This window comes from Abramis brama, assembly GCF_963993115.1.
Source record: "Abramis brama genome assembly, chromosome: 4".
NCBI classification, from domain to species: Eukaryota; Metazoa; Chordata; class Actinopteri; order Cypriniformes; family Leuciscidae; genus Abramis; species Abramis brama.
In genome coordinates, this window is record NC_139966.1 from 48745528 (window position 1) to 49033885 (window position 288358).

The following is a 288358-nucleotide window of genomic DNA, read 5'->3' on the forward strand; positions in this document are numbered from 1 at the left end:
GACAGCAATGGTTCTTGAGGCAAAGTTGTTCAGGATGAGGAGATCTATCAAATGATATGCATATTGTGTGGATATTTGTAACACCACGTGATTACAGAGCCATAAAACTCGTTAGCGCCAACTAGTGGCCGATTTCTTTCAAAATTCTTACAGACCTCTAGGGCCTTGAGTCGAACATGCCCATCGAGTTTCGTTCCGATCGGCCTCCGTTAACCTTGTCTAATAGGTGCTCAAATTTCATTGGCCGATGGCGGCCATGTTTTTTGAGATACGCCAATGTCCTCATACACATACATGGCACCTTGGACCAAGACACTGCATACCAATTTTCAAGTCAATCGGACTAACGGTCAGGTGGTTATAGCCTGTTTTATGTTTTTTTCATGTTATAGCGCCACCATGTGGCCAATCGCCGCGGTTTTTTTACTGTGACCTCAGATTGACCTCTTACACATGTGTACCAAGTTTGGTGAAGATACCTCATTTACTTCTGGAGTTATAGCCATTTTAGTAAAATAGGCCCTGCCCACGACGTACGTTTTGGCGCCCCTTAGCGTCCGTGAATCGAAATTTCAACTTTTTTTCGATAGTTTTTGATATTCAGACTCAAGAGAACATTTCTGCACTGGATTGGTTCCGATCGGGCGAAAAACCTAGGACTAGTTCGCAAAAGTAGGTTTTTGACAAAATTCAAAATGGCGGAAAATCTATCATGGCGGTTTGAAAAACCAGGGACTAGTTTGCAAAAGTAGGTTTTTAACATAATTACGAATATTTAATGAACGGTTTGATTGACAGCAATAGTTCTTGAGGCAAAGTTGTTCAGCATGAGCAGTTCTATCAAATGATATGCATTTTGTGACAATAAGTGTAACACCACGTGATTACAGAGCCATTAAACTCGTTAGCGCCAACTAGTGGCCGATTTCTTTCAAAATTCTTACAGACCTCTAGGGGCTTGAGCCGAACATGCCCACTGAGTTTCGTTCTGATTGGCCTCCGTTAACCTTGTCTAATAGGTGCTCAAACTTCATTGGCCGATGGCGGCCATGTTTTTCGAGATACACCAATGTCCTCATAGACATACATGGCACCTTGGACCAAGACACTGCATACCAATTTTCAAGTCAATCGGACAAACGGTCAGGTGGTTATAGCCTGTTTTATGTTTTTTTAATGTTATAGCGCCACCATGTGGCTAATCACCGCGATTTCTTTACTGTGACCTTAGATTGACCTCTTACACATGTGTACCAAGTTTGGTGAAGATAACTCATTTACTTCTGGAGTTATAGCCATTTTAGTAAAACTAGCTCCGCCTCCTTCGAACGTTTTGGCGCCCCTTAGCGACCGTGAATCAAAATTTAAACTTTTTTTTAATAATTATTGATATTCAGACTCCAGAGAACATTTCTGCACTTGTTTGGTTCCGATCGTACAAAAAACCTAGGACTAGTTCGCAAAAGTAGGTTTTGGACAAAATCCAAAATGGCGGAAAATTTGCATACCGGAAAGGAAATCCTTGAGGCCTTTTTTGTTCGGCTTGAGCCAAGGATTCCAATGATATAAGACACTTGAGTCTGTGACAAAGGGTTGGTGAGATTTAAGCAAAAATGTGCCATTTTTTTGTTTTTTGCACTGTAGCGCCACCTATTGGCCAATCTGGCTCATATTTTGATAACCTCTCCTCGATTTTTGTACTACCATATGGCAAAGTTTCAAGTCTCTAGCACTTACGGTTTGGGCTGCACGATGCGTTTTACGGCAGAAGAAAAATAATAATAATAAAAATCAGTACAATTACAATAGGGTTTCAGCACTTCGTGCTTGAACCCCTAAAAATCAGTACAATTACAATAGGGTTTCAGCACTTCGTGCTTGAACCCCTAAAAATCAGAGCAATTACAATAGGGTTTCAGCACTTCGTGCTTGAACCCCTAAAAATCAGTACAATTACAATAGGGTTTCAGCACTTCGTGCTTGAACCCCTAATAAAAATCAGCACAATTACAATAGGGTTTCAGCACTTCGTGCTTGAACCCCTAAAAATCCTTACAAATACAATAGGGTTTCAGCACTTCGTGCTTGAACCCCTAATAAAAATCAGTACAATTACAATAGGGTTTCAGCACTTCGTGCTTGAACCCCTAAAAATCCTTACAAATACAATAGGGTTTCAGCACTTCGTGCTTGAACCCCTAAAAATCAGTACAATTACAATAGGTGTTCAGCACTTCGTGCTTGAACCCCTAAAAAAAAAAAAAATCCAGTGTTGGCATCCATTGCCCCATTGAAGAGCTGACCTGTGGACCTTTTATGCCTTTTTAAAGCTCTGATTGCTAACTGTAAAACTGTGTGACGGGTGTTTGCCCATGTGATGAGTCAGTGTGCATATTTGAATGGCGGTGTGGCCTTGTGAAAACAAGAGATTTTCTGCATGAAAATTGTGCCAAAAGCAGAGAATTGTGTGTAGTGTTTTGAAAAAAGTGTGTTTTAGAAGTGCAATTTGAGTGTAAAGCAGGTGTACAAGCATTGTGCTTGTAGTTCAGCAGGGTTCAGGGGGTTGGCGAATGAGTTACATGTTGTGGTCATTGTGTCTCAAGTACCAGAAAATGTGTGTAAACAATCGAGAAAAACTGTAATAATGCTCAACAACAGAACATTAGGACCCCGTGCAGCCCATGCATCGTCAAAAACTACAAACCGAAAAAATGCAGTACCTTTGTGAGCCATCACGGCAATTTCATCTATACTCAAGTGTTGCAGCCAATAATGAAACCATGGTAATGTCATTCTACTTTTTGGTACTTTTAGTATTATTTTGGTTAAAAATTGTCCTTACCTGCAGAACCGAGTCATTCAAAGCTGCACATGCAGATTTTGAACTTAGAGCTTCTTGATTTCTGACAAACGATGTGGTTGTAGGTTTCGTTTCAGTTGATTGTTGAAGACACACTTCACGGAGCGCTGAATTTGTTCTCCGTGTTACAAAATATCTCCAAAAATTCAGTGCGCAAGTTTGAACAATTCAGTGAGAAGAACCGACTCAAACTATTAATTTTGGGGAATCACTGGTTGTGATTCTAAACAGTAGACTGAATATATGACATAATTCTTAAAATTGTTAGGGTAAATAATAATCTGTTAATTTGTAAACTTGAGTAAAATTGTACTGACACAGAACAACTGGGGCTCCTGTACCAGTTAACGAGTCATGCGATGTTCACCACCAGAAACATCTCATAGTCATTTTACTGCCACCCATAGGAATAGATCGGTATTGCAGTATTAAACACACATGTGAAGCTGCAAACTTGGTCGAGTATTCCTAAATGATGAACTGGGGAAAGGTATACTTTTTTGTCTTTTTAAAATCATTATAGTTTTTTTTTTCTCTCTTTTGTGAAATAACATTTACTGTGCACTTGAAGATTATGACAAGCATTGCTCATTTAGGCTATTCTGGATATATAGTAGTTAAAATGAATCTTTAAAACAGAACATTTGATTTCTGTTTGTATCCAACTAATATTTCTAAACATGGACTCAAAGTGAGAAACATGAAGCAGTTAGTTATCAGTGTTTGTATTTGTATATCTGCAAATGCTGCGCTTTGATGCTGTAAATAAACTGGAATGTTTCCTGAAATCAGTTTCCTGTATGAGTGACTGTCACCCCTCTATCTGGCATGTTTCTCCCCAGTTAAGTGTCTCTATAAGGTGGAGGAGGAGTCCTGTTCATCATTGCTGACGTGCTTTTAATAAATATGGTGAGAATCATAAATACGTCTCCTGATTTGTCAGTGAAACTGTTTGATGATTTCCTCTCTTCTGTCTAATAAGGTAAAAGTGACTTTGATTGGCTTGTTGTTTGGTGATTGTAGAGTCTTCTGTCTCTGTCTCTCTTGAACCTTTCACTTCTGAGTTGATCAAGAAGAGTGTATGATCAGTGAAGATGGAGAGCTATCTAACACTCATTTTTTGTCATCTGTGATCAGACTCGCCACAGCTGGTACGTACACACACACACAAGATCATTATGAGTTAATGTTGTAGTGATGGACTCTGTGTTAGTTGTGAAATGGCCATAAGTACCACTTTTGTATGTTATATTTGAATTAATATAAATGTTAATTTACTTCTTTCATGGATTCTCTGTTCATCTGTTTTGCTGACTTGAAGTCTGTTGTTGTTTGTCTTCTCACTGTGCATTATATATTCAGTAAATCATTCTGTATCTTGTCTGCAGGAAATGTGAGGCTGGTGGGTGGGAATAATTCCTGTGCTGGTAGAGTGGAGGTTTATTATAGAGGAGAGTGGGGAACAGTGTGTCATGATTATTGGAGTTTGACAAACACTGCAGTGGTGTGTAGAGAGCTGGACTGTGGCAATACTTCAAATACAATGCTTGCTGCTCACTTTGGACCAGGATCAGGACAAATCTGGATGGATAATGTGAGATGTAGTGGATCAGAGTCCTCAATATTCAATTGCTTACAATCAGAAATGGGTGAACATGACTGTGAGCATAGTGAAGATGTTGGAGTAATCTGTTCAGGTAGGTTGATTTTCTGTCTAGATTTCATCATCAAATGTATTTGATGTATTTATTCTATTAAAAATATGTACTAGATTTTAAAATTAATGTTCAAAGTTCATAAATAGTGGAAACCAACAAGTGTTATAACACAGTTTAACTGATTAGAACCGATCGGCTCAATTTTATATCAATCATACTGTACATGACCACTATCTTGATGTGACAGTAGAAGCTGCAAGACTGCGTAAAAATATAAAAAATCTACATGACAGGGACAAATTTTGTTTTGTTTTATGTATTGATCAGGTTAATGCATGTTTAATGAGAGTGCATGTATAATCTGAATCAGCAAACTCTCTTGTTTAATTTCATGTGCAAAATTTACTCTAAATGTTGAACACTTTCACCTTTATGTTAAAAATAATTAACATATTTTATGTTTATGTTAATAAACCAGAAATTGAAAAATAAATTCATGTACAATATTAAAACTGATGTTAGTATTACAGCTCACCAAATCCAGGAGTCAATAGCGGTGTAACAATACACTGATGTGACGATTCAGCTTGATACACAATACTGAATACTGAATCTAATACTTTAAACAAAGCCAAAATGGACTAAATATTTAACAAAAAGTACTGCAAGATGCTAAATTCGGTATAACATCATGAATTAACTTGAATATGCTTACTTGGTCCTTCTCCCCTATTCAATAGCAACGGTGACACCAGTAAAATCTTAGAAATATTTATATTCTTCATCTCTGTTCCAGACTGCAATTTAAATATTGTAAATATTAAATATTGTATTTTATTAAATAATGTATTTATTTTTTAATTGATTAATAATAATTAATAAACATGCTAGATCAAATGTGTGAACTTCTGGGTTAATCATATTTGATGCTACATTAAATAAATCTAAACTTTGATTTTGGGTGAACTATACTGTTGCTGTGTGTACAACACATTGTCGCTATGGATGTTAAATGTTGTTTTTGTATTGTGATAGATTGTGACACAATATATTGTTACACCCCTAATAGTCAACCACCTAGGGTGCCAAATGAAGGACCAGAACTGACACAAATGTTACTCTAGACTGAAACAACAGCACTCTTTGTTCTTGACATTACTCTAAATAGTTTACAATAAGTTGAAGATTTTAAAATAGCTTTTAATTTGTAGCAAGTTTAATTCTGCCGCAAAAAAATCTTTCACTTACGAAACATTATAAGCAAAACACTCCATGGTCTCCCTTACGAAAAAGTAATATATTCAAGTGTGCTATTAGAACTTAAAATAAGAAAATATACTTCCTGTCTACTTTGAATGTACTTCTCAGAAAAATACTTAAATATATCATTTCAAATATTTAAAGGAATAATGTAAAGCTGGTAATTTTTGCTAAATAAACACCAGGAAAATCAGGAGTGGATGGATCATATTTAACAACAAAGTCCATCTTACTGTATGATGGTCTGATAGACAGCGCTGCCATGGATGCCGCTATTTTTTAAATATTTTTTTATTGACCAAGCAGAATCAAGAAGTAAATAAGTTTCATAGTATATTATAAACATATAATTCAGTATCTTTTTCAGATGCTACCAGTGCTAGCAGTGTGCATTATCCTTGTTTTAACCAGTTATTTTGGTGATATTTTAGGTTTAGCACAACTTAAACTCCAATATTTTAATGCACATCCCTTTCCATCTAGAGTTTAAAGAGATCAGGTTAACTGAGGGCTGTGAAGGGAATGTGGAGGTTTTCTACAATGGATCCTGGGGTAATGTGTGTTACAACAAGATGGACAGAGACACAGCGAGTCTGATCTGTCAAGAGCTGAACTGTGGAAGATCTGGCAGTGAACCCAATTATTCAGAGGGACTGAAGTCTCATAATTGGCTTGATAAACTTAAATGTCGACGTCATGATTCCACTCTATGGCAGTGTCCATCTTCACCCTGGGGACAGAATGACTGTGATAATGAAGTGGCCAAGATCACCTGCTCAGGTAAGATAATATTTAACTTATTTAAGATAGTTGGAAAACATCATGTTTGTTAATAATAAAATAATAAATAAAATAATTAATTAATAATGTTTATTAATCATTTTTCTATTCAGCATTTAATTAAATTTTAACGTTTTAATTTTAGAGGAGCAGACTCGTGAATCTCCTCGGAGTCGTCTGACATGTTCTACCTCAGAATCTCCTCACCAGAGACAGTGTTCAAGTAAGATATTTATAAGGATGTATTTTCATTATTCACAGAATTATTAATATCTGAGCACTTGAACACTAAATCCACATTCCACATTCATATTTGTCACAACTATAAATAGTTATCAAATGCATTGTAAATGCTGCTGGTCAGTGATGTTTCTCTGTGTGATTTAGATCATGTTCCTCTCAGACTGAGGGGAGGTTTGTTCCGGTGCTCTGGGAGGCTGGAGGTGTATCATAACGCTGTGTGGGGTTCAGTCTGTGCTGATCTGTGGGACATCAGCGATGCTCAGGTGGTCTGCAGGCAGCTGGGTTGTGGAGCAGCACTGAGGGCTGATGGGAATTCAGTCTTTGGTGCTGGTGAAGGTGTTGTGTGGCTGAACAGAGTCGAGTGCAGAGGGAATGAGATTCACCTGTAGGACTGTCCTCTCTCCCTGAAGAACCACACTGACTGCTCCCACAAAGAGCACGCTGGACTCACATGTGCAGGTCAGAGCAATAGTAGTCGTTTTAATGCTAATAAAATGTGTGTATTTGTTGGATTTTTAATCTGTCTGTGTCTGTTTTGTCAGATTTGACAGATTTGTCAGTGTCCACTACTCCTGCCACAACAACATCAGCTTCTCCTCCAGTTTCTCAGACAGTGCGCTCAACATCAGTCACTCCTCCACAAACTCCTCCAGTGTCTCTCTCTGTGCTTGTGGTTGTACTGGGAGTTTTGCTCTTACTGCTCTTAGTGCCACTGCTTATACTGATTCAGCAGAACAGAGTGATGAGGAGAGGTAGGAGAGATCCAGAGACTGTCATATTGGGTGTTATTCAGTGTGTGATCAGTCATGTGTTGTGAACTGACAGCAGGTTTGTCTGTCTACACTCACAGCTCTCTCTAAGAGGAGACACAGGACGACGACTGAGGCCGTTTATGAGGAGATTCATCACAGACACAATCACTTCACTCAGAGAGGTGAGACATGAGCCGTGAAACTTATTTAATTAAAGGTATAGCGGAGGATTTTTTTTACTTCCGGCTGGATACCCTATACTATTGGTCCTCCTAATTGTCAATCATTCTGGTGAATCAATCAAACTTTTCAAAAAGTGGAGAGGGCGGGACTTATCTAAAATTCGGAAAGATCCTCCGCTATACCTTTAATATGATTAATAAGAGAGTCTGTCAGACACTTGATGTTCATCTATTATTAGTCCTGTTAAACCTCCGGCTTTAAACCAGAGAATTCCTCACAGAAAACCACAGAGCTGCAGGTGTGTGTGTGTGTGTGTGTGTGTGTGAGTGAGTGTGTGTTTCTTCCTGTATGTATTTTTAGAGGGTAATAAGGAGTGGTTCATATGTTTGTATGTGTGTGTGTGTGTATTTTGTCTCTTCCTGTGTGTATTTCTGGAAGGCAGTGAGGAATGGGTTCATGTGAGGATACATGTGTGTTTGCTAATAGGCCTAACAAAAAACAAACAGAAAAAAAAACATGGGATTTCTGCCTCTAATGTTTTTTGATCCAATGGAAAAGAGGATTCAGTCTGTTTGTGATGATGAACATGTTCCTGACTGTTTTTCTCTCCTTTAACAGGAAGTCTCGTCTCTGAAGAACTGCATTCTGGGTATGAAGATGCTGATGAGCTTCTCTCAGGTTAGACAGCAGAAGCGCATATTCATTCCACTCAAAATATTTTTCATTGAATTCAACCTAACTAAATAAATGTAATTAACAAATTCTATTAAATATTTGACCAATAACTCTTTAAATACTATTTAAATTCTGCTGTTTGTCTATATATTAACATTATTTTCTCCTTTTTAGCAAAAGATGTCAAGACTGTATATTATGATGATGTCACCAACAACAGTGGCCTGAAAGGTCAGGACCTTTTTAATTGATCACATGATTTATTACCAGATGATTAATAACTTAATGGTCTCATAACCTGCAACAAGAACATATTTTGGCTTTTGTATCCAAACATATTCTGTGTTGATGCAGAAGAGATGAAGGAAATCACACCGGGATACTATGATGATGTCATCACTGATGGACTGAAACCAGATCGTGAGTCAGGTGTCTTTCTGTTATTCTATATAGTTTTAAATAACAATATTAAAGTATTTTGAAGAAAAGTGTGTTTTAAATATAATATTGTTTACTTTGTAGAAGACACACCTGAGAGCTATGATGATGTCATCACCAATGGACAGAACTCTATTAAAAAAGGTGTTTTTACTATTTTAACAATATTTTACATAATATTCATCTAATCAAGCTTGTTACTGAAAGTCTTAAAGTTATATATTTTGGCTTCTATGTTCATGTGTGCAACAGAGGATTATGATGATGTCATCATTATTAGACAGAGCGCTCAAGGTGAGTTGCACTACATATCAACCTTTACATATACGTTTGCATGAGTATTACACGATTTCTGTGTAATCAAAGTAAGGGAAAATTATCCATTAAATGAGAAAGTGTTTTATGAACTAGTGTGACATTTTTATGTCATTAATGTTGATCAGAGGGAGTTCAGGAGGAGTATGATGATGTGATGAGTGTCACTGAAGATATGAGAAACCTGTTACATAAGTTATTGTAACATTTCTGTTCTCAGTATATTCTAACACTTTATTTTTATATTTTCCATGTTTATAGACTGACATTTAACTTTTTTATTTAAAAATAATGTTAAATAGTTTAAGATTTTGTTTTTAATAACAGATTATGATGATGTGGGGGAGGAGTCAACCAAAGGGGGAGGGGCCATATGACTGAATGGCCACACCCACTGCCTCGGTTCAAGACAAGACAAACATTCAAGAGTCAAGAGTGATATTTCTGTGTGAAATCTCAGATTTGATGATATTGGAAAATGTTCTGTAATGAAACTTTGCTTACTGCTTTTATGACATTTTAGTTGTATTGGATTTTGGCCTATTGTTTTATATCAATAAAAATAAAACAAATATATATAAATAATATATAGGTATTACAGTTTTTCTGAATTGCTAAAACACTAAACCCCATTCTCTGAACCAAATTCTCAATAGTCTAAACCAATTTGTCGCATAAATCACCCTTTCTGTAAGACATTAAACAAGTTCAGGTAGTTAAAACACTGTTTGCAAATCTCATGCACTCTTTTTTCAAAACTCTAAACACATTCTCACTCACTAAAACACATTTGCACTGTGATGCACTTACGTTTCAAAATGCTAAACACAGGTAGATGAAAGTTAAACACAACTGTAACACAGTTGTCATCATTTACACACGACTCAAAATTGTTCACACTTATTTCTAATGATGTGACCAAACCAACTGTACATAATACAAGTCAGTTCAGAGTCCCAAAATTTACTCAAAATGTTGCACTGAATGTTGATACCAACAATGGATGGAAACAATATAAGAGGGAGAGAAGGATGAGGATGAGTAAGAGGAGGTGAACAAGCAGGACGAGGACGAGGAAGAGCAAGGTGTGGAGAATGTTGTCAAGGCTGGATCTGTATGACGAGTGGATAGTGCCACGGATAACCTACCGAAGTCGACAGTCGTGTACTTTTACGTGACAGAAGGGGTATGCCGTATCACAGACGCGTGACACCAACTTGTGACTCCAACGTCGCGCCACAGCACACCGCATCACAGACGCGTGACACCAACGTGTGACTCCAACGTCGCACCACAATAAATTAATATCTATTTTTCTTATCTTTCCTTTGTTATCTTTCTAATCAATCATTCTTTTCTTGTGTACTGATGACATTGAAAATATCATTGATACAAAGTTTGTATTGTATACAAAGTTGTGTATGTCATTAATGTCATCTCTGAATGGTTTACGAACATAATATTTTTTAAAAAAATAATTCACTCACTTTCTACTGGATATGAGGACTATGCAAATTATACACCATCAAAGTCACAACTTTTTGCACAATTATTAACAACAATTTTAAAGTTGAACAGATAAATTAATTTATTGTAATCTATAAACATAATATTCTGGAATGTGTCATTCTGAGTTTTTACTTTTGAAGTTGGTAATAATTTTAATTAACACAGTTGACCATAATGGGCGAATACACAATATGAAACTATTCACGATATTGTTTTCAGGAGAAGGTGACAAGAAAATATTTTAATAGCCTATTATTTTCAAGAAATCAACAATTAAAAAATATAAGACAGGGAAATAGTCTTTTAGTCACAAAATGCAAAACAATGTAGGTTCATGTTGTTGTCCTTTGTTGTAACAAAAAAAACAACAACTATATTTTGACAATAAATTGATAAAACATAAGAAACTAAGCATATTTTCTCAGAATACATTGTTCTCCACGTCATTAAATGTTGAAGAAAATGAATGACTTAAAGAGAATTAAGGCGAGATCAATAGAAAACAAGGCAAAAAGAAAAAAAACATGTGCATGGGCTAGTAAAAAAGAATTCCTTTGATGTTCAAAATATGTAAAAAAAAAATTTTACACACTAATGTAACAGCCAATATATTTACACTACCGGTTTTTGAAGATAAAATTTTTAAATGTTTTTAAAACAAGTCTCTTCTGCTCACCAAGGCTTCATTTATTTGATTCAAAATACAGAAAAACTGTGATATTGTGAAATATTTTTACAATTTAAACTGTTTCACAATTTATAATTAATACAATTTTATACAAACGCTGAGTTTCGGTTAAGTTAGGATGAGATGCGCTCCAGTTCACGTGCAATGCAAGTGACCGCGCGGGCGCCTCCATGTCATGATTATATTGTCTGCTATTTGCTTCTTATTTATTAAATCCAGGCAATTGGTTGATGACAAATTGCTTAAAATTAAAGGGATAGTTCACTTTGAAATTAAATTTTGGTATGTTTTAGCTTACCTCAAGGGCATCCAAGATGTAGGTGTCTTTTTTTCCGCAGTAGTTTCAATTTTGATATTTTTAGGTCAAACCGTTCTTGTCTGTCAGTCAAATAATGCAGGTCTATGGTCACCACCTCAAAGAGCATGCACAGAGTCCAAATTAAAACAATTCCCCGTCGTCCAAATTAAACAATTCCCCATCGTAAGTACACATTGATGGCCTAAGACACGAAACGAGCGGTTTGTGTGAGAAAACGAACAGTATTTATATCGTTGTTACCTCTTGAACACAGCCGCGTCCAGTGATCTGAAGGCGCGGGCGGGTATAGATATATACACTAGATGTCGCCTTGGCTACGGTTTCGTTCCAATGAATTTTCCTCCCATAGAAAACCATTATAAGAATGCTTAATGTGGCTTAATGCAGATTAGAATGTCCCCTTATTATGTCGAAATACCGACTTATTATGTCTAAATAACAGATATTATATCGAAATACCGACTTATTATGTCTAAATAACAGATATGATGTCGAAAATAATGACTTATGTCGAAATGTTGAAATAAGGACTTAATGAAAACATGTTAAAAAACTTTTACACACTAACGTAACAGCCAATATAGTTAGGCTACATCGGTTTTTGAACGGTAAGATTTTTCTTTAAGTCTCTTCTGCTCATCAAGGCTTCATTTATTTGATTCAAAATACAGCAAAAACAATAATATTGTGAAATATTTATTCAATTTAAACTGTTTCACAATTTATAATTTATACAATTTAAACTTTTCTATTTTAATATATTTTAAAATGCAATTTATTTCTGTGCTGGCAAATTTCAGATAGTTACTGTTGTTTTGAACTTTCTATTAATCAAATAATGTAAAAACAAAATTGTACACAATTGTTTTTAACATTGATAATAATCATAAATGTTTCTTGAGCATAAAATCATCATATTACAATGATTCCTGAAGGATCATGTGACATTAAAGACTGGAGTAATGATGCTGAAAATTCAGCTTTGATCGCAGGAATAAATTACATTTTAAAATATATTCAAATAGAAAACAGTTATTTTAAGTTGTATAAATAGCCTATTTCACAATATTACTGTTTAAAATATCTTACCGTTCAAAAACTTTTGACTGTAGCCTAGTGTATCAAACATTGAATAAACTTAGTTATTAAGCACCAGTGGCCCTTTTTGAGAAATGAATTTACTAATTAGTCTACTGTAGGCTAAAAGCAATAGCCTATAACAAGTACATCTACTAATGTAAACTTTGAAATGTTTAAAGGCGAAATACATGGGGAAGACGTGTCAGGCGTCTTCTCCAACAAGGACAGTCTCCCCGGAAATGAACATTTCTTAGAATTAATAAACAATTAACACTGAGTGTTCACAGCACAAACAGGTTAATTGATTGTAATATTAATTTTACTACATTAAATTAATTATATTAACTGATCCAAATATTCATAATAAATTATAACAAGTTATTAATGATTATTAATATTTCTTAGAGCTAATTTGCTACACATTACATAGCCTACATTAAGACAAGGTAAACTTATAAATATATTCCATCTTTTCTTTTCTTCTTATCTAATCATATGCAAGAGAGTAAACTAGTTACCTCTGAGTAGTAAATAGTATAGTTACCTCAACATGAAAGTAACATATGATCCTTTTTTATTACTTTTATTTATTATAATTTTCATTATTATCTATTATATTTATTATACCTATTACTTATTGAACACACATGAAAAGAAACATTAACAGCATTTTTTATTGATTCTCAAAACAATACACAAGTAACAAATAACAACAGAATACAAAAAAACAAAACAAATATAAATTATACAAATTATGAGAATTACATGACACCGAAAAAGGAAAAGAATTGCAAACAGCTAATGTTTTAAGGCTTTTTTGTTCTCAGAAAAGTTAATTGAGAAGAGGTATTTTTAAAGATCTTTCATAAAAAGAAGAAAGAAAGGTTTAGCATTTAGATATTTACATTTATGAATGTGGAATTTAGCGGGTAACACAATCAGATTAATTACATAATTGACCTTTTTTAGATTGATTATAATCAACAAAGCATATACCAAATCCTTCCGATACAACACACAATTCATTATAAATTTAATTACTAATATATACTAAAACATTTTCTTGATTGGTAAAAAGAAAAGAAAGAAAAGAGAAACATCAACACTTTTTTTCAACAGATATAGGCCTTACACTGTAAAAAAAATGAATAATGAGTCTTGTAATTTTCATTAAAAAAATTGAGGTGATCCTTAAAAATATTATGTATATTTTATTAAGAAAATTGTGGTTCAGTGTTTTATTGAAAATATTGAGAACATTTTACTAATAACACCAAGAGATGCATTTTCCTATTTTTTTTAAGGAAACATACACAATTTTAAGGCTTGAATTGAGGAACTGATAAACCTCATAAAATTAAGGAAAAGGGGCTACCTATTTATTTTAAGAGAATTAGCTCATTTATGTGTTTTTATTTAGAGACACCATTGTTTGTTCCCAGCATGCTTTGCACATGGCTGGAAATGGAGAGTAAATCTTGAAATTAAGTGTTATTTCATGTGTTTTTGAGTAAAGGGAAACATCTGTTAATGTTTAATGTTCAGGTATGTTTGACATTTGAAAGAGTTTCTATTATGTTAAAGTTTTGATCGTTACCATTGTGCAGAAGAGTAGGGCTTATGGTTAGGTTGTGAATAATTGCATTTTTTTAAATATTCTGAAGCATATTGTTATATACATGTAGCAATAACTCTGCTAATGATAGTGCAGTAACAAGTTTGATTTTGTAATGTCCTAGCAGCATACAGTCTTTTTATAAAACAATACATCTCAAAGTAAAATATTAACAGGTCATATCCATTCACTTGACTTCACACAATTTTGAGAATAAAAAATGCTTCAAATAAAAAAGCACATTTCACTAAAAAATTGTAATTCATTATGTCATAGACTAAATAAATTAGGGCATTTTACATGATTTATTCAGGTAGATTCCATGAAATGGAATGGAATTCCAATGATATCAAGCTTTAACTACTCAAAAATATTATGTGTAATATTGTTACCATAATTTTTTTAAGTAAATAGCAGTAACATTTTTTACAGTGTAGCAACTGCATTATTCCAGTAAGCGGTCACTGGTGGTTAAGTAGCAATGTCCTGATGGAATAGTGTACGGACTGATCTATTATTATTTTTATTGAGTGAAGCAAAACACAATTTGCCAACAGGAGTATTGACCAAACTCAGAGAGACCGAGCACCTCTCAATGTACAAGAACACCTGATGGGATTGAACCCATCAAACATGAACAGCATCAAGATGTCGGTATAGTTGGATGTGACGCCAAGTTCGCTTCGACGCGTTCAGAGCATGGTTCACTGACATGGTTCAGAGTCGTTGTGGACGCGCCCGGTATAAACACGGCGAGTTTCTGTGCAATTAATGGATACATTGTACTTCAGTCGTGGTCAGGATTGAGTTGGCACCTGTATTAATTAAATTGTTGATACGCTAAATCAACTAAGTAGGCTACTGTAGCTGCAGGAATCTCGGGAAAAGTCCAGACGGAACGGGGGAACGGAGCGGGTGCGATAAATGTTAAATAAATGAGTTAAATAAATAAATGGATGTTGCTGTTCAACATTTAGGCTATTACAATAAAATCACTGACCAGCACAAAGTGAACGTATAACTTGATGTTCTGTTGTTGTAGGGGGAGACATTAACAGTTAAAAAGTAATCCAACTAATGTTTTATTTTTTCCATAAAAAAAAAGAAAAGAAAAATTTCCCCTTTCTTTTATGGCTTTATTTGACAGTTTCATTTCATTTTTAATAAACACTTACCTTTAGAAACGATTCTTATTATGAGACCCTGCTGAAAATACAACAAATAAGCTTATCACTCTCACTACAGTAGGCTATCTTATATTTACATCATTGTCATTCTGTGTACTATACTGTATTAGTGCAATAGCCTATTTCATAAAGGCAGACAAAGAGTAAAATTAATGTGATATGAAATGAACTAGGGTGAAGTCAGCAAAAGCGGGACATCAGCTAAAATGGGACAAAATAAGCTTTTTGTGTAGTGCTCTTTATATAATAATTTGCGATTTGGTGGGTGGTCTCTTTTGTTACTGTCCCAATTTACCTTAAATTGTTAGATACAATGGGAAGTGGGACATCCTATAAAATAAAAGATAATACATTGCTTAATGTTAAAAGTTGTTTTGTTTTACAGAAAATGTCACAAAAACGAAAAAAAACATGTGAGTCAAACAAGAGAGGTAAAGCCTATCAGTGGAGTGAAGAAATAATGAAAGGGTCAACAGGGTAAAGGCCCGTTCACACCAAGCAAATAGATAACTAATGTTAACTATATTTGCGTCCACACCAATGAACGACAACCTTTTTTCTCAGATCATCTGAGAAGGAACTAGAAAACATGTTAAAGGGTCTTTTGCAGAGATTTGCAAAAAAACAAAAACAAAAACAAAACAAAAAAAAAACTTTTGAATATGCCAAAGCTAATGGAATGAAATTGTTTTCTGAAAACAAAACCAAAGCTTTTTACTGAAAGGTCAAAGGTTATTACTGGTTCCAAAATGTTTTAAAAAGGAGCCTAGAGCTGTGCATGAAACATCATCAACACAATCCGTTATAGAGTTGAATGTTTTAATAAAGTTATTGTTTTACATTTTGAAAAATTTCTATTAAAAAAGAATTTGTACAATATCCTGTTGCAAGCAATTGTATTATCCAATCACAAACTAAATTAAATTGTGTGTCCAAAATTTAGGCTACCTGAAGACTATAGAATAAAAATGGGTTCTTCTCATTTTTGAGTCTTTGTATATCTTAAAAAAAAAACATATTCCTTCAAACAACCATAGCTGGAGATTCAAGAGACCTTGAGCATTTGTTTAAAACATTAACAGTGTGGGTAGAATAAATTTATTTGAATTTAATACACAGTTCACCAAAAAAGTGTCCCAATTTTGCTGACTTCACTCTATCTAATAAATTAAAATTGATGCTATAAACAAAGTAGCTGTAAACAAAGTAATTTGCATTTTCTGCCAATAAAAATGTAGGCTATGAGAAGCTCTAACAGGGAACAGACTCTTTTCTGCTTCTCTTTATAATAAGTGTTTTGCTGCCATCTGCTGGATCAATTATGCATTGCAATAATAAATACATAACAGCTACAAATGTGTTGAATATAATGCCAAATGAATATATGTGGAAAAGAAAACAATGTTTATATACAAATGTGGTCTGAAACTTGTCTGTTTCTTAACACAACTATTCCAGTTTATTTAATAATTTATTAACATACTGTTAATTGTGCTCTTGGTTAGAACATAATAACAGTATAGTTAAATACACTTGATATTATACACATTTGTTCCAAAAATGACTTTAAAATGTTCAGTTTAATATGATTTATATATTTATAACAAAGATCAAGTATTTTTGTGTGTGAAATAAAGTGTCAGTAAGTGAGTAGTCAGTCATCAGTCAGTCTTGTATGTTGTGTGTGCAGAGACAGGCTTTGATGCTGAATATAACCTACAGTGTTTCTCTATCAATCTCCTTTAAGTTTAGAGTGACTTTCTCTCCACGCTGACATATGACTGACACGAGTCTGTCCTCAGTGAAGTGTCTCTTCACACTGGAGGAGGAGTCCCGCTCATCAGCGCTCACACTTTATTGATATATATGGAGAAAATAAAAATGCTGCTGTGTGATTTGTCAGTGATTGTGTTTGATGATTTCCTCTGTTGTGTCTAATAAGGTAACAGTGAGTGTCATTGGCAGCTGTGAGAGTCTCTCTCTCTTTAGGGGACTGACAGGAGCCAGTTTCTTCAGTGTGTGTGAGGGAGCAGAGGAGAAACAGAGTCAAACAAACAGTGTGACGAGCAGAAGAAGATGGAGGGATTTCTGACACTCGTTTTACTCTCCTCTATATTCACTATAACCACATCTGGTAAGTACAAAATAGATTTTAAAGTTGTAAAATTGAACATTTTTAAATAAGTAGTTTGTTTATGATGGCATTAGACCACTACAAACTGAATAAAAGACTTTGTAATATCTAGAAACTAAGATCTTGACACTAGATCATTAATTATCAATTACATTTTATAAATGATTTGAGCTTTTACAGGAAATCAATTTGTTATACACTCATGCCCAGCTTTAGTTGTCCAGTTAGACATATATATATTTCTATTTACCAACTTATTACATCTTATGTTTCTTGACTTTGCATGATTCGATCCCTTTCTCTCTTTCATGTACAGATTTCGAGACTGTGAGGTTAGTTGATGGTAACAGTCCCTGTGCTGGTAGAGTGGAGGTTCATCATAATGGTCAGTGGGGAACAGTGTGTCATAGGAACTGGGATAAGACTGATGCTGCAGTGGTGTGTAGTGAGATAGGATGTGGAGAGGCTCTAGAGGCTGTGAGTCGTGCTCGCTTTGGACAAGGATCAGGACCAATCTGGATGGATAATGTGGGCTGTAGTGGATCAGAGTTAACACTGAAGAACTGTAGATCAAGAGGATGGGGTGTTCATGGCTGTCGTCATCAACATGATGCTGGAGTCAGATGCTCAGGTGAGCGGCTCCATACATTACACTGTTAATACATCACTGATCAGAGTTTCATTGATAAACATCTTATAAGCAATTTAATGTAATTTAATGTAATTGTTATCAGAGCAAATCATAAGCAGCTAGTTGATGAAAAGTATATCTTATTGTCTTAACACCTAAATTGTATCTATTTATAAAATCTATTATTAATGAAATGACTATTGTTTTATGTCCATATCATAATCATTGTGACAGATGGTCTTCTCTTTTGTGTAAATATATTCAGAAACAATAAACTACGGAAGGTCAAGACTTGTGGACGGGTCTCACCTGTGTTCTGGGAGAGTGGAGATGTATTTTGGAGGACGATGGAGCACAGTGTGTGACGCTGCCTTTGACCAGCAGGATGCAGAGGTTGTGTGTAGAGAGCTGGACTGTGGGGCTCCTGTACAGGTGCTGGGAGAAGATGCTTTTGGCAAAGGAAAGGGTCAGATTGGATCAAAAGAGATTCAGTGCAGAGGAAATGAAACACACATTCGACGCTGTCCATCATCAACCTCACATAATATAAACTGCACCCATGACAATGACGTGGGACTGATATGTTCTGGTAAAATGTCAATGTTCAGCCTTTCAATAGAGAAATCAAATTGTTAACTAAAACTTAATTATTTGATTGGTTTCTTCTTGGTTTGATCAGTTTCAGTAAACTCTGTGTTCTTTGTCCAGGTTACACTGAACTCAGACTGGTCAACGGTTCTGACGTCTGTTCTGGTCGAGTTGAGCGTCAGTACTTCAGTAAATGGGGAACAGTGTGTGATGCATGCTGGGATATGAGAGCTGCCAGTGTCCTCTGTAGACAGCTGAATTGTGGGATTGCTGTGTCTGTTGTGGGATCAGACTGGTTTGGAGAGGGAAGTGGTGAAATCTGGGCTGATGTGTTTGATTGTGACGGGAATGAAACAAAACTCTCAGAATGTTCCGTCTCTTCATGGAGTCGAGCTGAATGTTCTCATGGGCGAGATGTTGGAGTCGTCTGCTCTGGTGAGCAAATTCACACTGTGATAAAGTCATTGGTTTCAGATTAAAATGTTGTATACATTTTTGATAAATACTGAATTACAAATAAATATTCTCTCCAGGGAGTGAAGCTCATCTGGGGAACTGCAGCTCTCCACAAACTCTCAACTGCAGCTTCACACAACAGCTGTCAATCACCTGCCTTGGTGAGAACAACAACATCTGGGCAGATTCTTCAGTTGTTAGTGATCAATAATGTGTTTTTCTCTCTCTGAATATCAGGTTGCGGGTCCATCAGGCTGGTGGGTTCTGGGGGAGACTGTGCAGGGAGGCTGGAGGTTTTTCACAGCGGCTCATGGGGGACAGTGTGTGATGACTCCTGGGATATTAAAGATGCCCATGTGGTGTGCAGACAGCTGCAGTGTGGAGTGGCCCTCAGTAACCAGCAGGTACCAGCCTGGTTTGGTCCTGGTTCTGGACCCATATGGCTGGATGAGGTGGAGTGTGAGGGGAATGAGACGTCCCTGTGGAACTGCTCTTCTCCAGGCTGGGGGAAACATGACTGTCAACACAAGGAGGATGTAGGAGTCGTGTGCTCAGGTAATCAGTAAAGTAATGTGATCTATTTTTAAATATATAATTTAAAATGTTTAAAGGAATAATGTACAGGTGGTAATTTTTGCAAAATAAACACCAGGATAATCAGGAGTGGATGGATCATATTTAACAACAAAGTCCATCTTATTGTATCGATGGTCTGATAGACAGCGCTGCCATGGATGCCGCTACTTTTTAAATATTTTTTTATTGACCAAGCAGAATCAAGTTGTAAATAAGTTTCATAGTATATTATAAAAATATAATTAAGTATCTTTTTCAGATGCTATCAGTGCTAGCAGTGTGCATTAGCCTTGTATTTACCAGTTATTTTGGTGATATTTTAGGTTTAGCACAACCTAAATTCCAATATTTTTAATGCACATCCCTTTCCATCTAGAGTTTAAAGAGATCAGGTTAACTGAGGGCTGTGAAGGGAATGTGGAGGTTTTCTACAATGGATCCTGGGGTAATGTGTGTTACAACCAGATGAACAGAGACACAGCGAGTCTGATCTGTCAAGAGCTGAACTGTGGAAGATCTGGCAGTGAACCCGATTATTCAGAGGGACTGAAGTCTCATAATTGGCTTGATAATCTTAAATGTCGCCGTCATGATTCCACTCTATGGCAGTGTCCATCTTCACCCTGGGGACAGAATGACTGTGATAATGAAGTGGCCAAAATCTCCTGCTCAGGTAAGAAGATAATGAACTGATTTAAGATAGTTTGACATGATCATGTTTGGATAAATATTATTTATGATGCCTAATATTCTGATTAGTGATGTTTTGAAACTTTAATATTTCAGAGAAGGAAAATCATGAGTCTCCTCAGAGTCGTCTGACATGTTCAAACTCTTCATCTCCTCACCAGAGACAGTGTTCAAGTAAGTTTATCATAAGCTTATATTTCTTTTTTTCTTATATATATTTTTTTGTACAGTAAATACATTTTTATTCCACATTCAAAATTAATCACAGCTTTAAAGGCCTCCAGCTTTAGTGTGTTTTGTTGTAAATGTGTTGAAGCTGGTCAGTGATGTTGCTGTGTGTGATTTAGATCATGTTCCTCTCAGACTGAGTGGAGGTTTGGGCCGGTGCTCTGGGAGGCTGGAGGTGTATCATAACGCTGTGTGGGGTTCAGTCTGTGCTGATCTGTGGGACATCAGCGATGCTCAGGTGGTCTGCAGGCAGCTGGGTTGTGGAGCAGCACTGAGGGCTGATGGGAATTCAGTCTTTGGTGCTGGTGAAGGTGTTGTGTGGCTGAACAGAGTCGAGTGCAGAGGGAATGAGATTCACCTGTGGGACTGTCCTCTCTCCCTGAAGAACCACACTGACTGCTCCCACAAAGAGCACGCTGGACTCACCTGTGCAAGTCAGAGCAAAACACTGACCAATATTAGTCATTTTCACATCATTTTAGTGCTACTAACTGTGTATTTGCATGATTTTTAATCTGTCTGTGTCTGTTTTGTCAGATTTGACAGATTTGTCAGTGTCCATTACTCCTGCCACAACAACATCAGCTTCTCCTCCAGTTTCTCAGACAGTGCGCTCAACATCAGTCACTCCTCCACAAACTCCTCCAGTGTCTCTCTCTGTGCTTGTGGTTGTACTGGGAGTTTTGCTCTTACTGCTCTTAGTGCCACTGCTTATACTGATTCAGCAGAACAGAGTGATGAGGAGAGGTAGGAGAGATCCAGAGACTGTCATATTGTGTGTTATTCAGTGTGTGATCAGTCATGTGTTGTGAACTGACAGCAGGTTTGTCTGTCTACACTCACAGCTCTCTCTAAGAGGAGACACAGGACGACGACTGAGGCCGTTTATGAGGAGATTCATCACAGACACAATCACTTCACTCAGAGAGGTGAGACATGAGCCGTGAAACTTATTTAATATTATTAATAAGTGAGTCTGTCAGACACTTGATGTTCATCTATTATTAGTCCTGTTAAACCTCCGGCTTTAAACCAGAGAATTCCTCACAGAAAACCACAGAGCTGCAGGTGCATGTTTATGTGTGTGTGTGTGTGTGTGTGTGTCAGTGAGTGTCTCTTCCTTTATGTATTTTTAGAGGGTAATAAGGAGGAGTTCATATGTTTGTATGTGTGTGTGTGTGTGTGTGTGTGTGTTTGTCTCTTCCTGTGTGTATTTCTGGAAGGCAGTGAGGAATGGGTTCATGTGAGGATACATGTGTTTGCTAATAGGCCTAACAAAAAACAAACAGAAAAAAACATGGGATTTCTGCCTCTAATGTTTTATGATCCAAAAGAAACAAGGATCTGTTTGTGATGATGAACATGTTCCTGACTGTTTTTCTCTCCTTTAACAGGGAGTCTCATCTCTGAAGAACTGCATTCTGGGTATGAAGATGCTGATGAGCTTCTCTCAGGTTAAACAGCAGAAGCGCATATTCATTCCACTCAAAATTATTTTTCATTGAATTCAACCTAAATAAATAAACATAATTAATTCTATTAAATATTTGACCAATAACTCTTTAAATACTATTTAAATTCTGCTGTTTGTCTATATATTAACATTATTTTCTCCTTTTTAGCAAAAGATTTCAAGACTGTATATTATGATGATGTCACCAACAACAGTGGCCTGAAAGGTCAGTGACCTTTTTAATTGATCACATGATTTATTACCAGATGCTTAATAACTTAATGGTAATAAAGGAGTGTGAAGTCCGCACACTGACGTTAACTGCTTCCAAATGGATTTTATTAAACAAGGCAACGTTTCGACCCTCAGGTCTTCATCAGGCACAATATCAATGTGAAGTAAAAACAACCTTAAATAGACACAGGTGATCACCCTAATTGGGCACACACACACAGAAACATGTAACAAGTACAGATCATGTGACAAGTACAGATCATGTAAAAAAAAAAAAAAAATGATTAAGTCTATTCACTAAAGGGATAGTGTCAAAAAATAAATAAATAATTAAATAAATGATTAAGTCTATTCACTAAAGAAATAGTGAGAAGAAAAAAAAAATTATAATAATAAATGATTAAGTCTATTCACTAAAGGGATAGTGTCAAAAAAAAAAAAAAATAAATAAATGATTAAGTCTATTCACTAAAGGAATAGTGAAGAAAAAAAAAAAAAAAGGGAAATTAGTGTCAACAGATAAGATAAGTCACTATAAAAAAGGCTTAATATCAAAATCCTCATTCAACCCTGAAGGTGACAAAGTATTTAAGGTGTAGATCCAAAAACATTCCCTTTGTAATAATTTCTTCTCATAATCTCCTCCTCTTGAGGGTTTTATGACCTTTTCTATACCGATATATTGCAAAACGCTGACATTATGACCTACTTGTCTAAAATGAGACGCTGGACTACGCATATCTCCAGTCCTAATGTTGCTACGATGTTCACTAATGCGAGTACGCAATTGTCTGGACGTTTTTCCCACGTATGCAAGACCACAAGGACAACGGATTAAATAAATCACATGAGTAGAAGCACAGGTAATAGTACCCCGTATCGGAATATTACGACCAGTGCGTGGATGACTAAAAGATTTAGGGGAGCGCGGGGCACAACCTAACGCGGGGTTAGTTGTAACACGCTTGTTTTAAATACTTCCGCACATGCTTGGATGACGGAACTTTGTTTATTTACTAGTTGCCATATCAACACTATATAGAAAAAAAAAATCCGCCAAAATTATTTTTTTGGGGGAAGATATCCATAGACATTTATTAAACCATAGCAAAAGTAAATTTCTTACTTAAAGGGACAATAAGTAACTTTTTAGGAATTTTATTATCTAAAATCAATATTTTTATTCATAAATATGTCCTCAATGGTGTCCAAATACCTCTGCCAATGATCTGACTTATCCTCGTAAACGAAGAATTTATTATCTTTATATACATGGGACGGGTAGGTCCACGGAGGCTTCCATGTAGTTCCGCCATCTTGAAAAACTATAATAGCAGAGAGGGACAAAAAGTACTAGGCCAACGCGTTTCCACAACGCGTTTTCGTTCAGAGCCCGCGTCAAGTGACTGAAACCAGCAGAAACGGAGCAGAGCAGTGAGAGGCTGGTGAGAGGCGCTTTTGTCACTGCCCCGGCAAGTTTAAAAGGCTGCACTGCACGGTTAAGTCAAAGGATAACGAGCATACATGCCAACCCTCCCGATTTTTCCGGGAGACTCCCGAATTTCAAAGCCCCTCCCGAAAATCTCCCGGACCGACCTTTCTCCCGAATTTCTCCCGATTTCCACCCACCAGACAACAATATTGCTACACCAGCCGTTTCAGACCAAACGCTTGCGCTGCCATGGCGTCTGTCGTTGCTATGCAACCAAACTGCGATCTCCATGATGACGACGAAGAAGTATCAGCAAAGGGTTAATTGATTTCTAGCCCTCGCATTAGCTTTACTATTAGATATATTTCTGGAGATGAGAAGGAAAAACCCGCCTGGAAAAACTAGCGCACCACGTTGCTTCCATTGTGAGCGTGCTCACCGCGGCCGCCCGCCTACAGTTAAAATAATAACGACCTTGCTTGAGCGTGAAAAAGATGCGATATGTGAACGGCCCCTGGAAGCAGACGTCTGAAATGAAAGGCAAGAACAGCTATTTATTTAGCTTTTAGACTTACATGAAAATTTAAAAATGAAATGTCATAATTATAATGTTTTGAGAGTTATGTAATTGTTGCATTAGGCTATGAATTAATAAATGTTTATTGATAAGATCTAGCTATTTCTTGTCTTTTCTTTTCATTTACAGTAGCAAACAAATTAGGGTCCAACCTCCTGAGGAGAGGGCTTAAGGAATTGAATTTGTCAAATAAATGAATTACATTTTTCTTTGCGTTTGTGTGTGTGATATATATGACACTACACAACCCCTTTTAAATATCTCCCGAATTCTGAGGTCTCAAGGTTGGCAAGTATGATAACGAGTCCTCTTAGTCGAAAAACTCCACAATAAGACCGTAAAAGGAAACGTGATCGGAGATTACAAAAACAAGGGTTATTAGCTATAATGTCGGGATAGCTAATGCAGGAGAAAGCTTTCAAAAGAGACGCTGAAGTTGCCTGCTTTCTTCTCGACAGGTAAGTCAATGTTAAGGTCTTAATTACAGGCTTTTTATTTTTTTATTAGCCTATATAGACCAGCGTTTCCCAGCGGGAAACTGTGTAAAAAAAAAAAATCTTTACCATCAATCTCGGATCGTCGGAAGTCTCTAATAACAACAAATAATGCGCACAAATGTATAATACAAATGCAAATCATAAGTTTTTGGCGTTGAATTGCGGAGGTTGCGCTTGCATGTGATTTTATTCCCGTGCCTCATTCCCAGTGCGTCCACATAAAGCTGCCTATTTTTCATTGATGCGCTTACAGTCAAATACACACGAAAACATTGTCACAACGTCCGTCTTGCCGCGTATTCACATAAACACATCGGTTGTGCTGCTGTCAACGCAACGCGTGCGATTAATATTTTTAAGTTTAACAGGTTAAAAATATTTAACGCAATTTAAGCAGCATTTTTTTTCTGTCATCCTTTGGCTAGCGTTACATTATATAATCACGTTCTTCTTCATGCAAATGCTTCTAACCATGCAAGCGAGAAAATACAAAAGAGAATGCACTGTCTGTGATGCTGACACGACGCGCGCCAGACTCGACTTCTCTTTCGAGCTTTCGCTTTGAGTATCCTCATGAGAGCAGTCTTAAATTAGTTAAATAAAGTCTTAAATGAACGTTAAGAGTTGTAAGAAAATGGGACGCTTGTGGGATCCACATGTGACAGTGCATGACATCAGAATCAAATAACACTTCATTCATAAAAAGATGCCATTAAACAATTATTTGAAATATACTGTCTTTATGATGTTTCTACATTAATTTGGAGATTTACTGTGAAATTATTAGGCTACATAAAATATAGTAAAAACAAGCTATCTTGTGCAATTATAACAAAATTATATATTATATAAAATTAAAAATGTTTAATTCATTCATTCATTTGTAACATGCATGAACGAAGAAAAAAAAAGGAACAGGAAGAAGAAAATCTTATGGTAGCCTACCTGTCATTTATTTGTGCACATCAAAAATAATAAAAAAAACAAAACCAGCACATTTCAAAGTATAGTATCAAAGTAGTATCGTGACAACACTAGTGTAGGGTGCCACACATTTTTTTTTAAATTTCAAAGGGTGCCTTGACTGAAAAAAGGTTGGGAAACACTGATATAGACAGTAGAACATAGTTAAAAGTTAAACAGGCTCTTTGATGAATAGCAGCTATTGAGTAAAGTAGAGATGGTCCTATAAACAAGGTTGTAAGTTTTGTTTGTTCAAAACTGTAACATTCGTTTGTTCGTTGTGTCAAGTTGTAGTTTGTTTGAAATAACTAACCAGTTCACCAGAAGGGAAACTCGACGAGGTGCTATTAGAAGACATCCTGTCAAAGCTTTTTGGTACATATCGCTTACCGTAGATGCAACGCGCATTTGAAAACGCGAGGCGCTGGAGAGCAAAATTAGTTTGATTGCAAAATACAAATTCACCACTAGATGGGAGTAATTCCTACTTACTGCCCCTTTAAGTTAATTTTTCATCTCTATTTTTTGTGTTTATTTAAAATAAGACAAATCTGATATTATTTTAATCTCCAAGATGTTATTTAACAGTTGAGATAGTTCTTTAATGCTTCGCTAACTAGCAGAAGACACTAGCAGGGTTTAAATCCCAGTTGTGCAGGCGGGGGCATGTTGTAACACTGCTATTAGAAATATGCTATTATATTCTATACTTTTATTAATTTTATTGAGAAAACGTGAGAAAAAGGTGAATAAAGACTGAGAGTCAATGGTCAGAAATTACTAATTATTTATTTGTTTTGAACTATGTTGTATAGCTGTGTTTTCATGTGTTCGTAGTCAAAACTCAAAAATGAGTTTCTATTTAATTATTAAAAATTGCCATTATTTTATATGAAAAAGTTTTTTAATTGTATTTTATTTAGAAAATATTTTAGTTTGTTTTGTATATTTTTTTTATTAGATCAGATAACATTTTAAGCTGCCATATGTCATGTTACAATGTGCCCCACACATGTTACAATGTACCCCACCTATGTGGCATGTTGTCACATTTCACTTCCATTCTTTCGGGGTATATCAAGAAAAAAGTATATACTGTATTAATAAAACAAAAACACATAATTGTACTAGACATGTGGGAAATTAATGTGGGAAAAAATAAATACTCTGAACCATAAGTAGATTTACACAAACTGAGAAAGTCAAAAAGCGTTAGGTTGTGCCCCGCTCTCCCCTACATTTGTGTGTAAAAGCACACTGGGCGCAATTACCACACCTGTAATTACCTGGAGGAAGAGTAGGAATGCATTGTTTTATACGTGAAGGATATTCAGATTTTACAAGCAAGTCACGAAGATTGTTTTGACGTTTAAAAACTAGTTTCGGACCATTTTTAAAGACACCTGATAATTTAGGATCACTTGAAATAATATGCCAATGATTATTTAAGACTCTGCGAAACTCTGCACCTAATGCGGAGTACTTCGTAGTACAAATGGGAGCATTAAAAAAAAATTCGTTTTATTATCATGCTTTGTTCGTAAACACTGCATTTGAGATGTCTCGTCGAATTTCTTTTTGGCATTTTCAATCCATTCTTTTCGGTAACCACGATTCAAAAATCTTTTTGTTAAATCAGTGGATTGTTGAGTGTAAGTAAGATTCATCTGTGCTGCAAACTCTACGCACACGCTTTAATTGACTGATAGGTAAACTCCTAATTAAAGGTCTAGGATGGAAACTATCGCCTCTTAAAATAGTATTACGATCCGTTGGTTTTCGATACAGATCGGTATGGAGTTTCCCGTCACATATGTACACACGAACATCAAGAAAACTAATGCTTACTGGATCGCATTCCATAGTGAAATTCACATGCTCAGTCCTTGAGTTAAGATAATCCAAAAACATCAACATCTCTGCAGGTGTATATGGCAAGCCGTTTTAACTTTTATTCATTTCCGGGATATGAATTGTTGATATCAAGAATTACATTTTTGATATCAACAATTACATTTTTTGATATCAAAAATGTAATTGTTGATATCAACAATTTAATTTTTGATATCAACAATTGAATTCTTGATATCAACAATTTAATTCTTGATATCAAAAATGTAATTCTTGATATCAACAATTGAATTCTTGATATCTGTAATTATATTTTCACTAGTGAAATCTCACCATAGGCTGCCATTCAAAATCAATTGTTGATATCAAGAATTGATTTCTTACTAGTAGAAATATAATTTTTGATATCAATAATTACATTGTTACTAGTAAAAATGTGAATTACTGATATCAATAATTCAATTGTCACTAGTTGAAATATATATTATTGATATCAACAATTGAATTGCTACTAGTAAAAAATTTCATTTTTGATATCTGAAAATGTATTTCTGATATCAATATTATTTCAGATATCTAAAATGGCTTTCTTACTAGTAACAATCACATTCATGATATCAGAAATTAACATTGTCACTAGTGAAAATGGAATTATTGATATCAAAAATGAACATTGTTACTAGTAGCAATTAAATTGTTGATATCAAGAATAGACATTTCTATGGCAAGCCATTTTAGCTTAAATTGTACCCAGCGTTACTCGTCGTAATTGCATTTTTACTAGTAAGAATTCAATTAGAGAGCTCTACAATTCAATTCTTACTAGTAGCAATTACAATTAGAGAGCTCTACAATTCAATTCTTACTAGTAGCAATTACAATTAGAGAGCTCTTTAATTCAATTATTACTAGTAAGAATTACAATTACAGAGCTCTCTAATTCAATTATTACTAGTAAAAATAACAATTAGAGAGCTCTCTAATTCAATTCTTACTAGTAACAATTCCAATTAGAGAGCTCTACAAATGAATTTTTACTAGTCATATGTCTCCATTGACTTCCATTCATTTTTAATTACAGAGCTCTACAATTGAATTGTTACTATTAAGAATTACAATTAGATAGCTCTACAATTGAATTGTTACTAGTAAGAATTACAATTAGAGAGCTCTCTAATTAAATTATTACTAGTAACAATTACAATTAGAGAGCTCTCTAATTAAATTCTTACTAGTAAGAATGCAATTACAGAGCTCTCTAATTGAATTTTTACTAGTAAAAATACGAATTAAAGATATGTATAATTGCAGAGCTCTGTAATTGAATTAAAGAGCTCTGTAATTGCATTCTTACTAGTAACAACTTAATTAGAGAGCTCTCCAATTGGAATTGTTACTAGTAATAATAGGACTAGAGAGCTCTCTATTTAAATTGTTACTAGTAAGAATTGAATTAAAGAGCTCTGCAATTGCATTCTTACTAGTAACAATTCAATTGTAGAGCTCTCTAATTGTAATTCTTACTAGTAACAATTCAATAGTACAGCTCCGTAATTGAAAATGAATGGAAGTCACTGGAGACATATGACTAGTAAAAATTAATTTGTAAAGCTCTCTAATTGGAATTGTTACTAGTAATAATTGAATTAGAAAGCTCTGTAATTGTAATTCTTACTAGTAATAATTGAATTAGAGAGCTCTGTAATTGTAATTCTTACTAGTAATAATTGAATTAGAGAGCTCTCTAATTGTAATTGCTACTAGTAAGAATTTAATTGTAGAGCTCTCTAATTGAATTCTTACTAGTAAAAATGCAATTACGATGAGTAACGCTGGGTACAATTTAAGCTAAAACGGCTTGCCATACATTTCAACTAGTGACAACTGAATTCTTGATATCAAAAATAAAGGTTTTTACTAGGAAGAATTATGGCAAGCCGTTTTAGCTTAAAATGTACACAGCGTTACTCGTCGTAATCGCATTTTTACTGGTAAGAATTCAATTAGAGAGTTCTACAATTCATTTCTTACTAGTAAATATTACAATTAGAGAGCTCTCTAATTCAATTCTTACTAGTAACAATTCCAATTAGAGAGCTCTACAAATTAATTTTTACTATAGTCATATGTCTCCATTGACTTCCATTCATTTTTAATTACGGAGCTCTACAATTGAATTGTTACTAGTAAGAATTACAATTAGAGAGCTCTCTAATTCAATTATTATTAGTAACAATTCCAATAAGAGAGCTCTACAATTCAATTATTACTAGTAACAATTACAATTAGAGAGCTCTCTAATTAAATTCTTACTAGTAAGAATGCAATTACAAGGCTCTCTAATTTAATTTTTACTAGTAAAAAAACAAATTAAAGATATGTATAATTGCAGAGCTCTGTAATTGAATTAAAGAGCTCTGCAATTGCATTCTTACTAGTAACAACTGAATTAGAGAGCTCTCCAATTGGAATTGTTACTAGTAATAATTGGATTAGAGAGCTCTCTATTTAAATTGTTACTAGTAAGAATTAAAATAAAGAGCTCTGCAATTGCATTCTTACTAGTAACAATTCAGTTGTAGAGCTCTCTAATTGTAATTCGTACTAGTAACAATTCAATTGTACAACTCCGTAATTAAAAATGAATGGAAGTCAATGGAGACATATGACTAGTAAAAATTCATTAGAAGAGCTCTCTAATTGGAATTGTTACTAGTAAGAATTGAATTAGAGAGCTCTGTAATTGTAATTCTTACTAGTTATAATTGAATTAGAGAGCTCTGTAATTGTAATTCTTACTAGTAATAATTGAATTAGAGAGCTCTCTAATTGTAATTGCTACTAGTAAGAATTGAATTGTAGAACTCTCTAATTGAATTCTTACTAGTAAAAATGCAATTACGACGAGTAACGCTGGGTACAATTTAAGCTAAAATGGCTTGCCATAGACAAAACTATTACAGATATCAAAAATTGATTTCTTACTGGTTAAAATTCTGAATACACATATCAGAAATACAATTCTTACTAGTAAAAACCTTTATTTTTGATATCAAGAATTCAGTTGTCACTAGTTGAAATGTCTATTCTTGATATCAACAATTGAATTGCTACTAGTAACAATGTTCATTTTTGATATCAATAATTCCATTTTCACTAGTGACAATGTTAATTTCTGATATCATGAATGTGATTGTTACTAGTAAGAAAGCCATTTTAGATATCTGAAATAATATTGATATCAGAAATACATTTTCAGATATCAAAAATGAAATTTTTTAGTAGCAATTCAATTGTTGATATCAATAATATATATTTCAACTAGTGACAATTGAATTATTGATATCAGTAATTCACATTTTTACTAGTAACAATGTAATTATTGATATCAAAAATTATATTTCTACTAGTAAGAAATCAATTCTTGATATCAACAATTGATTTTGAATGGCAGCCTATGGTGAGATTTCACTAGTGAAAATATAATTACAGATAACAAGAATCCAATTGTTGATATCAAAAAATGTAATTGTTGATATCAAAAATGTAATTCTTGATATCAACAATTCATATCCTGGAAATGAATAAAAGTTAAAACGGCTTGCCATAGCCTTCAAATGTGACGACCGGAGGACGCAGCCGACGAATTGGGACACAGCTAACATTCATTACCCAAAACCTGCAACAGTATATTTTACATTTATTTTGTTTCCCAAAATATTAAAAAAATGCCCAAATTATACATGTTTTGATGCAGAAGAGATGATGAAGGAAATCACACCGGGATACTATGATGATGTCATCACTGATGGACTGAAACCAGATCGTGAGACAGGTGTCGTTCGGTTATTCTATAATAGGAAGAAATATTTAAAGTATATTAAAATCTGTATATATGTATATAGAAATATATATACATAATATATTGTCTCATATTAAATTTACAGAATACATACCTGAGAGCTATGATGATGTAATGACAAGTGGACAGAACTCTATCAAAAATGGTGTTTACTTTTTATTGTTATTGGTGTATTTTCCATAATCCTTTTATAGTGATTTATGATATTATTTGTTAATCCCATTACATTGTAAGATATAATGCAATGTTTGTTCTGTCTATATGTTCATGTGCAGTGGACACACCAGAGCAATATGATGATGTCATCATTAATGGACAGATCTTTCGAGAAGTAAAAGGTGAGTCACACAGAACTGCAGTTCATGATCACCTTCACCCACTAATATTGAACATTTCTACCATTAATGAATCATCATGACTTTATCAGGAGTAAATCTAATAATCTCAGACAGTCATGAGGTGAAAGAGATCAATGACATCATTAATGACACAAGCTGATTTATAAACTACAATGTGAGGTTTTTATTTCACATGTGAATCAGAGGGAGATCAGGAGGAGTATGATGATGTGAAGAACAGCAGTGAAGAAGAGAGGAACCTGTTGGGTAGGTTATTGAACATTTCTATAACCTATATCTGCTTTTATTTGTTATGTTTCTCATTTAAACTACATCTTGATGTAAATATTACAATGAAAATGATCAGTTTGCTTTTGATTTTAAAAACAGACTATGATGATGTGGAGGAGGAGTCAAATAAAGAGGGAGGAGCCATATGACTCATTGACCACACCCACTGCCTCTTCATCAAATCATATTACAGTTCCTGGAGATATGAGGGTTTCTTAAACTGCTGTTAAAGATTTATGTTTTTGTTATCTGAAATATTTTTGTATAACAGGTTACATGCATTGTAACAAATTTTGTAGTATTTGTATTTTAATATTTTGGCTATTCTTTTTTATTTTGATATCAATATTTTGCCTAATAAACAAAAGATACCATTTATTCATTACATTGTCACAAATTATATATATATATATTAAAAAAAAAGAAAAAAAAGAAAAGCAGTTAGACGAAATGAGAAAACGCAAAACATTAACATTTACCACTTTTATTATTATTACTATAATATTACCAGATTATTATTAGGAATCACATTTTTCCATAAATTTACTGCCATATTATTTAGTAATAGTATTTATTGTGTACTGTCAGCTTGAATTAACTTAAGTAGAGTATAATTTAACCTTTATTTAAAAAAATTATTACTGTAAAGACACAATTATACACATTATGTAAAAAAACACTCACCCAAACTGCACATTTTATTGTGTGATATTGCATTTTTACTTTAAAATGCTTTAAACAAGGTGAAACAGTTTTTAAGTCTGATGTGAGTTATTTGCGCTGCGCTTGAATCTTTTGCAGCAATAGCTCCATCTGCAGGTTGAGGTTGGGCTGACCCTTCTTGGTTTTTCTCTTCAACAGCTGATATGTTGCTATTTTCTTTTCCTTGTATTTCTTCAGAGCCTCCTCACGCTGAGATTTGTCTTTCAAGAATTCCTACAGAGACACACATAATTAAACATGTGTCAATCATTTAGGTAAAGAATGTAAGGGTGGTGAAAATGTGTGTATGTACATGACATAATGGATCTTCCTTAAAGGCTTAGTTCACCCAAAAATTAAAAAAATGTCATCAATTACTCACCCTCATGTCGTTCCAAACCTGTAAGACTTTCGTTCATCTTTGAAATACAAATGAAGATATTTTTAAAGAAATCTTAGAGATTTTTGTCCTTCCATTGACAGTCCAAGCAACTACCAAGAGACAGTTTCTATTGCCTCACCTCTCTTTTTCGTGCACGTTCCTCCTTCATCCTCTCATATTCTTGCTTTGTCTTTTGATACGAAGACATTTTATGCTTCCTTTGGATGAACGGGGCCTTGTGGGAGCTGATGACACAAACAGGAATGTGGCTTTGCTGATGCAAATGGACTATTATTTGAATATAATACACACACACATGCACTGTGTATGTATATACACTATCTGTATACTGTACCTGTAAGACTGTACTGGTTTATTAGATGAATCAGGATCAGGGTCGGAAGTTTGGTCAGTCGTTGTGTTTAAGATGATGTTTCTCAGGAGAATCTAAAGAATCCGACCCCATGTTTAGTTCATCATCTGACTCTGTCTCTTTATCCAGTGCTCTTCCTTCACATCTTTTCTTCTTTTTCTCCTGTTCTTCTTCATCTCGTTCTTTTTCAGCCAGGTACAGATGTCTCAGATGCTCGGGATATTTCTCCTCTAACTGAACTGTTGATGCTTGGTTTTTCTTCCTCTCCTTTCGAAGAAGTTTGTTGTATTCATGCCTTACTTTCTCCTTCCTTTTGAAGGCAAACCCCTGACCTGATGAAGCATGAGACAGATGAGATTCAAACAGAATACATTCACATTTGAGTCCTTTATTATGGATTATTAAGGATCTATAACGTTATTAAAATATACATTATTGCCATTTATTCAAAAATTAAATATATTTTCTTTAGAAAATGGTTAGAAACGCGCTATTGTACTTTCACATAGCCTAATGCGTTTGCAGTGTGCATCTGATCCGCGGCTGTAGGCCTATATCACAAACACAACATGTAGGCCTATTCACTATTTTTATTTCATATTCACGTTTAAACAATACAAAAACAATGTACAATGCATTACTTCTATATAGGTTTATATAGTAAGTTGATCAAGCAATTGGCAAAACATGTAAACATGTAGGCTACTTAAAGTAGCCTACATGTTTACATGTAACTTAGGCTATGTTAAAAGCAAACAGCCACCACCCCGAAATGCACTGTAGGCCGCCGTCAGATGTTGCCTAAGATGGCATGAAAAACCTGCATCTATCTATAAAATTTATAAAAGGAAACTTATAGCCTAATATATATATATATATATATATATATATATATATATATATATATATATATATATGATAGCCTACTAAATGTTTCCATTTTCCTCTAGAATAAAGCATCATCATGTACATGCTGACCTGACTCAAAGGCAAAAATATCCAATATTATAGGGCAAATTAAAAAAATTGTCAGTGAAAACCCTTATATTAAAACCCCCTTAAGAGTGTCATTAGATTAGGCCTACATACATTCTGTCACTCTGTGCATAGGCTATAAGGCTACAACAGCAGATAAAGTGTAAAATCACTGTGCAGTGAAATGAGCTCTACTACAAGTTAGCCTATAAATGTTGCTATAACTGAAGAAAAACTGGTAACGCTTTAGATTACAGCCCGGAAAGTACTGCCTAATTAAAGCGATTTTACAGTGTAACTTTCGGTAATTAGGCTACAGTAGCAAGAACACCTGGTAGGATTGAACCCATCAAACATGAACAGCATCAAGATAGATGGATGTGACGCCAAGTTCGCTTCGACGCGTTCAGAGTCGTTGTGGACGCGCCCGGTATAACCGGTGAGTTTTTGTGCAGTTAATGGATACATTGTACTTCAGTCGTGGTCATGGATTGAGTTGAGTTAAATAAATTGTTGATACGCTAAAGCAAGTAGGCTACTGTAGCTGGAATCTCGGGAAAGGTTCAGACGGAAGGGGAGAACCGAGCGGGTACGAAATGGAGTTCGATAAATGGATGTTGCTGTTCAACATTTAAACTATTACAATAAAATCACTGACCAGCACACAGTGAACGTATAACTAGACGTTCTGTTGTTGTAGGGGGAGATATTAACAGTTAAAAAGGAATCCAACTAATGTTTTATTTTTAATTTAATTTAATTTATAAATTTTTTTTAATTATAAATTGCCCCTTTCTTTTATGGCTTTATTTGACAGTTTCATTTGATTTTTAATTAACACTTACCTTTAGAAACGATTCTTATGAGGTTCTTATTATGAGAACCTGCTGAAAATACAATAAATAAGCTTATCACTCTCACTACAGTAGGCTAGCTTATATTTACATCATTGTCATTCTGTGTACTATACTGTATTAGTACAATAGCCTATTTCATAAAGGCAGACAAAGAGTAAAATTAATGTGATATGAATTGAACTAGGGTGAAGTCAGCAAAAGCGGGACATCAGCTAAAATGGGACAAAAAAAGCTTTTTGGTGTAGTGCTCTTTAAAAAATAATTTGCAATAATGGTGGGTGGTTTGTCCCAATTTACCTTAAAATGTTAGATACAATGGGAAGTGGGACATCCTATAAAATAAAAGATAATTCATTGCTTAATGTGAAAAGTTGTTTTGTTTTACAGAAAATGTCACAAAAAGGAAAAAAAACATGTGAGTCAAACAAGAGAGGTAAAGCCTATCAGTGGAGTGAAGAAATAATAATGAAAGGGTCAACACTGAGTGTAGGGTAAAGGCCCGTTCACACCAAGCACGATAACTAGGCCTATATAGATAACTATAATGATAACTATACTGTATTTGCATCCACACCAATGAACGATAACCTTTTTTCTCAGACTGTGAGAAGGAACTAGAAAACGTGTCTAAAAAAAGCTTTTGAATATGCCAAAGCTAATGGAATGAAATTGTTTTTTGAAAACAAAAACAAAGCTTTTTACTGAAAGGTCAAAGGTTATTACTGGTTCCAAAATGTTTTAAAAGGAGCCCAGAGCTGTGCATGAAACATCATCAACACAATCCGTTATAGAGTTGTATGTTTTAATAAAGTTATTGTTTTACATTTTGAAGAATTTCTATTAAAAAAGAATTTGTGCAATATCCTGTTGCAAGCAATTGTATTATCCAATCACAAACTTGATTCAATTGTGTGTCCCAAATTTACCTGAAGACTATAGAATAAAAATGGGTTCTTCTCATTTTTGAGTCTTTGTATATCTTAAAAAAAAACACTCATATTCCTTCAAACAACCATAGCTGGAGATACAAGAGACCTTGAACATTTGTTTAAAACAATAATAGTGTAGGTAGAAGAGATTTATTTGTATTTAATACACAGTTTACCAAAAAAGTGTCCAAATTTTGCTGACTTCACTCTATCTAATAAATTAAAATTGTAGCTATAAACAAAGTAGCTGTAAACAAAGTAATTTACATTTTCTGCCAATAAAAATGTAGGCTATGAGAAGCTCTAACATAGACACATAAAGTGTTTTGCTGCTATCTGCTGGAGGAATTATGCATTGCAATATTAAACACATTACAGCTACAAATGTGTTGAATATAATGCCAAATGATGAATATATGTGGAAAAGAAAACCATGTTTATATAGAAATGTGGTCTGAAACTTTTCTGTTTGTTGTACACAACCATTCCAGTTAATTTAATAATTTATTAACATATTGTTAATTGTGCTCTTGGTTAGAACATAATAACAGTATTGTAAAATACACTTGATATTATACACATTTGTTCCAAAAATGACTTTAAAATGTTCAGTTTAATATGATTTATATATTTATAACAAAGATCAAGTATTTTTGTGTGTGAAATAAAGTGTCAGTAAGTGAGTAGTCAGTCATCAGTCAGTCTTGTATGTAGGCATGGGAACCGAGAACCGGTTCTTCTTCAGAACCGGTGCCCAGTGAATCGATTCCTTGGAACCGTTAGTATGCCTGCTTAACGATTCCGCTTATCGGTTCCGCTCGTTCAAATGTGACACGACGTCACACACGTGCTGCGTTGTTTTGGTTCAGAACGTAGCAAACACTATGAGCAAACATGGCATCGAGGCAGAAGCGCTCTGACCGCGTCCTAACTACATGCGACGCGACGGCGCGACACGCGATAAAAAGTATCATTTTCCATGTTAATCAAAGTTTAACCAGCCGCGACACGCGACGATTCTATTTGAAACGAATCCTATTTTACTGCGACGTCGCGCTGGAACAACAATCTCAAAGTGTGGCAATGATAATATCAGGTACTATTTTTGTGCTTTATTTAATGTTAAAAGCGTGTATAATGTGACTGAATATCATTTAGTGCTCCCAGCTTTGTAGCTGTAAAAACAACAATGGATAAGTCACATCAGATCTTGAAATTAAACAAATGGAAACAAAAACGTTCAAAATGTGAAGAAAACCTGTGTATTATTTGACAAAGATTGTTTTAGTAACTCAATAGCCTAATCCAAATGAGCACTGTTAATATTCCAAAAGACACAAGCTCTTCCTAAACTGTTTTCAGTCTGTGTTTTTAGTTTTTATGGCACATAAATGGCAGTTTTATTTATTTTTTTGTCCGGACCAATGAATGTGAAAATTGTCAATTTCCTAATCCTAAGGCACTCTTCTTGATAATCTTTCAAGGCACACACTAGCGTGCCGTGGCATACTGGTTGAGAAACACTGCCCTAGGCTATAGGTCCCTGGACTTTACTTTGAGAAGTAGCTCACCTACTTTTAGGTTTGTTCTGAGGTTGCTACACATAATTTGTGTATACTCTGTGCTGTGTCTTCTGATCAGATATTAAAGCGAGTTAATACAAACAAATTTGTACTTATTCCCTCACCCAATAAGAATCGATAAGAGAATCGATAAGGAATCGGATCGATAAGCAATATCGATAATGGAATCGGAATCGTTAAATTCTTATCAATTCCCATCCCTACTTGTATGTTGTGTGTGTAGATACAGGCTTTGATGCTGAATATAACCTGCAGTGTTTCTCTATCAATCTCCTGTAAGTTTAGAGTGACTTTCTCTCCACGCTGACATATGACTGACACGAGTCTGTCCTCAGTGAAGTGTCTCTTCACACTGGAGGAGGAGTCCCGCTCATCAGCGCTCACACTTTATTGATATATATGGAGAAAATAAAAATGCTGCTGTGTGATTTGTCAGTGATTGTGTTTGATGATTTCCTCTGTTGTGTCTAATAAGGTAACAGTGAGTGTCATTGGCAGCTGTGAGAGTCTCTCTCTCTTTAGGGGACTGACAGGAGCCAGTTTCTTCAGTGTGTTTGAGGGAGCAGAGGAGAAACAGAGGCAAACAAACAGTGTGACGAGCAGAAGAAGATGGAGGGATTTCTGACACTCGTTTTACTCTCCTCTATAGTCACTATAACCACATCTGGTAAGTGCAAAATAGATTTTAAAGATGTAAAATTTAACATTTTTAAATAAAGTAGTATGTTTATGATGGCATTAGACCACTACAAACTGAATAAAAGCCTTTGTAATATCTAGAAACTAAGATCTTGTGACACTAGATCATTAATTATCAATTACATTTTATAAATGATTTGAGATCTTATAGGCAATCGATTTGTCATGCCCAGCTTTAGTTGTCCAGTTCGAAATATTTATATATATTTCTATTTACCAAATGTTTACATTGTATCTTGACTTTGCATGATTCAGTCCCTTCCTCTCTCTTTCATGTACAGATTTTGAGACTGTGAGGTTAGTTGATGGTAACAGTCGCTGTGCTGGTAGAGTGGAGGTTCATCATGATGGTCAGTGGGGAACAGTGTGTCAGGATTACTGGGATATGACTGATGCTGCAGTGGTGTGTAGAGAGATAGGATGTGGAGAGGCTCTAGAGGCTGTGTATAATGCTCGCTTTGGACAAGGATCAGGTCAAATCTGGATGGATAATGTGGCCTGTAGTGGATCAGAGTCAACACTGAAGAACTGTAGATCAAATGGATGGGGTGTTCATAACTGTGGTCATAGTGAAGATGCTGGAGTCATTTGCTTAGGTGAGCTGCTTTATACATCACTGCACAAATAGAAATGACAGGTTTTAAAGTGCACTGTTTTGTTATGTATTATCTGTTTAAATGGAAACCCCAGAGTTGTGTGCGTGGACAAATAAAAATAATATTTGATAATATATTTTTAACAAATAATTAATATTTTTTATTTAATATTTATTTAACAAATAAAAACTGGATGGGTCTATCACCTTCAGAAATTTTTTATATTATTACCAATTATTCTGTTGCTGTTATTATCAAACTCTCAGAGCATGGACTTCGACTTGTGGACGGGTTTCACCTGTGCTCTGGGAGAGTGGAGATGCTTCGTACAGAAGGATGGGGCACAGTGTGTGACGCTGCCTTTGACCAGCAGGATGCAAAGGTTGTGTGTCGACAGCTGGACTGTGGGGCTCCTGTACAGGTGCTGGGAGAAGATGCTTTTGGCAAAGGAAAGGGTCGAGTTTGGTCAGAGGAGATTCAGTGCAGAGGAAATGAGTCTCAAATTCATCTCTGTTCACGATCATCTTCACAGATACACAGCTGTTCCCATGACAATGATGTGGGAGTGATTTGTTCTGGTTAAGTATAAACATTTGGCATCTGATTAGATAAATTACATACATTATATACTGCTGTTGTATTGCTCAATTATCTTGACTCTAGTTTCATACTATTTAAAGCTGTCAATTGTTTTTCCAGGTTACACTGATCTCAGACTGGTAAATGGTTCAAACCCTTGTTCTGGAAGAGTGGAGCTTCGGTTCCTCAATGAATGGGGCTCAGTGTGTGATGCATGCTGGGATATGAGAGCTGCCAGTGTCCTCTGTAGACAGCTGAATTGTGGGATTGCTGTGTCTGTTGTGGGATCAGACTGGTTTGGAGAGGGAAGTGGTGAAATCTGGGCTGATGTGTTTGATTGTGACGGGAATAAAACAAAACTCTCAGAATGTTCTGTCTCTTCATGGAGTCGAGCTGAATGTTCTCATAGACGAGATGTTGGAGTCGTCTGCTCTGGTGAGCAAATTCACACCGTGATAAAGTCATTGGTTTCAGATTAAAATGTAGTGTACAATTGAGATAAATACTGAATTACAAATAAATACTCTCTCCAGAGAGTGAAGCTCATCTGAGGAACTGCAGCTCTCCACAAACTCTCAACTGCAGCTCCACACAACAGCTGTCAATCAAACACTTTGGTGAGAAAATCAACATCTGGGCAGATTCTTCAGTTGTTAGTGATCAATAATGTGTTTTTCTCTCTCTGAATATCAGGTCGCGGGTCCATCAGGCTGGTGGGTTCTGGGGGAGACTGTGCAGGGAGGCTGGAGGTTTTTCACAGCGGCTCATGGGGGACAGTGTGTGATGACTCCTGGGATATTAAAGATGCCCATGTGGTGTGCAGACAGCTGCAGTGTGGAGTGGCCCTCAGTAACCAGCAGGTACCAGCCTGGTTTGGTCCTGGTTCTGGACCCATATGGCTGGATGAGGTGGAGTGTGAGGGGAATGAGACGTCCCTGTGGAACTGCTCTTCTCCAGGCTGGGGGAAACATGACTGTCAACACAAGGAGGATGTAGGAGTCGTGTGCTCAGGTAAACAGTAAACAATAATTTATCACATTTCTTTATGTGACTGATAATATCTTCTTGCATTATGAACATTAACAGCAGTGTTGAGAATAAGCTCTTATCAGATAATATTTAGAAAATATTAGAACCAATTCCATTAACAGTTCTTTCACTTTTTATGTGGATGGAATAATACTAAAATACTCCGACAGAGTTTTCTGAAGTTCTTCAGTACTTATCGGTAAACGCAACACAGCATTACTGAATCTACAGCACAAAATGCATAGCGTGACTAATGTAGTCCAGTTGCTGAATGAATGACTTTTATGAGTCGGTTCTTTTAGTGAATAAAAAGCACACAGCATAACTAGTGTAGTGATTCCTGAACAAATGAGTTTTGTTCAGTGAATCAAAAACATACAGTTTAGAGCAAACTTTGAGACTGAAATATAGTTACTGACTGGATGCTTATACAACAAAATGTAGCTAAATTGTGCATTAGGGTCAGAAGCATTTTATAAATATAAATACATTTAATACTTTTTTCACATTTTTGATTGTTTAAAATGGTTGAGTATTACAAAAGACTGAAAAGTTACTACAAAGTCTGTGTGAACACCATTGCATGAATTGTTTTAAATGTTTTAAATATATTTATTATTAAAATGATTTTTTCCTTTGGAAATGGATTTGCATTTCATTTTTCCAAATATTTATACCTTAAAACCACTAAAAGAACCGTCAATTGACTTCTTTGTCAAATTATTTAATGGTTTGCATCCCAAATGAACAGACTCACATGAGAGTTGACATTGATTCTCTTCCTTGTCTTTCTAGAGTTTAAAGAGTTCAGGTTAACTGAGGGCTGTGAAGGGAATGTGGAGGTTTTCTACAATGGATCCTGGGGTAATGTGTGTTACAACAAGATGAACAGAGACACAGCGAGTCTGATCTGTCAAGAGCTGAACTGTGGAAGATCTGGCAGTGAACCCAGTTCTTCAGAGGGACTGAAGTCTCATAATTGGCTTGATTATTTAAAATGTCGACGTCATGATTCCACTCTATGGCAGTGTCCATCTTCACCCTGGGGACAGAATGACTGTGATAATGAAGTGGCCAAGATCACCTGCTCAGGTAAGAAGATACTTAACTGATTCCAGATAGTTTGACATGATCATGTTTGGTTAAATATTATTTATGTCTAATATTCTGTTCAGTGATGTTTTGAAACTTTAAAATTTCAGTGGAGAAAAACCATGAGTCTCCTCAGAGTCGTCTGACATGTTCAAACTCTTCATCTCCTCACCAGAGACAGTGTTCAAGTAAGTTTATCATACGCTTATATTTCCTTTTTCTTATATTTTTTTTGTACAGTAATTTTTTTTATTCCACATTCAAAATTAATAACAGTTTTAAAGTCCTCAAATTTCAGTTTGTGTTTTGTTGTAAATGTGTTGAAGCTGGTCAGTGATGTTGCTGTGTGTGATTTAGATCATGTTCCTCTCAGACTGAGGGGAGGTTTGGGCCGGTGCTCTGGGAGGCTGGAGGTGTATCATAACGCTGTGTGGGGTTCAGTCTGTGCTGATCTGTGGGACATCAGCGATGCTCAGGTGGTCTGCAGGCAGCTGGGTTGTGGAGCAGCACTGAGGGCTGATGGGAATTCAGTCTTTGGTGCTGGTGAAGGTGTTGTGTGGCTGAACAGAGTCGAGTGCAGAGGGAATGAGATTCACCTGTGGGACTGTCCTCTCTCCCTGGAGAACCACACTGACTGCTCCCACAAAGAGCACGCTGGACTCACCTGTGCAAGTCAGAGCAAAACACTGAGCAATATTAGTCATTTTCACATCATTTTAGTGCTACTGTGTATTTGCATGATTTTTAATCTGTCTGTGTCTGTTTTGACAGATTTGACAGATTTGTCAGTGTCCACTACTCCTGCCACAACAACATCAGCTTCTCCTCCAGTTTCTCAGACAGTGCGCTCAACATCAGTCACTCCTCCACAAACTCCTCCAGTGTCTCTCTCTGTGCCTGTGGTTGTACTGGGAGTTTTGCTCTTACTGCTCTTAGTGCCACTGCTTATACTGATTCAGCAGAACAGAGTGATGAGGAGAGGTAGGAGAGATCCAGAGACTGTCATATTGTGTGTTATTCAGTGTGTGATCAGTCATGTGTTGTGAACTGACAGCAGGTTTGTCTGTCTACACTCACAGCTCTCTCTAAGAGGAGACACAGGACGACGACTGAGGCCGTTTATGAGGAGATTCATCACAGACACAATCACTTCACTCAGAGAGGTGAGACATGAGCCTTATTTGAATATGAAACTTATTTAATATGATTAATAAGAGAGTCTGTCAGACACTTGATGTTCATCTATTATTAGTCCTGTTAAACCTCCGGCTTTAAACCAGAGAATTCCTCACAGAAAACCACAGAGCTGCAGGTGCATGTTTATGTGTGTGTGTGTGTCTTCCTGTGTGTATTTTGATGGTAATAAGGAGGGGCTCATATGTTTGCAAGTCTAGGTGCAGATGTGTTTGTGTCTTCCTATGTATATTTCTGGAAGGCAGTGAGAAATGGGTTTATGTGAGGATACATGTATACAAAAGTTTACAAATATATACAGTACCAGTCAAAAGTTTGGAAACAGTACTATTTTTAATGCTTTTGCAAGAAGTCTCTTATGCTCATCAAGCCTGCAGTTAAAAACAAAAAAACAAAACAAAAACAGTAATATTATGAAATATTATTACAATTTAAAATAATGGTTCTCTTTTTTAATATACTTTAAAATGTAATTTATTTTTGTGATGCAAAGCTGAATTTTCATCAGCAAGTACTCCAGTCTTTGGTGTCTTATGATCCTTCAGAAATCATTCTAATATGATAATTTGATACTCAGTTATTATCAATGATGGAAACAGTTGTGCTGTTTAATATATTTTTTTGGAATACTTTTTTCAGGATTCATTGATGAGTAAAACGTTAACAGCATTTATTCATAAAAACAGCATTTATTCAAAATAAAAACATTTCTAACAATATAAATCGTTACCATCACCTTTTATCAATTTAACGCATTCTTGTTGAATTAAAGTACTAATTTCTTTAAAAAAAAATAGTTATTGTTCCCAAACTTTTGAACGGTAGTGTATATTGTTACAAAAGATTTCTATTCTAAATAAATACAGTTCTTTTTAACTTTTTATTCATCAAATAATCCTGAAAAAAGTATCTCAGGTTATAAAAAAATATTAAGCAGCACAACTGTTTCCAACATTGATCATAAATCAGCATATTAGAATGATTTCTGAAGGATCATAAGACACCAAAGACTGGAGTACTTGCTGATGAAAATTCAGCTTTGCATCACAAAAATAAATTGCATTTTAAAGTATATTAAAAAAGAGAACCATTATTTTAAATTGTAATAATATTTCATAATATTACTGTTTTTTTTTGTTTTTGTTTTTAACTGCAGGCTTGATGAGCATAAGAGACTTCTTTCAAAAGCATTAAAAATAGTAGTGTTTCCAAACTTTTGACTGGTACTGTACATGCTAATAGAAATATGGGATTTCTGCCTCTAATGCTTACAAAATGTAAGTAATTAATATTTGTGTTATGTTGTAAGTAACACAATGCTTTATGATCCAAATGAGAAATGAGGATTCAGTCTGTATGGAATGATGAATATGTTTCTGACTGTTCTGCTGTCCTTTAACAGGAAGTCTCGTCTCTGAAGAACTGCATTCTGGGTATGAAGATGCTGATGAGTTTCTCTCAGGTTAGAGCTGAAGTAGAGTTAAATCAATAATATGATCTACAAATATAAAAATATATATATTTACACATTTTAACACATATTCAACTGTTTACAATACTAAAACTTTTATCTTATTAGAAAAAGAGTTCAAGACTGCATATTATGATGATGTCACCAATGGCAGTGTCCTGAAAGGTCAGTGATCCCGCTGTGTCCCAATCAGAGGCTGTGTCCCAATCAGAGGCTGTGTCCCAATCAGAGGCTGTGTCCTCCGGAGGTCGCATCTGAAGACTGCATTCGTCACTGAGGCGGTCTCATTTAAGAAAAATAACTCAAAGTAATTTCAGTATTTTACACCTAAGAAAAATGAAACAAAAGCACGCACATCAGTCTCAAAAGGGTGCTCGACTAGAAAACAGCAAATAAAAAATAAAGTATAAAGTCGGCAACACCTAAGCTCCAAAATTATCAAAAATATTTTTCAAGAAAACTATCGCATAGCGTATGTAACGTTTCGAGCATGCAGGCTCTTCATCAGCACCTCACAAGGAATAACAGTCAATTTTATTGCGGTTGCCATAATATTACGCAGCCTTCAAATGCGACGACCGGAGGACGCAGCCTCTAACATTCATGACCCAAAACCTGCAACAGTATATTTTACATTTGTTTTGTTTCCCAAAATATAAAAATAAAATGCCCAAATTATACATGTTTTGATGCAGAAGAGATGATGAAGGAAATCACACCGGGATACTATGATGATGTCATCACTGATGGACTGAAACCAGATCGTGAGACAGGTGTCGTTCGGTTATTCTATAATAGGAAGAAATATTTAAAATATATTAAAATCTGTATACATGTATATATATAAATATATATACATAATATATTGTCTCATGTTAAATTTACAGAATACACACCTGAGAGCTATGATGATGTAATGACAAGTGGACTGAACTCTATCAAAAATGGTGTTTACTTTTTATTGTTATTGGTGTATTTTCCATAATCCTTTTATAGTGATTTATGATATTATGGTTAATCCCATTACATTGTAAGATATAATGCAATGTTTGTTCTGTCTATATGTTCATGTGTAGTGGACACACCAGAGCATTATGATGATGTCATCATTAATGGACAGATCTTTCGAGATGTAAAAGGTGAGTCACACAGAACTGCAGTTCATGATCACCTTCACCCACTAATATTGAACATTTCTACCATTAATGAATCATCACGACTTTATCAGGAGTAAATCTAATAATCTCAGACAGTCATGAGGTGAAAGAGATCAATGACATCATTAATGACACAAGCTGATTTACAAACTACAATGTGAGGTTTTTATTTCACATGTGAATCAGAGGGAGATCAGGAGGAGTATGATGATGTGAAGAACAGCAGTGAAGATGAGAGGAACCTGTTGGGTAGGTTATTGAACATTTCTGTAGCATATTTAATTTGTATTTGTTATGTTTCTCATTTAAACTACATCTTGATGTAAATATTACAATGAAAACTATCAGTTTGCTTTTGGTTTTAAAAACAGATTATGATGATGTGGAGGAAGAGTCAAATAAAGAGGGAGGAGCCATATGACTCACTGACCACACCCACATCCTCCTCATCCAATCATATTACAGTTCCTGGAGATATGGGGGTTTCTTAAACTGCTGTTAAAGATTCATGTTTTTGTTATCTGAAATATTTTTGTATAACAGGTTACATGTATTGAAACAAATTTTGTAGTATTTGTATTTTAATATTTTGCCTATTATGTTTTATTTTGATATCAATATTTTGCCTAATAAACAAAAGATACCATTTATTCATTACGTTTGTCACAATATATTTTAAAAAGCAGTTAGAGGAAATGAGAAAATTATGCAAAACACAGTAAACATTTAAAGTTGTTGAAAAAACAGTTAGGGGGAGGGGGAGGGGTGAAATGCTCATTTTCACTCAATCTCCTGTTAATCTTGAGTACCTATAGAGGGTTTTCACCTACGTCACGATTTGGTCAGTTACCCGGATGCGGGGCCATATTGGAGGTACTCGGATGTAAACAACGGCATGGATTGCACTGTTTATGTACTATTGAACACATTGTTACACTAATTTCTGATGTCTAAACCACGGGAAAAACACATGGAAGCTGCAAAATCATATAGAGAAGGACTTGGTAAGCAGGAAAGAGCTCAAAATTTTGACAAACTTAAGGTAATATGTGGTAAAGATCTGAACGAGCTAGCTTCTCTAGTCCTTACTTCTTTTTCGTATCCCGACATTGGCTACGTTCAGATTGTCAGTCCAAAAAAAAGCACATGAAATCCGTTTCAAGCTACATCCATATGTGGTTTAATATCCAATTCAAATCACATATCAGGAAATCCACCAGTCTGAACGCTCTTTCTCGTGGTTTATGTGACTTTCTCACGCCACGTAAAATATAAACATCAGACGTTGTTATAGGGAACATGCTGAAAGTCGCTGCCGAAACAAGGTTGTGTTGATGCAAAGTGCCGGACGAGCAGAAAATTATTATTGTTGAAACCGGCGCGGATGAAAAAGAGTTGTGCATACAGTAACCTACCAGCCTCCTACAGTTCTGCAGCTCGAGACGCAGTAGTCCAGCGCGGCAGCTATACATTTCCATATTGTAAAATTTAAATAAGAAAACATTTATATTGCAAATGCAAACCTCTCCATCAACGCAACATCATTGCCGTATTGTCAAAGAGCTGCGTGGACACACAAATCGGTTCTGAACAGTTGCAATACAGTGTGGAGTGTGGACATCATTTTAGATCATATTCCAATCGGATACAAAGATAATCGGATTGACAGTGTGTATGTACCCATAGTTAACTATTATACGTCAAAATTTTAGCCATAGTTAACGCTTCATTTACACATGTGGCTGATGCTGTGCCTCTCTCAACCACAAACGCCATCTTTCATCAGTTTTTTGCACTCTTCTCTTTAACTTTCGGCAGTCTATAGAACTAGAAATGTTTTTTCTCGGTGCGACCGATGAGTACAGACCAAAACTTGACCATTTTTCAGAAGCAATAATCAGCCAAATTTGCGAGTCCGTTCAGTTTAATGGCACTGTTTACGTTCAGTACCTCCAAAATGGCCGACTTCCGGATTGATGACGCGTCGTGAAAACCCTCTATAGAGTAGTATTGCATCCTTCATATCTCCAAGAAGTCTTTAGTTTTATTATATTTATAAAAGAAAGATCTTTCTGGAAAAAACCGAGCGGCCGGAGGCGGGCCGTGTGGGCGAAGCTAAACCTGTGCTTATGCGCCGATTGCTAACAACACACAGAGACATTTGAAGCAGTTTTACTCACCGCCCGGATCCAACCACCAATCGATCCTTAAGCATTAGACGATCTGCAAATCCGTCGATCTGGGCTTTGTTTATAAAACAATCATCGTCGAAATGCAGGGAACAAACAGTCTCGCACAACTCCGTTTTTGCCCCGGAAAAACAAACTGCATCCACTGTTCCTGTAACGCTGGGTTCTTTGGGAAGCTGAACACGGTAAGCTTTCCCTCACATCCAAAAACACACTTTGGAGACATTCTTGAACAAATCCTATGCAGCGCTGCCGATGATTTCCTGTTGATGTGCGCGGTCGGTCTCGCTCTCCTCTGGTCGACGTGTGCGCGGGCGAGCTTTTCCGAGAGAAATGCTCATATAAGGAGTTCCACTCTGGTCTACGTCATTAGATCCAGGATCGAAAAAAATCAGCCTATACTTGGAGACTTGTACCAACCCGGAAGTAAGATTTTCGGCACAGAAATTCTCCGTTATTCGTCCAAATTTTTTTTTTTTTTAAACTTTAGCCATGTTAAGCATGAGAATCCATCTCTTTAACACTGTAAACAACTCTGAATACATGAAACACCATTGTACCCCCCCCTTTAAGCAGTTCAGCTGCTGACAGCATTATCTTCCTAAATATAATGAGAAAATGGATTTACCACTCATTAAATTATAATTAGGCATCACATTTTTCCATATATTTACTGCCATAGTATTTAGTAATAGTATTTATTGTGTGCTGTCAGCTTGAATTAACTTTTTGTAACCTTTTATTTAAAAAAGAATATACTGTAAAGACAGTTATACACATTATGTAAAAAAGAAACTCACCCAAACTGCACATTTTATTGTGTGATGGTGCATTTTTACTTTGAAATGCTTTACACAAGTTGAAACAGTTTTTAAGTCTGATGTGAGTTATTTGCGCTGCGCTTGAATCTTTTGCAGCAATAGCTCCATCTGCAGGTTGAGGTTGGGCTGACCCTTCTTGGTTTTTCTCTTCAACAGCTGATATGTTGCTATTTTCTTCTCCTTGTATTTCTTCAGAGCCTCCTCACGCTGGGATTTATCTTTCAAGAATTCCTACAGAGACACACATAATAATACATGTGTCAATAATTTAGGTAAAGAATGTAAGGGTGGTGAAAATGTGTATATGTACATGACATAATGGATCTTCCTTAAAGCTCCAGTATGCGACTTTGGTATTTGACCACAAGAGGGCGCAGTTTCCAACAATAACAAAGGCGAAGCTTGATGACGCTATGAAGGAGGTGACGATGGGAGATGTCGTTTTTAATGCGTTTTCACCATAGCAATGTATCTAAATGGAATTAATGAATCATGATCACGGATGAGGTAATTTATTCGTTTTTGTATTACCTGTATGTCTGATCGTATTATTTTATGTCATCATAATTAATGAACTGCAAGGAACGTGAAATGTTATGCTATATTATCCCGTTACAACATACAGCTATTTGTCAAATGATTTGTTTGGTTTATGTTGTGCAGTTTTACGTTTTTATGGTTAATGCCGTGTTGTTTAACGTGTTCAAACCAATATCTAAAAGTAAATTTGAACGAACATTTGCAAGTAATGACTAAATATATTTTTTTAACATCATATCCGATTGTATTTAATTGTACTGCCATAATCTCGGTCACCACACGTGATAAAAAGCCTTACCAAAGTACAAAGAGCAATATAACTTTGTTTATAAGTGCTATTATTGACAGTTGCATGTCTTACCTGTCTATCAATACACTCGCGAGAGCAGTCTCTGTCAAGTCCAAGATAGTCGCGCAGCTCTCTCCATCTCGAAAACGCCTGCCGATATTTATCTGGGTTTTATTCCTCCGTTTGTCACACAGTCTGCGTGTATCAGAATATGGACGCTTTCGTTTTGTTGGCACTTCAATACTCGCCAAAGAGTTCGTGATCCATAACAGCTATAACCATACAGTCTATGGCTATAACGCTTTAACCACCACTTCCGCATTTGACCATGTGATATTCCGGTGTGGTGGGTCATATTTTTTATTTTATTCTTTTTTATTCTTTGTCAGACGTCTTTATTGTTTATTGTGATAAGAAAAAAAACTCAAATCAAAAAAAAAAATCGGATAGCGGAAAAAAAGGATAGAGCGGACATTGCGTCACTGAGGCGCGACATTTCTTTTCCGGGACGGCCAGTTATTTAAAATCGGAATTTCTCTGAAATAAAAAATCTTTGGAGACTTTTGAGATATTGTAAGTACACAACTGGAGGAAATATATCACACTGTGCAAGTTATTTTTGGAAATTTTATTACAAAATTCCTACATATTGGAGCTTTAAAGGCTTAGTTCACCCAAAAATGTAAAAAATGTCATCAATTACTCACCCTCATGTTGATCCAGACCTGCAAGACTTTCGTTCATCTTCGAAATACAAATGAAGATATTTTAAAAGAAATCTGAGAGATTTTTGTCCTTCCATTGACAGTCCACGCAACTACCAAGAGACAGAATTATTTTATATTATTTATATGATTCACATATGTGACCCTGGATCACAAAACCAGTCACAAGTAGCACAAGTATATTTGTGGCAATAGCCAACAATACATTGTATGGGTCAAAATTATCGATTTTTCTTTTATGCCAAAAATTAATAGGATATTAGCCTAAGTAAAGATCATGTTCCATGAAGATATTCTGTAAATTTTCTACTGTAAATGGGCAGATGACGTGACGCGTGTTTTTTCTGTAACTAAGTGTAAATGTTTACTGAACTGCATTTCTCAACTAAAACAACACATGCCAGTGGGGCATAGAACATAATTTTATTTTAATATTATGATTTTGGGACGTAAAATGTATCTTGTGTTGTTCATATTTCAAGGTGAATAGCAAAATGTCCTGCGGTGTGACTGTAACATTGATGACTCATCAAATGTAAATATCAGTAAAATAAAGCAGATATGTTTGGAGCAGCTAATAAATGCCGTGGCATTATTTTGTATGTATTTACTTAATTAACTTAAGTTTTCAAAATGCTAAAAGTACTAAAATAATATTTACAGTACATTTAGTTTTGTAACACAAATTTCACCATAAATGTTTCATTTCGTCCTGTGGTGTGACGGGATGTCCTGTGGTGTGACATCACTTCAAACACAATTAAACGTCTTTTACTATGTTAACTAGCTTAAATGATTATATGCATTTGAAAACATTGCATAATATAACTATATAAAAAAATAATAAACATTTTCAAATATTTTTTCTCATTTTACACAATATTTCCACTGGAGAGAGTGGTAAAAGATGGCACAAGCAAAGAATATAATCGAAAAACAGCTGTGAAAAAAAATATATATGCAGAATTTTAATGATCATTCTTTAAGAATACTTGTTAAACTTGAAACATACCTGATTTGTATTTGAAATTAATAATATTTCAATATTTGAATTTTATAGTAATGTCATGTCACACCGCAGGACATATTTTGCCTGGAGCTGTGAGAAAAGCTTAATAAATTACATAATGAGAAAAAAAATCTGCTAACCTCTAACAGTTTCAAAAACAACAGTATTTGAACTTTACAAATTCATACAATTCTCAAGCAATTTAGAACTTTGATTTAAAAAATGCTGTTTCACCCTTATTTGTCATCTACCCAAATATATAAAACATTTGAGTGAGTGAATGCAGCAAAATCACTAAAATAAATGGACAACTTTAAAGACGATTTTCTCAATGTTTCATTTTTTTTGCTCCCTCAGATTTTCAAATAGTTGTATCTCTGCCAAATATTGTCAAATCATAATCATAAACCATACATCAATGGAGAGCTTATTTATTCAGTAAATGTATAAATCTCAATTAAAAAAACTGACCCATATGACTGGTTTTGTGGTCCAGGGTCACATATAAACATTGATCAGCGAACATAAACAGAAGCTCAACAGATCCTGCTTGACGCGCGAGAACAAACCTCACTGGTTCTTGCTGAAGCTCAAACGTGCTGCATAACACGAGAATGAAGTTCTTGGGATAAGTGGTAACTAAATAGAATTTTATGAAGTTTAGTGACAACATGTTACAATGTTTACATTGTACAAGTACTGGTAGGATACAGTTTTTATTACTGCTTGACAAAAATTTCAAGATTTCAATTCCATTCTTGTGATTTGATTCCAATTTTGATTCACTATTGACTAATTTGGATACATGTTTATTTTAAATTTTATTTAAAAAAATAATCTCACCTAATGCTGTAAACATAGAGAGCCCAATCTGCTGGTATTATTAAAGGGATAGTTCACTTTGAAATTAAATTTTGGTATGTTTTAGCTTACCTGAAGGGCATCCAAGATGTAGGTGTCTTTTTTTCCGCAGTAGTTTCAATTTTGATATTTTTAGGTCAAACCGTTCTTGTCTGTCAGTCATATAATGCAGGTCTATAGTCACTGTCTCAAAGAGCATGCACAAGTCCAAATTAAAACAATTCCCCATCGTCCAAATGAAACAATTCCCCATGGTAAGTACACTTTGATGGCCTAAGACACGAAACGAGCGGTTTGTGTGAGAAAACGAACCGTATTTATAAAGTTTTTGCCTCTTGAACAAAGCCACGTCCAACTGATATGACGGCGCGGGCGGGTATAGATATATACACTGATGTCGCCTTGGCTAATGAACTGCAATAGCGAAGGCGACATCTAGTGCTAGTGTTTCTATACCCGCACGCGGGCGGATATAGATATAGAAACACTAGATGTCGCCTTCGCTATTGCAGTTCATTAGCCAAGGCGACATTAGTGTATATATCTATACCCGCCCGCGCCGTCAGATCAGTTGGACGTGGCTTTGTTCAAGAGGCAAAAACTGTATAAATACGGTTCGTTTTCTCACACAAACCGCTCGTTTCGTGTCTTAGGCCATCAAAGTGTACTTACGATGGGGAATTGTTTCATTTGGACGATGGGGAATTGTTTTAATTTGGACTTGTGCATGCTCTTTGAGACAGTGACTATAGACCTGCATTATATGACTGACAGACAAGAACGGTTTGACCTAAAATATCAAAATTGAAACTACTGAGGAAAAAAAGACACCTACATATTGGATGCCCTTCAGGTAAGCTAAAACATACCAAAATTTAATTTCAAAGTGAACTATCCCTTTAAAGGTTAAAAATAACAAATGAAATTAAATATAATGCAGTTTTTGTTATAATAACAATTATTTAATGACATAAGTAAAAATATAATAAATATGTAATATAGTGCTCAGCAAAATCTCCTCTCTAGCTATTTTTTCTATTCAATTAACATGCTATGGTCATTAAATGGCTTTCCTGAGGTAAATGTAACGTTATGTGACTTGTACATAGACTTGCTATTATATATTGACCTCTTTCCGTGGTTGAAAAACACTAATTGGTCGATATTATGTATACTTTCAGTAAGTTGTACTTCATCTTTAAATAAAAAAGTAACAGATGATCGGTTCACGTGCACTTGAGCTGAGGTGCTCAGCGATCTGTCACGTCACATTTACAAGCGCCAAACGTATTTTTGTCTGAATTTCGTAATAAAATTGACGGAATCTAAGAGCTGAGAATTAGTTTAATATTAAAAGTACCTCTTTGCTCCGCAATTTTTCTGTGCGTGAGAAAATGGATGTGTGGCGTGAGAGCGTGTGAAAAGTGTCAATTGCGTGAGTCTCACGCTCAATGCGTGAGAATTGGCAGCCCTGTAAATTAAATCCATTCATCATATAATTTTCTCTTCAGAAAATTCGAACTATAGTTTTACAATCTCTTTATGACCTTTTTGAAGCTCAAAGTGGTAATTGCTTGGAGTGTCAATGGAGGGACAGAAATCTCTCCGATTTCATTAAAATATCTCCATTTGTGTTACGAAGATGAACGAAAGTCTTGTGGGTTTGGAACAACATGAGGATGAGTAAATCATGACAGAATTTTCATTATTGGGTGAACTATCCCTTTAATGACATCACAGGAGATTCATTAGGAAATGGAAAACTGTACAACAATTCCATCAAACTGAGTAAAAGAACTGCATTTGTAGACTCTAGCACTGAGTATACATTTGTTAGAAGTAATCTTTTTACATTGGCCAGTTTCTATTGACTCACCTCTCTTTTTCGTGCACGTTCCTCCTTCATCCTCTCATATTCTTGCTTTGTCTTTTGATACGAAGACATTTTATGCTTCCTTTGAATGAACGGGGCCTTGTCGGAGCTGATGACACAAACAGGAATGTGTCTTTGCTGATGCAAATGGACTATTATTTGAATATAATACACACACACACACACACACACACACACACACATGTATCTGTTACTGTACCTGTCAGACTGTGCTGGTTTATTAGATGAATCAGGATCAGGGTCGGTAGTTTGGTCAGTCGTTGTGTTTAAGACGTGTTTCTCAGGAGAATCTAAAGAATCCGACCCCATGTTTAGTTCATCATCTGACTCTGTCTCTTTATCCAGTGCTCTTCCTTCACATCTTTTCTTCTTTTTCTCCTGTTCTTCTTCATCTAGTCGTTCTCTTTCAGCCAGGTACAGATGTCTCAGATGCTCGGGATATTTCTCCTCTAACTGAACTTTTGATACTTGATTTTTCTTCCTCTCCTTTCGAAGAAGTTTGTTGTATTCATGCCTTACTTTCTCCTTCCTGTTGAAGGCAAACCCCTGACCTGATGAAGCATGAGACAGAGATGAGATTCAAACAAATACATTCACATTTTAGTCCTTTATTATGGATTACGGATCTATTACGCTATTCAAATATACATTATTGTAATTTATTCAAAACATAATTATATTTTCTTTAGAAAATGGTATAAAAAATTAATCATTTATGCAAAGATTACATATCAAAGAACTAGGCACGTGAATAGTACACTAGATTAGTGTACGTTAATATCACAGATTTATTTTTTATTGAAAATGTGTTTAATTTATGAGTGTTTTCTACATCGAAATACATTTACTTAAAAGTTAAGTATTTACGTTACGTTTATGGATTTAAAGTCAACTACTCACCCTCTTTTAAACTACCATCAAAAACTTTGTTCTCCGGAACCCATTTTCTTTTTCTTTTGGCGTTGTGTGATAAACCACCATGTGAAAATTTGTTATTGAAGTGTTTTCCTCTAAACGGACCTTGACTTTTTGAGTTTTGTTTTAATGGTGCCATGTTAGACGCTAGTATGTGGAATACACGGATGTTTCTCGTGGAGACGCACAATAATGACGTGCGTATGGTCGCAAGGCATTACTAATCAAATAAGCGCCATTTGTGTGAGGGCAATATGTTCTATTCGCTCATAGAACAAAACGCTGACTAGTACACCCAACATGGCCGCACATTTGGTCGCTCAGAGGAATCATCTTCTTATTTGACTACTTATGTCTTAAATACAGAAAATGTGTCAACAGCTGCAGCTCTCATGAAATTCTCACTGTTCTCGGTCCGTGAATAATGGCATTTAATGACCTTCCTATTAAAACTTTAAAAAGGAAAATAGATGAAGTAAAGCGCTTTCTATCCATATCGCTAAGCATCTTGAATGCGCACACAGTGGACTTCTACATGCGTGATGTTTGGAGCACGTTCATGTGTGTGAGTCCAGAAGAAGTGTTGCATTCTATCAGTTCTACTGATGACCGCACGGGGGCGGTAGAAGGTAAGAAGGACTCGATCTGGAAAAATCGTTTTATTGTTATGCAAAACATTTAAAATAATAAAAATTATATAATTTATAAGTTGTGGTTTAATTATGACACTACGCAACATAAGAAACTGCTCAGAATTATAATGACTAATGTTTTAATATAATTTTCTTTAACATTTACTCGGAACACTGTATGTATACATTATTTTGTATGTAGTAAAATGACAAAATTGTCTGCGGCATCATTTAATTTGATCAATATTTAAAATTATTAATTTGATTACCTACCAGTATGTTTTATTTGTATGATACAATATATATTTTATATGTATTGAACTAAAAGTGCATTGGACTCTACTCTATTTAATCAGCTGTATTTCATAGTAATAGTGTTTTTGCTTTTAGAAAAGGAAAACACCACCTTTGGTTTCTGTAATGCCTCAAAGAAGCTGGTGGACATATCAGCCCTGCTGAGGGCAGCGAAAGCCCACAGTTTCCCGGGTCTGGGGGTCTGTATGCAGCTGGAAGAGCTGATGGAGAATCTGACACTGATATATGGAGACACTATAGCGGGTAACTGCAGTCAGATCAGAAGCACTGAAAAGCACATTTAAATTCCACTCTGGATCTTTATTGTGATTATTATGCACGTCACATTCAGGTTATTACAAGGTTATATCTCATGCATTGTCTGTAATTTCCATAGGAGAGTCATCAGGCAAAGTTCCTGTTCCAGATGAGTTTATGAACTGTAAGAAAGCCCATGAGGTGCAGGCAATGTCTGAGGTTGTGGCTAGTTTGGCTGAATGCTGCCGGGTCAAACAGGTAAGAGCATTTCAAATGTAGTTTAGTTAAATTTTTTTGTTCTGAATTGCATCTTTTTCATCATCAGTTTCTTCATCTCAGGTGATAGACGTGGGTTCTGGGAAAGGCTACCTGTGCTCCTATCTATCCATGCGGTTTAACCTACAAGTTTTCGGTATCGACTCTTCCAGCACCAACACACATGGAGCTCAGGAGAGGAACAGGAAACTGAAGAAGTTCTCCAAAGCCTATCAGAAACAGAACAGAGCCAGTGTGAATCAAGCTTTGGACAGTGAGGATGGGAGTAAACAACACAGCAGAAACTGTGAGAACAGTGATGGCAACAAAAACTTTATTACAAAGGAAAAAGGAAGGTTTGTGGCTCAAGAGGAAACCAGTGATTTATCAAAACAAGTCTCCAGTGATTTCTCCGCTTCAGATAATGCCACATTAGAGCCCAGTGATTGGGATGCAGGAAGCAGCTTCCTCGGCACGCTGTCTCTAGACGTCATAGAGGACGCTTCTCCTCGTGTCCACCCCAGCCAGCTGAGCCTGGAGGAACGAGAGAGGAGGAAGAGGGACAATCTGGAGAGGAAAGCTCGAGAAGGGAGGAGGAACGACAGCGACAGCAGCCTGTTTTCCCCTCTGACCTCATACGTCACTGCAGAAACTGAACTCAAGACGCTGATCACAGAGCTGGAGGTGAGTGGATGTCAGAACACACACGCTTTCAACGAACCAGGGGAGAAAAATAGTGTAATAATAATAATTTAAAATTCACTGTAAAATAATTAATAATACATTTTAGAATTATTAAGGGTTATTAGGGTTTTATTAGGTTAATTATTAGGTTTCCACCAAGGGAGGAAAAATAGTGTAATAATAATAATAATTTATAATTCACTATACTACTAAAGTTAGAAACCCTTACAGGTATGTCCATAAATGGATTTAAAACTACTGTAAAGAGTGTTGTGATGGAGACATGTTCTTGTTTTTCTTAAGAGTCTCATTGTGTTTTATATTTTTATTTTTAACATTTTTGTACTTCTTTTATCGTGAAAATGTAATTTGGTGTTTGTTATGTATGCATTTGTTGTGATTTTACTGCTACCTTGGCCAGGTCTCTCTTGTAAAAGAGATTCTGAATCTCAATGGGATCTCCTGGTTAAATAAAGGTATAATAAAAAATAAAAATACTATAATAATAATAATAGATTTTAGAATTAATAAAGGGGTTTCAACCAAGGGAGAATTTAAAAAAATATATAAAATAACAACATCAACAACAATAATAATGATAATAATGTATTATTCATTTAAAAATAAAACAAAATGTATAATAATGAAAATACTAAAATTAAACAATTATTACATTTATTAAATCTATTGACTTTTACATTTATTAAATCTATAGGTTTACCAATTGTAAAACTTATTAAATCAATTGTTTATTTAATTCATTATTTAATAATAATAGTTATTATTATTATTATTTATGAAATGTATTATTTTATAATAAATGATCAATTATTGTTGTTCATTTATTAAATTAATTATTTCCTTCATTATTTAATACGTTTTGTTATTATTATTAATAATAAATAATGAGTTAAGTAAATAATTGATTTAGTATATTTGTCAATTTAAATATAGTTTAACTATATTATCATTGTAATTATTACTACTGCAACTACAGCTACTTATGAACAAGTAAACTATTATTATTAAATAAGGAATTTGTCTTTTTGAGTCTTATATAGCTGCATTTGTATTTTAGTAACCTAAAAAACTAGCTGAAGCTGTGTTTTTTCATACTTTTTGAAGCATTTGGATCATGATAAAACTTTTTTTTTTTTCATTGCGAATGTGTTGTGAATTCATTTCATATGATATTCTCTAAGGATCAAATAATGTATGTGTACTAAACTCATATAATAGCACAAGAGACACGCTATGCTGCAATAGTTGTCCAGCTGTGGGCTTTGATTATAGAGCAGGAGTTGTATCATTGCTATTACAGCTCAGCGAGACGCCTGCGATTATCCTAATCATGTTAATTAGGTGAAATTGAGCTCAAGAATGGAGAGGGACTTGGATGTGTCCATAGCAAATTATTTATGATCAATGAGAGATGGCAAACGATCTGTGTTGATTTCACCAAATTACCCTTTTCTCTCTCTCTCTTTCTCTGGCCGGTACCCAGCATGCAGTTCTGGTTGGCCTGCATACGTGTGGAGATTTGGCTCCCAGCACTCTGCGGATGTTCGGGGCCAAACAGGAGCTGCGGGCCGTTTGCAGTGTGGGCTGCTGCTACCACCTGCTTTCTGAAGAGTTTGATGAGGACAGACAGGGTAAGAACACTTCCTGTCCCACACACACAGACAGGGTAAGAACACTTCCTGTCCCACAAACACAGACAGGGTAAGAACACTTCCTGTCCCACACACACGTGAATAGATCAGTCTCTGTCAAACTGGGTGCCCAAAATCTTCAAACAAGATAAGATGTGTTGAATTTTAGTTCTTTGCATAATGTTCTTTCCAGCAATGTGCAGCCCTGTGCTAATCCTGGGTCAAAAAATGTACACAATAATAATAATAATAAAAAATACTAATAATAATTTATTATTATTGTTATTATTATAACATGTATTAATTATTTTATAAAGAGTTATTGTGGTTGTTGCTTGTTTATTAAATCAATAATTTAATAATAATAATTATAATTTACTTGTAACATCCTAATAATTAACATCCATAATAATAACATAATATTCTGCATTTATATACCATCATGATAATAATAATTATTAAATAATTTGACATTCTTTTGCAGCCCTGGACCAATCCGGAGTCAAATAATAAATTGTTTTTATTTATGAAGTAAATTCAATATTTAATTAATAAGTTCATTAATTTCATTGTATATTTGATTATGTAATAATAACATTTGTTAGTATTACCGGTATTAATATATATATATTTTTAATTATAAATATAATTATTATGTAATATAAAAATATGAATACTTAATAATAATAATAATAAATATTATTATTAGGTATTCATATTTTTAAATAATTAATTAAATTTGACATTCTTTTGCAGCCCTGGGTCAATTCTGGGTCAAATAATGTAAAACAACAACAATGTATTATTCAATATAAAACAGTGATTAATACATTTATAACAAAATAATAATAATAATAATTATTATTATTTTCATTATTGCTTATAAAATGTTTTATTTTTCAATGAATAATTAATTGTTGTTTATTTATTAAATAAATGCAATTTTTCATTATAATTGTATTATTTAATAATAATGCTTGTTATTATTATTGATATAATGGTGACTTTCGTTGTATGGACAAAAACCACTGATGATTTCAAAATATCTTCTTTTGTGTTCTGCAGATGAAATTAAGAATTGCCATTTTTAGGTGAACTATCCCTTTAAGAAAATGGTGCTAGTCCCAAGAGACCATGTGGTTTCTGTCGGTCGCTCTCTGTCTTTCCCCTTCTCTTAGATACTTCTTCTTAGTCAATAATGATTGAGTGCCTGCAAAATATGATATTTTGAACACATAATTACTGTCGATTGAGTCAGTGTCCAAGGCAATGAAGCACAGCAGGACTACAATAATGTCTCATTGTCTTTTAAAGCCTGGTGATCACATCACAGACTCTCGATTGCTACAGGGACAGAGCTAAAACACATGAAGTGTGTTCAAATGTTGGACTGACATCACAAACACTCTCCCTCTCCACACACAGTCTGTTTGATCTCACTAAATCAAGAAGAGTCCGTACAACATGTGGCGTTTTCAGCATGATGATGTCAGAGTTTTCAGGGCTTCGGCGGCTCGCTTTACAAGCGCGTTTGTTCTGAAGAAGAAACACTACGGAGTGAAACAAATGCAGTTCCAATGGAAATACACAATGTGCCTTTTAGTCTAAAATACCTGGCATGATTACAGCATCATGCTGTGCGTTTAAAGGCGAAGTGTGTAATTGTTGTGCCACTAGCGGCACCCCACAGAGTTACAAAGATTTTGCACTGAGTTTTGCTTGCCTGATCACAATTAACAGCCTAATACTTTTTCTGTGGTGTCTCTGCAAAGGCCCTGCATTTGCTTCAAAAGACTTCAAAAGAGCCCATGCAATGTCTCCTACTGAAACAGGAAACAGGAAGTCCCGTCCACAAACGTCATTAGTCAAGCAGTCAACCTGTGAATGGCTTACTTACAGTTGTATCTGCGCCTAAAATTGGTATTTTCATCAAAGAAATGACACACATCAGCTTTAAACCCTGTTTTATTGGGGAACCCACAAACTCAAACTGAAGATCCTCACGTTTAAAGCCTCACAGTGATTGGTCGAATTAAGACAGTGTTAAAGTTATGAAATCTAATGTCAGTGTTGCACACGGTCCTTCTCTCTGTCCATTTTATTATACACAGCTCGTTCTGTTTCACTCACACACACGTTTGTTTCACTATATTAGTGAGGAAATTGCATAGACTTCCATTGATTTTATATCCGGTTAATGGTATTTATATGTTTTGGCTGATTTGTATGCTTCTCTTAACTAGTAAGGACCAGTGAAATATCCTCACTAGTCTGCTGTCATAATATTTCAGGACATTTGGCCCTCAAGTATAGCCAAACCTGTACACACACACACACACACATATTTCAATCCTGTGCTGGACTCTGGATCCTGTTCAGTTTGGCATGGTTTAGATTAGCATGATATCTGGAATAAACAGTGTTTATCTGCACCACGAATAGGCCTCGTACCACAGTATGGGTCTCGTTTGAATGGCATGTGCTCAACAGGTTCTTATCCACAAAATGTTCAGTGTTTAGAAATCTGCTTTAGTTTTGACATACGCTAAAAAGTTTGGGGTTGGCACGATTTTTAATGTTTTTAAAAGAAGTCTCTTATGCTCCCTAAGTCTGTTTATATTTGATTAAAAAATACCGTAAAAACAGCAATATTTTAAAATATTATTACAATAACTTCTTTATTTTAATATATTTTCAAAGGTAATTTATTCCTATGATCAAAGCTGAATTTTCAGCATTATTACTCCTGTCTTCAGTGTCACATGATCCTTCAGAAAACATTCTAATGCTGATTTGGTGCTCAAGAAAAAAATCTTATTATCAGTGTATCAGTGGGAAAAGATTTTTTGATAAAATAGAAAGTTCAATACAACAGCTTTTATTTGAAATACACATCTTTTTTGATCAATTTTAATGTATCCTTGCTGAATAAAAGGCTAATAAAAATCTTACAGACCCCAAACTTTTGAACGGTAGTTAATGTAAAAAAGATGTTTGATTCTTCTTCTCTGTTTTTTTGGTGTGGGCCAGGGTGTGTCAGTGGTGTGTGTGGTTTCCCCATGAGTCAGTATCTGAAGGATCAGGCCTGTTTCTGTGGTCGAAACGCCAGGATGTCAGCATGTCTCGTAAGTCTGCCTCACACGTCACGAAAACATCTCACGTTGCCCACGCATCATAAACCACATCCTTTGCTTATTAGATAAATGTTATAAAAAATGTATTTATGATAATCAGGTGATTTTTCTTGTAAGATGAACACAGTGTATCTGCCATTAAACTAAAAGCAACTATCAAATCATGTCACAATGTGTTTAGTTATCACATTCAAGCTTGTTTCCAGCAGGCTTGACTAATATTGAGCTCTTCACAAACTAATTTCCCCCCTCTCAGGCTCTGGAGAGGGTGTCTGCCGGAGGAGGGGTGAGTACTTGATTGTGTCATATCATATTAATATTAATATTTCAATTAAAATCCCAATTCGCCTGTAAGATTTGCATATAAGGAGGACAGTCTCTTGCAACCAGAGCTGTTTGCACAGCTGATCATAATGTCTTGGTCAGGCTTGAATGCCAGAACGTACAGCATATGCGGCTTTGCATATTTATGTGATTTAATTAGACGCACTGTGTATTTTAATTAGATATTTTTCTCGATTAAAAATGAATGAAAGTTCAGAGGTGAAGCGGCCAGCACGTACGATCTCTTTGTGCTGTCTTCCGCACGGCTGATTGTTTGTATGACATAATTGTAATGGAAAATATGACACAATCTGTTTTTAAAGTTGCCACAAATGGGACAAACATTTCAAATGATGTTATTAAAAACACAAATAAGTAAGCAAACATAAGTATGCATTGCATAAATAAGTAAAAACAGGCAAAAACAGTTTTGAAATGAAACAAAATTGTTTGGACTGATGTTAACAGGGTTTCTTGACTCTTACAGCTGCCTATGGAGTCGCTTTTTTATCGGGCGGTTCTCCATGTTATTTTACAGGATCACTACGATTGCTTTAAAAGGTATCCATCATATGTACCACCATTGATTTTATGTCATATTTATAGCATGCTAGATTTGTTTTGTTACTGTGGTATGCATGATATTGACAATAATAGCTCTGTTTGTTTGAAGGCTTTTAGATGCATGTAAACATCTGGAAAAACCAACTGTTGCCACAGTAAATTTTCATCATTTAAAGAGCCCCTGTTATGCTTTTTCGGATAGTATCGTTCATGTAGTGTTATATACAGCTCTGTTTGTGAATGTAAAAGGTCTGCATATTTTTTTTAAAGATGAAAGTGCAGGCCTGAAATGAGTCTACAGAGGTTTGTAACAAATTTGCATAATGCCAGCCTATGATCTTCATTGGCTGCCGGCGAACTACGTCTACTTCGACCCGCCCTCAAACACTGTAGTTGAAGATGATGACTGGAAGAGTTTAGTTTGTGTTGTCGACATGTTGAGAAGATGCTGTTTTCTGTGCTGCGAAAGCAAATCCACTTTGCATGCACTTCCAACTTCCGTTTCCAATAGACCAATCAGAGCAGAGTAGGCCGTCTGACCAATCAGAGCAGAGTAGGTTCTCAAAAAGGAGGGTTGAGAGAGACTTAATCTTTTATCAAACGTTTCAGACACAGTGAGAAAAGAGGTGATGCTGCAATGTGTATTATGAGAAAGTTAAAGTGTTTTTTGACCTTGGATGCATGTAAACGCACTGTAGGACACCTGCAAAACTAAATTAGGAACCTTTGAAATGGCATAACAGGGGCACTTTAACCAAGTATTAGAGGTTTGGCAGTTAATTATAGTACAATGCCGAACCCTAAAAATGTGTTTGCTGTCCTAGATTTGAAAACACTCCATAAAAACGAAACACACACCCCGGACCCCCTGATGAGCCACTCTCAGTGTGAAACGCACACGATGACAAATATTAAGCTCCCTCACTGACGCCCTTCCCCTCACAAACACCAGGATCAGATATCTCATCGACAGCACTCTCACCACATCATCTGCTCATTAGGCAGAAAACAACCGCCTGTCTTTGTTTAAGTTGCCGGAGAGCTTATAGAGAGAGAATAAAGAGGCTCCAGATTCCCTCCGGTCCTTCCTTCCTTTTGCGGAGGCTGATAAATGTTTATCGAGATATTTGATCATGACTGTACTGAGCAGATCTGATTCAGTGATGACTGATGCTCATGAGTCAAACCCTAAAGCCCTGTTTTCAATTTTTTATTAAACTCCTGTGAGTCAAAGCCAAACCATCAGGTTACGGTAATGTGCAAGTCAACAAGGAGTGCAAAGTTCACCCTCTGCATGTGACTTACTGTATGTACGTTAATATCAGTCTCTAAACTACTTCAGAAATCAATTCAACTTTATGTTAGTTTATTTTTGATATGATGCAGTGTTTTATTTCCTATTGGCAGTGAGAAACGTGTTGGGAACGTGTACTCCAAAGCCTCTTCGTTTGTGGACTACGTCAGGCGGGCACTTAAAAAGCTGGATCTGGATGAGACTAAAGTAATAACCAATTGTTCTCATATTACATTTAATGTTTTGTTAGTCTGCCCACATGCATCTGAATTACACCACAATGAAACTAATGAGATAAACAGACTAAAGTATGTTTGACAAGTAGGGAAATATGGGCACAGAGAGCAAGACACTATTAAAAAGGCATTAGCAGGCCCAGACGATATCAGTGTAACCTGATTAAAAAAAAAAAAAAAATATATATATATATATATTTAAAGTTATTTAAATATTTTATAAAACATTTGTACAAAAAAAATCATATGTATATGTACAATTAATATAAATACATTAAATATAATATATTCATGTATGTTTTTATATAAATGAAATATTTCATGTTTTTAAATTTGTTTTAAATTTTTTTTTTATTTAAATTATTTAATTTTTGCTTATTGTAATATTTTAATTATATATATATATATATATATATATATATATATATATATATATATATATATATATATATATAAACTTGTATTAGTCTTTAGTTTATATGAATACATTAAATATAATATATATTGGATATTTGTATATAAATGAAATATAACATGTATTTAAAATAGAAAATTGTTTAAATTGTATTTGACAAAACTATGTTTGTCTATATTTGAACTATATTTGTAATATTTAAAATTTAATTTTTATAATTTTATATTTATAAATTAATCTTTTCAAATTTTATATAACAATTTTAATATAACAAAATAGTACATATATATTTAAAATAGAAAATTATTTTAATTACAAAATTGTGTGTATATATGTGCTTACTACAGCAAATATTATATAAATATTTGTATATAAATATTATACTGTTCATGTATTTATATATTTATATATTTTTTTTATTTAAATTAAAAATATACATTTAATGTTTATTTCATATTATTTAATTATTGTTTATTTTGTAATATATTTTTTATTTTTTTAGGTCCTGGTTGGTGAGTAGGACATGATCTCGTTCCTTTATTGATATAAAACCATTAAATCCATATGTCTTGTTCTCTCAGCTATCTGACGGCGATATTCAGAGCTATCATGATCGCTATACACCCAGGATGAATGAGATGATTGCTTTTAACATGGTGAGCGTCATAGAAAGTTGTATGTCTATTATTTTTTCATTGCTAACCCTATATCAGTCTGTCTCATGCTGTTTTCATCTTCCTCAGTTGAAAGTAACCTTGGCTCCATGTATAGAGGGTCTCATCCTCCTGGACCGACTTTGCTACTTGAAAGAGCAGGTAAAAAAAAACAATTGTCAGGGCAGATAACATAGTAGTTGTCCAGTTTACCCACAGTTGTATATTTACCCCCTATTTGTCTGTGTTAAGATGGTAATCCTCATATAATTGGAGAACTGTGTGGGGCTTTTGTTTCAGGCTTTACTTCAGAGCCACAGCACACATTTCCCTAATCAAAAACTTTTACAAACAGACATTAGCCACATTTAGCAGCTCCAAAACAGTCAAAAAATGGTTTTAAAGGATTTTAGCATACAGGAGTTCAGAGGTTTTAAGTTACACCTCCATTTCCCTCTTGCCCTTTGAACATAAAACCTCAAACCTCCTCGCAACGACAGTCAGGAGTATCAGACTCAGCCGTCTGTGAAGATTGTTAGACTGAAAATTCAGAGCGTGACAAAATCATTTTGTTTATCGTCACAAAACAGTGACAGCAAGTTTCTGTGGGAGTAATTTCCACATAATCTTACAGGGTTCACTTATCAGTCATGTAATGTAAAGCAAGTAAAACCTCTCCTGTGTTAGATCTGTGCGTTTTTTGTGTGTATGTCAGACATTAAAGGGGTTGGTAACATGATAAGGATTGACATCGACGGCTCTATGAACCACATTGAAATCAGGGTACGCTTTAGAATTTGGGCTATGGATGGTTTTATCCTGTATTATAAATCATTTCACAACATCATACTCTGGGTGTTCTGCCAAGAATATTAATGTGCTTTGGTCAGTGATTGTAGAAATCTGTAATATGGATTAATTTGGATTAAAACAGTCTTCAGTTAAGATGATTATTGGAACTGAACAAAATACTCTTTTTACTTACGGATATTCTTGGAACTGAACATAAATGACGGTTCATCTAAAATAATATACTCTGACTGGATATATATAAGCACAGACAGGGTTGAAAACCAGTATAATTTGATTCATGAACGATCTGATCTTATGATCCAATTGTTTTTAGTGAATCAAAAACCAGCTTTTAGTCCGATTCCCAAATTAATGAGTCTTATGAGTCTGTTCTTTTTAGGGAATCAGATATATACAGCATGACCAGTGTATTTTGATTCCTGAACAAATTATTCTTTTGAACTGATTCTTGTTATTAAATCAAAAATATACAACACAACCAGTGTATTCTCACTGCCGAACAATTAATACGTATAAGTCGGTTGTTTTTAGTGAATCAAAACCACGTATAGCCTGATTGATTGTAAGTCATGATCCCTGATTTTTATATTGAGAAAAACCTCATGCATGCAGATTTAAGTATTGAATAAATAAATATTGAAATCTACGAATGGATTTCTACGGAGCCCCTAAAGGGACATGGTTTCCTCCCATCTCAAATATTTTCCATCACCATGTCCCTTTAGGGGCTCCGTAGATTTTTAGAGTGTCATAATTCATTCTTAACTGTCTCTTTCCTTACAGGAGAATGTTTCTCATTCTGCGCTGGTTCAGCTCTTTGACCCCCTCCAGTCCCCGAGATGTTATGCAGTTATTGGAATAAAGGAATCTACAGTTGGTAGTCCTGCTGTTTAATGTAATATATTGATTTAATTTTAATGTATTATTTTGATACAACTTTATAGTTTTTATTTTCCATTATTAAATATTTTGTTTTTAAAGTCCATATTCTAAATTAATTGTTGTTGATTTTTCAAACCAACAATAAAAATATTCTTTTACAATTTTTCCTCAATCGCTAACACAATTCATGAAACAATTCACCATTTTCTCACAACTATAAACATAATCTCTAAACTACACACTAACATGTACAAATACACAGACTCATGCACTGCCTATTGAACACTAATAAGATCAATTCAAAACACTATTACAAAAACATCCTTTTGGCAATCACAAATCATTTTGCAAGTCAATGTCTAGGAATTACAGGAAGGAATTGCAGGATTTTCATTACAGTCAAGCGTTCCTACAGTAGATGGAAATACAAATACGAAATAATTGAATATGAACTCAGTATGCAACACAAAACAGTATACTGATGACCCTGTAGGCCGATGGACTTTCTTTGTATTTCATCAGGAACAATTTTTTCTCTTTCTCTTCCTTTGTGTCCCACCACTAGGATTCATTTTCCAAAGCACATAATCACCCGTGGCCCTGTTTATATTATCCTGAGATTCTGATTGGTGTGTATTCAGTTTTGCTTACACATGGATAAATGTATGCTATTTTAGTTCGCATTGTGATAACTTGAGTTAATTATATTGTGTACTTGTGTTTTCTGAATGAGAGCATGGTTAAATTAGGTGGGGTTTTTTTGTAGAGTTTTGCAGAAATTGGAACGTCTGTGAAAACAGATAGTTTTGAGAAATGTCTTTGTTTCGAGAACTGATTTGTTTGAATAGTTTGGGAAATTGGGCCAACAGAATCAGTTATAATGATTTAGCAATCGAGAAAATCTATGTAATTATATTTTACAAAAATGATCTAAAATATAAATTATGTTGAAATAGGGTCGGTTCACAGTAAATTAAAAGCAGTTTTGAATTAATTCCAGCTGCTCCAAAAACCTGGCTGTATAAGTCTCCGGATCGGTTCAGTTATGATGCATAACGGATCGGTCTGCAGCTTAAAGCAGAAAGATATAGTGATCAATGGGATGCAGAACGTTGCTTTTAGTGTTCATTAGTCTGACTGGTTTATAAATCAGCCTTTAGCCGGCTATACGAGGACATCAGTCACACTTGGGACGTCTTGTGCTTCCACTTATTTAACACACCATTAATATTAATCAGACATAGAGCTCTTCATTATTTTTAGCCGTTTCTCCTGTCTTGCATGTTTTAGTTAATATTCATAAATGAAACACCTCGAGGTTGCTGTTGTCTTAACTTGATTGATTAACTTGATAAGACCATTTAAGAACTATAGCAGCACTTAACCCTTATGTGCTGTTGGGGATGTTTTCATCCACTATGGGGTATTTTTTAGTCTAAATTTGGCCATAACTTTCTCTGTGTTTCAGCAAATGGGATGATTTTTGGTGACAAATCTTATTTTGACACATATTTTGGGAAAATGCTTTGAAATTTTTCAAAAACTCAACAGTACACTGTGGGCAAATTTACTACCCTTTCGTTATGTTTGTGGCTGAAAACAGCCACTACTTTAAACTGCTGTAAAAATATATCAGATAAATATTTTTTTAATTTTTTTTTGCATAAATCTATTAATCAACCTCAGTCCTGCTCAAAAATACTAAATGTTTAAAAAAAATTCAGGATTTTAACTCTTTAATTGCCAAATTCGTAAATGATGTCACTGATTTGGGAAAAAACACACACAAAATGACTCATTTTCAATATAAAATGTGATTGTGGACTGGATTTTTTTTTACCTTTTATCACAGTCTTGGACATGTCAAAGATTAGAAACAACATTGGTTTTGATGCATTGTTAGTTTTTGTGCAGCATCAGATTTTAACTTTTTCTCCCTCATTTACTGTTCGTGGCTGTTTTTGCCCCATTGACTTCCATTATAACCACATTTTTTGATTGCAAAGTCATGACACCATATAATTATGCATTTTTGATTGTTGGTGGTTTTCCCTGTTGGGAAGAGGTAAAATTTGTAATTTTTACTGTTGATAACCAGGTGGCACCATTAACCCTTTAGATAGGCCTGTGCAAAAAAAAGCTTAGTTTCTGGCTTTTACATGGAGTTATATGGAGTTTATATGGAGTATAATAGCATAATAAAGTGTGTGTTTGTGTGTGTGTGTGTGTGTGTGTGTGTGTGTGTGTGTGTGAACTCACCTTGATGCGTCTGAGAAAATCAAAATATGCACCTCAGCTCTCAGAACTACATGGAGTAAACAAAAACAAAGTAAGTGTATTTATGCATCTGCTGCCTTTTGATGGTGAGAAATGCAGACTAAACAAAAACAAAGCAAGTGGATTTAAACGCGTGCATGCAAGCCTGCTGCTCATTTGATGGTGAGAAGAGCAGCAAGCAACATGAGAAAGGGCTTGACTTGTAGTGAAGTTTTAGAGATGATTATGCAGCCTGACCCCTCCAGCGAGCTGCAGGATGTATCGTCTTCTCCCTCTGACACCACAGACTCAGGAGAGTCAGATCCTGATTTGGATGTGGCACCCTCATCATCCTCTCTAGCTTCCACTGAAGGCGAGGAGGATTCGGAGGATCCTGGATCTGGGTAGATTGGGAGAAACGGCGAAGTGTGGTTTTCCACTAACGCGGAGACAACTCCCTTTTTTCAGCCTGCCAGAGGCGTGACTCCAGGGCCGACGCGCTATGCCATCACAAAGCATAGTCATACATGTTTGTATGACTGTACAAACATGTATGTGTTGACGCAAGTCATGCTGACAATGAGGTCAATCATCTCCTCCATAAAAAACAGATTGAACACGGAATCCATGTTCTGGACCTTTGCGATGGCATAGCGCGTCGGCCCTGGAGTCACGCCTCTGGCAGGCTGAAGAAAGGGAGTTGTCTCCGCGTTAGTGGAAAACCACACTTCGCCGTTTCTCCCAATCCACCCAGATCCAGGATCCTCCGAATCCTCCTTGCCTTCAGTGGAAGCTAGAGAGGATGATGAGGGTGCCACATCCAAATCAGGATCTGACTCTCCTGAGTCTGTGGTGTCAGAGGGGGAAGACGATACATCCTGCAGCTCGCTGGAGGGGTCAGGCTGCATAATCATCTCTAAAACTTCACTACAAGTCAAGCCCTTTCTCATGTTGCTTGCTGCTCTTCTCACCATCAAATGAGCAGCAGGCTTGCATGCACGCGTTTAAATCCACTTGCTTTGTTTTTGTTTAGTCTGCATTTCTCACCATCAAAAGGCAGCAGATGCATAAATACACTTACTTTGTTTTTGTTTACTCCATGTAGTTCTGAGAGCTGAGGTGCATATTTTGATTTTCTCAGATGCATCAAGGTGAGTTCACACACACACACACACACACACACACACACACACACACACACACACACACACACACACACACTTTATTATGCTTTTATACTCCATATAAACTCCATAATACTCCATGTAAAAGCCAGAAACTAAGCTTTTTTTTGCACAGGCCTATCTAAAGGGTTAATGGTTCCACCTAGTTATCAACAGTAAAAATTACAAATTTTACCTCTTCCCAACAGGGAAAACCACCAACAATCAAAAATGCATGATTATATGGTGTCATGGCTTTGCAATCAAAAAATGTGGTTATAATGGAAGTCAATGGGGCAAAAACAGCCACGAACAGTAAATGAGGGAGAAAAAGTTAAAATCTCATGCTGCACAAAAACTAACAATGCATCAAAACCAATGTTGTTTCTAATCTTTGACATGTCCAAGACTGTGATAAAAGGTAAAAAAAAAATCCAGTCCACAATCACATTTTATATTGAAAATTAGTCATTTTGTGTTTTTTTCCCCCCAAATCAGTGACATCATTTACGAATTTGGCAATTAAAGAGTTAAAATCCTGAATTTTTTTTAAACATTTAGTATTTTTGAGCAGGACTGAGGTTGATTAATAGATTTATGCAAAAAAAATTGAAAAAAATATTTATCTGATACATTTTTACAGCAGTTTAAAGTAGTGGCTGTTTTCAGCCACTAACATAACGAAAGGTAGTAAATTTAAACAATGCACAAGGGTTAAGGCACAAAGTGCATTTGTTTTACTTGCTCAAACTACTATATTTTATGTTACTATTTATGTGTTTGCTCCTATCTTAAGAGAATAGAGAATTCAAAACCTGCAAGGAGACCTCTTGGGTTTGTTGATAATTATGGTTTGTCTGTCATACTTTTTGAGCAATATGGTTTCATACTGTATGTGATAACTATGCACTTCCAAGTGGCAAAAGTGGTTACTGAAAACCTGTTGAACTCCTTCTGAAACATTAACAAATCAATGTGACTTACTGAATGTGTAAATGAGCTTTTACAGACTCCGTTGTAACAATATTTTTTAAATTATAAGTCATTGTTTATTGAATTCAAACAGTAGGGTAAATATTTGAGGAAAGTTTCTGTCAGAGAAAGTAGGCCACGTTGCTAAGCCTTGCATGCAAATCCTGTTTCTAATGACTTTTCCTTCTCTAACAGATCCACATCCATTCATCATGGTACCACTTGACCAGAACAATGCAACTTCTCTGCCATTATTTCTGGAAAAATAGACGCCATTAGTGTGTCTGTGTGGAGATAAGCATGGTTACACACTGACACTGCAGCACTTGAGCCTGAACTTCATGGAGTGTGTTGGGGCCGGTCTAACACTATGCCAAAATGAGTCTGTTGACCATTCGCATATGTTTCTATCATGAATTCATCTTTTTAGCGGATGCATTGTGCCATATCCTGTTCTGCGTCTAAATTAGAGAAAGGAAAAGCTTCAGGATAATGACATGATGCACTCCAAAACATCTCTTTGAGACAGAAATAGCAAAGCGATGGGAAACCAGTTTACTCACTCCCTTATTTCCTGAAATTTTGCTTCTTTTCTTTTTCTTTGCATGCAAGGGAGGTTGAGGAAATGCTTCTCTATCGTCACCAGGAATGTCCAGCTCCACTCTGAACAAAACAAGTTTCCTTTTTAGTAGATCATCAAAAACACAATTTGCTTTCCTTCACTTAAAGCAGAAACAATCAACTGATTTGTTTGCTTATGTGGCGAATCATTTTTCACTTCACAAAACAGCTGCTGTCCCCCGAAGTCTTGTGGTCAACAATGGTGTGTTTCACTGACTTTGTGACTTCAGGATATAAATAACACATTTACCAAAGCTGGATGGGCTTCAAGAAAAAGCGAACATTTGTTAACCTTTAGGGCTGGTTCTGAAAGAATGTGTTTTTGTGTTCATCTGTGCTGTGCTGTAAACATGTTAGATGGAGCGGTTTTGGGGGTACAAAACCATATGTGTGAACGGCCTCTTATGCTGTTCCAAATGTGAATTGAATTGAATTCTGGTGCGCCGCATCTTGTGTTTTTGAAGTCGGCATGAAACGGATTTTCAAAACACGTCATATGAGAAGAGGAGAGATGAAAAGAGGGAGTGGAAGTTATTTTGAATAAAGTTATTAAATTGAAGGCACATGCATAAAAAAAATATATATATGTGCATGGATAAATAATTTATAATAGATACTGCAATATTCCATAAACAAAACAAGAATTGTCCATTTTCATTTAATGGGGACTTTAAACACAATAATGTGTGTGAACACCCCTTGAATTCAATTTTAGTGCGAAAGATGATACATTAATGGAATTCTTTACTCCCAGGATGCAACTGTTCTCTGCAATGTTTTAGCTGTGTGGACATCCAAGCCCTGGCAGGTCTGTGCGAGAAGAACGGGATGAGGGGGGGAAATGATGGGAAAAGTCAATGGGGAGCCAGTGAAGCTTCCGGTAAGCCGAGGAAGCAGAGGAACCACACAATACTCCTTATCAGGCATCGGCGCTTTAATATGGGAACTGTATGGGAAAAGAAGGAGAGGGGAGAGTAAGAGTGAGGAGAATTGGAAGGAAAGAGAGGTGCGATTTATCTTTTCATCAGTGATTCAAAGGGACTAAACAGGATGCACAGATGGAAAATATTCTGTTATTATTTCTCTCTTTCAATCGCGTCTCTATTTCTCCCTCACACGCAAACATATGCCAATCTCATCTACAATGACGCATGATGAGCTCCATCTGAAAATAATCAGCTTCTTTTTTTGCCTCACTGTCTGAAGTGTTAACAGGATTTTAAGGAACAAATTCACGTCTGGCCAAAGGTCGTACGTGAATAGAAACGCATTCAAGTTCTCTCAGTGTATCCTCTATGCATCATGGGCCTCAATCCAAATTTGATGATTGTAGAAATCAGTGATATATACTGTGTATTTTTTTCAGTTGTGGATGAAAATGTAAACAGGTTCTTGTAATGTGTTTCCTATCACAAATTGGACAGCGATGTGAAAGGTTTCAGATTAAAATGTTTTGCCCTGGAAACATGTTCCTATAATATCCTCACTGCCTTTATAGAGTTGTGCTGAATGGAAACTATAACAAAATCTCTCATTAGGCAAGCTGCCTTTTACAAATAGGCCAACATGACAAATTTGAAATATATAAACATATGCATGGCCAATGTTGGGGAAAGTAACTTTTAAAAGTAAAGCATTAGTTTTTATGGAAAGTAATCTTATGTAACTTTTGAGGATGAAGAACAAAAAATAAACAAAGGAGTATCATTGCCAAGTCAAGTTTAGTTCTATTTATTATTTTAATGCAGTTGATCTCTGTGTGTTTGTGTGCTGGTCTAAATCAAGCAGGAGTGGTTCAGACTGTGGCACGTCCCATCATGACTGTTTCCTGTTTGATATTTATCAGCTGTGATGGAAAAGTCTAAAATTGAATTTCAAAAACATATCTTATTTCTTGGCCTTTGGCCTTGTTATGAACATCTTCGCATGCAAGCTGTTTCCTGCATTTTATTTTTATGCTTTATTCTTTATTTAATTGTATTATTTGCATTTAAAATGGGTCTTGTTTACCCTAGAACACACCTGCAACTGAGTTTTGGGTTATAAGAGGATAAACTATTGTGCCATTGCTTTTTTAATCGTGCACTTTTGAGTTTAACATCTATTCCATCTGACGGTTTGTATCCGTAGCAGAATTCAGAACTGAGGTCAGTTGATCCCTGAAAGGAGCAGTTGTCCTCCCAGTGGGGTTGATGGTCAAGGGTCAACAGCTTGAGGTCAGCGGGGTGGATAAGGAGTGGAGTGACTACACTGGGGTACAAATGCTCTCCTCTCGCTCTTGTTCCTGTGTTTGACTCCTGCAGATTCACACATGCTCTGAGCAGCTTTTGACCCAGCTGCTCCTCAGTGGGGATTTCAGAAAGATTCACATGCTAAAAGCTCAACTCAGCACAGGGCACAAACATATCTCATTCATCTTCTACAATTCCTGCAAAGAAGATTATTATTAGATATTATATATTAATATTTGTATGATTTATTACAGGGGTTTCAAACTGTTTTCAAAACCAGGGGACAGTAAGAGAGCGACATGGCGATCCGTGTAAAAGTCTAGATAAAAAAATAAATATATATATATATATATATATATTTTTTTTTTTCAATTATTAATCAATAAGAAATTAATTAATATTAAAATATAGTTAAAATTAAATAAATACATGAGTAGGAAAATATATAATGATGTAACAGTAACTTAATAGAAACTAATTTCAGATTTTAAGGCTAACATAAAAAATGTAGTGTATAATTTTGATGTTTATAAAAGATATCACACGAGTTACGAGTATGATATATTTAGGGGTCCGTGGCATCTAAAAGTTGTTCATAACAAAAATGTAAATGCTGCAAACCAAAGGCAGTTGCATTTTATTATGTTCAGGGTCTAAATCAGTTTGCTCTCAGTGCACTGATGCTGATGCTTGATTTCTGCGCATGCGCGGCGTTTCCAAATATCACACGCGTGCTGTGTTTGATAGGAGGGTGTAACTGCAACGGGATGTTTCACTACGGCTTGGATGAAGAGCAACCGATTCCTCTCCGTTTATTAGCTAAATCACACAGTACGAACACAATTTGAGGGCTGAATCCAAAGCCTTGATCTGAAAATGGGTTAGACGAGCGATGGTTGTTTTTGAAACTCTTCCCATCTCGCAGCAGGAGCAAAACAATGAGGACAACAGCAAACAGAGACAGGGACTGATCAGTGTCATTCATTCCTGGACTTTCTTTTCTCCTGTGTGTCGTTGAGATGATAGTGGAGCTGGTGTGCAGTGCTGTGGCTCTGCTCCTTTATATGAACACACTGAGCGCTGATTTCTGCTATGATGACAGGTACAGTCCTTCTCCATCACTTCATCCTTACAGTTAGTCACAGTAATGACAACAATGAGACATGTGTGGTTAGTTAAACGTGCGTTTACTCATATGTTTGACCGCACAGATAAAGTCACCTAACTGTATGTTTGCGCTGTTTGTATTGAGTAGCTTGTCAGAACAGCACATTTAACTTCTACTAAATGTATCTCTTACTAAATTTATTTACAAAAAAAGTTCCACTCAGACTAGATGTACTTAACATATATTTAGGAAATATTTCATATTGTGAAATATCAGCTATTATTGTTTGTCGTGTGAAATTTGCTTATTGTTTATCGTTAGAAGTATGCTTGTCGCGCGCCTCTGGAAACCGGGGCTAGTTGTCACTTTTTACGCCAATAAATAATATTTTTCAGGTTTGGGTTTGTTTATTCATTTTAATCAACATGAAACAAAAATGTTAAAGGTAGCCTGCTGTACAAACATGTAGGTACAGTTAAAATGTGACAACTTGCCCCAGAGTGCTGCAAACACTGCAGATGTTCTGTCTTAATCAAACAGACCTATCAGTTCGTTTAGTTGAAGACCTGAAATAGATGTGGAGACATCCCAAATGTGTACTGTTAGGACTGTGTAGTGATCTAAAACCTTGAGAGAGAGCTCTTTCGACAACTAGTCAGTCTCTTCTATATTTGACTGTGTGGGCTTGCTGTCATTGTCTTTTTAACCAATACATTTATGCTTATTTTTGGGAAATTATTTGCCAGAATATGCTTTGCCAGAATATGCTTTGCCAGACAAAACCCTGGGTGTCTTTCTGTGGGTTTACTGTAGTGAAATGACCCATTTAGTATACTAGCCAAAGCAGGGATACTATCTCAGGGAAGTGATAATTTGTGTAAACATGTCCAGCTGTTTCTGATTCCGTTAAGATTAATTGATAAACTCCCAGGTGGAACTTAATTTGACTTTACAGATCATTTCAAGAACCTACATGGGGACTACATCAATGTTCATTCTATACTTTCTTTTATTTGTTTCAATATCTCATTAGCTGTTTCCATCCACCTATTTTTATGTGAATCTTGAGCTATCGCATTGAAAAAAGCTGGATGGAAACGCATAAATTCAAAAAATGTGCACAAAAACTTGTGCGCTCATTTGAGGCCATACTGTTTTTATCTGATAAGAAGACATGCGCATGAACTACAATGGAAACACAAATACGTAAATATTGAATAAATCCCTCAATACGCAAGAAAAAACTCTTTGACTTTGCCTCATCAGAGGATGTGATTGGATAACTGGACTAACCAGCAGACTAATTTCACTTCACAGCATCTCAAATGTTCATTTGGTCATTCTGGAATGCCTGAGCCAAAGCTCTCATCAAAATGAAAGATAACAAGATAACATGACGGCTTTTATTGCGTTTCATCTGCACGCTCTGGGGCGCAAGTGATTTATGCTTCCCCAATTGCAGCAACTTCCATTTTTATTACGGATAATTTTGCGCCAATTTCCCAGGAAGTGACGATTTTGTTCTCTTGACCACACGGGATGGGAATGATGCTGTATTCGCAAATGTTTTATGCGACATTTCAATTTTGTGCATAAATAAATTTCCAAATATGGCTATTGTCAACATATTGACCTCCAAATCCCAAAACCCCAAATTGACCTCCAAAATGCCAATCACATGCGACGCATTGATTCTCAACTGGACAGATTTTCATCTACATATTCAGCACGTGCTGATCTGCTCAGTGACTTAAGCTCGAATTTTAGTTTGAACCAGTAGTTTGCAGGGGCGATGCAAGTAGTGTGTTTGTAAATGCTAAATCCTGGCCTGTGACCTTTAATTTTCAGATGAGACCCAGTGTTAATTTAAACCCAAGAGAGGCACACATGCCTGCATCCTTCTCTGTTCCTCTTGAGAGACCACAGATACCCAATCAGTACTCTGACCCTGCGGAGTCATTCATCAAATCGACCTTCTCGCATAAAGGTCAACAGTCCTGCGTCCTTCACCCGGTCCCCGGGGTTTAAGTTGCTGTGATTTATGTGTTTGTGTGCACAAGACATAATCAAAGAATCTGGTGATTGGTTTTCTGTGATTCCAGACTCGACTCCTGGGACTGTTTTCTGTCTCTGACTGTGGTCATACACCAGCTGTTGAAGTGCGGTTGAAGTCTTGGGCTTCCAGAGCTCTTGGGTACCGCGCTCCGTCTCTGTTTTCTTAATCACGTCAAGTGTTTTTCCTTGGAATGGTACGGAGGCTTGTCCGCACTCCATGCGCCAACGGTAATAGCAATAAAAAAAAACGAGTCAAGCATTCTTGGTATGAAATGTGCAACTTGACTGAAGGCAGAGGACGTCAGCCAGTGTTATCCTACTGGGGGGAATTTATTTTTACATGTCTTGAGAGCGATGTTTGAGAGTCGCTATGTGATCTTGTGCCAATTGTTCTTTTCTAAAGCATTTTCCATGGCTCTGACTGTGAGTAATAAGACCTCGCTTACATGGTTTTTGCCCTCTGGATGAGTTTCACGTGGCTTGCCTTGCAGAGATAACATCTTTCTGTTTGTTTTGAATGCTAGTTATATCAGTGAAGAGATTTCCAGAGGATGTCGTTCACTGATTAGCTCAGGTTCAACCGTGTCCATATCCATGGCTGACGACATGTTTCCCTCAATATTGAAGCTAGTTTTTGATCAGTATGGGATTTTAGAGGCATATTCTTCTTGTAGGGCAGCTGCTGCTTTGATTAATACAGTAACTGTGGTTGTAATTGACTATTTGTACTGAATGACACCAGCAGTATTGCATTGTAAAAATTTAAACTGACATTTAGTCGAGCGACAGACTTGCATAAGAAATAAGGTTTTTAATTCAACCCAGTCATACAGTGCTGGCCACTTCATTCTTCATTTTTTGGGCATATGTAACAGTCCTTAAATATGTGACCCTAGAAATGCATAATAGGCCTCAAGGGGAATTTAAAAAGAAAACATCCCTCTCTCTTCCAGCTGTGTGACGAACGCATGCTTAACCAGTTCAATGTTGCGTATTTCTGAGAAGCTGAGAAGGAGATGAATGCTACTTTGTAGCATCAGTGTGCCAGTATTGTGATTGATAGATAGTGTCAAGAGAGCTCACACTCTGTCTGAGTTTTGACACATGGCCGTCTGTGTGGTCTTGACAGATGTACAGATTATTAATAATTAAATAACCATTCATTTATGGCTGCATTTCGATCGCGTGAATGAGGTTTTTGTGCACTTTCGCATGTCTCGCAATGATTGATAGCTGTTTTGTTACCATATAGATTTGACATAAATCATGAAGTAAAAATCACACAATTGCTATCCACAAAAATATAACAAAATATGTAAGTGAGCTACTCTAGTCTTTATTTAAGATGTCAGTCCTTGCTATTACAGGCCTTGATATTAGTTGGCAACAGACCATTTATTTTATCAAATCATCTGTTCTAGACATGCTCTCATGCCTTTTGAAATGTCAGACTGTTATTTTTATTAAAGCTCTTGGGGTTTCAGGACAAAGTGTTTCCTGAAATTGTCTCTTTTTTTCGTTTTAAAAGTAGGTATGTGCCCATTGGTGGCCTGGGAAAGAATTCAAGACAAAATAATGAATTTACAGTATGTATTTCTCCAATCCATGTCTCAGTCATCAAAAAACATGCTCATGGAATTATTATAATCTTGCGCTATGCACTTTATAATTTTACTAATTAGAACATTGTAGAAATTATATTTTTTCTATTTTTTCTATATATATATTAGACTTCTGGACTTGATAACAGATCAATGCTTTAAAATTGCTTTGTGACTTTTGTCACAGACTGTTAGTGTCTTCATTCTTTTTTTCGGTTCAAGGTGTATTAAACCCATTATAAACCTAAATACCCACATTGCCACCTGAACAATTAGCACTTCTTTGACTCTTTTTAACTGAACTGCTGTCATTCAGCTCTGTCTGCAGTGGGACACAACATAAGAGAGGAAGTGAAGAGTGGCTGATTTAAAGAGGGTAATTTGAGATGTTTGGAGGCTGAAGAGAGCGGTTTAACCGCACAACCCAGACAAGTACATCACAGAGATGATATATTTTATGAAGGAGAGGCAGATGCATGGGCTTCATCAAAAGTACCAAAATCAATTTTAAAATCATTTTGAGTGGTTATAGTGAGCCAGAGGCAGAGTGAATGAGATTCAGAGCGAGTGACTGAAAGATTTGATTTGTTGCCGGTGGAAATGGTTGCATTGTAAAGCACTCTGCATTCTCCCCTCAAGCCCTAATATGCCACATTATTCCACCAGTGTTGAACACATGTAAGTCTTACGTTCAGATCCACAATATTGATTTATGCAAACTCTAAGGGAGTTTGTGTAATGTTATGCTGTGTGTTGGGGGTTGGTGCTTTGATTACTTGCAGATTTGCACTGGTTATCCTTCTGTGGCCAACTCTGAGGAGCTGTCAGCAAACTCGGCTCATTTGAACACTGTCTGATTCGACAATCAGGGTGAAACTCCTCATGTACCGGCCATGACACCGGCCTCCCTGAGGGGAATCATACAGGCAGAGTTAAGGGTCGAGTTACTTGAAAGAAGGTAGCCAGTGTTGTAATGAAGAGGATGTCGCCTTTATTGAGCTTGACTAGCGTTGGTGTCGATATACAGCCACGGGATGTGGCCTTTTGTACCCAGAAACATCAAAGAAATGAGACTTTTAGCAGAAAAGGACATTTGTTTTGTTTAGACATGAGTGGATGGAGTACAAATTTCGCTTCTTTAGATTCTCTCTTAGTTTGCTACTGTGCGTCATTTAGCAGAATGGACTCCAGACTCTGACAGCTCCCATCACTGCCACTATGAGGTAACTTTTGGAAACGAGAACCCCCTTGCGTTCCCTCATAGAAGTCGTACCAGCACAAGTGTGGATCAAAGGATTCTGCAGAGCGGTTGTTGAGTTATGGAGTGTTCACACATGATGAAAACCTCAATCCTGAGGTCTTCTAGAGTTGAGGCATAACTTCCCACCCAGGTTAATGTTCAACAGACATCAGAATATGGTTGCTGATGGTTAAAATCCAGAAAATATTTTGAATGTGTAATCAGTCTTCCTATAGGTTCCCACAGTTCACAGCCTTTATATGTGGGTCTTAAAGTCTATCGGCTCTGGTCCCCAAATCAGACTGATATACTCACTCACTCACTCACTCACTCACTCACTCACATGTTCTTAAAATAATGCCAAATCAGCTTTTGGTTTAAAGTTTTATTCATTAAATTCACAACAACAATAAAGTTACCTTATCTGTAAAGTTTAACTATACCATCACTATAGTTCAGTGACTTTCACTGGATCAGAGTCAGACAATCCCTTCCTGGGTGGTTCATTGGTCAGGCTCGAGTGACTGTTTAAATCAGATCTTCCAGCACTGATTAAAAAGTTGTATTCTGTTCAATTTATTTATATTGTAGTGCATATTTATAGTTTTAGTTTTTTTTTGCAAACTCCCATTTCTGCATGTTTTTGTCTTCATAATAGTTAATAAACCTCGGAATGAGCGACCACACACATTTTAGCCTGGTGATTATGAGCTGTCTGTACTGGTGTCACATTGCACTGGCATCTGCCTTCTCCCACAAACACATAGGTGGGCATAAAAACTCACCACAGTAGGGGGAAATTCAAACCCTCTTAGTTCCCCACAGATTACACACATTCGTAGCTGTTTGCTGTCTGTGTGATCGATGACGATTGTGTATCATCTTTCGGCAGCTCCCGCTCTCAGCACTCTCTGCCTCCTGTCTTTGTCTTCCTCTTTCTTTTGTTCTCTCTTTCGAACATTTCCTCACCAGCCTTGTGCCAATTTGGAATCAGGGGAGTACACAAAAATAAATCCTCCATTCTCAATGTCAGTGCATCTGACTGACAAATCCTCTAATAAATTGATGCCTTCTCCTCAAGGCAGAGATTAATGACAGTCATAATCGGTTAAGCTCTCTTTCTGTGTGTGTGTGTGTGTGTGTGTGTGTGTGTGTGTGTGTGTGTGTGTGTGGATATAAAGGGGATCCATCAACACAGTGTCCTGCGGTGATAATTGGGCAGCCTGGTTGACAGGTTAATCATGGGGTTATCATGGTTCCTGTGGATTGTGTGCTACCTGTCATCTGTTGGGAGGGAGAAAGCCGACTGAGTCAAATCCCAAGCCCTGTTAAACAGTGCTGATTGTGTCTCGTATTGATCCTCCTTAATCTTTGTGCTGTTTTACTGGCAGGACCAAAGATAAACAGTCCAAGACCACCAAGGAAAATGCTTCTTTTTTGCTTTTGTTTAGTACATTTTATTCATTATGAATTAGGGTCAGTGTCGCGGTCCATGTCACAAATGTGATTAGTCACCTACAAATAATGCAGAATCTTATGTATTTCTCATTAAATTTACGCCACAATCTTTGACATTCAAAATCCTAAAATTGTATTTGCCTGGTTTGAATTCAATTATGAATCCCAGATTTTCAAAGAGGTCCCAGACTTTTGGATCCCGCTGTAAATAATGGCTTGCATATCATTTTAAAGATGTAAATAGTAAATGTTTTTTAATTATTTTTAATAGTTTGATTTTTTTTTTATTTGCTCAGTAAAGTGCAAAAAAAGTGTAAAGTAGTTTTGTTTTGTTTTGTAAAGTAGTTTTGTAGTCAAGAAAATCATGCACAATCTGCATGTATTACCATTTATTCATATTTTAGAGATTTCTTTGTTTTTCATGAAGTCTGTGCTAGAGTTTTTCTTTTTTATGTCAGCTTTACGTGTGCTAATACTTCACTGTGCTTGATATTATTCATGCATAAACTGTCAATGCTACCTGCATCGTATTGAAAGCCCCTAATTTTGCCTTCCTGGATGGATTTTTTAAACGAACTTAAATGTCACATCTACAGGCCCAGCTGCTTTATGAGTGCAATAGAGATTCATTAGGACGTGTCACAGAGCGTGGCGGCTAAGTCCTTCATCGCCTTTGGTCTATTGAGCCAAATATTCCACGCTCTTAAGCTCAATTGTATTTCTAGGTAATTACCGCTGCTTCAAAAGTCACGTCATTTTTAAGTCCATAATTCGAGGAGATGTTTTTATATCCTCTCACGTCGTGAAAAGAAAAGCAAATGAGTCGGGACGGAAATGTTATGGTTTTAAAGGGGCCTCTGCTGTATTTCTCACACCTGCACCCCTCCAGCGCTGAGCCAGGCGGTCTACATTAATGCGTTTCCCATTAGAGACCCTCAGTATTTTCTTTAGGACGTAACTGTGGAGAGAATGTTGCATGCATTCAGAGAGATATTGATTTTGTTGCTGATATGGATGGCTTTGTTGTGTAAAAAGACACTGAGTGTTTGATTCAAAATTCAAAAGAACAAAGAAAGCATCTAAATTCTCATATACAAGTAACGTCCTGAGGGAGAACTGACATTTTATCATTTTATACATATCACTTGTAGTACATAACTCAACCTACATTATCTTAATGATATGCTGCGTATGTAGGGAGGGGGTGATGTCGTTTGCTTTGTGTTTCAGTTTTTTTCTGCTCAGAGCAATTGGGCAACATTAGTAACCACATTCGGGTCATATTTCATTTCTATTCAAATCTTTTTGGGGGTCTGTAATTCATCACCAGTCCGGAAGCAATCTGTTTGCTTTTCCTGTGTTTCCCCTAGATAAGAGGCGCACAGAGCGTTTCGCCTGCCGTGTAAAGAAAGATCGCAGTGATACGAGGACTTGTTTAGGTTCACTGTCTGCAGCGCTCTCATTGCTATGCAATGCCATTACCGGTCAGATGATACAGTTAATTTATTGTACAGGGATGGAGGGTTTGCATGCACAATTTTGAGAAGGAGAAATGTCAGACCGTGAGGAGCTTTTGTCCGAATATAATTGTTTTGGTGTTTTCTACCTTCTCATATATTGCAGCTTCCCCTCCCTATTGCAGCGACATCTCTTCTCTAAAGACTTTTTTTGCCGCGAGGACAACCTGTCACTCACATGAGATCACAGCAGTTGCAAACCACAACGATTTAATCAATTCCTGATGGACAGAATCAAATCTCGCCCTACATTTTTTCTTGTTTAAGAAGCCGTTTCCTTTGGATATATACAGTGCATGACAATAGGGAAGAAAACACAACTTCCTTAAGACTTACGACCACTCGGTCGATCAAAACAGAAGTCATTTGCATATGGTAATGTGCTCAGGGTTCTGATGTCATAATCAGAGATTCGTTTTGATTGACCTAGTTTGAAATGTAGTTTTTATAAATAATGAGGCAAGGGAAAAGGTTTCTATGATCTGTCCCTTGAATGTTTACATTCCATCCGATTTTAATAGGATTTGAGACATATTTTTCAAATCATAGGCTGAAAAAGGAGCCCCTGCTCATTTCTCAATGCTGTTTTTCTCTTATCTGGCTCACAGATAGTATTATTACTCATGCAGTGTCTGGCTCTAGTAACATCACACCATCAGGTCCTGGAGTTTGTGTTTTATCTGGCCTCGCTTGATTTCAATAAACGGAAAGGAACCATATTTCAGAGTGGGATTTAGATAAACTGCTGCCTGCTGTGTTTATCTGTTTTGGAGTGTGTGAATTTTTCTCCGGTATGACTTTCGTGGAAGTTCTTCATCTGTCAGTATTTGATGAAATGGACATTTCTGCCACTCAATATGTAGCAAAGATTCCCCATGCACGAGTTAATAGATTACTGTGATCCAGCAGTACGTCTCGCCAGCAGGTAATATCTCTCTTTCTCCATCTTTCTCTGCTCTGTTTGTCTCGTTTCCTCCCCATTTTAGTCATTATCTTCAATCACTCTCTTGTCAACTCTAAGTGAATGTCGGTTGCAGTTTTCAACCCATTTTACATCCATAATGTCACACATTTCCAAGTAAAACCAGGTGTTTAATGTGATGATAAATGTAGAGCAGGTTGTATCCATCAGGCACTGATTGGATCATGAAAAGTGGAGATCTCTAAAGCTGAAAAGTAAATAATATTTATTAATTCTACATTTTAAAAATCATTTTAAGTGATAATTAAAAACTTGCAGTTTCAAACTATTGGTCAAATGCAAGGAATTATAGGAAGTCAACAATGACACATACTGTACACATACAATAGCTGCCTTTCATTCTCCTTACATAATAAAGTGATTTAAGTCCAAGTGTTTATCTGTTCTTAAAGGGATAGTTCACCCAAAAATGAAACTTCTATCATCATTTACTCACCCACAAGTTGAACACAAAAGAAGATATTTTGAAGAATCTTGGTATTCAAAGAGAGGCTGGTCCCCATTGTAAAAAAAATACTATGGACGTCAATGGAGACCAGAAACTATTTGGTTGCTGACATTCTTGGAAATATCTTCTTTTGTGTTCAGTAGAAGAAAGAAATTCTGAAAAGGTTTTGAACAACTACAAGGTGAGTAAATGATGACAGAATTTTCATTTTTGGGTGAACTATCCCTTTAATACTCAGAACTTAAACATATTGTTGGCTGATAAACTGCATTAAATGCTCTGAATTAACACAAGCAGCATAATGACAACGGGCATAATGTACTTTTTAACTGGACTTTTTTTTTGTTTTGTTTTTTTGTTATATTCACCTGTCTGAAAACAAAACCGTGTTCACTACTTGTCTAAATATGTTCACCTTGGTCCATAAATGTACATAATCAAGAGTATGAAGTATATAAAAGTGCATTTAGTAAGATATGTCAACATTTGAACCTTTAATTTAAAGCTTTAAAGGTTTTTTTTATTTTATTTTAAATTTGTAGCGTTAGATATTTGAGTAAGTTGAATCCCAACACTTGCATCTAAAAGTGGAATTCGGTATTTTCTCTTAAATCCTGTCTTCACCGACATGTAATGAATTTTTTGGATAGCCTAGGCTGCGAATCATCCACTCGTTCTATCCTTTCGTAGACTGGGAAAATTGCCGTTCAAATGCTAATGTCCATTCTTTCTTGCCTTGCTCACTGAATATTTTATAGTGGAACAAATGTCAGATTACATAAACTAATTCAAACCATAGCAGATTTGGAATGTGTACATGCCTTGTGAGCTTTCGCTGTTCAGTTAGCTTATGTGGCGTTGTATAGGAAGAGGTAGTTGCGGGACACAGCTGGTCGATTTGCCAATTAGTGAACCTCCTGAAAACCGTTACAAAGAGAGGCCAGGGAGGAATGGATGAAGAGCACAGATGAAGAATAGAATGTGATCAATAGGTCTAGGCTTTTCTCTTTTTGCCTTCATTGTCTGTTTTGTTCTGTTTCTTCTTTTAATGACTAGTCTGGGTCGGTCAAACAGTGAAAGAGCACCAAAAGATCCTGCTGTTCTTCATTTGTGGAATTGTACATTTCACTTTCACTCTCGTCCCCCACTGTAGTCTGAATACATTCAGCTTTCTTCTCCTCTAGCAGATGGGAGCTTTTTAGGTCACTATGACATCCAGCTTACCAGCTTACCTTACTCATGCTGATAACACAAGACATGCATCATACAGATGCAAAACCAGAGCAAGATTGGGAAAGACAGAGTGAGAATTTGTTTACTAGAGTAAAAATGACTATAGCATGGATACTTTGTGTATGAATGGCATGGTATTGCATTAGATTTAAACATAAAAACAAATGGCATTTATTTTAAGGTACTTTTTAAAATGTGTGTTAGGTTAGGCCTACATCTGTATTTAATCTTGATGGAACTGAAAACTTGGGACAAGTTGTAAAAAAGTTGTATTGGTAAAATAGAAGAAGAAAAAAGCTAGTTTATTTACCTACAGAATGCATTAAATGTTTAATTCCTTAATATTCTATTCTATTCTATTCTATTCTATTCTATTCTATTCTATTCTATTCTATTCTATTCTATTCTATTCTATTCTATTCTATTCTATTCTATTCTATTTGGGGAATGGAGTCGTATCATCTATGATCATTAGAGGCACCAGACCGCAAAAGTACCATCAAATTAGCATCAGTGCCTGGGGTGGTTCTTCTGGCAATGAGTAGACAGACATGGTTTGTTGCTGGGAGAAACGGGCACTGTCAGAATTTAATCAAGGCCAACATTTATCACCGCTGAGCAGACACTGTAGACATTAGCTTTTAATTAACTCCTCAGACTCAATAATTGTCTATTCAGACAACAGAAGATGTGGATCAGGATATGCAGCTGATAATATTTCACTGCCTAGTTATGTTTCTGTAATGTAGGTTTTGAACATGCATTTGTGTTGAAATGCAATACAGTTCGGATCAAGGCACTGGTGCCCTGTTGGGTGGCCCTATAAATCTAGTTTTAACTGGATTTTATGGCAGCCATTTATGTTATGAAAACTATCACTGTTAAAGGCTCCAGTCATTGCCTGGTAAGAGCATTTGCGCTCCATTCACATTTTATATGTAGAGAAGGCTTGCATATATATTTTCATTAAAAGGATCTCAATGGAGGGCCAAGAAACACTTCAACCTCACACTTTTCCAGATGTGAGCTCCACATCCATCACAGCATTCAGACGGTGAGACTCTACAAGGTCTGGGCTATGAGAAGTGAGGAAATCAGGGCTTTCTCAGGCTTTTACAGTAGCAGGTTTGCAGATGATGGAAAGTATTTTTGTTGTCCTTCATTAAAATTTAAATATTAAAAAGATAATATAATATACAGTAAAATAACATAATATAATGCAATTCATGTTTATGGTTGTAGTTTCTAGAAGTTTTAAGAGCATTAAATACCTGCTCACAGCTACTTTAATTACTTGATTAGGCTTGATTATTTAAAACTGTCAGCTTTAAAGTTGTGAAATACTCCAGTTTAAATCCTCAGTAGAGCCATGCGATGTGCCTGATTGACTGGACTGCAGTGTTTTTATAAGACATTGATTTCCTTTAACTGTAGTTTTCTCTGTGGCTTCCTCTACCACTGGGCTTCTTATGGACTTCATCCATCATTTAGCTAACAAGGCTTCTTTGTGCTGAGTGAAATGGCTATTCCATTAGCATGACATCGCTCCGGGATTAGCCCAGATGGCTCCTACTGGAGATCAATGTCAGTTCTGGTGTAGTGAGGAAGCTCTCAGATCAATTGTCAAAGTGAGAAGTATCACAGATACTCATTGGATCTGCTCAGATCATTAAAATGATTTTAAATCAGTGCTGTTTGTGTGAGGGCCGTGCATGACAGGTTTTTGAGTTGGGGTCTGTTTGAGTTTGAATGTAAGCATTCTGAGTCAAAAGCAGAATGCAGTATATCTGTATTTATTTATGTATTTGTTGTTACAAAAATACTATTTTGGGTTTCAAATCTAGGAAGCTGGTCGCTTGCCAATTAGTGAACATCCTGAAAACCGTTACAAAGAGAGGCCAGGGAGGAATGGATGAAGAGCACAGATGAAGAATAGAATGTGATCAATAGGTCTACGCTTTTCTCTTTTTGCCTTCATTGTCTGTTTTGTTCTGTTTCTTCTGTTTTGTGTCTTTTAATGACTAGTCTGGGTCGGTCAAACAGTGAAAGACCACCAAAAGATCCTTCTGTCTAAATCTAGGAAATTCTACTTTGCACCTTTTTTTTTTTTTTTAAAGAAAATAAATCATATGTCCGATTATTTTATTTTTTTACTTTTAGGTGTGTGTGTGTTCTGCAATGTGTTGTGTAGAACTTCTCTTAAGTAGTTGCTGTAGCTGTTATTGAGCTAATCAGGAAGTATTCTCTGAGCAGATGAAAGAGTCTAGCACTGAAGGACACTGCTGTTTCCCTGCTCCACCCAACTTGGCCAGCGTCTTTGATGGGTGGAAAAAAAGTATGTGTTCTCTGATTGGCTGTTATACGTTTTTGCGCTCATGAATGGGTTCCAGTAGACAAGAGGGAAAAATCTTAATCAAGATCTTGTTAAAAGCTCATGCCAGAGTTGGCTTTAACATCTGGCCGGCTGTAAGTGCCTGGTGGCTTTGATTACTGCCTCTTTACTTCAGTTTGGCATTTGTTAACTGCTTGACCCTATAGTAGATGCCTTTAACATGAATGTATATGATGGATGGTTGTATTGAATTTATTATTGCTGGATAAAAGATTCCCTTTAACTGTGTAGTGCTGCACTGTCTGTCAAAACAATGCACTTATTAATTTTGAAATAATTCTGTTGTGACCAGTCAGAAGCTTTATTCTTCTTGTAGTTAAATCTTACAAAGACATATATTGCTTGCAAATCTAATTTCAAGCATTTAAGCATAAGCTTTCAGATCACAAGACGCATACATTTGGTCATTTTTTTTTCCTAAACATTTTACTGGTAATGTATATGTTGCGTTTCAGACGGATGACAGGTGATATTGAGGCTGATTAAAAGTGGAGCGCACAGTGATTTGTTGTGGTGATGTTATAGCCAGAAGCCATGGGAGAAAGGATCAGTTGGATCAGGCATTTCTCCTATAATAAGTTTATGATTTATATCATATGTTGTGTACCTTAACACAACACTGATGCCTTGTCTCCTCACTGAAATATGGGTTGGATGTGTGGATGCAAGTTCAAACCCATATAAAAATCTGAAATATCAAGAGCACCTTAAGAAATTATAGTTTTTAGTGAATGCAACAAATGAAAATGTTATGTTGTGGAGATGCTTATCGCATATTAAAACCATCTTATGCTTTGCTTTATGGCCTAATGGGTGTTTTTACACTTGGTCTCTGCAAAAACAAATGGGGAACTCTTGCCAGTATGAATTAAATGAAACAAATCCACCATTTGTGAATGCAGTGGCATTTATGAGTGTGTTGTTTAAAGCTGATGCCAATTTTCCCCAAAATTGTTTTCTATAGAAAGTTTATGATTACTTGCCAACATGTGATTCTGTTGGAAAAACATCAGTATTTACAGTTAACGCTTTTAGTTCAATAGCAGTTGTTTTAGTTCATTTATTTTCTAAGACAAGTCAACCACCTAATTGCTTTTCATTAGTTAGTTGGTTAAAACCACAAACACAAGGATTGCACACATCTCTGAACTTGGGACAGGTTTAAAGTGATTAAGACCTTGTCCCACAGCTGTGCCCCTAAAATACTCTGGCTCTATGATTTGCCTGTAATCCTGTTAGCGTCAGATTAACACCACAGCCATGTTTCCCTCTGCAGGGATTCAAAGCCACTCTGTAGTACTTTATGCTAATCTGTAGCTGTTGTAATACCCTCTCTGATTTAATTATATAAATATTAACTTTTGCTGTTGTTGTTGTTGTTATTATTTATTTTTTATTTACTTAATTATTTTTATTTTATTTTTTATTTACTTAATAATTTTTATTTTATTTTTTATTTTATTAATATTATTATTATTTATTATTATTATTATTATTATTATTATTTTTTTTTTTTTTTTTTTTTAGCATTCCACCATGAATGGTGCATTTTAAAACAGTGTCAAGTTAGACTGGAATTGGTCTAATTACATAGGACTGATTAGTTGTTTTTGTGACCCAAATATAGAAAATAGGTACAATATGTTGTGCATCTTTAATAGGCAGTCAGTATATAACTTCACCTTATACCCTAAACTACACGCTTAATCTGATTACTTTCATAGCACCGGCTGCATTGGAAATGAAAAATGACTGCACATCCAGCCGCTCTCACATTTAACTGCATTAACCTTCTGAACTCCCAGTGACTGAGTGGCTTTGTAGGGCGGCTCACAAGTGATTTATAGAGATTATAAACACTGGAAGCCAAAAACATTAAATGTATGAGATGTAAAGTGTATTGCCACTGAGCAAGGATAGATACTCCAAGATACAACTGCATTTTTCCAGTCCCTTAGAGATGACACATTTTGGATTTTAGGAAAACGTAAATTTACAGGACGTCATGTCTTGAGTGTTTTTCCTTCTCAAGGTCCACAGATAAACCTCATACAAAACAACCAGTTTTCTCAGGCACTGCTTATACTAAATAAGGGATGGCAAGTGGAGGCGTAGACCTTGCTTTAAAACTTAAATATTTTGGAGACGCTCAAGTGGTCTGTGTCACGGCCGTCTACCCATGAGCATCTTTGGTTATATAAATTTGATTGGACCACACAAAATCTAAACACACAGGGTACGTTTGTTTGTCTCTCTGTCAATTGCATCTTTGCTTCTGAGTGTGTTTGTAATAGTTTTAATACAGCAGTGCATAGTATTTGCTAATACCTTCAGTCATGACCTCAGAGTAAAGCTGCTCTTAATGGACCACACTATATTCACAGTAATCTGATTTGCTGTGGCCCAGTTAGAATAAGATTAGCCTACCTTATAAACAGATGTACACAACGTAAGCAACTACATAAATCCAGATAAGTGTTAATAAGTGTACAATTGTTTGCAAACACTGTGGTCCATTTACAAAAATTTCAGGATCTACTCTGTGGAAATGCACAAAGGTCAAAGCAGATGCTTGTGATGTGTGGCGAATAATGACCCATTGGCACTCATTTAAAATGGGTAAGGAAGAGTGATGGTTATTTTATGTTAGGTGTTATTTGTAGTAACAGTAACGTTTGTGGTATGCATCATCTGATATGTAATGATCGAGGTTCTAAGCCGAGACCTCACTGCAGGGGTCATAGCGTGATGACGGCCGTCGATCTCTTCACTTTCCCAGCATTGTGTTTCCTGAGTCGAAAACAAGTGCAGGCTTTCTCATGGAGTCACAGAGAGCTCTATAGACAGAGATATGGGTCACAGGAAACTGCTCCACTTGTACTGAAGGCCTGATGTATTAACTGCCACAACACAGACTGAAAATGTATTATTCTTAGTTCTTGGGTATTTGTTAATTTTTTTTATGTATTTTTGTTAGATGTTTATTGCACTCCACATTACTTCCTTCTAGCTATTGTAATATTTCCCCTCTGACTTTCTTTTGTTTTATTTAATTTCTCTAAGGATAAAACTATTTTCGCCTAACTTTTCATTCTTTTGTACTCTGAGTGATAAAGCAAAACTGCATGTGTTCAATTCCCTGTGGCCTCGCATCTCGATCTTGCCCTTTGGAAATCATTGTAATTTAAATATTTAAATCAGCTGCCCTCCCACATCATTACCAATCATGAATGAAAAGAATACATTAAACTGGCAAACACATTAAGAAAGCGCATATATATTGTGCTACTGTCACTGTCTGGTTAGCAGGATAGTGATGGCTTTATTTAATGCATGGTGAAACAGGCACTGTTACCAATTTCCGTTCTTATAACAGGGAAAGAAAGCGTTAGAATTACATTGTATTGGAATCAATGGCATGTATGTATGTATTAAAAAAAAGAAAGATTATAACTGCATAAATTGATTATTATTAGTAATATATTATTCTATTATGACTGATTGTTTTGTAAAAAAAACAACAACAAAAAAACACCGGTAATAGTATTGGGATCCAAGTGATGATTGAAATCTTTCATGTTTGTGAAGTATACGTGTTAAATAGACAGATTAATGGAGTCAGATAATGTCTTTAAAAATGTAAAGATGTTTGATTCTAGGTCTGGTCTGGTGACATCCTCCATTAATTGTTATAAATAAACATTAAAAATGTGCATGAAGCAGAGAAGTTTCATGCCACTTTTATTGTTAATGCTATTCTAAATGTCTTTTTCATGCAATATGGTTCCTATTTTTCATGTTGCCTCTTTATTCTTTCTCCATCTTTAGCCGAGCAATCAAAACCAACCAAGACCTCCTACCGGACACTCCATGGACGAACATCCTGTACGATGACTTCTGGGGCACTCTGCTCACCCACAGCGGCAGCCACAAGTCCTTCCGCCCCCTCTGCACCCTCTCCTTCCGCCTCAACTACGTCCTGGGTGGTCTGGACCCCCGGGGCTACCACCTGTTCAACGTGGGCCTGCACTGCTGTGTCACTGCACTCTTCACTGCACTTTGTGGCCTTCTACTGGGTGGAGGACCGTGGAGCCTGCTGGCGGGACTGCTCTTCGCCTCTCATCCCATACACACCGAAGCGGTAGCTGGGGTGGTGGGGCGAGCAGATGTGGGAGCAGCGTTTTGCTTCTTATTGTCCCTGCTCTGTTACACCCAATACTGCCGTCTCAGGCCCAACGCAGCGCACTCGAGCGGGGTTGTGTGGCAGGCAACGCTGTGGCTGGCCGGGAGTCTGGGTGCTGCTGCGGCGGCCTTGCTGTGGAAGGAGCAGGGAGTGACTGTTCTGGCCGTGTCAGCCGTTTATGACCTCTGTGTTGTGCATCGTCTACGACTCCAGCAAGCAGTGACGATGGTGCTGAAGGTGAGATCTGATTCTCATTGTGTGGATCTGCTCCAAATCCAAATGAAAATGCAATAGCGGCACCAATGTGATAGAAACAAGGTCCTGAAGGTCCTTATACTAACATAAATCCAGAGTAAGATATTGCTCTAAAAATCTTTCTAAATATAAAAAGAATAGCAGAGTCCACACCACAACTTTAATGATAATGGCACAGAGAAACAATTGAAATCACTTTCTGAAAGATTTTTTAGCTGATAAAGGATAAAAACAATGACAGCCAATCAGAATCCATACTGCTTTAAAGAGCTCAAAGATTTAAAGTGACAGACGACAAAACTGTAGCCTGCTAATATATCTGTGGACACTAATATAAAACTTAAGTAAAGACCTGCAGACCAATCAGGTAAGTCTCTATGGCAAAAAAACAGTCAAAACTAAAAAAAAATTGTGTTATTAGTTTCATCTGAGGTGCAATACATTTCTAAAACGGTTATATCTGTGTGATTTTTCATGAATGTGTGGGCACTTAAAATATTTATTGTATCATCACTGTTTTAATAATTTTTGCAAAAAATAAATAGTGACTAGTGTCTATGCAAACCTTGAAAATAGACAAAATTTTTCATATAAAAGGGGTATTTTACTGTGTCCTAACCTGTTAAGATGAATTACCCTATTAAACCGACAAATGGCAAGTATTACATGATGGAAAATAACATTTACTGTAGTAATACTACACATTTAATTCCATTTAGCTGTACAATGATTTTGTGGGAATTATCACACTTACACTCATGATCTGTTCAGTATAATATGCAGAACTAATCTTTAAATGTCACTTTTTATCAATATGATGATAAATGAGAATTTTTGCAGCTCTCCTCCACCCTATTTTAGACAATAATGCGAGAGTAATCTTACCAGTCCAGACTGTACACCGATGCCAACCCCGCAGCACATCTGGGCTCTTTATCATGGCCTCTCTGCCCGTGTCTCCGGCTTTTCTTGCTGGTAATCATGAGGTGCGCGAGAGGGGCGACAGCAAGAGATTACAAACTCTCCAGACGGCCACGAGCGCATGGGAACGCAAACAGAGGGAGAAAAAGGAGGATGAGGAGGAAGAGAGGAAACCATGCCCTCACTTCCTCTCTTTCTCTTTATCAAAGCACTTTCTCGTTCACTCTTATTCCCGTGGTGGAAAACCGGCTCATTGGCTTTCAGTGTTTCACAGGGGCCTCATTAAATGCAGAAGGAATGGTCAACAATAAAAGATCCCAAAGGATCTTCCGAAATGGTTTTTGAACAACGAGGAGGCACTGACTTTGCATATTTAATGCCACGCGTCTCAGACTTTACATTCATGCGGTAATGAATGCGTATCAGGGTAATGAAAAGAGATAGGGTGCCCTCATTGATATTCTAGAGGCTACTAACACCCCTGATATATGATATTGCTTTGATTTGAGCTGAATGCAGTGTGAGTCTAAAACAATACGCTGTAGATTAGTTTTGAGGTTGGGCATACGAGCGCACAATGCAGATAGAGGGCAATTTTTCATCTCATTTGCTCTCTAATCGGGCTGAGATGAGATAAAGCTCATGTGATTGTCTGGAATGCGTTCTGCCCTTTTTCTGCATAGCAATGGTGCACGTGGCTGCTGGTTTAGCGCAGGATCTCCACACCCTCAGTCAACCTGTCTTAAGGCCAATTCACACTACACTGACAGATGGCAACAGACACTAAATCGGGTTCTGGTTGGCGCTTATTTTTGCTGATTGAACATATTTGCTGTTTGCCTGGTTGAATGTCTGAGAAGTGACGTTTTGTAATCTGGTTATTGTCCGCATCGGTCAGCGTCTGTCGGTGCAGTGTGAATTGGTCTTTATTCTGAAAAAAAGAGAGAGTTCTAGTTTGATTGGAAGGAATAGTTTACTTGTTAACTATAGTTAATAGTTAATAAATAGTTATAGTTAACTAAGTTGTTTCAAACCTGTATGAATTTCTATCTTCTGCTGAACACTAAGGAAGATATTTACATACATTGGCTTCCATAGTAGGAAAAAGAAATACTATGGAAGTCAATGGGGTCCATCAACTGTTTGGTTACCGACATTCTTCAAAATATCTTCCTTTTTGTTCAGCAGAAGAAAGAAATTCATTCTGGTTTGAAACAACTTGAGGGTGAGTAAATGATGACAGAATTTTTAAGTGAACTATTCCTTTTAAGGGGGGAAATACAAAAAGATGGATGACTGATTAGAGCTAAATGAATCTTTCCAGTTTCACAAGAAATGCTTCATAGTCTATTTAAGGTAATTCAATGATGACACACAATATTTTGGCTCATTTGTCTTAATGCTGTGCAGGGAAATTTATTCATAAACAGTCAACAAATTGATTAATGTGGCGGCATTTATGCTGTGACAGGAAATTCAGCTGTGAAATGGTGCTCTGGATCTCACATTTCCTTAACACCGATCATTCATCTTAAAGGTATTTATGTTTAGACTACAGTAGGTTTACTGGTTAGAATATTATATGATGCTCCTACATTTTCCTTGATGTTAAAAACTGAAAGATTCTGATTAGATTTGGATGGTTTCCCAATGGAGAAGGCTGTAAACCTACAACCTTCCTCATTGTGAGTGCAGTGATGAGCAGCAGCTAAAACAAGCTCCTCCTCTGTCCTCTTAAAGAACTGCGGCGTAATGAGTTCAGTTCATCAACATCCTCCAACGCCCTGACTATTTCTGTCTGGATTTTGCATGAAATGCTGAGGTCATTTGTTGTGTTTTATGCTTGAGTTTTATTTGTTTAGTTACTAAGTTGAAACATGTCCTTATGCACAAACTTTATAAGCAGAGAAGAAAACTGCCATGACATTGAGGATAACTGCTTTTTGTCTGATGATTGTTCTTTACATCTTTGCTGTAAGGTCTTTATGGTATCTCCAATCTAAGATTGATTTTACAGTTTGGTACAAAAAAGCATGAACAAAAACAGGTGATGAAATAGAGCTCATTCAGTTCAACCATATCTGAACTGTAGATTAAAGTGTCACACTCAGTGGAAGCAGAGGATCTATCGTGGCTTTAGCCCATAAGTTTCTGACCCATTGTGTGTGAAATAAAGAATCGATATTCGTGGCATCTAATTTCCCCGGTCTTTGAACTTGACTTCCCCAGAATGCACTCTGTCAATAGTCATGCTGTGCCCAAGAGGCAATTATACAAGAAAGGATTTTTCCTTTCGCTCAAAAGACTGTTATATGCAGCATAAATCCAAAGGGGTGTTTTTTTCTTCTGGTACTTTTATGCACCAGGGGATGTCTTTTATATATTTTATTATATTTAATTTTTAAAATGTTACATGGTCTCATTAAGCAGTCTTGGGATTTTTTTTTTTTTAATTAATATTTTTTCTACTTTTCAGGCTTTTTATGTATACATTTGTCCCAGACTTTTAATCGTAAACTATTCAGTCCTTAAAATATGAATTTACATATGTAAAACTATGGGTAACAAACAAATAGTGACATAAACGTAAAACATTTTAATATTTATAAAGCGACAACAGTGTCAGTGAAGAGCATGCTTGAAAAAATAAGGTAAATATTTGTGAGCAGGTTATTTATATTTTGTGTCACTTTAAATCAAGTTGAAATTTTGTCATTGTCAAAAATCTGTGATCATGTTATTGTGGTCTATTTATTATACATAAATGCTAGCTATGAGCTTAGCCTTAACTCCTTAGAATAGACTTAGAAAGACAAAATTGTTGGGCATTTTTTTCTTGAAATGTTAATGTAATTTCCATCATCATCATTTCCATTTCAAAATGTGATTAAACGCAATACATAACTTTAGATGTGGTAGAAATTTCTAAATTTCTAAAAAGAACAACAAAGGAATAGAAACAAAGTCAAAATGTAAAATGATCCATTTTGTTCTCTTCATTTTCTAGAGGAGGAACATGAACTTGTTGGTCAGTTTAGCCTGGCTGGTTGGTTGGGGAATGATTCTGCTCACCGCTCGATTTTACTGGATGGGCAACAAGCCGCCAAACTTCTCCAACTCAGACAACCCAGCAGCCGACTCGCCTCACTTCCTGACCAGAGCCCTTACGTTCCTGTACCTGCCTACTGTCAATGCCTGGCTCCTCCTCTGTCCTGACAAACTCAGCTTTGATTGGTCAATGGATGCCGTTCCTCTGCTCAGATCCATCGCTGATTGGAGGAACCTTCAGTCGGTTATGTTTTACTCAGGATTTGCTCTCCTGGCATGGTTTGGCCTGAGAAGCCCACTGCTACAGTCCACAAAAATCAGTGAAACTAATGGCAAATCCTATATCAGCAATGGAAAGTCTGCAACTAACGGATACAGTCATAATCACAATGACAATCACTACAGGGACTCGAATTCTCCTAAAAGAAATGGTTATCACAAACCTCTCAAAACCCCTCAAAAATCCCTCCCAGGCACAGAAAACGTGGTGGTCTTTTCCCTCGGGCTGCTGGTTTTGCCCTTCGTCCCAGCAACTAACATGTTCTTCTATGTGGGCTTTGTAGTGGCCGAGCGAGTGCTGTACATCCCCAGTATGGGCTTCTGTCTGCTCGTGACCGTGGGGTTTAGGAGCATGTTCATGCGCTGTAGGTTGAGATGCTCCAGAGCGCTCCTGCTGACCTGTGCTGCAGGCCTGGTGCTTCTCTACAGCCTGAAGACTGTGAGGAGGAACCAGGACTGGCAAAGTGAAGAGATGCTGTACAGGTCTGGCATTGCTGTCAACCCTGCAAAAGGTGGGTTTAAAGAGCTTGTGTTCTGCAATATCAGATTTATTATCTACAAAATAAATATTCTAGTGAGATTTCATGTTTCCCTTAGCTTGGGGCAACCTGGGTAATGTCCTGAAGAACCAGGGAAAGATGGCTGAGGCAGAGAGGGCGTATAGAAATGCTCTTTATTACCGGGGCAATATGGCTGATATGCTCTACAACCTGTGAGTACAATATCTTGGTAACACTTTACAATAAGGTTCATTAGTTAACATTAGTTAACTACCTTGGTTAACATTAACTAAGAATGAACAATACAATTAATGAACAATTATTAATCTTAGTTAATAGTTGTATTTATTTACATTAGTTAATGCACTGCGAATTAACATGAACAAACAATGAACAGCTCTATTTTTATTAACTAACATTAACAAAGATTCATAAATACTGTAACAAATGTATTTTATTTTTTTAACAATGGCAAAACCAGCTCATCTCAATGTGATTCCCCCCATTTAATTAAATTAAATTAAATTTCTGTTCATTTCTGTCTTTGTCTATGACCAGAAATAAGCAAACAAAGGGATGACTTAACAGCTTTCACTCTCTCTCTCTCTCTTTGTGCAGTGTTTTCAAAATTTGGGGAGTTGGTTTTGTCAAGGTCATACAGCACTTTATCTGAGCCAGTTTTCCATGGAAACTGACATAATCCACTGAAACATGACTTTTGCAGGGCAGCAGACATGAACAGATGTACAAAAAAGGAATATGTGCCATAATATTAATTAGTTGATTTTTTACTATTTTATAGTACATTTAATTCTTATAAAGGTGGCCCCAAAATAAAAAAGTTAAAACATACTTTGTGAGGGGAAAGTCGTAATTAGCATTCAGAAAACTAAAGTGGGAGGTTGAGGTGCAGTGCAAGTATTTGCCATATCTCTCTCTCCGGGCTTGTGTGTGTGACGGGGATTTCATTAGTCCTGATTTGCAGGCATGAAGGGAAGTGTGAAACACCTCTAACACTCATTAACCCTGGAGAGGAGAAGAACCCTCCATGTTTCATTGTCACGTTCTGGTCCTTGCACAAACTTATATGTTCATATTGCTTCACACATTTCTCAAGCTTAAAACCTGTGTGTGCTTTTATTTCATGCAGTGGTTTGCTGCTACAGGAGAGTGAGCGATTCTCTGAGGCTCTGCATTACTATAAACTGGCCATCGGGAGCAGACCGACTCTGGCCTGTGAGTTCAGCTCTTCAGTTTCACTTAGTTCACCATTTTGACCATCAGAGTCAGTCTCTTACTTGTGTCCTGATTTTCACAGCTGCATACTTGAACGTGGGCATCATCCTTGTCTCCCAGGGGAATATCGAAGAAGCCAAGCGCACATTCCACACTTGCGCGGACATCCCCGATGAGAATCTGAAGGACCCTCATGCCCACAAGAGCTCCGTCACCAGCTGCTTGTACAACCTGGGCAAGATGCTTCATGAGCTGGGCCAGCATGAGGTACAGCTCAGCTCATTCATTGAGGATTGATTGAAATCTACATGCATAACCCAGTTTAGATGGATCCAATAATGTTCTTATATGAATTTTTGGTTGTTCATACTTTACAGTTCTTTTGTCACATTATTACAGGCTGTTTTTGTTTGTCGTATAGGAGGCGCTTTCAATTTATAAAGAGGCTGTGCAAAAGATGCCACGACAGTTCGCACCGCAGAGTCTGTACAACATGATGGGTCAGTGTTTATTTCTGTTGAATTGCATTCAGATGTATTTTATGTATGTACCTGTACATATCTATAGACCAATGTAAAATTGAGGTTCTGTTTTTTTTTTCCAGTGGAATCACAATATATTAAATGTAAATTTATAAATTCTCATTCTATCTTTCCCAATTCATCCCATCCCATCCATCCAATCTATCCATAAAAATATTATACCTAAAGTTCAGCCCTATGACTTATTATCCCCGTTTTGATATTTTCCCCCTGCAATTTTAGATTTTCCCCTCTTATAGACAACCTCATCAACATGCTCCATTTAAGATTTCAAATATGACCTAAAATATATTTTTAGTGTTCTACAACCCCTTCAGTTTAATCACACCATTATGTTGCTACAGCTGCTTTACAACAGAATTTGAATTTGTCTCATATTTCATATTTGATGACGTCTGCATCATTAATTATGTTACCCGTTCATTACCGTGAAGCTGCTTTGAAATAATTTATATTGTATAAAATGCTAGTTATTTGTAAAACCATCCCAAATATTTTTTTTGTCACGCCTGGAGATGTGACTGGAATCTGATACATAGATAATGTGTCCTTGCATTACTGAATCAGTATCCGGAGATGTGATGAGTTTACATTTATGCCTTTGGCAGATGCTTCCAAAGTATATGCATTTCCTTGGAATCAAACTCATGACCTTAATATAGCAAAGCTATTGAAAGCTCAGTTGCTTACAGTTACAGTTACGCTTATGGTTTCTGTCCCTTGTATGATACTTTCATTATCGGTCTCATACCATGATGGACTGTTGTTTTTGGGACATCAGGCAGTTTAGAACGTTTTTCTCTATACATTTCAAACATAGTGCTCCAGAGATTTAATGTCAACTCTAAGCATATTTGGAAAGTTCTTCCATAACTCCTCAAACTAATCAAACGACATATGCTTTTCTTTGCATTTGATTTGTCGGCATGAAGTCCAGGGAATTCTAGGTAATTTTGGATGTCCTTCTGACTTTGGCCCACAGGCGAGGCGTATATGAGGCTGAATAATCTAGAGGAAGCGGGACATTGGTACAGAGAGTCACTGAAGGCCAAACCCGACCATGTTCCTGCCCACCTGACCTATGGAAAACTGCTGTCTATCATGGTGAGTCAACCTGACAAGTACATTATTACCCTTTTTGGGTTTGTGAGCTTTTCTTCTGTCACAAACACAAAAGTGAGACCTGAAAGTCTGAGCCCACATTGAAAACAAATAAAAAGATTTTGAAAATCAATTGACATGGTGTTTATTTATTTCTTGTTTATCCATGAATCCATTATTCCATCCATCCCTTCCATCCACTTCATTTCATCCATGATCCATCCCATTCTATCGCTTCCATCCATCCATGTTGTTGTTATGATTATTATCATTATTGCTACTACTACTACTACTACTACTTATAATAATAATAATAATAATAATAATAATAATAATAATATTGTACCACTAGTGACAGTGCTTCTATTTTACCTAAATAAAAATAAAAATATATTATTAAATAGAATAGGTTAAATATAAGCTTTTTCAGTAGGGGTCTCAAACTTTTACTTCTATATTTTTTACAGACTGTGGTTGCTATAAAATTTTCATTATGAATGTAAAAACCTGAAGCTAAATGGATTTGTGAAAGGGTAATTAAATATTAAATACATTTAGTTTGATTTCAATCTGGAAATGGGGAGATGAAGTGGAAAGAAGTATCCAAAGATGGATCTGGTTATCAAAATCATTTGCCACAGATGACCCTTCATGAGACTCTTAGTGCTGAGGAAAGAAATAATTGCTTTGTCCTTGAGAGGAACATTGACACAAAAACATCTCTCGGACATCAACGGCAACATCATTTTGTTAATAATGAATCCTGTCTTTTCAGATTTTCACATGTTTATTCCACCCCTTTCACTATCCCTTATCTCCCTGCATACGAAATAACCCTTGCTCCCCGTGATATTTTCCTCTCTGACCACCATGATGTAAATGGAGAAGGGTTGATGAAGAAGGGGTGATGAAGAAAGGTCGAGCAGCTGCATCCCCCCCAGGACGTGATATCTCATATCCTCCTCCTAATCTGATTTGGGTTTGTGTCTCGGCACGGCTGGTCAAGAGTGCAGACTTGCCTCAAACCTGTTTGCTCACTTTAAACCCCCCCTCCCCACACACCACCAACCCCCACTTGGCCTGTCCACTTAATACACACAGATTAAAACCGGTTATTACCCCTCAAGCACCATGCTTAATTTAATTACTCTTTCCTTCTTGAAAACAGGTTATTGGTGAACTTTTGACCACCTGTTGAAGAACTGCGGCATATTAGCTGGCTTACTCTGTCAGGCGGTCAGAACAGCATCAGACAAAATGACTGAAGTTATGTCATGATGTACCTCACAAGACCATTTTTGTCAGATGGCCAAAACGTGAAAGATTCAGGACATTTACTGCTGTTTCCTTTTCCGTTTAGCCTTGTATAGAGTTTAGCAGTCTGTTTTTGAACTTGAAGGTTCTAAGGTTTGTTTTACATTGAAAATATGTCCTCGAAAAGCTAATTTAACGCTTTAGTCAACAGATTAAATCGAGGTCTGGGGCTAAAACAATAGCTTTTTTTGTATTTACCTTTTTTGGATTCAAATCTGCAGGTATTTAGTGGTTTTTGAAACCCTGACTTCAAGTGTTATAGGCCTATACATTTGATAAACGCTCTTGGACATAGTTGAATGCTTTTCAGGAACCGCGGCCAATGAGAGCATGAAATGCTACGGCTTTCCAAGCTATTTCTTTATCCTCTTATCTGAAGTGTTTGCCACAAAACTGTTCAGTGAAGCAAGCCTAATATAACCTCGCTGCTTATGACAAGAACGTTTGCAAAGGTAACACCAACATGGAAGCAATCAGCACTGAACTGTAAAGAAAGTGAGACAATTGAACATCAAACATGGAGAAACAGTCACACAAGTGTACTTTCCCACACTTTGATAACATCTAACATCATGTATAGCGTAAATTTAAAGGATCCGGTTACGACTATGTCCCTTTAATAGTAACGGTGGGTGTAGTTGTAATTATTTCTTAATTTCTCCACAGGGACAAAAGTCTGAAGCAGAGCGTTACTTCCTGAAAGCAATAGAGCTGGATCCTACTAGAGGAAACTGCTATATGCATTACGGTAGGATCTGATTCGATTCAATTCTAATGTTATTGATTAATGCTAAAAAATGTTATTGCTATTATTATTATTATTATTATTATTATTATTATTATTAATAATAAATATATATATATATATGTGTGTGTATATATATATATATATGTGTGTGTGTATATATATATATATATATATATATATATATATATATATATATATATATATATATGCACATATATATATGTGTGTGTGTGTATGTGTGTATATCTCTCTCTCTCTCTCTCTCTCTCTCTCTCTCTCTCTCTCTCTCTCTCTCTCTCTCTCTCTCAGGTCAGTTTCTGTGTGAAGAGTCTCGTCTGGGAGAGGCAGCAGTAATGGCTCAGAAAGCTGCAGAGCTGGACAGTTCTGAGTTTGACGTGGTGTTCAGCGCTGCTCATATGCTCAGGTGTGTGTGTGTTTCAGTTGTTTCAGATGGATTGCAGGTGGACTTCACATGTTTCATCATCTACAATGAAACAGGGGAATATTTTGCGATAATGACTAGCTGACTTTACATTTATTCTGCTTATTCCAAAGCTGCTTGCCAGATAAATACATGGACATATTGATTTTACTTACAGCTTAGCTAATTAATTATTCTAACTTGTGTTGATGTGAGAAGAGGCAGCAGAGTATTATTAGTGAAATTAAAGTCGCACTAGTATGTACATTAGAGAGCTAGTTGCCTGGGCCAACACTCATTATGCAGCAATATTAATAATTTATTATGTATGCATAATCATTTTCATAATAACTTACAGGTTCTTGTAATGTGTGTGTTTGTCCACAGACAGGCCAGTCTGAATGAGGCAGCTGAACGGTATTATGGGAAGGCAGCTAATTTAAGACCTGATGTAAGTACCTTCTTCAGCCAGATGTTAAAGATATTTTTGTTCGTAGTAACCTTGCACAATTATTGAATCTTCTATATGCATTAATTACAAACTTCAAATTTTCTGAAGTCTTCCATTATATTTGTTGCATTTGCTCTTTTAGAATGTTCAGTTTTTTTTCTTACCTAATTCCAGAACCACATTCTATAATCCATCCATGATTCTCTCTTTTTGTGCCTGCTTTTCTCGTTCTCCCAGCATCCAGCAGCTCTGATGAATCTCGGGGCCATCCTCCATCTTAATGGGAAGCTGAAGGAAGCTGAGAGCAACTACCTCCGTGCGCTGCAACTCAAACCAGACGACCTCATCACTCAGTCCAACCTCCACAAACTCTGGAATGTCATGCAGAAACAGGGTCTACGAGCCGCTGGAACTTGATCTGCTGCTGTAACCTCTGCAGATATTGCATCTGTGGATGTCTGATCTTATTTGAGATGGATTTCTCTGAATATTCAGCCCTTACTGTGGACAGATGTTGGTTAAAACTTGAACTGGTCTAGAGGTTGGGAATGAAGATGGAGCCTCTGTGAAGTTCTGTATTGAACCGTAAACAGTGTAAGAGAACAGTAAAGTGCACTTGAAAGAGTGTAATAGCCTCTGAATTCTTCTTCTCACACACGCAGGAGAGGTGATGTTTGCAACAAACTGGATTGTATTCTTCTGAGAGCAGTGACCAGGATGAACTGACTTGCGTATACAGAAGGCTAAACATGTCACCGGTAACTCATACCAACTGAAGTGTCATATATTGGCATTATGCAGATATTTAAAATGTCTCTTGTTAATTTATTGTTGATAAATCAGCGATGTTGTCACTTGTAATGGTTGTTAATAGAACTTAAAATCTCTCAACACCCAGCGCTGAATCTATTATGAAGCACTATGTTGTTGCTGACTGCCATAGAGCTTAATTTGTTTAATCAGACTTTTTACCAAAACATTTTACCACAATAAAATGTCAGTTTGCCCAAATAATCATTCAGAATTTTTATTATAAGAAAGAACGGAACATTTTCTGTCCCAGTAAGCGTTCAACATTGAGACCCTCTCCTGACAAGACGTTTATCAGCTCATTTCATGAATGTTTCGCTGCACTCTATCTGAAGAGTAACACATTACAGCAAGGATGCCAAATCTGTTCCTGGAGAACTAACTTCCTGAAAAGTTCAGCTCCAATCATGAGCAAACACAACTGTACCAGCTAATTAGGATCTTCAGGAACACTTGATAATTACAGACAGGTGTGTTGAATCAGGGTTGGATAGGTAGGTTGATCTTCAGGAACAGGATTGGACTCCCCTGAATTACGTCTGCCTGTATTTAGAATAACAAGTGTTTTTCTGCCATCTTGTGGTTGAGTGACGCTTTGCCACAATCAATGCACATGCCTGTTGCCCAAAGGCTGCTAAATTCTCTGTAGTTTCTAAAGTCAATGAAACCTTTTTATTTACAACTGATTTCTGAGTTTTTGAACATTAAATGAACAATGAACATTAAAACTGATAAAACTAAATAATAATATGTACTTAGAATGGGTACAGGGTTGCAAATTTAACTTTAATTTGGGACAAATATGTTGTTTTGTTGTTATTAATATATAATTTATATTCTGTCGATTTAAAATATACATTTATAAAATATGTTCAATATAAATATATTTTTTGCATATTATGATGTTTGAATTGAGCAGTTATCAGTGTCTGAATCAGCAGGTGTTTGGTTCTGATGCTGTATATAACATGAGGTGCTTCCTCTCTCTGAAATCTTCAAAGTCTCCCAAATGATGCGTTACTATTTTTTGCCTCTGGCAGGTGTGTGTGTGTGTGTGCATCCTCACTGAAGTGTCTCGATATGGAGGAGGAGTTCTTTTCAGCGCTGACGAGCTTTTGATGTATATGGTGTAAATCAGAAATGCCTCCTCTGATTTGTCACTGAAGTTGTTTGATGATTTCCTCTGTTGTGTCTAATAAGGTAATGATGAACCTGATTGGAAAGTTTTAGGGCTCTCCTCTTTAGGGGGCTGACAGTACCCAGTTTCTTCAGTGTGTTTGGGGAACAGAAAAGAAACTTGTGCTGCGTTCTCTGAGCTGATGAAATGGTTTGCGTCCAGCAGAAGATGATGATAAGGAGTCTGATGTTTCTAATCAAACTCATCACCGCTAGTAGGTTTATACTTTTTATTTGAGGATGAAATTATCTCAATTCAAACATTTATATGCAATACGATACTGCATCTGACTTGCTGTCTAACTGGCACATATTATGTATATTTTGTGCTAAGTTGTTGTTAATTTAATTCCTCCTTTCTCTCTCCCAGTCTGTATTTTTTCTGTTGCACAAAAGAAAAGTGTGAATGTGCGGTTGGTTGGTGGTCCCAGTCGCTGTGCTGGTAGAGTGGAGGTTCTTCATAGAGGTCAGTGGGGAACAGTGTGTCATGTTGGCTGGGATTTGGCTGATGCTGCAGTGGTGTGTAGAGAGCTGGACTGTGGAGAACCTGTAGATGCTCTGAGTAATGCTCATTTTGGACCAGGATCAGGACCAATCTGGATGAATCTTGTCATGTGTACTGGATCAGAGTCAACACTGAAGAACTGTGGGTCAGCAGCATGGGGTAAAAGCAACTGTGATCATACTAATGATGCTGGAGTCATCTGTTCAGGTAAACTGCTCCATTCTGCACCATAATATTACATCACTAAAAATAGTCCTGCTTTTTTATACACCGCATTCAAAAGTTTGGGGTCAGTAAGATGCTGCTTATGCCCAGCAAAAACTGTACTTTTTTTTTTTTTTTTACAGTTTAAAATAACTGTTTTCTATTTTAACATATGTGACCCTGCATCACAAAACCAGTCACAAGTAGCACAGGTATATTTGTGGCAATAGCCAACAATACATTGTATGGGTCAAAATTATCGATTTTTCTTTTATGACAAAAATCACGAGGATATTAAGTAAAGATCATGTTCCATGAAGATATTTTGTACATTTCCTACTGTAAATATATAAAACATTTATTTTTGTGAGTGAATGCAGCAAAATCGCGAACATAAATGTAGAACTTTAAAGGCGATTTTCTCAATGTTTAGATTTTTTTGCACCCTCAGATTCCAGATTTTCAAATGGTTGTATCTCAGCCAAATATTGTCATATCCTAACAAACCATACATCAATGGAAAGCTTATTTATTCATCTCAAGTTCCAAAAATTGACCCATGTGACTGGTGGTCCAGGGTCATAAAATGTAGTTTTTAGCAGACATTACCTCTGTCTTCAGTGTCACATGATCCTCCTGAAATCTTAGATTTGGTGCGCACAGTTGAAAATGGTTGTGATGCTTAATGAATTGTGAATGTGTTTTTTGAAGGAGTTTAAAGCATTTTATTTGTAACAGAAATATTTTGTAACATTCTAAATGAATGCATCTTGCTCAATAAAATTTGTTTCAAACTAAATCTTACTGACCTCAATAATAAATAAATGAGAATAAACCTATGTATGACATGTTTCTTTAACATTTTTTTTCTCAATCTTTTTCACTTTTTAAAATGTTAGATTTTTTTTTTTATTTATTTTTTTTTTTTTTCATATACAACATGTGGTGTTTCTCTTACATATAAAATATGATATACGAATCTATAAAATATTTTTATGCAAGTGTACAGCAGGGTTTTTTTTTTTCCCCAAAAAAATAATTTAAATGATCTGGATTCCTTTAGAAGTCCGGCTGGTTGGAGGTTCTCGCTGCTCTGGGAGGTTAGAGATGCTTGATGATCAGTCGTGGGTTTCAGTGTGTGACGCTGCCTTTGACCAGCAGGATGCAGAGGTTGTGTGTAGAGAGCTGGACTGTGGGGCTCCTGTACAGGTGCTGGGAGAAGATGCTTTTGGAAAAGGAGACGCTCAGATGTGGACACAAGAGATTCAGTGCAGAGGAAATGAGTCTCAGATTCACCTCTGTCCAACATCACAATCACACCAACACAAATGTTCTCATGACAATGATGTTAAACTGCTGTGTGCAGGTCAGAGTGGATTTCAAATCTTTGATTTTTTTCTCTCTCTCTCTCTCTCTCTCTCTCTCTCTCTCTCTCTCTCTCTCTCTCTCTCTCTCTCTCTCTCTCTCTCTCTCTCTCTCTCTCTTGTGATTCTTTTAACTCTCTTTTTCTGACTGTTCATTATTATCTCTCCATCTGTTCACTTCTTTATTTAATATACAGTCAGTGTGAATGTGCGGTTGGTTGGTGGTCACAGTCGCTGTGCTGGTAGAGTGGAGGTTCTTCATAGAGGTCAGTGGGGAACAGTGTGTGGAGATGACTGGGATTTGGCTGATGCTGCAGTGGTGTGTAGAGAGCTGGACTGTGGAGAACCTGTAGATGCTCTGAGTGATGCTTATTTTGGACCAGGATCAGGACCAATCTGGATGAGTTATGTCTTGTGTACTGGATCAGAGTCTACACTGAAGAACTGTGGGTCATCAGGATGGGGTAATAACAACTGTGATCATATTGAAGATGCTGGAGTCATCTGTTCAGGTAAAGTGCTTTGTACAGTACCTCACCTTAATATAACATTACTAAAAGTGTCGTCATTTCACCAAAATGTAGAGTATTTTCTATTCTATTGTTGAGGAAACTACTTTTTTTCTTTCTTGAGGCCACGAGTTTAATGTGTAAAACAACCCTGAGTGATCATGGTAACTATCAGCTCTGCAGCGGATATTAATATCCAAACTATAGTGAAAACACTATTTATTACCAATGTCACTATCAGCAGTTTAAGACATTAAATTTGTAAGCACATAACACAAGAACACTTCTTTTTAAATGCAAATGAGACTTTATTGATATTTCTAACACATAAAACTAATATTTAACACATAAACACATGCACACACACATTCACACGAGTTACAGAAAGAAAGAAAGTGAAGAAAGAATGAGTTTTAGGAGTGAAATGATGAAATCCTAAGTTTCTATGTGCACTTGACCTGACCTGAACGAACCATCAATCATTCATTTTAACCCTTCTATCGTTTCTTATGCAGGTTTATTAAATTTTATAAAACGGAAAGAAAAGGAAACTAAGTAAGGAAGAAAAGTGAGACGAGAGTAGTTAGATGGCTTGAATGAAACTGTTAACCCATGTTCTTCTGCTCTTGATCTGACTCTGTCTTCTGATCCTTTGTTCGTGTCCTGAGATTTTAACCTGAGGAGTCTGTCCAGCCTCTCAGATGAGTTCTGACCAATTAGACACTGTCTTTAGTTCAGAGGTGGCTGTTTCTTCTCCTCTCACCATAAATTACACGTTATGATACCTATTATAATTATGTATATTATATAATGTTTTAATAAATCAAGCACACCGAATGCAACTAATAAAGGGCTTCATTAGTTGCACCAGGTTTGCTTGAGCTAGAACACATGAAATATCTGAACTGGCTAGGTTTGTTGAGCATGTTAGAAATATGGCTAAGTTGCAATGATTTGCAATGGGGTTGAATAATTTGATATATACATACACACCTTTGGTTGGTGGTCAGAGTCGCTGCGCTGGTATATATATATATATATATATATATATATATATATATATATATATATATATATATATATATATATATATATATATATATATATATATATATATATATATATATACAGTGCAATGCATAAGTGAATACACCCATGCTAAAGTTGACTAAAAAGAGGAATAAAAAATCATATTTTGGAAATTGCACTTAATGCCTTAATTAAAAAAAATAGGAAAAATCCAACCTTTAAGGACACCAATTTTCTTTGTGAATGAATAATGTATCGTAAATAAATAAATGTTCTTCCTTAAAATACATGGTGCATAAGTGAGTACACCCCTATGTTAAATTCCCATAGAGGCAGGCAGATTTTTATTTTTAAGTATTTAAAAAAAAAAAAATTTAGGATACTATGCATCCTGATAAAGTTCCCTTGGCCTTTGGAATTAAAATAGCCCCACATCATCACATAGCCTTCACCATACCTAGAGATTGGCATGGTTTTATTTCAGTTAACCTAATAGCTAGTTTGATTTGCATTGAGAGATGATCTTATGGAAAGTACCCCATGCCAATCTCTAGGTATGGTGAAGGCTATGTGATGATGTGGGGCTATTTTAATTCCAAAGGCCAAGGGAACTTTATCAGGATGCATAGTATCCTACATTTTTTTTTTTTTTTAAATACTTAAAAATAAAAATCAGCCTGCCTCTATGGGAATTTAACATAGGGGTGTACTCACTTATGCACCATGTATTTTAAGGAAGAACATTTATTTATTTACGATACATTATTCATTCACAAAGAAAATTGGTGTCCTTAAAAGTTGGATTTTTCCTAATTTTTTAAATTAAGGCATTAAGTTCAATTTCCAAAATATGATTTTTTTATTCCTCTTTTTAGTCAACTTTAGCATGGGTGTATTCACTTATGCATTGCACTGTATATAGGTTGGGCTGGGAGATATATATTATTATTATTATTATTATTATTATTATTTTATTTATTTATTTTTTGTCCAATTAACTATTTAAATTAACTGTATTGTTGTTACAGGAGTCCGGCTGGTTGGAGGTTCTCGCTGCTCTGGGAGGTTGGAGATACTTGATGATCAGTCGTGGGTTTCAGTGTGTGACGCTGCCTTTGACCAGCAGGATGCAGAGGTTGTGTGTAGAGAGCTGGACTGTGGGGCTCCTGTACAGGTGCTGGGAGAAGATGCTTTTGGCAAAGGAGACGCTCAGATGTGGACACAAGAGATTCAGTGCAGAGGAGATGAGTCTCAGATTCACCTCTGTCCAACATCACCATTAGATGAAAACAACTGTTCTCATGGCAACGACGTTGAATTTGTGTGTGCAGGTTGAAACAAATTTTCACTTCTGATTCAAATCCCCAGATTAAAACTTGATGTTATATCAATGTGCATTCCCTCCTCATTGTGTGATTTCTTTTATCTCACTCTTTATTTCTCTCTGTTTCTCATTGTCTCTTCATCTCTCATGCTCTCTGTTCAATATATAGAAGGTTCGAATGTGAGGTTGGTTGGTGGTCACAGTCGCTGTGCTGGTAGAGTGGAGGTTCTTCATAGAGGTCAGTGGGGAACAGTGTGTGGAGATGACTGGGATATGGCTGATGCGGCAGTGGTGTGTAGAGAGCTGGACTGTGGAGAACCTGTAGATGCTCTGGGTGATGCTCATTTTGGACCAGGATCAGGACCAATCTGGATGAATCTTGTCATGTGTACTGGATCAGAGTCAACACTGAAAAACTGTGGATCATCAGGATGGGGTAAAAGCAACTGTGATCATACTGAAGATGCTGGAGTCATCTGTTCAGGTACTGTAAACTTCTATAACATACTGTATATATTTAAATTATATACGTACACACCAGTATTCTTTTTAAATAAATAATTTGTCATTGATTATTTTTTTCTGAAAATTTTTCTGTTCTATTGCTTTTTTAGAAGTCCGGCTGGTTGGAGGTTCTCGCTGCTCTGGGAGGTTAGAGATACTTGATGATCAGTCGTGGGTTTCAGTGTGTGACGCTGCCTTTGACCAGCAGGATGCAGAGGTTGTGTGTAGAGAGCTGGACTGTGGGGCTCCTGTACAGGTGCTGGGAGAAGATGCTTTTGGCGAAGGAGACGCTCAGATGTGGACACAAGAGATTCAGTGCAGAGGAAATGAGTCTCAGATTCACCTCTGTCCAAAATCACTATCATATGAAAACAACTGTTCACATGACAACAATGTTGAACTGGTGTGTGCTGGTAAGAGTTGAATTAAAAGACTGAAATGATACACATATACTGTATATGAACCCATCACAAAGCAACACGCTGGTCTAGTATATTGTTTTAAGTTTGATAAATGCTTTTCTCTCTCCATTTCTATTACCCTCTCATAGATGTAATGAATGTGAGGCTGGTAAATGGCAACAGTCGCTGTGCTGGTAGAGTGGAGGTTCTTCATAGAGGTCAGTGGGGAACAGTGTGTGATGATGGCTGGGATATGCCTGATGCTGCAGTGGTGTGTAGAGAGCTGGACTGTGGAGAACCTGTAGATGCTCTGAGTGATGCTCATTTTGGACCAGGATCCGGACCAATCTGGATGAGTGTTTTAGTTTGTTTTGGAATTGAGTCATCACTGAAAAACTGTGAATCAGCAGGATGGGGTAAACATACCTGTGGTCATAATGGTGATGCTGGAGTCATCTGTTCAGGTGAATGACATAGTGTACTTTTACATTGTGATAAACATCATAAATTACACACAACTCTCTTGACAGAACAACTAATCTGATGTGATGTAATTTTCATACGATTATTGTTATTTAGGGACTGCAACTGCTAAATAAAATATACTCTCTTAAGCTTGCCACTCTGAGTAACTGTGTTTTCTCTGTTTTGTACCATTTTGAATGTAATAAAAACAGATCATAAACATTCCAGACTTACCAATGGACCTCATTTGTGCTCTGGAAGATTAGAGATGGTTCACGGAAACACCTGGAATTCAGTGTGTGACGCTGCCTTTGACCAGCAGGATGCAGAGGTTGTGTGTAGAGAGCTGGACTGTGGGGCTCCTGTACAGGTGCTGAGAGAAGATGCTTTTGGCAAAGGAGACGCTCAGATGTGGACACAAGAGATTCAGTGCAGAGGAAATGAGTCTTATATATCTTTCTGTCCAACATCATTTTCTCTAAAACACAACTGTACTCATGAGAATGATATTGGACTGTTATGTTCTGGTAATGGAACTGTAGTTTTCAACTTATTGAGATAATCATAAACAATTTTTAAAAACATTTCTATTTCATGTTTCATACTGTTTAAGTAAACTCTGTACTTTAAACAGGTTACACTGACCTCAGACTGGTCAATGGTCCTGACTTCTGTTCTGGTCGAGTTGAGCGTCAGTACTTCAATAAATGGGGCACAGTGTGTGATGCATCCTGGGATATGAGAGCTGCCAGTGTCCTCTGTAGACAGCTGAATTGTGGGATTGCTGTGTCTGTTGTGGGATCAGACTGGTTTGGAGAGGGAAGTGGTGAAATCTGGGCTGATGTGTTTGATTGTGACGGGAATGAAACAAAACTCTCAGAATGTTCCATCTCTTCATGGAGTCGAGCTGAATGTTCTCATGGACGAGATGTTGGAGTCGTCTGCTCTGGTGAGGGGGTTTTATTGAAAAAATAAGTTTTAAATTACCTACAGTTGCAATCGAAATTATTTAACCCCCATTGCAAATCAGGTATATTGGCAAAATTTACCGACTTTCAGCTGTTTGCAATGAACAAAAGTAACTGAAACAGCTCAACACAACAAATGTTTCAAGTGGTTTCCCAAATTTAACTGAAAATGCAATTTTTAATGACTTCTGCAGTTTCAAAATTATTTAACCCCTTTTCTATGGAACCTTATGCTGTAACAACCTTTTGCTGTTATGACCTGCTGCAAACGAGATGTAGAACCAGACACCAGCTTCTGGCAGCGTTTCTGAGGAATCTGAGCCCGTTCCTCATGAGCAATGGACTCCAGTTCAGCAAAATTCGTGCTGTTGGGATTTGTGTGCTGCTACTGCCTTCTACAAATCCCACCAGAGATTTTCTGTTGGGTTCAAGCCAGGTGACTGTGATGGCCAGAAGAATCTTCCAGGACTTCTTTTGCAGCCAAGCCTTGGTGGAATTTGAGGTATACTTGTGATCATTGTCCTGTTGGTTGTTGGTTGTCATTGTCAGGGTCCAATGGCTCCCAAGCTTCAGCTTCCTCACTTGACGGCATGATGTTTTCTCCTAGGATTTCCTGGTACCTCAATGAATCCATCTTGCGTTCCACACACTGCAGGTTTCCAGTGCCAGAGGATGTAAATCAGCCGCAGAGCATCACTGAACCTCCACCATGCTTGACTGTAGACAGAGTGTTCTTTTCAGCATATGCTTCATTCTTCTTCCTCCAGACATCCCGCTGATCCATAGGCCTGAAAAGTTCCAGTTTTGTTTCATTGCTCCACAGAACAGAATCCCCAAACTTCTGTGCCTTATTCATATGATTTTGAGCAAATTGGAGCCGACTTTATTGTGCTTTTGGGTCAGTAATGGTGTATGTCTTGAAGTTCTGGGATGCGTTTAGCACACGCCTTACTGTGCAAGCTGAAACCTCAGTGCCTTTTGCCACCAAGTCTTGCTGCAGGTCTTTTGCAGTCACTCTTCTGAACCTCCCTTCTCAGAAACCTGGTTCTGTTCCTTGTTTGTGAAGGGTGATTATACCTTCTCTTAACTTTTTGGATCATTCTTTTGACTTAGACATATTTCTAACTTGGAGTCAAACGTGAAACTCAACAACCCTAGCCAGTTCAGATATTTTGTGTGTTCTAGCTCAAGCAAACCTGGTGCAACTAATGAAGCCCTTGATTAGTTGTATCAGGTGTGCTTGAGACAACACCTTTTTTGCAGATTTGTGCTGTTGTGAGGGATTTTCTTCAGGGGGTTGAATAATTTTGAAACTGCGGAAGTCATTAAAAGTTGAATTTTCAGTTAAATTTGGGAAAACACTTGGAAAATGTGTTGTGTTGAGCTATTTCAATTACTTTTGTTTTATTTGTTCATTGCAAACAGCTGAATATAATAGCTGTATATAAATCTTGCAATATCTTGATAAAATGCCACATCTTTCACTCAGATTCTTCTCTGGCTGTTCATGACGGTCTGGTGCGGTTGTCTGGAGAGAGACAGTGTGAGGGGGAGCTGGAAGTTTCCATCCATCAGGTCTGGAGGAGAGTTCTGCTGGACTCCTGGAGTCTCACTGAATCCTCTGTGGTCTGCAGACAGCTGGGCTGTGGCTCTGTGCTGAACTTCTCCGGCTCCTCTTCATCCAGTTCTGAACACAGTCATGAGTGTGTGACGGGCTTCCAGTGCTCTGGGAGTGAAGCTCATCTGGGGAACTGCAGCTCTCCACAAACTCTCAACTGCAGCTCCACACAACAGCTGTCAATCACCTGCCTTGGTGAGAACAACAACATCTGGGCAGATTCTTCAGTTGTCAAGTTATCAATAATGTGTTTTTCTCTCTCTGAATATCAGGTCGTGGGTCCATCAGGCTGGTGGGTTCTGGGGGAGACTGTGCAGGGAGGCTGGAGGTTTTTCACAGCGGCTCATGGGGGACAGTGTGTGATGACTCCTGGGATATTAAAGATGCCCATGTGGTGTGCAGACAGCTGCAGTGTGGAGTGGCCCTCAGTAACCAGCAGGTACCAGCCTGGTTTGGTCCTGGTTCTGGACCCATATGGCTGGATGAGGTGGAGTGTGAGGGGAATGAAACGTCCCTGTGGAACTGCTCTTCTCCAGGCTGGGGGAAACATGACTGTCAACACAAGGAGGATGTAGGAGTCGTGTGCTCAGGTACACTAGTGGAAATGTTTGCCATACATACATGCATACAAGGCCAATGCATGCTGCAGGCACTAATAACGTCTAAAATAAGCCTAATAATATTTGATATAATATAATATAATATATATATATATATATATATATATATATACTGCTCAAAAAAATAAAGGGAACACTTTTTAATCAGAGAATAGCATCAAGTCAGTTAAACTCCTGGGATATTGATCTGGTCAGTTAAGTAACAGAGGGGGTTGGTAATCAGTTTCAACTGCTTTAGTGTTAATGAAATTAACAGCAGGTGCACTAGATGGGCAACAGTGAGACAACCCCCAAAACAGGAATGGTTTTACAGGTGGAGGCCACTGACATTTTTTCCCTACTCATCTTTTCAGACTGTTTTTCACCAGTTTTGCATTTGGCTAGGGTCAGTGTCACTACTGGTAGCATGAGGCGATACCTGGACCCTACAGAGGTTGCGCAGGCAGTTTAGCTCCTTCAGGATGGCTCATCAATACGTGCCATTGCCAGAAGGTTTGCTGTGTCTCCCAGCACAATCTCAAGAGCATGGAGGAGATTCCAGGAAGACAGACAGCTACTCTAGGAGAGCTGGACAGGGCCGTAGAAGGTCCTTAACCCATCAGCAGGACCGGTATCTGCTCCTTTGTGCGAGGAGGAACATGATGAGCACTGCCAGAGCCCTACAAAATGACCTCCAGCAGGCCACTGGTGTGAATGTCTCTGACCAAACAATCCGAAACAGACTTCATGAGGGTGGCCTGAGGGCCTGACGTCTTCTAGTGGGCCCTGTGCTCACTGCCCAGCACCAGTGAGCTCGATTGGCATTTCCCATTGAACACCAGAATTGGCAGGTCCGCCACTGGTGCCCTGTGGTTTTCACAAATGAGAGCAGGTTCACCCTGAGCACGTGACAGACAGGAAAGGGTCTGGAGAAGCCGTGGAGAATGTTATGCTGCCTGTAACATCGTTCAGCATGACCGGTTTGGTGGTGGGTCAGTGAGGGTCTGGGGAGGCATATCCATGGAGGGACACACAGACCTCTGCAGGCTAGACAATGGCACCCTGACTGCCATTAGGTATCGGGATGAAATCCTTGGATCCATTGTCAGACCCTATGCTGGTGCAGTGGGTCCTGGGTTCCTCCTGGTGCACAACAATGCCCGGCCTCATGTGGCGAGAGCATGCAGGCAGTTCCTGGAGGATGAAGGAATGATACCATTGAAGGGCCACCACGCTCACCTGACCTACATCCAATAGAACACCTCTGGGACATTGTGTTTCGGCGATCTGACATCACCTGGTTGCACCTCAGACTGTCCAGGAGCTCAGTGATGCGCTGGTCCAGATCTGGGAGGAAATACCCCAGGACACCATCCGTCGTCTCAGTAGGAGCATGTCCTGACGTTGTCAGGCATGCATACAAGCACGTGGGGGCCATACAAACTACTGAGAACCATTTTGAGTTGCTGCAATGAAATTTCAGCAAAATTGACAAGCCTGCTGCATCATTTTTTCACTTAGATTTCCGGGGTGTCTTTGAATTCAATCCTCTGTAGGTTGATTATTTTCATTTCCATCAAACGATGTGGCATCCTTTCGTTCATAACACATTACCCGGTCCATATTAGTATAGATATCCAGCATGATATTTTTCCCCATTGAGATCTGATGTGTTTTCAAAGTGTTCCTTTAATTTTTTTGAGCAGTGTATATATATATATATATATATATATATATATATATATATATATATATACAGTGAGGAAAATAAGTATTTGAACACCCTGCTATTTTGCAAGTTCTCCCACTTGGAAATCATGGAGGGGTCTGAAATTGTCATCGTAGGTGCATGTCCACTGTGAGAGACATAATCTAAAAAAAAAAAATCCAGAAATCACAATATATGATTTTTTTAACTATTTATTTGTATGATACAGCTGCAAATAAGTATTTGAACACCTGTCTATCAGCTAGAATTCTGACCTTCAAAGACCTGTTAGTCTGCCTTTAAAATGTCCACCTCCACTCCATTTATTATCCTAAATTAGATGCACCTGTTTGAGGTCGTTAGCTGCATAAAGACACCTGTCCACCCCATGCAATCAGTAAGAATCCAACTACTAACATGGCCAAGACCAAAGAGCTGTCCAAAGACAATAGAGACAAAATTGTACACCTCCACAAGGCTGGAAAGGGCTACGGGGAAATTGCCAAGCAGCTTGGTGAAAAAAGGTCCACTGTTGGAGCAATCATTAGAAAATGGAAGAAGCTAAACATGACTGTCAATCTCCCTCGGACTGGGGCTCCATGCAAGATCTCACCTCGTGGGGTCTCAATGATCCTAAGAAAGGTGAGAAATCAGCCCAGAACTACACGGGAGGAGCTGGTCAATGACCTGAAAAGAGCTGGGACCACCGTTTCCAAGGTTACTGTTGGTAATACACTAAGACATCATGGTTTAAAATCATGCATGGCACGGAAGTTTCCCCTGCTTAAACCAGCACATGTCAAGGCCCGTCTTAAGTTTGCCAATGACCATTTGGATGATCCAGAGGAGTCATGGGAGAAAGTCATGTGGTCAGATGAGACCAAAATAGAACTTTTTGGTCATAATTCCACTAAACGTGTTTGGAGGAAGAAGAATGATGAGTACCATCCCAAGAACACCATCCCTACTGTGAAGCATGGGGGTGGTAGCATCATGCTTTGGGGGTGTTTTTCTGCACATGGGACAGGGCGACTGCACTGTATTAAGGAGAGGATGACCGGGGCCATGTATTGCGAAATTTTGGGGAACAACCTCCTTCCCTCAGTTAGAGCATTGAAGATGGGTCGAGGCTGGGTCTTCCAACATGACAATAACCCGAAGCACACAGCCAGGATAACCAAGGAGTGGCTCTGTAAGAAGCATATCAAGGTTCTGGCGTGGCCTAGCCAGTCTCCAGACCTAAACCCAATAGAGAATCTTTGGAGGGAGCTCATGATTTCTAAGTGGGAGAACTTGCAAAATAGCAGGGTGTTCAAATACTTATTTTCCTCACTGTATATATATATATATATATATATATATATATATATATATATAATATAATATAATATAATATAATATAATATAATATAATATAATATAATATAATATAATATATAGAGCATTATATATATATATATATATATATATATACACACACAGTATATGCCTTTTGCCTCAATAGACGTTATTAGTGCCTGCAGCATTGGCCTTGTATTAACCAGTTATTTTGGTGAAATTTTAGATTTAGTACAACCAGAATTGCTCTCATCTTTTTCCATCTAGAGTTTAAAGAGATCAGGTTAACTGAGGGCTGTGAAGGGAATGTGGAGGTTTTCTACAATGGATCCTGGGGTAATGTGTGCTGGAACCAGATGGACAGAGACACAGCGGGTCTGATCTGTCAAGAGCTGAACTGTGGAAGATCTGGTGCTTTTTTCAATTCTATACCAAGACTGGAATCAGCTCGTAACTGGCTGGATGAAGTGAAATGTCGACCACATGATTCAAATCTGTGGCAGTGTCCATCTTTACCCTGGGGACAGAACTACTGTAATAATGATGAAGTGGCCAAAGTCACCTGCTCAGGTAAGACTGTTGCAAGCATCTCTAAAAATACAAGACACAATTGAGTATATGAACAAAATGTATTTATTAACTTGTGATTTAACTTGTGATTACAGAAAAGGAGAGTCATGAGTCCCCTAGAAGCTATTTGTCATGCTCCACATCTCCACATCAGAGACAGTGTTCAGGTAAGTTAATTTGATGTAGAAGAACATAAAAATCATAACAGCCATATGTTATGTATGTATGTATGTTATTTTGTGCTTGGGACACCAAGATGATTTAATCTCACACCACAGACATGCCTTGCTGTAGATGTTGCTGTTCTGACAGTACTGTACTTTGATGGTATACAATAATGTGTCTTTGTCTTTGCTGTGTCCTTTGCTGTTTTAGATCATGTTCCTCTCAGACTGAGTGGAGGTTTGGGCCGGTGCTCTGGGAGGCTGGAGGTGTATCATAACGCTGTGTGGGGTTCAGTCTGTGCTGATCTGTGGGACATCAGCGATGCTCAGGTGGTCTGCAGGCAGCTGGGTTGTGGAGCAGCACTGAGGGCTGATGGGAATTCAACCTTTGGTGCTGGTGAAGGTGTTGTGTGGCTGAACAGAGTCGAGTGCAGAGGGAATGAGATTCACCTGTGGGACTGTCCTCTCTCCCTGAAGAACCACACTGACTGCTCCCACAAAGAGCACGCTGGACTCACCTGTGCAGGTCACTGCAAAACACTGAGCAATATTAGTCATTTTCACATAATTTTAGTGCTAATAATCTTTTTGTATTTGCATGATTTTTAATCTGTCTGTGTCTGTTTTGCCAGATTTGTCAGTGTCCACTACTCCTGCCACAACAACATCAGCTTCTCCTCCAGTTTCTCAGACAGTGCGCTCAACATCAGTCACTCCTCCACAAACTCCTCCAGTGTCTCTCTCTGTGCTTGTGGTTGTACTGGGAGTTTTGCTCTTACTGCTCTTAGTGCCACTGCTTATACTGATTCAGCAGAACAGAGTGATGAGGAGAGGTAGGAGAGATCCAGAGACTGTCATATTGTGTGTTATTCAGTGTGTGATCAGTCATGTGTTGTGAACTGACAGCAGGTTTGTCTGTCTACACTCACAGCTCTCTCTGACTGGTACACAGGACTACACAGGGCTCCAAGTGAGGTAGTTTATGAGGAAATTTATCACAGACACAATCAATTCACTCATACAGGTGAGGCATCATCAGAGATTGTTCAAAACTTTAACTGTTGCATTCTGATCAAAGGGTCCCAAAGTGTTCACTTCTCCTCTTGCATTGTAACTGTTGCCTCTTGTGCACATTGCACCCATGAACAGTCATGTACAAACCACACCTGGGACTAATTAAATGTATTAATTACCTGGTGTTTATTTCAATCAAACTTCAAGTACTGTGGTGATGCACAATGACTGGTGGGTAAATTTCCCTCTCCACTTCCTGTGAAGTGAAGTTGATGAACCCCTATTTGCAGTGCCATTCAAACTGAACATATATGCTCCATTTGAAAGGGAATCTCTCTTCAGATAGAGTAATACCCCATGAAGTCCACTTCGCAGGGCATATTCGATTAATTGGAATGCAACTAATTTATGTGTTTAGATTATTGTGAAAATCTTGCTGAGAAAAGGAATTCCATCAAGCAAAAACCTGTCATCTGTGTTAAAGTTCTGTTAGTAATGTGAGCTACTTCCTTCAGTCTTAAAGGGACACTCCACCCATTTGCATTAAGCTTTGCATTGTTAGAAACCCAGTCATACTATTGAATGGTCGTGCAACACTCTCTCATTTTCCCCTGAGACGGGAGAAATCCGTTATTTACCTCTTACACTTCCTCCTACAATGACGCAAAAATCGTCATTTTGCGTCATTGTAGGAGGAAGTGTAAGAGGGGGGGATTTCTGTTGAGACTACAAGCACTAGTTCCTCATCTTTCCCAGGGGCGGGACCCGCTCACGCTACAGACCTATTACAGATCAGTGGGTGGGACTTTACTCTCTGAAACTGAAAGCAATATCCTCCATCTTGTTTGAAGCTAAGCTAACAGGCGCTGTGGAGACCGATGTAAAGTTATGACAATAGCGGAGGAGAGTACTCAATATGATATAGAAGAAGAGGATTTCGGAAGTCTGATGCTTGAATCAGGTGTTTGTGGCTACCTTTACAAGCCGCATTATAGCGAAGAGCAGCCGAGGCAGAAGACCTGCCTGCCGCGGACGAGAAGCCCGGACTGGCTCGAGTTAGGGCGGACTGGTGGCGCCGGTGATCTCACTATGCAACTACGAACCGCTACGAACACAGAGATATAGGCTGTTTCTCAATTCCAAGAACGCAGTGAACGGACTTGTGTTCTCGTGGAGACCGGTCTTGCCAAGCTTCCTTGGAAGAACGAACTCGGAACCGGCCGCAATGACTTCTGGGACACCAGGCGAGTACTAGCTCAAGTCTGCATTCGATGCATCCTCGGCATCAAGAACACATCCGGGTTCTTTCATGCGTCCTCTGTACTTGCGTTCTTGAGAATTGGGTCTGAACTTCGACGGTTAATGATGACGTAAAACGAGAACACAAGGACGCAAGATCGCTGTAGAACGCATATTGAGAAACACCCATAGAGTCCGTCTGCGGCAAAGAATTTCAACGATGACAATTTCTCCTGGACGAAATCTCTGAATCAGACGAGGACACGGACGTTTGTGTTGAGAACTATCCTAGTTTCGCACCGCATATGTTCTGACTGAACATCCAGGTACCATGCAATAATTCACCTTTTCGAAAGAAATACAAACGAGGAGTAATGCACTAATGAGTTCGCCAACTAACTAGACATTTTGTGTGAAATGAATTTCAAGCTCTGGTGGTAGCTAGCCTTGTAGACGGAAGAGTGATTTCTCTTATAGGCAGATATGCGCTTTCTGGATTAGTGGGAGTGGCTTGCGGAGCTGTGCAATGTGGTGCATTGTGGGAGTTGTTGTCTTTCATACAAATGCGTCCTGAAGTTATTTTTTGTCTTTCCTCGGTCACGAAGGGACCAAATTCAAAATTTATTTTACATTTCGACTACATATATGACCCACTTTAAATAAAAAACAATGTTCAAATGGGTGGAATGCCCCTTTAATTATGTAACTTCATCATTGATTAGCAAGAGACATCAGTGATACAGATCTGATCCACTGTAGAATTAAATATTGTTCTATTATTCACATCTAACTAATTAGTTTTAATTATGTATCAATCCACAAAAAACAACAGAACTGCAGGTGTATGTTAAAATAAATAAGATGATAAAAGGTAAAAAAGATGACCCCCCTCTCACTATCACAGAGCTTTATGACCCAAAGGATTTGAGGATTCAGTCTGTTTCTGTTCTGTTCTGCTTTCCTTAACAGGAGGGAGTCTCATCTCTGAAGAACTGAATTCTGGGTATGAAGATGTTGATTCACTTCTCTCAGGTTAGAGGTGATTTACAAACTGTAAAAAAAAAAAAAAAAATGTATAGTGAAATTCACAAATTTCCTTACCAGATGATTAAAATCATAAAGACCTCTCTGCCTGCATTTTATTTCTGCAAATATCTTTATTTTTCTATATTCATATTTTGTTCTGATGATGAAGAGAGGGGGAATGCAAACACATCCGGATACTATGAGGAAATCATCATTCATGTACCAAAACCAGATCGTGAGACAGGTGCTGGTTCACTTCTGTACTGCAGTTGTAGTTCTCTCTGTTATTCTACAGTCTACATATTATTATATACATTCAAGTTTGTTTTGAGCTTGATGGCATTGATTTCATGTTAAATTTATAGATGACACACCAGAGGGCTATGATGATGTCATTACCAGTGGACAGACCTATGGTCCTGGAAAAGGTATTTTTTCCCTAATACCTAAACTTAACAACTACCTTACTAACTATTAATATGGAGTATATAGATATATAAATATATAAATAAATAAATATATATATATATAATTTTACTAATTCTTCCACCCATATTATGTTGTATTAAAGAGTGTGTGTGTGTGTGTGTGTGTGTGTGTGTGTTGTGTGTGTGTGTGTGTGTGTTTGTGTGTAGTGGACACACCAGAGGATTATGATGATGTCATCATTAATGGACAGTGCTCTCAATGTGTAATAGGTGAGTCACACAACTTAATTTTTGATCTACATTAATCTACAAGATATAGTGAACATGCGGTTTTTTTTTTGTGTGTGTGTGTAAAGAGGGAGATCAGGATGAGTATGATGATGTGTGGAGTATCACTGAAGATTTGAGAAACTTGTTAGGTAAGCTTTATGTCTAATAATTCCTACACTTATTAAATATATTGGAATATCTTTCATGTTAAAGATTCACAATTTACGAATTGACCACTTCATCAGTTTAAAACTGAATTGAAACTGAATTTTACATCTTATCACACACACACACACACACACACACACACACACACACACACACACACACACACACACACACACACACACACACACACACACACACACACACACACACACACACACACACACATATATACACTGTAAATATATACTGTCAAAAGTTTGAACACACCTTATTATTTAATACATATTTTTGAATAAATTAAAGACACAATTATAAAATAATTTGAATAGTAATTTTCTGATTTTAAAAATAAACTCGTTTTGAAAAACCGATGCAATCACAAAATTTAACTGTTGCTCTTTCTTTAATGCAGACTATGATGATGTGGGGGAGGAGTCAAACGATGACAGAGAAGCTGTTTGACTCGATTTTTAAAAAAAAAATTTTTATAAAATACCTGAAATATTTGTCAACATTTTGAAACGATACTTTTAGAGTTCCCTTTGATCATTTCTAGTAAGCATTGTTTATTGCCATGATTGCCACAGTTCAGGGTTATGAATCAGGGTCAGGGTTAAATCGTTTGACATTTAAACGTATTTCTCCTTCCAGTGAAAAAAACATGATAGTTACAATACAAAAATAGGTTTTCTGAACATTTTTGAATATATGTTAGAAAACATTAATAAATAACCTTAAATATGATGTTTGCATAAATGATATTCAGTGTCTGTGTTGTTGTTATGAAGTTGTACATTTACTCCAATAGAAAACAACTGTCCTAATAATAACTCAATTGCAATAAGTACATATCTCACCCAAAAAAGATGACTAAATATTACAAATTGTGTGTATTGAATATTTAAGCTAACAGCATTTTTGAAGAGAAAAAAATCTTTCTCATTTTTTGAGAGATCATAATGCTCTTCTAATCCTGATTCCTGAATTGTTCTGAATAAAGAATGTTAATTAAAGCCAAGAATAAACAGACTCTTTTAAGAATATCTGATTCATTATCATGATTATTCTGTTGTTTGTCTTTGTTGTGATTTTTTTTTTAATATGGTTGAATTAATTTCATCTCTATTGTGATTTTCTTATGTTATCAAAACTGTTTTCTGTTAACTCCAAAAAAAACAAAAAACAAAACAAAAAAAACTTCAAAATGTATGCAGTCTAAAGTATTACACTGGCAAAATATAACTTGAAACAATTCATGCTGGCATTGTATTTACATGTTGGAGACTTTGAGATTATGCTTTGATTTATATAGACAGATAAAATGACCTTGGTAGCCCCTAATGACAGTTCAAACAGATCCAGCACATTTCAGTTGAATTTTACAGTCTTTACTGCCATCTTGTGGATACAGATGAGTTACAGTAATATAATTTCAGTCATTAAAGTTTCAGTATTATAAATCATAATAGCATTTTTTGTGTGTGTGTGTGTGTGAAAATATAAATATAAAATGCTGAATGTTTTTGTAAGGGTTAGGGGATAGAATGTAAAGTTTGTACAATATAAAAATCGTTGTCCATGGAGAGTCCTCAAACTCAAAGTGTGAGTGAGATGTACTCGAACGTCAAACAGAAGGAACTGTAAGCTATGAAATATTGTGAATGAATGATCAATCCACAGGTTGATTTGAGGACGCAGTCTGGAATCATACCTACGCCATGTTCGTTCTTCCCCCGCGTCACGCCATTTTCATACTCCGTTTGCAGTGCCAGTGCATATGCGGTGCGTATTTTTTTCGCACCCATTCGCACCCAGGCTAGAGCTTTCACACTGCACGCGGATGCGGTCCGGCATTGTTTTGGAAAAAAACAAGTTCTTTGTGACATGCAAGATTTGTTGTATTAAAGTTGTATTAAAAATGCAAAAGAAAAGGCATGAGAGTCGGCAGTTTTTATCAATTTTAAGTTTTCATTTAAATGTTTTCCGATTTTATTATAAGTAGGCTATGGTTAAATATTTTACCACTTGCTTTAGCAATTTAATATATAAATCTATATAGAAGTAGCATTGAATAATACGTTGTTTAAATTGTGTTTAAACGTCTATTAAATAGTGTATATGTGTACAAAGAGAATCGCAATGCTGACAAAACTTTTTTTAAATAAAAGTTACTGATAACTTCTGGATTTGAAATAAAAATAGTATGTGTTTGTGGTACAGCCGCGGGTCAGTTGCGCACTGCAAACACAGCATGTGTGAAAGCACTATAGCGCATGCTGCACCTGCACGCCACCTACTGTTAAGTAGTATTCTTCTGTACGTTAGTGTATGCGTGCTGTTTTTATGTGAGCGCGCACGCACAGTGAGAGAGTGAGATTGCTCGCGCAAAGAGGGAGATGACCACTCTACTGCTGACCGTTGTTTTATTATAATGTGTTTACTTCCACTTTGATTTGTAGCGTGTTTCAGAGTGTTCTCTTTTCCCTTTTAACAATCGCTCTTCGACATGTATGTGAAGAGTGTGCTTAACTGAGAGGAAACATCTATAAAAGTCTCGTGGAACTACCAGTTCGTTTGCACTGTCTTGTATTCTTCATCTGGGCAGACTTCAAACTCTCTGACAGACGTTACAACACGGCTATGTGTGAAACAGGCGTGTTCTCCTGGAATATTTTTCTTTTCTTCTTTTTTTTTTTCATTTCTGTCACCGTGTTTGGGTTCCTTAACTGTCACATTTTGGCTTGCTTAGTTGGAGACACTTAATATTCAACTATTATTGATATGACTTTACTGACAATATCGGTCTGAACTGAGCTGGATGATGACATCAGAATTGAACTCATTCCATAATTGATGAACTTTACACAATAATTGAACCGAACTAAATCAACATTGAACTGTTGTCTTTTAGAGCTGCTTTACTGCATCATTGAATCATCATTTCCTGTTTATCACGGTAATTCTGTGAAACAACCTGTTAAGCGCTAATACAGATGATTTGACTTGACTTTACCTGTGGTTAATCTTTAATATCATGGCCCGCATGTTACTTTCAAAACTTTGAGTGGGAATTGATATCATTTGTTGTGAGCTAAAAGTGTCGTCTTCAGAAATCCTGTCAAGAGTCTTTCTGAGCTCAAACTGCTCCAGTCTGTTTGCTGCTGCTGTAGTCTCTTTCACAGCTGCAATAATGGTCAATTTACAATAAAACATCATAGGTTTCACTTCAATTGTGGTTGTTGATAGTATTGCAAATGTGAAAGACACCTATTATTAATTTTTGCCTCATGTCCTCCGACTCCTCCATCGTCCACTCTCACTCTCTTTGGGCCAACACTCATTATGCTGCAATATTAGAACATAATTAATGCCATGATTAACCAATCTTAATCAACCATGACAGAAAGGCTAAAAGTAATCTATATCAAACAGTCAAATTAATGTTTTTATTTATTTAAATTCATGGGCCCGGTTTATCATCACATACTTGTTGTATTTATGTATGCATAAAATGTACTATAATTATTTAATTATAGGAGTCAAATTAATGTTTTAATCATGAACACCAAAAATTGTATAATGTTGCGTTGCTGTTGTTATCGTCAAATACTTATTTTAAGTATTTTATAATTATTTATAGTTGCATTGTTATTTTAATAATAATAATAATTATTATTATTATTATTATCATGTAGGCTATTTATGCATAATCATTTTCATAACAACTTGCAGGTTCTAGTAAATGTGTGTGTTTGTCCACAGACAGGATGAGGCAGCTGAAAGGTATTATGGGAAGGCAGCTGATTTAAGACCTGGGGCCGGTTGCATAAACTTCTTAGACTGACAAGGTAGTCATCTCATTATTTTTTTCAAGACTGGACTTTTTATTTATTTATTTTTTATCAGTTACATAAAAAAGGTTATTTGGTCGAACTTGAATCCGAAAAGTAAGACTGATTATCAGTAATTAATTGCTTTTGGTCAGACTAGTTCTTAAGACACAGTCTTAACTTAGCAGCTCCTGATGTAAGTACCTTCTTACCTTGCATAAGGCCCTAATCTTTTTCATACATAAATTGCAAAGTTCTGATTTTCCGAAGCACTGTCTTTTATCATATTTATTCCCTCTGCTATTTTAGAATGTCAAATGTCATTCTTAATTATTATTAAAAAAAAAAATCATTAAAAAAAAATATTCTATAACAGTTTAAACATTAAGGAAATTAGCTGTGGCTCACATCCCTAGTTGTTAGCAGAGATGGGCAGTATTTTAATTACACATATTTGATATATGTATTTAATTACTTTTAAATATTTAGTAATTTTGAATTTTCCTCAACAAAAATACATGAAATGTAATTTGTAATTAAATACTTTGAGGGACTGTAATTTGTATTTGAAATACTTAAAATACTTATTTAAATATATAATTTTATTTATTAACTTTCATCACCAGGCTTAATAGAACCATAGACATATAAAATACTACTAAATTGCAGTCTCAGAAGTGAAAGGCGTGTAAACTTTTTATTTTCTTTTTATTTATTTTCTTTTTATTTATTTTCTGCCTCTTTTTAAAAAAATTGCTATTTGACAATAATATTTAATTTAAATAGTTGAGTTTATTACATGTTAATATCATGCTAACTTATGTATACACTAATATCACAGTTAGTTATCAGTGCTTTTATCTCTTCTCTGCAGGTGTTGGGCTTTGATGCTGTAAATAAACTGGAGAGTTTCCTGTATCCTGTAAGTCAGTGAAATACGTGTGTGTGTGTGTGTGTGTGTGTGTGTGTGTGTGTGTGTGTGTATTTCTGCATCCCCTCAGTCTTGATGGGTGGGGAGGAGGAGTTCATCAACCCTCACAGTTATATATATATATATATATATATATATATATATATATGGAGAAAGTCATAAAAGCCTGGTCTGATTTGTCACTGAAGTTGTTTGATGATTTCCTCTGTTCTGTCTAATAAGGTAACAGCGAGTGTGATTGGAGGGTTTTGAACCTCTTTCTCTCTCATTAAGGGGGCTGAGAGAGGACGCCTGTACTTCTGTATCATCAGTGTGGAGAAGCTTGTACTGGATGTTGAATTAATCAAGCAGAGAGAGATGGAGAGATGCCTGACACTCATTTTACTGTCTTCAATTATAATACTCATCACAGCTGGTAAGCAGACATGAAATTAAAGAGATTGTTTTTTTGTTTTTTTTGTGAAATGAAAAGCTATGTTATTTAAGATCTTAAAATTAAACTATACTGTAATGTGTTTTTTAGATGCCCGTGTAATCACATTGTCACAATATATTGAATGTGCTCCTGTGTATAACAGGCAGTTTATCTCTTTCTCTTTCTCTCTCTGTCTCTCCAATTTATAAAGAGCTACAAATAAGTTTTACATGAGTGTCTTCTTTTTATTAATTATAATATATTGTTATCAAAATAATATTAATATTTATTTATTGAAACCCTAAGAGGCCATTATTGTAGTTTTTTTTGTCTTGTTGTCTTGTGATCGCAATTCAATTTTTCATGTGATATCAACATTGTAAATGTTGTCTCAATCTTCTGTTATCAAAAAAAAAAAAAAAATCATACATTCTGATTTGATAAACATTGATTTGGAAATATTAGTGACAGATATGTTAGCTTGAGCAAGTCCCATGAACGTTTTCATAAAAAAAGAAAAATAATCACTCATTCATAATCTAGCAGGATAAATGCTGTATTATGTTATGTCAAGAAGCCTTTTATAGGGTTACAATGTTAGTCTCTTAAACAATGCCAAGACCTCAGCTACAGAAGAACTATATAGAGGAAAAAATATATATATTAAAAGAATACACCAGGTTTAATATAGTTTAAGCTCAATCAACATAATTTGTCGCAAATATTTTTTTTTACCTAAATAATACATTTCTACTTGTTCCCCCTTTAAAAAAGAAGTTATGTAAACTTTAAAATACTCACTGTCTCAATAATATAGAAACAAGACATAAACGAATATGTGTTAACATGATTATAGTGTGGAAAAAAAGGCTCACTAATCTTTTCTGTGCAAAGTTATTTCCAGTTTTAAACTTTGTTTCCATGACAACATAATGGTATAAACCCTGTCATTGTTTTTAACTATTTACAACTGAAACAATAATGCATTTTAGGATAATTGAAACCCTATTATTTATTTTTTTTAATAAAAGGAGGGAGTCAGCATAATTATTTTTTTGTTAATCAAAACACCTATGATGTTGATTGAGCTAAACTTGTATTGAACTCTGAATATTCATTTTAAATACTCAGACGCAAGTGTCCCATTTTCCCAGTTGTCCCACTTTGTAATGCTGTAAATTGAACTCTCATCCCTTCATCTTTCATCTCTCATTGTTACTGCTTAATATTTAGACAGTGTGAATGTGAGGCTGGTTGGTGGTCACAGTCACTGTGCTGGTAGAGTGGAGGTTCTTCATAGAGGTCAGTGGGGAACAGTGTGTGATGATTTCTGGGATTTGGCTGATGCTGCAGTGGTGTGTAGAGAGCTGGACTGTGGAGAACCTGTAGATGCTCTGGGTGATGCTCATTTTGGACCAGGATCAGGACCAATCTGGATGAGTAAAGTCATGTGTATTGGATCAGAGACAACACTGAAGAACTGTGGGTCAGCAGGATGGGGTAGAAGCACCTGTGATCATAGTAGAGATGCTGGAGTCATCTGTTCAGGTAAAGTATTTTACATATTCAAATTCATATGCACTTCCAGATTGGCTTCTATTGTTAAAGAAGTTTTAAAATGTTGACTTCAATAAATAAGCCATACTTTTGTTGATCTGTTTATTTAGAAGTCCGGCTGGTTGGAGGTTCTCGCTGCTCTGGGAGGTTAGAGATACTTGATGATCAGTCGTGGGTTTCAGTGTGTGACGCTGCCTTTGACCAGCAGGATGCAGAGGTTGTGTGTAGAGAGCTGGACTGTGGGGCTCCTGTACAGGTGCTGGGAGAAGATGCTTTTGGCAAAGGAGACGCTCAGATGTGGACACAAGAGATTCAGTGCAGAGGAAATGAGTCTCAGATTCACCTCTGTCCAACATTACCGTTAGATGAAAACAACTGTTCACATGAGCACAACATTGGTTTGCTGTGTACTGGTAACAGTTTAAAGTACAACAAAGCACATTTCATTTCATTTTATTATAACAATTTAAATTTACAATAGCCTTTTCTCTTACATTCATAGACATAAGGAATGTGAGACTGGTAAATGGCAGCAGTCGCTGTGCTGGTAGAGTGGAGGTTCTTCATAGAGGTCAGTGGGGAACAGTGTGTGGAGCTGGTTGGGATTTGGCTGATGCTGCAGTGGTGTGTAGAGAGCTGGACTGTGGAGAACCTGTAGATGCTCTGGGTGATGCTCATTTTGGACTGGGATCAAAACCGTTTTGGATGAAAAATGCAATGTGTACTGGATCAGAGTCAACACTGAAGAAATGTGGATTCTTACAACCAACTGATCTTGATGTGTGTCTTGATAAGAGCGCTCAAGTCATTTGTTCAGGTAAGCTAAAGCTAAAAATCCTGTCTTAATGTACAAAACAATTGCACCAAAGCAGTCATAATTATTTTTTTTGTGACCATTTTCCAGCTTGTTTTTGACAGCACAAACTGTTAAGGTCAGACTGTAATAATCAGAGACCTTGTTAAAAATAAAATTTAGAAGCTTGTTTCTAACTCTACATTCTAATGTAATTCCCTGATAGGATTCATTCATAGATATTGTTGACATGAAAATGTTGAAATGTGGGCAGTCATGTAATGCATTTAGATTTTTAAAGTAAAAATAACTATACACTGTTTTGTTTTTGCAGGTTACTTTCAAGTCCTTTTGGACTGGGAAAAAGTTTTGCTGACATTTATATTATTATCTTTTATTTCAGAAGATTAAGGAAAATATGATTTCTCGTTGATTGATATATTGATTATATGACTGACTCATTATTGAAGTTCTTTAACTTTAAATTTAGTTTTTTCCTGTGTTGTTATTTCAGAAGTCAGGCTGGTTGGAGGTTCTCGCTGCTCTGGGAGGTTAGAGATACTTGATGATCAGTCGTGGGTTTCAGTGTGTGACGCTGCCTTTGACCAGCAGGATGCAGAGGTTGTGTGTAGAGAGCTGGACTGTGGGGCTCCTGTACAGGTGCTGGGAGAAGATGCTTTTGGCAAAGGAGACGCTCAGATGTGGACACAAGAGATTCAGTGCAGAGGAAATGAGTCTCAGATTCACCTCTGTCCAACATCACCGTTAGATGAAAACAACTGTTCATATGAAAATGATGTTGGACTGGTGTGTGCAGGTTTGAGCCTTTTTAAAATAAACTGAAATCAAATTTAATGTTCCCAAATTCTACACTAAATATTAGTAAATTTTATCATAGTTTTTTCTCTTATTGTGAGGCTTTTTTCCTCATTTCCTTTTGTCCATATGTCTTCACTCCCTCTTTATTTATTTTATAGACAATTTGAGAGTAAGGCTGGTTGGTGGTCACAGTCGCTGTGCTGGTAGAGTGGAGGTTCTTCATAGAGGTCAGTGGGGAACAGTGTGTGGTGGTTTCTGGGATATGCCTGATGCTGCAGTGGTGTGTAGAGAGCTGGACTGTGGAGAACCTGTAGATGCTCTTGGTGATGCTCATTTTGGACCAGGATCAGGACCAATCTGGACAAATCGCAAGATATGTTTGGGATCAGAATCTACACTGAAGAACTGTGGAACAGTAAATTGGGCTTTTTATAACTGTGATCATACTAAAGATGCAGGAGTAATCTGCTCAGGTAAACTGCTCCAAACCCTGCACTGTTTTTACATTACTGATAATTCAACTGCCTCAAAGGGAAAGTTCAACCAAAAATGAAAAATCAGTCATCATTTACTTTGTGCCTTTTCAAACCTCTATGACTTTGTTCTGTAGAGCACACAATTTTATTTTATTTTTTTTCTTATTTTACTTTCATTATATTGAAAAGAGTACCAGGATATTCTGTAAAATTCCCCTTTTATGTTCCATAAAAAAGAAAGTCAGATGATATGGATTGACATGAGAGATTGAGTAATTTGACTATTTTACTCCTTTCACATTAATAAGTGGTGCTTTATGGTAGAACAATAATGACAAGAATTACACACCTTTAGATAAACAAAATTGAAACATTTCTTATCTCTTGCTTCTTCAGGTGTCAGGCTTATTGGAAACTCGAGTTGCTCTGGGAGGTTAGAGATACTTGATGATCAGTCGTGGGTTTCAGTGTGTGACGCTGCCTTTGACCAGCAGGATGCAGAGGTTGTGTGTAGAGAGCTGGACTGTGGGGCTCCTGTACAGGTGCTGGGAGAAGATGCTTTTGGCAAAGGAGACGCTCAGATGTGGACACGAGATTCAGTGCAGAGGAAACGAGTCTCAGATTCACCTCTGTCCAACATCCTTACTCAAAAACAGCTGTTCACATTATAATTACCAGGGGCTGATCTGTGCTGGTGAGTTAAAAGAATATAGTAATATCATACCTTTTACTAATAGAGTGCATCTCAGTCAGCTTCATATTTCACAGTCAGAAACTGACCAAGGAGCCAGCCATTTTAAGGTCTGTCTCAATCACAAAATCCTTCAAGTTCACTGGAATGTTCACTCCCTAAAAATTCCACAATGCACTTATAGATGCTCACTACGTTCCCCTTAATGGAAATTCTGTTAGGTGCAAAACAAATTGCACAAACCAACACAATATCAACACAATATCATCATGACATGCGATAGAAGATTTGAAAAGACAAATCGTTATTTAATTATATGTCAGTATAAACATCAGTAGATAGGTAGTGAACAGTGTAGTACATTTTTATAATTATAAATTGGCTCAAATGTTTCAGATATATATATAACAACAATCAAAGTATATTTCATAACATACTTTAAACAGCATAAAAAATGTCAGAAAGATGTTGTGTGTGTTGTTAATAAATACCTGTGGTGACGTTTTATGACACAAGCACCTAGTCATATCACCGGGAATTGAAAAATCAGTGTCCAAATGTGTAGTGAGCCAGTGTGCTTTACCAGTGCTGAATTTGTGTACACAATATACTGATACACAAACTAGTGTGCTTACAGAGATGCACCCACAGTCTCTATCTGTATTTTCCTGTCACTTAGATAAAAATAATGTGCGGTTGGTTGGTGGCAACAGTCGCTGTGCTGGTAGAGTGGAGGTTCTTCATAGAGGTCAGTGGGGAACAGTGTGTGATCTTGGCTGGGATATGACTGAAGCTGCAGTGGTGTGTAGAGAGCTGGACTGTGGAGAACCTGTAGATGCTCTGGGTGATGCTCATTTTGGACAAGGATCAGGACCAATCTGGATGACTATTGTGTTATGCGCTGGATCAGAGTCAACACTGAAGAACTGTGGGTCAGCAGGATGGGGCATACATGCCTGTACTCACAGTTATGATGCCGGTGTCATCTGTTCAGGTGAATAATTTAACTGATTGCCCATTAATTTGTTGTGACATAAAGAATATTTTGTTTGGAAAACTGTTTGTTGTAAACTGTTTATATGTTTATTGTATTTAACTATCAAGCATTTGTTTTTGTCTGCTGTGCACTGTCATATTAACAGGTCATCAAGCTTCCAGACTCATTAATGGATCTCACCTGTGCTCTGGGAGGTTAGAGATACTTGATGATCAGTCGTGGGTTTCAGTGTGTGATGCTGCCTTTGACCAGCAGGATGCAGAGGTTGTGTGTAGAGAGCTGGACTGTGGGGCTCCTGTACAGGTGCTGGGAGAAGATGCTTTTGGAAAAGGAGACGCTCAGATGTGGACACAAGAGATTCAGTGCAGAGGAAATGAGTCTCATATTTCATTTTGCTCAATTTCATTATCACACAAACAAAGCTGTACCAGTGACTATAATGTGGGCCTGATCTGTTCTGGTAAATTATTTCCACTTCATTCTCTGTCAGCTGCATTATACTCTGTTTTAACTTCTGTTCTTTATTCAGGTTACACAGATGCTAAACTGATGAACAGTTCAGACTCCTGTTCTGGAAGAGTGGAGCTTCGGTTCCTTAATGAGTGGGGCTCAGTGTGTTATGCATGCTGGGATATCAGAGCTGCCAGTGTCCTCTGTAGACAGCTGAATTGTGGGATTGCTGTGTCTGTTCTGGGATCAGACTGGTTTGGAGAGGGAAGTGGTGAAATCTGGGCTGATGTGTTTGATTGTGACGGGAATGAAACAAAACTCTCAGAATGTTCCGTCTCTTCATGGAGTCGAGCTGAATGTTCTCATGGACGAGATGTTGGAGTCATTTGCTCTGGTAAACTTATTTGACACTGAGAGCATTATGCTCTTTTTCACCATGTTATAACACAATTCTTGTTTTAGTAAAACATGAGATCTTCTCCTCAGGTTCTTCTCTGGCTGTTCATGATGGTCTGGTGCGGTTGTCTGGAGAGAGACAGTGTGAGGGGGAGCTGGAAGTTTCCATCCATCAGGTCTGGAGGAGAGTTCTGCTGGACTCCTGGAGTCTCACTGAATCCTCTGTGGTCTGCAGACAGCTGGGCTGTGGCTCTGTGCTGAACTTCTCCGGCTCCTCTTCATCCAGTCCTGAACACAGTCATGAGTGTGTGACGGGCTTCCAGTGCTCTGGGAGTGAAGCTCATCTGGGGAACTGCAGCTCTCCACAAACTCTCAACTGCAGCTCCACACAACAGCTGTCAATCACCTGCCTTGGTGAGAACAACAACATCTGGGCAGATTCTTCAGTTGTTAGTGATCAATAATGTGTTTTTCTCTCTGAATATCAGGTCGCGGGTCCATCAGGCTGGTGGGTTCTGGGGGAGACTGTGCAGGGAGGCTGGAGGTTTTTCACAGCGGCTCATGGGGGACTGTGTGTGATGACTCCTGGGATATTAAAGATGCCCATGTGGTGTGCAGACAGCTGCAGTGTGGAGTGGCCCTCAGTAACCAGCAGGTACCAGCCTGGTTTGGTCCTGGTTCTGGACCCATATGGCTGGATGAGGTGGAGTGTGAGGGGAATGAGACGTCCCTGTGGAACTGCTCTTCTCCAGGCTGGGGGAAACATGACTGTCAACACAAGGAGGATGTAGGAGTCGTGTGCTCAGGTAAACATTTCAGTGTTGTGAAAAATTGTTATTCAGTAATATTTAAAATCTAAAATATCTTTTGGGAATATCTAACATTTTTACAGTTACACATACAGGGGTTTTACAGTGAAACTGAAACTGTGGTTTGAGACCACAATAATTTATTAATATGGTGTAGTTTATTAGTGGACTCCTTTTGCAGTATCAGTTAGTCTTGGGAATGACAGATATAAGTCCTTCATAGTGGCCAGAAGGATTTTGAGCCATTCCTCTTCCAGAACAGTGGCCAGGTCACTATGTGATGCTGGTGGAGGAAAACGTTTTCTGACTTGCTCGTCCAAAATGTGGCTCAAACATATTTAGATCTGTTGACTGTTCAGGCCGTGATTAACTTCACTTTCATGTTCATCATTTCATTCTGTCACAAGTCTTGCTGTGTGTAGCATTATTATGCTGATACGCGGCACAATGTGCTTCAGGGTACAATGCTTGAACCATTAGCTGCACATGGTCCTCCAGAATGGTTCGTAGTCTTTGGCAGTGACGTGCCCATCAAACACAGTAGGGAATGCCATGATATTGCAGCCCAAGCCATCACTGATCCACCCCTGTGCTTTACTCTGGGCACGCAACAGTCCGGGTGTTAAGCCTCTTTAGGGCTTCTCCACACTGTAACTCCCATGGATGTGGGAAAGACAGTGACGGTGGACAGTGAACTCACAATACATGTCCACAGTCCAATGATGAAACTGATATTTGCCATTGTCACGAGTGACCAAAGGTTTGGCTATAGCAGCCTGACAATGTGTTCCATGTGGAGCTCCCGACGAACAGTTTTGGTGGAAACAGGAGAGTTGAGGTGAAGATTTAATTCTGCGGTGAGTTGGGCAGCTGTGGTTTTATGTTTTTTGTATACAATCTGGGTTAGTACTTGGATATCCTCATCCTAGTAGCTTCCTCATGTGTCGACAGTTACTCCTGTTGGATGTGGTTCGTTCTACATGGTGGTATGCCGACATTACCCTGGATACCATAGCTCTCAATACACCACAAAGACTTGTTGTTCTAATCACAGATGAGCCAGCAAGATGCGCAACAACAATTTGTCCTCTTTTGAACTCTGATATGTCTCCCATTATGGTCTGTGGATTGCAATATTGTATGTACAGCTGTGCTGTTGCTCTGCTAATTCAACCTTCTCACATTCTGCTCTTGCTGATGGAATTTAAAATCAGTGAAGATTGGCCACCAGATATATAAACATATAGGCATATATAGGCATTAAACCTCCAACACTTTATTGGCCAGTGTTTCAGTTTCATTGTCCAACCCCTGTATATATGTTATGTTACCTGTATGTGTTTGTGGTTGAAATGAATGGGGTTGGATGAAATCAGAGGTTGTGTTCATGTTGCCATCTAGAGTTTAAAGAGATCAGGTTAACTGAGGGCTGTGAAGGGAATGTGGAGGTTTTCTACAATGGATCCTGGGGTAATGTGTGTTACAACAAGATGGACAGAGACACAGCGAGTCTGATCTGTCAAGAGCTGAACTGTGGAAGATCTGGTGCTTTTTCCGATTCTATCCCAAGACTGGAATCAGCTCGTAACTGGCTGGATAAAGTGAAATGTCGACCACATGATTCTAATTTGTGGCAGTGTCCATCTTCACCCTGGGGACAGAATGACTGTGGTGAAGATGAAGTGGCCCATATCACCTGCTCAGGTAAGACTGATTTTATTGCAATTTCCATCTCTAAATACAACAATAATGAGTTAACATTATTGAGTATATAAACAAAATGTGTCTATATAATATTGAATTTACTTGTGATTACAGAACAGGAGAGTCATGAGTCCCCTAGAAGCTATTTGTCATGCTCCACATCTCCACATCAGAGACAGTGTTTGGGTAAGTTAATTTGATTTAATAATAATAATAATAATAATAATACCTTTTATTTATGGGCGCCTTTCAGGGCACTCAAGGACACCTTACAATATAGAACAAGGCAATAAGTACAAAACATACAAAACACATCGATGCTACACATCATACAATCATTTCATTAAAAGCTATTCTAAAAAGATTCGTTTTTATCTGAACTTTAAAACTGGAAATTGAATCCATTTGGCGAATGTGCAAGGGTAATGCATTCCACAACTTAGGTGCCACACAACTAAAAGCTCTACCACCAAAGGAACTCATCTTGAAGTTTGGCACAGACAATAAGTCTGCAGAGGATGATCTCAAAGATCTAAGAGGTCTATACAAATGAAGAAGATCTGACAAATATTGAGGTGCCAGATTATGAAGTGCTTTAAATGTAAGGAGTAATATTTTATAATGTACACGAAAATGAACAGGAAGCCAATGTAGATGGTAGAGAATTGGAGTTATGTGTTCGAAAGAACGTGTATGAGTTACAATTCTGGTTGCTGAATTCTGTATTAACTGTAATCTGTGAAGTTGTTTTTTCGGAATCTCAAATAAAAGAGAATTACAATAATCAAGCCTAGATGTAACCAAGGCATGAATGAGAACTTCAGTACAGTGCTGAGAAAGTGAAGAACGAAGTCTAGTAATATTACGTAAGTGAAAAGATGCAGTACGTGAAATATTATTAATATGGGAACTAAAAGAAAGCAAACCATCAAAAATAACGCCAAGACTTTTCACCTGACTAGAAAAGTTAACCGGGCAATTATCAATGAGCAAGGGGAAAGATTGAGCTTTAGATAAAGCAGACCTAGATCCAACAAGAAGGGCTTCAGTTTTACCTGTATTTAACTTAAAAAATATTAGTCATCCATATATTAACATCCTGCAAACATTTAGTAAGGTTAGAAGGGGGATTTAGAAGAACATAAAAATCATAACAGCCATATGTTGTATGTATGTGATTTAGTTCTGGGGAACCAAGAGGATTTAATCTCACTCCACAGACATACCTGTAGGTGTTTCTGTCTTGACAAAACTCTGTTGGCCAATAATGTATCCACTTGGCTGTGATTTTAGATCATGTTCCTCTCAGACTGAGTGGAGGTTTGGGCCGGTGCTCTGGGAGGCTGGAGGTGTATCATAACGCTGTGTGGGGTTCAGTCTGTGCTGATCTGTGGGACATCAGCGATGCTCAGGTGGTCTGCAGGCAGCTGGGTTGTGGAGCAGCACTGAGGGCTGATGGGAATTCAGTCTTTGGTGCTGGTGAAGGTGTTGTGTGGCTGAACAGAGTCGAGTGCAGAGGGAATGAGATTCACCTGTGGGACTGTCCTCTCTCCCTGAAGAAGCACACTGACTGCTCCCACAAAGAGCACGCTGGACTCACCTGTGCAGGTCAGAGCAAAACACTGACCAATATTATTCATTTTTAAATATTTTTAGTGCTAATATTATGTGTGTATTTCATGATTTTGAATGTGTCTGTGTCTGTTTTGCCAGATTTGTCAGTGTCCACTACTCCTGCCACAACAACATCAGCTTCTCCTCCAGTTTCTCAGACAGTGCGCTCAACATCAGTCACTCCTCCACAAACTCCTCCAGTGTCTCTCTCTGTGCTTGTGGTTGTACTGGGAGTTTTGCTCTTACTGCTCTTAGTGCCACTGCTTATACTGATTCAGCAGAACAGAGTGATGAGGAGAGGTAGGAGAGATCCAGAGACTGTCATATTGTGTGTTATTCAGTGTGTGATCAGTCATGTGTTGTGAACTGACAGCAGGTTTGTCTGTCTACACTCACAGCTCTCTCTAAGAGGAGACACAAGACGAAGACTGAGGCCGTTTATGAGGAGATTCATCACAGACCCACTAATAGACAGAGTGTTTTCACTCAGAGGGGTGAGTAAATGTTATAATGCTTGATTTGTCGTGATCATCAGACTCATCACTGAATTCAGCGGAGTAAAATCACCGATTCATCTCTGTGACCTTGTTTGTGTGATGATTAAGGGTTAGTGTTATATTCAGGTGTGAGTCAATGTTAGAGTCAAGAAGGAATGGATTTCCTTAGATTAGTATGAGCTGAACTTGAAGATGGCGCCACAGATGGCTGCCTTGTTTTGGAGCTCCTCAGTGTTTGTTTTTATTGATTATTTGTCCTGTCTTCAGTCAACTTTTAACTATAACTTTTTTGAGAGACAAACTGCTGGACATTAGACAATGCACAGCTCCCAATCTTTTTGGACATTTTAGTCAGAGGAATTCTATTCAGATCCAAATTAAGTCGGCTCTCTGTGCCGACCTCCATCTGTCAGTGGATCACCAACTTCCTGACAGACAGGCAGCAGCTAGTGAGGCTGGGAACATTCACATCCAACACTTGCACAATCAGCACTGGCGCTTTGTGCAAGTGTGTGTGTGCAAGCACACTTGGCAATTAAGCTCTTTCTGATTTCTGATTCTGAAATGATCCAAAGCATATGGGGTTTGGGCTGATTTGTGATTGTGAACATGTATCTGATAGTTCTGCTTCTTCCTAACAGGAAGTGTCCGTTCTACCGAACAGCATTCTGGGTATGAAGATGCTGATGAGCTTCTTTCAGGTTAGAGGACTGAAATATAATAATGTTACCCGCTACATACAGAAAAGTATGTATGTTTGTTAAACACATTAAGATAAAAAAAGTTATCTTAGCAGTATTTAATAATAATATGCAATAATATGTATGTACTGTATAGTAATAATAGTATGTACTGTATGTATGTTGGTATTTATGTATGTGTTTATTTTCTTTTTCACATCAAAATCTGTAGTAGGAGTCACAGCTGACTACTATAATGACGTCAGCACCACTGAAGGCCCAACAGGTCAGTGACTGATCACAGAAATTCACTTCATTTAATTATCTATTTGGCCTGTGAATTAGTTTCTGTTTATTCTCTCTTTTCTATTAAATTATTTAGAAAAGCAACAAATCACATCAGAGAATTATGATGATGTAATCAATGCTGAACGGAGACATCATGATACAGGTTTATTTCTTTTAATTATTTTTTTAGGTCTTAACACAATACATCTATATAATTTTTCATTATTTTGTTTAGCAGAAAACTATGATGATGTCGTCATCGTACGACAGTTCTCCAATGATAAAGCAGGTGTGGGTTTCAATTATACACTTATTAGAACAGGGTTTTTTTCTTATTTATTTTTTTGTCAAATTATAGTAGCATGTAAAGTATGAAGACTTTTTGCATGTAATTAATAATAGACACATTTATATTAGAGGGTGTTCAGGAGGAGTATGATGATGTGAAGAATGTCAGAGAATATATGAGTGACATATCTGGTACGTTATTGACACTTTTTTTTACTTAATAATTATGGTGTAGTCCTTATAATAGCTTTATATTATAAATTTCTCTTGTTCTGTTGTCTCAATAGCTAATTTAAATGGACTGAAAACATTGTGTTCATTATAATACTTTTAAAATCATGTTGATACATGAATTTGCTCTTGTTTTTTAATAACAGACTATGATGATGTGGGGGAGGAGCCAGGAAAACAGGGAGGGACTTTATAACTCAAACCACACCCACTGCAGCAAATCAATTTTCAGTTTTAAGTGGTCTGCAGAGTTTAGGTGTTTAAGATCCTATATACTGTATGTTTTAGCTTATGTTTTGCATTTTTCATACAAATCTTCTAATTCAGCTATAATTTCTGAGAAAAAAAAATGCATTGCTTTCAAAATATTAGATTTTTTTTTCCTGGTGTTTTTGCAGACCATGCTTTTTTCTTTTTTTCCTATTTCTCTGAATTAATACATTTCTATCATGTAGCCTTGGAAATTTGAGGAGGAAAAACAAAATTTTTCTTGACCTTTAAGCCTCCACCACAACAGTTTTTAACATTTCACAGCACCTTCAACTTATAAAAATAAAACTCCTCTTAAATGCAGACCCACTGCTGGTGGACTTTTATATTTTGCTAAAAGTTGTTGGAATTTACTTTGGGAAATATGTTAACAAACAGCAGCTGTGAGCAATTATCAGAAAAGCATGTTCACTTAATGTTCTGCAGAAGGAGTTTCTGACAGTCAGAAAGTAACACATGGCATGAACTCTGAGCTTAAATCTTCAGTGTTTATAACAGAGCTTTTTAATATACTGTATAGAGACTCTGTGTGTTTCATGTATCTGTTTTAGATTTGCTTAATTGTTGTTATTAAAGGATTAAATCAGACTGACTATGTGCATGGACATTTTATTTTATTTTGGGGGGGAAATTGGGAAGGCTGAAAATATTTATTTCAACACATTGTGTTTTTTGTCCAGAAAAATAAAAAAATCAATACATTTCTGTGATATATTTGTTTTTCTATTCACAAATTGTTGTTTGCTGTATAAATGTTTTCCTAGCATAATTAACACCCAGTGCTCCTCAAGCCAGGGTAGTTGTCAGTGTTTGTCATCTCTTCTCTGCGGTGTCAGACTTTGTTTCTCCCACATTGACTCTCATGACAGCTGGACTTTGTCAGCACTTTATCATGTGTGTGTCTCCTCAGTAAAGTGTCTCTGTAAGGTAGAGGAGGATTCCCGTTCAGTTAAAGGGCCAAACAGTTTCTGTCAAAATATATAAGTAGAGTTCAGTATTTACCTTGATTCCTTCCTCCTTTCAGATTTCTTACTGGTTTTATTTATTTATTTACTTTCTTATTTGCTGGCTCTAAAAGCTTTACTATGTTTAGTTTGTTTTTGTTCACTGTAGCCTATCATATTTCCTCTGTACTTATATCTTTGTTTTAAGTTAATAATTCAATACTAAAGTTGTTCACATAAAAATAATATTCAAGATGCTGCTGGCACCATTTTATTTTATCCTTTAATCCTGTGCTTTCATATTATCTATTTTTTTGCATAATTATTATACATGCATTTTTAATTACCTCATATTAATTGATGAAAAATAGAAAAATTAACGTCATACTGCAGAACCAGTGAACTGCAAAAAATAAAAATAAGTTTGGAAATCATTTTAATTTGAGAGCATAAAATACCTATAAAATGTGTATAGAAAAGACTTGCTCCTTGTGTACAAGCTGTGCTGGTAGAGTGGAGGTTCTTCATGATGGTCAGTGGGGAACAGTGTGTGATGATGGCTGGGATTTGTCTGACGCTGCAGTGGTGTGTAGAGCTGGACTGTGAGCATTACGTGTAGTTGGTGATGCTCACTTTCAACAAGGATCATGACCAATATGGAGGGATGAATTGTACTAGATCCGAGTCATTTTGAAAATGAATAAAAACATAAAATACAAATATAAATATGATTGTGCCATTCTCATCTCTTACAAACCACATCCTTTATCACTGAAATGAATCAGTAATCGTTACTATATCCTAAAGCAGCAGAGGTTCATTGAGCCTCATAACCTCCATCCTCCAGTCTCTCTAGCGTCTTTTTGGTATCAGCGTATCTGATCTTCGCCTGCTGTGTTTGAGTTGTTTTCCATCTTGTGATCTCCTCTGTCTTTTTCTCTCTCTTCAGTTTCTGTGTGAAGAGTCTCGTCTAGGAGAGGCAGTAATGGCTCAGAAAGCTGCAGAGCTGGACAGTTCTGAGTTTGGCGTGGTGTTCAGCGCTGCTTATGCTGAGGTGTGTGTGTGTGTGTGTGTGTGTGTGTGTCTCAAACATTCACATGCTACATCTGCACGGTTTTGCTTCTGGTGGATTACATACTATGGAGTGAATTATGTGCCATAATTAAACAAACAAATCCAGCATTTTGCAAACAAACTCGATCTGCTTTGCAAAGGAAAACTCGACTCACAAACAAACAGAAAGCAATGTTCAAATACAAAGGTCAATTTGAGCGAAAACGCAGTGGAGTAACAAATATTGTGTTTTACAAATAGCCTATAGATAAATGAGCCTTGATAATATTTCACAAATAAATACAAACCATCCTACAAATTGCATGTGGGCTATCCTTTGAACAAATACCAAATCCAGTGCACACAAATGCATATCTGTCTGTTACGATTGTGAGACACTTGGATTTTTATGAGATCTCTTGGCTCGATTTTCTCACAAATGCAGTTGAGCAACTTCCTCTTCTAAAACAGTAGATGACGCTAAAATATAGGGATTAATTTAGCGCTAGTCTGCCGGGAGAAGCACTGATTTGAAACACGCTTGCATTTGCCTTCAGCTGAGGAAAATGAGCGGTGAACAGGTGAGTTTCTGTCTTACTGTATCTATAATAAACATTTTGAGGTTTTCTTTTTTTTTTTTCTGTGGAGCTTCTGGCCTGACAGTGGAAACGCAGCAGATTTTGGGCCCAGTGCTACAGGCCCGAGGCTATTAGCCCGGCACGGCCCGTTTAAAGCCCTGGCTCGCACTGGCCCGACAGTGGAAACTCGGCTATGAGAACTAGGGATGCGCAAATGAAGACACATGAAGCACTGAGGCTTTCCCCTGATTGTTTCGGGAAAAGATTCGAAGCATCAAGTGTGTCGAAAACAGCACCATCTTGTGGCAGGTCAAAGTTATAGCAGCCATAAACCTGAGTGCATAAACCTATGTTCTGTCTTGTCTGCACCTGTGTTTGTTAGTCCCTGATTAGTTAATCTTCCTCCACCTGGGTCTAGATAGTTTCCTCCTTTCATCCTGTGTATTTATACTCCCTGTTTTGTTCAGTCCCTTGTCGGTTCTCATTAATGTTATTTGTGGTTGTGTCCTGCCTGATCACTAAACATTGTGTATATCCTCATCTTCGTCTTGTGCCTTACTACCACCACACCGTTACAATATCAGTAACCTATGATGATTTTATCATCATACAACAGTTCTCCAATAATAAAGAGAACTGGATTTTCTTTTACATTTTTTACATTAAATATTTTAATTTTTTGGATATACCCTGGTAAAATATTTTTTTAAAGTATAATTTTTCAAGTTAGTGTTATAAAATAACTCAATCATTATTACATTATAATTGATATATTATATATAATAGTGTACTTTAAAGCGCATTTTGAATTTTATTTATAAAAATAATGATTGACACATTTGTATCAGAGGGAGTATAATAATGTGAGGAATGTGAGTGAAGATGTGAGAGACCTGTTTGGTAAGTTATTGTGTCCTGCTTTATCTCTCACTGAATAGGTCACGTTTAATCTTAATAACTAAATATTCTAATGTATTTCAAACATTGATGAGTTCAATGTGTTACTTTATAAACATAAATTGATACATTCATTTTTTATGATTATTTTAAGTCAGTGACCACACCCACCGCCTCACATTGTTTTATATGCAGCTTTTATATTAGCAGAGTTTAATTGCTGCATATTATTAAGTTTTAGTTGCAATTCATCAATATTTTATGTCACTCTTTGAAATATGCCAGATCAATTACATTTTGCAAATTTTCTACATTTACACTGAAAGAGAATATGCTTTGCTTTCATGTTGTTTCTTATTAACTTCATCTGTGTGCTTTTTCTTTCAATTTGCCATATTCGTTGTAAATCATTTGCTATATTATTTGTAATTCAAAGTGATATTATTGGACCGTTTTTCAGGGAGTGTTCCCAGCAAGCAATTTTGCGTCTAATAGACGTCTAATAGCCGTCAAAACACAGCCCAGACGTCTAGGCTAAAACGAGGCTAATTTTGGGCTGTCAGTGAAAATCTAATAGACGTCTAAACATAGCCCAAGAATAGACAGCTATTGAATGACTACATGTATACGTCTAATAGACGTCTAACCATAGCCCAAGAATAGACAATCAGACAGCTATTGAATGACTATATTTATACGTCTAATAGACGTCTAACCATAACCCAAGAATAGACTAGTCATCAATTAGACAGCTATTAAACGACTACATATATATGTCTAATAGACAGGCAATATGGGTCTAGGCTAAACCAAGGCTGATTTTGGGCTGTCAGTGAAAATCTAATAGACGTCTAACCATAGCCCAAGAATAGACTAGTCATCAATTACACTACATATACATGTAATAGACAACAAAATGAGGCATAAGGATTCTTTTCACTCAAATATGTCTGTCAAAGAATTCATATCAAAATACTACAGCTGGTTATTAAATTAATTAACATTTTAAGGCCAAAGTAAATTTCTAATCTTCTGATGCATTATGAACCATCCAGAGCAGACCTCTCAGGTCATCTGGGACTGTAGCCAGCTACTTTTATATCAAATTTATAAGTCAAAATTAAAAAAAAAAAGTCAAAACAAAACATGGAGAAGCAGCATTCAGTTTTTATGCACCATATATCTGAAACAAATTCACTGAAAACTGAATGTATGCTGCATATTTTAATTCTTTTAAATAAAGTTTAAAGACTTTACTGTTTGCCACTACCTTTTATTAATTGGAAAGGAAAAAATATTTTTTTTATAATTTCTTTTCATGTTGCACTATGTTGCTGTTAAGTTTGATGTAAAGTATACTTTGAAAATTTGCATTAAATCAAAAACTATTATTTCTTACTCCAATCTAAAAACAAAAATATATTGGTATCTTTAATAGTAATAAAAAATAGTAATGATAAGTTTCATAGTTTCATGCTTACCACCTTGAATTTAGATACATTTTAGATTAAGGGCACACAGTTGCAATAACACGTGCAAGTAACGTTAACTTGTTGGAGAAAAATAGTACTCTGCAATGGTAATGTTAAAATGTCACGGTTTCTACACATTATAACAACTAACTAATTTAAACAATGAACATAACAAAAATAACACGCATACTTACAAGACCGAAGTAGAAATTTGAAGGTTTTCAGAGTGTTGCTCGCCCGTTGCTCTCTGACAGCAGCCTCGTGTAAAATAAAATTGAAAATGGAGGAAATGTGTATCGCGAGATCTGGCTAAAGTGATCTAGTCGCGCAATGCCAGTAGTCCCAGTAGTCATGTCTCAGTAGTGTTTCGATTGTGCCATCTAGCGGTTGAGAAATGCAATTGCATTTGATTTAATTTGAAATGACACAATCTACGATATGTAGATTGTGTATGAATGTTATGTTTATGTGTGACAGCAAACATTAAGCTGTGTGAGTGAAAACATTTTTAAGACTAATATTCTTATACTAGCTCGCTGGTCTGAATCAGGGCTATAGCCAAGCCGTACGTAGACCAGATTGCTTTGATTTCGCCAGGTGGGCTAAAGCAGACCGCATATAGCCCGTCCAATTCGGAGCTAAATTGTGACAACAGATCGACCATGTCGTAAAATGTCACATTGAACCTTGCAGATATCATTACCAATGCGAACATGATGGAATATCAACCATTTCATGCACTGCCAAAACTAGGCTACAATTAATCAGTTTTGACTAAAAGTGGGCTACAATAGCCGGGTCTGAATACGAGCTAAATCGTGGCTACGCACAGCCTACACATAGAACATGTAAAACAAAGCAAAGCAAACAACTTGTAATCACATCTGACTTTACTTAAGTTACATGATGGAATATCATACATCTCACAAGTTATTTTGGAAAAAAATACATTTATCCAGATTAAATGTTATTTGGGCTAAAAGTGGGTTACGCATAGCCAGGTCTGAATACGAGCTAAATCGTGGCTACGCACAGCCTATAACATGTAGCCTAAAATAAAGTAAGCCAAACAACTTGTAATCACGGTAGACTTTGCTTACATGATGGAATATCATACATCTCACAAGTTATTTTGGAAAAAAATACATTTATCCAGATTAAATGTTATTTTGGCTAAAAGTGGGTTACACATAGCCGGACTATATCGGGTCTATATTTAACCCAGACGTTGAAAAGACGGCTATTGCTTGCTGGTACTATATAGCCTACAGACAAGAGCCTATATGAACGCGACGCGCGGCGTTTCACGTTAATGGCATTTCCTTTCCTGAGCCTGTTAAAAAGAAAAAGCTTAACATGGCATAAGCTTGGCAATTTTTCCTGTTAAAAAAAACGTGAAATTTCGCATTTGCGTTCATATTATAGGCTTAATTTTTATCTGACTACACATTGTATACATAGCCTAGTATACAAGCTTTGGAATTTGAAAATGTCTGTTTTTAAATGTTAAAGACGATTTTCGCAGTACATTTGTTTTCCATTGACCCATAAGCCACTGTTATAGGCTATATGAGTTTTAACAATATGCAACCATTGTATATCGACATGAAATGTTAATTGAAAATCAACTGGCCCTACGTGTGTGTAGCTGCATATTTCTACATGAGAATGATTTGACGCGCTAACCACAGCTCATGATACACAAGGGAACGTCTGCCAATTCCACTAACTGCGTTAAAACGTATAATTTGTTTTAATTAAAATTACTTTTAATATTTAAAAACAGACATTTTCAAATTCCAAAGCTCATAGAAGGTTCCTGTAAGACTGACTTACAGGTAAATTTGCATTTACTATAATTTGAATGAATGACTGGACGTTTATATGTTTTTGACTGTGAGTGGAATTTGCAGATGGTCCCTTTAGAAAATGCGGCGAATATCAAAACCTAAAACTTGCTTCACCGAGCTCTCGGACCGGTTGCTCTCCCATACACACGCAAAGTTAAACGCAACTGCAGAATTTCATGTTAAGCTTTTTCTTTTTAACAGGCTCAGGAAGGGAAATGTCATTAACGTGAAACGCCGCGCGTCGCGTTCATAGGCTCTTGTCTGTAGGCTATATAGTTTTCCTCCCATAGCGCATATTATAAAGAAAAAGCTTAACGTCAATGCAGTAATGACGGTGATATTTAAACTCAGTAGCCAATACACCTTATTGAACATGCAACGCGCTATTGCACGTTAAGCGTTTTATAATGTTTTTCTATGGGTGTTGTTCATAATCTGATTTAATCTGTTTGCCTCTATAAAGTATGCTTTATTAATAAAGTAGGCCAATATTGTGTACTAAATGTGGTTCTTCAATATCACTCACATTAAGCGTCTTAAATGAGGAAGAACGCTTGATTACGCTGCCGTTGTCTGTTTTAGCAGAATACTGCCATCTAGTGGTAGCAGCAGTGGTGTAGTCTAGTTTTTTGTAGTGAGTATACTGTAATATCCAAAATCCCCCCCCCCCCCCCCCACACACACTCAAAAAAAAAATAAAAAAAATGGTGTTACTTTAAAACACATTTTACTGTGCAATTTCTTTCTAATATATTTGAGTTAGACCGAACTTTTATTTTGGTGGGTTGTAGGCATTTAAGTTTCTGTGTGTTTTAATAAACTATTATTATTATTATTATTATTATTAGGCCTGAAGTATACTTTACTGTGCAATAGTAATATATTTCTGGTATAATTTCTTCAAGTTATACCGAACTTTTATTTTGACAGGTTGTCGTAAAGACAGTTTCTGTGTGTATGAAACGAATGAATGACGATAGTTTTATCAAGTGAAATGGTGAAATTCTCGTCAAGTTACTCATCACAGCTCTGCGATGAAATGCACATGTGTAGCCTACATCATGTCTCAATACAGTGAAACGCTGAAAACACCACGAGCGTGAGTCACGCGTGCTTCTGTGTGTGTGTGTGTGTGTGTGTGTAACAGTTAGTGGAGCACACATTGAGCGCTCATTCCCAGAGACGTGTAGAACAACTGCAGTCTCTTTTAGCTTTAATATTCATAGACACTAGTCCATATCGAGATTTGATTCATTGTACAGCCCTGATTTATTCATTCAAAAATAGCCAAATTCCATGACGTTTCGTGACTGGATTCCGCGATTCGATCCGTCGCTTCGCAAACACAGACAGGTTGAATTTATGAATGAAAGTGTGAAAGTTCTGACACAAAACGAAGTTGATACGTATCCTCACGCTTTTTTAAGTGGGTATACGCAAATCCTTGGCCTTTTCTAGTGGGTATACGGCGTATACCTGCGTATCACGTAGACTACACCACTGGGTAGCAGGTTTTCTCAGACAGCTGTGTGTGGATCGAGCAAGGCGAAACCGCGGAATGAAAGTCTCAAAATCCAAATGAATCAAATAGGATCGACTCAGAAACGAGTCAATGAATGCACGCGTGTCACCTGATCCACAAATGCACATCTTACTTGTTGCACGCACAAATTCTGGCCTACATTAATTTAAAATCGAGGTTTTGTATTAACAACTATGTCTCTATTTGTACAAAATGCTGCACATTCATGTGATTTTGGATTTTGCACACACAAGTTGTATTGTATTAGTTTAAATGTAGTGACACACATTTGTGAATTTGTCAAATAGATGGGTAGTTGTGCACACATTAATAATTAGCACCAGGCCTATTCATTTGTAGTTGTTTGTGTGTGGGTTGTGAAATGCTTAAAAAACGCGAAAAGAAAGTCTCAAAATCCAAATGAATCAAATGAGATCGACTCAGAAAAGACGTCAATGAATGCACGCGTGTCACCTGATCCACACATGCACATCTTCTGTGTTGCATGCGCAAATTATGATACACTAATACAAAGGAAAACATTTGTATTCACAAAAATGTCTCTATTTGTACAAATTGCTTCACATTCATTCAATTTTGAATTTTGCACACGCAAGTTGAAAGGCATGGATAAAACATTTCTGCAACATGTATCAAGTTCATTGATAAGTGTGCTTACACGTGTCAATCATATTGAGACTATAATCATCCCATATCTCTCTCTCTTTAGGGGACTGACAGGAGCCAGTTTCTTCAGTGTGTTTGAGGGAGCAGAGGAGAAACAGAGTCAAACAAACAGTGTGACGAGCAGAAGAAGATGGAGGGATTTCTGACACTCGTTTTACTCTCCTCTATAGTCACTATAACCACATCTGGTAAGTGCAAAATAGGCTGTAAAGATACAAAATAAAAAAAATATTTTTTTTGTCAATGATGGCATTAGACCACTAGAAAATGAATAGAAGCCTTTGTAATATCTAGAAACTTAAGAAACTTAAGATCCTGACACTAGATCATTAATTATCAATTACATTTTATAAATTATTTGAGCTTTTACAGGAATCCAATTTGTTATACACTCATGCCCAGCTTTAGTTGTCCAGTTCAAAATATTTATATATATTTCTATTTACCAACATTTTACATCTTATGTTTCTTGACTTTGCATGATTCGATCCCTTTCTCTCTTTCATGTACAGATTTCGAGACTGTGAGGTTAGTTGATGGTAACAGTCCCTGTGCTGGTAGAGTGGACCCTGGTGAAAAAAAAATATGTTAAGTATACTTGAAGCCAGACTAATTATTAGTATACTTCAAGTGTGTTAATGATTAGTTTACTTAAAGTGTGCTATTTTGAAACAACTAATTTTGTACTAAGTATATTTTAGTAGTAATGAAGTTGTAGTAAAGCATAACTTTAAATGTATTTAGTGTACTTTTGTGTACTAAATTGGAACAACTTTAAGTATATTTAGTATATTTTAAGTATATGCCTGTGTAGGGACTAGTTACATACTTGATTAGTGTATTAAAGTGTACTTTATTTGTGTTACAAGTACATGACAAATTAATTACAAGTGTCTTCGAAACATACAAGAAATATACCGTAAATTTATTAAAAATATATACTAAGTATACTTGAAGCCACACTAATTATAAGTATACTTCAAGTGTGTTAAGGATTAGTTAACTTTAAGTGTGCTATTTTGAAACAACTAATTTTGTACTAAGTATATTTTAGTTGTATTTAAATTGTAGTAAAGCATAACTTTAAGTCTATTTAATGTACTTTTGTGTGCTAAATTGGAACAACTTCAAGTATACTTAGTATACTTTAAGTATATGCCTGTGTAGGGACTATTTACATACTTGATAAGTGATAATAAAGTGTACTTTATCTGTGTTACAAGTACATTACAAAATCATTACGAGCAATATACAAGTCTATTATTTTTGAGTAAAAAATGATATTCTCCATAATACCTTTGGCTTAATCCAAATACTAAAAATAGCACACTTTGTCTTCAATAACAAATGCACATTAATAAACAAATATTACTTAGCTATACTTTGTACAATATACTTTAAAGCTATAGTAGGTAATGTTGGAGAGCTAGCAAGATTTGAAAGCGGCACCTCTTCTAAGCTCCACCCCCTCCCGTCAGTACTCCGTCCAAAGCTACGCCCCCACAAACATGAACGCGCATCCACAGTCGGAGTCAGCTGCAGGTCACAGGAAAGCAGAGTATTTTTGTCATGTTGGAATAAATATTTTGAAACGATAAATGCCTTTCCTTTACCATTTCAGCATAAACAAGCTATTACTTTTCTTACCTCCTTACATGCTAAATGAATAATGACAATGAATGTGGTATAACACTTTTTGTTTTATTTTTTTTAAAAACGAACAAGAGAGACCTAAGAGAAATACTTTTTTACACAAGTATCTGTACTTTCGCTGCTTTTGATTGTCATAAACAATCTGTATTTACATATAATAAATAAGAAATAAATATATATAAGAAAAGGAGTGTCCAGGGATGGCTGAAAGGTCAGGCTTTGCATGAGGCGTCGTCTGCTGTGGTGATCTACTCCTTTGGCAGTGATTTACCTTTAGGAAGAATATCACAATTACACATCTGACAATAATTACTGCATCTCAAAGACACACAAAGAATGACAACAAAACTTTGTTTCCATTTCACACATTAACAAACATTTCTTCTCGTAGCTAACAAAACATATGCCACATCACCACAGTTGTCCCGTTTATAAGCAATATTAACGTCATTTTATCACAATTATAATGCAGACACTTGCGACTATGGCTGTGCAATATGTTCAAAATGTCATGTCCTAAAAGTCAGATTAGCAGACCTGTAACGCAACTGGCTTACACCGACAGAGAAGCTAATGTTAGCATTGCTAGTTAGCACTAGCTACAAAAGTAGCTACGTGGCCTAACGTAACAAATATCATGGAAATAACAAATCCCCCCGAAGCAAAACAAATAATTACCTGTTCAGCAGAAAGAACGCAACCTCGGCATCGCTTTTCATCACTTTTGCTCCCTCAGTTGTCTCCACCATTCAAATGCTGCAATGTTGACGCGAGTTTGTTCTCTGGCTTTATCCAGTGCCTGTTTCGTTGCAGCCTTTTCTGCCTCCGATTTTCTTTTTTTAGGCTTTTTATCAGGGCGAGCAGTTACCAGCAAAGCTGGCATTGGTAGATTTTGCTGCATTTTCTCTTCCATTGTGCCGCAAACTCCTGCTTACTCGGTGTAGTGAGCTGAATGTTTCCGGAACGGTGACATGTGATTAGTGCACGCAGGGCAGCGCACGCAGTGGGGCTCGGGCACGAGACATGAAGGCATCTGATTGGTTCTTTACATTCGCACCGAATGGCAGTGATTGGTCAGAGTTTTTACTGTCCTGCAGCTGCTACAGAGGTCTGATTTTTTTCATTCCTTTTTCTGAACACATAATGTATTGACTACTCTCAGGATGGAAGGACCATTTCACCCAGTATAAAAAAAAGTGTTTCTGAACAGGATTACCTACCCTAGTGAGTGAACTTCCATTTTTGGCCATGCAATATAGCCAGTGTTTACTTGGCTGCATGTTAAACGGCCACTTGTGACATCACAATCCAGTAGCTGCCACTTTCTGTACAGTAGAAAACACATTTTCTTGTGTGTTCCAATGGTGTGATTGTTGATGTAAAATTTGTAATGGATTTGTGTTTATTGTACATTGTGCCTATCTTTAACATTGTATAAACTTAAATTAAAAATACTTAAATCACAATTACAAAAGTAGCCATTTGTACACTGCATACTCAAATCTATTTTAAGTAGATCAACATAAGTATGTTTTCTTTAAATACACAAAAACTTAAAAGGACTTGTAGTGTACTTTTTAGAAATATGTTAAAAGTGTGCTTGTTTTTAGCATATTTCTTAAAAGTGTAATTAATCATATATTTATTACCAATGTACTTATAGTGCACTTGTTAGAAATATATTAAAAGTATGCTTGTTTTTAGCATTTTATTTAAAGTGTATTTAAGCATACATTTATTATCAATGTACTTATAGTGCACTTGTTAGAAATATATTGAAAGTATGCTTGTTTTTAGCATATTTCTTAAAAATGTAATTAAGCATATATTTATTACCAATGTACTTATAGTGCACTAGTTAGAAATATATTAAAAGTATGCTTGTTTTTAGCATATTTCTTAAAAGTGTAATTAAGCATATATTTATTACCAATGAACTTATAGTGCACTTGTTAGAAATATGTTAAAAGTATGCTTGCTTTTAAATATATTTTTAGAAAATATACTAAAGTACTATTATTTTAAAGTGTGTTAAAAGTTGTATTATAAAAATAGATAAAAAGCATGATGCTAATATACTTTTAATATATTTAAAGATAGTATATTTTTTTTAAATATATTTGCAATGTACTATTGAAAAAGGGAATATATTTCAAATATAATAAAGTATACTTTTTTTTCACCAGGGGAGGTTCATCATAATGTTCAGTGGGGAACAGTGTGTCATTACAGCTGGGATATGACTGATGCTGCAGTGGTGTGTAGAGAGATAGGATGTGGAGAGGCTCTAGAGGCTGTGCGTAATGCTCGCTTTGGACAAGGATCAGGACCAATCTGGATGGATGAAGTGGGCTGTAGTGGATCAGAGTCAACACTGAAGAACTGTAGATCAGACGGATGGGGTGTTCATAGCTGTGGTCATCATGAAGATGCTGGAGTCAGATGCTCAGGTGAGCGGCTCCATACATCACTCTGTTAATACATCACTGATCAGACTTTCATTGATAAACATCTTATAAGCAATTTAATGTAATTTAATGTAATTGTTATCAGAGCAAATCATAAGCAGCTAGTTGATGAAAAGTATTATTGTCTTAACAACTCAGTTTTATCTATTTATAAAATCTATTATTAATGAAGGAATATTGTTTTATGTCCATATCATAATCATTGTGACAGATGGTCTTCTCTTTTGTGTAAATATATTCAGAAACAATAAACTACGGAAGGTCAAGACTTGTGGACGGGTCTCACCTGTGTTCTGGGAGAGTGGATATGTTTCTTGTAGGCGGCTGGGGTTCAGTGTGTGACGCTGCCTTTGACCAGCAGGATGCAGAGGTTGTGTGTAGAGAGCTGGACTGTGGGGCTCCTGTACAGGTGCTGGGAGAAGATGCTTTTGGCAAAGGAGACGCTCAGATTGGATCAAAAGAGATTCAGTGCAGAGAAGATGAAACACACATTCGACGCTGTCCATCATCAACCTCACATATAAACTGCACCCATGACAATGACGTGGGACTGATATGTTCTGGTAAAATGTCGAGCTGAATGTTCTCATAGACGAGATGTTGGAGTCATTTGCTCTGGTGAGCAGATTCACACTGTGATGAAGTCATTGGTTTCAGATTAAAATGTTGTATACATTTTTGATAAATACTGAATTACAAATAAATACTCTCTCCAGAGAGTGAAGCTCATCTGAGGAACTGCAGCTCTCCACAAACTCTCAAATGCAGCTCCACACAACAGCTGTCAATCAAACACTTTGGTGAGAAAATCATCATCAGATTCTTTAGTTGTTAATGATAAATAATGTTCATGTACAAGCACTGTTTTTCTCTCTCTGAATATCAGGTCGCGGGTCCATCAGGCTGGTGGGTTCTGGGGGAGACTGTGCAGGGAGGCTGGAGGTTTTTCACAGCGCCTCATGGGGGACAGTGTGTGATAACTCCTGGGATATTAAAGATGCCCATGTGGTGTGCAGACAGCTGCAGTGTGGAGTGGCCCTCAGTAACCAGCAGGTACCAGCCTGGTTTGGTCCTGGTTCTGGACCCATATGGCTGGATGAGGTGGAGTGTGACGGGAATGAGACGTCCCTGTGGAAGTGCTCTTCTCCAGGCTGGGGGAAACATGACTGTCAACACAAGCAGGATGTAGGAGTCGTGTGCTCAGGTAATCAGTAAAGTAATGTGATCTATTTTAAAATATATAATTTCAAATGTTTAAAGGAATAATGTGCAGCTGGTAATTTTTTGCAAAATGAACACCAGGATAATCAGGAGCGAATGGCTCATATTTTACAACATCTTACTGTATGATGGTCTGATAGACAGCGCTGCCATGGATGCCGCTACTTTTTAAATATTTTTTTATTGACCAAGCAGAATCAAGTAATACATAAGATTCATAATATATTATAAAAATATATTTAAGTATCTTTTTCAGATGCTACAGTGCTAGCAGCATGCATTAGCCTTGTATTAACCAGTTATTTTGGTGATATTTTATGTTTAGCACAACCTAAATTCCAATATTTTTAACCCTTTGATGCACAACATGGGTCTAAAAAGACCCGACTGAGTTTTCATTTTCTATATCTTTGCAAGAAATTAATTTCATCATTCAGTATTCCAGGTATTCCTCAATTAACTTGTTTTAGATCATTAAAAATCCTAATTGAAATTTTTCATTTCTTTCTTTTCGAATAAAAATCGTTTTTGTATCGCAACCCTTCTAATGCGCAACATGGGTCTAAAAAGACCCGTATTCATTTCCTATGTTATTTCAGTGATGGCTGAGTGCTTCTTTGCTGAATCTTTAAAATATATGTATTTTATCATTTGTTATTCCAGGTGTTCATTAAATATCTTGTTTTTGATTTCCACAAATCATTATGTTTATGTTTCCTTTCTTACTTTATAAACAAACACAGTTTTTGTATTTCTACATTTTTTTTACATACATGGGTCTAAAAAGACCCGTATTCATTTCCTATGTTATTTCAGTGATGGCTAAGTGTTTCTTTGCTGAATCTTTAAAAGATATGTTTTCTTTTCTTATTCCAGGTATTCATTAAATATTTTGTTTTTGATTTCCAAAAATCATTATGTTAATGTTTCCTTTCTTACTTTATAAACAAACAGTTTTTTTTTGTATTTCTACATCAATTTTACATACATGGGTCAAAAATGACCCATATAGAAACCTTTGATATTTGCACATTTTTGCAAGTAGTAACATTTACTGCAGAATACTATTCACCTGCCACACATTTCACAACCCAACACGGCTGCTTTTGTATATTTGATGCAAGTCTTATTTTATTTTAACCACAGAAAATATTTTATATTTTGTAAAAGATGGACATAATATTTGAATATTAGGCTATGGTTACCTTGACCTTGTAATCCTAGTGATAAATTACTTGTGAGGAGGAGAAACATGTCCAATACTATTAGCTAGCTAGCTGGTGAAATATTCTAGCTAGCTAATGTTAGCTACACTAAAAAAAAAGATTGTATTTTAAAGCGTATTTACATGTAGAAGGCCTAACAGTTCATAATCCTTCAAATGCTGAAATGATTCAATGTTTTAAGAGTTTAGGTGTCATTTGTCATTTGTGAGGCATGTAAGCACTAAGATGGCAATTTGAGATGCCGCTGTACCAGTGTGATTTTCTTTTGTTTGTTGTATTTTCTTTTATTTGATCACATTCACCACAATTCAATACAGTTACACAGTTCAATTTCAGTGTTATCAGTTATCTGTGATATGTGAATGCCAGAGGTGTATAGTCCAGAGGTCAGAAAGTAAAAGTCCTGCCATATGTTTATTCCACCCATGACCTCAGACAGCTGATTTCACTAATTACTTCTACCTACTGGCTGAAAAACTGCTAATTAGGTGGTGTAATTAGGCTAATTCAGGTGATTGGAACAAAATACTGAGGAGGACTTTTACTTTCTGAACCTGGACTTTACACCTTTGGTGATTGCTATGTTAGACAAAGTGGCAAATAAACATTTCAAGTGTTAAATGTGTTGTCTAAATGACTGCTAAAATGATTAATTTGACAAAATGTTGTCTTTATTCTTTTGTTTTATCATGCTTGATAAGTAAATTTGATATAGTAACACAAAATGAAGTTTTATGTAACAAAGTTCGGGAGGAGCATGTTCAGGTAATCATCCAATCAGCACAAGAAGAAGCCAGTATAAATAAAGCCTTCCCTTACCTCCTGTCTCATGACAAATTTCTCAGCATCCCGCCACAGAGAGAGGTTAAAGGGCTACATATGTCACTTTGAGTGATTTATGGCCCTTAAGCCCCGCCCCCTTTTTGACCGTGGGAATATTCCCACGCTTGCCCCGCCCCCTTCTACCTCCCACCCACCCACCTCCGGACAAGTCACGTGACCGTGAGAATCTTCCCACGCTTGCTCCTCCCATATGGGCGTGATCAGAACCAGGGAGATATTATAAATTAAATTATATATTAAATTATATATTTAATAATATAAAACGTTGTATAAAAGTTAAAATACACATGTGTTTAGTGTTCTCACACATTTGTAAAACTGTTACATAAAACACAAACTAGTTTAAAAACATTGTTAAAAAAGCCTTACAAGACAATCAGAGATCAGTGTTTTTTTTTTATTTATTTATTTTTATTTATTTATTAAAGAAGACACTTTTAAAACAATAATGAAATAAGTTAAAATGGCATTTTTCTCTAAAAGAGTTATTAAAAATTAGTTAGTGTTATTTTAAGATGTTAAAAAATCAATAATTTACAGAAAAGTAAATGTATCCATCCACACAGTATTTGTAAAACTGTTACATAAAACACAAACTAGTTTAAAAAACATTGTTAAAAAGCCTTACATTTTTACATACCATTTGTTGAAAGAGAACCAAAAGGTATATCCGAAGCTCAAAAGATTTATCCAGATCCAAAGGTTTAGAGGTTTTATTTCCCAAAGTTACAAAGTCCTCGGGAGGAACTCAACAAAAAGCGTCCATTCAGTTCTATATCACGAGAAGAAATGAACGAGTGAAAAGTATGCAATGGTCCAGGCCCTGACTCCGCCCCCTAAAAACACAACACACGCACACACGGCCATTGGAGGCCTCCGGATGACACAGACGTGACGCTCACGATGACATCACCAGGGATTACCCCCAAAACAGCCAGTCAAGCCGATCCTCACAAGGAACTTATGAATGTAGCTCATCACGGAGCCAAACAAACTGCCACGAATCGGTCTTACAACACATCCATTGGAACACGATTAAGTTATCCGGGGCACGGTGAGTTATGATACTAAACATTTAACTTACCTAACGTTAACTATTTATCCGTCAAATATTTCAAATAAATTTGATCTTACCAGAGCAAAAATACACAGTGAATTGTACTCTATCCACCAGATTACCAAGACCCATCAAGTGTGGAGCGACACGTGAAGCAACTCTACACTCAAAAAAAAAAGAAAGAAAAAAGTGAACAAAATTATTTTCTCGCGCAGCTTCAAGAAAAGACGACCGACGGTTGTCCATTCTGTCTTGGAATGGTCAAATTCCATCTGTGTTGAGAGGCGCGGAGGCCCCGCCTCCTCACCAAACACACACAGGATTTCATTGGATGCATGGGGTGACGCTGACGATGACATCACTGGGGATTCCCCAATGATGAGCTTGTTCACTGACAGGATAACGCGGTCTGTTTGAAAACCCTTCGTATCTAAAATTTACTAAACTTACTGTGGATTGTGGCTCGGACTTCAGCTCGTGTTTAAGTGCAGAGGAACGACGCGCATCAGCGAGTGGAATACTGGATTAACCACGTTTCACTGGATCTTTTAAGGATTATCAAACTCGCGAGGAATATTTACTGGATAAACTTTACGTTTCACTGGATCTTTGTGGAGTATCAGATTCTTTGTGAGGAGCATTTATTGGATAACCCATACGTTTCACTGGATCTTTTAAGGAGTATCAGACCATTATTCTTCGCGAGGAATATTGGGGAAATCTCGCCACGTTTCATTGGATCTTTGTGGAGTATCAAACACAGCGAGAGGAACATTTTATTTGGATTAACCCTGTTTCATTGGATCTTTTAAGGAAACTCGCGTGAGGAATATTTACTGGATTAACCAATGTTTCACGGGATCTTTTAAGGAGTATCAGACCATTATTCTTCGTGAGGAATATTTATTGGGTGAACACGTTTCGTTGCATCTTTGTGGAGTATCAAACTTGCGAGAGGAATATTTCGCTGGGTGAATCAAACGTTTTTGGGGATTTGTCAGGATGTAAAAGGAGAACTTCGTAACGATCTTTTAAACACAAGGGGAGAATGGAGAAATGCGTCCTGGACAACAGTTAATAACGGTAACATTAACTCTCTTTAAATGAACGTCCGAATGTTATCCAGATTATTAATGGAAAGACATGAAGCATTCAAGAGAAGTTATGCTACATCTCATAATTACTGATTTCTTTTTATTCATTTGATTATTATTTTATATTCATTTGACTCGTTTATTAGCGTTTTCACTTGAAAGTTATGAATATGTGTTATGAATATGTGTAGTTTTTAATGTAGAATACACTATTTTTTATTTCTGTTACATTTTGTTGTTGTTATTTGTATTACCCCTATGGCTGTTGTTATCAGTGGTCATTAGCGAACCCCTTAAGTGTTACCGGCCCGCCGGCGGGCCCAAATCTGTTACACATTTAAAACAGTAGCCTAATACCTTATACTAAACCTAAACTAATCTTGAAAAATGTTATATCATTTGAAAGCTTACAATCTCTAGTTTTCATATTTGGTGACTGATTTCTTTTTTATTCATTTGATTGTTATAATTTTTTATTAATTTGACTGATATTGTTATTTTTATTACTGTTTCGGGTTGCTATCCGTAGTCATTAGCCGTCATTAATATTGTTTATGAATGGTAGTGGTGTTGGAGTATTCGTTTGTAGTTTACTAGTAACACATTTTTAAATAAAAAAAATAAAATAATAAAACCCCCAAAATGTCATCTAAAAGATGTTACACTGATATGCAGTCAGACTCAGATGAAGACGTAGAGCACGTAAGATCAAGGCGTCAGAGTACTAATGAACAATTGCGTCTTTTAATACGTGAACAACTTGGGATGCTAAACACAAGTGAACTATCCACATCCGAAAGATTACAAAATATTATAGCCGAACAACAAGCGTGGCTAGAAACACCTGAAGATGATGATGATGATGACAACGTACAGTCCGGTAATGGGTTTACAAATTATAATCACCAACTCCCTAATATGGGTCTTAGTCAGGACGAAATTCATACGTTGACGACTGAAGGAGGGCATGTAGGCGAGTTTGTAATAACACCTCGACCACGTTTCAACGGACTAGAAATCCATAGGACACTGAATCTCCGTGAAATAGATACAAACGACTTGGCAGATTTTAATATTCATCTACACAATATTTTAGATGAGATTGTGCATTTTTCTCAACTGACGGCTGGTGATACGGGCTATATAAATATAGCACTAACTGGTTCTAGCTTACCCACATCTATAAATACAGTATTAACGCCTGAGAGCAACCACGATGCATCATTATTCATTGATCAAATTGAACGTGCTGCACAAAGCAACAGAGATGTGTCAACAGATAACTCTTTATCTCTAAGAGTTTCGGTAGCTATGGATCATCAGGGAGGGGGAAGACCACATAGGAAAATTACAGACATTGCCATCAGTGAATCTATAAAACGAAATAAAATGCATCTATTTTGTCCGGTGAATATATCCGATAATATGTGTCTTAGTTATTGTCTGGCATATTTTTTGAACCCAGCATTCACAGATCAAGAGCTGCAAAAACCAGCAAAAGACATACCTGCAAAAGCCTGTGGTTTTATGCCGTATGATAAAATAGGGTTTCATGATCTGAATATTTTCGAAAAAGAATTAGGAGTAAAAATTGTGGTTTTTTACAGGGATTGTTCAGGGAAACTGCAGGTCTACAAAAACACAGATGAAATTCATCCAAAGACTGTGCTTTTATATATTCATGAAGAGCATTATTATTTCATCAAAAATTTGAAAGGTTTCTTAGGCACAAGTTACGCGTGTGAATTTTGTCTCAAGGGTCATAATGACAAGAGACTCCATAAATGCAAATATGTGTGTAATATTTGTAACACATCCGAATGCCGCACACATACGACATGCTATAGACAATGTCCAGACTGTCTCAGGTACTGCAGAAACAACTTTTGCTACGAAACACATAAACAAGAGCGCACATCTACCGAGAAATCACAGTGTGATACAATTAAATACTGCACTAAATTGTAGCGACTATGGCTCGATGGGTAAAAATGGACTTTTAATTTATATACTAATTAAAAGTGAAGACACTTTCTAATTCCCACAGACTTGGCAAAGTCTGTATCTGAAACCCTTTATGACTCACTTCCCCCTCTCCACAGTGAGCTTCAAAGACATTATTGACATTCCGATCTCAACAGAGAACCGGCTCTGAATCACACACACACCAAACCACTCTGAAACTCCTAAAACACAAGTTACACACACGCATGAATCATTATCAAAATGTTTTTATGTAGGTTTCTTGTCTATGGGATGTGATGGGATAAATTGAGATATTTATGCCCTTTGGCAGATGTAATGGACACGTGTGTTGATACATTTGAGATGTATCTGTTTCATTAACTGATATTAATGTCGGGTATGATATCCTACGGATCGTACTGAGCTTCTTTATACAGAAATATAAACTATATTCCGCACGGATGTTTATCCTAGACATAATGTGGTATTAAAGTTTTAATGCATTTTTCTGTGTACGATCAGAAGAGGCGTTCCTTCACAAACAATGAAACGCTCCCGCCTCAGAACCGAAAGATTTCATTGGGTCCCGTCATCAAACGGGGCGTTACCCCGCGCTGCTTTAAAACCACAACACAAGCAGACGTCGCTCTCTCTCTTAACTCTCTCTTAGCTCTCTCTCGGCTCTCATACACTCTCACCCTCGTGACTCCGAACTCTGAACTCTGCACCCCTCCCTGCACCAGCAGCGGAGCGGGAGAAGGCACAGGGCCTTCATCCAAACGAACCGCGGATGTAAAAATCCAGCTTCGTCCTGTAACTAAGTTTTCTCGCCTTTCCCGTACAGGGAAAAGAAGTCTTCACTCGGTAATGTTACTTTCAAGTAAGCTTTTAAGAACTTCACGCGAAACGCAAGCCTACAAATCGATGAGACACGGTCCAGCCAAGGTACACACGTGGTCCCGAAGCCCAGCTTCACACAGACAAAGGAACAGAATCGCAAGTAACGTATAAAATGATCTCTCTCGAAGCTGCTTTCACAGTTGTCTCTTAAAAGGTTCTGTTTGTAAATTACCATACTTTCTCCCTCACTTTCTTCCTAGTTTCATTTTGATCAAGTCATGTTTTATGTTTGTTTGTCTAAACGTTCGTGGGTCTTGTGTAATTTTACGTACGTAGATTAGCCTATATTACTTCCTATATGCATAATCCTTTGTGTGTCATTTTTGATTAAATAAATCTTTTATACTTTGACTGACTCTGTGTTACAATCCCACCAATGTGATTGTCAATGAAATTGTGATAAGATCTGGCTACTAGCTCTTTATTTTAATTCATAAACCCAGCAATTTGTATCCACGGCCAGGAGAGAATTTGTCTGAGGTTTGATAATATAAATATTCCTTCTTAACTGGTATAATCAAAGCATTCGCTGGTCGAATGACTGATGAGAGACCAGTTATAGAACGAAATATTTTTGATAGTTAGCAGGTAATGTAATAGCATATGTGAAATTTATGAATTATGACTATGAGTTATGATTTTTAATATTTCCCCAAATTTCCTTACTGCTCAAGCTAATATTTCATATATGACCTAATTACGATTGTTACCATTAAACGCTACAAAATGTCACAATGTTTATAGGGTTGCAAGATCTGGTGATAAAATCAAACCGCACAAGTGCTCTCCAGAGTGCTGTGTACATTGCAACGAGATTTTGACAAGTGAAGGTACTCACGAATGTTACATCCAACCTCTAAAATCTGAAACAAATGATGAAAAATACATTTATTATGACTTTGAGACAATGTATCAGAATGATAAACATGTGGCTAATTTTGTATGTGCAATGACACACGCAGGTGAGACGTTTGAAGCTGGAGGAACAGATTGTGTGGCACGTCTGATTAAGCACTTCAGACGCCCAAAATACAGTGATTACACATTCATAGTGCATAATGCTTCAGGATTTGATTCCTACATCCTGTTAGAGTATCTTACCAGCGAGGGAATAAGCCCAAAGATTATTATGCAGGGATGTAGAATACTGCATATGTATGATGTGGCGTTTAGACAACGATTTATAGACAGCTTTCAATTTATCCCTTTTTCACTAGGCAAGGTACCGGCTGCGTTAAACCTAAGCGTGAGCGAAAAGGGATTTTTCCCCCATCATTTCAACAGATTGGAGAATGCAAATTATGTGGGTCCCTATCCGGCAAAAGAGTTTTACGGTTATGAGACAATGAGTGAAACCGAGCGTGTCAGATTCGATACATGGTACACAGGTGTGTCAGGCAGTGTCTTTGACTTTAAAAAGGAGATTGCTTTTTACTGTCGGAATGACGTGGTTATCTTACGACAGGCGTGTATAAAATATCGTGAAGAGTTCCTCGAATGTACAAACATTGATCCGTTTAAATCTGTGACATTGGCAGGGACATGCATGAAAGTATTCAAAACAAATTTTTTGAGTCGAGATACAGTGGCACTTACACATAGTCATGCGTATGTTAATCAACACAAGACGTTTTCAAACGCATCCATTCAATGGCTCGAATATATTAAAAATAGCCAAAACATTGATGTACAGCATGCCTTAAATCACGGAGAGCAAGCCTTCGGACCTTATCATGTTGATGGGTATTATGAGTCTGGTGATGGGGTAAAAACAGCCTTGGAATTCTTGGGTTGTTTTTACCATGGACACAACTGCAGATATAAGGCAGAAGAAATTCAGCCTTTATCAAAAGTGTCTTTTGGTACTCTCAGAAGGCAGTCGGACGAAAAGATAGAAACACTTCGTAAAGTGTACTCCTTACGAGTGATTACTATCTGGGAATGTGAATGGGATCTAGCAAAACAAACAGATCCTGATGTCATGCGGTTCATGTCATCTTACGAGGCACCTGAGAGGCTGAAACCTCGGGATGCATTATTTGGTGGACGCACAAACGCGTATAAATTGTACCACAAAACAGCTGATGATGAACGAGTGGATTATTATGATTTTACATCGCTATACCCGTTCGTTCAGTCAAGTAAAACGTATCCTATCGGTCATCCTAAAATTATCTTCAAGGACTTTGAAGGGATAGACAATTATTTTGGTCTCGTCAAAGTGACAGTGCTACCACCACGTAAGCTATTTCACCCTGTTCTACCTTACAGATGTGGGGGTAAACTAATGTTCCCTCTATGTAAGACTTGTGCAGAGAATCAGATTCAGGATGGACAATGCAGCCACACAGAGGTTGAGAGATGTATTACAGCTACATGGGTCAGCGTTGAATTACATCGAGCTATTCAGCACGGTTATCAGGTGGTTAAAATTCACGAGGTGTGGCATTTTCCACAAAGCTCTGACAGTCTGTTTACCGATTATGTCAAAACATTCCTAAAATCCAAACAGGAGGCATCCGGCTTTCCCTCGGATGTAGTGACAGAGGATGATAAACAAGTGTACGTTGACGATTATCTCGATAAGCAGGGCGTTCAGCTAGACATCACTAAAATAATGCATAATTCAGCAAAAAGATCCATAAGTAAACTAATTTTGAATACTTTATGGGGCCGTTTCTCTTTGCGTACCCATTTGCATACCACAGAGCTTTTGACAGAGCCTGAAGAATTCACACAATGTCTTTTTGGCAGTACTGGTCGGATTATAAAACACTTTTCGTTTGTATCTGATTCAGTGGCTTTGATTTAGTGGTCATATGCCGAACGTGACCCGTGCCCCACACGGGACGTTAACGTTTTTATTGGTGCTTTCACCACTGCTTACGCACGACTCGAGTTGTATAATCTTTTGGACAAATTAGGCGAACGTGTGATTTATGCCGATACAGACAGCGTGATCTTTGTATCAAAAAACGGCGAATGGATGCCTGAAACAGGTTCTTATCTCGGACAGCTCACGAGCGAATTAGTTCCAGATGATTTCATAACAGAGTATGCCTCGTCAGGACCAAAATCTTATGGGTATCAGACAGCAAAAGGCTATACGTGTCTCAAAGCGAAGGGTATTACGCTCAATGCAGAGAATGCCCAAATAGTCACATTGCATAGTCTGATAGGGCTAGTGCGTGCCTATGTGGAATCACGTGACACGATGCAGCTGTTTCCCCGCACAGAGACCATTACACGTAATAAGAGGGGATTCACATTGCACAATAGATCAATCGTGAAAAGTTTCAGACTTGTGTACAATAAGCGAGTACTCCAACCAGATTATACTACCTTACCTTACGGGTTTTAACAATATTTTGAACATGTGTGAAACAGATGTTTTTGACTGCAGAATGCAGCACCCATTCTCGGCTGTCGTTGCCGGTCCAAGTAATAGTGGGAAGACTTTTTTTGTGAAGACTCTAATGTATAATTCAGACAAAATGTGTTCTGTCAAATTTGACAATTTTGTGTATGTGTATACATCCTGGCAGCCAATGTATGATCAAATGTTACATGCTTTTGATATTAAATTCATTGAAGGCATACCACAGAAATTGGATGATGACTCATTATTCCCTCCGGGTAAAAGATCGCTCCTTATCTTGGACGACGTTATGAGTCAAGCTGCTTCTAACGGAGAAGTCGAGAAGATTTTTACACAATACATACATCACAATAAGATTAGCTGTTTGCTATTAATACAGAATCTGTTTTTCCAGGGTAAATCTACCAGAACAATAGGTCTTAATACAAATTATTTAATAATATTTAAAAACCCTCGCGATAAGCAGCAGATTGGTATTTTGGGACGGCAGATGTACCCAGGGAATACAAAGTTTTTTATCGAAGCGTACCAGGATGCAACTGAACGTCCTTACAGCTACTTGTTAATAGATTATAAACCACAGACCCCTGAAAAATTTCGGCTCAGAACGGATTTACTGTCAGACTATCCGGTGGTGTACATCCAGAAGTAACAATGAGCACAAGGCTTTCCAGAAATCTCTACCTCTTAAAGTTATTATACAAGAGCTCACCCAAGCAGCGACGTGTTATTCTGCAATCTTCACCCGACGAGTTAATATTGGCTCTATGTGAAGTGGCTCTCAATATTCTTCATGGCAAGATCCCCCTAACTGTGAAACAGCACGGGTCTTTAAAAAGAAGGAAAAAGGAGATAAAGTACGTTGCTAATAAAAAGATTAATATCAGCAGGAAGAGACGTATGATTAATCAAAAAGGGGGTTTTCTGCTTCCCCTTCTCAGTGTAGCGCTTCCTTTCATAACCAGTCTCATAACTAGAAACTGAATCTGAAGAGAAAAATGCAACATGCCGAGAAATTGTATCTCGTGCCAAAACATCAGCTGGATAGACTAAGGACTGCACCGCTTCGTGAAAATATTCATACGGCTGTGGAGAATGACTTGGATTCATCTATTAGAGATATACTGCAGAGGCATGATTTGAACACTTACGAAAAATCCAAGCTCTACACTAATGTTTTACAACGATTCTTAAGTGTGGTAAAACACGGTGATATGGAAAGTAACACTCTAACTCTTACATTACCGGAACACGAGACACCTCCCCCCTCCCACACCCCCAATGTTAGGAATGATGACGTCAGTGATGACCCAATCCTCTCAGAAGTTTTAACCAATATTCCTCAGAGAAGCTTAAAAAATGTAAAATATATTATGGATAAAATGTCGAAAGCCAAACACGTGTCTTCATGGACAGTTGATGGAGAATTTGTTTATAAAGGAAGAATCATTCCAGGGTCCCATATATTTGATCTGGTAAAAAGTCTAACTTCACCGCAGACGATACATGACAATCGTCGCCCTGTAGGGTGGTATGACTTTCTGGATGCATTTGTGGCATTAAAGATTCCTCATTCGACTGTAACCAATCATAATGTAAGACGGATGATTGAATCGTTTAAAAGAAAAACACACGCGGATAACTTTGGTACTGTACCTACTAAGTCTTTGAAAAAACGACACACACACACACACACACACACACGCACACGATTCTGATGAAAACGTATTTAACCCAGTCAGTGTAGATGAAAAAGAATGGATGGATTTTTAACAATTATATGTAATGGAATACCTATGCTTTTTTTTTTTTTTTTTTTTTTTTTTTTTGTTGGTTGTTGTTTTTTTTTACAGAATATTATCATGTGTGAGAATTTGTATGTTATTGTACAGCATGTTGTTTATAACATTTATGTGTTATTGTTTTTGATGTCAAATAAAAGAAAACAAATTTATTCATCTGTTTACGAGTCGTTTATTAGTTACACAGGAATTAATAAGACTGGAACATTTTACCAGACTGTACACACTGGATACATTTAAATCTTTTACTACCACAGACCAGGGGTTTCAATTTTTTCACGAAAAGAGACACCATAGTATCATTTCTTAATAGATTATCGTTATGGTAAAAATTCATTATATCCTCATACTCAACACCCCGTGAAATATGATACAGAAAAAATACACAATGTTGTCCACAGGTGACTGATGTAAAATCTTGGACTTGTCTGGTAGAATGATGAACTCGTGTAGAATTGTTTTTTAGAAAGTCGAGAATGGATGGAGGAAAAAAATCTGAATCCGGAGGATTCCCAAAGCTGTCAAAAAAGCATCCGACCCCGTTTCGATCCATATACATAGCTAACCAGTGGCGTCCCGGTTCGTCCGATCGATCCGTATTACAAATTAATAGAGCCGGGAGATCTGTCAGCGGTTCTTTTGGAAAATGATCGCTAGCGAGTACTCCTAAAAAATTTATATTACACGCGATGTTATCCATAATTTCCGTTAACTCCACAGTGTTCATTTCAAACTCTTCAGTAGTGTTCTGCCAACACCTGTCTTCGATTTGATATTTCAAGTAGAGAATCGTAGATGGCATAAATTAAAATGTTTACTGTGTTTTGTAGAGGCTCTCTAAAACGGGCTTCTAACCTAATATTTCCTGACCTAATTAGCGAAACATGCTGCGAACACTCTTCATCCGGAGTAAGGTTATAGGCAAACAGTGTGTAGCCGTTGAGAAAATCTTCCCTGTCTATGGCCAAGGACTGGTTCTTCAGATGTCTCCCCGTGGCGGTAACCAGTTGATAATATTCTCGTACTGCATTTCCTAAATTAAATTGTGGCTGAAAAGGACGATTTGGGACATGTCCACCGTCTGAGGTGAGATTTAAATATTCAAGATTAAAATGTTTAAACGCGAATGGGTTTTTATCGTATGCGCCAGTAAAAGCATCATTATCCGTCATTGCTATAATGATGGATTTTGGTAAAGTCCCCAGGAACAGATTTTCATGGTTTGAGACGCGTGCTCCTGCTGGTATAGAAAAGTTTTTCACACATACCCTGTCAAAAGGATACTTGGCTGTGGCCGACAGTAAAGCTTGAGCGTGCCCCAAGCGGAGGGAGGGTGAAACTGACACCCTCTTGATAAAGAGAGAAGCGGAGATTATTTTTACTTTGTAATCGATCGCGTCCCCACGCATAAGACAGAATTCGTCTTTTGCTCTAGTTAAACGAATACGAATATCTACGCCGTTCAATAGTAATTTCGGCTGAAAGAATATGTCGCTGTGTATTGGAGCCAATAGCTCCACAACGTTACTCCCGTCTGTAAACGCAGCTCTTTTTGTTAAACCTGCATTAGCACCAGCTGGGTCTGTAGAATCCATATGACCAGCTGTATCTTTGTAAAACAGCCCGGCTGAAAAGTTATTCTCTAGGGTATCTTTTCCATAATTAATAAGCATTTCCAGAATGCACCTGTACGGATACGTGCTGGATGACTGTGACACTAGTCGATCTCCTAGGGACACGTCCACCTGCGAGAAAATGCAGGCTCCAGGATAGTTAATCAAAGACACCGGAGCTCCTTGTGGTACGTCATCTCCGTTTGGCAGAGTTATTTTCACACGGGTATATAACAATGTGTTATTCAGATCTGTGTAATCTTCACCAGTCCCTGCGATGAAAAATTCAATCGGGGAAGCATCATTAATCGCTGACACGGGTGGGATTTCCACATAAGTGTTTTTCTCAATAGCTGTTTGCGTTAAAGGAAGTGTAAAAATATCCAGTTCGGATTTGATACATTCGTCTGACATTGCATGAATCAGCGACATGATTTAGAAGATAGTGTTGCTTCGTCTTTTCAAACTTGTAGATCTTTTGAGACGTTTCGTCCGGCTTCTTCGTCTGCTTTTTGCAACTGGGTGTTTCTTAGTGACACGTCTAGTCTTCTTTATACCGTGACCACGCCCCCTCCTCATACGGGTCCCAGGTGGCTTTAACCCTCTGCGCATGACCATAAGACCGTGACCGCTCTGTCCCTCAGTGTTATCATTATTATTAAATGACTTTGACAAGGCACTGGTGACTACATCACTTACTATATTTTTTGCCGCAGCTTTTATGTGTGGCTTTGCTATACTGAAACCCCTTCTTAGAAACGGTATTGCCATACGATATAATCCACGAAATAGACCCCCGATCCCTGATGCAAAACCGGCACCATACATAACACCGCTTCCGGCATAGCCCGGCATCCCATGTCCTGTTTGGGCCTGGTAATATGATATGTAGCGGTGGGGGTCTTCTTGGTAGGGATTGAGATAAGCCATTTTTAAAACAAATGTTTTCTCACTGGTCTAAAGTGCAGCTTTGTCACAACTTTTCAGTAGGTGAATCGCACGTCTTTATTCTGGTCGTCTTTAATTTCGATCCCAATGTCCGAGATGTTGTTTTTATTTAGACGAACGTAATGAGACTTGTCGTACCTGACACTGACTGCTTTGTTAGTGGTCGGTTCAATATGTATCGTCTCTAATAATGGAACATACGCGTCACCGACTGCTTGATATTCTATTATATCTATGTATACAAATAGAGTGTAAAATCCTCCACTTATATCGGCCTGGTATGGTGCGTATGTGCTCACGTCCTCGTGTTCATCCGTACTGCCTACATTTTCAATAGGAACACCGGGTTTTAATCCTAGAATGATGGCGAGCTTTCCGTAAAACGTTAGCGATGCTCTCTGAGCTGCTTTCAGAAATATCTTATTCCTTATATGATCGTAGCCTAGCTGCACCCGTGGTGGAAGGGTTGCGTTTATTTCCTTGAGTAATACTGAAATATCCTCAAAATAACCATGTTTTATATTATTATGATTCGTAGATATTTTTAGGGCTTTCCGGAAAGTTTGAATATTAAGATCCCCACGCACTTTGCTACGTTCATCGATGTTCAAACATTGATCGCATTCAATAATAAAAGCAGCGTCTTCTTCGTTGAAAGTGTGCCAAGTTTTTGGGTAGTGAAACTCAACCAACGCCACTTCCCATAATCCTTTTAAATGTACAGCTCTTGCCAATCTAGTTCTGTAATTAGATATGCGATTCTCGGGGTATACATTCGCAGATGCATTGCACGGGAGCGTGACGTAGAACCCCTCCTCCTCAGACATGTTAGATGTTTTTGGATAAATGACATCGTCTGTGGCTTTCGCTACGGTTTTAAGGGAGATTGTAGATCAATCACCTGTTTTTCAGGAATCCAACTATTGAATTTTGATGGCCATCCAAACCATTTCACCAAAACGTACATGGCTTTTCCGCGTCGTTGTTTATCCAAAATTTTTTCGACCTTAAACGATTTATCATCACTCACAATAATTTTTTGGAGTTCTTGCTCATAAAAACAACCATCTACTAATTCACCATCATAGTCCTGAATCCTGTATACAACTGGATTTCGGGGTATACACGCACTTATAGTAAAGTATTCTTCAGTATAATTCTGTTCATAGCCTTTGGCAAATATATTCCGGACTTTAGATACCCTGACGATATCTCCAACGGCAAATTTAAAGACTGGTGTCTCTTTACGCATTTTTCCGTATAAATTATTAAACACCACAGTTTCATTTTCTTTATTCACGTCCAACGGTCGCATTTTTATGGACTTGTGATAACTAGAATTATACGCCTCTGTCAGATCTTGCAATATATCACAGTAGCGTTTGGAATTCACCGCTGTTAGATACCTCCACATTCGTCCTTTTAAAGTTCTATTAAATCTTTCGACTACACTCGCTTTTAAATCACTTGCTGTTGCAAAATGGTGTATGTTATATTTTTTTGTCAACTGTTGAAAATGCTTATTGAAAAACTCTGTACCCTTATCTGTCTGCAACTTTACAGGCACACGTCCTTCTCTCAAAATAGACAAAAAAGCTTTAACTATTTCCGGCCCCGTTTTATTTTTCAGTACCCTTGTCCACGCGTACTTGCTAAACACGTCTATAACGGTAATTATAAACTTGATATTGTCGTTCTCTTTCGAGTATACAGACATATCAACTAAATCTGCTTGGAACTGCTGGTCTTTCCCATACACCACTACGCGGTTCCGCTTATAATTTATTGGTGCAGTTCGATGGAGAGTGTATGTGTCCTGGCTAGCGAGCCATTTGGACACTTCATTATCAGATAATCTTACACCGTATTCCTGTAACACAGCCTGTTTTAATCTGTCTTTACCCCCAAAAGCACCAGAATTCGCTGGGTCGTAATAGATTTTTTTCATTAGTTCTGCCATGTCAACGCTATGAGATTTCGGTCATAATGAATCGAGCAATTTGTTCAGTATTTATTTATTTTTTCACAATATAAAAGTCACAAACATTTTTTTTTTTTCACAATATAAAAGTCACAAACATTTTTATTTTACAATATAAACGTTACAAAAACATTTCCAAACAACAAAAATGATTTTTTTTTCTTTTATTAGAATGTAAGAAGTAGAAAGTTACAAACATGTATAATGTAAATTATATCACACAAACAAAAAAATAAAATTTCATAGACATTTCATAATTCTTCTCCATAATGTATTCGACTAAAAAATCAATAATATTACATACATCCGGGTTTTCGTTACTTAACAAACTGCAGACATCAGTTACATACGTACAAATACACAATATATTTCCTATTCTAAGAGAGTTCTGGTCGCCAGACATTAGATTGAGAATGTTTTTGATAACCCCAGAGGGTGTGCTCTCACAGGTTACAGACATGTTTATCATATGATTCCATTTATCCGATAATCCCCGCACGCCGTTCATTAATTCCATTAGTCGTTTTTCATCCGGAGTTTTGATGGTATTTGTAGTCCGATTATTCTGGATAATCTTGTGGAGCAGGTTAGATATTCCACATTTAACATGTGATTTAAAGAAATATTTTGTAATCCAAGAGGTAGAGCAGAAGTTTCCCATTTTCACACTAGGGTAATCTCAGGGTTTTCAGATGTGGCGAGTTTCCATTGGTCCACGGCCGAGTAAATTATCTCCTCGCAAGATTCATCAATGAGCTTGTCCCTGATCGAGGTCAGTTGTTCCACTATGTACATCTCATCTCTGAGCTCGTATAAAATTGCCTCAACAACCCCCAGAATCCTCTGTAGATTTGGTCTGCCTCCGTACTGACTCAAGGCCTGAGCTAATATGTTTTTTAACTCAGGTGTGAGGAGTTTCAGTCTGATCTCTTCAAAACATCCATAAAAATAATATGCACTAGGTTCGAACAAGCAGCTGTGTCTTGTTTGAGAAGGATGGTCAACGGCACAGCCGTCGCAATTCTTTTTCATCCGTTTATCGATCAAAAATTCCAAAATGACAGCCAAAATAGCCTTGATAATCCGGTGACCTGTGTCCCCGAGACATCCGTCCACCTCATCCTTGGTTGTGCCATGGGCCTCTGTGACTGCAACAGGTGTTGCAACTCCATAGCTTGTGAGGAACGCCAGATTGTGATATCCGAGGTCTGTACAAAATTTATTTAGCCATTCGATGCTTTTCTGCGGATATCCATTTGCTGCATCCGGTAATCCATTTGCTGTAGTCAGTAATCCAGTTGGTACGTATCCGTCAGTAGTTCCCAGGGGTTGGAATGATGATGATGAAGAAGAGTCAGTTCCTTGAGACATGATGCGTGAATGAGGTAAGCTTTCAAGAGGAGTACGTTTTAATGTTTGTAGATTGTAGGCGTGGACTATATGAACACCCCTCCTACTGTCCTGTGCGAAGCGCGGGAACTGTTTGTCGTCTTTTCCCACACCTCTCAACCTCTCAGCTTTGAGGGGTGTGTTTAGTGGGAGTGGCCTGAGGAGACATTGTGCATCCTTCAATTCTTTCATTCTAACTTTTGGGATGTAAGAGTGTGGTCGCTTTTCGCTGAACTCCTCACGAGGACTTTGTAACTTTTGAAATTAAAATCTCTAAACCTTTGGATCTGGATATACATTCGGATATACCTTTTGGATAAACCTTGGTCTTGGATATATCTTTGATGTGGAATATACCTTTGTGTTGGATAAACCTTCGGATATACCTTTGGAGATAATAAGAATTTTGTTCTTCTTTCAACAAACGGAATTGTAAAAACGTAAGTCAGTTTTTAATACTTGTTTTTTTAATATTGTGATTTTTAACATAACGGTTGATATGTTTTAATATTTTAATACTAACACATTTTTGATAACTGAAGAAAATGCAATTTAATCTCTTTCATTGACATTTTAACATTTTACAAATGTGTGAGAACACTAAACACATGTGTATTTTAACTTTATACAACGTTTTATATATTAAATATATAATTTAATATATAATTTAATTTATAATATCTCCCTGGATCTGATCACGCCCATATGGGGAGGAGCAAGCGTGGGAAGATTCTCACGGTCACGTGACTTGTCCGGAGGTGGGTGGGTGGGAGGTAGAAGGGGGCGGGGCAAGCGTGGGAATATTCCCACTGTCAAAAAGGGGGCGGGGCTTAAGGGCCATAAATCACTCAAAGTGACATATGTAGCCCTTTAACCTCTCTCTCGCCACCACCCCATCACCTCACATTCAGATGGGCCTGCTCATAGATACCTATGATCTATACATTCATAGGGGGGAGTACTCTGGGGTCGGGCCGAATTCCGAGCTCGGAGCCCTCCCCCCGGACAGCAAGCCAAATACGCATTATAATATTACATCAGATTTCATTAACATGTGAACTCGTGAAACCTAGAAAAAATTAAAATAATAATTTTTGGTAATTGAAAACAAGAAATTTTTTATATTTATAAATCATGGAATTTATAGATCATGGAATATTAAATGCTTAAATAAATTGATCTCAAAAGATAAAAATAAAAAAAAGGTCCAGCCATGCATGAAATAACATAGGAAATGAATACAGGTCTTTTTAGACCCATGTTGTGCATTAGAAGGGGTTTCCATAGCTTGCGCATCAAAGGGTTAATGCACATCCCTTTCCATCTAGAGTTTAAAGAGATCAGGTTAACTGAGGGCTGTGAAGGGAATGTGGAGGTTTTCTACAATGGATCCTGGGGTAATGTGTGCTGGAACCAGATGTACACAGACACAGTGAGTCTGATCTGTCAAGAGCTGAACTGTGGAAGATCTGGTGTTGTGTCTGATTCTACACCAAGACTGGAATCAGCTCGTAACTGGCTGGATGAAGTGAAATGTCGACCACATGATTCAAATCTGTGGCAGTGTCCATCTTCACCCTGGGGACAGAATGACTGTGGTGAAGATGAAGTGGCCAAAATCACCTGCTCAAGTGAGATTATGTTTAAATAATGTAAGATGGTCTCAGTAGTTATGTTTCTTTAAACACAATGTTTGTATATAATGTGGTGAATAAACTGTTTCTGAAACACTAAACTAATTTGATGGACAGAGCCACAATCATTTATGAGGCTTAAATTATGTTTTCACATTGATATGTTTCACTGAGAGAAGTTATGATTTTTGTGTCCTAATGTTCAGTTCTCTTAATATTTAATCTCAGAGGAGGAGAATTCTGAGTCTCAGAGTCGTCTGACATGTTCTACCTCTCCATCTCCTCACCAGAGACGGTGTTCAAGTAAGATATTTAAATTAAGACTGTTTTCCATTAAAATGTGCATTTAAAAAATAATTTATTTACATTTAAAAATCATAATCAAGTTTATAAATGTATTCCACTAATAATACATTTAAAGCTGTCTTCCATGTGTTTTGTTGTGAATGGTGTCCTGAAGTTGGTCAGTGATGTTTCTGTGTGTGATTTAGATCATGTTCCTCTCAGACTGACTGGAGGTTTGGGCCGGTGCTCTGGGAGGCTGGAGGTGTATCATAACGCTGTGTGGGGTTCAGTCTGTGCTGATCTGTGGGACATCAGCGATGCTCAGGTGGTCTGCAGGCAGCTGGGTTGTGGAGCAGCACTGAGGGCTGATGGGAATTCAGTCTTTGGTGCTGGTGAAGGTGTTGTGTGGCTGAACAGAGTCGAGTGCAGAGGGAATGAGATTCACCTGTGGGACTGTCCTCTCTCCCTGAAGAACCACACTGACTGCTCCCACAAAGAGCACGCAGGACTCACCTGTGCAGGTCAGAGCAAAACACTGAGAATTATTTATTTTTATTTTTTTGACATTTAGAGCTAATAATATTTTTATTTAAAATATAATTTGCATTATTTTTAATGTTTATGTCTGTCTGTTTTTACAAGGACAGATATCTGTGTCCACATCAACATCAGTCACTCCTCCACAAACTCCTCCAGTGTCTCTCTCTGTGCTTGTGGTTGTACTGGGAGTTTTGCTCTTACTGCTCTTAGTGCCACTGCTTATACTGATTCAATGGAAAAGAGTGATGAGGAGAGGTAGGAGAGATCCAGAGACTGTCATTGTCACGGTTCATGAATTCACTGTTTTCTTCGTGTCTCGTGTATTTGTTGTTCTGTGTGTGTGGGTGTGTGTGAGTGGGCGTGACCGCTCGTTCCTGCTGATCAGCGCGCCAGCTGATCTCATTCCCCGCATCAGCTGCTGCCAATTCACTCACCTATAAAGACTCATCGCACTCTCCTCTCTTTGTCAGATCGTTGTTTGGTGTCCTTAGTGTGTGTCATCGTGTGCCGTCTCCAGTCCTGTTCCTGATTTGAGTTCCTGTTCGGTGTCTTCGTGGTGTTCGTCTCATCTCGTCTGGATGTTCACTGTCACTGGATTCACCGTCACCTGTCTTCACCAGCACGCTGACCATCTAGTCCCTGCGCCACCAGCCCACCCGAGTTCCTGTACATTTTTGTGTCTTTTGACCCCTCAATAAAGAGTTACTTGCATCATTGCTTCCGCGTGATATATTATGACAGAACGATCTGACCAAGCGATGGAAGCAGCAAGTGGATCCTTTTCTCCTCTGGAGGAATTCATCAAGTCCAGCATTTCACGGATGGATACCCAGGAGAGGAACATGAACGAGTCGGGTCGGGCTATTCAAGCTCTTGTGGCGCAGGTGTCCGAGCTCACCCAGCAATTGCAACATCTACGAGCTCCCACTGCCCCACCCACACCGGCCGCTCCCCCATACCACCAGAGAGCGTCTCCCAGTCAGAGCCCCGCCTACCTGTTCCCGAGCCATACAACGGTGAGCCAAACTATTGCAGAGCATTCCTAACACGCTGTTCAATGCATTTCTCTCTGCAGCCCAGGACCTTCGCTACTGAACAGAGCAAGGTGGCGTTTGTGCTCACGCTACTGACTGGGAGGGCAGCTCTATGGGGGACGGCGGTGTGGGAGAACCAAGATCCATGCTGTGCCTCGTTCCAGACACTCGCCGCCGAGATGAAAAGAGTCTTCGACCGCGCGGTAGCGGGAAGAGAAGCGGCACGGGTTCTCGCGGACCTCAAGCAAGGCGAAAGATCTGTATCTGATTACTCTATTGAGTTCCGGACTTTGGCGGCAGAGTGTCAGTGGAATGAGGAGGCGCAGTGGGATATGTTCCTGCATGGGCTGGCTGACCGCGTCCAGTGAGAGATTTATGCCCTGGACTTACCCACTTCACTTCATGAGTTGATCGAACTGGCGCTGAGATTACCTGATGAACGTCTGAGATTACCCGCTCGGGTCTCTGGAGCGGCTGAGACCATGCGAGCCAGCGGCGGGGACGCGGTCAGCCCCGTCTACGATCACGAGCCCATGCAGGTCGGGCGAGCTCGGCTTTCCCGGGAGGAGAAGGAAAGGCGGAGATCCCAGGGCCTTTGCCTTTACTGCGGTGCAGCCGGACACTTTGCTTACAACTGCTCGGTAAAAGGGCAAGCCCGGCAGTAAATCTGAGGCTACTGTCGGGTGGGATCTCCGCTGAGAAGACCTCATCAACATCTACGCTCCTCCCGGTAAGACTAAGATGGTCAGCCAACACTCACGACTGTCGAGCACTTTTGGACTCCGGGGCAGAAGGTAACTTCATGGACTACACATTTGCACACAAGATTCAGATTCCCCTGTTACCTCTCACCCGCACCATTGCAGTTCACGCCCTTAACGGTCAAGCTCTTCCTACCATTTCATTCACCACTGGACCCATTACACTCACAGTATCTGGCAACCACACGGAAACTACTTCATTTTACATTCTGGACTCCCCCCTCGCACCCATTGTTCTCGGACACCCCTGGCTCATCAAACACAACCCCAAGATTGACTGGCAGCAGAAATCGGTGTTGGAGTGGAGCAGTAAATGTCATGAGTCCTGTCTTGTGTCTGCTTGTTCGTCTGTTTCTGTTTCTGCGTTTCAGGAGGAAGCAGTGGATTTGTCAAACGTGCCCACGGAGTATCAGGACCTGAAGGAAGTATTCAGTAAGTCTCGGGCTGCTTCTATCCCTCCGCATCGTCCCTATGACTGTGCTATAGATCTACTGCCAGGTACATCTCCGCCCAAGGGAGATGTACCTGGAGTACATCTCCGCCCAAGAACCGTCCTTCTTCCCCACAAAAAAGAACCCCGCCCCCGCTGGAGAAGAGGAAGGTTGGATGAATTTGGATGCCAGAGAATCAGAAATATATTTCTGATTCTCTGGCATCCAAATTCATCCGACCTTCCTCTTCTCCAGCGGGGGCGGGGTTCTTTTTTGTGGGGAAGAAGGACGGTTCTCTGCGACCTTGCATTGATTACCGAGGGCTGAACAACATCACGGTAAAGAATACTTATCCTTTGCCGTTGATGTCTTCAGCCTTCGAGAGGTTGCAGGGAGCATCAGTCTTCACAAAACTGGACTTACGTAATGCTTATCATTTGGTCCGCATTAGGAAGGGGGATGAATGGAAGACCGCTTTTAACACCCCTAGGGGGCACTTTGAATATTTGGTTATGCCTTTTGGGCTTTCCAATAGCCCAGCGGTCTTCCAGGCACTCGTCAATGATGTGCTGAGAGACATGGTTGATCAGTTCATTTATGTCTACCTGGATGACATATTGATTTTTTCTTCGTCTCTCCAGGAACACGTTCAGCACGTCAGACGAGTGCTTCAGAGGTTGCTAGAGAATGGGCTTTTTGTCAAGGCGGAGAAATGCGCTTTTCATGCACAGTCTGTTCCTTTCTTAGGGTACATTGTGTCGTCTGAGGGAATGCGTATGGATCCTGAGAAGGTTAAGGCTGTGGTGGATTGGCCAAGTCCAGATTCCCGTAAGGCCCTACAGAGGTTTCTGGGGTTCGCCAATTTCTACCGGCGGTTCATTCGCAATTTCAGCCAACTAGCCTCACCTCTGACCGCCTTGACCTCCCCCAGAACGGCGTTCAGGTGGTCAGACGCAGCTGAGGCTGCGTTTGCCAAACTGAAAGGCCGCTTTGTTTCAGCCCCCATCTTTGTTACCCCTGATCCATCACGTCAGTTTGTGGTGGAGGTCGATGCGTCAGAGGTGGGGGTAGGTGCAGTGCTATCCCAACGTTCTTCCACAGACGACAGAATGCATCCTTGCGCGTTTTTGTCTGACCGTTTGTCCCCTGCCGAATGTAATTATGATATTGGTAACAGAGAGTTGTTGGCAGTCAAGTTAGCATTGGAAGAATGGCGTCACTGGTTAGAAGGGTCGGGGGTACCTTTTATCGTTTGGACCGATCATAAGAATCTGGAATACATTAGAACCGCTAAAAGATTGAACTCCAGGCAGGCTCGGTGGGCACTTTTTTTCGGACGTTTTGACTTTACTCTCTCGTACCGCCCGGGCTCCAAGAACATCAAGCCCGATTCTTTATCACGCATTTTTGACCGTTCCGATCGCCCGTCTACTCCCGAGTGCATTTTTCCAGAGACCCTAAATATCTCCACACTCTCATGGGAGGTCGAATTGAAGGTCAAGACGGCCTTACAAGGGGTAACGCCTCCGGTCGGCTGTCCACCGAACCGTTTATTTGTGCCAGAGGGATTACGGTCCAACGTTATTCAGTGGGGGCATTGTTCCAATGTGGCTTGCCATCCAGGAGTCAGTCGCACTACATCTTTAGTCAAGCAACGATTTTGGTGGCCACGTATGGCTCGCGACGTTCACAGTTTTGTTTTGGCTTGCTCAGTTTGTGCCACTGGTAAGACTTCCAATCGACCCCCAGATGGGCTCCTTCAACCGCTGCCGATCCCTTCGAGACCCTGGTCCCATATCGCTCTAGATTTTGTCACCGCCCTCCCACCCTCTCAGGGTAACACGGTAGTTTTGACCGTGGTGGACCAGTTCTTGAAGGCGGTCCATTTCATTCCCTTGCCCAAATTACCCTCAGCCAAGGAGACAGCGTTAACAGTCGTTAACCACGTCTTTCGGTTACATGGCCTCCCGACGGACGTGGTTTCCGACAGAGGACCCCAATTTGTGTCCAAATTTTGGCAAGAGTTTTGTAGATTACTGGGTGCGACTGTTAGTCTGTCCTCAGGGTTTCATCCCCAGAGCAATGGCCAAACTGAGAGAGCCAACCAGGATTTGGAGAGAACGTTGCGATGTATGGTCTCCAAGAATCCTTCCTCATGGAGTCAACAACTGTCAATGGTGGAGTACGCCCACAATTCGTTACCAGTATCATCTACGGGCCTATCTCCGTTTGAGTGTAGTCTAGGTTACCAGCCACCAATTTTTCCTAGTCTGGAATCTGAAGTCGCGGTCCCCTCCGCTCACGCCTTCGTCCAGAGGTGTCATCGCACTTGGACTAGAGCCCGCGAGACTCTACTCCAAGCGGGAGCGCGCACCAAGGCCAAAGCCGATCGCCACCGGTCTAGGCCTCCCGTATACGTCGTTGGTCAAAAAGTGTGGCTTTCTACCAAGAACATTCCTCTCCGTTCCGTCTCTAATAAACTTGCTCCCAAATTTATCGGCCCGTTCACTGTCACCAAGATCATTAGCCCGGTGGCAGTCCGCCTCAAACTCCCTCCAGTGTACAGGAGGATTCATTCCGCCTTCCATGTTTCCAAAATAAAACCCGTGTTTCATTCTCGTATTAATCCGCCTGTCCCGGCCCCCCCCCCCCCCCCCCCCCGCCGCGACTCGTAGAAGGGGAACCTACATATTCGGTTATCGTATTCTGGACTCTAGGCGGAGGGGACGTGGATTCTAGTACTTGGTGGACTGGGAAGGTTACGGTCCGGAGGAGAGAAGTTGGGTTCCTGCTAGAGACATCCTGGATCACTCCCTTATTGATGATTACAATCGACAGGTAAGGGAGTCTGGGGACGCCAGGAGGCGTTCCTAGGAGAGGGGGTACTGTCACGGTTCATGAATTCACTGTTTTCTTCGTGTCTCGTGTATTTGTTGTTCTGTGTGTGTGTGTGTGGGTGTGTGTGAGTGGGCGTGACCGCTCGTTCCTGCTGATCAGCGCGCCAGCTGATCTCATTCCCCGCATCAGCTGCTGCCAATTTACTCACCTATAAAGACTCATCGCACTCTCCTCTCTTTGTCAGATCGTTGTTTGGTGTCCTTAGTGTGTGTCATCGTGTGCCGTCTCCAGTCCTGTTCCTGATTCGAGTTCCTGTTCGGTGTCTTCGTGGTGTTCGTCTCATCTCGTCTGGATGTTCACTTTCACTGGATTCACCGTCACCTGTCTTCACCAGCACGCTGACCAGCTAGTCCCTGCGCCACCAGCCCACCCGAGTTCCTGTACATTTTTGTGTCTTTTGACCCCTCAATAAAGAGTTACTTGCATCATTGCTTCCGCGTGATATATTATGACAGTCATATTGTGTCTTATTCAGTGTGCGATCAGTCATGTGTTGTGAACTGACGGCAGGTTTGTCTGTCTACACTCACAGCTCTCTCTGGCTGGTACACAGGACTTAACAGGACTCCGACTGAGGCCGTTTATCAAGAGATTCATCACAGACAATATCACTTCACTCAGAAGGGTGAGTCATCATGGGAAAATGTTAAAAGCTTTAATTATGTTACAATTTATGTTTAGAGATCCCCTGTAGCCTCCCCTTGGACAGAATGACAAATACACTTTACTCTATTTGATTATATGTAAGTGTGAACTGATGAAAATTTATCCTGAAATAAGGGGAGACATCAGTGATCCAGATCTGATCCACTCTAGAACTAAAGCTTTTTCTTTCATTCACATTTGCCTTATCAATTTTAATCATATGAAAAGTTTTCTATATTCATGAAAGTCTCTCCACTGAGAATGTCAGATCGGTATGACTATTTTTGTTTCTGGGTTTTTGATGCGTAATCAGATGAATCTGTAGTTAAGACTTTACCAGCCACCAAACCACAAAACTGCATGTTTATGTCTGTGTGTCAGTGAAGATCTTGTGTGAATTTTTAGAGAGTGTTAAGCACTAAGCAGGGGTTTATATTTGGTGCATTTGTAGAGTTGGAAGAGATAAAGAGCTTACTTAGCTTCCCAAAATATGATATGATTGATCACATCAGCTCTTTTAATAAATTATAGTTTATTGAAACAGAAATAGTTCAGTTCAAACATTTGGCTACTGACAGATGCTGAGCAACAGACATACTTCAGTGTACACACTGGATCAGTGTGTTATTGTCACTGTCTGATGCCGCTGGTCACTGTTTTTTCCCACGGACTGAACATCTTCCATCTGCGTTTGTCGGGTCGTGGAATGTCTGAGGAGTGTGGTATGATTTCTCAAAAAACTGTGATCTGATGATTGTCTCATGCATCTGTCACTGCGGTGTGAATTAGCCCTGAAAATGCTGTGAGCAACAGTGCCGTTCACACAGAACTCAGTTGTGCTTTAAAAACAAAACAAGTTGCAGAGCAGTAAAAAAAAAACAACAACAAAAAAAAAAACATGGTCTTGAGATGTGTTTTCACAGTGTTGTAAAAAAAAAAAAAAAGCCCATGCACCGAGATCAAAGATTTTTACTTATGTCTTTTATTTAATTTTTTTAAATAAATGTTTCCTTTCTATGCATCTTAATAATCTTTTCTTTATGAGTTCTAGTCATTGATTTCTATATTAATTTAACCATTATTAGCCTAATTGTTATATGCCTTGTGTTTTTATATGCCTTGTGTTGCATGATTATTATTTTACATGTTCATTGATTTTCATATTCGTCAATTGATTGGTTCATCCTGTTGACCGTCTGTATTTTCCATCAGGATTGATTACGTGATGTAACATGGTATCAAAATAAGTCTCTTTCCATCTCTGTCTGCATGAGATAATGCAAAATCTGCAATATTCTCTTAAAGGTCTTAAAGGTGCAAAACCACAATTGCTTATTAAATTATTCCATGTCCCTTAGACCATGACCTAATCAGACCTGCAGGGTACATGTTGTCTTGAGTCCATCATTAAATGGTTTCAAGAGAAGAACTTCAGGTACTTTCCCTAGTCCTTTCCTGTTACGTAGGCACTGCAAATAAAATGTTTCGTTTCAGAAGACTCTGGGCTTCTTCTTCTGCCTCTTCTTTATTTTCTCTCCTGAGCTTTCTTTTTTCTCCTTTCATTCTGCAAATATTATACTTATTTTGGGTCCTTCTTTCTCTATACTCTGATCTTATCTTTTAGATACAATTCTTTTGGATACTAATACTTGTATTTACTTTTCTATCTTATATTGAAACTTATTTGCTACTGTGGCAGTATAGGTGTTTGACTTCAGGCTACTATTGGTTGCTTCAGGTTTATTTATTAAGCCTATCACAGCTAAAGGCGGAGCATATATATACCTGCCCTGTATTGAGTCCCGTCACAAAGCTTCCTTGCTTTTCCGGTTCCGCATGCTGTGAAGAGGCATGCGGGAAAATTGTTTGTGTGGTTTCCCATGGTTGATGTGTCTGCAGCCTCTTCACAGGTAGGAACGCGGTTGTTTGTACCGTCTATCCTTCCCTTATAGGGCAGTGGGTAAATTGAAATGCCTTGTGTTTCATGTTACAGCGTGCACGTTGATTTATGGGCACTTCGGACTGCCGTGACTGGGATTCCTCGTACCCCAAGTATGCAGGTTATTTGTATATGTGCGTCATGCTCTGATATGTCTTTTAATTAAAGTTGTCGTTTCAGAAGCGCAGCGTATTCTGCCGAGTAGAGGGTAGGATTCTGTTGCTGGGGTTACCCGACGTTCGCTCGTTGATTACGGAGCGCTGCTGTTTTGCTGCTGTCTCAACTATATTAAAACGAAAGGATTCGCGTCAATTTCATTCCACTCTGGCTGCGGCCGAACAAGAAACTGTTAGTGCTTTAATGGCGTATGCAGGTTGACAGGAGGAATATCGCCGCCCTGCAATTTTAGCGTGTTTGTTTGTGTGTGTGTGTGTGTGTGTGTGTAGGCAACGTGCGAGTGTGTGAATGTTTACAAGGAGAGTGTTGTGTGTTTGGTAATTGTATTGTTTTCTTTCTAAGGTTCATTGTTTAGTTATTTTGTTATTTTGTATCTGTTCCTACTGTGAACTGTATGTAATTATTCTCTGTATATTCTGTTTTGATTTCGTTAGGAGTTGAGTGTCCAAGAGCAAAGGGGCGGGGCTTGACTTGATTATTTTTGTGCTGTGGATGTGCACCGGTGTGAAGGTGATACTAATGTGGTTATTGCTTTGGTTTTTCTTTTGCATTTTTGGTGTTACTTACGGAGTGTTGTAGTGCTCATTGAGTGTCCCCCTACTGGCCTCACTCAGTCCTGTCGTCTGATTATTTGAGTTGTCTTTTTGTTGAATGTATTTATTTTGTATTTATGTTGTGAAGTTTGTGCAACTTATCGTGGAAGTATTATTTTGAACATTTTTCCTTGTATTGTCTTTGTCTTGAATTATTACACCTGTGTCCTCTAATAAAAAAAAGTAATTATTTATTCATCCACGTCTCTTGTCCTGTTAAGGGAATAAATCTGTGCAGCCTATTTATTAGGTTGGTTTTCCTGGGTTGAGAATTCCCAGGTGGCGTAGTCATTACATTAGATCCTTAGTAACTCCTCTTAATGCCACACTACATTTTAATAAAATGTGTTATTCCTTAATAATTCAAGACATAATCCTGTCTGCCTGGATCTCACTGCATCATAATCTAATAGACCCAGCCTGTCATGAATCTGAGTGATCTATGGTATTAAAAGTGTATTACAAGTTATAATGTGGTTTTATTTTACATGTGTATCAGAGGGAGATCAGGAGGAGTATGATGATGGGAAGAACAGCAATGAAGATGTGAAAAAACGGTTAGGTGCGATACTATCATCTGTTTACATAACCAGATACATTTCATTTTTATGTTACTCAACTAAACTAAGCCTAAATGCAATTAAAACAACAGAGAATGTAAATTTGCTTTTGTTTTTAATAACAGGCTATGATGATGATGTGGGGGAGGAGTCAAATATTCCACCCATGTTATGTTGTATTTAAGAGTGTGTGTTTGTGTGTAGTGGACACACTAGAGGATTATGATGATGTCATCATTAATGGACAGTGCTCTCAATGTGTAATGGGTGAGTCACACAACTTAATTTTTGATCTACATTAATCTACAAGATATAGTGAACATGCGTTTTTTTGTTTTGTTTTTTTTAATGTGTAAAGAGGGAGATCAGGATGAGTATGATGATGTGTGGAGTATCACTGAAGATTTGAGAAACTTGTTAGGTAAGCTTTATGTCTTATGATTCAATAGGCCTATATTGGAATATCTTTCATGTTTAAGATTCACAATTTACGAATTACACACACACACACACACACACACACACACACACACACACACACACACACACACACACACACACACACACACACACACACACACACACATACACATATATATATATATATATATATATATATATATATAAATAATTTTAATCGCTTTCATTAACTTTGTTGCTCTTTCTTTAATGCAGACTATGATGATGTGGGGGAGGAGTCAAACGATGACAGAGAAGCTGTTTGACTCGATGGCCACACCCACTGCCACTGTTCATATCAGCTTCTGGAATTTTTATTTTATTTTTTTATTTAACAAAATACCTGAAATATTTGGCAAAATTTTTGAAACGATCCTTTTAGAGTTCCCTTTGATCATTTCTAGTATTGTGTATTGCCATGATTGCCACAGTTCAGGGTTATGAATCAGAGTCAGGGTTAAATCTTTTGACATTTAAAAATTGTTTTCCTCTTCCAGTGAAAAAACATGATAGTTACAATACAAAAATAGGTTTTCTGAACATTTTTGAATATATGTTAGAAAACATTCATAAATAACCTGAAATATGATGTTTGCATAAATTATATTCAGTGTCTGTGTTGTTATTGTGAAGTTGTACATTTACTCCAATAGAAAACAACTGTCCTAATAAGAACTCAATTGCATTACATTGTAGGATGCAATAAGTACATATCTCACCCAGAAAAGTCTGCAGTCTAGAATCATAACTACACCATGTTCGTTCTTTCCCCAAGTCTTAGAAAGACTTTTTTTTCTCCATTTCTGTCACCAGTGTAGTTTGGGTTCCTTGACACTGTCACCTTTTGGCTTGCTAGTTGGGGACACTTAATATTCAACAATATTATTGATCTGACTGCACTGACAATATCGGTCTGAACTGAGCTGGATGATGACATCAGAACTGAACTCATTCCATAATTGATGAACTTTACACAATTATTGAACCGAACTAAATCAACATTGAACTGTTGTCTTTTAGAGCTGCTTTACTGCATCATTGAATCATCATTTCCTGTTTAACACGATAATTCTGTGAAACAACCTGTATAAAGACTTGACTTTACCTGTGGTTAATCTTTAATATCATGGCCCGCATGTTACTTTCAAAACTTTTAATGGAAAATGATATCATTTGTTGTGAGCTAAAAGTGTCGTCTTCAGAAATCCTGTCAAGAGTCTTTCTGAGCTCAAACTGCTCCAGTCTGTTTGCTGCTGCTGTAGGTCTCTTTCACAGCTGTAATACTAATGGTCAATTCACAAAAAACATCATAGGTTTCACTTCAATTGTGGTTGATAGAATTGCAAATGTGAAAGACACCTATTATTAATTTTTGCCTCATGTCCTCCAAATCCCCCATCGTCCACTCTCACTCTCTTTGAGCCAACACTCATTACACAGCAATATTAGAACATAATTAATGCCATGATTAACCAATCTTAATCAAGCATGACAGAAAGGCTAAAAGTAATTTATATCAAACAGTCAAATTAATGTTTTTATTTATTTAAATCATGGGCCAGTTATTATCACATACTTGCTGTTGTTAATAATGAATTTATTAATGCATAATATGTATAATTATTTAATTATAGGGGTCAAATTAATGTTTTAATCATGAACACAAAATATTTGATAATGTTGCGTTGCTGTTGTTGTTGTCAAATACTTATTTTAAGTATTTTATACTTATTTTTAAGTATTTCAAATACTTATAGTTGCATTGTTATTTTAATTATTATTATTATTATTATTATCATGTATTTATGCATAACCATTTTCATAACAACTTACAGGTTCTAGTAATGTGTGTTTGTCCACAGACACAAGCTGAAGATTTTATTTTTCTTTAATTACTTAAAATCTATTGTCATTATGCAGATATTTAAAAATGCCTTCTCTTGATTTATTATTAATAAATCAGTGGTTTATCACTTTCTGTATTATGGCAGTTAACAGAGTCGTAAAACAACAAGACTGTATCTCTCGTTTTTGGAATAAGTGTTTTACTGCCATCGCAATGCAGTGAAAGTGGGCATTGTCCGCCTGTCTTTAGAATAAGAAGTGTTCTGCTGCCATCTTGTGGTGTGAGTAACGCATTGCCCCCTTTAACTCAGATACCCATTGCTGCTAATTTGCTGTATAGGCCTACAGTACTTGCTAGTGATTATGTATATCATGCGATAGTGAAGATTTTTAAAACAGTTTAAACTTGTGATTTTGATTTTTTCTGACAATAAACATTATTATTGAATGCAGAATTTATAAACTTTATATATATTAAGCAGTTATCAGTATCTGTATCAGCAGGTGTTTGGGTCTAATGCTGTAAATATCCTGGGCTGCTTCCTCTCTGAACTCTTTAATGTCTCCTGTATGATGTGACTATTTTTTGCCTCCGGCAGGTGTGTGTGTGTGTGTGTGTGTGTGTGTGTGTGTGTGTGTGTGTGTGTGTGTGTGTGTGTGTGTGTGCATCCTCACTGAAGTGTCTCGATATGGAGGAGGAGTTCTTTTCTCTGCTGACACGCTTTAGATAAATATGGTGTAAATCAGAAATGCCTCCTCTGATTTGTCACTGAAGTTGTTTGATGATTTCCTCTGTTGTGTCTAATAAGGTAATGATGAACCTGATTGGAAAGTTTTGCAGCTTGCTCTCTCTCTTTAGGGGACTGACAGTTCCCAGTTTCTTCAGTGTGTTTGAGGGAGCAGAGGAGAAACTTGTGCTGCGTTCTCTGAGCTGATGAACTAGAGCTGAAGGAGATGATGGGGGGATATTTGATGCTGATATTTCTGCTAAAACTCATCACTGCTGGTAGGTTTATATAGATGTTTTTTTTTGTTGTTGTTGTTTTTGGCTAACTGCCACATATTACCTATATTTTGTGCATTTATTAAAATATTTATTTAAGTTCTGTGTTGTGGTTTTCTCACTTTTCCCTTTTGGGTCATTCCATGTCAAATCAAACTAATTTCTCTAACATCCTTGATTAAATGTTTGAACTTGTTCATTTTTATTTATTTTTTCTGAACGAAGACATACATAAATGGTGATGAAAGTCAAAATATCAAATTCCATGGATGAATATTTAGTGGAGTAATGCACTATTTTGTACCAATCTCTGTGTAAATAAAAAATCTTAATGGTTCCATCTTTCTGTTGTCATCCCTCTTATTTTGACCCCCCTGTACAAAATAGTGGATTACTCAGTAAATATGTCAATATCAAAATAATATTTTTAGCTGTGGACCTCTGGTTGAGTCAGAGCCGGCGGCAGGACCGTTGAGTTGACACAGAATGTTCACAGACATTTCTCGCTCTCTCTTGTTTATCATTCACCTGTTGCAAAAAGTGTGCATTTAATCACTCTCTTTCTCTGTTTTTCCCTATGTTTCTTCATGTCTTGTTTCTCTCTGTTCTATTTACTGTATAGACAGTGCAAATGTGAGGCTGGTTGGTGGTCACAGTCGCTGTGCTGGTAGAGTGGAGGTTCTTCATAGAGGTCAGTGGGGAACAGTGTGTGATGATCACTGGGATTTGGCTGATGCTGCAGTGGTGTGTAGAGAGCTGGACTGTGGAGAACCTGTAGATGCTCTGAGTGATGCTCATTTTGGACCAGGATCAGGACCAATCTGGATGAGTTATGTCTCGTGTACTGGATCAGAGTCAACACTGAAGAACTGTGGGTCATTAGGATGGGGTAAACATAACTGTGATCATAGTAGAGATGCTGGAGTCATTTGCTCAGGTAAAGTATTTTACATATTAAAATTCATATGCGCTTCCAGATTGTCTTCTAATTTTTAAAGAAGTTTTAAAATGTTGACTTCAGTAATAAATACATTTAAGATATTTTGTGTGGTTTTCTTTTGTGTTTTTTCTTTATTTATTCATTGTAAGACTAAAAATAAAATGGCTTTGATGTACAAATCATTATCTTGAAGCCCCATAAATAAGCCATGCTTTTGTTGATCTGTGTTGTATTTTTTAGAAGTCCGGCTGGTTGGAGGTTCACGCTGCTCTGGGAGGTTAGAGATACTTTATGATCAGTCGTGGGTTTCAGTGTGTGACGCTGCCTTTGACCAGCAGGATGCAGAGGTTGTGTGTAGAGAGCTGGACTGTGGGGCTCCTGTACAGGTGCTGGGAGAAGATGCTTTTGGCAAAGGAGACGCTCAGATGTGGACACAAGAGATTCAGTGCAGAGGAAATGAGTCTCAGATTTACCTCTGTCCAAAATCACTATCACATGAAAACAACTGTTCACATGAGCACAACATTGGTTTGCTGTGTACTGGTAACAGTTCAAATTACAACAAAGCACATTTCATTTAATTTTATTTACATTTGCTACATACATTTCAAAATTTTATTTACATTTAAATTTACAATAGCCTTTTCTCTTACATTCATAGACATAAGAAATGTGAGACTGGTAAATGGCAGCAGTCGCTGTGCTGGTAGAGTGGAGGTTCTTCATAGAGGTCAGTGGGGAACAGTGTGTGGAGCTGGTTGGGATTTGGCTGATGCTGCAGTGGTGTGTAGAGAGCTGGACTGTGGAGAACCTGTAGATGCTCTGGGTGATGCTCATTTTGGACTGGGATCAAAACCGTTTTGGATGAAAAATGCAATGTGTACTGGATCAGAGTCTACACTTAAGAAATGTGAATTCATACCACCAACTGATCTTGATGTGTGTCTTGATAAGAGCGCTCAAGTCATTTGTTCAGGTAAGCTAAAGCTAAAAATCCTGTCTTAATGTACAAAACAATTGCACCAAAAGCAGTCATAATTTCATTTTTTTGTGACCATTTTCCAGCTTCTTTTTGACAGCACAAACTGTTAAGGTCAGACTGTAATAATCAGATTTTTACAGTAAAAATAACTATAGACTGTTTTGTATATGAGCTGTTTTTGTAGGTTACTTTCAAGTCCTTTTGGACTAGTAAAAAGTTTTGCTGACATATAATATGTTTTCATAATAAATATCTTTTATTTCAGAAGATTAAGGAAAATATGATTTCTCGTTGATTGATATATTGATTATATGACTGACTCATTATTGAAGTTCTCTAACTTTAAATTTAGTTTTTTCCTGTGTTGTTCTTTCAGGAGTCCGGCTGGTTGGAGGTTCTCGCTGCTCTGGGAGGTTAGAGATACTTGATGATCAGTCGTGGGTTTCAGTGTGTGACGCTGCCTTTGACCAGCAGGATGCAGAGGTTGTGTGTAGAGAGCTGGACTGTGGGGCTCCTGTACAGGTGCTGGGAGAAGATGCTTTTGGCAAAGGAGACGCTCAGATGTGGACACAAGAGATTCAGTGCAGAGGAAATGAGTCTCAGATTCACTTCTGTCCAACATCACCATCACATGAAAACAACTGTTCATATGAAAATGATGTTGGACTGTTGTGTGCAGGTTTGAGCCTTTTTTAAATAAACTGAAATCAAATTTAATGTTCCCAAATTCTACACTAAATATTAGTAAATTTTATCATAGTTTTTTTCTCTTATTGTGATACTTTTTTCCTCATTCTTTCCTTTTGTCCATATGTCTTCACTCCCTCTTTATTTATTTTATAGACAATTTTAGAGTAAGGCTGGTTGATGGTCACAGTCGCTGTGCTGGTAGAGTGGAGGTTCTTCATAGAGGTCAGTGGGGAACAGTGTGTGGCGGTGGTTGGGATATGCCTGATGCTGCAGTGGTGTGTAGAGAGCTGGACTGTGGAGAACCTGTAGATGCTCTTGGTGATGCTCATTTTGGACCAGGATCAGGCCCAATCTGGACAAATCTCAAGTTATGTTTGGGATCAGAATCTACACTGAAGAACTGTGGAACAATAAATTGGGGGGGTTATGACTGTGATCATACTAAAGATGCAGGAGTAATCTGCTCAGGTAAACTGCTCCAAACCCTGCACTGTTTTTACATCACTGATAATTCCTTAAAGGGAAAGTTCAACCAAAAAATTTAAATCAGTCATCATTTACTTTGTGTCTTTTCAAACCTCTATGACTTTGTTCTGTAGAGCACACAATGTTTTTTTTTTTTTTCTTATTTTACTTTCATTATATTGAAAAGAGTACCAGGATATTCTGTAAAATTCCCCTTTTATGTTCCATAAAAATGAATGTCAGATGATATGGATTGACATGAGAGATTGAGTAATTTGACTATTTTACTCCTTTCACATTAATAAGTGGTGCTTTATGGTAGAACAATAATGACAAGAATTACACACCCTTAGATAAACAAAATTGAAACGTTTCTTATCTCTTGCTACTTCAGGTGTCAGGCTTACTGGAAACTCGAGTTGCTCTGGGAGGTTAGAGATACTTGATGATCAGTCGTGGGTTTCAGTGTGTGACGCTGCCTTTGACCAGCAGGATGCAGAGGTTGTGTGTAGAGAGCTGGACTGTGGGGCTCCTGTACAGGTGCTGGGAGAAGATGCTTTTGGCAAAGGAGACGCTCAGATGTGGACACAAGAGATTCAGTGCAGAGGAAACGAGTCTCAGATTCACCTCTGTCCAACATCCTTACTCAAAAACAGCTGTTCACATGATAATTACCAGGGGCTGATCTGTGCTGGTGAGTTAAAAGAATATAGTAATATCATACCTTTTACTATTAGGGTGCATCTCAGTCAGCTTCATATTTCACGGTCAGAACACTGACCAAGGAGCCAGCCATTTTAAGGTCTGTCTCAATCACAAAATCCTTCAAGTTCACTGGAATGTTCGCTCCCTAAAAATCCCACAATGCACTCCAAAAACTAGATGCTCACTACGTTCCCCTTAATGGAAATTCTGTTAAGTGCAAAACAAATCGCACAAACCAACACAATATCAACACAATATCATCATGACATGCGATAGAAGATTTGAAAAGACAAATCGTTATTTAATTATATGTCAGTATAAACATCAGTAGATAGGAAGTGAACACTGTAGTAAATATTTATAATTAAAATTTGGCTAAAATGTTTCAGATATATATAACAACAATCAAAGTATATTTCATAACATAGCATAAAAATGTCAGAAAGATGTTATGTGTGTTGTTAATAAATACCAGTGGTGACGTTTTATGACACAAGCACCTAGTCATATCACCGGGAATTGAAAAATCAGTGTCCAAATGTGTAGTGAGCCAGTGTACTTTACCAGTGCTGAATTTGTGTACACAATTTACTGATACGCGATCTAGTGTGCTTACAGTGATGCAATCACAGTCTCTATCTGTATTTTTCTGTCACTTAGATAAAAAGAATGTGCGGTTGGTTGGTGGCAACAGTCGCTGTGCTGGTAGAGTGGAGGTTCTTCATAGAGGTCAGTGGGGAACAGTGTGTGGTTTTTTCTGGGATATGGCTGATGCTGCAGTGGTGTGTAGAGAACTGGACTGTGGAGAACCTGTAGATGCTCTGGGTGATGCTCATTTTGGACCAGGATCAGGACCAATCTGGATCGGTGCTGCACTTTGTGCTGGATCAGAGTCAACATTGAAGAACTGTGGGTCAGGAGGATGGAATGTACATAGCTGTACTCACAGTCATGATGCCGGTGTCATCTGTTCGGGTGAATCATTTAACTGATTGCCCATTAATTTGTTGTGACATAAAAAATAGTTTGTTTGAAAAACTGTTTGTATGTTTATTGTATTTAACTATCAAGTATTTGTTTTTGTCTACTGTGCACTGTCATTCCTGTAATATTAACAGGTCATCAAGCTTCCAGACTCGTTAATGGATCTCACCTGTGCTCTGGGAGGTTAGAGATACTTGATGATCAGTCGTGGGTTTCAGTGTGTGACGCTGCCTTTGACCAGCAGAATGCAGAGGTTGTGTGTAGAGAGCTGGACTGTGGGGCTCCTGTACAGGTGCTGGGAGAAGATGCTTTTGGCAAAGGAGACGCTCAGATGTGGACACAAGAGATTCAGTGCAGAGGAAATGAGTCTCAGATTCACCTCTGTCCAACATCACCATCACACCAACACAACTGCACCAGTGACAATAATGTTGGCCTGATCTGTTCTGGTAAATTATAAATATTCAGTGTCTCTTTGTTTGTATTTAAAACAGTATATGTTCTCTGTCAGCTGCATTATACTTTATTTTAACCTCTATGTTCTTTATTCAGGTTACACAGATGCTAAACTGATGAACGGTTCAGACTCCTGTTCTGGAAGAGTAGGGCTTTGGTTCCATAATGAGTGGGGAACAGTGTGTGATGCATGCTGGGATATGACAGCTGCCAGTGTGCTCTGTAGACAGCTGAATTGTGGGATTGCTGTGTCTGTTGTGGGATCAGACTGGTTTGGAGAGGGAAGTGGTGAAATCTGGGCTGATGTGTTTGATTGTGACGGGAATGAAACAAAACTCTCAGAATGTTCCGTCTCTTCATGGAGTCGAGCTGAATGTTCTCATAGACGAGATGTTGGAGTCATTTGCTCTGGTAAACTTATTTGACACTGAGATCATTATGCTCTTTTTCACCATGTTATAATACAATTCTTATTTTAGTAAAACACAAGATCTTCTCCTCAGATTCCTCTCTGGCTGTTCATGACGGTCTGGTGCGGTTGTCTGGAGAGAGACAGTGTGAGGGGGAGCTGGAAGTTTCCATCCATCAGGTCTGGAGGAGAGTTCTGCTGGACTCCTGGAGTCTCACTGAATCCTCTGTGGTCTGCAGACAGCTGGGCTGTGGCTCTGTGCTGAACTTCTCCGGCTCCTCTTCATCCAGTCTTGAACACAGTCATGAGTGTGTGACGGGCTTCCAGTGCTCTGGGAGTGAAGCTCATCTGGGGAACTGCAGCTCTCCACAAACTCTCAACTGCAGCTCCACACAACAGCTGTCAATCACCTGCCTTGGTGAGAACAACAACATCTGGGCAGATTCTTCAGTTGTTAGTGATCAATAATGTGTTTTTCTCTCTCTGAATATCAGGTCGCGGGTCCATCAGGCTGGTGGGTTCTGGGGGAGACTGTGCAGGGAGGCTGGAGGTTTTTCACAGCGCCTCATGGGGGACAGTGTGTGATAACTCCTGGGATATTAAAGATGCCCATGTGGTGTGCAGACAGCTGCAGTGTGGAGTGGCTCTCAGTAACCAGCAGGTACCAGCCTGGTTTGGTCCTGGTTCTGGACCCATATGGCTGGATGAGGTGGAGTGTGAGGGGAATGAGACGTCCCTGTGGAACTGCTCTTCTCCAGGCTGGGGGAAACATGACTGTCAACACAAGGAGGATGTAGGAGTCGTGTGCTCAGGTAAACATTTCAGTGTTGTGAAAAATTGTTATTCAGTAATATTTAAAATCTAATATATCTTCTGGAAACTTTTCAATTTTACATACAGGGGTTCTACAGTGAAACTGAAACTGTGGTTTGAGACCACAATCATTTATTAGTATGGTGTAGGGACTCCTTTTGCAGCATCAATTCGTCTTGGGAATGACAGATATAAGTCCTTCATAGTGGCCAGAGGGATTTTGAGCCATTACACTTCCAGAACAGTGGCCAGGTCACTATGAGATGCTGGTGGAGGAAAAGGTTTTTTGAAACTCCTCCAAAATGTGGCTCAAAAATATTTAGATCTGGTGACTGTTCAGCCCATTTTCAACTTCACTTTCATGTTCATCAATTCATTCTGTCACAAGTCTTGCTGTGTGTAGCATTATTATGCTGATACATAGCACAATGTGCTTCAGGGTACAATGCTTGAACCATTAGGTGCACATGGTCCTCCAGAATGGTTCGGTAGTCTTTGGCAGTGACGTGCCCATCAAGCACAGTAGGGAATGCCATGATATTGCAGCCCAAGCCATCACTGATCCACCCCTGTGCTTTACTCTGGGCACGGAGCAGTCCGGGTGTTAAGCCTCTTTAGGGCTTCTCCACACTGTAACTCCCATGGTTGTGGGAAAGACAGTGAAGGTGGACAGTGAACTCACAATACATGTTTCACATTGTCCACAGTCCAATGAAACCGACATCTGGCATTGTCACGAGTGACCAAAGGTTTGGCTATAGCAGCCCGACCATGTGTTCCATGTGGAGCTCCCGACGAACAGTTTTGGTGGAAACAGGAGAGTTGAGGTGCAGATTTAATTCTGCAGTGAGTTGGGCAGCTGTGGTTTTATGTTTTTTAGTTACAATCCAGGTTAGTACCTAGATATCCTCATAGTAGCTTCCTCATGTGTCGACAGTTAATCCTGTGGATCGTTCTACATGGTGGTATGCTGACATTACCCTGGATACCATAGCTCTCAATATACCACAAAGACTTGTTTTTCTAATCACAGATGAGCCAGTGAGATGTGCACCAACAATTTGTCCTCTTTTGAACTCTGATATGTCTCCCATTATGTTGTGTGGATTGCAATATTTTATGTACAGCTGTGTAATGGCTTCCTTTCCTTCTTAAGCCACTTCCGTGAGGGAAAGTATGTGTAACGCTACACCTGGTTTAAAGAGACTTGAAATTTATTGTAACAAAAAGGTGAAAACTTGAAAACAAAACTCTTGATTCCAAAACAAGCAGTGTGGTATAATGTAGGTCAAAAAAACTGTCTCCCTTGCCACATCACTTCCTGTTTAAGATGGCTACCTTCAGGAAGTCCCCAAAAAGGGTGCAATTCTTTCCCTTTACCACAGGGGGAAGTACAGACCATAGTTACATACAGCCATGGCATTAAGTAACATTATTAATAGCCTTATGGCTCCTACAAGCTGTGCTGTTGCTCTGCGCTAATTCAACCTTCTCACATTCTCCTCTTGCTGATGGAATGTAAAATCAGTGAAGATTGGCCACCAGATATATAAACATATAGGCATATATAGACATTAAACCTCCAACACTTTATTGGCCAGTGTTTCAGTTTCATTGTCCAACCTCTGTAATGTTACCTGAATGTGTTTGTGGTTGAAATGAATGGGGTTGGATGAAATCAGAGGTTGTGTTCATGTTGCCATCTAGAGTTTAAAGAGATCAGGTTAACTGAGGGCTGTGAAGGGAATGTGGAGGTTTTCTACAATGGATCCTGGGGTAATGTGTGCTGGAACCAGATGGACAGAGACACAGCGAGTCTGATCTGTCAAGAGCTGAACTGTGGAAGATCTGGTGCTTTTTCCGATTCTATCCCAAGACTGGAATCAGCTCGTAACTGGCTGGATGAAGTGAAATGTCGACCACATGATTCCAATTTGTGGCAGTGTCCATCTTCACCCTGGGGACAGAATGACTGTGGTGAAGATGAAGTGGCCCAAATCACCTGCTCTGGTAAGACTGATTTCCATTGTAGTTTCCATCAAAAATAATCAGTTAACATTATTGAGTATATAAACAAAATGTCTCTATATAATATTGAATTTACTTGTGATTACAGAACAGGAGAGTCATGAGTCCCCTAGAAGCTATTTGTCATGCTCCACATCTCCACATCAGAGACAGTGTTCAGGTAAGTTAATTTGATTTAGAAGAACATAAAAATCATAACAGCCATATGTGTTGTATGTACTGTATGTGATTTAGTTCTGGGGAACCAAGATAATTTAATATCACTCCACAGACATACCTGTAGGTGTTTCTGTCTTGACAAAACTCTGTTGGCCAATAATGTATCCACTTGTCTGTGAGTTTAGATCATGTTCCTCTCAGACTGAGTGGAGGTTTGGGCCGGTGCTCTGGGAGGCTGGAGGTGTATCATAACGCTGTGTGGGGTTCAGTCTGTGCTGATCTGTGGGACATCAGCGATGCTCAGGTGGTCTGCAGGCAGCTGGGTTGTGGAGCAGCACTGAGGGCTGATGGGAATTCAGTCTTTGGTGCTGGTGAAGGTGTTGTGTGGCTGAACAGAGTCGAGTGCAGAGGGAATGAGATTCACCTGTGGGACTGTCCTCTCTCCCTGGAGAACCACACTGACTGCTCCCACAAAGAGCACGCTGGACTCACCTGTGCAGGTCACTGCAACACACTGACCGATATTATTCATTTTTAAATTGTTTAAGTGGTAATAATATTTGTGTATTGGCTTTTTCCAATGTGTTTTTGTCTGTTTTGCCAGATTTGTCAGTGTCCACTACTCCTGCCACAACAACATCAGCTTCTCCTCCAGTTTCTCAGACAGTGCGCTCAACATCAGTCACTCCTCCACAAACTCCTCCAGTGTCTCTCTCTGTGCTTGTGGTTGTACTGGGAGTTTTGCTCTTACTGCTCTTAGTGCCACTGCTTATACTGATTCAGCAGAACAGAGTGATGAGGAGAGGTAGGAGAGATCCAGAGACTGTCATATTGTGTGTTATTCAGTGTGTGATCAGTCATGTGTTGTGAACTGACAGCAGGTTTGTCTGTCTACACTCACAGCTCTCTCTAAGAGGAGACACAGGACGACGACTGAGGCCGTTTATGAGGAGCTTCATCACAGACCCAGTAATAGACACAGTGTTTTCACTCAGAGGGGTGAGTAAATGTCATAGTGCTTGATTTGTCGTGATAATCAGACTCATCACTGAATTCAGAGGGGTAAGAGGAGTAAATCACAGATTCATCTCTGTGACCCTGTTTGTGTGATGATTAAGGGTTAGTGTTATGTTCAGGTGTGAGTCAATGTTAGAGTCAAGAAGGAATGGATTTCCTTAGATTAGTATGAGCTGAACTTGAAGATGGCACCACAGATGGCTGCCTTGTTTTGGAGCTCCTCAGTGTTTGTTTTTATTGATTGTTTGTCTTTTATTGATTGTTTGTCCTGTCTTCAGTCAACTTTTACCTATAACTTTTATGAGAGACAAACTGCTGGACATTAGACAATGCACACCCCCCAATCTTTTTGGACATTTTAGTCAGAGGAATTCTATTCAGATCCAAATTAACTCGGCTCTCTTTGCCGACCTCCATCTGTCAGTGGATCACCAACTTCCTGACAGACAGGCAGCAGCTAGTGAGGCTGGGAAAATTCACATCCAAGACCAACACTTGCACAATCAGCACTGGCGCTCCACAAGGATTTGTGTTCTCCTACTGACTCTTCTCCCTCTACACAAATGACTTCACCTCTACTGATCCCTCTGTTAAGCTCCTGAAGTTTGCAGACGGCACCACAGTCATCAGCCTCATCCAGGATGGTGATGAATCTGCATACAGAAGAGATGTTCTGGTAAGTCACAACAACCTTGACCTGAACATGCTCAAAACAGTGGAGATAATATTGGACTTCATTAGGAACATCCCAGCACTCCCCTCCCTTACCATCATGAACAGCACTGTGGCCTCGTGGTTCCTGGGCTCTACCATCTCTTCAGGACCTGAAGTGGGAGTTCCAGATAGACTCCATTGAGAAAAATGCTTCGCCAGCTGAGGAAGTTCATCTTTCCACAGGAGCTGTTTAGCCAGTTTTATTCAGCCGTCTGTTCTATGTACTTCAGTAGTTGTCTGGTTTAGTTCAGCTACCAAATCAGAAGCCATCAGAAGATTACAATGGACAGTCCGGACTGCTGAAATGATTATTTCCCACCCTCCAGGACCTGTACTCTTCCAGAGTGAGGAAGAGGGCAGATAAAATCATCACAGACTCCACTCACGCTGGCCATAACCTCTTTGCACTGTTGCCGTCCAGCTGGCGATTCAGAACAATCTAGGCACTAGAAAAACTAGGCTTAGGAACAGCTTCTTCCCACAGGCCATCTCCCTCCTGAACAGTTAAATGCCTCATAAGGCCTCTCTTAGTGCAAAACTCCCACTGTTTAGTGAAATATTTATTTATTGACCATAATACTGTTAACTGTAAATATGTTAATATCTGTAAAAATGCCTAATCTGTGTCTTATACCTTTCTTATACCTTATATCTTATTTTTATAATTATGTGTCTTGTTGTTGTACTTGTATGTGTGCACTGGAAGCGTCATTTACAAGAAAAAGTCCTTGTGTGTGTGCAAGCACACTTGGCAATTAAGCTCTTTCTGATTTCTGATTCTGAAATGATCCAAAGCATATGAGGGTTTTGGCTGATTTGTGATTGTGAACATGTATCTGATAGTTCTGCTTCTTCCTAACAGGAAGTGTCCATTCTACCGAACAGCATTCTGGGTATGAAGATGCTGATGAGCTTCTTTCAGGTTAGAGGACTGAAATATAATAATGTTACCCGCTACAGTAAAGTATGTATGTTAAATTAAACACATTAAGATAAAAAAGTTATCTTAGTAGTATTTAATAATAATATGCAATAATATGTATGTACTGTATAGTAATAATAGTATGTACTGTATGTATGTTGGTATTTATGTATTTATTTATTTTATTTTTCACATCAAAATCTGCAGTAGGAGTCACAGCTGACTACTATAATGACGTCAGCACCACTGAAGGCCCAACAGGTCAGTGACTGATCACAGAAATTCACTTCATTTAATTATCTATTTGGCCTGTGAATTAGTTTCTGTTTATTCTCTCTTTTCTATTAAATTATTTAGAAAAGCAACAAATCACATCAGAGAATTATGATGATGTAATCAATGCTGAACGGAGACATCATGATACAGGTTTATTTCTTTTAATTATTTTGTTAGGTGTTAACACAATGCATATATATCATTTTTCATTATTTTGTTTAGCAGAAAACTATGATGATGTCGTCATCGTACGACAGTTCTCCAATGATAAAGCAGGTGTGGGTTTCAAATTATACACTTATTAGAACAGGGTTTATTTTCTTATTAATTTGTCAAATTATAGTAGCATGTAAAGTATGAAGACTTTTTGCATGTAATTAATAATAGACACATTTATATTAGAGGGTGTTCAGGAGGAGTATGATGATGTGAAGAATGTCGGGGAATATATGAGTGACATATCTGGTACGTTATTGACTTTTTTTTACTGAATAATTTTGGTGTAGTCCTTATAATAGCTTTATATTATAAATTTCTCTTGTTCTGTTGTCTCAAAAGCTAATTTAAATGGACTGAAAACATTGTGTTCATTATAATACTTTTTAAATCATGTTGATACATGAGTTTGCTCTTGTTTTTTTAATAGACTATGATGATGTGGGGGAGGAGCCAGGAAAACAGGGAGGGACTTTATAACTCAAACCACACCCACTGCAGCAAATCAATTTTCAGTGTTTAAGTGGTCTGCAGAGTTTAGGTCTTTAATATCCTATATACTGTATGTTTTAGCTGTATGTTTTATGTTGCACTTTGTATTCAAATTTTCAAATTCAGCTATAATTTCTGAGAAAAAAAAACAATGCATTGCTTTCAAAATATTCGATTTTTTTAGTTTTTCCAGACCATGGTTTTTTCTTTTTCTTTTTTGCTATTTCTCTGAATTGATACATTTCTATCATGTAGCCTTAGAAATTTGAGGGGGGAAAAATCTTTACCTTTAAGCCTCCACCACAACAGTTTTTAACATTTCACAGCACCTTCAACTTATAAAAATAAAACTCCTCTTAAATGCAGACCCACTGCTGGTGGACTTTTATATTTTGCTAAAAGTTGTTGGAATTTACTTTGGGAAATAAGTTAACAAACAGCAGCTGTGAGCAATTATCAGAAAAGCATGTTCACTTAATGTTCTGCAGAAGGAGTTTCTGACAGTCAGAAAGTAACACATGGCATGAACTCTGAGCTTAAATCTTCAGTGTTTATAACAGAGCTTTTTAATATACTGTATAGAGACTCTGTGTGTTTAATGTATTTGTTTTAGATTTGCTTAATTGTTGTTTTGAATTGATGTCTATATTTTCTATTAAAGGATTAAATCAGACTGACTATGTGCATGGAAATTTTATTTTATTTTGGGGAGGAAATTGGGAAGGCTGATAATATTTATTTCAACACATTGTGTTTTTTGTACAGAAAAAGAAAAAAATCAATACATTTCTGTGATATAGTTCTGTTTTTTTTTTTAATTCACAAATTGTCGTTTGCTGTGTAAATGCTTTCCTAACCTATTATTAACACCCAGTGCTCCTCAAGCCATGGGTAGTTGTCAGTGTTTGTCATCTCTTCTCTGTGGTGTCAGACTTTGTGTTTCCCACATTGACTCTCATGACAGCTGGACTTTGTCAGCACTTTATCATGTGTGTGTCTCCTCAGTAAAGTGTCTCTGTAAAGTAGAGGAGGATTCCTGTTCAGTTAAAGGGCCAAACAGTTTCTGTCAAAATATTTAATGTAAGTAGAGTTCAGTGTTTAACTTGATTCCTTCCTCCTTTCAGATTTCTTACTGGTTTTATTTATTTATATATTTAACAAGCAGAAAAAAGAAATGTTAAAGTCACGGGCAAAGTTGAGATTTTTATGGACTCTTATAGTTAAACAGCTCCAGAGGGACCACGCAAAAAGAGCTATCAAAGAGATTATCAAACAAGTTGAACGATTAAATAAGAAGATAATAAACATTGCAAACAGTTTTATGGTTGAAAATGAAATAAAATGTTCAAATGAGGATGTGTTGAATTTGCAGAGCAAGCTCAAGTTACCTAATTTGAACTTGGCCAGCAACCTTAAGGGTCATTTTTAGAAGTGTATTGTATAGCTATAAGTAGGCTATACAACATTAAATACAAAACCCAATGTAGTTTTGTAGAACGGAGAAGGGTCAAAAGGGTTGCGATAGAGGAACTTACTATGAGCCTTTTAATGTACATGCTGCATAAAATAAGTGTGAACAACAATAATAGAGAATCTGTATGTGTGCTTGTGCAAAGCTTATGCTAGAGAGATAAGTCCCAAGTATTACCTTATAAGGGAATTGTCTGTACTATAATGACAGCCCATAATAAAGGCGGCCCAAAAAGATAGAGTTAGTATAAAAGACCTGGAAACGGGTTTTTTGGGGCCACACTTCAGGTGAAGACTTTTATGTGTTTGTGTTATTTTTGCCTTTTAAATTTTTGTCTATGTATTATTCTGAATCTTTTTTTAAAATAAACGAAATCATGTTGTGGTGATTCGTAAAACTTTTTAAATAAGTCTCAGAGTAATTCTTCCCTATAAATATTTCATGATTTTGGTCATGGAATATTAATATTGGCAAATGCCCAGTGCATTCGAATTCATGATTGAACTGGTTAGAGGCACCGCCGAGGACCCTGAACCGACATCCTACATCCTTGTTCCCAAAGGTAAGAACAATATTTAATTGCAACTAATTATGGAGATGTATGAGAATGATTTACAGCAGTATAGAAATACAACAACTTACTTATTTGCTGGGTCTAAAAGCTTTACTAGTTTGTTTTTGTTCACTGTAGCCTATCATATTACCCTCTGTACTTATCTTTGTTTTAAGTTAATTATTAAATAGTAAAGTTGTTCACATAAAAATAATATTCAAGATGCTGCTGGCACCATTTTATATTATCCTTTAATCCTGTGCTTTCATATTATCTATTTTTCTGCATAATTATTATACATGCATTTTTAATTACCTCATTAATTGATAAAAAATAGAAAAATTAATGTCATACTGCAGAACCAGTGAACTGCAAATCATTTTTTTAAAGGTTGGAAATCATTTTAAGTTGAGAGCATAAAATACCTATAAAATGTGTATGGAAAAGACTTGCTCCTTGTGTACAAGCTGTGCTGGTAGAGTGGATGTTCTTCATGATGGTCAGTGGGGAACAGTGTGTGATGATTTCTGGGATTTGTCTGACGCTGGAGTGGTGTGTAGAGAGCTGGACTGTGAGCATTACGTGTAGTTGGTGATGCTCACTTTCAAAAATGATCATGACCAATATGGAGGGATGAATTGTACTATATCTGAGTCATGTTGAAAAGGAATAAAAACATAAATTAAAAATATATATGATTGTGCCATTCTCATCTCTTACAAACCACATCCTTAATCACTGAAATGAATCAGTAATCGTTACTATATCCTAAAGCAGCAGAGGTTCATTGAGCCTCATAACCTCCATCCTCCAGTCTCTCAAGCGTCTTTTTGTATCTGATCTTCGCCTGCTGTGTTTGAGTTGATTTCCATTTTATGATCTCCTCTGTCTTTTTCTCTCTCTCAGGCAGTTTCTGTGAGAAGAGTCTCGTCTGGGAGAGGCAGCAGTCCTCTTTCGGCTAAAATTTGTATTACTGCCACCACACTTTCAGTAGCCTACCTCTTTCCAGTAGCCTATTGCCTCTCCAGCAATTTGTTTGACTACTGGGAGAGAGTGCTAAAGCTCCTCAGGTCGTATTTTTGCTGGCATATTTGTAGAAATTATCATTCTTTCTAAATGTGATGTAAATGTCCTGGCTGTAACTACCAAACAAACAGAAATAGATGTGACTGAATAAGAAAGTCCTCTTTCTTTTGTGAAATTGTAGGAATGGGTTTTAATAAGGAGTAGGCCTATGTACCTCCAAATACACTCATACCCACAAGAAGAAAAATGGAAGGAAACAACAAAATAAGATAAGAGTGACACAAGAGGACTTATCTCTGCATCCATGAAGGATTGCATGTTGCAAACTAAGCATAAAAATCACAAGACTGTGTTTTCCCCGGTTCCTCTGGAAAAACCCAAGGTGTCCGAAACAGGAACAATGCATGTAGATGGGTATATGCTCAGAAAAAGAATGTTCAAGTGTGTTCATTTTTTGATGTTCATCCATGGAGAGAAAGGATTCTCTCTAGATTCTCATTTTTGCCTGCTGCTATTTTATAACCTGAGAAGCTCAAGACGAGAACAGGTTATTTTTATCAGATTGCTTGCGTGAACTGCTTAGAAGTAAGTTACTCTTTGTACATCCATTTTCCGGTGTTGTGCCGAATTCCGACCCCCTGCCAAATTATTACCCCCTAGTTGAAGTCAGTACCTGATTGCCTAACCCTTTCCCTAATCCTAACCCCTCCCCCATAACTAATCCTAAACCTACCAATGCTAGGGGGGTAATAATTTGGCACAACACCGAGACTGGATTAGCTGAAAAATCATAATCTGTAACCTTTTGATTATTTGCTAACACGTTTTTTGATTATTATTGAACCAAGTATATTTCACTTTTGTTTAAAGGAGCTGTATGTAAGAAATGTATTTCAATTAATCATAAAATGGCCCTGATATGTCACTAGACATTAAGAAATCATGTTCATTTCAAATACTTATATCACTGACAACAGTAGTCCGGCCAGGATATTGTCATTTAAAAGTGATAGTTGCAGCCCTCAACTGATGTTGATGTTGTCATGTTGTGTTTTGGCCTGATGCCCCACCCTCCACCTATCTACCAATCACGAAGTCAGTTGTGTTTCAGCATCCGGGTTGCCAGCTCTGCTCTAGTTACCACAGCTGCAGCTACAAACGTGTCAGCCTACGTTCCTGCTGGATCCTGCAGCCTATCTGGCAACCTCGAGTCAGGGGGGAGGGGGAGGGGATACACTGCTCTACAGTAATTTGAAAGTGATTGCAGTACCAGTTTTGGCCACAATCTTACATACAGTTCCTTTAAATAAACCTTTATTTTATTAAGACAAGTATTCTTTTCGTCATACTTCAGCTGTACAAAGAAAGTTAAATAGCAATAGAATAGGCACTTGTATATCTTCACCTGACCAGGACAAAAAAGATCCAGGAAGCTTTCACCGGAGGGTATAAGCATGAAAGATCTTTTGAGTCATTGTTATTGTTGTATATGGTGTTAAGGGACATACCTTAGATTTAACTGGTATAATAAACTAGCTAGTGTAGGGGTTAATCAGGCAATGAGGTAAATACCAGATCTCACCAGACCTTACGGTAGGCTAAACCTCTTTATTTCTGTGTGACTAATGTGCAATTTTGACACAAATTAATACATTAGGATATGATGTATCACTTTTTATTGTAAACCTGTGGTAAAACATCAGTGCTTGGGTTTTAAATATTCAAGTAGGCCTAAACAACAAAAAATGGCAGCAAACGGTCTATGGAGCTTATAATATGACAAAATGATTTGAATTTGAATTGTGTAAATTTGAATTATTTGCAAGTGTAATCTAACAAAATTGAATTTTAGTTGGTAGTTTAAATAGTTCTGAATTTGATTTTTTTAAACGAATATTGAACATTTGAAATTTAACAAATTTAAATGTTTTTATGGCTGAATTTTATAGACATGTATTTTCAAACAGCTAGTTTTTTGTTCTGAATTCGTATACTGCAAATATTCAGTTTAAAAAAATACAGATTCAAGTTTTCAAGATGAAGAAATTTGGAACTTCAAATTCAGTTTTCTAAAATTCAATCTCAAAAATTCAGATCTTACAGAAAGTAGGTCACAGGTCATCCACAGGGAAGAGTAAAGGATCTCAGATAAGTCGAACAGAGCATTTTGGCTGCACTGCAGTAGTTTTCTGCCGCAAACGCGGTGGTGGTTCAAGAGAAATTTCGTTCAGTCGTTTTTTTATTTAATATTAAGAGTAGAAAAATGAGAAAACGTACTCGGTTACTAACGTAACCTCGGTTCTCTCTAGAAGAGGGAACGAGTACTGCGTAAGAGTATCTTACGCTAGGGGAAAATCCTTTTTCCGCGAGATATTGAAGCCAAAAATTATCCTTAATTTTGTAATAATGCAAAACGCGTTGCGGCAGCATACAGACATAGGCGAGACAGCTCGCGCGCCTATTGGCTGTTCTGCGGCAACTGCAGCAGCCTATCGAGCGAGGCCTGGCGTGACGCCAGACCCAATGAGGGTGCTTCGCGCCCGCTGCGTCACATCCCGCCGAAACGGGCGTGGTCTAGGCCTATAAATACGGCTCGTAGGCAGCTATTATCTGGTTTTTTCATCATAGAAGCAACCAGAGCGTGCGCATGCACGGCAAGATACGCAGTACTCGTTCCCTCTTCTAGAGAGAACCGAGGTTATGTTAGTAACCGAGTACGTTCTCTTACGAGAGGTCTCTCGTACTGCGTAAGAGTATCTTACGCTAGGGGACCCAATGCAAAACGCTGTGCATGCTGAGATCTGACACCAAAGGCCCAAGGGCGAAAGCCCGGGGATCATATAGTGCATAATCACTCAGGGAACTCACAGGGAGTTCGGGAAGAGGGAGGGGCGAAGCCGCACTCTTCCACATATGGCAGCGTCGCTTAGACGCGAATGCATCATACAGACAGGGCGGGGTACGGCCTGAACTGATGGGAAAATGTGGGTCTTACAGAGTCTGCCCGGGCACGTCTTGTGCTACTGCTTTCCACTGTCGATTATGAGCTGTGCTCAGTAGACGCAGCATTCTGAGCTGATAGCATCAGGTCAGATAATACTGGTTAACTAGACCAACAGCAGCCTGGCCTGCAAGGCGGGAACCTCTAGGTTGTAGAACCTTATAAATGTAGACGGGGAGGCCCAGCCCGCTGCCGTACAAATATCTTGCAAGGCAATCCCACTCGACCAGGCCCACGAAGAGGCCATACCTCTCGTGGAGTGCGCTCTGACACCCAACGGGCACTGTATGCCCTTGGAGGCGTATGCTAGCGCTATAGCATCAACTATCCATCTGGATAGGCTCTGTTTCGACGCGGCCAGTCCCTTAGAACGCCCGCTGAACGAAACAAAGAGCTGCTCTGTCTGTCTGAAAGCAGACGAGCGAGACACATAAGCTCGTAATGCCCTGACTGGGCAAAGGAGGCCCACGTCTCTTTCCTCATCAGGGACCGGTAGGGCTGACAGGGAGATGGCCTGCGCCCTAAACGGTGTGTTGAGGGATTTTGGAACATAACCGTGCTTAGGTTTGAGTATAACTTTTGAGTCATTAGGCCCAAATTCCATGCACGCCGCGCTCACAGAGAGCGCGTGTAAGTCCCCTATGCGCTTCACTGAAGCGAGAGCCAGCAGAAACACGGTCTTGAAAGACAGATGTTTCAGATCAATCTTCTGCAAAGGCTCGAATGGTCCACCTTTCATGGCTTCCAGTACCGTAGAAAGGTCCCATACGGGGACTGAGGGAGGTCTGGGAGGATTCAGTCTCTTAGCCCCTCTAAGGAAGCGGATGACTAAATCGTTCCTTCCTATTGACTGACCAAGCGTTGTTCTTGAGAACGCTGCTATAGCCGCCACATAGACTTTGAGCGTGGAAGGGGTCCTGCCCTTATCCAACAGCTCTTGCAGGAAGGAAAGCACCTCCGTCACTCCACAGTCTGTGGGTGACACGCCACAGGCTGTGCACCAGCCCGAAAACACTGACCACTTCGAGGAGTAGAGTCGTCTCGTAGACGGAGCTCTAGCCTGCGTGATCGTGTTTAATACTCCCTCAGGGAGTTCGACATGTACCCGTTGATGGCCCAGACATGAAGGGACCACAATTCCGGGTGAGGATGCCAGATCGAACCGTGGGCTTGAGAGAGGAGGTCTCTCCTCACTGGTACTGGCCACGGGGCAGTGCTCGCTAACTGCATCACTACTGGGAACCAAGGCTGGTTTTCCCAGAGCGGCGCTACGAGCAGTACCGAGCATCCTTCTTCCCTGATCCGCTCTATCACCTGAGGCAGGAGAGAGACGGGGGGAAAAGCATAGAGCGGGCGGCGGGGCCATACATGAGCCAGCGCGTCCCTGCTCTTGGAGAAAAATTCCGGGCAGTGAGCGTTTTCTTGAGACGCGAACAGGTCTACTTCCGCTCTGCCGAATTTCTTCCACAGCAGTTGGACTGTCTGTGGGTGTAGAGACCATTCGCCTGCCGGAACATTGTTCCTGGACAGTCTGTCTGGTCCTATGTTTAGGAGCCCCGGCACGTGCGCTGCCCTTAGCGAGCGCAGGTTGTGCTGAGCCCATACCAGGAGGCCTTCTGCTAGCCTGTACAGGTTCTTGGACCTGAGGCCGCCCTGGCGATTTATGTAGGCCACCACGGACATGCTGTCCGAGCGGACCAGGACTTGGCAGCCTTTTATGTGGGGACAAAAACGCTTCAGGGCGTTGTCTACCGCCAGCATTTCGAGGCAGTTTATGTGCAGGAGCTTCTCCCATTCTGACCACTGGCCAAAGAACGGTCTGCCCTCGAGCAGTGCTCCCCATCCCGAGGTGGATGCGTCCGTGGACACCACCCTCACCCTCAAGGAAGTCCCCAGGCTTACACCTGATTGGTACCAGTCGTCCGCTTTCCAAGGTTTCAGAGCTGTGACGCACTTCTGATTGACCTTGAGGCGAAGCAGACCGGATGCCCACGCTTGGCGTGGGACTCGCGCTTTCAGCCAGAACTGCACCGGGCGCATGCGGAGCAAGCCCAGCTGGAGCACTGATGATGCTGAGGCCATGAGACCGAGCATCTTCTGAAATCTCTTGAGCGGGACAGACGCGCCGCAGCGGAACGAGTTCGCTGTGCGCTGAATGTCTACCGCGCGCTGTGGTGATAGTCGCGCTATCATGGACAGCGAGTCCAGCTCTGTGCCCAGGAAAGATATCTTCTGACTGGGAGACAGAGAGCTCTTCGCCCAGTTGACACTGAGACCCAGATTCTCGAGGTGATCGAGTAAAATGGTCGTGTGCTCTACGAGCACTGAGCGGGATTGCGCTAGAATCAGCCAATCGTCCAAATAGTTCAGTACTCGCACGCCTCTCATTCTGAGGGGTGCGAGCGCCGCATCCATGCACTTCGTAAATGTACGGGGTGCCAGGGATAAACCGAACGGCAGGACTGTGTACTGATATGCCTGGCCCTCGAAGGCGAATCTCAAATATCGCCTGTGACGTGACGCTATCTGTATTTGAAAATACGCGTCTCTCAGATCTATTGACACGAACCAATCTCCTTGGCTAATATGCGCGAGGATTTTTCTGGTCGTGAGCATCCTGAACTGTCGCTTCACAAGCACTCTGTTCAGTTGCCTTAGATCTAGTATGGGTCTGAGACCCCCGTCTTTTTTCGGTACCAGGAAGTATCTGCTGTATAGCCCTCCTCCGCTCTGAACTTGAGATAGAGGCTCTATGGCCCCTTTGTTCAATAGTTTCGCCACTTCGGCTCGAAGTAGATGTGCTACTTCTGCTTTTACCGTGGTCTCGACACGCGCCGCATAGCGGCGAGGGCGCCGGCGAAACTATAGCGAATAGCCTCTCTTTATAATGTCCAGCACCCACTTCGAAACCCCGGGCAGCTTTGCCCATGCGTCTGCATGAATAGCTAGGGGTTGAATGCGAGGCGCGCTCCGTTCGCTTAGCGATGGAGAGGCTTCGGTGTGCTGTAACACAAGCGTCGCGCTCGTGACATTTGAGGCATGGGGTGCGCTGATAACAGCGGGCAGATTGCCCGCGCTCGACTCCTCTGCGGCGGTCAACCGCGAGGGGGAGGGCTGGGCGAGTACCGTAGGAACTGTCATGTCTATGTGTGGGTGTGGGCGCGGGACAGCGGGCACATTTATCACACTGAAAACGTCGTTCGCTTGAGTGAATTTAGAATACAGTTACATTGTTGAAATCAATGGATTACATGACGATACTTCTCTGTTTCAAGAGTTTATTCACTCTCTAAAAAAATTAAGGCAACTCCATGCATTTCCCAGAAGCCCCAATATGGAAAAAAAAAAAAAGCGCGGTTTGCGTGATCAGTCACAATGGAGTCGGAAGAGGAGAAGCGGGAGCTAGAGGTAGAGATGGAGCCGGAACAACAGAGCAGGGCAAGAATGCGTTTCTATCTTGGAAATTCAAACAGCATTTCACATCAAAGAAAGAGAAGGGAGAACTAAATATAACTGTGCAGTGCAACCTCTGCTTGCCAGCAACCAACCTCCTTTCGGCGTCGTCCAAAGACTCCACCTCCAACCTGAAGAAGCATCTTAAAGTAGGCCTACGTTTTTTTCCAAATACGTGCAGTCAAAACTTGAAATATAAGTTCTCCGAAAATGCATTAATACCAATAGTGAAACGTCTGTATATATCCATACTCCCTTAATAAAGGAGTCCAGACATTAGAAAAAAATATAGGTCTACATGCGATTTATATTTAATATGAGGGAAATAAAATATGCGTGACACAAAAAATCTTCATTGCAATCTGTGAATTACACTGCGCAAACCAAAAGTAATAGTAGGCCTACTCACCGGATGAATAAGGGTTGGCTCTCCACAGAACATAAAATATTTATTTTATTTTTAGTATTCGCATTTATGAGGAAAAAATACAATGTTACGGTCGTGACAGTTCTCCATTACGGACGTGAGCAGCACTCTGAAAGCGGCACTAAAAGACTGTTTTAAAACTTTCACAGAGACCTCAAACAGAAAGCACAAAGCCTTTCTTTAAAGTGAATTTCGTTTTGTATTAATTGTATCTTAATTTTAATCAATATTTCATCAACCAATTGCCAGGATTATCCTGGCAATTGGTTGATGAAATAGGATTTAATAAGAAGTAAATATAGCAGACAATAATCACGGAGGCGCCAGCGCGTGAACTGGAGCTGGACTGTGAATAAATGAACGCCCGTTTCACACATAGTCTACTCTGTTTGCAGTGCGTATGCGGTGTGTATTTTTTCTCTCCCGTACCCATGTTAACAGGTTAGAGCTTTCACACTGCGGTCCGTTTATCCGTTCCAGGAGCAGTGCGTATACAGCAGTGCAGCGATCATTTCCGCACCGAGTCTATTTCTGCTGTGCTGCAAAAGCTGAATTAAAGTGACAGCGCATGTTTCGTGGTCAAAATAAACACAGATTGAGCTGAAAATGTAGTAATTTCACCATAAGTGCATATAATAAAATAAAATGTAGTAATACCATCATAAATTAATTTAATTAAACTAGTGCAAAATGCCTGTGCAAAATCAGTTTTAAATTGTTGGTTTGGTGCCCGTGAAAGAGACTGTGAACGCATTGAATTCAGGGAGCAGGCTAGGTTACTACAAATGATGACTGTGAATAAACTATAATATTCAGAAGTAAACAGTGTAGCTGACTGAGTGTTTATGTATACCACAACCCTAAGTGCTAGTGCAAAATGCCCATGCAAAATCAGTTTTTGAGTGTGTTTTTAGTAATTGTTGGTTTGGTGTGTGCTCATTGTTACAATTACACAGCAAAAGTTCAGTGACATTTTTATTTGTGATTGGTAGAAAGAAAATTAATCAAAATGGATTTATCACGTTCTGGAACCAAACTATCATATTCAGAAACACAAGAATAGGCCTGTTTATTAAGCAGGATTTGATGTCCGACACTTATAAAATGCAATTCAATGTGGAAGTAATCCAAGTATTCAGAATACGTTACTCAGATTGAGTAACGTAACGGAATACGTTACAAATTACATTTGTGGGCATGTATTCTGTATTCTGTAACGGAATACATTTTGAAAGTATCCTTCCCAACACTGCTTGTACTGGATGTTGAATTAATCAAGCAGAGAGAGATGGAGAGATGCCTGACACTCATTTTACTGTCTTCAATTATAATACTCATCACAGCTGGTAAGTAGACATGAAATTAAAGAGTTTTTTGGTTTTTTTTTAAAGGGACACTTCACCCATTTGCATTAAGCTTTGCATTGTTAGAAACCCAGTCATACTATTGAATGGTCAATTGGTCATGCAACATTTTTTCATTTTCCCCCGAGACGAGAGAAATCTGTATTTGGGTGGTTGACGTGACGCTACATTTTTGTGTTCATGGTGACAAATATAAATAAAAATTTATAATATTTCATTAAAATATCTGTTGTTATATACAGTTTAATCTTCCAGAACTAATACATCTGTAATTAATGAGTATTATAATTCAAATATGTAAATATTTCGTTTTAAACATGACATTTGTCCACTGGCGTGACTGTCCGGGGTAGTGTTGCTTATCTTAAAACTACTGTAATTAAATGAAAAATAAGTCTAAATACATTAAAATACTTGAATAGATGTTATAGAGGTGTTAACTTAATGAAACTAAAGGTTATAAGTCATAAGGTCCCCATTTAAAATAATTGAGACGCATTACATTTTGTCCGCAAAACTGGTGCAACCTGGTGTGACGCCATTCTGTAGATATAAAACGGGCATTAATGTGGGCACCCTATTACTGAGAGGGGCCCTTCTTCATCCAGGAAGTACAGTAGACCTCACTGGAGTACATGGACTGCCCACAAGTTGAGTTCTGTTTCAAATATTTTCATAATATTGTTATTTCTGTGCACTGTTGGAAATGGGATCCATTATGCAGTCCTTTGGTGTGACATAATCTAAGTATTGATCTGAAAATTTTCATCAATTTATATTGATTGACTATTGAAAATAATGTAAACCTTAACACTGTTAGTCAGGATTGAAGACTGTCTCTCATATAGCTAGGCTGCAAACTGGCCTTGATCTTGAAAATGTCCACTGGTGTGACAGCACTGTCCTATAGTGTGACATGAAATCAGCGTCACACTGGTGGAAATGGCTGTCACACCAGTGGACGTAAACATTCTTTGTTCCTATAAAATAACCAAAATCGGACAGAAATCACACACACGAACCAGATATATTTGAATCCTGCATTTATTAGCTTCTTGAATCAGATGAAGAGATGTGTTTAGTTGTGTTTGTAGCTCAGAATGAGGAACTATACACAGACGTCATTGCATTAGAACAGCCTTATGATCTGGTTGGTTCACGTGAGATGATTGACAGCTTTAGAAACTAATCATATCATGCTGATTTCATAGCTGATGCGAATCAGGAAGAGGAGAGTCATTGCTAGCTCAGTTAGCTGTTTTAAGCAGGAGGGCAGGGTTTCATAAAACATTGAAGCTTCTCCTGGGCGCCGCCATTGATTAGCAGACCCCCCACCTGCTGTTAGCATTCCATCGACTCCCATTCATTTTGGCGTCAGTTTGACAGCGAATAACTTTACATCTGAGGCATTTAAAGACTCCATTTGTCCATTATTTATTTCTAAAGAAACACGAAAATATATAAAAGGCTCCATTACCTTGTATCTTACGTTATGGCCCCTTGTATCTTACGTTATGGCCCCATGCAGTTTTGTAAAAATAGGCTAACAAATGCGTCACAACCACGCGACTCTCTGTCGCACAGTAGAAAGATCACCGTATGGACAGGAGGAGAAGCTCACGAGCAATCGGGGGGACGTGGAGGCAAAGTGACAAAATAATTCATCAGAAAACTTAGCAAAAGTTGCTCCTGCTCCTAGCTCATGGAAAGCTCCTACTCACGCTCTCCGTCTCTGCAAGTTTCGGAAGGGAATGATTCAGATTTCTCTTGGCACAGCTACTAGAAGACAGACAGGTTGTTCACGTCACATCTACGTCGTCAAGCTCAGTTTGAGTCTGCGCAGTTGCTCAGCCATCAGGAAGTGAGTGCTTCTAATTGACTTCACTTGTCTCCGTTGAATCCAATGGGGTCGCTGTGTCCAGTTTATATACTGTCTATGGTTTTAAAGGAGAACTCGGCAACTCTAGCGAACTCTACTCACTTCTTCGCTGATTTTCCCTTTTGTTGTCGCATGTTTTCCCCACGAGCTCCCCCTACAGCTGTGGGGGGGCGTATATGTCACAACACGGTCGTAAAAAACTCACTTGCGGCGGCCTCCTCCCCCTCTCTACCGCTGCTCATGTGCTCATTGTTTTGATCGGAGCAAGCCAGACATCGTGTGGAGCTATGTCTACCGAGGTGGGTAATCTGGTAATACATCATACATGTGTGTGTGTTTATGTCGAATTGCCGTAAAGCAATTCGTGTTTCGCGCTCGTTCTCGTTTCTCACGAGACTTCCAATTTCTATCTTGCCGGGACGGTAGTCCCCAAGTTGCAAGGTTGGTTTTCCGCCTGGGAACACTGGGGGGAGCGGGGAAAGTCACCAATATCACCAGAACAGGTTGTTTAACCATCCAAATGATTTCTAGACCGTTTTATTAAGTTAAAGTTACCAAGTTCTCCTTTAAGCTCTTGAGATCGCACATTTCAATGGGATATGAAATAGAAATGTTATGGGGACGGATTAGGCGATACCGCCCAAAATTGCATACTTTTACATATGTGTAATTATCTTAAAAACTGTTAATGATAGAGAGGTGCGGTCTTGTTTGCTGTATTTCTAAGATTCCCCTGAAAACAGTGGTATCCAGTTTGTATACACACTTCCTTGTTGCGTAATACCACTGCATAAAAAGGCCAATGAAATCGATGTTTGTTAGGCAGATTCCACGCGCATCGTTTCTTCTTCTTTCTTCTGACTTTATTGTACAAAACACATTTGAACTTGAAGTTGTAACTTTATTTTAATGATTTTTTTTAAATTATTTGAACAAGAAATAATAAATGTGACTTTGTACAAAACAGGGGCATACCGGTACTTTTTGTTGTCCAATGGTGTGACGAAATGTCCTGTGGTGAGACAAACTGAATTATTAGTGGAAAAGGCATTTAAATGCACAAATTTATGTAAAAGGTGTTGAATAGTATAATAATGATATCATCACTATGCACATATAAGGATGGAATGAAGCTTCATTAGGTTTTATACTAATTATAATGAATATAATCCAGACATTTGGGTAAAGTCCCTAGGTGTACATCTTATAATGGGATAATAACATGATTGTGAATTTTTATTGGTTACTTTTGATGTGGGAATGTAATTAGGACAAATTGATAAGGATTGTGCATATTTGTCTTATCTGTCACACAATCTCTGAATTAAATATTAACATAAAAAATGTTGTCACACCAGTGGACAATATTTGGGACTACCACACAAAAAAGTTAATAAAATGCTAAATAAATAAGGAATTAGAAAGGGACACATTCAGTTTTGAGTTATTCACATATTAAGCAATATAATTATAAGACATTTGACATACATTTTAGAAAAATTTTTTTTTCCACTTTGGATTTGAGTTCACGTCAACCACCCATTTACCTCTTTACACTAAGCAGGGTTCGTACACTTTTTCCAAGGTCAAATTCAAGCACTTTTCAAGCACTTTCCAGGTCCATTTTAAAGCTTTTTCCAGCACCTTACACTACCGTAAATTACATACAGTACCAATACATAGTTAAAATTATTATTTAGTGTTTTTATCACATCAAAAGAGATACACAGACAAATGTTTCATAATAGCAGAGGGCTGCACGATACTGAAGAAAAATTAGATATGCGATAACTCATTAAATAATGCAATATTCAATATGCAATACAATAATGCTTAAAGTGTGTCTGTCAAATTAACTTAAATTATCTTTAAAATATCTTTAAAATTATATAACCTACACATACATGTTTCACATTCTTTTTGTGATAAGAAAATATCCCTACAATTTCAAGACAGTGAACATCAGTGTTTTACTGTAGCATAAGAAGTGTTATTTTAACATCACTGGGGTTTAGGGGTTCAGGTTATCCTACATTAGGTTTATTTAACAACAGAAACTGATAAATCAAATAAATGTAAAAATAAACACTGCTTAGTTATAAATATACTGATTCTTATTAAAGCTACAAAAGTCAGCCAAAACCAGTGAGTGATTTTTTGTATTTTGTTCATGATCCCAGTTATTGCAAGCCGTTGGTTGCGATATGCAATTATGCATATTGTAATATATACAGTTGCAATATTTTGATATATTGTGCAGCCCTAATATTTAACTATAAGCCAATCACAAGTTTTATTCTTCAACATGTATCACTAAGTATATAGCCTAAAGCATATGATTAATATACTTTTCATTATATTAATGTGCAAACATTGCTTACCAGATAATGTGATTTATAGTCTGTAAAACTGAAATAATTTCAAATATGAAGACTTAGGATTTGAACAGAAATATTTGACAGGCCTTCCCGTTTTGGGACACATTCTTGATATAGACAAGGTTTGAACAATATCTGAGTGCACAGGAACCTGCCTGATAAATGTATTTCATTGCCAAGACATAACGTTAGCCAATACATTTACTGGAATAGAGCAGTGCAAATATTGCATAGGGCCATCCTAAACCTTACAGTAATAGTATTATGACACTGACTGATTTCAGTTCAGCAATCAACGACTGTTGTTATGCACTGGGCTAACGTTTGCAGGTTGCACGTTACACTTCTGTAATTTTGGCAATGTTCACTGCATATGCAAACTGCAAATGAACGTGACATAACGGACATGTAATACTTACATTACATTATCACACCAAGTACTCTGTCACTAACGGCCCTTTCAGAGAGGACGCGGACCGCGCTGCGCTATGAAATGAAACCGATATATTTCAATGGCTTGCGCCGCGCGACTCGGACCAAAGCGGAGCTCAGCGAGCTCGCGCGCATGCCGCGGTCAAACAAAGTTTAAAATACTTCAACTGTTGCCGCTGCTTGGCCAATAAAAACGGTGCATCCAAACAACCGCGGAAATCAAAATGAAAACTCCGCCTACTTTTGCTCTGGCCAGCGTAACGCAAATCAATATGTATCTGATTCTGAAGGGCTACATTTTTTTCTCCGTTTAATAAAGAACTATTTCGTCAGAAAGATATTTCTTGTGAAAGAAATACAGTTACAAATTCAAGCATTTTCAAGCATTTTATCCAAAATTCAAGCACTTTTCAAACCTTGAAAACACATCATCAAAATTCAAGCACTTTCAAGGATTTCAAGCACCCGTACGAACCCTGAGGAAGTGTAAGAGGGGGGGATTTCTGTTAAGACTACAAGCACTAGATCCACCCTTTCAAACCCGCCCATAGGGGGTTGGACCTAATGCGCTAACAGACCTATCACAGATCAGTGCGAGTGCGTTTGATTTTTTCAACGGCAGAAGCCTGCAGAAAACAGGGACGAAGAAAGCTGAGTAGTAGGGGTTACCATACTCTATTTCCCGGACATGTCCGAGATCGACAAAAATGTCCGGGATTCAGCGGGAGAAAGACGCGAGGCCGGTGGCGTGATCGGTTGAAAGACGCGAGGCCGGTGGCGTGATCGGTTGATGTGTGTTTTACCATTGCTAAGAAAATACCTGCTCCTCCGTGCGAGATACGAGAACAGTGCCTCACAGGTGTCGGTCGTCAGTAATCACGCCACCGGCCTCGCGCCGTTCTCCCGCGCCCCTCAGCCTCGTCCTGCTCGCCACAGTAAACATGATGAATGGCGACTGTAGAACGCAGAAGCCGAATCCCGGACATTTTGGGCAAACTCGTCACGGAGACTCACTCGTAGCCTAGCGTTGCCTTGATGTTTTTGTTTTCAACTGCGCTGTCTTACCGGTAGGCGTGGCTTGGGAGTGGCCTTGTAGGGCAGCGAAGCAAGTGCATTCTGGGAGTTGTTGTCTTTCATCCACATAAGCCAAAAATACATTTTCTGGCATTTCTCAGTCTAGAAAGCTCCAAATTCAAAAATAATTTCACATTTCTTCTACATAAATGACCCACTTTCAATACACATTCATGTCTCCACGGGTGAAATGACCCTTTAAGGGCTATGTTATTTAAGATCTTAAAATTAAACTGTACTGTAATGTGTTTTTTTAGATGCCCGTGTAATCACATTGTCACAATATATTGAATGTGCTCCTGTGTTTAACAGGCAGTTTATCTCTTTCTCTTTCTCTCTCTGTCTCTCCAATTTATAAAGAGCTACAAATAAGTTTTACATGAGTGTCTTCTTTTTTATTCAATATAATATATCATTATCAAAACAATATTAATATGTATTAATTGAAACCCTATAAGAGGTCATTATTGTAGTTTTTTTTTTGTCTTGTTGTCTTTTGATTGCAATTAAATTTGTCATGTGATATCAACATTGTAAATGTTGTCTCAATCTTCTGTTATCTAAAAAATCATACATTGATCACCTTTTCTCTGGTTGAAAACGATTTAATCGCCATGTGTCAAACATTATTCTATAACCATGCAGGCATCTCTGTCCCTCGAGTTGGGTGGCCGTAAAATCGATCACACATTTGGAGTTCTGATTTGATAAACATTGATTTGGAAATATTAGTGACAGACAGGTTAGCTTGAGCAAGTCCCATGAACATGTTTATAAAAAAAAGAAAAAGAATCACTCATTCATAATCCAGCAGGATAAATGCTGTATTATGTTATGTCAAGAAGTTGTGATCATGAAAGAAAAAACAAAAAAAAACTAAAGGCCTTTTATAGGGTTACAATGTTAGACTCTTAAACAATGCAAGACCTCAGCTACAGAAGAGGTCTTGGAAAAATATATATTAAAATAATACACCAGGTTTAATATAGTTTAAGCTCAATCAACATAATTTGTGGAATATTTTTTTACTTAAATAATACATTTCTTCTTGTCCCCCCTTTAAAAAATAGGGTTTCTATAAACTTTAAAATACTCACGGTCTCAATAATATAGAAACAAGACGTAAAGAAAATTTTTGTTAACAGGATTTTAGCGTGGAAAAAATTGATTACTAACCTTTTCTGTGCAAAGTTATTTCCAGTTTTAAACTTTGTTTCCATGACAACATAATGGTATAAACCCTGTAATTGTTTTTAACTATTTACAGCTGAAACAATAATGCCTTTTAGGATAATTGAAACCCTACTTTTTTTTTAAAAGGGCAGCATAATATTTTTTTTGTTAATCAACACACCTATGATGTTGATTGATCTAAACTTGTATTGAACTCTGAATATTCATTTTAAATACTCAGACGTATGTGTCCAATTTTCCCAGTTGACCCACTTTTTAATGCTGTAAATTGAACTCTACTCTCATCCCTTCATCTTTCATCTCTCATTGTTACTGCTTAATATTTAGACTGTATGGATGTGAGGCTGGTTGGTGGTCACAGTCGCTGTACTGGTAGAGTGGAGGTTCTTCATAGAGGTCAGTGGGGAACAGTGTGTGATGATTTCTGGGATTTGGCTGATGCTGCAGTGGTGTGTAGAGAGCTGGACTGTGGAGAACCTGTAGATGCTCTGTGTGATGCTCATTTTGGACCAGGATCAGGACCAAACTGGATGAGTTATGTCTCGTGTACTGGATCAGAGACAACACTGAAGAACTGTGGGTGATCGGGATGGGGTAGAAGCACCTGTGATCATAGTAGAGATGCTGGAGTCATTTGCTCAGGTAAAGTATTTTACATATTCAAATTCATATGCACTTCCAGATTGGCTTCTATTGTTAAAGAACCTCCAACCAGCCGGACTTCTAAATAAACAGATCAACAAAAGTATGGCTTATTTATTGAAGTCAACATTTTAAAACTTAAATGTTGACTTCAATAAATAAGCCATACTTTTGTTGATCTGTTTATTTAGAAGTCCGGCTTGTTGGAGGTTCTCGCTGCTCTGGGAGGTTAGAGATACTTGATGATCAGTCGTGGGTTTCAGTGTGTGACGCTGCCTTTGACCAGCAGGATGCAGAGGTTGTGTGTAGAGAGCTGGACTGTGGGGCTCCTGTACAGGTGCTGGGAGAAGATGCTTTTGGCAAAGGAGACGCTCAGATGTGGACACAAGAGATTCAGTGCAGAGGAAATGAGTCTCAGATTCACCTCTGTCCAACATCACCGTTAGATGAAAACAACTGTTCACATGAGGACAACATTGGTTTGCTGTGTACTGGTAACAGTTTAAAGTACAACAAAGCACATTTCATTTCATTTTATTATAACAATTTAAATTTACAATAGCCTTTTCTCTTACATTCATAGACATAAGAAATGTGAGACTGGTAAATGGTAGCAGTCGCTGTGCTGGTAGAGTGGAGGTTCTTCATAGAGGTCAGTGGGGAACAGTGTGTGGTGATGGTTGGGATTTGGCTGATGCTGCAGTGGTGTGTAGAGAGCTGGACTGTGGAGAACCTGTAGATGCTCTTGGTGATGTTCATTTTGGACTGGGATCAAAACCGTTTTGGATGAAAAATGCAATGTGTACTGGATCAGAGTCTGCACTTAAGAAATGTGGATTCTTACAACCAACTGATCTTGATGTGTGTCTTGATAAGAACGCTCAAGTCATTTGTTCAGGTAAGCTAAAGCTAAAAATCCTGTCTTAATGTACAAAACAATTGCACCAAAAGCAGTCAAAATTATTTTTTTTGTGACCATTTTCCAGCTTGTTTTTGACAGCACAAACTGTTAAGGTCAGACTGTAATAATCAGAGACCTTGTTAAAAATAAAATTTAGAGGCCTGACTAATATTTTGTTTTATTATTATGCTTTTAGTCTTAGACACCTGGCTCATTGGTCACTTCCTCCGGAGCGCCCCCCCCCCCCCCCCCCCCCCTGGTATAAGATAGAACAATCTATCTTGCCCTCCATTTCATTGTTACAGAGTCTGTCTATTAAACTGGAAGGAGAGTTGAAAAAACATCCTATTATTTCACACTTGCAGACAGTATGGTTAAAAATATTCCGTATGCGAAGCTGTGACCCTTACCTAAATACTTGCTCAAGCATCTGGCTGAACCCTAAATTGCGTATTAATAAAACCCCCTTTCTATGGAAGGAATGGATTAAGAAGGGTGTTGTTATATTAAGCGACCTTTATGAAAATGGTAGTCTGAAGTCATTTGAACACATACAACAGCAATATGGTGTATCTAGATCTCAGTTTTTCCGGTATTTACAATTACGACATTTACTCTGTACTACTTTTGGTTCTAGTTCACAGCTTCCTAAGTCAGCAGACGTACACTGCATGGTAATGTCGGCATATGGGAAGGGCCATGAAGCATCAGTGTACTATTCCTGGTTGATTCAAAGTCTTGGTGATGGAGCTTTATTAGCTCTTAAGAAAATATGGGAAAGAGATCTGCATTTGATATTCGATGATGAGGAATGGAATAGAGTTTTAAAGAATGTCAAAACGGCATCTAGGGATGCAAAGATTTAAGATTGTGCACCGTTTTTACTGGACTCCTTCCAGACTGTATAGACTTGGATTAAAAGATACACCACATTGCTGGAGGTGTAATACTGGGGATGGAGATTTAATTCATGCTCTGGTCCTGTACAAAAATTCAGGATTTTTGGAAAAAAGTAAACACATTTACACATTTGCACAATTTTGGATACTAATATTTCATTATGCCCTCAATTGTTTATTTTAGGGGGATGGTCAGATAATGCAATAAGAAGCAAGCACATAATGCACTGGGTACTAACCAGTTTATTGATTGGCAGACAAATAATTCTTAGGAGTTGGAAGTCAGAGGAGGCCCCCTCTTTTCAAGAATGGTCAACAGAACTAGGTAGAGTGTCGGCATTTGAAAAAATGTCTTATAAACAGACTGATAAAGTAAATCTATACTTTAAGAAATGGTCCAGATACTTAAATTATTTGGAAAAGGGGAAGTAATAATTATATAAGAAACTTGCTCACACTCAAAAATCTAACTTGTGTTGGAATATGTATACTATTCTTTTATTTTATTTTTTTCCTCACCATTGTATGCCGGGAGTTATCTCAATTGTACTTATTTGTGTAGTTGTGACCGTGGGGTGGGGGGTGGGGTTACTGAAAAAAAAAAAAAAAAAAGTTGATTCTGTACAGATTTATTGTGTTGCATTCTGGAAAGTTTGAGAATCAATAAAAAATGGCAATCAGAAAAAAATAAAATTTAGAAGCTTGTTTCTAACTCTACATTCTAATGTAATTCCCTGATAGGATTCATTCATAGACATTGTTGACATGAAAATGTTGAAATGCGGGCAGTCATGTAATGCATTTAGATTTTTAAAGTAAAAATAACTATACACTGTTTTGTATATGAGCTGTTTTTGCAGGTTCCTTTCAAGTCCTTTTGGACTGGGAAAAAGTTTTGCTGACATTTATATTATTATCTTTTATTTCAGAAGATTAAGGAAAATATGATTTCTCGTTGATTGATATATTGATTATATGACTGACTCATTATTGAAGTTCTTTAACTTTAAATTTAGTTTTTTCCTGTGTTGTTATTTCAGAAGTCCGGCTGGTTGGAGGTTCTCGCTGCTCTGGGAGGTTAGAGATACTTGATGATCAGTCGTGGGTTTCAGTGTGTGACGCTGCCTTTGACCAGCAGGATGCAGAGGTTGTGTGTAGAGAGCTGGACTGTGGGGCTCCTGTACAGGTGCTGGGAGAAGATGCTTTTGGGAAAGGAGACGCTCAGATGTGGACACAAGAGATTCAGTGCAGAGGAAATTAATCTCATATTTCATTTTGCTCAATTTCATTATCACACAAACAAAGCTGTACCAGTGACTATAATGTTGGTCTGATCTATTCTGGTAAATTATACATATTCAGTGTCTCTTTGTTTGTATTTGAAACAGTATATGTTCTCTGTCAGCTGCATTATACTTTAACCTCTTTAACCTCTATGCTATTTATTCAGGTTACACAGAGGCCAAACTGATGAACGGTTCAGACTCTTGTTCTGGAAGAGTGGAGCTTCGGTTCCTCAATGAATGGGGCTCAGTGTGTGATGCATGCTGGGATATGAGAGCTGCCAGTGTCCTCTGTAGACAGCTGAATTGTGGGATTGCTGTGTCTGTTGTGGGATCAGACTGGTTTGGAGAAGGAAGTGGTGAAAAGTGGGCTGATGTGTTTGATTGTGACGGGAATGAAACAAAACTCTCAGAATGTTCCATCTCTTCATGGAGTCGAGCTGAATGTTCTCATAGACGAGATGTTGGAGTCGTCTGCTCTGGTAAACTTATATTTGACACTGAGAGCATTATGCTCTTTTTCACCATGTTATGACACAATTCTTATTTTAGTAAAACATGAGATCTTCTCCTCAGATTCCTCTCTGGCTGTTCATGACGGTCTGGTGCGGTTGTCTGGAGAGAGACAGTGTGAGGGGGAGCTGGAAGTTTCCATCCATCAGGTCTGGAGGAGAGTTCTGCTGGACGCCTGGAGTCTCACTGAATCCTCTGTGGTCTGCACACAGCTGGGCTGTGGCTCTGTGCTGAACTTCTCCGGCTCCTCTTCATCCAGTCCTGAACACAGTCATGAGTGTGTGACGGGCTTCCAGTGCTCTGGGAGTGAAGCTCATCCGGGGAACTGCAGCTCTCCACAAACTCTCAACTGCAGCTCCACACAACAGCTGTCAATCACCTGCCTTGGTGAGAACAACAACATCTGGGCAGATTCTTCAGTTGTTAGTGATCAATAATGTGTTTTTCTCTCTGAATATCAGGTCGCGGGTCCATCAGGCTGGTGGGTTCTGGGGGAGACTGTGCAGGGAGGCTGGAGGTTTTTCACAGCGGACAGTGTGTGATGACTCCTGGGATATTAAAGATGCCCATGTGGTGTGCAGACAGCTGCAGTGTGGAGTGGCCCTCAGTAACCAGCAGGTACCAGCCTGGTTTGGTCCTGGTTCTGGACCCATATGGCTGGATGAGGTGGAGTGTGAGGGGAATGAGACGTCCCTGTGGAACTGCTCTTCTCCAGGCTGGGGGAAACATGACTGTCAACACAAGGAGGATGTAGGAGTCATGTGCTCAGGTAAACGGTACACTGTGAAAATTTGTTATTCAGTAACATTTAAAATCAAAAACATTTAAAAAATTTTCCAGATATTTCAATCACTCATATATATGTACCATTCAGTGGTAGAAATGTATTGGGGTTGGATGAAAGTTAAAGTTGATTCTCATCCTTTTGCATGTATAGAGTTTAAAGAGATCAGGTTAACTGAGGGCTGTGAAGGGAATGTGGAGGTTTTCTACAATGGATCCTGGGGAAATGTGTGTTACAACCAGATTAACAGAGACACAGTTAGTCTGATCTGTCAAAAGCTAAACTGTGGAAGATCTGGCAGTGAACCCAGTTATTCAGAGGGACTGAAGTCTCATAATTGGCTTGATTATTTAAAATGTCGACATCATGATTCCACTCTATGGCAGTGTCCATCTTCACCCTGGGGACAGAATGACTGTGATAATGAAGTGGCCAAGATCACTTGTTCTGGTAAGAAGATATTTAACTGATTTAATATGGTCTGAAGTGGTCATGTTTATTTAAATATGATTATTGTATGTGTCATAGATTAAATAAATGTTCTCCCAAATATTCTTAAACACCTTACATTTTATAGAGTATAAAATCTTTTAATGTTGTCATTTTATATTATCATCGTTTTTATCTCAGAGGATGAGAATTCTGAATCTATTCGGAGTCATCTGACTTGTTCTACCTCATCATCTCCTCACCAGAGACAGTGTTCAAGTAAGTGTGATATTTGTGTATTTGTTTTCATCTTAAATTATTTGTATTTCAACACAAAATAATTTTTTATTACACATTAATTTTTTTTACAAATTTAAAGGCCTCTAGCAATCAGTTTCAGTGTGTTTTGTTGTAAATGTTGTCCTAAATCTGGTCAGTGATGTTTCTGTGTGTGATTTAGATCATGTTCCTCTCAGACTGAGTGGAGGTTTGGGCCGGTGCTCTGGGAGGCTGGAGGTGTATCATAACGCTGTGTGGGGTTCAGTCTGTGCTGATCTGTGGGACATCAGCGATGCTCAGGTGGTCTGCAGGCAGCTGGGTTGTGGAGCAGCACTGAGGGCTGATGGGAATTCAGTCTTTGGTGCTGGTGAAGGTGTTGTGTGGCTGAACAGAGTCGAGTGCAGAGGGAATGAGATTCACCTGTGGGACTGTCCTCTCTCCCTGAAGAACCACACTGACTGCTCCCACAAAGAGCACGCTGGACTCACCTGTGCAAGTCAGAGCAAAACACTGAGCAATGTTTGTCTTTCTTTTTTTTAAACATAATTTTAGTGCTAACAATACTGTTTGTGACTGTTTTGTCAGATTTGTCAGTGTCCACTTCTCCTGCCACAACAACATCAGCTTCTCCTCCAGTTTCTCAGACAGTGCGCTCAACATCAGTCACTCCTCCACAAACTCCTCCAGTGTCTCTCTCTGTGCTTGTGGTTGTACTGGGAGTTTTGCTCTTACTGCTCTTAGTGCCACTGCTTATACTGATTCAGCAGAACAGAGTGATGAGGAGAGGTAGGAGAGATCCAGAGACTGTCATATTGTGTGTTATTCAGTGTGTGATCAGTCATGTGTTGTGAACTGACAGCAGGTTTGTCTGTCTACACTCACAGCTCTCTCTAAGAGGAGACACAAGACGAAGACTGAGGCCCTTTATGAGGAGATTCATCACAGACCCACTAATAGACAGAGTTTCTTTACTCAAAGGGGTGAGTGTCATAGGTTCTGATTTGTGGAAATCAACCGAGAAATCACTTTAATCAGAGGGGTGAGTGGAGTAAATCACATTGAGTCATATTTGTGGGACCTTTTGTACGTTATTTTAAATGATTGGTTAGTGTTGTATGATCCAAAGAATGTGGATATATATATATATATATATATATATATATATATATATATATATATATATATATATATATATATATGAAATTAAGAAAAAATATACATGTACAAGTTTGTTTTTAGTGTGATGGCATCTGATTCATGTTAAATTTGTAGAAGACACACCTGGGAGCTATGATGATGTCATCACAGGTGAACATAACCCTGGTATTGTAGAAGGTGAAGGTATTCATTGTTTTATGTGTTTGTATATAATAACACAGTCCCTTTAAATTGATGCTCAGTACCGATAAAATGCAACATTTAATCTGTCTATGTTTCTGTGTGTGTGTGTGTGTGTGTGTGTGTGTAGTGGATACGCCAGAAAATTATGATGATGTCATCATTAATGGACAGGACTCTCAAGGTGTAATGGGTGAGTTACAGAACAATATATTGAACATGCGTTTATAGTTTACCATTAATTAATCATCATGACTTTATCTGGAGTAAATCTAATAATCTCACACAGTAATGAGGGAAAGAGATCAATGACATCATCAGTGACACAAGCTGTATTACAAATTACAATGTGAGGTTTTATTTCACATGTGAATCAGAGGGAGATCAGGAGTATGATGATGTGAAGAACAGCAATGAAGAAGAGAGAAACCTGTTGGGTCAGTGTTTGTCTCTATTTTAACCTTTGACTAATCATTTGCTGATTTTAATAGGCTCAGTTTTAGATGTTAAATACAACATTAAACATGATATATTTGCTTTTGTCTTTAATAACAGACTATGATGATGTGGGGGAGTTGTCAAAAAATGACGGCTGTATGACTCAATGGCCACACACACTGCCTCGGTTCATGACATTTTACAGCTTCTAGAGTTGGGTTGAATCGCTACTTTAGGTTTTAAATTAGTTTTGATGAGCTTGTATTTTGTAAAAAGGATTGCTTTGAAATTTAGGAGGTATAACATTGATTCTTTTTTTGCTTTTCTTTAACAAACACATTTTAACAATCTTAAAAACAAACATTATAAATGCATTAAATCATGCTAATGTAATTTTCTTTCTCTGAACATTGTTGATGTTGTGCCTTATTCCTTACTTGAAGTTGGAGCCATTTCCCTGTTCTGTTTTACAGTTTTTTTTTACTCAAAAGTTTACATACCCCTTGCAGAATCTGTGAAAATGTTAATATGTGTAATAACAAAATAACATGGATCATAAAAACATATTGTTGTTTTTATGTAGTACTGTCCTAAATAAGCTATTTCACATAACAGATGTTTACATATAGACCTTATGTGCCAGTGAAACAAGCACCCAGCCATCAGAATATTGAACTTTTCTGGTGAAGTGGATTTTTCTTTTTGTAGAGTTAACGAAAGTTATCACGGACATTATAATGTTTGAAGCGGGTGTCATAACAAATGTCAATTGAACCAGAAGATTTTAAAATAAGCGGCTCATTCATAAATCCGTAAAATCTTACCTTCATGCTGTGGAAATACAAACTGGAAGACAGAAAACAATGAGCACAGCGTTAAAAAGGGCGGACAACCTAAGGTACAACATAAGATAGAGAACAACTGAGGGACTCATACAAAGGTGAAAACATTCACTGATGTTCAAGAACGCAACATGATGCATTAACAGCTGGGGTGTAAACTTTCTGAATTTTATGATCAGGGTAAGTTGTATTTTTGTCTTCTGGGAAACATGTAAGTATCTCTTGTGCATAGCTTCTGGAGGCATGCAGTACTAAATGAAATATTACATTTAAATAAAAAAACTTACACATAATCACCCTGTTCAAAAGTTAGAACTTAATGCATTGTTTACTTCTGGAGCATCAGTGAATGTTTGCAGCTTTAGTAATAGTTGTGAATTGTCCTCAGTGTGAAAAGATGGATCTCAAAATCATACAGCCACAGCTGGAAAGGGTTCAAATATGCAGAAGATGCTGGAAAAGTAAATAATGTGCAGAACCTGAAGGATTTTTCCGAAGAGCAGTGGGCAGTTTAATTGTTCAATTGACATGCAAGGGAATGATGAAAAAAAAAACACTCCGGTGAACACTGGTTCACTCAGGTAAGAACAGCTAGTAACGTCTCGGTTACATATGTAACCCTTGTTCCCTGGAACAGAGACGTTACATCTCCCTGCCACTTCCGCTGTATCACTGAAACGCCTGAGTTCAGTCTCGGCTCCTCAGCAAAGAAACATATCTGCATGTTGCCAGTGTACTTCCTTATATACCCACGAGGTAGGGCGGAGTTACGCTATGCAAATTCTGCAGACCCTTGCCATTGGCTCGTTTTATTTCTCGAAGATGAGAGGCTTTCTAAGTGAAACCCCATTCGTCATCACAACGTAACGTCTCCGTTCCCTACTCAGGGAACGAGCGTTACATTATGTAACCGAGACGTTTTGTCTGATGTTAAAGATATTTTTGTTCGTAGTAACCTTACACAATTATTGAATCTTCAATATGCATTAATTACAAACTTCAAATTTTCTGAAGTCTTCCTTTATATTTGTTGCATTTGCTCTTTTAGAATGTTCAGTTTATTTTCTTACCTAATTCTAGAACCACATTCTATAATCCATCCATGATTCTCTCTTTTTGCGCCTGTGTTACGTCCAGAGCCGTAAGGTTCTGTTTGTGTGTGTTCAGCTGTGCTGCTTTCTCTTTTTCTCTATCCCTGTCTCTCTTCATAGGAGAAATGGTTCCACCTGGTACAGATAATCAATGGCCTGCTGTGATTGGATGCTGGGAGTATTTAAACTGCAAACACCATCAGAGCTGTGTTGGTGGTGGCTTGACTGTGTGCAGCAGCAGCAGCAGCAGCAGCAGCAGCAGCAATGAGGTCCCATCTTCAACCCCAGACCTGAGACTTTGTTGAAGCCAGTAGTGAACAGTGTATCTCTACCTCATATTGTGTGTCATAATGATCCTGAAAATTCAGCTTTGCATCACAGAAATAAATGATAATTTAATTTAATTGTAATAATATATCACAATATTAAAAATTTTTTCTGTATTTTTGATCAAATAAATGCAGGCTTGATGAACAGAAGAAACTTCTTTCAAAAACATTAAAAATAGTAATGTTTCCAAACTTTTGACCTGTATAGGTTAATCTTCAGGAACAGGATTGGACTCCCCTGACTTACGTCTGCCTGTATTTAGAATAACAAGTGTTTTTCTGCCATCTTGTGGTTGAGTGACGCTTTGCCACAATCAATGCACATGCCTGTTGCCCAAAGGCTGCTAAATTCTCTGTAGTTTCTAAAGTCAATGAAACCTTTTTATTTACAACTGATTTCTGGGTTTTTGAACATTAAATGAACATTAATGAACAATGAACATTAAAATTGATAAAACTAAATAATAATAACCCTGTTAGAATGGGTAACAGGGTTGCAAATTTAGCTTTAATTTATGACAAATATGTTGTTTTGTTGTTATTAATATATAATTTATATCCTGTCAATTTAAAATATACATTTATAAAATATGTTCAATATAAATATATATATATATTTTTGCATATTATGATGTTTGAATTGAGCAGTTATCAGTGTCTGAATCAGCAGGTGTTTGGTTCTGATGCTGTATATAACATGGGGTGCTTCCTCTCTCTGAAATCTTCAAAGTCTCCCAAATGATGTGTTACTATTTTTTGCCTCTGGCAGGTGTGTGTGTGTGTGTGCATCCTCACTGAAGTGTCTCGATATGGAGGAGGAGTTCTTTTCAGCGCTGACGAGCTTTTGATGTATATGGTGTAAATCAGAAATGCCTCCTCTGATTTGTCACTGAAGTTGTTTGATGATTTCCTATGTTCTGTCTAATAAGGTAATGATGAACCTGATTGGAAAGTTTTAGGGCTCTCCTCTTTAGGGGGCTGACAGTACCCAGTTTCTTCAGTGTGTTTGGGGAACAGAAAAGAAACTTGTGCTGCGTTCTCTGAGCTGATGAAATGGTGTGCGTCCAGCAGAAGATGATGATAAGGAGTCTGATGTTTCTAATCAAACTCATCACCGCTAGTAGGTTTATACTTTCAGTTGAGGATGAAATGATCTTAATACAAACATTTATATGCAATACGATACTGCATCTGACTTGCTGTCTAACTGGCACATATTATGTATATTTTGTGCGTTGTTGTTAATTTCTTCTTTTTTCCTTCTTTCTCTCTCCCAGTCTGTCATTTTTCTGTTGCACAAAAGAAAATTGTGAATGTGCGGTTGGTTGGTGGTCACAGTCGCTGTGCTGGTAGAGTGGAGGTTCTTCATAGAGGTCAGTGGGGAACAGTGTGTCGTGTTGGCTGGGATTTGGCTGATGCTGCAGTGGTGTGTAGAGAACTCGACTGTGGAGAACCTGTAGATGCTCTGAGTGATGCTCATTTTGGACAAGGATCAGGACCAATCTGGATGAATCTTGTCATGTGTACTGGATCAGAGTCAACACTGAAGAACTGTGGGTCAGCAGGATGGGGTAAAAGCAACTGTGATCATGATAATAATGCTGGAGTCATCTGTTCAGGTAAACTGCTCCATTCTGCACCATAATATTACATCACTAAAAATAGCCCTGCTTTTTTATACACCACATTCAAAAGTTTTTTTTTTTTTTTTTTTTTAAGAAGCTGCTTATGCCCAGCAAAAACTGTACTATTTTTTTGTTTCCAGTTTAAAATAACTGTTTTCTATTTTAACATATTTTTTTATGTAATTTTTAGCAGACATTACCTCTGTCTTCAGTGTCACATGATCCTCCTAAAATTTTAGATTTGGTGCCACAGTTGAAAATGGTTGTGCTGCTTAATGAATTGTGGATGTTTTTTTTTTAAGGAGTTTAAAGCATTTTATTTGTAACAGAAATATTTTGTAACATTCTAAATGAATGCATCTTGCTCAAAAAATTTCTTGTTTTAAACTAAATATTACTAACCTCAAATCACAACTGTTTAAACACTCATTCTGTTGTTTCTCTGTATCTTACTTATGTATGCTAATAAATAAATAAATATAAATCACTTTTTAACATTTTTTTTCATATACAACATGTGGTGTTTCTCTTACATATAAAATATGATATAGGAATCTATAAAATATTTTTATGCAAGTGTACAACAAGGTTTTTTTTTTTTCTTCCCAATAAATAATTAAAATGATCTGGATTCCTTCAGAAGTCCGGCTGGTTGGAGGTTCTCGCTGCTCTGGGAGGTTAGAGATGCTTGATGATCAGTCGTGGGTTTCAGTGTGTGACGCTGCCTTTGACCAGCAGGATGCAGAGGTTGTGTGTAGAGAGCTGGACTGTGGGGCTCCTGTACAGGTGCTGGGAGAAGATGCTTTTGGCAAAGGAGACGCTCAGATGTGGACACAAGAGATTCAGTGCAGAGGAGATGAGTCTCAGATTCACCTCTGTCCAACATCACCATCACACCAACACAAATGTTCTCATGACAATGATGTTAAACTGATGTGTGCAGGTCAGAGTGAATTTCTTTTACTTTTATAAAATCTATGTCAAATCTTTTGACACTCTGTATGAAATATTTTTTCTCTCTCTCTTTGTGTGATTCTTTTAACTCTTTTTCTGATTGTTTATTATTATCTCTCCATCTGTTCACTTCTTTATTTAATATACAGTCAGTGTGAATGTGAGGTTGGTTGATGGTCACAGTCGCTGTGCTGGTAGAGTGGAGGTTCTTCATAGAGGTCAGTGGGGAACAGTGTGTGGAGATGACTGGGATTTGGCTGATGCTGCAGTGGTGTGTAGAGAGCTGGACTGTGGAGAACCTGTAGATGCTCTGAGTGATGCTTATTTTGGACCAGGATCAGGACCAATCTGGATGAGTTATGTCTCGTGTATTGGATCAGAGTCTACACTGAAGAACTGTGGATCATCAGGATGGGGTAAAAGCAACTGTGATCATATTGAAGATGCTGGAGTCATATGTTCAGGTAAAGTGCTTTGTACAGTACCTCACCTTAATATAACATTGCTAAAAGTGTCCTCATTTCACCAAAATGTAGAGTATTTTCTATTCTATTGTTGAGGAAACTATTTTTTTTCTTGTGGCCACGATTTTAATGTGTAAAACAACCCTGAGTGATGATGGTAACTATCAGCTCTGCAGCGGATATTAATAGCCAAACTATAGTGAAAACACTATTTATTACCAATGTCACTATCAGCAGTTTAAGACATTAAATTTGTAGGCACATAACACAAGAACACTTCTTTTTAAATGCAAATGAGACTTTATTGATATTTCTAACACATAAAACTAATATCTAACACATGATCACATGCACACACATTCACACGAGTTACAGAAAGAAAGTAAGTGAGGAAAGAATGAGTGTTAGGAGTGAAATGATGAAATCCTAAGTTTCTATGTGCACTTGACCTGACCTGAACGAACCATCAATCATTATTTTTAACCCTTCTGTTGTTTCTTATGCAGGGTTATTAAATTTATATGAACGGAAAGAAAAGGAAACTAAGTAGGAAGAAAAGTGAGACGAGAATAGTTAGATGGCTTGAATGAAACTGTTAACCCATGTTCTTCTGATCTTGATCTGACTCTGTCGTCTGATCCTTTGTTCGTGTCCTGAGATTTTACCCTGAGGAGTTGGTCCAGCCTCTCAGATGAGTTCTGACCAATTAGACACTCTTTAGTTCAGAGGTGGCTGTTTCTTCTCCTCTCACCATAAATCACATGTTATCTGTGGTCTCTTAAATACTCGCTCTAAAAGGAGAATAACGTTTATACATGATTTCTATTATAATAATACAATACATTTTACACAGATTTCATTCAAGTCATCTTCTGAATTAGGAATTGATGATCATACTAGTAGAAAACAATAAACACTTTGTCAACCATTCAATAGTTACAACAATTGCATGAATTATGTGTGATCTAGGCATAATAGTCACATATATAGGTTGTAGACATGAGGTTGTAGGATCATGCAGTTGTTTGAATGATTAAAAGTCAGGGAAGAACAGACTGTCACGTTTTCCATTTCATTCTGACATTTCAAAATATGACTCACTAGTTGCTATATGCTAAGTTGTCCGAATTAACACAACTACCACTGCATTCATGCTGTACGATTTCTCAAATATACCAGACTTTCTTCTTGTTTACATGTGTGACAGATAACCACACAAAGACTATAGCTTTAACATATATGCTTCTTATTATTTCCCACCATTATTTCCCGCTACTTATAAATCCCACCAGAGATTTTCGACGGGGTTCAAGTCAGGTGACTGTGATGGCCACTGTAGAATCTTCCAGGACTTCTTTTGCAACCAAGCCTTGGTGGAATTTGAGGTATACTTGGGATCATTGTCCTGTTGGAAGGTCCAATGACGTCTAAGCTTCAGCTTCCTAAATTATGGCATGACGTTTTCTCCTAGGATTTCCTGATATATAGTACAAAAATGAATCCATCTTGCCTTCCACACACTGCAGGTTTCCAGTGCCAGAGGATGTAAATCAGCCGCAGAGCATCACCGAACCTCCACCATGCTTAACCATAGACAGAGTGTTCTTTTCAGCATGTGCTTCATTCTTCTTCCTCCAGACATCCCGCTGATCCATAGGGCTGAACAAATTCCAGTTTTGTTTCATCGCTCCACAGAACAGAATCCCCAAACTTCTGTGGCTTGTTTATATGGTTTTGAGCAAATTGGAGCCGACTTTTCTTGTGCTTTTGGGTAAGTAGTGGTGTAGTCTTGGAGTTCTGGCATGGAAACCATCTGCGTTTAGTACGCGCCTTCCTGTGCAAGCTGAAACCTCAGTGCCTTTTGCCACCAAGTCTTGCTGCAGGTCTTTTGCAGACCCTCTAGGGTTTTTCTGAACCTCCCTTCTCAGAAGTCTGGATGCAGCTGTTGATAACTTCCTTTTTCTGCCCCGTCCAGGTAGTGTAACCACTGTTCCTTTAACTTTGAACTTGTAAACTATGCTTCCAACGGTCTCTCTAGGAACACTTAGTGCCTTTGCTATCTTTTTGTATCCTGTTCCTTGATTGTGAAGGGTGATGAAATCTTCTCTTAACTTTTTGGACCATTCTTTTGACTTAGCCATATTTCTAACATGCTCAACAAACCTAGCCAGTTCAGATATATCATGTGTTCTAGTTCAAGCAAACCTGGTGCAACTAATGATGCCCTTGATTAGTTGCATTCGGTGTGCTTGAGACAACACCTGTTTTGCAGATTTGTGCTGTTGTGAGGGATTCTCTTCGGGGGGTTGAATAATTTTGAGACTGCAGAAATCATTAAAAGTTGTGTTTTCAGTTGAATTCTGGGAAACCACTTGAAACATGTGTTGAGCTATTTCAATTACTTTTATTTGATTTGCTCATTTCAAACAGCTGAAAGTCTGTAAATTTTGCCAATTAAGCTGATTTGCAATGGGGTTGAATAATTTTATATATACATACAGGTCCTTCTCAATAAATTAGCATATTGTGATAAAGTTCATTATTTTCCATAATGTAATGATAAAAATTAAACTTTCATATATTTTAGATTCATTGCACACCAACTGAAATATTTCAGGTCTTTTATTGTTTTAAAACTGATGATTTTGGCATACAGCTCATGAAACCCCAAAATTCATATCTCAATAAATTAGCATATTTCATCCGACCAATAAAAGAAAAGTGTTTTTAATACAAAAAAAAGTCAACCTTCAAATAATTATGTTCAGTTATGCACTCAATACTTGGTCGGGAATCCTTTTGCAGAAATGACTGCTTCAATGCGGCGTGGCATGGAGGCAATCACCCTGTGGCACTGCTGAGGTGTTATGGAGGCCCAGGATGCTTCGATAGCGGCCTTAAGCTCATCCAGAGTGTTGGGTCTTGCGTCTCTCAACTTTCTCTTCACAATATCCCACAGATTCTCTATGGGGTTCAGGTCAGGAGAGTTGGCAGGCCAATTGAGCACAGTAATACCATGGTCAGTAAACCATTTACCAGTGGTTTTGGCACTGTGAGCAGGTGCCACGTCGTGATGAAAAATGAAATCTTCATCTCCATAAAGCTTTTCAGCAGATGGAAGCATGAAGTGCTACAAAATCTCCTGATAGCTAGCTGCATTGACCCTGCCCTTGATAAAACACAGTGGACCAACACCAGCAGCTGACATGGCACCCCAGACCATCACTGACTGTGGGTACTTGACACTGGACTTCAGGCATTTTGGCATTTCCTTCTCCCCAGTCTTCCTCCAGACTCTGGCACCTTGATTTCCGAATGACATGCACAATTTGTCCAAAAGTCCAGTGCTGCTTCTCTGTAGCCCAGGTCAGGCGCTTCTGCCGCTGTTTCTGGTTCAAAAGTGGCTTGACCTGGGGAATGCGGCACCTGTAGCCCATTTCCTGCACACGCCTGTGCACGGTGGCTCTGGATGTTTCTACTCCAGACTCAGTCCACTGCTTCCGCAGGTCCCCCAAGGTCTGGAATCGGTCCTTCTCCACAATCTTCTTCAGGGTCCGGTCACCTCTTCTCGTTGTGCAGCGTTTTTTGCCACACTTTTTCCTTCCCACAGACTTCCCACTGAGGTGCCTTGATACAGCACTCTGGGAACAGCCTATTCGTTCAGAAATTTCTTTCTGTGTCTTACCCTCTTGCTTAAGGGTGTCAATGATGGCCTTCTGGTCAGCAGTCTTACCCATGATTGCGGTTTTGAGATATGAACCAGGCTGGGAGTTTTTAAAAGCCTCAGGAATCTTTTGCAGGTGAGTAGTCCTTATGGGGGACCTTATGTCAAAATGATTTACGACTTTGACCTTTGACCTTTTGGCAGGTTGAACTTCCGGTGACCTTTATGATTGACGGGTTGAACTTCCGGAATGCGGTCATGGGATTAACCTATTGACCCTGCTAGCCTATCGATCATGTTGTTTGACAGTTAGTTTTGAACTATGACCTAGCAAGGACTAAATCATAATTTTGACGGGTAGTTTTGTCCTATATTAATAGAACAGATGTTTTTTGCCGTTTGTTTGAACTTTGTCCCAGTTATATGTGCGTGTGTGGTTATTGTGCATGCGCCCCCACCGCAGTGAAAGTGAGAAGCGTATGTCACACAAAATAATCTCATCCTTTAAAATAAAACATACATTGAAACCAATTATTTTAGAGAGTTGAAAAGTATGTCCATACCATTGACGTCCACAAAAATAATTAACCTAAAGTTGAAAAACATACCTTTAAAAAGCGTTTAAAAAGCTTACTAAAACCAATTATTTTAGATAAAAATTACATAAACAATGTACTCTTTAAAAGTGTATAATCTAAATCAATTTAAGGTTGAAAAAAACATTTAGTTATTTCACATTCCTATCCTTTATATAATGTATATCATATAAATTATATAATAATTATCATGCCAAAGTTCTTTTTAAAAGTGTATAATCTAAAACAATTAAACTAAAGTTTAAAAACATACCTTTAAAAGTGTATAAATGAAAATATATAATCTTACATAAAACATTCTATCCTTAATATCATTTATATAATTTATATAATATAAAACAATTAAAGTTAAAAAACATACCTTTAAAAGTATAATATAAATATCTTATTGATCCAATTATTTTAGTTTTAGATGAATAAAAAATGACTGAGTTAAAATTAACACATCAATGTCCATACCACTGATGCCCACAAAAATAATTAAACTAAAGTTGAAAAACATACCTTTAAAAGTGTATAATATAAAATAAAATAATTTTACTAAGGTTGAAAAATATTCTGTTCTTTTTAAAAGAATATAAAATAATTATTTTAGCTGAATAAAATTGTCTTACCTTATTTTAGAAAGTTGAAGTATACCATTGATGTCCACAAAAAAATGCAATGTATGAATGGATTCAAAATTGTTTTACACAACTGAATTCACATAGTCATTCCTGAATGACCTCACACTCTCAAAACATAAGGAGCGCGTGTCTGTGTGTGTGTGTGTGTGTGTGTCTATGCGCGCCCCCCTATTCCTGTGAGCTCTGACATCTGAAACACGGTGAAGTCTATATCAGACTAACAAGTTGAAAACATGCCTTTAAAAGTATAATATAAATATCTTATTGATCCAATTATTTTAGTTTTAGATGAATAAAAGAATATAAAATAAAAAGCTTGCTAAAAATAAAAATCATCTTACATGTTAGAGGTAAAGTATACCACGGATGTCCATAAAAATGCAATGTATGAAACGGAGTCGCAGGTCCCTCCTGCCTTCACATTCCTGAACAGTATATATAAATGGGGTCAGTTATTTCATATATGTCACATTCAGTTATTTCACATTCATATGTAAAACATTCTGTTCTTTTTAAAAGTATATAAATGTTAATAAAATAATATACAATAATATCTTACTAAAATAATTAAAGTTGAAAAAAGATTCTATCATTTAAAAGTGTTTAAATGAAATCTTGCAAATTAAACTAAAGTTGAAAAACATACTGTTCTTTAAAAGCATTTAAAAAGCTTACTAAAACCAATTGTTTTAGTTTTAGATAAAAATTACATAAAACATTCTATCCTTTATATTCTATCATTTATATAATATAAATGATATAATCTAAAACAATTAAACTAAGGTTGAAAAACATTCTATCCTTTAAAATTATATAATTAAATGCTTATACAATATATATTACTAAAAATAAAAATAATCTTACATGTTAGAGAGAGAGAGTTAAAGTATGTCCTACCATGGATGTCCACAAAAATGCAATGTATGAATGGGTTCAAAATTGTTTTACACAACTGAATTCATCTAGTCATTCCTGAATGACCTCACACTGTCTCAAAACATAGCGCGTCTAATGTATGTGTGTCAAAAAGTAAAGGAGCCGTGCGCGTTTCTGTGTGTGCATGTGTGTGTGTGTGTGTGTGTGTGTGTGCGCGCCCCTTCACATGTGAGCTCTGACCCCTCTCCTTCGCATACCAGAGCACGGTGAAAGTGAGGAAGGGGTTTCCTAATATCACACTAACAAAAGTTGAAAAACATACTGTTCCTTAAAAGTGTATAAATAAAATGGTTATAAAAATATACTCAAACCAATTATTTTAGATGAATAAATAAAATTCATCTTACATGTTTAGAGTTACAACTCTTGAACTTACAAGTTCAAGAAGCTCTTAAAGACATAAATCACAGAGTGGTTCTCTCTCACACCAGCGTCTCTGACTCAGAGGGTTGTATTCAGTGATGGGATGAGACATTTTGAATGCTGTGTTGGGGGTAAATTAATTTCAAAGTTTAAATGATATCTTTAAAAAAAAATATTTGTTTCATAACATATAGATGTCCATACATCCTATGAATGAGACTGCAGTTGTAATAGAAAAGACTTTTTTTTCCTGACTCTGCTCCTTCGCATTCCTGAGCACAGTGAAAGTGATAATAATGTTTTAAATTTCACAAAAATAATATAAAATAAATACCTTGCTAGAAATCTACTGAAATGCTTGTAAAAAGAATAAAATTCATCTCACATGTTTAGAGAGTTACGATTCTTGAACTTATGTGTTCAAGAAGCTGTTGAGAGCCATAAATCACAGAGTGGTTCTCTCTCACACCAGCGTCTCTGACTCCTAGGGTTTATTCAGCGATCAGAATGAGACATTGTGTTAGGGCTAAATTTATTTCAAAGTTTAAATGATATCTTTATAAAATGTAAATGTAATGTATAAAAAATGTATAAAAAAGTCTCTCAAACAGAGGCCCTCGCTCGTGTCTATGCTGCATTCTGACATCCCCTCCTTTCATTTCCAGAGGTAACAGTGACACTGTGAAGTGTATCTCACACTAACTAAAGTTAAAAAACATTCTGTTCTTTATAAGTATATAAAAAATATTCTCTCTCTCATCTAAAAGCATAACCTTAAAAAGTTTGCATTAGATATTTTAAAAGATTGATTAAATTAAATCTTTAAAGTTTCAATACATACTCATCTTCTATTTATCTGTACTTATGTATGATATAAATTATTATTTTTTGCTTAACGGTGACCTAAAGTATAATTGTTATTAAACAATGTCTGTTCAAAAACTGTACTTGGTCGTCTTAAATCTCATTTATACGAAAAAGATTCAACCAGCATTTTTTGTCCATGTGGGGGTTTCAACTTTTATGGTGGGGCTTTCCATAGCTATCCCGTACATCTAAACAGAACCATCACAGAAAACTACATTTTCAAAATGTAAACAAAAGTTTTAGCTAAATAAAAACACCTTATTTCCAGAGAGGCAAAGTAGTTCTTTATGCAATGATAAAAACGATCCAAAAAAGCAAATAGTTTAAGTTGTCCTATAACAGCCCCAGGCCCTTCAGTGATGAACTACAGTGTGAACTGAAGCTTCAGGATATAGGGCGACAGACCAGATGAGTCTCGGGGGGAGTCTCTCTGCATTCCAGACTACATCCAAAGTTTACACTAATTTCATTTAAAAGTTTAAATCAAATCTTTAAAATCATATCTTCTTAGAAGATTTATGTATTATTGTTACTAAGCAGCGTCTGTCCAAAAACTTGAGATCTTAGATCTTTTGTCCATACAACATGAAACATGTTGTCAAAGTTTGTCACAATGTTTTTAAGAAATCCTAGGACTTTACATTGCTCTTATTTAGACAAAGTTGTATCATTTGGAAAATCATCACACAATTTGAGAGATGCAATGTGTGATAAGTAAAAATCACCCATCGTATAAGATCATTTTTACTTGTATCTCCCGAACTAGGGTGAAACCCTTTACTGAGAATATACCACCGGCCATCTACTCAAAATATATGTAGAAGTTTCAAATGTTAGCATTTGTTGATGGTGGTCGCATGAACAGACTTTGGGGAGAGCTATATCAGGAAGCTATGCCCTTTGACCTCCTCGATTTTGCAGGCCTTTTTGTTAAAGATTTTAGAAGATTCCCATCTAGCGGTGAAATTCTATTTTGCATTTAAACGAATAGTGCTTTCTAGCAGTTCTCCCATCTACTCGTTTTTTTTCAACTTTGGTAAATGTGCCAAGAATCTATGACAACGTGTCTTCCGATAGCGCTTCATCGAGTTTAATTGTACATGTTCTACCGTTATGATGTACTTGTTACATGTTCTACCGTACATGTTCTACCGTTCTATATAATGATTTACACAACCGAGCAATAGACCGTACCTTTGACTTACCCGTCGAGAAGAAAGTAGATTCCTAGATAAAAGCTATCCCGATATTTATTTACATACCGATAAATTAAATTTGAATTTAATTAAAACTTCTCCTGTGGCTCGGCTTAACTATGATCCAGCATTATATTGTACCGTGCAGTGCAGCCTTTCAAATGTGGCGGGGGGCAGTATCAACGCCTCCCATATGGTCTAGCGGTTAGGATTCCTGGTTTTCATCCAGGCTGCTACTCAATAGTCGAATAATCATCAATAATAATTTTTAGTAATTCATAGTCTTAGAGGCCTACACGAACTGCAGAAACAAGCAGAATGTGTGAAAACTCAGTTTCAGTACCAAATCATTTTCACAAATACAATTATATTGAATTCAGAAAATTTCACTATGGAATACTTTATCTATCATAATTTCAATTTAGTACGTCATCATTTCAACTTTTCATCTCATAATTATGACGCATAGTCATAATTTCAACTTTTTAAGTCATCATTTCGACTTTTTGTCAATTACGCCTTTTTAATGTTTTAAAGTCATAATTTGGTTGTTGACTATAGTAGTGTTGCACCTGCATGTCCACTAACTCGCTTGTGAGAGTCAGAGTGTGTAAAGTAAGCTCTCATTAGTGTTAGTAGAGTATTACTGGACTGGTAGGGTTAGAATAAGTAATATTACAATAAAATATCTGTTGGTGGGCATCGCGATAAAGAGTTAGCAGATATTAAGCACATATTAAAATTAACATTTTTCAACCGAGCGAGTCTGCGCATGAGAGGCCTTCTTCAACTTTTTAATTCAGAATTACAATGACGCCTTTTTAATGTAATGCTTAAAACGTTTTTTAGTCATAATTTGGTTGTTGACTATAGTAGTGTTGATGATGAAACGTGCTAGTGCTTTTTGTACCTCTCTGGTATTATAGTGTTTCAAGATGGCGGAACGACACGGAAGCCTCCTTGGACTTACCCGCCCCATGTAAATAACAGATAAGAAATGATCTGATTTTAAGAAAGATCATTTTACACCCATGAGGACATATTTATGAATAAAGATGATGATTTTAGCTAATAAAATACCATTTTTCAATCTACACATGAGAGACCTTCAGAAGTCAGAACTTCAGGGGTAGGCCCGTTGGCGAAAACACTGCATGTGTAAGGTAGTTTTCCAGATTTTCACCCAAAATCAAATACTGTATGACACTTTTCAAAGTTAGAATAACCTGTTGTGTTCTGACACAAGGCCATTAACCGGTTCTTTTTGTTTTATAAATGTACTTTGCTTATTTCTATATATCAACCTGATAAATATGAATTCACGATTAAACAAGATAATTTTTAAGAAAAAACATTTTTAAGAAAAATACAACTAAACCATGATAATGTTTAGTTTAGATGTGGATGATTAAGTTTCAGGCGTAGTGCAACCAGATTTCTCTAACATCTCACTCACAACGCAAAACGTTGTAAATAAACATTTTCAAACTGTAATTTTATTTTATTGATTATGGTGATTTAAAGTTTTTGTTATTAACTAATACCTTTATCTTTTAACTAACATCTAACCCCAAATAAACAGATAATGCAATGTTCACAATCTACAGTTATATATTCTCCTACTTAGTATCTTTGGCTGTATTTTGTCACACCGTAGTGATACAAAGTTCCAGACTTTGGTAAAACCTGCAGGTAAAATTCCACAAAAGTAAATTCTAATTCTTCATCATCATGAGCCATTTAAAACAAATACAGGAAAGCCACTATAGTGATCCGTTTTAGCTTTTGAATGTCTGTCATTGACATCTTGTTTCTTTTTGTACAGTTTGCAAAAAGTACATAGACTGTGGTCAAACATGTTAGGAATGTATCCTATACATTAGAGGTCCTTCTACACGATAGGCCTTTAACCGGTTCTTTTTTGTTTTATAAAAAAAAAAAAAAAAAAATATGACTAAAAAAAATGACTAAATCTTTCTGCGATGCCTACGAAACATCGACGTAAAAGATGAGTATGGCTGTTTTTCTGTTACCTATTACGCTATAACTCGTCTAACTATTACACTTATTTTGTTATTTTGTGTGTGTGTCGCTAAACAACGGTTAAGCTAATGAATTACGGTTGATACGTGGTATTTTTACGTGAATTGATTCATTTTTTTATTCCGACCACACTTTGACACCATTGTTTTATTCGGCAGAATGCCGAAATATTTAATCTATCGTCAATTTCAATGGTTAGATAAATCATCTAACTATTATATCTAACAAGCACAGTCGCATTAGAGTCAGATTCTTGTTTATTTTGAACATTGCTATTGAACCGTTTTTCAATATTATTGAAAATAATTGTTAAATAAAAGCGCTATTGTTCTCGGCCTCATCAAAGTTCACATAGTTTTCACAGGAGCGTACCGTTTTTGAACAAGACTTTGTTTAAAAGCTTTTGTTTGCATTTCTTCTGAAACACCCTGTTTTGAAATTGTTTAACATCGCTAGCGTAACACTTACCGTACTGCCGGTTGTGATTGTATGGCGTTTTCTTTACACTTTTCCTACAGTTAGCTGTAATGTTAGTGAACTCTAGGTCTTCTCTTTGTTCATATACGACGGTATTCGCATGAATTGGCTTGAATTGTATCTTGATTTGATACGAGAGACATTTATTATATTATTATACCATAAATAGCGCTAGAATGTATATTTTAATATTTTAATCTCTGGTTCTATGTTTTTAAAGACAAGGACGCCTCTTTCTATAAGCGACCCTCAAAATCTGTGCATACAACAAAATTACTTTTGTTTGAAGAAAAACTCAGCGGGTGCTTGATCACTATTGAATCTATTAAACACCCCTGAATTCGGTAATGTTATCACATTTTAATTTCAACTAACTTACTTTTCAAATAACATCTTGTTGGTCAAATTAACTTAAAGCCTGCGCAAAATTATTCTTAAAAAACATTAACTTAAAGCATGCACATCCTAACTACTTTCTAAATGTTTGTAAATCCAAAAACTGTTGTCACTGTTGTCACTGGATTGTTTTTATGCATCAAGTTAAATGTAAATTTGCAAATCCAAATGATAGGAAAACTTTATGATAGGAAAGTACGGACGGCATCTTTGACCAATCCTCTACATATGGGGCACTTGCGCAGAGAAGGCGCACATTCTTTGCACACAACTAGGTGACCACAGGGGATGAAGACAATGTTTACTTCCTTATCCATGCAAACTTTGCATGTGCGCTCCTCTTGAAGTCTTTTTAACTGTTCCTCCATAGGCAAGTCTGAAAGATCTTGACTCGGGGATGCAGCTTCATTTGTCTGGGCCGTCAGGCCACACTCAAATTCCATCTCCAAAGCAGGATTGTTCTCTTGTTCTCTCACAAATTCTCTCGAGTCACTGTCTCCATGAGTCAATAGCCGCTCAAATAGTCTTGGAAATCTTGCTTGAATCTGATGAACAAACTCTTGGCCCTTTTCTTGCAGCAGGTATTGACATCTTGGAAACCACTTGGCATGTTCTACCCATGGATCATCACCAGACTCCCAACATCTGAGTCCACCATCGCATGAAAAGCACTTCACGTCATCATTACGACCAACATAGTAAAAACCAGCCTTAGCCAATTGGTCTGGTCGAACAGTTATTCTTGAGGGCCAGTAGACAAATGTGAGCGACCTTTCTTCACACCGTTGCATTGCCGATGCATTGAAAAGGCTAGATAAAGGTACATTATCTGCACGGTCGCCTCGAATGAAGGGGCAGTTGGGGTAATGTCTCTGGTGCTCTGATACTGCACGATCTCCCGGTTCCCAGTTGCTAAGCTGACCTCCACAACTGAAGCAAGCCACTCTGTCGCCCTGACCAAGGTAGTAGAAACCACTTTTGGCAAGCTCGGCCGGACTTACTGGTGCAAGAGTCCAATTCTGAAAGGTGTCAAGGCGTTCCTGTTCCCGACGCATGCCAGGATTGTGACAAGCCGGAGGTTGCTGGTGAGACATATCCATGTTTAAGTAAACTCCTCCGTTTGGCCTGAAACGGATGTCGCAGGGGTGGAAAGCTCTCAGTTGCGAAGCGGGGAAAAGGGTGAAGACATAAAAATGGGACCACAGGGCGTGTCCACTCAAGCCCTTCTCTCTGCCGGACTAGTGTCTAGTCATCCATGGCAGAACGCATCATCTTATTAAAAAATGTAATGAGAACAAGAACAACACCACAAAATGTCCTTTCTTCTGTACACGGCGGGCAAAACAGTTGTATCATTTGATACAACTGTATTGCCGCCTCGGGAATACGGTAATTAAAATGCAGAAAACAAATATTGAATTATTCTAAATATTATGAGCTCAGACATTTTTTACCAGAATTTTATTTCAACATTATACTTTCATACATTGAAGTAAAACGACAATAACGACATTTACAGATGGTCTAACCAGAATAAAAAATCTCTGCAGGCTATCATGTTTTGCTCCAGGCTATAGTTGACCAGACTTTCAACTAATTCACCAACGTCAGTTTTTGCATTTTTTGACACCAGTGACACACAGAGATCCGTTACAAAAGTCCATATAGCGAGTATTTCTGTGATTTCGAATTCGTCACAACATCCACCCAACACATCCAGAACTTTTCTGAGGATTACGCCGTTCGGCTCTTTGCCGTTAAAAAACATGGGCGTTACATCAGGCCATGGCTTTGTCAAGCCTCTTACGACGTCCATTTCATTTTTGAGATTTGTCACACGTTTGGTATCCTGCGCACAATCTTTTTTCATATCACGCGCAGCGTCGATGATCCTCTGCATCAAGCCGACCATTTGGCCTCTAAAATAATCTTTAAACATAGAGCCCAGCATATCTCTTAAACGACACTCTTTGCCCGTGGCACACTCACACACCGGAGGATAATTGTACCCCGTATCGCCAGAACTCAACGGGGAGTCGCTCTCCTTTAGGTTTTGCGTCGCCATTTTTTCAGCTTTTCGAAGAGTCTACTGAATCTCCTGCAATGTTCCTGGAATCTCCCTTGCGGTACAATCGTGCCTTGTGCGTTAATGCGCAGAAGTTTGTGGGTCAGAAGTTTGCGTCAGGTTCAGGACTTTCAACTTTTGTTGCAGTGGCGCAGCAGTCCGAGGCTAGTAGAGCTAGAGTAGAGCGTGTAATGTCGTGAAATATTTATCAGGCTGGGGTCCACCCACCCTGTTGTGTAGAATGTATGGAGGTTGGCCTCAGGAAAGCCATAAATAACTAGTTCCTGCATAACCAACAAGTCCTACATGTCGCCAGAGAGAAGTTTGAATCGTTCGAGTCATACACACAAGTGCAGCGATGGAGCGCGTGAACACAAGCAGTGTGAGAGGATTCCTGAGATCTTGCGACGATCTGACTGAGAAGATTCGCTGTTTAATACAGAAGAAACTCATCAAGAAGTACTTGAGCAGGTATAAAAACCTATTTTATTTGTGGATTAAAGAATAGAATAAAGAATAGCCATTTCTATAATAAAAGTATTTCTCTCACTATGGACAACCAATCCCATGCATGCCAAACTATCATTTGGCATAACTAATCATTATCAACATATATTTTTTTGATAAAAAGAGTTCCAAATGGCACTTATTTTTGACCCGCTAAGTGCTCCAAAGTTCACTTTGTCCACAAAAAAAAAGGAACTTAGTCTTAATTTAACGAAGGCTATGGATGTTAGGTAAATACGTTTATTAAATTGTACACATTCATTCATGTACACATGTTATGTGTTTCTTCTCCTTTCACATTAAATCACAATTTAGAAAAAAAGAAATTAGAAACAAATTGATTATTTTTGTAGTTGTTTAACATTTCTCAAAACATTTGTCAAATACGAAATGTTTAGTTTAGCTACTTGCACCTTATCTCGCACTTTGACCGTTATCAGCTATTATCAGATACTATTGTCCTAACATAGACTATTGTTTTAACTCTGGTTTAACCTGCTGTTCACCGGCCATCATGTGCTCTAACACCTGCAGCATCAGCCGGTTCATTGACTTTGAACTGGTGTATGAATGTGTTTATTTTATGTTAACTTTATTTTTGCTGTACATACATTTGATTCTTCTAACTGCTTGTCTTTGGTTAATACAGCTGGAGAAGAACAACAGGGAGGTTGGAAGATACAGTAGAGGAACTACAGAATAAATATGGAGAGAAAACAGCATTAAAAAGGATCAAGTCCATAGTGAAAAAAATCAGAAAAAAGAATATCAAACGTAGGAAAAGATTTATAATTTTACTTTGTTAGTAGTGAATATGTTTCTCAATCTTCAATCTTCTTAAAAAAAATTTTTTTTTAACAGATGGTGACGTTCAGACGCTGAGCATTCAAACACATTCTGGAAACATGACCAACCAACAGCCTAACAACCATCTACAACGACAGCATAATAATACTAATAATAATAATAATAATAATTCTACATCATTCGGACGGCTATTCATTCAGATCCCTAATCAGCTTACCTTCACAATTGACCAGAAGAATGGTGGGACAATAGTTGCTCCAATCATGGTAGAAAAGACAATATATGGTGATGTTAACATCAGTGTGGTGAGTGTCTGATAAGTTAGTCCATAGTCTTTACAAGAGTGTGACAAAATACAGCCAAAGATACTAAGTAGGAGAATATATAACTGTAGATTGTGAACATTGCATTATCTGTTTATTTGGGGTTAGATGTTAGTTAAAAGATAAAGGTATTAGTTAATAACAAAAACTTTAAATCACCATAATCAATAAAATAAAATTACAGTTTGAAAATGTTTATTTACAACGTTTTGCGTTGTGAGTGAGATGTTAGAGAAATCTGGTTGCACTACGCCTGAAACTTAATCATCCACATCTAAACTAAACATTATCATGGTTTAGTTGTATTTTTCTTAAAAATGTTTTTTCTTAAAAATTATCTTGTTTAATCGTGAATTCATATTTATCAGGTTGATATATAGAAATAAGCAAAGTACATTTATAAAACAAAAAGAACCGGTTAATGGCCTTGTGTCAGAACACAACAGGTTATTCTAACTTTGAAAAGTGTCATACAGTATTTGATTTTGGGTGAAAATCTGGAAAACTACCTTACACATGCAGTGTTTTCGCCAACGGGCCTACCCCTGAAGTTCTGACTTCTGAAGGTCTCTCATGTGTAGATTGAAAAATGGTATTTTATTAGCTAAAATCATCATCTTTATTCATAAATATGTCCTCATGGGTGTAAAATGATCTTTCTTAAAATCAGATCATTTCTTATCTGTTATTTACATGGGGCGGGTAAGTCCAAGGAGGCTTCCGTGTCGTTCCGCCATCTTGAAACACTATAATACCAGAGAGGTACAAAAAGCACTAGCACGTTTCATCATCAACACTACTATAGTCAACAACCAAATTATGACTAAAAAACGTTTTAAGCATTACATTAAAAAGGCGTCATTGTAATTCTGAATTAAAAAGTTGAAGAAGGCCTCTCATGCGCAGACTCGCTCGGTTGAAAAATGTTAATTTTAATATGTGCTTAATATCTGCTAACTCTTTATCGCGATGCCCACCAACAGATATTTTATTGTAATATTACTTATTCTAACCCTACCAGTCCAGTAATACTCTACTAACACTAATGAGAGCTTACTTTACACACTCTGACTCTCACAAGCGAGTTAGTGGACATGCAGGTGCAACACTACTATAGTCAACAACCAAATTATGACTTTAAAACATTAAAAAGGCGTAATTGACAAAAAGTCGAAATGATGACTTAAAAAGTTGAAATTATGACTATGCGTCATAATTATGAGATGAAAAGTTGAAATGATGACGTACTAAATTGAAATTATGATAGATAAAGTATTCCATAGTGAAATTTTCTGAATTCAATATAATTGTATTTGTGAAAATGATTTGGTACTGAAACTGAGTTTTCACACATTCTGCTTGTTTCTGCAGTTCGTGTAGGCCTCTAAGACTATGAATTACTAAAAATTATTATTGATGATTATTCGACTATTGAGTAGCAGCCTGGATGAAAACCAGGAATCCTAACCGCTAGACCATATGGGAGGCGTTGATACTGCCCCCCGCCACATTTGAAAGGCTGCACTGCACGGTACAATATAATGCTGGATCATAGTTAAGCCGAGCCACAGGAGAAGTTTTAATTAAATTCAAATTTAATTTATCGGTATGTAAATAAATATCGGGATAGCTTTTATCTAGGAATCTACTTTCTTCTCGACGGGTAAGTCAAAGGTACGGTCTATTGCTCGGTTGTGTAAATCATTATATAGAACGGTAGAACATGTACGGTAGAACATGTAACAAGTACATCATAACGGTAGAACATGTACAATTAAACTCGATGAAGCGCTATCGGAAGACACGTTGTCATAGATTCTTGGCACATTTACCAAAGTTGAAAAAAAACGAGTAGATGGGAGAACTGCTAGAAAGCACTATTCGTTTAAATGCAAAATAGAATTTCACCGCTAGATGGGAATCTTCTAAAATCTTTAACAAAAAGGCCTGCAAAATCGAGGAGGTCAAAGGGCATAGCTTCCTGATATAGCTCTCCCCAAAGTCTGTTCATGCGACCACCATCAACAAATGCTAACATTTGAAACTTCTACATATATTTTGAGTAGATGGCCGGTGGTATATTCTCAGTAAAGGGTTTCACCCTAGTTCGGGAGATACAAGTAAAAATGATCTTATACGATGGGTGATTTTTACTTATCACACATTGCATCTCTCAAATTGTGTGATGATTTTCCAAATGATACAACTTTGTCTAAATAAGAGCAATGTAAAGTCCTAGGATTTCTTAAAAACATTGTGACAAACTTTGACAACATGTTTCATGTTGTATGGACAAAAGATCTAAGATCTCAAGTTTTTGGACAGACGCTGCTTAGTAACAATAATACATAAATCTTCTAAGAAGATATGATTTTAAAGATTTGATTTAAACTTTTAAATGAAATTAGTGTAAACTTTGGATGTAGTCTGGAATGCAGAGAGACTCCCCCCGAGACTCATCTGGTCTGTCGCCCTATATCCTGAAGCTTCAGTTCACACTGTAGTTTATCACTGAAGGGCCTGGGGCTGTTATAGGACAACTTAAACTATTTGCTTTTTTGGATCGTTTTTATCATTGCATAAAGAACTACTTTGCCTCTCTGGAAATAAGGTGTTTTTATTTAGCTAAAACTTTTGTTTACATTTTGAAAATGTAGTTTTCTGTGATGGTTCTGTTTAGATGTACGGGATAGCTATGGAAAGCCCCACCATAAAAGTTGAAACCCCCACATGGACAAAAAATGCTGGTTGAATCTTTTTCGTATAAATGAGATTTAAGACGACCAAGTACAGTTTTTGAACAGACATTGTTTAATAACAATTATACTTTAGGTCACCGTTAAGCAAAAAATAATAATTTATATCATACATAAGTACAGATAAATAGAAGATGAGTATGTATTGAAACTTTAAAGATTTAATTTAATCAATCTTTTAAAATATCTAATGCAAACTTTTTAAGGTTATGCTTTTAGATGAGAGAGAGAATATTTTTTATATACTTATAAAGAACAGAATGTTTTTTAACTTTAGTTAGTGTGAGATACACTTCACAGTGTCACTGTTACCTCTGGAAATGAAAGGAGGGGATGTCAGAATGCAGCATAGACACGAGCGAGGGCCTCTGTTTGAGAGACTTTTTTATACATTTTTTATACATTACATTTACATTTTATAAAGATATCATTTAAACTTTGAAATAAATTTAGCCCTAACACAATGTCTCATTCTGATCGCTGAATAAACCCTAGGAGTCAGAGACGCTGGTGTGAGAGAGAACCACTCTGTGATTTATGGCTCTCAACAGCTTCTTGAACACATAAGTTCAAGAATCGTAACTCTCTAAACATGTGAGATGAATTTTATTCTTTTTACAAGCATTTCAGTAGATTTCTAGCAAGGTATTTATTTTATATTATTTTTGTGAAATTTAAAACATTATTATCACTTTCACTGTGCTCAGGAATGCGAAGGAGCAGAGTCAGGAAAAAAAAGTCTTTTCTATTACAACTGCAGTCTCATTCATAGGATGTATGGACATCTATATGTTATGAAACAAATATTTTTTTTTAAAGATATCATTTAAACTTTGAAATTAATTTACCCCCAACACAGCATTCAAAATGTCTCATCCCATCACTGAATACAACCCTCTGAGTCAGAGACGCTGGTGTGAGAGAGAACCACTCTGTGATTTATGTCTTTAAGAGCTTCTTGAACTTGTAAGTTCAAGAGTTGTAACTCTAAACATGTAAGATGAATTTTATTTATTCATCTAAAATAATTGGTTTCAGTATATTTTTATAACCATTTTATTTATACACTTTTAAGGAACAGTATGTTTTTCAACTTTTGTTAGTGTGATATTAGGAAACCCCTTCCTCACTTTCACCCTGCTCTGGTATGCGAAGGAGAGGGGTCAGAGCTCACATGTGAAGGGGGCGCGCACAGACACACACACACACACACACACACACACACACACACACACACACACACAGAAACGCGCACGGCTCCTTTACTTTTTGACACACATACATTAGACGCGCTATGTTTTGAGACAGTTTTGTTTATCTAAAACTGAAATACTTGGTTCGGTAGATTTTATAAGTATTTCATTATATACTTTTAAAAAGAACAGAATATTTTTTTCAACTTTAGTTAAATTATTTTTGTGACCCATTCGTATGGAATTGATGTGTTAAGAGCTTCTTCAACTCTCTCTAACATGTAAGATTATTTTTATTTTTAGTAATATATATTGTATAAGCATTTAATTATATACTTTTAAAGGATAGAATGTTTTTCAACCTTAGTTTAATTGTTTTAGATTATATCATTTATATTATATAAATGATAGAATATAAAGGATAGAATGTTTTATGTAATTTTTATCTAAAACTAAAACAATTGGTTTTAGTAAGCTTTTTAAATGCTTTTAAAGAACAGTATGTTTTTCAACTTTAGTTTAATTTGCAAGATTTCATTTAAACACTTTTAAATGATAGAATCTTTTTTCAACTTTAATTATTTTAGTAAGATATTATTGTATATTATTTTATTAACATTTATATACTTTTAAAAAGAACAGAATGTTTTACATATGAATGTGAAATAACTGAATGTGACATATATGAAATAAATGACCCCATTTATATATACTGTTCAGGAATGTGAAGGCAGGAGGGACCTGCGACTCCGTTTCATACATTGCATTTTTATGGACATCCGTGGTATACTTTACCTCTAACATGTAAGATGATTTTTATTTTTAGCAAGCTTTTTATTTTATATTCTTTTATTCATCTAAAACTAAAATAATTGGATCAATAAGATATTTATATTATACTTTTAAAGGCATGTTTTCAACTTGTTAGTCTGATATAGACTTGACCGTGTTTCAGATGTCAGAGCTCACAGGAATGGGGGGCGCGCATAGACACACACACACACACACACACACACACACACACAGACACGTGTGTTTTACTTTTTGACACACATACATTAGAAGCGCGCTCCTTATGTTTTGAGAGTGTGAGGTCATTCAGGAATGACTATGTGAATTCAGTTGTGTAAAACAATTTTGAATCCATTCATACATTGCATTTTTTGTGGACATCAATGGTATACTTCAACTTTCTAAAATAAGGTAAGACAATTTTATTCAGCTAAAACACTTGGTTTTAGTAAGCTTTTCATTTTATATTCTTTTAACGGACAGAATGTTTTTCAACTTTAGGTTAATTATTTTTGTGGACGTCAATGGTATGGACATACTTTTCAACTCTCTAAAATAATTGGTTTCAATGTATGTTTTATTTTAAAGGATGAGATTATTTTGTGTGACATACGCTTCTCACTTTCACTGCGGTGGGGGCGCAGGCACAATAACCACACACGCACATATAACTGGGACAAAGTTCAAACAAACGGCAAAAAACATCTGTTCTATTAATATAGGACAAAACTACCCGTCAAAATTATGATTTAGTCCTTGCTAGGTCATAGTTCAAAACTAACTGTCAAACAACATGATCGATAGGCTAGCAGGGTCAATAGGTTAATCCCATGACCGCATTCCGGAAGTTCAACCCGTCAATCATAAAGGTCACCGGAAGTTCAACCTGCCAAAAGGTCAAAGGTCAAAGTCGTAAATCATTTTGACATAAGGTCCCCCATAAGGACTACTCAGGTGTTTAGAGTTAATTAGTTGATTCAGATGATTAGGTTAATAGCTCGTTTAGAGAACCTTTTCATGATATGCTAATTTATTGAGATAGGAATTTTGGGTTTTCATGAGCTGTATGCCAAAATCATCAGTATTAAAACAATAAAAGACCTGAAATATTTCATTTGGTGTGCAATGAATCTAAAATATATGAAAGTTTAATTTTTATCATTACATTATGGAAAATAATGAACTTTATCACAATATGCTAATTTATTGAGAAGGACCTGTATATACATACACACCTTTGGTTGGTGGTCGCTGCGCTGGTATATATATATATATATATATATATATATATATATATATATATATATATATATATATTTTTTTTTTTTTTTATATTATTTAATTATTTTATTTTTTTTGTCCAATGAACTATTTAAATTAACTGTGTTGTTGTTACAGGAGTCCGGCTGGTTGGAGGTTCTCGTTGCTCTGGGAGGTTAGAGATACTTGATGATCAGTCGTGGGTTTCAGTGTGTGACGCTGCCTTTGACCAGCAGGATGCAGAGGTTGTGTGTAGAGAGCTGGACTGTGGGGCTCCTGTACAGGTGCTGGGAGAAGATGCTTTTGGCAGAGGAGACGCTCAGATGTGGACACAAGAGATTCAGTGCAGAGGAAATGAGTCTCAGATTCACCTCTGTCCAACATCACCGTTAGATGAAAACAACTGTTCTCATGGCAACAACGTTGAATTTGTGTGTGCAGGTTGAAACTAATTTTTGCTTCAGATTCAAATCCCCAGATTAAACCTTGATGTTATATCAATGTGCTTTCCCTCCTCATTGTGTGATTTCTTTTATTTCAATCTTTATTTCTTTCTGTTTCTCATTGTCTCTTCATCTCTCATGCTCTCTGTTTAATATATAGACGGTTCGAATGTGAGGTTGGTTGATGGGCACAGTCGCTGTGCTGGTAGAGTGGAGGTTCTCCATAGAGGTCAGTGGGGAACAGTGTGTGGAGATGACTGGGATTTGGCTGATGCTGCAGTGGTGTGTAGAGAGCTGGACTGTGGAGAACCTGTAGATGCTCTGGGTGATGCTCATTTTGGTCCTGGATCAGGACCAATCTGGATGGATGTTGTATTATGTACTGGATCAGAGTCAACACTGAAGAACTGTGGGTCATCAGGATGGGGTAAAAGCAACTGTGATCATACTGAAGATGCTGGAGTCATCTGTTCAGGTACTGTAAACTGCTCCAAACCTCATTTTATTCTATAACATTCTGTATATATTTAAATGATATGCATACACACCTGTATTATTTTTAAATAAATAATTTTTCATTGATGTTTTTTTTTTTCTGACAATTTTTCTGTTCTATTGCTTTTTTAGAAGTACGGCTGGTTGGAGGTTCTCGCTGCTCTGGGAGGTTAGAGATGCTTGATGATCAGTCGTGGGTTTCAGTGTGTGACGCTGCCTTTGACCAGCAGGATGCAGAGGTTGTGTGTAGAGAGCTGGACTGTGGGGCTCCTGTACAGGTGCTGGGAGAAGATGCTTTTGGCAAAGGAGACGCTCAGATGTGGACACAAGAGATTCAGTGCAGAGGAAATGAGTCTCAGATTCACTTCTGTTCAACATCACCATCATATGAAAACAACTGTTCACATGACAGAAATGTTGAACTGATGTGTGCTGGTAAGAGCTGAATTAAAAGACTGAAATGATACACATATACTGTATATGAACCCATCACAAAGCAACACGCTGGTCTATTATATTATTTTAAGTTTGATAAATGCTTTTCTCTCTCCATTTCTATTACCCTCTCATAGATGTAATGAATGTGAGGTTGGTTGGTGGCAACAGTCGCTGTGCTGGTAGAGTGGAGGTTCTTCATAGAGGTCAGTGGGGAACAGTGTGTGATGATTTCTGGGATTTGGCTGATGCTGCAGTGGTGTGTAGAGAGCTGGACTGTGGAGAACCTGTAGATGCTCTGGGTGATGCTCATTTTGGACCAGGATCCGGACCAATCTGGATGAGTGTTTTATTTTGTTTTGGAATTGAGTCATCACTGAAAAACTGTGAATCAGCAGGATGGAGTAAACATACCTGTGGTCATAATGGTGATGCTGGAGTCATCTGTTCAGGTGAATGACATAGTGTACTTTTACATTGTGATAAACATAAATTACACAAAACTCTCTTGACAGAACAACTAATCTGATGTGATGTAATTTTCATACGATTATTGTTATTTAGGGACTGCAACTGCTAAATAAAATGTACTCTCTTAAGCTTGCCACTGTGAGTAACTGTGTTTTCTCTGTTTTGTACCATTTTGAATGTAATAAAAACAGATCATAAACATTCCAGACTTACCAATGGACCTCATTTGTGCTCTGGGAGATTAGAGATGGTTCATGGAAACACCTGGAATTCAGTGTGTGACGCTGCCTTTGACCAGCAGGATGCAGAGGTTGTGTGTAGAGAGCTGGACTGTGGGGCTCCTGTACAGGTGCTGGGAGAAGATGCTTTTGGCAAAGGAGACGCTCAGATGTGGACACAAGAGATTCAGTGCAGAGGAAATGAGTCTTATATATCTTTCTGTCCAACATCATTTTCTCTCAAACACAACTGTACTCATGAGAATGATATTGGACTGTTATGTTCTGGTAATGGAACTGTGGTTTTCAACTTATTGAGCTAATCATAAACAATTTTTAAAAACATTTATATTTCATGTGTCATACTGTTTAAGTAAACTCTGTACTTTAAACAGGTTACACTGACCTCAGACTGGTCAATGGTCCTGACATCTGTTCTGGTCGAGTTGAACGTCAGTACTTCAGTAAATGGGGGACAGTGTGTGATGCATGCTGGGATATGAGAGCTGCCAGTGTCCTCTGTAGACAGCTGAATTGTGGGATTGCTGTGTCTGTTGTGGGATCAGACTGGTTTGGAGAGGGAAGTGGTGAAATCTGGGCTGATGTGTTTGATTGTGACGGGAATGAAACAAAACTATCAGAATGTTCCGTCTCTTCATGGAGTTGAGCTGAATGTTCTCATGGACGAGATGTTGGAGTCATCTGCTCTGGTGAGGGGGTTTTATTGAAAAAATAAGTTTTAAATTACCTACAGTTGCAATCGAAATTATTGCACATCAGATTTATTGGCAAAATTGACAGACTTTCAGCTGTTTGCAATGAACAAAAGTAATTGAAATAGCTCAACACAACAAATGTTTCAAGTAGTTTCCCAAATTGAACTGAAAATGCAACTTTTAATGACTTCTGCAGTTTCAAAATTATTCAACCCCTTCAAGGGGTTCAACCCCTTTTCTATGGAACCTTATGCTGTTATGACCTGCTGCAAACGAGATGTAGAACCAGACACCAGCTTCTGGCAGCGTTTCTGAGGAATCTGAGCCCGTTCCTCATGAGCAATGGACTCCATTTCAGCAATATTCTTGGATTTTTGTGCTGCTACTGCCTTCAAATCCCACCAGAGATTTACTATGGGGTTGAAGTCAGGTGACTGTGATGCCCTGTAGAATCTTCCAGGACTTATTTTGCAGCCAAGCCTTGATGGAATTTGAGGTATACTTATATATGATCATTGTCCTGTTGGTTGTTGGTTGTCATTGTCAGGGTCCGATGGCTCCCAAGCTTCAGCTTCCTCACTTGACAGCATGATGTTTTCTCCTAGGATTTCCTGGCACCTCAATGAATCCATCTTGCGTTCCCAGTAGCACCTCATTGCAGTACACGAGATCCAGGGGGCGGAGTTGGATCCAGATCTAAGGGGTGGAGATTGGTAGGTTTAGGGGTGGGTTTAAGGATCAGGGGGTGGAGATGGGTTGGTTTAGGGATCGGGGGTGGAGATGGGTAAGTTTAGGTCAGGGGTGTCCAAGCTCAGTCCTGGAGGGCCACTGTCCTGCAGAGTTTAGCTCCAACCCCAATTAAACACACCTGAACCAGATAATCAGACCTTGATTATCTGGTTCAGGTGTGTTTATTTGGGGTTGGAGCTAAACTCTGCAGGACAGTGGCCTTCCAGGACTGAGTTTGGACACCCCTGGTTTAGGTATATGTAAGGTGGGAGGAGTTGGATCTGGATCCAACTCCTCCCCCTGGATATCGTGTTCTGCAGTGAGGACATTCTCTGCATTCCACACACTGCAGGTTTCCAGTGCCAGAGGATGTAAATCAGCCGCAGAGCATCACTGAACCTCCACCATGCTTAACTGTAGACAGAGTTTTCTTTTCAGTATATGCTTCATTCTTCTTCCTCCAGACATCCCGTTGATCCATAGGGCCGAAAAGTTCCAGTTTTGTTTCATCACTCCACAGAACAGAATCCCCAAACTTCTGTGCCTTATTTATATGATTTTGAGACTGTAGCCGACTTTTCTTGTGCTTTTGGGTCGGTTAGGGTTAGGGTATGGTGTACGTCTTGAAGTTCTGGGATGCATTTAGCACACGTCTTACTGTGCAAGCTGAAACCTCAGTGCCTTTTGCCACCAAGTCTTGCTGCAGGTCTTTTGCAGTCACTCAAGGGTTTTTCTGAACTTTCCTTCTCAGAAACCTGGTTCTGTTCCTTGTTTGTGAAGGGTGATTATACCTTCTCTTAACTTTTTGGATCATTCTTTTGACTTAGCCATATTTCTAACTTGCGAGTCAAACGTGAAACTCAACAACCTTAGCCAGTTGAGATATTTTGTGTGTTCTAGCTCAAGCAAACCTGGTGCAACTAATGAAGCCCTTGATTAGTTGTATCAGGTGTGCTTGAGACAACACTTTTTTTGCAGATTTGTGCTGTTATGAGGGATTCTCTTCAGGGGGGTTGAATAATTTTTAAACTGCAGAAGTCATTAAAAGTTGAATTTTCAGTTAAATTTGGGAAACCACTTGGAAAATGTGTTGTGTTGAGCTATTTCAATTACTTTTGTTGTATTTGTTCATTGCAAACAGCTGAATATAATAGCTGTATATAAATCTTGCAATGTCTTGATATATCTTGAAATGCCACATCTTTCACTCAGATTCCTCTCTGGCTGTTCATAACGGTCTGGTGCGGTTGTCTGGAGAGAGACAGTGTGAGGGGGAGGTGGAAGTTTCCATCCATCAGGTCTGGAGGAGAGTTCTGCTGGACTCCTGGAGTCTCACTGAATCCTCTGTGGTCTGCAGACAGCTGGGCTGTGGCTCTGTGCTGAACTTCTCCGGCTCCTCTTCATCCAGTCCTGAACACAGTCATGAGTGTGTGACGGGCTTCCAGTGCTCTGGGAGTGAAGCTCATCTGGGGAACTGCAGCTCTCCACAAACTCTCAACTGCAGCTCCACACAACAGCTGTCAATCACCTGCCTTGGTGAGAACAACAACATCTGGGCAGATTCTTCAGTTGTTAGTGATCAATAATGTGTTTTTCTCTCTCTGAATATCAGGTCGCGGGTCCATCAGGCTGGTGGGTTCTGGGGGAGACTGTGCAGGGAGGCTGGAGGTTTTTCATAGCGGCTCATGGGGGACAGTGTGTGATGACTCCTGGGATATTAAAGATGCCCATGTGGTGTGCAGACAGCTGCAGTGTGGAGTGGCCCTCAGTAACCAGCAGGTACCAGCCTGGTTTGGTCCTGGTTCTGGACCCATATGGCTGGATGAGGTGGAGTGTGAGGGGAATGAGACGTCCCTGTGGAAGTGCTCTTCTCCAGGCTGGGGGAAACATGACTGTCAACACAAGGAGGATGTAGGAGTCGTGTGCTCAGGTACACTAGTGGAAATGTTTGACGTACATACATACATGCATACAAGGCCAATGCATGCTGCAGGCACTAATAACGTCTAAAATAAGCCTAATAATATTATATATATATATATAATATAATATATAGAGCATTTTATATATATGCCTTTTGCTTCAATAGACGTTATTAGCGCCTGCAGCATTGGCCTTGTATTAACCAGTTATTTTGGTGAAATTTTAGATTTAGTACAACCAGAATTACTTTTGTCTTTTTCCATCTAGAGTTTAAAGAGATCAGGTTAACTGAGGGCTGTGAAGGGAATGTGGAGGTTTTCTACAATGGATCCTGGGGTAATGTGTGCTGGAACCAGATGGACAGAGACACAGCGAGTCTGATCTGTCAAGAGCTGAACTGTGGAAGATCTGGTGCTTTTTTCAATTCTATACCAAGACTGGAATCAGCTCGTAACTGGCTGGATGAAGTCAAATGTCGACCACATGATTCAAATCTGTGGCAGTGTCCATCTTCACCCTGGGGACAGAACTACTGTAATAATGATGAAGTGGCCAAAGTCACCTGCTCAGGTAAGACTAATGACTCATCTTTAAAAATACAAGACACAATTGAGTGTATGAACAAAATGTATTTATTAACCTGTGAATTAACTTGTGATTACAGAAAAGGAGAGTCATGAGTCCCCTAGAAGCTATTTGTCATGCTCCACATCTCCACATCAGAGACAGTGTTCAGGTAAGTTAATTTGATGTAGAAGAACATAAAAATCAGCCATATGTTATGTATGTATGTATGTTATTTTGTGCTTGGGACACCAAGTTGTTTTAATCTCACACCACAGACATGCCTTGCTGTAGATGTTGCTGTTCTGACAGTACTGTACTTTGATGGTATACAATAATGTGTCTTTGTCTTTGCTGTGTGTGTTTTAGATCATGTTCCTCTCAGACTGAGTGGAGGTTTGGGCCGGTGCTCTGGGAGGCTGGAGGTGTATCATAACGCTGTGTGGGGTTCAGTTTGTGCTGATCTGTGGGACATCAGCGATGCTCGGGTGGTCTGCAGGCACCTGGGTTGTGGAGCAGCACTGAGGGCTGATGGGAATTCAGTCTTTGGTGCTGGTGAAGGTGTTGTGTGGCTGAACAGAGTCGAGTGCAGAGGGAATGAGATTCACCTGTGGGACTGTCCTCTCTCCCTGAAGAACCACACTGACTGCTCCCACAAAGAGCACGCTGGACTCACCTGTGCAGGTCAGAGCAAAACACTGAGCAATAATAGTCATTTTCACATCATTTTAGTGCTAATAATTTGCATGATTTTTAATCTGTCTGTGTCTGTTTTGTCAGATTTGTCAGTGTCCACTACTCCTGCCACAACAACATCAGCTTCTCCTCCAGTTTCTCAGACAGTGCGCTCAACATCAGTCACTCCTCCACAAACTCCTCCAGTGTCTCTCTCTGTGCCTGTGGTTGTACTGGGAGTTTTGCTCTTACTGCTCTTAGTGCCACTGCTTATACTGATTCAGCAGAACAGAGTGATGAGGAGAGGTAGGAGAGATCCAGAGACTGTCATATTGTGTGTTATTCAGTGTGTGATCAGTCATGTGTTGTGAACTGACTGCAGGTTTGTCTGTCTACACTCACAGCTCTCTCTGACTGGTACACAGGACTACACAGGGCTCCAAGTGAGGTAGTTTATGAGGAAATTTATCACAGACACAATCAATTCCCTCATACAGGTGAGGCATCATCAGAGATTGTTCAAAACTTTAACTGCTGCATTCTGATCAAAGGGTCCCAAAGTGTTCACTTCTCCTCTGGTATTGTAACTGTTGCCTCTTGTGCACATTGTACCCATGAACAGTCATGTGCAAACCACACCTGGGACTAATTAAATGTATTAATTACCTGGTGTTTATTTCAATCAAACTTCAAGTACTGTGGTGATGCACAATGACTGGGTAAATTTCCCTCTCCACTTCCTGTGAAGTGAAGTTGATGAACCCTTATTCCCTATAGTATTTGCAGTGCCATTCAAACTGAACATATATGCTCCATTTGAAAGGGAATCTCACTTCAGATAGAGTAATACCCCATGAAGTCCACTTCGCAGGGCATATTCGATTAATTGGAATGCAACTAATTTATGTGTTTAGATCATTGTGAAAACCTTGCTGAGAAAAGAAATGCCATCAAACAAAAACCTCAGTCATCTAAGTTCTGTTAGTAATGTGAGCTACTTCCTTCAGTCTTAATTATGTAACTTCATCATTGATTAGCAAGAGACATCAGTGATACAGATCTAATCCACTGTAGAATTAAATATTTTTCTCTCATTCACATCTAACTAATTAGTTTTAATTATGTATCAATCCACAAAAAACAACAGAACTGCAGGTGTATGTTAAAATAAATAAGATGATAAAAGGTAAAAAAGATGACCCCCCTCTCACTATCACAGAGCTTTATGACCCAAAGGATTTGAGGATTCAGTCTGTTTCTGTTCTGTTCTGCTTTCCTTAACAGGAGGGAGTCTCATCTCTGAAGAACTGAATTCTGGGTATGAAGATGTTGATTCACTTCTCTCAGGTTAGAGGTGATTTACAAACTGTAAAAAAAAAAAAAAAATGTATAGTGAAATTCACAAATTTCCTTACCAGATGATTAAAATCATAAAGACCTCTCTGCCTGCATTTTATTTCTGCATATAAATATATTTTTCTATATATTTATATTTTGTTCTGATGTTGAAGAGAGGGGGAATGCAAACACATCCGGATACTATGAGGAAATCATCATTCATATACCAAAACCAGATCGTGAGACAGGTGCTGGTTCACTTCTGTACTGTAGTTGTAGTTCTCTCTGTTATTCTACAGTCTACATATTATTATATACATTCAAGTTTGTTTTGAGCTTGATGGCATTGATTTCATGTTAAATTTGTAGATGACACACCAGAGGGCTATGATGATGTCATTACCAGTGGACAGACCTATGGTCCTGGAAAAGGTGTTTTTTCCCTAATACCTAAACTTAACAACTACCTTACTAACTATTAATATGGAGTATATAGATATATAAATATATATATATATATACAGTGAGGAAAATAAGTATTTGAACACCCTGCTATTTTGCAAGTTCTCCCACTTAGAAATCATGGAGGGGTCTGAAATTGTCATCGTAGGTGCATGTCCACTGTGAGAGACATAATCTAAAAAAAAAAATCCAGAAATCACAATGTATGATTTTTTAACTATTTATTTGTATGATACAGCTGCAAATAAGTATTTGAACACCTGAGAAAATCAATGTTAATATTTGGTACAGTAGCCTTTGTTTGCAATTACAGAGGTCAAACGTTTCCTGTAGTTTTTCACCAGGTTTGCACACACTGCAGGAGGGATTTTGGCCCACTCCTCCACACAGATCTTCTCTAGATCAGTCAGGTTTCTGGGCTGTCACTGAGAAACACGGAGTTTGAGCTCCCTCCAAAGATTCTCTATTGGGTTTAGGTCTGGAGACTGGCTAGGCCACGCCAGAACCTTGATATGCTTCTTACAGAGCCACTCCTTGGTTATACTGGCTGTGTGCTTCGGGTCATTGTCATGTTGGAAGACCCAGCCTCGACCCATCTTCAATGCTCTAACTGAGGGAAGGAGGTTGTTCCCCAAAATCTCGCAATACATGGCCCCGGTCATCCTCTCCTTAATACAGTGCAGTCGCCCTGTCCCATGTGCAGAAAAACACCCCCAAAGCATGATGCTACCACCCCCATGCTTCACAGTAGGGATGGTGTTCTTGGGATGGTACTCATCATTCTTCTTCCTCCAAACACGTTTAGTGGAATTATGACCAAAAAGTTCTATTTTGGTCTCATCTGACCACATGACTTTCTCCCATGACTCCTCTGGATCATCCAAATGGTCATTGACAAACTTAAGACGGGCCTTGACATGTGCTGGTTTAAGCAGGGGATGCATGATTTCAAACCATGACGTCTTAGTGTATTACCAACAGTAACCTTGGAAACGGTGGTCCCAGCTCTTTTCAGGTCATTGACCAGCTCCTCCCGTGTAGTTCTGGGCTGATTTCTCACCTTTCTTAGGATCATTGAGACCCCACGAGGTGAGATCTTGCATGGAGCCCCAGTCCGAGGGAGATTGACAGTCATGTTTAGCTTCTTCCATTTTGTAATGATTGCTCCAACAGTGGACCAAGTCACCAAGCTGCTTGGCAATTTCCCCATAGCCCTTTCCAGCCTAGTGGAGGTGTACAATTTTGTCTCTAGTGTCTTTGGACAGCTCTTTGTTCTTGGCCATGTTAGTAGTTGGATTCTTACTGATTGTATGGGGTGGACAGGTGTCTTGCAGGTTTATGCAGCCAGTTTATGCAGCTGCACAGGTTTATGCAGCTAACAACCTCAAACAGATGCATCTAATTTAGGATAATAAATGGAGTGGAGGTGGACATTTTAAAGGCAGACTAACAGGTCTTTGAGGGTCAGAATTCTAGCTGATAAGACAGGTGTTCAAATACTTATTTGCAGCTGTATCATACAAATAAATAGTTAAAAAATCATACATTGTGATTTCTGGATTTTTTTTTTTAGATTATGTCTCTCACAGTGGACATGCACCTATGATGACAATTTCAGACCCCTCCATGATTTCTAAGTGGGAGAACTTGCAAAATAGCAGGGTGTTCAAATACTTATTTTCCTCACTGTATATATATATATATAATGTGTAATAGGTGAGTCACACAACTTAATTTTTGATCTACATTAATCTACAAAATATAGTGAACATGCGTTTTTTTTGTGTGTGTGTGTGTAAAGAGGGAGATCAGGATGAGTATGATGATGTGTGGAGTATCACTGAAGATTTGAGAAACTTGTTAGGTAAGCTTTATGTCTTATGATTCAATAGGCCTATATTGGAATATCTTTCATGTTTAAGATTCACAATTTACGAATTGACCACTTCATCAGTTTAAAACTGAATTGAAACTGAATTTTACATCTTATCACACACACACACACACACACACACACACACACACACACACACATATATATACACTGTAAATATATACTGTATATATACTGTCAAAAGTTTGAACACACCTCATTATTTAATACATATTTTTGAATAAATTAAAGACACAATTATAAAATAATTTTAATAGTCATTTGCTGATTTTAAAAATAAACTCATTTTGAAAAACTGATGCAATCACAAAATTGAACTGTTGCTCTTTCTTTAATGCAGACTATGATGATGTGGGGGAGGAGTCAAACGATGACAGAGAAGCTGTTTGACTCGATGGCCACACCCACTGCCACTGTTCATATCAGCTTCTGGAATTTAAAAAAATAAATACATTTTTTTTTAATAAAATACCTGAAATATTTGTCAACATTTTGAAACGATACTTTTAGAGTTCCCTTTGATCATTTCTAGTAAGCATTGTTTATTGCCATGATTGCCACAGTTCAGGGTTATGAATCAGGGTCAGGGTTAAATCTTTTGACATTTAAACGTATTTCTTCTTCCAGTGAAAAAACACGATAGTTACAATACAAGAATAGGTTTTCTGAACATTTTTGAATATATGTTAGAAAACATTAATAAATAACCTGAAATAAGATGTTTGCATAAATTATATTCAGTGTCTGTGTTGTGTGAAGTTGTACATTTACTCCAATAGAAAACAACTGTCCTAATAATAACTCAATTGCAATAAGTACATATCTCACCAAAAAAAAGATGACTAAATTTTACAAATTGTGTGTATTGAATATTTAAGCTAACAGCATTTTTGAAGAGAAAAAAATCTTTCTCATTATTTGAGAGATCATAATGCTCTTTTATGTTCTGAATATATAAAGAATGTTAATTAAAGCCAAGAATAAACAGACTCTTTTAAGAATATCTGATTCATTATCATGATTATTCTGTTGTTTGTCTTTGTTGTGATTTTTTTTAATATGGTTGAATTAATTTCATCTCTATTGTGATTTTCTTATGTTATCAAAACTGTTTTCTGTTAACTCAAAAAAACAAAAACAAACAAAAAACAAACTTCAAAATGTATGCAGTCTAAAATATAACTTGAAACAATTCATGCTGGTTTGTATTTAAACATGTCAGAGACTTTGAGATTATGCTTTGATTTATATAGACAGATAAAATGACCTTGGTAGCCCCTAATGACAGTTCAAACAGATCCAGCACATTTCAGTCTTTACTGCCATCTTGTGGATACAGATGAGTTACAGTAATATAATTTCAGTCATTATACAAGTTTCAGTATTATAAATCATAATAGCATTTTTTTTGTGTGTGTGTGAAAATATAAATATAAAATGCTGAATGTTTTTTGTAAGGGTTAGGGGATAGAATGTAAAGTTTGTACAATATAAAAATCGTTGTCCATGGAGAGTCCTCAAACACAAAGTGTGTGTGAGTGAGATACTCGAACGTCAAACAGAAGGAACTGTAAGCTATGAAATATTGTGAATGAATGATCAATCCACAGGTTGATTTGAGGACGCAGTCTGGAATCATACCTACGACATGTTCGTTCTCGCCTCTCCCCCCCGCGTCACGCCCGTTTCATAAGGCTTGTTCGACTTCATGCAGCTCTGCGCAGACCGATCGGCGGCTGACTTAAAGCAGTGCATGCCGGTTAGAAATTTTGTCCGACTTGATACAGCGCCGACACCACGTGACTGTGACGTATGCCATCAAAGTACCGCGAGAGCGATTCGAGAGTAGCCGGAGAACTCAGCCAGCGCCAAGTGGTGCTCGATGCAGAGCCAAATGGGAGGAGCTAGAGCTCCAACCCCTCCCCTCGCTGGAGCTCCAGCCCCTCCCCTCGCTGGATTTAGTGGGCGGGGCCGCGCATGCGCAGGTTAACTTTCTCGCTATCAAAGAGTTACGTCACGATCTTTTCCCGCAGCATTGCATTCCGTTGAAGATTTTTGTATCTTCTGTTATAAAGACGAAGATTGATATTTCGTTAATGAAATAAATAAGAACATATTGAAAAAAATGAACAACTCAGGTTATGTTATGTTAGATGTGTTTTTGTTTAATTATGAAGATAGCCTATTAACAAATATACATTTTAATATATTAGCCTATATAAAAAAACATTATAGGACTATAATCCCCGCTCACTAAATCCAGCGAGGGGATTTAATCATTTTTTTGATTAAATGATATGTGTTGTAGATTAATTTTGCCATGTTTTTATGAAGTCAACCATCTGGTTATGTGTTTTATAGCCGATAGAAAGTCTCTCCAGTATAGCTAGCTAACTTTAATATGATGCCGTCTTTCCAGATTGTTTGTCCACATGAGATGACTACGATTGTTATCCTTTGTCATGAATGCAGGTATGTTATTATGTTGTTATAAAGTGTTGTAATGTTTGAACATGAGATTGAGGTATTTTCTGCTGTTTATCTGCCTCTTGTATGTTGAATTGTAATGAAGTTACATAATTGTTTACACATAACTGTTAACATAAAATGGAAAGGTAACTGTAGGAAATCTGTATAATTACATAATTTTATGTTATTTCCACATTGTAAGATTAAGAGGGACAATTTGGTTTGTTTTAATTATTTTTGTTTATATGAGTTAAAATCCACTATACGATCAAATCAATGTGTCAAACTGTACTTTACTTTTGTGTAAAACTTACATATGGGTAATCCTAAAAGCAACGGAGGATTTTCCCTGAGATAGAGCATGCGCTGTTTGTCCACATGAGATGACTACGATTGTTATCCTTTGTCATGAATGCAGACGCAGATGTGGAATAAACCTGCTGTTACCACAAACCTAACGGTGTCTGAGAGATTCTATCAGGCAGGAGACATTACACAGAGGTCACATTGGTGCCGTGATCCGTCCATGACTACGCCGGACCGGGACTGATGTCTTCTGGCCGCTGCATCGTTGTGGAGCTGAACTTCCTCCGTTAGTGTATTTGATTGGCAGGTTTATTTAGTTATTAACAGCCATATTTATTTAAAAACTGTCATTTTGTTTGAGTAAGGGTCCCATTATGAGTTTCAGTAAATTCACTACCTCTGAAATGACTCTAGGTATTGATAGAGGTAGAGGGCTACATAGCACACCTGTTCCATTCTCATTGGGTGACCATCAAGGGGGGGATAAGACATATTTTGGTGAAGATTCTGTTCACAGTCCTTTTAGACATAGGGAAGTAGCGGCAACCCAAAGTCAGCCTATGATTGAGTTACAACCACCACAGTGCACTAGTATATCAGTTCCTAACCCTCCCCCTGATGATGTGAGACTGGCTGATCAAATGAGCACCATTGTGCAGCAGATAGGGAAGCAGCTGGCTGATAGCATTATGTCACATTTCAACACAACTAGCCCTACAGCTACTGTGCATGAAAGCCATGAAGAAACATGCAATACAAAAGCCTCTTTACCTGTCAACACGCTAGATCTCTCCCAAGTCCAGCTTGTCACTCGGAGAGAAGTCAAAGACCCACCAGTTTTCCGAGGAGACAGCTCAGATGCACTGGCTGTCGATGAATGGGAGGAATTAATGAAAAATTATGTCAAAAAAAGCAATGTTCAGCTGGAAAATCAAGCTGAGGAAATCATTGTTCACTTGAGAGGCAGAGCAAAGGATGTTGTAAGATTTGGGATAAGAAATGGTGAAATTGATGTCCAGAATAACCCACAGGCCATCTACGGGCTCCTGCGCAAACATTTTGGCTCAAGCCATTGCTCCTCAATGCCCCTAGCTGACTTTTATTCTACACTGCCAAATGACCAGGAAGGCCCCTATGAGTACTGGCTCAGACTGAACAGAGCTGCTGATGATGCTGCTAGCTGCCTTAGAGAGCAGGGTAAAACGTTTGACAACCCCAGTGTTGAAGTCACACGTATGTTCATCAGACATTGCCCCAGTAGAGATTTAGCTCTTACCTTTAGGTCCAAGACGATTGATAAATGGTCAGCTCGTGAGGTTCAGGAAGTGCTAGATGAATACCACCTGGAAAAAGGAACTCAGGTCTTCTACTGAAAAGAGTAGACAAATCAGCATGAACAAAGTCGAGGTTAGCCCTAACACTCCATTAGTTTCAGACATCCCAGAACAGAAACCAGCTATAAGTCAAGACACCTCCACTCTAGAGAGGTTGATTGGAATGTTAGAGAAAGTTTTGCTTCAGGGCCCAGGTTATGCTCGAGCCAATAAAAAATCAAATACCAACAGCAGACTTCCACAGATTGAGGGCTTAAGAGACATGCCATGTTCCATATGTAATGACAGCTCACACTCTGCCCTCACACACTGCCGGGAGAATGGACTGTGTTTCCTTTGTCACTTACCTGGCCATTCAAGACGCAACTGCCCGGAGGGGAGACGTCCTCCTCCACATTTTCAGCAGGGAAACTGAATGATCTGCGCACAGGGGAGGACAGCGCAGATCAAGTGAGTGAGCCTCCCACCTTGGATTTGACAGACATTAATGATTATGAAACATTGTGTCATGCCTACAGCAGCGTAGTGCCACCGCAAAAAACACTGATTGTGCAAGGGTTGCAAAGACTTTCAAAAACTGATAGCCTATTCTACACAGAGGTGTCTACTGATAGTGGTCAGGTTCTTCGAGCACTGCTGGATAGTGGCTCTATGGCGTGCACTCTAAGTGAAACAGCCAACAAAAAACTTTCACAATCTATTCCTAACATTGAAGTGAAAACTGCTGAGGACTTTGTTATTGTTGGCTGTGGGGGTCATCTGGTCACACCTTCTGCCATGTATGACCTCACTGCATCAGTTTATGGCTATAAGGTGATAATTCCTGTTCTAGTGGTGCCAGGCCAAACCGATGACATGATCCTTGGCAGTAACGCCATCAAGTGGCTAATTTCACAGATGAAAGACACTGTTGAGAGCCAAAATATCACGTCCCCAGTAAGTAGTGCCCATGCTGATAACTTGCCCAACTTGATATCTCTGTTGTCCTGCTCAGACAAATGTGGAGCAACGCCGCTTAAAATTGGCACAGCAAAGCTCAAGAGATGTGTCACACTACAACCTATGTCTGAACATTTGGTGTGGGCTAAACTCCCTGCATTTGATGTTTCTGCAGTGGGAAGTACAGTCACCATCGAGCCCACTCAGTCCAAAGCCAGACCTGCTCAAATTCTAGTGGGGAGAGTTGTCATCTCATTATGGGGAGATGGCTGGGTTCCAGTCAAGATAGTAAATCCTACTGAAAAGCCACTCATCCTTAAAAGAAATGCAAAAGTTGCAGATGTGTCACCCTGTCTTTCTGTGCAGGACTTTCCTGAGCCAAATCACATCCAATCCAGTGCACAGTTCACACAGAGCTCATCACCGGCACCTAGGTCAGAGGATGAAATATCACAAATTTTGACTGACATGGGCTTGCAGGATTTGAACCTCTCTTCTTGTGAAGTTTCCCCTGAGTGGAAGGATAAACTGCTGCGGATCATTGAGCAGTATGAGTCCATCTTTTCGAGGCACAAAATGGATTGCGGTGATGCAACAGATTTTGTACACAGAATCCGCCTAGTGGATGACAAGCCCTTCAGACTTCCATACAGGCGGGTTCCACCATGCCATTATGACAAGCTTCGGACTGCTCTAAATGAAATGGAGGAATTGGGGATAATCCGAAAGTCTCAGAGCGAGAATTCATCTCCTCTCGTCCTAGTTGTCAAGCCAAGTGGTGATCTTCGCATCTGTAATGACTTCAGGTGGTTGAATGCAAGAACAGTGAAAGACGCACATCCCTTGCCTCATCAGACAGATGCCCTCGCTGCACTTGGTGGCAATGTGTTCTTTTCAACAATGGACCTCACGTCAGGGTTCTACAACGTCAGAATGCATGAAGATGACAAAAAGTTCACAGCGTTTTCCTCCCCATTTGGCCTCCATGAATATAATAGGATGCCCCAGGGCCTGACAAACAGTCCTGCGACCTTTATGCGAATGATGATGGCCATCTTTGGTGATGAGAACTTTACAAGCCTGTTATGGTATCTGGATGACCTTATGGTCTTTGCGCCGTCTGAACAGATTGCACTTGACCGTCTGCAAATGATTTTCTCACGTCTTGCTGCCAACAATTTGAAGCTCTCACCTAAGAAGTGCTACTTCCTTCGCCGGTCTGTTAAGTTCTTAGGACACATTATATGTGGAGATGGTGTTAAGACAGACCCGAGTAAAGTGCAAGCTATAAATGATGTGCAGGAAGCTGATCTGATGGAATCTGATATGAAGACACCAAGTGCTAAGAAAATCAGATCTTTCTTGGGAATGGTTCTTTACTACCACCATTTCATCGAGGGATGTTCTGCTAAAGCTAAGCCATTGTTCAACCTTGTGGCTGAGCCTGCTACACCACACAAAAGAGGGAGAGGCCATAAACCAAAATTCAAGAAGGGCAATGTTAGACTGTCTCCAGCTGACTGGACTGTTGAGTGCAGGGAAGCATTCAAAACTTTAAAACATGAGCTTGTGCATAGTGTCACCTTGGCCCATCCAGACTTTAATGCACCATTCATCCTCGCTGTTGATGCCTCCTTTGATGGCCTAGGAGCCGTCCTCTCACAGTTGCCTCCTGATGGTAATGTTGCCAGACCAGTGGCGTTCGCCAGCAAAACTCTATCGCACTCCCAGCTGAACTATCCAGCACATCGCCTTGAGTTTCTCGCTCTTAAATGGGCGGTCTGCGACAAGTTTAGCCACTGGCTGAAAGGACGACGTTTCACAGTCTGGACGGATAATAATCCGTTAACATACATCTTGACCAAACCTAGGTTAGATGCATGTGAACAGAGATGGGTCTCAAAACTCGCAGCATACAGTTTTGATCTGCGCTATGTCCCTGGCCCAAAGAATGTGGTTGCAGACGCACTAAGTAGAGAGCCATTTGTCCAGTCATGCATAGGCCATCGTCTTGTAAGTGAACCTTATGCCTCATTGCTGAACCAAGTGGGTGGAATGGTGGATGAGACAGTACAAGATGCATTTAGATATACTGCTGCTAACTGCCAGTTTGTTGTTGATCAGCCCATAGATGATGCTCTCACCCCGCCTCCCCCTCAAGGGTCCCTCTCCATGCAGGATGTGTCAGCTGTGCTAGAGGCGCATGACTCTGGAGGTGTTAGCCGAGTGAGAGGCACGGGACCAGCTATTCCTCAACTTGTCAGTGTCGACCAGAATGCCTCTCTACCAAGGAGTGAACTGGTTAATCTTCAAGAACAGGATGACATCTTGGGCAGAGTTCTCTTTTACATCCAGCGTCACAGGAGGCCCACTCGACGTGAACGTGCCAGTGAGTCTCGTGGAGTGATGAAAATGTTGAGACACTGGGCAAAGCTCTCCATCAAAAACGGCATGTTGTACAAAGTAAAGAAAGACAGGCAAATGAACATGGCAATCCACCAGTTTGTTGTTCCAGACTCCCTCAAGGGCCAGGTTCTCTCCGGCCTCCACGATTCAGCTGGTCATCAGGGACAGGCTCGCACACTCTCTCTTGCCAGGCAGAGATTCTTTTGGACAGGGATGGAACATGACATCATCAACCATGTGAGGAACTGCTTTCGCTGTGTGGTTGGGAAGACCCCAGAGCCCAATGACCGTGCCCCTCTTGAAAGCATTTGCACCTCTGAGCCAATGGAACTTGTGTGCATCGACTTTTGGACTGCTGAGCAGTCGGACAAGAAGTGTGTGGACGTTTTAGTTGTTACGGACCACTTTTCGAAACTGTCGCATGCATTCCCCTGTAAGAATCAGTCAGCAAGGCAGGTTGCCCGTCGTCTGTGGAATGACTTCTTTTGTATATATGGCTTCCCAAAACGCATCCACTCGGACCAGGGAGCCAATTTTGAGAGCCAACTCATTAAAGAGCTCCTGGAGATGGCTGGTATCCAGAAATCGCATACCACCCCATACCATCCTATGGGAAATGGAGTTGTTGAGCGGTACAACAGGACTCTTGGGAACATGATAAGGGCCCTGCCTGCCCATTCCAAAGCCAGGTGGCCACAAATGCTTCAGATGCTGACATTCTGCTACAATTGCACTGAGCATGAGACAACAGGTTTTGCCCCCTTCTTTCTCATGTTTGGGAGGATTCCACGTCTGCCTGTGTATGTTTTGTTCCAGCACACCCTCCCCAGCAATGCTGTCGTTAGCCACCGTGAGTTTGTCTCTAACTTGAAACGTGACCTGTCTGAAGCGGCACGCATTGCCTATGAAAACAGTCGGACAGAGCAGGCTCGACAGGCAAAGAACTACAACCGCAAAGCAAAAGGATCTCCCCTCACTGTTGGTGACAGAGTCTTGCTTGCAAATTGTGGTGAGAGAGGGAATAGGAAAATTGCAGACAAGTGGGAATCCACAGTTTATGAAGTTAAGTCTGTGAAACCTGGAATCAATGTCTACTGTATCAGTGACCCAGTGACATCCAGAGAAAAAGTTGTTCACAGAAACCTCCTACTCCCAGTGAATTTCCTCCCAGGACACGACATTCTAGAGTCAAGCTGTTCATCAGATAATGAAAGTGGACAAAGTGACCCTGTGGTTCCTGTTGATGTGCAGGACAGTGAGACAAAGACACTTGAGTGGTTACTGCAAATTGATGAGGCTAATGGTGAGGATGCTACGACTAGCCATCCCAATTGCTCACTTGTTGTAGCTGTGAGTGCCTCTCCCTCAGAGACTGAAGTGAATGTAGTCCCACATGCTGTGAGTGAGATTTTGCAAACCCCTGTTTCATCAAAATCTGCTGAGCAATCACTTTCCCCTGGACCCCCTGTAGAATCTGTGGTGTCTGAGGAAGGACCCTCCCCGACCTCAGTAGAAAAAGCTCATTGTGTCTCCTCCCCTGTATATGCAAGTGACGCACAGCCAGGTGCATTCACACAGGACCACGTAGTTTGCAAACAGCCACCTCCACTCTGCACTAGGGCAGGTAGATCTGTTATGCCCCCAGTTTGACTAATTTGTGAAATGAATGAACAGGTTGTGAATGACTCAGCTTCAACAGTTGATTCTTTGGTTTCTTTTGTGAGGAACATGTTTTCTGGGTATACAAGCAATATGTCATAAGAGTTTTTGCACTAGTTTATCTGAGGTATTTGACAAGAATCTGCTATTGAGCAATGTTTACCATATGAGAGGTGTACACGGCATCTTTTGTGACTTTGTTGGTATGGGGCTTAGCTACCCCCTTATTGACATATTCCCAGGTGGAAAGTTTCTAACTGACTTGAAACGCATTATGCTCCTAGTACGTAACAACTGTTTGGTATCTAATGAAAAAAAACAAATTTTTGTTTCTTTTTTTTTTGTTATTATTGTGCCCCAATTTAGCAGGATTTAAGGGGGGTGTATGTAACACAGTTAAGATTCATGTTAAATCCTACTAAATGGGATTATTGTGCCACCTGCTGTCATAAAGGTGTAACTGCAGCGAACGCTAGTAATGACAAAGGATTATGGGTAATCCTCAAAGCAACGGAGGATTTTCCCTGAGGTAACGTGTCTGTGAATGTCCGTGGACTAAACAATGTTAACTCACTTGAAAAGCATGTAAAAGTTAAGCTAGATTTTTTTGATTAAATGATATGTGTTGTAGATTAATTTTGCACTGTTTTTATAAAGTCAACCATCTGGTTATGTGTTTTATAGCCGATAGAAAGTCTCTCCAGTATAGCTAGCTAACTTTAATATGATGCCGTCTTTCCAGATAGAGCATGCGCTGTTTGTCCACATGAGATGACTACGATTGTTATCCTTTGTCATGAATGCAGGTATGTTATTATGTTGTTATAAAGTGTTGTAATGTTTGAACATGAGATTGAGGTATTTTCTGCTGTTTATCTGCCTCTTGTATGTTGAATTGTAATGAAGTTACATAATTGTTTACACATAACTGTTAACATAAAATGGAAAGGTAACTGTAGGATATCTGTATAATTACATAATTTTATGTTATTTCCACATTGTAAGATTAAGAGGGACAATTTGGTTTGTTTTAATTATTTTTGTTTATATGAGTTAAAATCCACTATACGATCAAATCAATGTGTCAAACTGTACTTTACTTTTGTGTAAAGCTTACATATGGGTAATCCTAAAAGCAACGGAGGATTTTCCCTGAGATAGAGCATGCGCTGTTTGTCCACATGAGATGACTACGATTGTTATCCTTTGTCATGAATGCAGACGCAGATGTGGAATAAACCTGCTGTTACCACAAACCTAACGGTGTCTGAGAGATTCTATCAGGCAGGAGACATTACACAGAGGTCACACCTGCACGCCACCTACTGTTAAAGTTTAAGTTGCAGGTTAACCACCACAACCGATTAATGTGTAAATTAAGTGCTCAATATGTATATATGTAAACATTTCTGTCTTAAAATGCGTTAAAATAACATTTATTGGGGTTTCTTCAAGGTAGCGCATTTTTACAGCAACTGGGTGATGACGTCATAGAAGGAAGTTGCAACCATACTCCGCTAGACTCCTACTGTTTGTGGCTCGATTATTGAGAACGACTGGGAGACTGGGGAGGTGGGAAACTAGTGTTGTCAAAGTACCGGTACTTCGGTACTGAAAATGTGATGGTACCAGCATTTCTGTAGTACCGGGTATATTCGGTACCCAGTAATAGGCAGCTGCGTTAAGTCGCTTCCATGTTTATCTAAGCACGGGGCTCCAGACTAACTTTTATTACTATGATGAGCACTGTAGCCGATATACCATACCACGAGTGTCTGTGTATATTAAACTGCAGAAATACTATTTATATATTAACATTGCGTTCTATGTCTCTGTATGAATGAATGGCGCAGACGCGCGGTGTCATTTACCACACACACACACACACTGAAGCACGAGTGATGCGCGCGCTGTTTTCAGTCTAGCTGCTGCCAGTCACGATATGATGACATGATGAAATTCATCTCCAGAGCCACTCTGAGTCATTTTACCGTTTCATTTGAGAAAAACTATCGTCATATCATACACACACAGAAACTCAACGGTCTTCACGGCAACCCGTCAAAATAAAAGTTCGGTTTAACTTTGTGTGCATGCTGCCTGAACCCGTTTGTTTTGCGAATAGCTTACTCTCATTTCAGGCAGGATCACGGTCCTCTTGAAGCCAGCACACACGATTATGTTTACAATTGAGTTATTTCAATATAACTGCTAGCCTACTTGCCATTAGACTACAGTAACTCTAGGCTTGGAGTTCCTTTTGTGACGTCACGCTCAGCCTAGTGGAAGGGAGAGGGAGTGCTTAAAACCACTAAAAAGTACCAACTTTTCATATTATATTCAGCATTTTGGTATGAAAAACATACAAAACAGTGGTGGGTGGGTCTTATCTTTATGTTTATTGCATTTTCTTTGTGAAAAATTTTACCTGCAACTCGGTACGTTAGTGTATGCGTGCTGTTTTTATGTGAGCGCGCACGCACAGTGAGAGAGTGAGATTGCTCGCGCAAAGAGGGAGATGACCGCTCTACTGCTGACCGTTGTTTTATTATAATGTGTTTACTTCCACTTTGATTTGTAGCGTGTTTCAGAGTGTTTTCTTTTCCCTTTTAACAATCGCTCTTCGACATGTATGTGAAGAGTGTGCTTAACTGAGAGGAAACATCTAAGTCTCGTGGAACTACCAGTTCGTTTGCACTGTCTTGTATTCTTCATCTGGACAGACGTTACAACACGGCTATGTGTGAAACAGGCGTGTTCTCCTGGAATATTTTTCTTTTCTTCTTTTTTTTCATTTCTGTCACCGTGTAACGTTAGGCTAGTTTGGGTTCCTTAACTGTCACATTTTGGCTTGCTTAGTTGGAGACACTTAATATTCAACTATTATTGATATGACTGCACTGACAATATCGGTCTGAACTGAGCTGGATGATGACATCAGAATTGAACTCATTCCATAATTTATGAACTTTACACAATAATTGAACCGAACTAAATCAACATTGAACTGTTGTCTTTTTAGAGCTGCTTTACTGCATCATTGAATCATCATTTCCTGTTTATCACGATAATTCTGTGAAACAACCTGTTAAGCGCTAATACAGATGATTTGACTTGACTTTACCTGTGGTTAATCTTTAATATCATGGCCCGCATGTTACTTTTAAAAACTTTGAGTGGGAATTGATATCATTTGTTGTGAGCTAAAAGTGTCTTCTTCAGAAATCCTGTCAAGAGTCTTTCTGAGCTCAAACTGCTCCAGTCTGTTTGCTGCTGCTGTATGTCTCTTTCACAGCTGCAATACTAATGGTCAATTCACAATAAAACATCATGGGTTACACTTCAATTGTGGTTGTTGATAGTATTGCAAATGTGAAAGACACCTATTATTAATTTTTGCCTCATGTCCTCCGACTCCCCCATCGTCCACTCTCACTCTCTTTGGGCCAACACTCATTATGCTGCAATATTAGAACAGAATTAATGCCATGATTAACCAATCTTAATCAAGCATGACAGAAAGGCTAAAAGTAATCTATATCAAACAGTCAAATTAATGTTTTTATTTATTTAAATTCATGGGCCCAGTTTATCATCACATACTTGTTGTTGTTAATGTATTTATGTATGCATAATATATAATTATTTAATTATAGGAGTCAAATGAATGTTTTAATCATGAACACCAAAAATTGTATAATGTTGCGTTGCTGTTGTTATTGTCAAATACTTATTTTAAGTATTTTATAATTATTTTTAAGTATTTCAAATACTTATAGTTGCATTGTTATTTTAATAATAATAATAATTATTATTATTATTATCATGTAGGCTATTTATGCATAATCATTTTCATAACTGTCACAGTATATACTGTGTTCTGTGTTTTCTGTGTTTGGTTCTGAGTTGATTGTTCACCTGGACTCATTAACTCTGATTACACCTGTTCCTTGCTTTCATTGTTCCAGCTGCCACTCATTTAGGTCATGTGTATATATACTCTGTCTTGTGTTGTGTCAGTTGCTGGTTCATTGTCTGAGTTTCAGTTTCTGTGTTAATGGTGTTGTAGTTTTATGTATTTACTATATTCATTGGGATTACCGTTTTGTCTCGTGTTTGGATTATTGTTCTTCGTGTCGTCTCCGTGTGGATGTTCCGGTCTGTTCCTGGTTTTCACCATTGATCATCTTCCACCAACGTCACTACCAATCATCCAGCAATCTCCACCACCGTTATCCTTTGATCATCATTGTTGCTATCTGGACATTACACCATTCCTCCTTCCTGTGTTGTGTGTTTACCTGTTTATAATAAACTCTCTTTTACTTTGCACTTGCGCCTACATTCTCATCAATCGCACTGTGACAGAATGAACCAACCAATCATGGATGTAGCGAGTGCGATGGACATGATCATTTCGCTCTTTCCCGAGCGTCGACCACGAGAGAGAGAGGTGGAAAGGAGATCTAAGCCGGTTCACAAGATGGCTACCACTGCTGCTCCTGTTCTTAAGATGGCTGCCAGTCCTACTCCTAGTCCTAGGAGGGCCAGTCTAGAACCGATCACACCAGCTAGACCAGGGCGAGGTTCTAGACTGGCAATTAGATGAACACCCTTCTCCACAAGGCCCATCACGTCAACTCCTGTTTTAAAGATGGCCGCCGCCGAGTCTGTGTCTTCGGACAAGATGGCCACTGCCGAGCCGGTGGTGTCTGTTCCTGAGCCTGTGGTGTCTGTTCCTGAGCCGGTGGTGTCTGTTCCTGAGCCTGAGCCGGTGGTGTCTGTTCCAGTTGTTGAGCCGGTGGTGTCAGTTCCAGTGCCTGAATCGATGGTGCCTGTTCCTGAGCCGGTGGTGCCTGTTCCTGAGTCGTTGGTGCCAGTTCCAGTGCCTGAATCGATGGTGCCTGTTCCTGAGTCGTTGGTGCCAGTTCCAGTGCCTGAGTCGGAAGTAAGAGGGGAGCTGTCGCCACGTGCTCAGCAGTGGAGTTTAACTTGAACTTGGAGTTAAAGTTTTGGCAAACCAGACATTAAACACAAATCTAAAAGTATGCCAGCGGCAAACGACATGGAGGAGATCAAGCGATCATTAAACTTTATGTCGAGTGAGCTGGCAAAGGTGACGTCGCAACAGGAGCGTTTGCTCAAACTTGTGGATGAAGTGACAACATTAAAAATCATGATGAGAGAAAAGGACGTACGGATCTCAACGCTGGAGCAGCGGATTGATGAATTGGAGCAGTATACGCGGAGGGACGATTTGGTGATTACTGGGATCAAGACTCGACACCGTACTTACGCCAGGGCGGCAGCTAACGCGGAGACGACGGAGGACGCTCCGAGGGAAGAGCTACAGTCACTGGAACAACAGGTGGTGGATTTCCTTAACAGGAACAACATAAACATTCGCAAAGAGGCAATATCTGCTTGCCACACATTGCCCAGTAAGTCCGAGAACTCTGTACCTGCTGTAGTAATTCGATTCATCTGCAGGAAGCAGAGGAACGATGTATTCATGCAAGCTAAAAAACTGAAAGGAACGAACGTGTATATAAACGAACACCTCACAAAGAAAAACGGAGGTATCGCAAGGGAGGCGAGGATATTAAGGAAACAGAAGAAAATTACTGGGACATGGACTCGGAATGGAAACGTGTGGATCCGGGAGCAAGATGGTTCAGTGAAGGTCATTAAGACTATGAAGGAACTTGAGAAGTATAAGACTGGACATTCACAGCGGGAGTGATGGAGTCTCCAGCTTGGCCGGGCTGACAATGGAGAAATCAGGTTGGACACACTTGGACATTTATTGAACAATGGACGTTAATAAGACACTAATAATGATAAAATTTATGAACTAGAAAATTATATTGAACATGACTTGCTAACCCCTGAAGAAAATGTATGCAATTATTATACTGTACAACAATATAATGTTGAAATCAGCAAGGTGCTTAATGATGAAGCATTATCTATCATACATTTTAATAGTCGAAGTTTGAAGGGTAATTTAGTAAAAATAAAAGAACTACTTTGTCAGTTAGATAAAAACTTTAAAGTGATCGCTATAACTGAAAGCTGGTTGAAGGACTCTGATATCAACGACGTCCAGATTGAAGGATACAATATGTTTCATGTCAACAGAGTAAGTAAAAAGGGAGGGGGTGTGGCCCTCTACATTGATTATCACTTAAAATGTAAAATTATAGAACAAAAATCAATTGCTGTGGAAAATTTGATGGAATTGCTTACTGTGGAAATAACAAATGAAATTGGTAAAAATATGTTGATCAGTTGTGTGTATAGAGCACCAGGGCCTTGTGTTGAATTGTTTACAGACAAAATCCTAGAGATGTTTGAAAAAATTAATAACAAATCATTCATTTTGTGTGGTGACTTTAATATAGATCTGGGAAACCCTTCAACATCAAGTGAATTTAAGAATTGTATGAAAAGTACAGATCTATACCCAATGATAACTAAACCAACAAGAGTGACCACACATAGTGCAACTATTATTGACAATATATTTACAAATGTACATGGTAAATTAATTAGTGGTATCTTTATGACAGACGTGAGTGATCATCTTCCTGTATTTATAATTTATGAGAATTTTTTATGATTTGGTACAAGATGAATTTACAACATTTATTCGAGATAAATCTAGTAAGGCTTTAGAGGCCTTCAGAGAAGCTTTGAAGAAACAGAGCTGGGATAGAGTGTACACAGATAATGTAAATACTGCATATGAGGCTTTCATGACGACATTAATTGATCTATATGATAAAAATTGTAAAATAACCAAAGCAAATGCTTTTATCAGGAAGAATACTGTTAACAATCCATGGATGACAAATGGACTGAAAAATGCCTGCAAGAAAAAAAATTATTTGTACCGATTGTTTCTAAGATCAAGAACTAAAGATGCTGAAGTTAGGTATAAAAAATATAAAAATAAATTAGTTGGAATCATAAGAAGACAAAAAAAGGATTACTACACTAAATTGTTAGACAAAAATAAAAATAGTACAAAAGACACATGGAGCATTATAAATTCTGTTATGCAAAAAGGTAAGGTAAAAACAAAATTTCCAAATAAGTTTACAAAAAATAATGATGATATTTGCAATAAAACTGAAATTGTAGATGAATTCAATGATTACTTTGTAAATATTGGCCCTATTTTGTCACAACAAATTCTGGATGGAAACACCAATGGTGGAACAGTACCAGATAATGTTAACAGTATTTTTCTTGAAGGTGTACAAGCGAGTGACATATTAACAATTGTCCAGAAGTGTGCCAATAAAACATCAAATGATTACACTGATATGAATATGGTATTGATAAAGCAAATTATAGATGTAATTATTGAGCCTTTTACCTATATCTGTAATTTGTCATTTATTTCAGGGATATTTCCGGACTGCATGAAAATAGCCAAAGTAATTCCACTGTTTAAAAAAGGTAATAAATCTGAATTTTCTAATTATAGACCAATATCATTACTACCACAGTTCTCTAAAATTCTGGAGAAGTTATTTGCGATTAGACTGAATAAATTTTTAAATGAATTTAAGATTTTAAGTAACAGCCAATATGGGTTTCGTCCTAATCACTCAACTGCTACAGCAATTATGGAGCTAACTGAAGAAATCACCAATGCTATCGACAAAAAGCACTATTTAGTAAGCATCTTTGTGGATCTTCAAAAAGCGTTTGATACGCTAGACCACAAGATATTGTTGCATAAGTTATATAAATATGGTATCAGAGGTGTGGCGCACCAATGGGTTACCAGCTATTTAAAAAACAGAAGTCAGTTTGTTGAAATTGATAACATAAAGTCTAAAAATTGCAGCATAACTTGTGGGGTACCACAAGGATCTGTCCTAGGACCTATACTTTTTCTTTTATATGTAAATGACATTGTGTCTGTGTCTCAGTTACTTGGGTGCATTCTGTTTGCGGATGACACCACTTTATTTTATTCAGGAAAAAATATAAAAGATGTCCTACAAATCGTAGAGAATGAATTTCAGAAAATCATGTTGTGGTTCAATGCTAATAGATTGTCCCTAAATATTAGTAAAACTAAATTTATGATATTTTGTAGCAAAAAGAAATATGTTGAAACATCATTGTTTATTAATGGATTAGAAATTGAAAGGGCACATGAGATTAAGTTTCTAGGTATTATGATTGACGAACATTTGACATGGAAATCACATATTGACAATATCAAAGTAAAGGTATCCCAAATAATAGGTGTGCTGCATAAAGTTAAAGATTCTCTAAATAAGAATGCATTGTTTTTGTTGTATAACTCATTGATTGTGCCATATTTGACATATTGCATTGAAGTGTGGGGAAGTGCATGTAAAACATATATTAATCCAATTTTATTTTTACAGAAAAGAGCGATTAGAGTTATTAGTGGAAGTGGATACAGAGATTCAACTAATCCTTTATTCATACAACTAAAAACTCTGAAATTTAATGAATTATTAGAATATAACCTTCTAAAAACCATGTATAAAGCTCATTTAGAAAGTTTACCAAACAATTTGCAAAACAGATTCACTAAGAGGAAAAGTAGATATGAATTAAAAGGTACTGAGGTTTTTACAAAACCCAGGTTCCAATCGGCTGTAAAGGAAAAATGTGTCACAATCAAAGGAGTCAGTTTGTGGAATAGTCTTGATTGTAAAATTAAAACTTCTAAGTCCATTTATGTGTTTAAGAAGTATGTTAAATTATCAATGTTGCTGAAATATAATACTGCGGAGTAGCAGATCAACTTTATTGATGTATTTTTGTGTTTTTGATGTCTTAAAAAAAAGGAGACTGCTGCATAAGACAGCTCAAATGAACTGGAATTAATTTTGTGTTGATAGGGGGCAGACATTATAAGTCTTTACTTCTTTCTGCTCCTTTTCATTCATGTTAAATGCTGTTGTTGCATTTGTTTTTAAATGAATGAAATAAATAATAAAAAAAAAAAAAAAAAAAAAAAGAGTCGATGGTGCCTGTTTCCAAACCCGTGGCAGTTCTCAAGAGGGCCGTCATCATGCCTGCACCGGTGTTTGATACAGCAGTGGCCATACCTGCATCTGTTTCCCAGAGGGCTGTCGCCATACCTGCATCCGTTCCCCAGAGGGCCGTTGTCTTACCTGTACCTATCCTCAAGATGGCTACACATGAGCCTGTTCACAAGAGGACCACCGCTGCGAGACCCAAGCCACTTCACAAGAGGGCTGTCACACCCGAGCCACTTCACAGGATGGCTGCTACACCCGAGCCACTTCACAAGATGACCGCCTCACCCACCTCTCCAGTGCATACTAGGACCCAGAGGTTAATGTCTAGTCTGGTGGATACCCAGATGATGTCGGTACGGGCGGCTGGGATCCTAAGTCCGTTTGTTTCCAGTTCTGTGGTCTCTACAGTGCCTGAGGTATGTCCTTTGATTTCTGTGCTGCCTGTGTTGGCTATGGCTCTGTGGTGTGTGTGGTCGGCTTTCTGCTCTTTTGTTTCACAAGAGGTCTCTCAAACCCATGAACCTGAGTCTCCTGCATTTCCTGTCACGCCTGAGAGGTCCGAACCTGAGTCTCCTGCACTTCCTATCATGGCAGAAAGGTTTGAATTTGAGTCCCCTGAGCCTCTGATCTCGACCAAGTTAGCTGTACCCAAGTCTCCTGAATTTCCTGTCCTGACCATAAAGCCTGCTTCTGAGTTCCCTGAGTTTCCTGTGAAGGCCGAGATGGTTACTCCTGAGTTTCCAGTATCCTGTGGGTCAGCTGACCTGGTCGCTTCCAAGCCCCATAGACTCTCTTCCCTTGCCAAAATGGTCGTGCACGACTCTCAAAGTCTCTCTGTCTTGCCCAGTGAACTGCCTAGTGTGCTGCCCAGTGAACTGCCTAGTGTGCTGCCCAGTGAACTGCCTAGTGTGCTGCCCAGTGAACTGCCTAGTGTGCGACCCAAGATGGCCGATCCCGAGCTCTCTGAACTTTCCGCCTGGTCCAAGATGGCCGATCCCGAGCTCCCTGAACTTCCTGCCTGGCCCAAGATGGCCGAATTTGAACTCATTGACCTGTCTAACCTGGGCCAGAGGGCCTCTTTTTGCTCTCTCCCTCAAAACAGGTTCCTGTTGCCGCCGGCACCACCATGGGTTGCAGCTCCACCCTGGTCTCAGGTTCTGCCTGTGGATCCGCCTTGGCCTCCTGCACTGCCGGCCCCGCCCTGGCTTCCTGCCCTGCCCGCTTTGCCTGCCCTTCACGGACCTGGCCCGCCTACCCTCCCCCAGATCCACCTCCGTTCCTCCACCCACCTGAACTTTCTTTGGGAGTGTCTGGAAGCCACTCCTTAGAGGAGGGGTACTGTCACAGTATATACTGTGTTCTGTGTTTTCTGTGTTTGGTTCTGTGTTGATTGTTCACCTGGACTCATTAACTCTGATTACACCTGTTCCTTGCTTTCATTGTTCCAGCTGCCACTCATTTAGGTCATGTGTATATATACTCTGTCTTGTGTTGTGTCAGTTGCTGGTTCATTGTCTGAGTTTCAGTTTCTGTGTTAATGGTGTTGTAGTTTTATGTATTTACTATATTCATTGGGATTACCGTTTTGTCTCGTGTTTGGATTATTGTTCTTCGTGTCGTCTCCGTGTGGATGTTCCGGTCTGTTCCTGGTTTTCACCATTGATCATCTTCCACCAACGTCACTACCAATCATCCAGCACTCTCCACCACCGTTATCCTTTGATCATCATTGTTGCTATCTGGACATTACACCATTCCTCCTTCCTGTGTTGTGTGTTTACCTGTTTATAATAAACTCTCTTTTACTTTGCACTTGCGCCTACATTCTCATCAATCGCATCGTGACAATAACAACTTGCAGGTTCTAGTAAATGTGTGTATGTCCACAGACAGGATGAGGCAGCTGAAAGGTATTATGGGAAGGCAGCTGATTTAAGACCTGGGGACGGTTGCATAAACTTCTTAGACTTACAAGGTAGTCATCTCATTATTTTTTTCAAGACTGGACTTTATATTTATTTATTTTTTATCAGTTACATAAAAAAGGTTATTTGGTCGAACTTGAATCCGAAAAGTAAGACTGATTATCAGTAATTAATTGCTTTTGGTCAGACTAGTTCTTAAGACACAGTCTTAACTTAGCAGCTCCTGATGTAAGTACCTTCTTACCTTGCATAAGGCCCTAATCTTTTTCATACATAAATTGCAAAGTTCTGATTTTCTAAAGCACTGTCTTTTATCATATTTATTCCCTCTGCTATTTTAGAATGTCAAATGTCATTCTTAATTATTATTTAAAAAAAAAATCATAAAAAAAATATTCTATAACAGTTTAAACATTAAGGAAATTAGCTGTGGCGCACATCCCTAGTTGTTAGCAGAGATGGGCAGTATTTTTAATTACACATATTTGAATTATGTATTTAATTACTTTTAAATATTTAGTCATTTGAATTTTCCTCAACAAAAATACATGAAATGTAATTTGAAATACTTAAAATACATATTTAAATATATAATTTTTATTTAGCATATTAACTTTCATCACCAGGCTTAATAGGACCATAGACATATAAAATACTACTAAATTGTAGTCTCAGAAGTGAAAGGCGTGTAAACTTTTTCTTTTCTTTTTTTATTTATTTATTTTCTTTTTATTTATTTTCTGCCTCTTTTTAAAAAAATTGCTATTTGACAATAATATTTAATTTAAATAGTTGAGTTTATTACATGTTAATATCATGCTAACTTATACACTAATATCACAGTTAGTTATCAGTGCTTTTATCTCTTCTCTGCAGGTGTTGGGCTTTGATGCTGTAAATAAACTGGAGAGTTTCCTGTCTCCTGTAAGTCAGTCAAATACGTGTGTGTGTGTGTGTGTGTGTGTGTGTGTGTGTATTTCTGCATCCCCTCAGTCTTGATGGGTGGGGAGGAGGAGTTCATCAACCCTCACAGTTATATATATATATATATGGAGAAGATCATAAATGCCTCCTCTGATTTGTCACTGAAGTTGTTTGATGATTTCCTCTGTTCTGTCTAATAAGGTAACAGCGAGTGTGATTGGAGGGTTTTGAACCTCTTTCTCTCTCATTAAGGGGGCTGAGAGAGGACGCCTGTACTTCTGTATCATCAGTGCGGAGAAGCTTGAACTGGATGTTGAATTAATCAAGCAGAGAGAGATGGAGAGATGCCTGACACTCATTTTACTGTCTTCAGTTATAATACTCATCACAGCTGGTAAGCAGACATGCAATTAAAGAGATTGTTTTTTTGTTTTTTTTGAAATGAAAAGCTATGTTATTTAAGATCTTAAAATTAAACTGTACTGTAATGTGTTTTTTTAGATGCCCGTGTAATCGCATTGTCACAATATATTGAATGTGCTCCTGTGTTTAACAGGCAGTTTATCTCTTTCTCTTTCTCTCTCTGTCTCTCCAATTTATAAAGAGCTACAAATAAGTTTTACATGAGTGTCTTCTTTTTATTAATTATAATATATTGTTATCAAAATAATATTAATATTTATTTATTGAAACCCTAAGAGGCCATTATTGTAGGTTTTTTTGTCTTGTTGTCTTGTGATCGCAATTCAAATTTTCATGTGATATCAACATTGTAAATGTTGTCTCAATCTTCTGTTATCTAAAAAAAAAAAATCATACATTCTGATTTGATAAACATTGATTTGGAAATATTAGTGACAGACATGTTAGCTTGAGCAAGTCCCATGAACGTTTTCATAAAAAAAGAAAAATAATCACTCATTCATAATCTAGCAGGATAAATGCTGTATTATGTTATGTCAAGAAGCCTTTTATAGGGTTACAATGTTAGTCTCTTAAACAATGCCAAGACCTCAGCTACAGAAGAACTATATAGAGGAAAAAATATATATATTAAAAGAATACACCAGGTTTAATATAGTTTAAGCTCAATCAACATAATTTGTGGCAAATATTTTTTTTTACCTAAATAATAAATTTCTACTTGTCCCCCCTTTAAAAAAGAAGTTATGTAAACTTTAAAATACTCACTGTCTCAATAATATAGAAACAAGACATAAACGAATATGTGTTAACATGATTATAGTGTGGGGGAAAAAAGCTTACTAATCTTTTCTCTGCAAAGTTATTTCCAGTTTTAAACTTTGTTTCCATGACAACATAATGGTATAAACCATGTCATTGTTTTTAACTATTTACAACTGAAACAGTAATACATTTCAGGATAATTGAAACCCTATATTTTTTTAACAAAAGGAGGGAGTCAGCATAATTATTTTTTTGTTAATCAAAACACCTATGATGTTGACTGAGCTAAACTTGTATTGAACTCTGAATATTCATTTTAAATACTCAGACGTATGTGTCCCATTTCCCCAGTTGTCCCACTTTGTAATGCTGTAAATTGAACTCTCATCCCTTCATCTTTCATCTCTCATTGTTACTGCTTAATATTTAGACCGTATGAATGTGAGGCTGGTTGGTGGCAGCAGTCGCTGTGCTGGTAGAGTGGAGGTTCTTCATAGAGGTCAGTGGGGAACAGTGTGTGGTGATGACTGGGATATGGCTGATGCGGCAGTGGTGTGTAGAGAGCTGGACTGTGGAGAACCTGTAGATGCTCTGAGTGATGCTCATTTTGGACCAGGATCAGGACCAATCTGGCTAAGTTATGTCATGTGTACTGGATCAGAGTCTACACTGAAGAACTGTGGGTCAACAGGATGGGGTAAAAGCACCTGTGATCATAGTAGAGATGCTGGAGTCATTTGCTCAGGTAAAGTATTTTACATATTAAAATTCATATGCGCTTCCAGGTTGGCTTCTAATTTTTAAAGAAGTTTTAAAATGTTGACTTCAATAATAAATACATTTTATATTTATATTTGTTGTGGTTTTCTTTTGTGTTTTTACTTTATTCATTATAAGACTAAAAATAGAATGGCTTTGATGTACAAATCATTATCTTGAAGCCCCATAAATAAGCCATGCTTTTGTTGATCTGTGTTGTCTTATTTAGAAGTCCGGCTGGTTGGAGGTTCTCGCTGCTCTGGGAGGTTAGAGATACTTGATGATCAGTCGTGGGTTTCAGTGTGTGACGCTGCCTTTGACCAGCAGGATGCAGAGGTTGTGTGTAGAGAGCTGGACTGTGGGGCTCCTGTACAGGTGCTGGGAGAAGATGCTTTTGGCAAAGGAGACGCTCAGATGTGGACACAAGAGATTCAGTGCAGAGGAAATGAGTCTCAGATTCACCTCTGTCCAACATCACCGTTAGATGACAATAACTGTTCACATGAGCACAACATTGGTTTGCTGTGTACTGGTAACAGTTCAAAGTACAACAAAGCACATTTCATTTCATTTTATTATAAAAATTTAAATTTACAATAGCCTTTTCTCTTACATTCATAGACATAAGAAATGTGAGACTGGTAAATGGTAGCAGTCGCTGTGCTGGTAGAGTGGAGGTTCTTCATAGAGGTCAGTGGGGAACAGTGTGTGGTGCCGGTTGGGATTTGGCTGATGCTGCAGTGGTGTGTAGAGAGCTGGACTGTGGAGAACCTGTAGATGCTCTGTATGATGCTCATTTTGGACAAGGATCAAAACCGTTTTGGATGAAAAATGCAATGTGTTCTGGATCAGAGTCTACACTTAAGAAATGTGGATTCATACAACCAACTGATCTTGATGTGTGTATTAATAAGAGCGCTCAAGTCATTTGTTCAGGTAAGCTAAAGCTAAAAATCCTGTCTTAATGTACAAAACAATTGCACCAAAGCAGTCATAATTATTTTTTTGTGACCATTTTCCAGCTTGTTTTTGACAGCACAAACTGTTAAGGTCAGACTGTAATAATCAGAGACCTTGTTAAAAATAAAATTTAGAAGCTTGTTTCTAACTCTACATTCTAGTGTAATTCCCTGATAGGATTCATTCATAGACATTGTTGACATGAAAATGTTGAAATGTGGGTGGTCATGTAATGCATTTAGATGCATTTTTACAGTAAAAATAACTATACACTGTTTTGTATATGAGCTGTTTTTGTAGGTTACTTTCAAGTCCTTTTGGACTGGGAAAAAGTTTTGCTGACATTTAGAATATGTTTTCATAATAAATATCTTTTATTTCAGAAGATTAAGGAAAATATGATTTCTCGTTGATTGATATATTGATTATATGACTGACTCATTACTGAAGTTCTTTAACTTTAACTTTTGTTTTTTCCTGTGTTGTTCTTTCAGGAGTCCGGCTGGTTGGAGGTTCTCGCTGCTCTGGGAGGTTAGAGATACTTGATGATCAGTCGTGGGTTTCAGTGTGTGACTCTGCCTTTGACCAGCAGGATGCAGAGGTTGTGTGTAGAGAGCTGGACTGTGGGGCTCCTGTACAGGTGCTGGGAGAAGATGCTTTTGGCAAAGGAGACGCTCAGATGTGGACACAAGAGATTCAGTGCAGAGGAAATGAGTCTCAGATTCACTTCTGTCCAACATCACCATCACATGAAAACAACTGTTCTCATGAAAATGATGTTGGACTGGTGTGTGCAGGTTTGAGCCTTTTTTAAATAAACTGAAATCAAATTTAATGTTCCCAAAATCTACACTAAATATTAGTACATTTTATCATAATTTTTTTTCTCTTATTGTGATACTTCTTTCCTCATTCTTTCCTTTTGTCCATATGTCTTTACTACATCTTTATTTATTTTATAGACAATTTGAGAGTAAGGCTGGTTGGTGGTCACAGTCGCTGTGCTGGTAGAGTGGAGGTTCTTCATAGAGGTCAGTGGGGAACAGTGTGTGGTGAGACATGGGATATGGCTGATGCGGCAGTGGTGTGTAGAGAGCTGGACTGTGGAGAACCTGTAGATGCTCTGGGTGATGCTCATTTTGGACAAGGATCAGGACCAATCTGGACAAATCGCACGTTATGTTCGGGATCAGAATCTACACTGAAGAACTGTGGATCAGTAAATAGGAGGTTTTATGACTGTGATCATACTAAAGATGCAGGAGTAATCTGCTCAGGTAAATTGCTCCAAACCCTGCACTGTTTTTACATCACTGATAAATTCTTAAAGGGAAAGTTCAACCAAAAATAAAAAATCAGTCATCATTTACTTTGTGTCTTTTCAAATCTCTATGACTTTGTTCTGTAGAGCACACAATGTTTTTTTACTTTCATTATATTGAAAAGAGTACCAGGATATTCTGTAAAATTCCCCTTTTATGTTCCATAAAAATGAAAGTCATATGATATGGATTGACATGAGAGATTGAGTAATTTGACTATTTTACTCCTTTCACATTAATAAGTGGTGCTTTATGGTAGAACAATAATGACAAGAATTACACACCTTTAGATAAACAAAAGTTAAACGTTTCTTATCTCTTGCTACTTCAGGTGTCAGGCTTATTGGAAACTCCAGTTGTTCTGGGAGGTTAGAGATGCTTGATGATCAGTCGTGGGTTTCAGTGTGTGACGCTGCCTTTGACCAGCAGGATGCAGAGGTTGTGTGTAGAGAGCTGGACTGTGGGGCTCCTGTACAGGTGCTGGGAGAAGAT

General features: G+C 38.0%; 14 protein-coding genes and 2 long non-coding RNA genes across 26 annotated transcripts in view; 12 read left to right on the forward strand and 4 right to left on the reverse strand.

Annotated features, from left to right (window-relative positions):
• Positions 1 to 4505: 4505 nt before the first annotated feature.
• On the forward strand, positions 4506 to 32512 carry LOC311082214 (scavenger receptor cysteine-rich type 1 protein M130-like; the record flags this gene model as incomplete). The annotated part of the gene is made up of 26 exons (XM_084112948.1): positions 4506 to 4557; positions 6262 to 6558; positions 6704 to 6781; positions 6946 to 7137; positions 7344 to 7553; positions 7652 to 7735; positions 8355 to 8414; positions 8586 to 8642; positions 8766 to 8831; positions 8934 to 8993; positions 9102 to 9143; positions 18013 to 18327; positions 19036 to 19350; positions 19449 to 19532; positions 19609 to 19926; positions 20324 to 20620; positions 20734 to 20811; positions 20985 to 21299; positions 21403 to 21612; positions 21711 to 21794; positions 22260 to 22319; positions 22488 to 22544; positions 31630 to 31698; positions 32010 to 32072; positions 32277 to 32339; positions 32463 to 32512. 26 exons carry the CDS (start codon positions 4506 to 4508, stop codon positions 32510 to 32512), a joined length of 3576 nt encoding a protein of 1191 aa, XP_083969074.1.
• Positions 32513 to 32883: 371 nt separating this feature from the next.
• Positions 32884 to 35283, reverse strand: LOC311082215 (thyroid transcription factor 1-associated protein 26 homolog; the record flags this gene model as incomplete). Its single annotated transcript, XM_084112949.1, has 4 exons — positions 32884 to 33299; positions 33587 to 33692; positions 33858 to 34152; positions 35262 to 35283. 4 exons carry the CDS (start codon positions 35281 to 35283, stop codon positions 33135 to 33137), a joined length of 588 nt encoding a protein of 195 aa, XP_083969075.1. The 3' UTR covers positions 32884 to 33134.
• A 2023-nt stretch (positions 35284 to 37306) lies between these two features.
• LOC311080698 (scavenger receptor cysteine-rich type 1 protein M130-like) lies at positions 37307 to 46634 on the forward strand. Of its 3 annotated transcripts, XR_014605682.1 has the most exons (20): positions 37307 to 37677; positions 38640 to 38831; positions 39145 to 39459; positions 39726 to 40037; positions 40159 to 40473; positions 40572 to 40655; positions 40732 to 41049; positions 41863 to 42159; positions 42270 to 42347; positions 42517 to 42831; positions 42931 to 43140; positions 43239 to 43322; positions 44510 to 44630; positions 44756 to 44815; positions 44933 to 44989; positions 45520 to 45597; positions 45712 to 45771; positions 45901 to 45963; positions 46168 to 46230; positions 46353 to 46630. XR_014605682.1 is itself a non-coding variant. In XM_084110792.1 (19 exons), exons 2-19 carry the CDS (start codon positions 38774 to 38776, stop codon positions 46400 to 46402), a joined length of 2817 nt encoding a protein of 938 aa, XP_083966918.1. In that variant the 5' UTR covers positions 37307 to 37677; positions 38640 to 38773; the 3' UTR covers positions 46403 to 46634. The 3 variants fall into 3 exon arrangements, 2 of the variants coding, with proteins under 2 accessions (XP_083966918.1, XP_083966917.1); XM_084110792.1 differs by lacking the exon at positions 44510 to 44630 and having other exon boundaries at positions 46353 to 46634; XM_084110791.1 differs by lacking the exon at positions 44510 to 44630 and having other exon boundaries at positions 37307 to 38831; positions 46353 to 46634.
• Positions 46635 to 48651: 2017 nt separating this feature from the next.
• LOC311080726 (thyroid transcription factor 1-associated protein 26 homolog) lies at positions 48652 to 55469 on the reverse strand. 3 transcript variants are annotated; one of them, XM_084110840.1, is made up of 5 exons: positions 55210 to 55469; positions 54509 to 54860; positions 54292 to 54397; positions 50528 to 50564; positions 48652 to 49222 (listed from the first exon to the last, which is right to left on the reverse strand). In XM_084110840.1, the coding sequence occupies exons 1-5, from the start codon at positions 55361 to 55363 to the stop codon at positions 49206 to 49208; spliced, it is 666 nt and encodes a 221-aa protein (XP_083966966.1). In that variant the 5' UTR covers positions 55364 to 55469; the 3' UTR covers positions 48652 to 49205. The 3 variants fall into 3 exon arrangements, with proteins under 3 accessions (XP_083966966.1, XP_083966965.1, XP_083966964.1); XM_084110839.1 differs by having other exon boundaries at positions 50528 to 50637; XM_084110838.1 differs by lacking the exon at positions 50528 to 50564.
• Positions 55470 to 55488: 19 nt separating this feature from the next.
• LOC311080707 (putative methyltransferase-like protein 25) lies at positions 55489 to 74037 on the forward strand. 7 transcript variants are annotated; one of them, XR_014605685.1, is made up of 14 exons: positions 55489 to 55853; positions 56247 to 56414; positions 56548 to 56666; positions 56748 to 57347; positions 58852 to 58999; positions 62030 to 62124; positions 62390 to 62419; positions 62945 to 63018; positions 64429 to 64522; positions 65548 to 65622; positions 65710 to 65781; positions 67216 to 67327; positions 67880 to 67943; positions 71901 to 74037. XR_014605685.1 is itself a non-coding variant. In XM_084110803.1 (13 exons), exons 1-12 carry the CDS (start codon positions 55649 to 55651, stop codon positions 67324 to 67326), a joined length of 1791 nt encoding a protein of 596 aa, XP_083966929.1. In that variant the 5' UTR covers positions 55489 to 55648; the 3' UTR covers position 67327; positions 71901 to 74037. The 7 variants fall into 7 exon arrangements, 3 of the variants coding, with proteins under 3 accessions (XP_083966929.1, XP_083966930.1, XP_083966928.1); XR_014605686.1 differs by lacking the exons at positions 67880 to 67943; positions 71901 to 74037 and adding an exon at positions 63846 to 64327 and having other exon boundaries at positions 67216 to 67409; XM_084110803.1 differs by lacking the exon at positions 67880 to 67943.
• A 1243-nt stretch (positions 74038 to 75280) lies between these two features.
• LOC311080702 (protein O-mannosyl-transferase TMTC2-like) lies at positions 75281 to 104596 on the forward strand. The gene is made up of 12 exons (XM_084110797.1): positions 75281 to 75659; positions 92420 to 93011; positions 96958 to 97789; positions 97875 to 97989; positions 98928 to 99013; positions 99096 to 99280; positions 99435 to 99513; positions 100538 to 100659; positions 102637 to 102718; positions 103028 to 103142; positions 103527 to 103590; positions 103828 to 104596. Exons 1-12 carry the CDS (start codon positions 75577 to 75579, stop codon positions 104005 to 104007), a joined length of 2535 nt encoding a protein of 844 aa, XP_083966923.1. The 5' UTR covers positions 75281 to 75576; the 3' UTR covers positions 104008 to 104596.
• A 6188-nt stretch (positions 104597 to 110784) lies between these two features.
• LOC311082216 (antigen WC1.1-like) lies at positions 110785 to 143790 on the forward strand (the record flags this gene model as incomplete). The annotated part of the gene is made up of 34 exons (XM_084112950.1): positions 110785 to 110995; positions 111126 to 111428; positions 111566 to 111880; positions 112094 to 112408; positions 112516 to 112830; positions 114339 to 114714; positions 114756 to 115057; positions 118380 to 118682; positions 118778 to 118849; positions 119058 to 119372; positions 119479 to 119679; positions 119778 to 119870; positions 122491 to 122553; positions 122910 to 122972; positions 123404 to 123447; positions 127696 to 127743; positions 128026 to 128167; positions 129521 to 129715; positions 131615 to 131751; positions 132209 to 132245; positions 134030 to 134344; positions 134437 to 134799; positions 134835 to 135152; positions 136557 to 136859; positions 138153 to 138467; positions 138573 to 138773; positions 138872 to 138967; positions 139612 to 139671; positions 139883 to 139936; positions 140174 to 140227; positions 140341 to 140418; positions 141638 to 141654; positions 142621 to 142725; positions 143770 to 143790. The coding sequence occupies 34 exons, from the start codon at positions 110785 to 110787 to the stop codon at positions 143788 to 143790; spliced, it is 6150 nt and encodes a 2049-aa protein (XP_083969076.1).
• A 7620-nt stretch (positions 143791 to 151410) lies between these two features.
• LOC311080751 lies at positions 151411 to 153557 on the reverse strand. Its single transcript, XR_014605708.1, has 2 exons — positions 152062 to 153557; positions 151411 to 151654 (listed from the first exon to the last, which is right to left on the reverse strand). It is a non-coding gene; the product is annotated as an uncharacterized lncRNA (long non-coding RNA).
• A 29746-nt stretch (positions 153558 to 183303) lies between these two features.
• On the forward strand, positions 183304 to 186785 carry LOC311080752. The gene is made up of 6 exons (XR_014605709.1): positions 183304 to 183407; positions 183491 to 184123; positions 184706 to 184768; positions 184892 to 185033; positions 185125 to 185187; positions 185442 to 186785. It is a non-coding gene; the product is annotated as an uncharacterized lncRNA (long non-coding RNA).
• Positions 186786 to 190374: 3589 nt separating this feature from the next.
• LOC311081430 (antigen WC1.1-like) lies at positions 190375 to 201415 on the forward strand. Its single transcript, XM_084111967.1, has 18 exons — positions 190375 to 190674; positions 190839 to 191844; positions 192516 to 192830; positions 192974 to 193288; positions 193392 to 193706; positions 193799 to 194122; positions 194199 to 194516; positions 196225 to 196527; positions 196634 to 196705; positions 196890 to 197204; positions 197309 to 197509; positions 197608 to 197703; positions 199298 to 199357; positions 199565 to 199618; positions 199715 to 199783; positions 199856 to 199909; positions 200036 to 200098; positions 200280 to 201415. The coding sequence occupies exons 2-18, from the start codon at positions 191730 to 191732 to the stop codon at positions 200327 to 200329; spliced, it is 3039 nt and encodes a 1012-aa protein (XP_083968093.1). The 5' UTR covers positions 190375 to 190674; positions 190839 to 191729; the 3' UTR covers positions 200330 to 201415.
• Positions 201416 to 202307: 892 nt separating this feature from the next.
• On the forward strand, positions 202308 to 222794 carry LOC311081431 (scavenger receptor cysteine-rich type 1 protein M130-like; the record flags this gene model as incomplete). Its single annotated transcript, XM_084111968.1, has 5 exons — positions 202308 to 202374; positions 219427 to 219729; positions 219819 to 220133; positions 222052 to 222378; positions 222486 to 222794. 4 exons carry the CDS (start codon positions 202308 to 202310, stop codon positions 222294 to 222296), a joined length of 930 nt encoding a protein of 309 aa, XP_083968094.1. The 3' UTR covers positions 222297 to 222378; positions 222486 to 222794.
• On the forward strand, positions 222506 to 223986 carry LOC311081432 (scavenger receptor cysteine-rich type 1 protein M130-like; the record flags this gene model as incomplete). The annotated part of the gene is made up of 4 exons (XM_084111969.1): positions 222506 to 222800; positions 222871 to 223218; positions 223293 to 223600; positions 223769 to 223986. 3 exons carry the CDS (start codon positions 222506 to 222508, stop codon positions 223583 to 223585), a joined length of 936 nt encoding a protein of 311 aa, XP_083968095.1. The 3' UTR covers positions 223586 to 223600; positions 223769 to 223986.
• A 1197-nt stretch (positions 223987 to 225183) lies between these two features.
• Positions 225184 to 257702, forward strand: LOC311080696 (scavenger receptor cysteine-rich domain-containing protein DMBT1-like). Its single transcript, XM_084110789.1, has 16 exons — positions 225184 to 225303; positions 225596 to 225664; positions 225792 to 225854; positions 226039 to 226098; positions 226217 to 229481; positions 229639 to 229980; positions 230627 to 230929; positions 231090 to 231404; positions 252410 to 252712; positions 252875 to 253189; positions 253342 to 253644; positions 253782 to 254096; positions 254307 to 254621; positions 254729 to 255043; positions 256991 to 257314; positions 257391 to 257702. Exons 5-14 carry the CDS (start codon positions 229415 to 229417, stop codon positions 254998 to 255000), a joined length of 2850 nt encoding a protein of 949 aa, XP_083966915.1. The 5' UTR covers positions 225184 to 225303; positions 225596 to 225664; positions 225792 to 225854; positions 226039 to 226098; positions 226217 to 229414; the 3' UTR covers positions 255001 to 255043; positions 256991 to 257314; positions 257391 to 257702.
• On the reverse strand, positions 237515 to 245908 carry LOC311080720 (putative inhibitor of apoptosis). The gene has a single exon (XM_084110832.1). It carries the CDS (start codon positions 243666 to 243668, stop codon positions 242751 to 242753), a length of 918 nt encoding a protein of 305 aa, XP_083966958.1. The 5' UTR covers positions 243669 to 245908; the 3' UTR covers positions 237515 to 242750.
• On the forward strand, positions 255830 to 263635 carry LOC311081433 (antigen WC1.1-like; the record flags this gene model as incomplete). Its single annotated transcript, XM_084111970.1, has 13 exons — positions 255830 to 255833; positions 256991 to 257314; positions 257391 to 257708; positions 257969 to 258271; positions 258366 to 258437; positions 258635 to 258949; positions 259046 to 259246; positions 259345 to 259437; positions 260225 to 260287; positions 260452 to 260526; positions 260648 to 260710; positions 262542 to 262604; positions 262975 to 263635. 13 exons carry the CDS (start codon positions 255830 to 255832, stop codon positions 263022 to 263024), a joined length of 1944 nt encoding a protein of 647 aa, XP_083968096.1. The 3' UTR covers positions 263025 to 263635.
• A 21724-nt stretch (positions 263636 to 285359) lies between these two features.
• LOC311081434 (scavenger receptor cysteine-rich type 1 protein M130-like) overlaps positions 285360 to 288358 on the forward strand; it is a gene marked incomplete at both ends in the record, with an annotated part of 10294 nt that continues 7295 nt past the window's right edge. Inside the window, 2 exons of the mRNA XM_084111971.1 lie at positions 285360 to 285570; positions 286206 to 286295. Of these exons, the coding sequence (XP_083968097.1) occupies positions 285360 to 285570; positions 286206 to 286295 (301 nt within the window). The remainder of the gene's footprint in view (positions 285571 to 286205; positions 286296 to 288358) is intronic.

What these genes read in the sequence shown, in the direction of transcription:
- LOC311080720 (XM_084110832.1), bottom strand. Translation starts at nt 243,668, where the DNA reads ATGGATATGTCTCACCAGCAACCTCCGGCTTGTCACAATCCTGGCATG.
- LOC311080707 (XM_084110803.1), top strand. Translation starts at nt 55,649, where the DNA reads ATGGCATTTAATGACCTTCCTATTAAAACTTTAAAAAGGAAAATAGAT. An exon ending in GTTTGATGAGGACAGACAGG is followed by an intron (nt 59,000 to 62,029) that starts GTAAGAACACTT and finishes GGTGTGGGCCAG; the next exon opens with GGTGTGTCAGTGGTGTGTGT. An exon ending in TTTGCTACTTGAAAGAGCAG is followed by an intron (nt 65,782 to 67,215) that starts GTAAAAAAAAAC and finishes CTTTCCTTACAG; the next exon opens with GAGAATGTTTCTCATTCTGC.
- LOC311080702 (XM_084110797.1), top strand. Translation starts at nt 75,577, where the DNA reads ATGATAGTGGAGCTGGTGTGCAGTGCTGTGGCTCTGCTCCTTTATATG. An exon ending in AAACTGCTATATGCATTACG is followed by an intron (nt 102,719 to 103,027) that starts GTAGGATCTGAT and finishes TCTCTCTCTCAG; the next exon opens with GTCAGTTTCTGTGTGAAGAG. An exon ending in AGCGCTGCTCATATGCTCAG is followed by an intron (nt 103,143 to 103,526) that starts GTGTGTGTGTGT and finishes GTTTGTCCACAG; the next exon opens with ACAGGCCAGTCTGAATGAGG.
- LOC311081430 (XM_084111967.1), top strand. Translation starts at nt 191,730, where the DNA reads ATGTGGACACAAGAGATTCAGTGCAGAGGAAACGAGTCTCAGATTCAC. An exon ending in TGTTGGAGTCATTTGCTCTG is followed by an intron (nt 193,707 to 193,798) that starts GTAAACTTATTT and finishes TCTTCTCCTCAG; the next exon opens with ATTCCTCTCTGGCTGTTCAT. An exon ending in GGCCCAAATCACCTGCTCTG is followed by an intron (nt 196,528 to 196,633) that starts GTAAGACTGATT and finishes TTGTGATTACAG; the next exon opens with AACAGGAGAGTCATGAGTCC.
- LOC311080698 (XM_084110791.1), top strand. Translation starts at nt 38,774, where the DNA reads ATGGAGGGATTTCTGACACTCGTTTTACTCTCCTCTATAGTCACTATA. An exon ending in GAACAGAGTGATGAGGAGAG is followed by an intron (nt 43,141 to 43,238) that starts GTAGGAGAGATC and finishes CTACACTCACAG; the next exon opens with CTCTCTCTAAGAGGAGACAC. An exon ending in AGATGAGAGGAACCTGTTGG is followed by an intron (nt 46,231 to 46,352) that starts GTAGGTTATTGA and finishes TTTTAAAAACAG; the next exon opens with ATTATGATGATGTGGAGGAA.
- LOC311080696 (XM_084110789.1), top strand. Translation starts at nt 229,415, where the DNA reads ATGGTGTGCGTCCAGCAGAAGATGATGATAAGGAGTCTGATGTTTCTA. An exon ending in TGTTAAACTGATGTGTGCAG is followed by an intron (nt 230,930 to 231,089) that starts GTCAGAGTGAAT and finishes TTTAATATACAG; the next exon opens with TCAGTGTGAATGTGAGGTTG. An exon ending in TATTGGACTGTTATGTTCTG is followed by an intron (nt 254,622 to 254,728) that starts GTAATGGAACTG and finishes TACTTTAAACAG; the next exon opens with GTTACACTGACCTCAGACTG.
- LOC311080726 (XM_084110838.1), bottom strand. Translation starts at nt 55,363, where the DNA reads ATGGCACCATTAAAACAAAACTCAAAAAGTCAAGGTCCGTTTAGAGGA. An exon ending in TGATGGTAGTTTAAAAGAGG is followed by an intron (nt 54,861 to 55,209) that starts GTGAGTAGTTGA and finishes ATGCTTCATCAG; the next exon opens with GTCAGGGGTTTGCCTTCAAC. An exon ending in AAACCAGCACAGTCTGACAG is followed by an intron (nt 54,398 to 54,508) that starts GTACAGTAACAG and finishes TTGTGTCATCAG; the next exon opens with CTCCGACAAGGCCCCGTTCA.